The sequence below is a fragment of the Pleurodeles waltl genome, chromosome 6 (genome assembly GCF_031143425.1).
Source record: "Pleurodeles waltl isolate 20211129_DDA chromosome 6, aPleWal1.hap1.20221129, whole genome shotgun sequence".
Lineage (NCBI taxonomy): Eukaryota > Metazoa > Chordata > Amphibia > Caudata > Salamandridae > Pleurodeles > Pleurodeles waltl.
Window position 1 is genome coordinate 148,455,998 of NC_090445.1, and position 237,463 is coordinate 148,693,460.

General features: G+C 45.5%; 1 long non-coding RNA gene across 2 annotated transcripts; it reads right to left on the minus strand.

Moving 5' to 3' along the window:
- Nucleotides 1-58,859: 58,859 nt before the first annotated feature.
- LOC138299419 (uncharacterized) lies at nt 58,860-169,261 on the minus strand. Of its 2 annotated transcripts, none has more exons than XR_011204748.1 (3): nt 169,166-169,261; nt 64,804-64,963; nt 58,860-59,289 (listed from the first exon to the last, which is right to left on the minus strand). It is a non-coding gene; the product is annotated as an uncharacterized lncRNA (long non-coding RNA). The 2 variants fall into 2 exon arrangements; XR_011204749.1 differs by lacking the exon at nt 169,166-169,261 and adding an exon at nt 168,918-169,036.
- Nucleotides 169,262-237,463: the final 68,202 nt, after the last annotated feature.

A 237,463-nucleotide genomic window follows, 5' to 3' on the forward strand; every position in this document is an offset into this window, starting at 1 on the left:
TTGTGTTACTCTGGGCACTTTACCACTGCTATTCAGTGCTAAAGTGCAAGTGCTCCTATGTAAAATGTATGTGTAATTTGGATTTCCATGATTGGAATATTTGATTTACTAACAAGTCCCTAGTATAGTGCACTGGAGGTGCCCAGGGCCTGTAAATCAAATGCTACTAGTGGGCCTGCAGCACTGGTTATGTCACCCACTTTAGTAGCCCTGTAAACAAGGCTCAGACCTGCCACTGCAGTGTCTGTGTGTGCAGTTTTAAACTGCCAAGTCGACCTGGCAAGTGTGCCCACTTGCCAGGCCTAAACCTTCCCTTTTCTTACATGTAAGACATCCCTAAGGTCGGCCCTAGGTAGCCCCATGGGCAGTGTTCAGTGTATGTTTAAGGGAGGACATATACTAATGTGTTTTAGATGTCCTGACAGTGAAATACCGCCAAATTCGTTTTTCACTGTGTCAAGGCCCATCTCTCTCATAGGTCAACATGGGGGCTGCCTTTAAATATGATTAAAGTGTAGATTCCCTTTGGGAGCAGATGGACATGTGGAGTTTGGGGTCTCTGAACTCACAATTAAAAAATACATATTTTAGTAAAGTTGGTTTTGAGATTGTGTGTTTGTAAATGCCACTTTTAGAAAGTAGGCATTTTCTTGCTTACACCATTCTGTGACTCTGCCTGTTTGTGGATTCCCTGTCTGGGTTAGTATGACTCTATGTCTATGTCTCTAGAAAGTGACACAAAGGGAGCTGGGGTGTAGCCTCCAAATCTTGAGGAGCCATCTGTGCTACGAGGGAGGGGAGGAGTGGTCACTTACATCTGAAAGGGCTGTGCCTGCCCTCACACAATGCAGTCTCCAATCCCTGGTGTGTGTCTGGGGCCTGGCCCTGGCCAGGCAGGATCTCACAAACAAGAGAGACTTTCCTTTGAAGTAGGCCTACTTCAAAGGCCAAAATGTGTATAAGAAAAGCACCCAACCCCCTGAAAATTAGATCCCTTCTGGAAATCAAGAGGAACCTCTGCCCGGAGAAGAGCTGAGGAGAAGTGCTGCCCTGCCTGTGACTGTGCTTTGTGGAGTTATCCTGCGGTTGCTGCTTCTGCCTGTGCAAGGGGTCAAAGACTAGACTTTGTTGTGCATTCCTGCTTGTGAATACATTTCCAAGGGCTTGTCCTGAGCTTGCCTCCTGTTGTTGAAGTCTCAGGGCCATCAATGACTTCCCCTGCCAGCACCTGGACTCTCTGCTGAGACTCCTGCCCTGGCAAGTGGTGCCCTTTACCGGTCCTGGGCCCTTGAAAGGTGAAGCTGGCAGACCAAGATTGAAAATCTACGCACAGACCGCCATGCAGGGAAAATTTAGACGCACCTTCCGATATGCAGCTGAGAAACAACGCGCAGCCGGCTTTGCGGCTGAAATCCATGCTCCACCTGCTTTGCGGCTGGAATATCGATGCACGCAGCCGGAGAAACGACACGCAAAACCCGCTGATGGAGGCTGATAACGTCGCAACCCACATAGCGCAGTTTTGCTGATACTGTGCAGCAGGATTTTAGATGCAAACCTCGCTGGGCATGGAAAAACAGCGCAAAGCCTGCCTGGACCCGAGGTGCCTGTCCGGATCGACGCATCGGTCTCCTGCGGAGAGGAATGACGACACACGCCGACCTGACCGGAGGAGGAATGACACACGGTCTCGCTTGCGAGTGAGAAATCGATGCATCGCTGGCCTTTTCTGACCGACACTCGCCTGTGCAGTGTTATTTTGGCACAACCCAGGCTCTTTTTCACACTAACAGTGTTGGCGCTGTTTTCTAAGGATTTAAGACTCTTTTTGCTTTTTAATTCATAACTTTTCTTCTGTATAGTGGATTTTTGTTGTTTTGGTCTTGTTTAGTTTAGATAAATATTTCCTATTTTTCTAAACCTGTGTCGTGGCATTTTGTAGTGTTTTCACCGAGTTACTGTGTGTGTTGGTACAAATACTTTACACGTAGACTCTGAAGTTAAGCCTGCCTGCTTGTGCCAAACTACCAAGAGGGTGAGCGGGGGTTAACTGAGGGTGATTCTCCTCTACCCTGACGAGAGTGAGGGTCCTTGCTTGGACAAGGGGTAACCGGACTGCCAACCAAAGACCCCATTTCTTACAAGTGCACATAAACATGCTGTGATATTAAAGCAGCATACCCAAGGGCACTCCAGACAATCACGTAGGGCTGATTGAGTTTCACATCCCTAGCTACTGGACATAAGTACAATCATTAAATAAATACACCTAGTGATAATGCCATAGAAGCCCTCCCTATGATACCCCACAGTGTCAAGCAGTTCTATCAAAGTTGTGTTCTCCAGAGTGAGTTCCCCAGGCAGTGCTAACATACACAGGCTGTCCAGCCAGAGCAATCTCTTCTTCACCTGCCTATGCTGACTATGGAATCTATACAGCTCATCAAGGCGGCCACTCTAGAGAGTAATCATGTTAGGGCTGACACTACCCTGCACACCACACACACCACGGGTGCATTAGTGCTTTGACTCCACGTTAACGAGATTTCAAACAGCAACCAGGACCTTGAACAACAAAGGAGCTGTCATATTGGAAGAAGACTGCTAGCTGTCAGGCCCGAAGCGAAGTGATCACTGACCACCCGCTGAAAAAGAATCAAGTCGTTTTTTTATCAGGGACTCTGTCTCAATAAGACCTGATCATATTCTTCAAGATCGTTTACACACAGTAAATGTAGAACCTTACAGGCAGATTTTGTGTTTCTTCCTTTTGAGGGTTGGTCTGATTTTTATTAAAAATTCGGCAAGCAACATTTACAACTGCAAAAAATAAAATGTTTCCCAGGTTACCAGACAACTCAATGTCTTCTTTGGCGTTTTTTTAATTTTATTTAGCCTCATATTGCATTCGGGGGGTTACAGTCTTGGTTCATTTCCCCGTAAACAATGATTTGCAAAAGTTGAGTCCAGGATTGGAATATGGTTTCTGGTGACATAGAGGCATCTGGTGACCTTATATAGTTTATATATTATAATTAAAAATATTATAATTATCAACAAGAGTAGGAAGAGGCAAAACATAATAAACTTAAATATATAAATAAAGTGGGACATGGAAGAAAACATGGAGAAAACAAATCAAGAAACAAGTAATCAAACACAATCTCCAAAGTGACCTTTTCCAGTTTCTTTTGGTTGCGTGTTCGTGGCTTCACCACTCCATTGTCCATATATCCGTGGTTGTTTCTATTCGCGGTCTGGACTTCTAAAACATCTACGGTCATTTCTGGGGATGCATCACAGAAAATATGCTACATTACTTTATATGATCTGGTTCTGATCAGTGCTTAATTTGTTCCAAGTTAAGTTGGCCCGTGCTTGTCCCGGCACTTATTTCTAAAAAACCCACTTCAACACTTCTTTTTTAAATTACACCACCTGGTGGCTTTCACAGCCTCTGCAGTGGGGGCAGGAGCTGTAGGTGGTGGCAGCAGTAGCAGAATACTTGGGATCTGGCGCTTCTATTTTTACAAGGTAAGCACCGATTTTGATAATATTATTTTGCATAAAATCAACTGCCCTCGATAAATGCCATATGTGTGCTCCTGCTTCGGCCCTTCACTTTGTAAGGCATTGCATTATTAGATTTTTTTTTTCCTCAGTGACAAGCAGAACTACTCTATCCAATAAAGACTCAGGGCCAGGTGTACGTAGCTTTGTATTTGCAATTTCCTACTTGCAAATGTTTGTGATTTGCAATTAAGACATCGCAAACAGAGCTGTACTAATGTGTCTCAGACACAGAAATTCACAGTGGATCGCAAATGGACCTAACTCATCAATATTCATGAGGTAGGTCACAATGTGCGACCCATTGGGAATGGCCAGAATCACAGGGATGGTGGCCTGCTGGGATCAGCAGACCTCCATGTCTGTGACAGCTTTTTAAACAAGGGATTTTTCTTTTTTCAAATGCAGCCCATTTTCCTTAAAGGAAAATAGGATGTGTTTCAAAAAGAAAACTAAAAAGTTTTCTTTTCATTTTTTAAGAGTAGGCAGTGGTCCGTGGGACCTGCTCTAAATAAATATTTGCATTCACATTCACAAAGGGGAAGCGGCCCCTTGGGAACATCTTCCCATTTGCAAGCAGGTCATCACCTCCTTCAAGGAGTTGGTAAAATGTGAATGTTTTGTGATTGTATTTGGGTCTCAAAACATTCACACATTCCACTGCAAGTTGCTATTAGGAAGGAACGTCCCTTACCACACCCATTTCTAAAACCATATTGCAAACCCATTCTGCTATTCTGTAATAGGTTACTGAATCACAAAATTGGGTTTGTACATTCAAAAATGCTTTTTTGTGGTCGCAAACAGCCCGATTCTATAAATTGGGTGGTTTGAGACCTAAAAAACCTATGTTCATCTGGCCCCAAGAGTGGGATTTACGTTTAGTCCATGCACAAGCGGTACAGATAGTTTTCATGTCTGATTTCTATGCCTGTCCTAATGGTTTTTCTCTCTACTATTGTACTTGTCTCACCAAAGGAACATTTCGACCTCACCCTGTTTAGACTGAATGAATAGATCCTTCCAGTGCTCATGACGGACCTTGCATTGCAGTGCATGAGATATTTGTTTTCTCTCTCTCTTCCCCTGTCTCTCTCTGACTCCTTCTCCTCCCTCTCCTTTCCTTTCCCACCCTGCTCTGTTTAATAAAGAAATTTCCCCTCCTAGCCCCCTCCCACTCACAGTGCCGCCATCTTAACAAGATAGCAGTAGCAATTGCACACACATGTATAGCAGCTATGTTCTTTACTCGTGTTGTGTTGTTTGTGCTCAAGACGTCCTATGGCCGCACCACAGCTTGGTGTTACCAGCAGCAAGACCTGGACAAACCAGGATATGGAGTCTCTGATGCATGTGATATACACAAAATAACAGTAGAAATGTGGGATCCTGCACAGTTTAGTGGATGGCGTGACAGACAAGCATTGATAAAGCCAATAAGTCTTGCAAGAGTTATTGGCTTTGCTAATGTGTTTTAGCGATGTTGTACAGGAGCGAGGCTAACAGTTAGTGGCATAAAGGAAAGTGGTGTGGAGTGGAGTGACAGAGTGGAGTGGTGTAGAGTGGCATAGATTACAGTGGAGTGTTTTAGAGTAGAGAGGAGCATTGTGGAGTACAGTGGCGTGGGGAACAGTGGAATAGAATGTTGTGGAGTGTAGTGTCATGGAGTAGAGTGTTGTTGAGTGTCTAAAAAGAGTGGAGTGTCGTAGAATGAAGTCGAATGGAGTGTGGTAGAGTTGAGTAGAACAGAGTACAGTGGAGTAGAGTGGAATGGTGTAGAGTGAAGAGGCATAAAGTGGAGTAAAGTGTAATGGAATGGCATAGAGTGATGTAGAGTGGGGTGGCATATAGTGACGTAGAGTGAAGTAGTGAATTACAGTGGAGTAGATTGGAGTAGTGGAGTAGACTGGAGTAGTGTGTAGTAGAGTGCACTATCGTAGAGTGAAGTGGCATGAAGTGGTGTAGAGGGACTTGCGTAAAGTGGAGTAAAGTGTCCTAGAGTGGACTGGTGTAGAGTGGAATGGAGTGTCATAGAATGTTGCGGAGGGGCGTAGAGTGTTGTGGTGTAGAGTGAGTGAAGTGTCATGGAGTGGAGTGGAATGAAAAAGATAAAATGGAGTAGAATGTCGGAGAGTGGAGTATCACACAGTAGAGTGAGATAGAGTGGAGTGTTGTAAAGTCAAGTAGAGTGAAGTAAAGTATCAGAGTGTAGTGTCGTGGAGGGGAGTAGAGTGGAGAGGCGCAAAAGAGGTGCGTGGAGTGGCGGGGCTTAGAGTGTCGTAAAGTAGGTGATCATAGAGATGAGGGGCATAGAGCGGAGGGCCATAGAATGGAGTACAGTGTTGTACAGTGGAGCAGCATAGCGTAGAGTAGAGTAAAAGTGTCATAGAAAGGAGTGGCGTAGAGAGGAGTAAGGTGGCATAGAATGGAATTGCGTACAATGGAGTGGCATACAGTGGCATAGAGCGAAGTGTTGCAGAGTGGAGTGTTGTAAAATGGAGTAGGGTCATTGAATGGTGTAGTCATAGAATGGAGAGGTGTGGAGTGTCGCAGAGTGGAGTGGGGTGGCTTAGAGTTAATTGGCAGAATGGCGTGGAGTGGCGTAAAATGACATAGCATGGAGTAGAGTGTCCTAGAGTGAAGTAGAGTAAAGTGTTGTAGCACAGAGAGGAGTGTGGTAGAGAGGAGTAAAGTGGCGTGGAGTGGAGTGTCATAGAGAGAAGTGGCACAGAATGGAGTGTCATATAGTGGATTTGCTTAGAGTGAAGTAGCGTAGACAGGAGTAAAGTGAGGTTCAGTGTCTTAAAGTGGAGTGTCATGGAGTGGTGTAAAATGGAGTAGAATGAAGTAGAGTGGAGTGGAGTGAAGAGGCATACAGTGGAGTGGTATACAGTATTGCAGAGAGGAGGGGCTTAGAATGGAATAGACTGGAGTATACTGTTGTAGGGTGGAGAGGCATAGATTGGAATATGCAAGGTGTGGCAGCACACTGCCATTACAGACAACACATTTTCAAATTAAATTACCATTACATTTGCACAGACAGAGTTTTAGTAATAAAACTATAGAGCGCACAAACGATAGTTTGTGGAAATGGCATCATCTAGTGTATTGGTTTGGTTTGATCACATTAAAATATTTGTTTACATCACACGTCAGAAATACAAAAAGGTGCTTCATTTGTGATTTCCTAATTATGATATATTCTGAAATATTTGCACAGTTCAAATATAGACATTTACATTTTGTTGTGCGCTAGAAAAAAGCCCTCTCACTTTGAAGTCAGAGAAAGATAAGGAAACACCACACTTCTTTGGAAGACCTCTGTCTTTGAATGCACAGCAAATGTGACCAGATAAGAACAAAATGTAAATGCCTGCTTACAGAAAGTGAGCACTCATGGAAGAATAAAGTAGACAGTGTATGCTCCACAGGAGGGACAAAGGCAAGCTGGACAGCCTAAAACAAATAAAGTCAGCAAATAGAAAGCAAGCAAATGTGAGTTACAAACCACAAAGCCAATGGTAAGCAAAGGGTGGAATGCATTCCCAGGAAAGCTTTCAGAGTGTCCCCAAAAGTCTTTGCAAACCAGTCAGCTGCATTGTCTGTTAGGCTTCGATCTAAAAAACAACTCCTTTGTGTTCTAGCAAAATAGAACTTTGGCAACAGATTGGGGAAGTGGACCCACCGCAATGTAGTAAGGACCAGAGGGAAATAAAAGGCAGAGTCTCACCTTTTAAGGACTGTTACAAAGGTCGATGCCTAGATCTTGTCTCTGAATAGTGTACAGGAAACCACAACTGCATTACGATCTGAGGAACCAGCTTAGGACCAGGGCATGTGCTTCTGTCCTCAATGTCAGGAGTTCTCCAGAGCAGGTTACAGGTATCTGGGCCTAGTTCAGGTTGCAGAAACCTATAATTGCATACGTGCCAGCCGGCAGTGCGTGTGCTGATACAGGAGTCATAAAGGGCTTATCACTACAGACGGGAAGCAGAAATGCAAATGAAGGGTGCAAGAGAGATGTTAGCAGCAACACAGGTCAAACTCAAAGTCAGGACATGTTTCTAGCACAGGCGCAGCTAGCCAAATGCTCATAAAAGTAAATCAAGGAGGAAATTGCTGCCTGAATGCGACCGACTTATAGCCAGGGCCCAGTACTTGGTAAAAAAAAAGTAAGTGCCACGGCCCTCGTCAAGAGGCCACTGCAGCATGCACCACTCATTGCCCCTGTCAGTGCTGCCAATGACAATACTAACATAACTACTAACCAACACATTCGTACAAGTGTTACATTGCAGACTATACCAAGCTCCCAAAATCATAAGCATGGCTTGGGCAGCAGGTATTAGTCACTGTTCCTGTATAGTTAATTAATAACAAACTCTTGTACTCAATGCTTAATTTAGACGAACAGCGTCACCATGTGGCAGACTGCTATAAGTTCCAGTGTTGACAATTAAGTGCTGGTGCAAAGCACAAGAAACCATTGGCCCAAATTAAGCACTGCCAGAGCCACTGTAAAAATGCAATTGTTTTTCCTTTTATGCTTAAAGGTTAACATGAATGTCTAGACTCTCCATTCTTAAGAGACCTCTGCAGGACTACAATAGCAGTGGGGTTCATTTTGTATCAATGTGTGTTTAAATGTCACAATAGCTAGTTGATAATGTTCAACAAGTAGCTTCTAACCTTCTGGGGTAAAGATGAGGCTATGTATTAGTAGCTGAAGCGTCTGGTCCTCTATTACGAATCTGCTGCATATCTTATTGTGGTTCCCAAAGAAGTAAAAAAATATGTAGTAGTATTGCATTCAAATGTCACCAAGAATCCACCACCAATGCTACAGAGAGACAGGCAAGGGAGCACCTGACCCAGTGACCCTCTATGCGGGTAAGGAAGCCAGCACTATGCCAACCTAGCGAGGCGTGCCTCACTTACCCCCCGGCAACAAACCTGGTGGCTCTTCAGCATATCCAGCAGCCTGTTTCCAGCATCTCTCAAGGTGCTTGTCTCCTCTGCACCGCGTTCGTTGTAGCCATCATATTCATCGCAGCTTTTCCTCTAGTGTTGGGCCCGCTCACCATCTCATCAACTAGCACGGAAGAAGTTCCTGCGATTACGCCACCCGTTGCAAGGGGGAGGTGCCTGAAGCACATCTAGCAGCAGATCATGTAGGATGTGTCCGGGGATCAGCTGTGGACCTGACTAAAAAAAGGTGGTTCGCACCTCTGTGCTATGAAAAGGTAAAATCAATGACAAGCCACAGGCTGCCACTATGACTAAGTCAATGTCATCTATGGAAATCACCGTGCAGTTGGAGGAGGGCAGTGAAAATCCAGTGAGCACATCCCCCGGCCGAGAGGGAAATTAAATCAATGAGGCTTTAACTCAGGAAGGGATAACTTCTTCAGACCCATCGGGTAGTGAAATGGAGCCAGCCGGGAAGCATGTAGGAGAGGGGGTTCCTCAGGTGCTGGTACAGGCGCCAAGTCTGGAAAGCAAGGCAAGGGGAGCCAAAAAGGACTATCTACTTTTTTATAAAACCCTCAAAATGTGGCAGGCTTGGTAACTGCTAAGGATGGTGCTGGGGATTGTGCCACCAGGGGAGCGAGGGTGAGCTACAAGAGCATGTTGATGGAAACCAATGAGGTGCAAATTCAGCAGATCGAATGGCAATGCAGTTATTGGAGGTCCACCCTTTGAAGGCGCTACCTGGTTCAAGTGAGCAGCAGGTGGATGATTGATGCATGCAGCACTATCTTGTCCCTAGAATGGCTCTCAAGAGGTTGAGGGATCGGGGACTATGAGAAAAAAGAAAGAGGTAGGCCAGTCACAGCAACTTTTCGAGAATATTTTGCATGAAATATAAGAGATGAAGAATGCCCAGACAAAGGAAATTGCTGCACTTCATCAGAGGTTAGGTAAAATCGAGGAGGCCATGTACCAGGTTCCAGCACGTTTCCAAGAGTTGGAGAAGAGGCTGTCGTCCCTCGAGGACCACTCTCTGGTTTGGGATAAGGAGATAAATACCATACAGAAAAAACTGCTTGAATCACAGAGTAAAATTGATGACATGGAAAATTATTATGCCCAGAGGTCGAACCTCCATTTCGTGGGGTTATCAGAAGGGGTGGAAAGCACGGGGAACCATCAGGATATGTTGCAATATATGGAGCCATTGATTAAGTCATGCATTCTGGAGAGTCCGCCAGAAGACTAATCCATTATGAGGGCTCATCAGATACCTGCTCAGTGGTCTATGAATACAAAGTACCCTTGTACAGTCATTGTGAATTTTGCGATTACAGAATAAAGGAGCTGATACTCACCAAGGCGATTCAAAAGAAGACATTTGTGCTTCCTGAGAAAGTTCAGATCAGAGTATTCTCTGATACAGCCGTGGCATCAGCACGTAGACGGAGGGACTTTATTAGACTGATGGGGCAATTTAGGGCAGCTGGAGCTCAGGCCTCGACAGCTCAACAATCAAAGCTAAAAGTATTATTTAAAGGCCAAAGTTTCTTGTGTTCATCACTTGAAGAGGCCCAGGGTCTATTAAAGAGGTTGCAGGCCTGATGAGCAATATAAAGAATTATTCAAATATTGTTAATGTCGGGAATGAAGGGGCCTAAAGTCTATTGAAGGTGGTCGAGGCCTGACAAGGCAATGTTCAACAAGTATTTGAATGTCTACAATGTTTATTTGGTAATGTTTTTGTAGTTTGATTTGATAACTAGGACATACGATGCTTGGTACAAATTTGAGGAATTACATGGGAGAGGGGGGAGGTTTTTTCCCTCTCCTACACAAGCTTGTCTAGGTGCTATACCAGGGCACCCAAGCTAGGAAGGGATGCTGGGGGGTAAGATGGGCGATTCCCCTTTCAAGTGTAGGTGGGCACTGGGGGGTAGTGGTGATGGTGGGGGTGGTAAGGGGTTGAACATGGGGTGGATTATAGTTAAGAATTAGCAGATATACCAACAGGTGAGGTTGTTTAGCCTTAAAACAAGTAGGAATGTTTTTATGTGGTGTTATGGGAGAGGAAGGGGGGGGGACTGTCCCAGTTTTATTCATGTGGTGTTACTGGGAAGAACTAAACCATAGATAATAAAATGTGGATGTTTAGTGTAGTCTTGTGTAATGCAAATGGCATTTTAAACATATGTAAATATGGGGCTATAATGAATTGGCTATCCTCCTTCAATTCAGAAGTTATTTTTCTGCAGAGACGCACCTTAAGGGTAATGACCCAAAGAACCGCATCCCCAAGAAGTATTCATACTCCTTCTTTGCTTTGGCAGGGCTGGCTGTCCAGGGTGTGGCAATATTTTTTTCTAGATCAGTTGACTGGGAGGTGAAGGAAGTGATATGGGAGAAACAAGGAAGATGGATCTGGCTGAAAGTCAGGGTGCAGTCAGTTTCTTTGAATCTTCTTAACTATTATGGCCCAGTACAAGATGAAGTTACCCCTTATGCAATATGTTTGTCTTAGCAATGGGGACAGAGGGCCCCTTGATATGGGGGGGGGGGGGTTTAATTTTATCAAAACACGATACATCAAATAGAACAAAAAAAACAACTATAGCCGAAAACTGCTTCAGTTCTTGATTCTATGAAACAAGACCTAAATCTGGATCGGGTGCAATTCACATATTTTTCTGGTTGTTATAATGTGTCCTCAAGATTAGATTTTTTTTTAATTCACAATTTTTAAGGTGGGTTAGTTCGGATATTAGGGCTAATGCTTTTTTGACTCATTCAGTTGCATGTGTTACATTGGAGTTGGGTGAACTGAGTGCCCCAAGGCAGAGGTGGCAGTTCGACAGGACTCTTGGCTAATCAAGTACGGCTAAATGCAATGCAAAGTTTTATTCAAGAGTTTCTTTAAATCAATCAAGGTGCTGCCTCGCCCTTTGCAGTATGGGAATCTTTTAAGGCTGCTTTTAGGGGCCAAGTGATTGCACTTAAATCAAAACAGAATAAACTTTGGAAAGCCCAAATAGGTAAACTACAGTCAACATTTGATAAAGCACAAGGCTGCCTAAGAGGGGTTTAATCAGGCTAAGCCGAAACTGAAAGACTTTTTTGTTTTGCAAGAGATTAATAATGTGAGAACTTTTCAGCAAAAACAGTATGAGGAGTCTGCTGGTAGGCAGGTTGTTAGCGTGGTTAACACTCCTGAAGAAAGATGCATCACGTATTATGGAAATCAAAGACCCAAGCTCGAATGTTGGGCAGACAGGTGATCATAACACTGCTCAGATTTTTTGACAGCATTACAAGAATATTTATGAGAATGCTATGACAATTCCTAGATCAGGTCTCTAAAGAATTTTATGGAGCGATTCAGATCCGGTACCTGACAAGGGTGCAGGTAGAGTTACTAGAGGAGACGATCGCTCTTCGAGAGGGTGCCCTTGCATTTCAAAAGTTGCCCAACGCCAAAGCTATCGGCAGTGGTGGGAGTCTATGGAGGTCTATAAAATGTTTCAGGAAGAACTGCTCCCTCATCTGGTACAATTATTCAACAAAATCCAAGACGGGCTTGACATTCCAGTTACCTTGAAATAATCAGTTGTGGTTAGTTTGTTCGTTTTTAAAAAAAGGATAAACCATCTTTGTGCACAAATTCATATCACCCGATCAGCCTCCTCAATGCAGACTACAAGTTATTAGCTAAAAAGTGAGCATCACGCAGAACAGGGGTAGGGCAGACGCTGGTTCACAGTGATCAGAATGGGTTCTTGCCAAATGGAGCAGTGTTGGCGAATACTCATTATCTGTGCAGGCAACACATTTTTTTCTAGTCGTCATGAAAAAGCTGCAATAGTGATGCTTGATTCCGAAAAGCATTCATTCTCTTCAACTGGGATGCCTTGTTTTTTGCACTTGATAAGTTCGGATTTCCAGCTAGCATGGTGGAGATACTTAAAAAGGTATATCAAGGGACAGAGGCGCAAATAATAATTAATGCAAAGGTAGCCGATATGGTACTGATTAAGCGCTGCACCCGCCAGGGTGTCCAATATCGCCTATATTGTTTGCAATGTTTATTGAGCCATTAGCAGCTAGAATACGTAGTGCCATTAGTACTGCCCCTCCTTTGCAAGGGATGTCTAAGCTTAAACTGTTCACAGATGATATGGTCTTGTACTCAGAAGCAGAAAGGGCAAATATTGAGGAGGCTTTAAGTATTATTCAAGAATATATAAAGCTTGGTGAATACAAGGTCAAACAAGGTCAAACTGCGACTCTTCTTTTTATGCCATCTGTACTGTCTTCGGCAATAGTAGAGCAATACGATAGAAGACACCCCATTCCCTATCCGGGGCTGAATGTGACCAACAAGTACGCTGACTTGTTCAAGTTAAACTACGTTAAGATGCCAGGGCGCCCAAGCTCGGAAGGGATGGTAGGGGTGGGCACTGGGGGTAGTGATGGTGGTGGGGGGGCGGTGAGGCAGTGCTCATGGGGAGGATTATAGTTATGAATGAGCGGATCTAGCTCATTAGTACTCTAGCGCCTAAAAGCACAATGATATTCCAGAGGGCTTTTTCCTAGTATTTTATGACGTTTGAACAAGCTCTGGACAAAAATGCTGTTAATTTTTTTTTTTGGCAATACACGGTTGATGCTTGAACACTCCTTATTTTCAATATTGTTATACTATGCATTAGTAATAACTCCTGCATTATGTATTAGGAATGTCATTAATATATGTCTGGTAGGCGCAAACCATGAATTAGTAACGAACTATGGGCCAGATGTAGGTAAGTATAAATTTGCGACTTGCAATTTGCGAGTCATACCCACTCGTAAATTGCAACGCGCAAAAGTGCATGCAGAAAGGTGTCTCAGACACCTTCTGCGACTCGCTATGGGGTCGCAAAGACCCACCTCATGAATATTAATGAGGTGGGTCGCATTTTGCGACCCCATAGCGAGTCCATGAACTCACAGGGATGGTGGCCTGCTGGAGACAGCAGACCTCCCTGTCTGTGACTGCTTTTTTAATAAAGCAGTTTTTTTTTTCTTTTTGCAGCCCGTTTTCCTTAAAGGAAAACGAGTTGCAAAAAGAAAAACTTCCGAAACCATTTGGTTTCGGTTTTTTCAGGGCAGGCAGTGGTCCATAGTACCACTGCCTGCTCTGAAAAAACATTTTTTTTTGTCATTCACAAAGGGGAAGGGGTCCCATGGGGACCCCTTCCCTTTTGCGAATGAGTTACCACCCACTTCAAGTGGGTGGTAACTGCGAGTTGGTTTGCGACCGCATTCGCGGTCACAAAGCAACTCAGCATGGCGATGCAGTCGCAAATAGGAAGGGAACACCCCTTCCTATTTGCGAGTCGCAGCCTCAAATTGCGAGTCGGTACTGACTAGCAATTTGAGGTTGTGCATCGCAAACGGCCTTTTGCATGTCGCAAACTGCGTTTTTTTCGCAGTTTGCGACATGCAAAAGGCTTCCTACATCTGGCCCTAAGTCAGCCCAATGGTGTGCTCCTAGTGCCACTCCCTTTCTTTTTCTTTCTCTTTTGTTATGAATTTCATGAATTTTCTAAATGATTTTTCTTGGAAAATAACCTTTTATGGTTTATTGTGTATACATTTTCTGGCAATCTGCTCAGTAAAAATATTCTTAAAAAATAGTTGCTTTAACCACAATATAAGATGCTTATTTCAAGTAACCCTTCTAATAGCTCATTTGGCTTCTCGCTGCCTGCAGAGAAGTGTGTTTAACCTGCAGGACCATAGTCTGTGTCTCTGCAGGGCTGACTCAGCTCTCTATCCTTCAGAGCTCAGCAAAAAACAGCACCGTGCGTAGCTGCTTTCCAAACCCACGTGAAACATCGAGTCGGTATCGCTTTTTTTGCAAAAGGTCTGTTACTGAATGGATTTTTAATATTGTTTTTATCATTTGAAATTATGGGCTCATAGATCACTGTAAACAAAATCTCTTTGGCGATAAAATTAACAGCTTATTGTGAAACACGTCAGAAAGGGCACTAGGAAGCTGTGAAAATGTAATTATGTGATAGTAATTATTATTTTCAACTAGACCTCTATTTTCATTTTTAGGGTACGCTCCTGCTTAGAGGTGAACAAAAGTAAAACTCCTGTCTGCCAAGTAGGTTCGTTTGGTAAAGTTAGACCGCAGTGGGTGAGTTTTTACAGCGTTGTGAGGGGGGGGAGGGGGTCAGAAGATGTGCCTGGGGTAGGGGCCCTGGCGAGGGAGGACCACAAAGCGTTGTCCGAGCATCCCTACCGCGATGAAAGAACAGACTATTTTCTCAAGCTGTTGCTCGATTTTTTTTTATTTCGAGACCTTCTTATTTTGAGAAGCTGGCCAAGTTTCCAATAACTTTCACAGTCTTGTGTGATGATGATTTGTTTGCGCCACTTTTGGCAAACAGTTCGGGAAAGGACACCTTGGTAAGATATGCCTCTGTTTTAAGTAAAAAGTGTTTAATTTCGAGTTCGTAAGATAAGGAAAAAGCAGCTCATGTCCCATCCGCCCTCTTAAGAGAGCACAACCGTTTATACACCCGGAAACAGGGCGAAAGGGCCATCGCCAGGTTTATGGCGAGAATCAGCCCCAAAGTGTCTTTCCCTGTGTGATACAAGATGGAAGCTGATTGCGTCTGATCGGAGCGCGTGCAGGAGGATTGGACCACTCACTTTACGGGCCCTCGCGCCCCACCATCTACCCATAGCGCAGCAGGGGGTAGGGACGACTACTTCCAAGAGAACCTGTCACCTACCATGGGATGTGATTGCTCTCCTTGTACGGTCAGATCTATAAGTGACTAGTTATTCGTCGGCCATCATCTTTTCTGCAACTGTGTTACTGATAGAGGTCTTATTTCTAGAACTTTATCTTTATTCCCACTTGACCAGAACTCGTCAACCACCCTCTACACCACTACTAAACAGGGGGATGCAGGAACAAGCACACCCCCTCTACGTTTCAGCATTCTCTTCTCTTACCTGAACCACGCCCTCCAAAGTCCCACCACACTCCTTCGCCCCACTCTGGGCCTCTCAAGACTTTCGCCTTCTTTTGTAAACCCTGACATTTGAAGGTTTGAAAAACACGTGATATTCTAAAAGAAAAGTCATGATGGTAGGCTACCAGGTCTAGGAACTTTTGTGAAGGATCTGATTAATATTCATGTTTGTCACCTGGCTCGATTCCGGGGGGGTGGAGCGTTATTACGGCTCAGACGCAGCTGCTAAAGGCACCCCAGGTCAGGGACCGAAGATGTTAACACTAGCTGGGTTGCGGTATGTTTTTTTTTTTTTTTTGTGGGGGGGGGGGGGGGCGCGGAGTCATTTCTTATGGCGCGTAAAGTAAAAGGAAGATAAAGATAGCCAGTACTAATTACCCAGTAAATGACAAAACCTATTATTAGAAGTCAGAATGATGTTAGTCCAGCATATTTAAACAAGCAATGGAGACCAACGCAACCGCTGACACTGCGTGTGATCTGGGTCGCTTTTTCTGCCCGTGTCACAAGAGCACTGGGCAGTCCAAAAATAGAAGCGACGGGCCAATCATCACGATTCAAGGTCAGACCTCGGAGAGGTTCCCGCTCCACCCCCAGCACGCGCACACCGGCACACCCTTTCCTCACTCACTCATTTCTCTGCCTGAGGCATCTGTGAGGGTGCGACACCTCTGACTGGAACAAGCCACCAGCAGGCGCCGGGGATTCCGAGTTGGCTTACCCTCAGGCCGCAGCAATACCCCAAGGGGACAGAGTGGGCCTTTGCACAGATAGCGCCCTGGGTGAAACCGAATTTACCCCCCTCTACCTGCTTTGATTGAGCTGTGTAGAGTGCAGTGCTTAATTTGTAAATAAAAACGTGCCGGTGCTCAAAGCCCTCCTCTTAAACATGCGGCTGCTGCAATTAAATGTGGGAACAGGAATATTGAGGCGGCGAAAACTTGAAGCCATTTCGGGCCTTTTCAATCTATATAAAGCCACTCCCTGTTCCTTCAGCTCAATCTAGCAGCTTGCTGCTTTCTCCCTTTGTGACGCCTTTTCGTTTTTCACTTCCTAATTTCCCATATGTGTCTTTTGCTCACAGCAAATGCTTGAGGCAGAAGAATAAGCCCGGCACTCAAAAATAAGTGCCGGTGCTCAGCACCGGAAACAACAAGCACAAATTAAGCACTGGTAGAGTGTTGGAAAAATGGCAAAGCTATAGAAAAGATGAGAGGGGCAAGAGCCAGGAGAAGAAAAACACAATAGAGCACATTTACAAGAAAGAGGCATCGGTCCTGATGCGCCACTTTTCTTGCATCGCTCCTGCCCCACCTACCGACACCATGGTTGCACTGTATTTACAATAAGACGCACCCTGGTGGTCATTAGGATAATAGCATCAAAATGCACGGTGCCACCCCAATCAGGGGGGCCTCGCTTATGGCGGCAGCGCTAGGCCAGGGAGAGTGGGGGTCAGGGAGTGGCAGGCTCCTTGGCCCCCGCCCTTTGTTACAAAACCACAACCGATTGGCTGTAATGGTGCGTGGCCCTGGATGCACTGTTTGTGCTTCCGGGGTCGCGCACCACGGATGACGTCACAGGGCCGGCCTTGATAAGGCGGCTGCGGTTCGCGAGCAGGTCTCTTGCTCGAGCTCGCCAACCAGACCAAGGGCCCCAGCGAACACAGGCTTTTGTTGTTTTTCTTTGTTTTCTTCTTCTTTTTCATGTTTAAAATGGACGGTGGTAAACGCGCGCAATGGACCCAACGCGAGCAGAGCCGTAGGGGTTCGAGCTGAGCTCACCTGACCCCAGTTATTCTCGGTGGCAGCTCCTGTGGGGTTCCTGGGCTGCTGGATGAGCAGCCTACAGGCCAATTTTTTGTGTGGAGAGCGCTGGTGGCCTGTTTTCATGCTAGATAAGGGCGGGGGGGTGTCCAAAAAATTGTAGATTAGTGTGGGGGGCCTTTAGATTTAGTGTTTTTTTACCTGAGGGGGGTTTTCATAGGGGCAATAATTTGTTTGCCTGTTTGGGGGGTGCTTTATAGGGGCCTGTTTCCTGTTGTTTGACCTATTTATTGGTCCGTGAGGAGTTGCTGCTCATGTTTTGGGCCATGGCAGAAAAACGGTTGCAATGGATGAGGTCCTTGAGACCCAGATGTTTAGGATGGATGCTGTGGACCAAGCCATAGCATCCTTGAAGGCACAGCCATCTTCTTCAGGGAGGAGGGGGGTGTGTGTTCGGGAGGATGGACACCGGCGAGCAGAAGTACCACCTAGTGAGGCTTCCCCCCCCAGCTCCGAAGAGGGTGCGCGGGCAGAAGAAAGGTTAAGGGGCTGGGGAGAAGCGGGCAGAGGCCACCCCTGCGCAGGTTGGGGACTGCGTCGCTCTATATTTGACACAGTCTGGGGTTAGTGTATCCCCGGTTGTGGGGCAACCCTGGAGTGGGGGTATGGGTCAGGTGACAGCGCAAACCGGGAGCATTGTGGTCGGACTAGTGAACACAGTCGCGGGTAGGGACACTGGGGCATCTATTGAGGGAGAGACCAATCAGCGGGATCTTGTGGGGCATTTGATGTCAGTGTTGCCATGGCTGCCTGAGGTGGGGTTGCTGTCTACCACTGTGGTAGGGGGCCCATTGTCGGGGGCTAGCGAGGGAGACGTTAGGGAGCAGGCTCGACGTTTGGTTTCCCGGTTAGGCACTGCAAAGAGTGGCCAGGGGTCCCAGGAAAAAAGGCCAGGGTCAAGCAGTAGTGGGGGGGCACACCGGGCCAGCTCCTTCTCCTCAGCCCCTGCAGGGGGGACCAGGTCCTGCTACAGCATCCATGGTACAACCGGTTACTCCTGCGTCAGGCACGTCTGCACAACAATTGGTTAATCCCCCAGCAGTGGTGACCTCTACGGCAATGTCTTCGGTGGCCCGGGGAACCTCAAGTTCAGGTGCTGGTCACGCTTCTCCCCTTACAGACTTGGAGGACATTTGCTATGAGCATGAACAATTGGGGCTACAAGTACCAGTAGAGGTGAGGGAGAAGATTTGGAAGGGGGCTTACATTGATATCTTTGATTTACTGGTCGACAAAGCTGATCAGGAGGAATTGAAGCGTTGCAAAGAGTGTGCGCATTCAAGAGAGTGTGGGCATGGGCCCCAAAGTAAGAAGGTTAAGGAGTCTTTGTCCAACTGAGTGAGAGCCTTCTCCATTTACTAGGCCATTATAGAGGAACGTTTCAGTGACTTAGGTGCCCATTTAGTCTGCTATCAGAACAGGATCTTGGGAGCGCACGATGAGTATGGAAGCAGGGCATGGAAGGAATACAATAAGGAATTCAGGAGAATCAAGGCTTATAAGCCTTCGTTGGAATGGGATCAGATACACATAATCACTTGGTTTTGTTATACCAATAGCACTCAGGCGCCGGGTCACCAGCCCTTTCATGGGACTACAGGGACGGGCTCAGGCGCCTCCGGCGGAGCTGGGGCCAAGAGGGGGGCCTGCTGGGATTTCAACCGGCCACTTGCTCGCGGACCCCGTGTACATGCCGTTTTGAACACTGTTGTTCCTTTTGTGGCCAGGCCTCCCACCTCGAATTCAAGTGTTTAAAAAAATCACAGGATAAGGGTGCCAAGAAACAAGACTGACAATGTGGTGGGAAGGGTCAAATGGGTTCTTTTTTTGTTAAGGCTTTGTCCCCCATTAATCTATTGGCTATGGTCCCTTGGCCTAATGTTTATCCCAACCATGCAGCTGCACAGGTGTTGTATTTGGGCTTTAAAGATGGTTTCAGAATACCAGCCCAAGACTATGTGGGCTTGCCCCATTGCAAGAATCAGCTGTCTCTGTGGTCCTACCCCGGGGTCGCAGGGGCAAAAATAAAAAAGGAACTGGATTTGGGGCGGGTAGCGGGACCTTTTGATGAAATTCCCATGCAGGGCTTTGTTTGTTCTCCTTTAGGGGTGGTTCCCAAGAAAGAACCAGGAGAGTTCAGATTGATTCACAATTTGTCCACTCCAAAGGGGCAATCGGTGAATGAGGCCATTGATGGGGCATTGTTTTCTGTTAGGTATGCTTCTTTGGATCAGGCAATTCAAATGCTATAGGAGCTGGGGCCTGGGGCTTTGGTAGCGAAATCTGACATTGAATCCGCATTTCGGTTGTTGCCGGTGCATCCCAATGGCTTCCAACTGTTGGGTTTCCAGTGGGAAGGAAGGTATTACTTTGATAGGTGTATGCCTATGGGCTGCTTTGTGTCATGTTCATATTTCGAGAAGTTTAGTACCTTTTTGGAGTGGGTGTTTAGGGACAAGACACGGCACAGATGGGTTCTGCACTACTTGGATGATTTCCTTTTCCTGGGTCCTGTTGGATCTAATCAATGTGCTGGTGCGTTGGAGGTTTTAAAAAAACTCATGAGGGAGTTCGGGGTGCCGCTGGCGGAGGGAAAGACAGTGGATCCCTGTTCTACAATTGAATTCCTGGGGATAGAGTTGGATTCAGTGGCAGGTGTGTCTAGATTACCTTGGGAGAAGGTGGTGTCTTTCTCACATGCATTGTGGTCTTGTTTGAGGGCACAGAAGGTGACACTTCATCAGTTGCAGTGCTTGGTTGGACAGCTCAACTTTGCACTGCGAATCATACCCACGGGGCACCCCTTTTCTCGGTCATTTGCTCAGGCCAGGTCAGTGTTGAAAGTCAAGCATCATCACACCAGGCTTTCCAACGAAGTCAAGCAAGATATGAGGATTTGGGAGATCTTTCTACGTGACTTTAATGGGATGGTAGTGTGGCCCAGTCTGTCTAGATCCAACGAGGAATTGGGCCTTTTCACAGACACGGCAGGCAGTGAAGGCTTTGGGGCTATATTGGTAATACTGGTGCGCTCAGCGATGGCCCTTACACTGGGTCCAGGAGGGCCTGATAGCTAACATTGGTTTCTTGGAACAATTCCCAATTCCAGAGAGATTTCAGAACCAGTCTGTGATTTTCTGGTCAGATAACATGTCAGTGGTTGAGGCATTAACCAGCAAGCAGCTAGGTGCAAGATGATCCTAAGGCTGCTGAAAGAAATAGTGTTACTGAGTTTAAGGTTGAATGTGACCTTCAGAGCTAAGCACGTACCTAGTGTGTTGAATAATGCTGCTGACGCACTCTCCCATTTTAAGATACAGGTTTTCAGGTCTCATCTCCTGGGAGTGGAGGAGTTCCCAACGTCTTTTCCAGAACGTCTGTGGCAAATTGGTGCCAAGGAATACCGGACCTCATGGCAGCCAGCTTAGCACCCAGAACACAGAAGGCTTAACAGGGAGCATTTGCAGCATATATTAATTTCCGGGGTGGGGGGGTATCGTCCACTTGTTTTGATCCGTCTTCAATCTTGGCATTTTTTGAGTTTTTGAGGGCAGAGGGGAAGTCACTTGCATGCGCCAGGCGTCACTCTGCTGCTTTTTCTTTTTTTCTGCAGCTGTGGGGGGGGGGAGGAAGGCCTGATGGTACAAAATCATTTATGGTTATAAGGGCCCTTCAGGGCTGGCAGCGCATTCAGGGCTCTAAGCTAGACTCTAGGCGGCCCATAGATGCAGCAAAGTTGGGATCCTTGCTAGCCGCTTTGGATCACATTTGTACTTCTCCTTGGGAGGTCGCCTTATTTAAGTCAGCCTTTACCCTGGCCTTTTATGGGGCTTTTAGATTGGGCAAGCTGGTCACGCAAAATAAAAGGGACACCTCTGGGGGACTGCAGTTGGCGGAAATTCATTGGCTAGAGGGATCTGGGTATCTGGTAATCACCGTCCCCCAATCCAAGACAGATCAAGATGGGATGGGGGCCCACATCCTACTGCATCCCTGGGTAGCACGTGTTGTCCTATACATAACTTACAGGTCTTCCTAGCACAGCGTACACCGGGGGAAATGGGTGCGGTTTTGGTACATGAAGATGGCTCACCACTTACTAGGTACCAATTCTCACAGGTGCTCAAGCGCTCTCTTCTGGCAGCGGGTTTTGATGCCTCTGACTTTGGCACTCACTCCTTTAGGATAGGGGCAGCCATGGCGGCTGTGGCAATGGGATTCCCTGGACCAGCAGTTAAGAGAATTGGGAGGTGGTCCTCGGATTGCTACAAGCGAAATGTGAGATTAAATATATGCTATGAGTTAATGTCCTTGACACCTTGCTTTCTCTGTATTCTTTGTAGACGCCCGCGACAAGTAGTTGACGGTCCCGAAGACTCCGGTACATGCAGGAGTTGCTGGGTCACCAAGGTATGGGTAATCTGACATTCGCATGTCCGACGAGCAGGTGAACTATATACAAGGAGTGCCTATGCATCACGCGCATCGTAGGCTGGTTTCCGTATCTCTTTCTTTGGCCGAGGCGGGCTGCGGCTCACTCAATTAAGGACATTTCTGGATTCAATGCTGCCATCAGGCTACTCGTCACCAGACTTCATAGTGGTGCATCTGGGGGGTAATGATCTGGTTTCTCTGGGGCGCCGTCGGCTGTTTGAGCTGGTAATATTGGAAATTGGATGGTTGGCCCAAAAATTCCTTCAGGCGGTCCTTGCTTGGTCAAACATGATCCCTCGTAGTATGTGGAAGGGCGGACTCTGTAAATACTCTGTAAACAGGATTGTGATTACTGCGTATAATTTTGATTATGATTAACAATGTCTTGTCAATAATAAAATAGGCCCGGGGTTTACGACCCCTGATCATAAAGCGAAGTGTATCTGAATTTTAAATTAAGCTTTGGGGGGGAGGGACGAGTGGTGTTTGGTGGTAAGAGGCCTCGGCGATACCCAGCCATATTTTTGACGCTATTATGGCGCTTTGCTGCACTAGCGTAAAAAATTGTGACACTGGTGCAGCAAAGCACAGGGAGGCCCATTTACTAAACAGCGTTCGTCATTTTAACGCTTGCTCTGAGCAGGCGTTAAAAATGATTGAAAAAACAGTGCAGTGAAATGTAAATTTCACTGCGTAATTTTTTTTTAGCCTACCTGTGTTGGTACGCCCCCTTGCATACATTATACCTGGTGCAGGAATAATGTGGCGCAATGGTTTACAAAGTGGCGCAATGAAAGCATTGCGTCACTTTGTAAATATGGCGCAGTAGAAAGGCCTCCTTAATGCTGCCTTAGCGTAAAAAAAGAATGGCGCAAGGTGGCACTTGTAAATATACCCCAAAATGTAGACACGGATGTCAGCAGCACTGCCGACCTTTGCTCAGATAGCGTCCCAGGTGGAAAGAAATTTGGCTTTCTCGCTACAGCTGGTGAATAAAGTGAAGCAGCAGGGTCTCCATTCACAGTTCAGACATTAAAACAGTGACTGGCCTCTGAGCACAGACTTCGTGGACCTCCCATCCCCCAGAAATATTCCGATTCCCTTATGACTTACAGGGTAGCTCAACTAACAGGGTTGCTACGCAAGGGGTGAGAGGGAAATTACATGATTAAAAGCAGTTTAGTCTGCATCCTGATGTTAAGTAGGAGGGGTGCTGCTGTCTGCAGGTCTTAAATGCAGACACCTCCGCGCGCCCCCCTCTGAAGATTGGCGCCCTGGGCCTAGGCCCAGCTCGCCATGCTGCAAACAGCTCAGAGCCCGCACCCCTCTGAATGTCAGCGCCCTAGGCATGGTCCCAGCTCGTCTACGCTAAAGGCTGACCCTGCAAGGAGACATATCGCTCTGGACAACTCAAGTGGCGAGATCTGTCCGGACCCGAAATTCTTGAGTCCGGAAACACAAGGCCTGGGCCGATTCCCGGCCGCCCAGGACACGGAGTCTCTGATTTATGTGATATATAGAGAAAATAACAGCAGGAACGTGGAATCCTGCGCAGTTTAGTGTGAAAATGCTCTCCCAGAGATGCCACCGCTTTATCAACACCCAGGCACCCCTCTCCCCACAAATATTTACCTCCTACTCAGAGTAAGTGGTAAATATCTATGTTAGAATGACCGAAACACAGTGCCAAATGATCCTGTGATTCAGGGTGCAGAAAGTTATTCCCTATTCGAAGTCAACTTCCGGGGAGACACCAGCTAGAAACGTTAATACCGAGCCCAGTGTCTGCCAGAAGAGTCAACTGGGACCTCGGAATGGGGAATGTAGTTTTATTTTCCAGGTTGAGCATGTACTTGCAAGCCCTGGAAAAATATTCTGGCTCAAAAACCAAGAGCAGCTGAAAGTCACTCATCACATCGGGCTTGTTGACAGCAGTGCGGTGTCTATCAATGGTGCTTGGCTTCAAAACAAAAACATGGGTTCAAACCCACACCAGCATGTGTCCGAATGTAAATAATACAGCATCACAGAAGATCACAGGCAAACATTTTTATGAAATGGGTAATGAAATTTGCTCTATGCATCATTTGAACTCAGTAGGAGACAAGAGTTATAACAGCAAATTTGTTACCCAAGGACTGAAAGGCCCCAAGTCTTATCTGACACCTTCCCTAGCAGTGGCTCTAACGCTAACAATAACTTTAATTCTGGGACTGGTCGTTTCAATTTTAAGTATGTTTTTAAGAATGTTGGCAAAAACATTTTTCAAGAGTAAACAGTGGACCCACGCACCACTGCCTACCTTTAAAAAATGTAATTTAGTTATGTTTTTATTTTTAAACGCAGCCCATTTTAACCCCTTTGCTACCAGGCCTTTTCCCCCTCAGGTCCAAGCCTTTTTTTTGGCTGTTTGGGGCAGTTTGCGCTTAGGCCCTCATTACTTTTTGTCCACATAAGCTACCCACGTCAAATTTGCGTCCTTTTTTTTCCACCATCCTAGGGATTCTGGAAGTACTCAGACTTTGTGGGTTCCCCTGAAGGAGACCAAGAAACTAGCCAAAATACGGCAAACATGTAGTTTTTTAAAAACAAAATGGGAAAAACGGGCTGCAGAAGGCGACTTGTGTTTTTTTCCCTGAAAATGGCATCAACAAAGGGTTTGTGGTGCTAAAATCACGATCTTCCCAGCTTTCTGGAACAGGCAGACGTGAATCAGAAAACCCCATTTTCAACACAATTTTGGAATTTTACTGGGACATACACCATTTTTACTATTTTTTGTGCTTTCACCCCCCTTCCAGCTAGTGACAGAAATGGGTGTGAAACCAATGCTGGATCCCAGAAAGCTAAACATTTCTGAAAAGTAGACACAATTCTGAATTCAGCAAGGGGTAATTTGTGTAGATCCTACAAGGGTTTCCTACAGACAATAACAGCTGAAATAAAAAAATATTGAAATTGAGGTGAAAAAAACAGCCATTTTTGTCTTCGTTTTCCTCTGTAACTTTTTCCTGCGATGTCAGATTTTTGTCTGCTGGACTCTTCTGGTTGCGGGGATATATACGCTTGTAGGTTCATCAAGAACCCTAGGTACCCAGAGTTAATAAATGAGCTGCACCTTTCAATGGGTTTTCATTCTATACCGGGTATACAGCAATTAATTTGCTGAAATATAAAGAGTGAAAAATAGGTATCAAGAAAACCTTTGTATTTCTAAAATGGGCACCAGATAAGCTGCAGATAAGGTTGAGAAGCAGTGGTTATTTGCACATCTATGAATTCTGGGGTGCCCATACTAACATGTGAATTACAGGGCATTTCTCAATTACACGTCTTTTTTACACACTGTCTTACATTTGGAAGGAAAAAATGTAGAGAAAGACAAGGGGCAATAACACTTGTTTTGCTATTCTGTGTTCCCCCAAGTCTCCCGATAAAAATGGTACTTCACTTGCATGGGTAGGCCTAATGCTCGCAACAGGAAATGCAACATGGACGCATCACATTTTTACATTGAAATCTGACATGTTTTTTGCAAAGTCCATAGCTGTAGATTTTGGCCTCTAGCTCAGCCGGCACCTAGGGAAACCTACCAAACTTGTGCAGTTTTTTAAACTAGACATCTAGGGGAATCCAGGATGGGGTGACTAGTGGAGCTCTCATCAGGTTCTGTTATCCAGAATCCTTTGCAAACCTCAAATTTGGCCCAAAAACCCTTTTTCCTCCATTTTGGTGGCAGAAGGTTCTGGAATCTGAGAGGAGCCACAAATTTCCTTCCACCCAGGGTTCACCCAAGTCTCCCAATACAAATGGTACCTCACTTGTGTGGGTAGGCCTAGCGCCCGTGACAGGAAATACCCCAAAACACAACGTGAACACATCACATTTTCCCAAAGAAAACAGAGCTGTTTTTTGCAAAATGCCAAGCTGTGGATTTTGGCCTCCAGCTCAGCTGGCATCTACAGAAACCTACTAAACCTGTCCATTTTTTTAAACTAGACACCTAGGGGATCCAGGATGGTGTGACTTGTGAGGCTCACACCAGGTTCTCTTACCCAGAATCCTTTGCAAACCTAAAAATTTGCTTTCCCTCACATTTTGATGACAGAAAGTTCTGGAATCTGAGAGGAGCCACTCAGCGTTCCCCCAAGTCTCCTGATAAAAATGGTGCCTCACTTGTGTGAGTATGGGTAGGCCTAGTGCTAGCGAAAAGAAATGCCCCAAAACACTATCTGGACACATCAAAATTATCAAATACAAAATTACCTGTTTTTAAGGGGGGGGGCGGGGCACCTGCGTTTTTTGGTCCTGGGCTCAGCAACCATCTTGGGAAACCTACCAAACCCAGACATTTCTGAAAACTAGACACCTGAGGAAGTCCAGGGAGGTGTGACTTGTGTGGATCTCCTTGTGTTTTCTTACCCAGAATCCTCCGCAAAATCAAATTTAGCTAAAAAAATCAAGTTTTTCCAACATTTCTGTGTGGGATCACCGCACTGGGACAAATTTCCTACTACCCAACGTTCCCCTCATTCTCCCGGTAAAAATGATACCTCACTTGTGTAGGTGGGCCAAGTGCCTGTGACAGGGAAGAGCCAAAAACATTTCAAAACTGATGGGGAACCAAAGCGGGTCCAAAAGGGCAGTTGGAAAAAAAACATTTTTAGGCTGACATGTTGGGCAGAATTTTTATCGGTATAAATGAGACAATGCTGGGTGGTAGATATTTTGTGGATTACTGCAGATTCCGGAAGGTTCAATCACAAATATAGGGAACAAATGTGTGATTTCCAGCAAAGTTGGAGGTTTGCAGGGCATTGTGGGTAAGAAAATGGTGCGGGGTGCATGTGAAGCACACCACCCTGGACTCACCCAGATGTTTAGTTTTCAGATGTGTCTACGTCTTGTGGATTTTTCTACATGGCAGTGTCCCAAATTCCAAAAAGGGCAGCTCTCACCATTCCAAGTGGGACGATTTTGAGAGTTAGCCAAGTTCTAATGGCCCAAAAGTAAAACTAAAACCCAAAATAATCAAATGTCCTCTTGTTTGCCATGGGATAAGATGTTTTACTGTGTGGGGAAAGAGCTGAAAGACTGCTACCCCCTTCAGTTGGGGTGGTGCATAACCAGGCCCATACTGGTTGGTGGCCCCCACCCCACTTTTATTTTTTATTTTTTATTCCCTGGCATCTAGTAGACTTTCTGCCCCCCACCCCCACTGTGTGGATCGGGGGGAATTGCCCTATCTGCCCACTGGTGGGCAGAACAACTTTGGCCCCATTTATTTGGGGTGGGGGTATGGCCATACCCCCACCCTCTTATTTTGGAAAAAAAAGTCTTCCCTGGTCTCTGGTAGGATTTCCAAAAATAGGCTGATGGCCAATAGTAATGTGCCCACATGGGGAGCAACCCTTGCCCAAGGAGCTGCCCCCCCAAACAAAACACACACATACACACACACCAATCCCTGGTGCCTAAGTGGTTTCTGCCCCCCCCCCCAGGGGCAGATCAGCCTAATATAAATATGCCAATCTGCCCCCAAGGGGAGCAGAAATGGCCTAAAATAAATTTGCCCGCCCAGAGGAGCGTCCCTTGCATAAGGGGTTGTTCCCCTGGCAGGAAATTGGTGCAAAAAAAAAATAATCCCTGGTACCTAGTGGTTTCTGCCCCCCTTGGGGGCAGATCGGCCTAATAAAAATAGGCTGATCTGCACCCAAGGGGGGCAGAAATGGCCTAAATACAATTTGCCCCCCCAGGGGAGCAACCCTTGTCTAAGGGGTCACTCCCCATATATAAAAAAAACAAGGTAAACAAAAAAATATATATTCCTGGTGTCTAGGGGTTTCTGCCCCCCCCCAGGCAGATCAGCCTAATTGTAATAGGCCGACCTGCCCCCGGGGAGACAGAAAAGGCCTAAAAATATTTTGCCCCCCTGGGGAGTTTGGCCTAATAAAAACAGGCCGATCTGCCCCCAAGGGCATGCCACAGTGGGGAAAGGGGATGGGGTGGAAAGGGAAGTGATTCCCCTTCCATCCCTGCAGTGGGGGCACCGAGCCAGTCCCAGGACGTAACAGTTACGTCCTTGGCGCCTCAGCACCACAGCCAAGGACGTAACCGTTACGTCCTTGGTCGCGAAGGGGTTAAAATGGAGTGCATTTAAAAAGAAGTCATTTCTTCATTTAAAAGAAATCACATGCATGGTGGTCTGCTGACCCCTGCAGGTCACCGTCCCTGTGATCACTACAAATAATAGTGGGTCGCAATTTGCGACCTACCTCATCAATATTCATTAGGTATGTCAAATTGTGAGCCACTACAAATCAGTATTTTGCAAACTGACCTAGAAGTACATAGGTCAGTTTACAAAAACACACTGGTCTCAACAATACTGACTGCAAATTGCAACCAGTATTTTGCGACCAGTTCTTAGTACATCTGGTCCTCAGTTTCCAAAACAGATTATGTGGTATTTGGTAAGATGCACTTCTTGCCCAGCACTTCAGCTTACACACTGTCGTCGCATAGCTCCTTAGTCCAAAACTGGCATTTTAGCCAGGTACACGTTGCCTGCAGGAACTTGTGCATACACCAGTACTTATGATGGAAACATTGTGTTTCCAGATAACAAAATTGCCACACCTTTTTCGGTACTGGTATTTCCTTTCACAAATCATTGTTTTCAGATGTGTTAATGCAATTTAATTAAACTGGAAGGCTACTCTTTACAGAATGCATTGATTTGCCAAATGAAAAACCTTGGTGGGAACCAAAGTGTGTTGGCAATATGGTGTCATCTGATAACCTCAGGAAGCAGCAAAACTACAGTTCCCAGCATGCCGAGGATTGCTATCTCATACCCCTGAACTAGTTAAAGGAGCTCCTGCTTATACGAGCCCACTGTGAAACTTTGTCATCTCAGTTCACAAACTGTTTCCACAGGCATACACACAGGGGCGTAGCTTGGTCAGTAAGATTGAGGGGCGAGTTTCAGACCGTCCAATAATATAATGTTAAAATGCATTATATCACAAGCAGGAGGGCGCACATGTGGACCTTAAGGGACAGTGAAAAGGGAGCCGAATGTGGATTGATAGGGGTACAAAGTGAGAGAAATCACAATATTTTTTAAAATATTCAACATTTTTGAAGACTTTCAAAACCGAGAGTTGGAGAGTGTGTATGTGTTTTTGTTTGTGTGTATGTAAAAAGGCCTGGTGAAATCTTACAGATACCTCACAAAACGTGACTGAAAGCACATATACCCAACTATTTACCAGAAAATACACTTATTGGGGGGGTGTACATCACAAACTTCCCCCTGAAGCTACGCCCCTGCATGCACATCCTGCGATTAAAACAGAGCCTTCGGCAGAGTGCTCATGTTTCTCCATGCCAGGATAACAAAACGTGTATCTGTAACACAGTTTCATCCAGAGGGGTATCTTTTCACTGAATAATAGATGTTTATTGTTACCCAACTCAATGGCACTCATTTTATCGACCTCAGAAGGATGAAAGGCTGAGTGGACTAGCTGAGTTAATAGGGTAGTCAATCCGGTCCTGGTTTTTCCACTGCATTGTGATATTTGAGTCTTACGTCTATAAAATGACGCTAAATGAACCTGAATGTGGAATGCTGCAAGAAAAACCAGACCTAGTTATACTAACCGGTGACAAAGAACAACCGGAGATCTCTGCCTGCGGTGAGCCTGTGCCATTGTGAAACCAAATCATAAAAGAAAGCTTACTTACTAGTCTCACGCGGTGAACAGTTCGACCAGCACTGTCCTTTGTTGTTTCGTATTCTAATACATGGAAATTTGCTTTACTGATAATAAATGGAAGCTGCGAGTACCAAAATACAAAAAAAAAACAATCAAGACTGGAGGAAACATTCCCCACTGTCTTGCTTTCTCTATAGTCTCAGATGGGATTCCAACGACTGAAAGGCACTGCCAACCTGTCTGAGCATCTGAACAGCACTGCACCCGGAAGTTGGGAGGAGATAAACCTTTTAGAGCCCTACGCCTAGTAGTAGTAAGTCTCAAATCGTTCGATGTACCAAAATAGTACTTGCGATACTTAGCAAGTATGGTGAACTAGAGATGTACAATGAGAGAGTTTCGCGGAGGTGACCGTGACCCCAGTTCTCTCTTCAATTATGGGGAGCATTCTCAGTGGCCAAGCGACTCATCGGATTTTTTTTTTTTTTAATTTCTTAGTCGCGTGCGGTTGATCCAAAACGTAGCTGCCAGGTTGTTCTCTGGCTCTAACAAGTAGAAGCACTCAGCGTCCCTCCTCCGTCAATGGCTGCACTGGCTTTCGTTTAGGCGACACATCCAACACTTAACAATTACCTATAATTCCTCGTCCATTCCCCCTTCCTTCATTTCTGGCCGCCATCTTGAACTGGGATGCCCTAAACCTCTTCCTAAGATCTGCAAACCCACGTCTCCTATAAATTTCACCTTCACATAAGGCACGTTCTAGACATGAAGTGTTCTCTGTCGCTGCCACTAAGCTTTGTAATGCCCGTCCTTTACCTCCGATACCAGTACAATTTTCAGAAAGCAGTTTTGGTTTTTCGACCAATAACCCACTTCCCCATCCATGTTCCAAACTGACTGTTGGTCATAGCGCTAGGAAGCTTTGGCTTTTGGACACTGTAAAAGTCCTTCACATCCTATCACAGTTCATTACCTTAGCGGTGGCCATGTGAGTCTTTCCAGTTACTTTACCAGACACTTTTAGTAAAGTATGTAATACAAAACCTGATTTCACTCCTGAATAAAACAGGAATCAGGGGTTTCTTCCTAAATAATCTTAGAGCAGCCTTGACTCACACCCACTGGTGAAAGACTTATGGCCCACTTTATTTATACACTTCAACATCTACATTAGTCTCTGCGAACACCTAGCTCAGCTGATCTAATAAAAACTTTATAGGTTTTCATCGCCAACTGTTACGTGTAATACATATTATATATATGTGACACATATTACACATACACGGTGCCAGGTAGACTGCAACTCCACTAGAGGGCAGCCCCAATAGGGCCACCACAAAATAAATGGCAGAAACCAGCCCTCAGTTTATCCCTCCTTCACCAGGCAACACCTTCTACAACTAGGTCATAAATATTCCAACTTGGCATACCTTTATTTTGTTGTTATATTACTACAGTTCTTAGCATTTTTTAAAAACAAGTTCTTGTTATCATGTTAGGTCAACTGGTTAAGTGAAACGAAACAAGATTTTAGATCCCAGAATGCACCTATTTTTTTAACTGAAAGCCAGGACTTGAAAAAGTGTGCCATCCCAACATGGGAGTGTTTTTATCAACCTGCCCAGCCCACCTTCTCCTCAGTGAGGTCACATAGCTCAAAACCTGACATATTCACCATCGTGGCCACCCTCAACCAGGCAAACCATTTTGTTTACTTGGTCACCCCTTCCACTGATAGGCCACAATTCCCTTAATGGATGCTCCGTCTGGAGAACCTCAATCACCTACATCAGGCCACCCTCACCCAGTGAGCTGACACCTTCCAGAGACAGACCACACCTTCCCGAGACAGAGCACATCTTTCTCAGAGAGACCACACCTGTCTGCAACCAGGGAACACCTTTCATCCAACAGAGCTAAATTGCCCCTAACTGGGTTGCACTTTCATTGACTGTCGCACCCTTCCCTAACTGGATCCACCCTGATGAAGGTCACACCACCTGACAACAACTGTCCTTGTGTGTCCTTGTGTAATGTAATTCTATGTCAGGACCGGAGGCTCCGATTATGCTTTCTCTTTCTTTACTGACTCAAACAGCGGCCAATCAAATACAAGTAAAGGAAAAAAACTACACATCCCAAGATGCCTAACATCCTGTCACATAGTCCAATCACTATCCATGTCCTCTGCCATAAATCCTTTGACCTTTGATGTCACTTCCTCCTTCTTTGCTGCTTTGCAGCAGATAAGTACGTTTTGATTCTCTCGTATATTTTACATGCTTATTTAAGTGCTTATACTGTTACTTCGATTGGTATAGCGTTGCGATTCAGCGCGCTTGTTATATAGTGTGTTGAGCGCTCGTGCGCCTTGTTTACTTGGCTTTTTGCCAAGATTTGTAGCCCGTATCGTTTAGTGGAGCGGGAGCGGAGCTGCTCTCTCGCAGTCTCCTTTTTATTTCTACTCACACGCGTGCGCACGTCTCAACGAGCCGATTCCTTCCTAATTCTGGAATCGATCGGCTCGTGAGTGTGCGGCAAGGGCGTTCAAGTGCCCATTTTGTTCTAACAAGTGCTCCCTGACGCCCAGCAGAGATTACTGACTGGGTTGTAAAATTAAATTAGGCTTCAGCCAAGAGTGCCTTGCAGGCAGCTCCCTCCACACTTTAATAAGGGCTCCTTTTTTCACTTGCCTGAATTGGGGTTTTTGCACTCCCCCTTCCTTGATTCCAACTCTACCTACTCGTTTTATTATTAACTCTTTAAAGGTATTTTACCTTAATACTCTGGTCATGGCTCAGTGGGATGATCAAGGAGCAGAATATTATACAGAAGAGTTGGGCAATCAACTAGAGGTTGATATAGTAGAAGCCCTTGATACCAGGGTTCAACAATCGGTAAATGATGTCCTGGTGAGAGCTCTGGGTCCCTTTTCAGGGCAGTTATTTGACTATGCTCGATCACAGGGCTGGATGCAAGGACAAACAACCACCTCCCGAGTCCAAAAAAGTGAAGGACAAGGCAAAACATTTAGAATCTAGAGCCAAGGTTAGTGGTCTTCACGCAGACGCATTCGAAAAACTGCGTAAGAAATGTAGTGGCGAACATAATTACAGTTAAAAAAAAGGAAGCCCCCTTTTCTTTTTCTACCTCTTCCTCTGATAAAAATTCCTCCTCTGATGACTCAGATGATTCCGACGCTCCTATACCTAGTAAAAAAGCTAAAAAAGCGCCCCCTCCCTGTCAGGTTCTAGACTTTGATCCCACGGAAATCATTCACCCCAGAGCTTCCAATTGGGTTCCTCCACCCGCAGTGGCTCAATATGTCCAATCTAATTTACGGAAAAGCTTTGATAAGGAAGTCCGGTCACGCTTAAAAGCAGAGTGCCCCAGGCCTGACCTAGAGGGCAAGGTTTCTGATACCCCAGAAATAGACCCCACCATGGTCACCTTTATGAGAACATTTTCTAAGGACCCCAAAAAAGGTTTGGATCGCTCCTGGCGTAATTGCCAAGACAAATTGTTGGACCTTTCAGGACCTTTGACCAAGATTCTTGAGATGGCATATGTTGTTAAGGAATCTGGATCCACGGTGGACACTGATGTCCTTATAGGTTGGGCACAAAGATCCATTTGCCTGCTTGGAAACTCTAATTGTGCTATTTCTGCAGAACGCAGAAAATCCATTTTAATGCACATTGACCTTAAGTTGTCAGACCTTGCGACCTCGGAAGCAGGCCCTTCGGCTGAAGGACTTCTTTTTGGATCTTCTTTTATCAAAGACTTGGCTAAGTTCTGCTCCACCTTTTCTTCGCTTGACAAGGCTCAAATGTCTCTCAAGAAGGTTTTTAAACGAGGCCTTTTTGTCAGGGCCGGTCGTTACGGGGGACGTATGCCCGGTCAAGGAACATACAACAGTCCCCAAAACTACTACCTGAGAGGCAGAGGTGGCTGGTACGGAGATCAAGACCCCACCTTCTACCCCACGCGCCCCAGGGGAGGACGCCCCTGTTTCCGTAGAGGCCAGCGCAGAGGGCAGCAGGGAGCCATACAGGACTCAAGTTTCACAGGTGAGCATTATTCATTTTTCTCAGGTCAAACTTGGGGGCAGAGTAGCATTATGCTTGGCAAATTGGAAACAGATCTCAGGGGATCCTTGGATTCTCCAAACAGTTGAGGGATTTCATCTAGAGTTTATCAAATCTCCCAAACAGCTCTCCCCTCCATTACAAATGTGTTTTTCCCTAGCAAATCAAAATTTTATAGACAAAGAAGTGCAAGCTCTTTTAGACAAGGGAGCCGTCCAGTTTGCCTCCCCTCACCCTTACGGTTTCATCAGTCCTATTTTCGTAGTAGACAAGAAAGGAGGAGGTCACAGTTTAGTCTTGAACCTGAAGGATTTCAATCATTGGATCCTATACAGACACTTCAAGATGGAAGGCATCCACATGTTAAGAGATATCCTTTTGGAAGGGGATTGGATGGTTCGATTGGATCTAAAGGATGCATACCTGTTGATTCCAATTTTTCCTCCTCACAGGAGATTTCTGTAATTCCAGTGGAAGGGACAGTGTTTGGAGTTTCTTGCCCTTCCATTCGGTCTGTCGTCAGCCCCTTGGTGCTTCACGAAGCTTCTGAGACCTGTGATGGAATGGCTCAGAGCCAAGGGAGTCAGATTGATTATATATCTGGACGACATTCTGCTGATGGCACAATCCCCTCAAGTCCTCCTATCTCATTTGGATTGGACCATCAACCTTCTGCAAGATTTAGGTTTCCTTATCAATGTGCAGAAGTCATTGTTGAAACCCTCTCAGGTGATAGAGTTCCTGGGGTTCCAGATAAATTCCATTTTATGTCAACTCCTCCTTCCCTCTCAGAAGATCCGCAACATCAAGAGGGAATTGAGATTGGTTCTATCCAGTCAGACCGTCTCATTGAGGAATATAGCCAGAGTAGTGGGCTTACTAGCTTTGACTATTCAGGCGATCTTCCCTGCACCCCTACATTACCGGGCACTACAAAGACTCAAGATCAGACATCTACAACAGGGTCTGAGTTACTCGGAACAAATCCCATTGACTGCCGAAGTACGATCAGAGATTCAGTGGTGGCTCCATCATATGGAGGCTTGGAATGGCAGGGCGATTTTCGGATCTCATCCAGAGGTGGTGTTAGAATCCGATGCCAGCAGATGGGGTTGGGGAGCACGTGGCAACTCCCTAGTGACGGGGGGCAGATGGTCAGAAAGGGAGCAAACTCTACATATCAATTGCCTGGAACTTCTAGCGGGATCTTTTGCCATAAAGAGCCTCTCCCCGCAGAAAACAGATTGTTGCATACTCTTACGGATGGACAATGTCTCAGCAGTGAGGTATGTCAACAAATTAGGGGGCACGAAGTCCAGGATTCTGGCGGAGATTGCCAAGGATTTCTGGCACTATTGCCTAACTCAGGGTCTAGTAGTCAAAGCAGAATACCTTCCTGAGGGCCAGAACATCATAGCAGACTGAAACTCCAGATACCTGTCGGATTCCAGCGACTGGAAATTGGACCCTCTGATATTTTCTCAGATAATCAGGGAATGGGGCAGTTGCGAAGTGGATCTGTTTGCCTCACGACTCAATTGCCAAATTCCCAAATTTTACAGTTGGCGTCCAGACCCTTGTGCGTTAAAGACAGATGCCTTTCTTCAGGATTGGTCCCAGTTTCGAGGTTATGCCTTTCCTCCATTCCTGATGATTGCCAGGGTTTTGTCTCAGGTGAGGAGACAGAAGACAGATTGTTCTGGTAACTCCCTTTTGGAGAGCACAGCCTTGGTTCCCCATAGCTCTTCATTTAGCTTGTGCCTCTCCTCTTCTGATTCCGCCTCGTCTGAATCTTCTGTTGAGCCCGGAGGGCCTTCAACATCCACTGGTCTTGTCTGGGAAGTTGACTCTGCTAGCCTGGTTAATTTCAGGTTGAGATGGAGTACCTCAGACATTTCGAAGCAAGCTGCGGAATACATTAAGCAGGCCTGGGCCGATAGTACCCATAAAAGATATGACTCAGCCTGGCGCAGATGGTCTAGTTAGTGTGATGGAAGGGGTGCCAATCCAGTGGAAGCACATATTGGTATGATTATTGACTTTTTAGCAGAGCTAGCTAGTTCTGGTTTGGCTTATCAGACAATCAATAACTTTAGATCAGCTATTTCAGCAGGACACTCTCATCTTGAGGGAAAACCCATTGGAGAACACCCATTAATTTGCAAGCTTTTGAGGGGTACCCGTCTTTCTAAACCTCCTCAAGCTAAATATTCTGTGTTATGGGATGTTAGCATTATTTTAAGAATTTTGGATTCTTGTCCTACCAACAGGTATTTATCTCGCAAACAGCTTTCTGATAAGCTGACCATGCTTTTATGTCTTATCTCTTGCAAAAGGGTTTCAGACGTCAGAGCTTTGGATTTAGCTGGTAGAACTTTTTCTCCAGAGGGGGTCACCTTTTCAGTGACAAGGACTAAAACAAATTACAGGTCAGTATCCTACCCAATATACTCTGAAAATTCAAAATTATGTGTAGTCCAATGTTTAAAGGATTATGAAGAGGTCACAAAAGAATTTAGACAAGATGCTAAAGGTCAATTATTAATTTCTTTGCAAAAACCTTTTAAACGAGTTACCTCACCCACTTTGGCCAGATGGATGAGTTGGTTGATGAGTGAAGCTGGTATTGATACCTCTATATTTGGGGCTCATTCTGCTAGAGGGGCTATGGCTTCCAAATATTTTGCCTTGGGTTCCCGGTTAGAAGACATTATGAAGGCAGCAGATTGGTCTTCAGAAAATACTTTTCGTAAGTTTTATCACAAAGCAGTATTGGACGTAGCTACTGTGGTAATGGAACAGCTTTAAACTAGCATAATCGGAGCCTCCGGTCCTGACATAGAATAAAAAAAAATTCTAGCTATCGCGTCAACAATTTTCAATTCTATTAAGGACACGGAGGCGAGGATTATCCCTCCCTTAAAAACACAATGAATATTGAATATCAATTATTGTGAATATTTATGATTATTGTTATTTCTCCCTCCCATTTTATTGTCAATTATAGAAACATCAGTTTATTGAGCCATTTTCAATTTGTTGGGATATTACCTGCCTGTTTGTTGTTACAGGTTCTGATCAGAAGAATTCCTGAAATTCTTATCGTCATGGATAAGTTTGGTTGTAACGTTTTGCCTCGGTTGATTTCCGGTGTTGAGCTGTCCAGGAGAAGGTTATCCTGGAAGAGAAGATGTTAATGCCGCCAGATTTCGGGATGGCGTAAGAAGTTTAGTTTTCAAGTTGATCTTATCTGTTCTGACCAAAGAAAGAGGAAGTGACATCAAAGGTCAAAGGACTTATGGCAGAGGACATGGATAGTGATTGGACCATGTGACAGGATGTTAGGCATCTTGGGATGTGTAGTTTTTTCTGTTACTTGTATTTGATTGGCTGCTGTTTGAGTCAGTAAAGAAAGAGAAAGCATAATCCTCGCCTCCGTGTCCTTAATAGAATTGAAAATTCTTGACGCGATAGCTAGACATTGTTTACTGGTGCTCATGTAAAGCGCTCCAATATCTTTGGGTCGAGTTCGCGCAATATAAAATTGCACAAAAAATAAAATACTGAATTCAAAACCTGCATCATCACCTCCAAATAACAGCACTTTTAAGCCTGTAACATTTCCCTCAAACTCCCGCTCCTAATTTCTCAGAGTCACTGAGGATAGACTTTGTATATACTGCCAGATACAGGAAAGGTATCATTGTATCGCTTTCCCTCATGAAAAAAGCAAACCCCTTTCTTCTAGAAATTTCTTTAAGTACAAGTCCAAATCCTAGACCTCAAAACCATCAATGGAGGCAACGCTGCGTTTAATGGCTTCTCACACATCACCCTGGTGCCCACGACAGGCATACTGCACAGTGAACACGGCTGGACTGAGAACCAACAGCAGCACTGGCAAAATGTGCAAACCAGTTCTTCCTTTTCATCTATTCTCTGTCTCTCTCCTTTTCTCCCCTCTCTCTCTTACGGATCTTTGTCCGTTCTCTCTCTCTCTACTTCCGTCATTTGTTATTCTTCTCTCTTGAAGCCTGCTGCAGTAAACCTCAGCCGCAGCCCTGAATCTTCAAAACTAGCCTCCAGCGGCTCTGGCCACCCAGAAAAATAGACAATGAGGTACATGGCCAGTCCATCCCTCACAATGAAGCGTGTCTCTTCAAGGGTTTGAAGAAGTCAAACCATGTCACCCACATAACAGGCTCAAGGAACTTCACTGGCTGCTCACCCACGCCTGGGACGAATTCAAAATCAGCTGCATCACCTACAAGGACCCCAAAAACAGTACTCCTGCCCACCTTACCAAGAAACGAACCACCTCAGACAGATAACGCCACACCAAGAGCCAGGACATTTCTAGATGGAAGTACAAATATTTCAAGAAATCTTTTAAAAAACGGAAACAGGCCTCATATATCTACACCATCAGAAATTAGAACATCCCCGCTAACATCTGAACTGTCAAACTATATGGCAACTCAGACCTAGCTGAAAAAAGATGTGTTCAATGAGAATTAACCCCCTTCCCCCTCCCCCACACACATTACCTCGACCTGCTATCTGCCTCCCTTATATATTCAGAATTGTGTCCTTGGCCCTGTCCATTGTTCAACTCTCCGGTTTTCCAGCTAAATTTGTACTCTACAAATACACCTGCATATACATATACAATAGCCTTCCCTTCATAAGGCTACACCTTCCCCAGACAACACACTCCCCAAAACATCTAATCTTCCCCCAACAGCCCTCAACTTTCCCACACAGATCACACCTTCCCCTGAAATACCTCATCTCCAGATAGCCCACCCTTTCTCCAGTTACACCTCCCCCAAAAGGCTTCATTTTCTCCAGATGTCCGACAACTTCTCCAAGACAGCCAAAACCTTCCCCGAAATGGCTTCATCATCTCCAGCTAGCCCACACTTTCTCCGGACAGCCAACACATTTCCAAAAAAACATTCTTCTCTTCAACCAAGCAACACGTTCTCTAATAGAGCAATACAGTCTTCAACTGGATTACATGTCCAGTAACAAGTTCATCAAGACTACGACACTCTACCCCCCTGGGTAATCGACACATTATCTTCTGTTCATGGGCTTATTTCCCCTACCAGTACCCAGTATTTGCCGCCCTACAACTTCCTCCGAATGCAAAACGGAACACAAATTAACCCCTGCTGCTGCCATAGAATCTTCTGTTTTGTTGCAATTGCATTTATAGAACATATACAATGTATATCATGCATTAAGTATGTGAGCATGTAAACATATGGCAAACAGTATCACATGCATAACAAATTGCTTGACAAACTGTTTGCAACCAGCACAATAATTGTGTGATACTTAGTATATCATTCTCTATTGAACGCACAATAAATTGGCACCATAACTGTGTTATGGAACTGCACACTGTGTAATGTTGCATCATTACAAACTCTAGCACAGGCATGGCTGAGTGCTCACAAACCGCAAGATGACTGCGAGATAATCATAATGACAAACCTTAGCTCAATATGCATGGTGACATTTCTATTGTCTTAAGCATCCGTAATGCGTTTTAGCACCTCATATGGGGTAGTAAGCACTATCTAAACACCAACAATGGACCATATCTCTAGTGATAGACTCTAGGTGTTTGCGTGAATGAAAACATTAAAAAGACTGGTGTCAGAACCCCTTTCACAGAGCCACAGTTCAAGCAAGTGTTACTGTGCCCAACTGTGGAGGTTGTGACGTTTTACTACTGCTGTCCCAAGGCCCAACTTACTATGGTTCCTGAGCAACTGGGCCAAGTATACCCCTTTCACAAACTGACTTTCAGTGGTAGAGCGAGTCGAGCGCTCCAAAACTCTTCGAGCGGGAGGTAGGTGGGAGAAACACACAGGAACAAGACTCAACGTACAAATAGTAACCACAATGAAATGATTGTCCAGTCAAAAACTTGTGTTTATGAAAAAAAACTAGTATTTTCATGTAAGCTCACTGTAAGGAAATGCCTCCTTGGCATGGTTACCCCCTGACTTTTTGCCTTTGCTGATGCTAAGTTATGATTTGAAAGTGTGCTGAGGCCTGCTAACCAGGCCCCAGCACCAGTGTTCTTTCCCTAACCTGTACTTTTGCTTTACACAGTTGGCACACCCTGGCATCCAGGTAAGTCCCTTGTAACTGGTACCCCTGGTACCAAGGGCCCTGATGCCAGGGAAGGTCTCTAAGGGCTGCAGCATGTCTTATGCCACCCTGAGGACCCCTCACTCAGCACAGACACACTGCTTGCCAGCTTGTGTGTGCTAGTGGGGATAAAACGACTAAGTCAACATGGCACTCCCCTCAGGGTGCCATGCCAACCTCACACTGCCTACAGGTATAGATAAGTCACCCCTCTAGCAGGCCTTACAGCCCTAAGGCAGGGTGCACTATACCATAGGTGAGAGCATAAGTGCATGAGCACTATGCCACAACAGTGTCTAGGCAAAACCTTAGACATTGTAAGTGCAGGGTAGCCATAAGAGTATATGGTCTGGGAGTCTGTCATGCACGAACTCCACAGCACCATAATGGCTACACTGAAAACTGTGAAGTTTGGTATCAAACTTCTCAGCACAATAAATGCACACTGATACCAATGTACATTTTATTGTAACATACACCCCAGAGGGCACCTTAGAGGTGCCCCCTGAAACCTTAACCGACTACCCGTGTAGGCTGACTAGTTTTAGCAGCCTGCCACACTCCAGACATGTTGCTGGCCACATGGGGAGAGTGCCTTTGTCACTCTGTGGCTAGTAACAAAGCCTGTACTGGGTGGAGGTGCTTCACACCTCCCGCTGCAGGAGCTGTAACACCTGGCGGTGAGCCTCAAAGGCTCACCCCCTTTGTTGCAGCACCCCAGGGCACTCCAGCTAGTGGAGTTGCCCGCCCCTTCCGGCCACGGCCCCACTTTTGGCGGCAAGGCCGGAGGAGATAATGAGAAAAACAAGGAAGAGTCACTGGCCAGTCAGGACAGCCCCTAAGGAGCCCTGAGCTGAGGTGACTCTGACTTTTAGAAATCCTCCATCTTGCAGATGGAGGATTCCCCCAATAGGATTAGGGATGTGCCCCCCTCCCCTCAGGGAGGAGGCACAAAGAGGGTGTAGCCACCCTCAGGGCTAGTAGCCATTGGCTACTAACCACCTATACCTAAACACGCCCTTACATTTAGTATTTAAGGGCTCCCCAGAACCTAGGAACTTAGATTCCTGCAACCTAAAAAGAAGAGGACTGCTAAGCTGAAAAAACCCTGCAGAGAAGACGGAGACACCAACTGCTTTGGCCCCAGCTCTACCGGCCTGTCTCCCCACTTCTAAAGACACTGCTCCAGCGACGCTTTCCTCAGGGACCAGCGACCTCTGAAGCCTCAGAGGACTGCCCTGCATCTAGAAGGACCAAGAACTCCCGAGGACAGCGGCTCTGTTCACCAGAGACTGCAACTTTGCAACAAAGAAGCAACTTGGAAACAACTTGTGTTTCCTGACGGAAGTGTGAGACTTGGCACTCTATACACACTGGCATCCAGATAAGTCCCTTGTAACTGGTGTCCCTGGTACCAAGGGCCCCAATGCCAGGGAAGGTCTCTAAGGGCTGCAGCATGTCTTATGCCACCCTGGAGACCCCTCACTCAGCACAGACACACTGCTTGCCAGCTTGCGTGTGCTAGTGGGGATAAAACGACTAAGTCGACATGGCACTCCCCTCAGGGTGCCATGCCAACCTCACACTGCCTACAGGTATAGATAAGTCACCCCTCTAGCAGGCCTTACAGCCCTAAGGCAGGGTGCACTATACCATAGGTGAGGGCATAAGTGCATGAGCACTATGCCCCTACAGTCTCTAAGCAAAACCTTAGACATTGTAAGTGCAGGGTAGCCATATGAGTATATGGTCTGGGAGTCTGTCATGCACGAACTCCACAGCACCATAATGGCTACACTGAAAACTGTGAAGTTTGGTATCAAACTTCTCAGCACAATAAATGCACACTGATACCAGTGTACATTTTATTGTAACATACACCCCAGAGGGCACCTTAGAGGTGCCCCCTGAAACCTTAACCGACTACCCGTGTAGGCTGACTAGTTTTAGCAGCATGCCACACTCCAGACATGTTGCTGGCCACATGGGGAGAGTGCCTTTGTCACTCTGTGGCTAGTAACAAAGCCTGTACTGGGTGGAGGTGCTTCACACCTCCCCCTGCAGGAGCTGTAACACCTGGCGGTGAGACTCAAAGGCTCACCCCCTTTGTTACAGCACCCCAGGGCACTCCAGCTAGTGGAGTTGCCTGCCCCCTCCGGCCACGGCCCCACTTTTGGCAGCAAGGCCGGAGGAGATAATGAGAAAAACAAGGAGGAGTCACTGGCCAGTCAGGACAGCCCCTAAGGTGTCCTGAGCTGAGGTGACTCTGACTTTTAGAAATCCTCCATCTTGCAGATGGAGGATTCCACCAATAGGATTAGGGATGTGCCCCCCTCCCCTCAGGGAGGAGGCACAAAGAGGGTGTAGCCACCCTCAGGGCTAGTAGCCATTGGCTACTAACCCCCTAGACCTAAACACGCCCTTAAATTTTGTATTTAAGGGCTCCCCAGAACCTAGGAACTTAGATTCCTGCAACCTAAGAAGAAGAGGACTGCTAAGCTGAAAAAACCCTGCAGAGAAGACGGAGACACCAACTGCTTTGGCCCCAGCTCTACCGGCCTGTCTCCCCACTTCTAAAGACACTGCTCCAGCGACGCTTTCCTCAGGGACCAGCGACCTCTGAAGCCTCAGAGGACTGCCCTGCATCTAGAAGGACCAAGAACTCCCGAGGACAGCGGCTCTGTTCACCAGAGACTGCAACTTTGCAACAAAGAAGCAACTTGGAAACAACTTGTGTTTCCTGACGGAAGTGTGAGACTTGGCACTCTATACACACTGGCATCCAGATAAGTCCCTTGTAACTGGTGTCCCTGGTACCAAGGGCCCTGATGCCAGGGAAGGTCTCTAAGGGCTGCAGCATGTCTTATGCCACCCTGGGGACCCCTCACTCAGCACAGACACACTGCTTGCCAGCTTGTGTGTGCTAGTGGGGATAAAACGACTAAGTCGACATGGCACTCCCCTCAGGGTGCCATGCCAACCTCACACTGCCTACAGGTATAGATAAGTCACCCCTCTAGCAGGCCTTACAGCCCTAAGGCAGGGTGCACTATACCATAGGTGAGGGCATAAGTGCATGAGCACTATGCCCCTACAGTCTCTAAGCAAAACCTTAGACATTGTAAGTGCAGGGTAGCCATATGAGTATATGGTCTGGGAGTCTGTCATGCACGAACTCCACAGCACCATAATGGCTACACTGAAAACTGTGAAGTTTGGTATCAAACTTCTCAGCACAATAAATGCACACTGATACCAGTGTACATTTTATTGTAACATACACCCCAGAGGGCACCTTAGAGGTGCCCCCTGAAACCTTAACCGACTACCCGTGTAGGCTGACTAGTTTTAGCAGCATGCCACACTCCAGACATGTTGCTGGCCACATGGGGAGAGTGCCTTTGTCACTCTGTGGCTAGTAACAAAGCCTGTACTGGGTGGAGGTGCTTCACACCTCCCCCTGCAGGAGCTGTAACACCTGGCGGTGAGACTCAAAGGCTCACCCCCTTTGTTACAGCACCCCAGGGCACTCCAGCTAGTGGAGTTGCCCGCCCCCTCCGGCCACGGCCCCACTTTTGGCAGCAAGGCCGGAGGAGATAATGAGAAAAACAAGGAGGAGTCACTGGCCAGTCAGGACAGCCCCTAAGGTGTCCTGAGCTGAGGTGACTCTGACTTTTAGAAATCCTCCATCTTGCAGATGGAGGATTCCACCAATAGGATTAGGGATGTGCCCCCCTCCCCTCAGGGAGGAGGCACAAAGAGGGTGTAGCCACCCTCAGGGCTAGTAGCCATTGGCTACTAACCCCCTAGACCTAAACACGCCCTTAAATTTTGTATTTAAGGGCTCCCCAGAACCTAGGAACTTAGATTCCTGCAACCTAAGAAGAAGAGGACTGCTAAGCTGAAAAAACCCTGCAGAGAAGACGGAGACACCAACTGCTTTGGCCCCAGCTCTACCGGCCTGTCTCCCCACTTCTAAAGACACTGCTCCAGCGACGCTTTCCTCAGGGACCAGCGACCTCTGAAGCCTCAGAGGACTGCCCTGCATCTAGAAGGACCAAGAACTCCCGAGGACAGCGGCTCTGTTCACCAGAGACTGCAACTTTGCAACAAAGAAGCAACTTGGAAACAACTTGTGTTTCCTGACGGAAGTGTGAGACTTGGCACTCTATACACACTGGCATCCAGATAAGTCCCTTGTAACTGGTGTCCCTGGTACCAAGGGCCCTGATGCCAGGGAAGGTCTCTAAGGGCTGCAGCATGTCTTATGCCACCCTGGGGACCCCTCACTCAGCACAGACACACTGCTTGCCAGCTTGTGTGTGCTAGTGGGGATAAAACGACTAAGTCGACATGGCACTCCCCTCAGGGTGCCATGCCAACCTCACACTGCCTACAGGTATAGATAAGTCACCCCTCTAGCAGGCCTTACAGCCCTAAGGCAGGGTGCACTATACCATAGGTGAGGGCATAAGTGCATGAGCACTATGCCCCTACAGTGTCTAAGCAAAACCTTAGACATTGTAAGTGCAGGGTAGCCATATGAGTATACGGTCTGGGAGTCTGTCATGCATGAACTCCACAGCACCATAATAGCTACACTGAAAACTGTGAAGTTTGGTATCAAACTTCTCAGCACAATAAATGCACACTGATACCAGTGTACATTTTATTGTAACATACACCCCAGAGGGCACCTTAGAGGTGCCCCCTGAAACCTTAACCGACTACCCGTGTAGGCTGACTAGTTTTAGCAGCCTGCCACACTCCAGACATGTTGCTGGCCACATGGGGAGAGTGCCTTTGTCACTCTGTGGCTAGTAACAAAGCCTGTACTGGGTGGAGGTGCTTCACACCTCCCCCTGCAGGAGCTGTAACACCTGGCGGTGAGCCAAAGGCTCACCCCCTTTGTTACAGCACCCCAGGGCACTCCAGCTAGTGGAGTTGCCCGCCCCCTCCGGCCACGGCCCCACTTTTGGCAGCAAGGCCGGAGGAGATAATGAGAAAAACAAGGAGGAGTCACTGGCCAGTCAGGACAGCCCCTAAGGTGTCCTGAGCTGAGGTGACTCTGACTTTTAGAAATCCTCCATCTTGCAGATGGAGGATTCCCCCAATAGGATTAGGGATGTGCCCCCCTCCCCTCAGGGAGGAGGCACAAAGAGGGTGTAGCCACCCTCAGGGCTAGTAGCCATTGGCTACTAACCCCCTAGACCTAAACACGCCCTTAAATTTAGTATTTAAGGGCTCCCCAGAACCTAGGAACTTAAATTCCTGCAACCTAAGAAGAAGAGGACTGCTAAGCTGAAAAAACCCTGCAGAGAAGACGGAGACACCAACTGCTTTGGCCCCAGCTCTACCGGCCTGTCTCCCCACTTCTAAAGACACTGCTCCAGCGACGCTTTCCACAGGGACCAGCGACCTCTGAAGCCTCAGAGGACTGCCCTGCATCTAGAAGGACCAAGAACTCCCGAGGACAGCGGCTCTGTTCACCAAAGACTGCAACTTTGCAACAAAGAAGCAACTTTGAAACAACTTGTGTTTCCTGCCGGAAGCGTGAGACTTGGCACTCTGCACCCGACGCCCCCAGCTCGACTTGTGGAGAACAATCACTTCAGGGAGGACTCCCCGGCGACTGCGAGACCGTGAGTAGCCAGAGTTGCCCCGCCTGAGCCCCCACAGCGACGCCTGCAGAGGGACTGCCTGCTTCTAAGATCCGACGCCTGGTAAAGACTCTGCACCCGCAGCCCCCAGGTCCTGAAGGATCCCTCCTCCAGTGCAGGAGCGACCCCCAGGTGGCCCTCTCCCTTGCCCAGGTGGTGGCTACCCCGAGGAGCCCCCCCCCTTGCCTGCATCGCTGAAGAGACCCCTTGGTCTCCCATTGATTCCTATTGAGAACCCGACGCTTGTTTGCACACTGCACCCGGCCGCCCCCGTGCTGCTGAGGGTGTACTTTCTGTGTGGACTTGTGTCCCCCCCGGTGCCCTACAAATCCCCCTGGTCTGCCCTCCGAAGACACGGGTACTTACCTGCTGGCAGACTGGAACCGGGGCACCCCCTTCTCCATTGAAGCCTATGCGTTTTGGGCACCACTTTGACCTCTGCACCTGACCGGCCCTGAGCTGCTGGTGTGGTAACTTTGGGGTTGCTCTGAACCCCCAACGGTGGGCTACCTTGGACCCAAACTTGAACCCCGTAGGTGGTTTACTTACCTGCAAAAACTAACAAACTCTTACTCCCCCCAGGAACTGTTGAAAATTGCACTGTCTAGTTTTAAAATAGCTATATGTGATTTATGTGAAAACTGTATATGCTATTTTGCTAATTCAAAGTTCCTAAAGTACCTACCTGCAACACCTTTCATTTGAAGTATTACATGTAAATCTTGAACCTGTGGTTCTTAAAATAAACTAAGAAAATATATTTTTCTATACAAAAACCTATTGGCCTGGGATTGTCTCTGAGTGTGTGCTCCTCATTTATTGCCTGTGTGTGTACAACAAATGCTTAACACTACTCCTTTGATAAGCCTACTGTTCGACCACACTACCACAAAATAGAGCATTAGAATTATCTCTTTTTGCCACTATCTTACCTCTAAGGGGAACCCTTGGACTCTGTGCATACTATTCCTTACTTTGAAATAATGCATACAGAGCCAACTTCCTACACTCACATAGCATAGAAACAGCACTATAAAAAAATAACCCACACTCTCTTAAGGTCAACGTGATGGCATTGTCCTGTGTGATATCCCAGAGTCCCTCCATCCCTTGCTAGTCAAGCTGGTTATTCCCCATTCAATACTGGAGGTGACTTTCAAATGTGGCGCACAATAGTCCCCATGCATGGGAAAAAAAGTCCTTAATAGTCAACTTCAGCAGGGCTGCACACTAAGTCCCCAACAGGCCTGCCGGCATCAAACAGTCAGAACTGACCGGATGTCACCGGGCAACTGAAGAAGGACTGGGGCACATCTCTGTGGGCTCCGGTTTCCTGATGCTGCAGGTTTATGACTCACCTGATGACGTGTCAGGTCTCCTCAGTCTCTGGGCGGCCCTTGTCAGTATCAGATGTCCTTCTACACAGCTCCTCGCAACAGATGGGTTCCTCACAGAACCATGGGAAAGACGATCCAGGCCAACGGCCATGCCTTCACAATGGCTACCTCTTGGCAAATGTGGGTCGCTGTTTTTCTCAGCACAACAACAACGACCTTTATTTAATTATTGCCCCCACCTGACATATGGCGGTAATCGACTGGCTCTGCACAAGGGCGACAGCTCTTACTTTACAGTGGTCCCTACCTGGCTTATGGGGCTTGCCAACTGGCTCTTCCCAAGTGCAACAGCCCTTACTTTATGGTGCCCCCTTCGACATACGAGGGTCGCCAACTGGTTCTGCACAAGGGTGACAGCCGTGACTTCAAGGTGGCCTCCACCTGGTATACGGACATTCTCAACTTTGCGCAGCAGTTCGGATCGGATCAGGCATTTCACACTTTGTTCACCAAGACCAACATAGCAGGATATCTCCTGGGCCACGCTCCCTCAAGGCACTCTCCTCTTCCTCACTGGGGTCACTGATGTTAGCAGGCAGGCAGAAGGCATGTGATCCAGGCATATGGGGCAAGTGGTCTTCACTTTCTGGGTGATGGCTCCAAAACAGCAGGGAAACTAGCAGACCTTGGTTCTCAGTCCTGGTTATAGCAGCTAGACGTCCTAGGGATCCTCTCCCCTGAATAACAGTGCTATTGAACATAGTGTGGGTCTCAGGCTCCCATCTTTCTAGACACAAGTGTGATTTAGTGTCTGGACCTTTGGAATTCACGTTGGGGGTGTCAGCTGCTTTGAAGTGCTCTCTTCTCTGCCTTGTCCTTTGTCAATTGGGCAGTCTGCCACAGCAGCAATGGTTCCAATTCTGACTGACCCACAACATAGGCCAAGGGAGTAACCAGTGATCACACCTGGCTCTCAAATTAAACTGAAATATACCTCATAGAAGTTCAATGGCCTAAGCTTTCCTCTCTTTCATGATTCTCTGGCTTTACAGTGTCAATCAGACCCACCGTCTCCCTGAAAATGAGCCAGGCCCCACTAACAAGGAACACTTCTTAGAATCTAAGAGACGTTTGATGTGTACAGAGGATGCTTTTCTCTCCTTCCTTTGATGTGTGTGTTCCCACCCAAGCTCTCAGGAATGTCAGCAAGCCACATTTTCTGTCTGGGGGTTGCAGTTCTCATCTCTACTGGCCTTTCCAGTCCTTAGGCTACCAAAACGGAACCCACACACCTCATTGTTATATAGTATGCACAGGCACACATACATCCCATCACTCACACTCAAGTATCAAGAGCTGCCCAGAGCTACATACACTCATTATGTAGATCAAGTGTGTTTTAAGTACACAGCAGCAGAACATTCCATGAGTGGGCTGGTAGGCACCACTCCTGTTACATAGATTAAATGGTGTGTTCACACTACTGATTACTACTAAACACAAAATGGGTATGCTGTCACCACAGCGCTCATGTCACTTAACTCCCAGGAAGGGCAGTAGCCCTTCACAACTATGATAATAGCACTTGCTGCACCCCTACCGGTCAGACACGACCGAATTACGGAGCGACAGGCCTAGGTCATGCCACACATGCATGATCAGTGTTCGCCCATGACCAAATATCAGTACCAGGGATCCAGATATCCTTGCAACTGGGGCACTCGGGAAGGAGTGCACATCTGCCATCATACAGGGGACTTTTCAGTCCCAACAACAGGTCTCTCATCCAGTGGCAGCTGGTGACTTGAGCAGGAGGGGTTGGTCGAGCCATGCACACACCAACACTCACTCATTTGCATACTCACTCACTCACATCCATGCATTCACAAGTGTGCACACATACACCCACCATTCACAAGCAGATACACATGCATACACCCATTCCCATCATAAACAAATACATATATATATATACACTCACAAATGCATATACATACTAAACATTAAACAACAAAAAACACAACTTACTGGCTGCGGCGCTGATCTCAGGTGGCAGGAGGGAAGTTTCCGAGGTAACTGGAGGGTAGTGACTGCCGCCACCTATCAAGAGAAGGTGGCAGTCCCTTACTCATCACAGAGTGGGATGGGATCAGTGAGAGTTGCTGAACCCCCCCACCCCCAACTCCGAGATGAGGTGTCACTAATTGAAGTCCTGGGCTTAAAACTGAAGCGCTCAGGTCCGAGTCTGTTAGTGACGCTCACCAACTCCTCATGACGCGGAGGACCTCGCAGCGATTTGCCAGACTGACTAGGTCACACCCACAGGGCTATGAAAGATGAAGACATGCAAAGTTCACTGCAGACAGCCAGGCACCTGAGTTTTTACTGCATGTATAGTGCTTGGCTGCCTGACCTGAACATAAAGAGTGGCTGCGAAAAGCAGGAATGGGGCTCTCTCTTCTTAAGGACAGGCCGTGCTGCAATCACATCCCCCGCAGTTTTCTTCCACATTAAGGATGGGCATCTGATTCTTGTCTCAACTCCAATGATCTTCGATAACCCACCCACCCCTGAGCAGCTGCTATTGTTCCAACAGCGAGCAGCTTCTGTAACACCAGGTCATCCTCTCCAACTCAAGATGTCCATTTTCATTTTCTAAAGTGGCCTGGGGCGGGATTGATGCAGCGGGAGCTCTGGAAGAGATCCCAGGCGCAATCGGGATAGCGATCTGAGAAATAAACGATGCCCATTACGGCTGGAGAATGGAATGTCGATACAATTCACTTAGAGCGCAGACGAGCCAGTCTTGGCGCGCGCACATCGGACGGTGCTGGCCGGAGGCAGGCGCTCGCCTGGATCTGAGAGTTCAGGTCTAGGCCGAAAAGCATTCTGGGATGGACAGACTTGCGAATGTCCTGTTGGGAAAATGCTAGATCGATTATTACTTAAATTCTTTATACAGCGCTGCTTGGGGTTTCTTTTGAAATCAGGCCCCGCAGCTGTTTCCACATTTTATGTGTTTTTATTTCTGCGTAAAGAATAAACAAGTGCAATTCTTTACACACCTTAAACACCCCTGAATCTTCTTACTACTTTGTTGAGCACAACTTGGATAATACAGACCAGAATAGCTAAACTTTTTATTCAAAGTTTCTATGTTCGGTTTATTTTTTCTAACTCGGGCTACTGGTCAGCAAATTCTAAGTCTAAATGAGCCAACTGTTGGTAGATAATTGTACTTTTGAAACTATAAAACTTCAGTCACCTGCGCCCCAAATAAATTATTTGATGTACAACTTTTTTGAGAAGTTCTACCACCACATATTCCAGCCTCTTACTTTCCTGAGAAGGAAGGCCGGGTTAGAAAGTTATGCGGTTGAGTCGGAGGTGCAGTGTTCCATGTGAAGTCCAAGTCTAGGTCACATTGGCTACCACTGATGCATCATGATGACAATTCTTTTTCACCTTTTCCTAATCCCTGCCTGAGTTTATCTCCAACTACTGAACCAAAAGTCAACCTGTCACAAGATCATACCAAGGCACAGGGGGATATGTACCACCGAAGAGAGTGAGGAAGTTTGTTCCTAAACCACAAAGTGTAGTTCGAGAAGTCAATATTTAGGGGTGGACATTTCATTTATTTTAAATGAGCAGGGCTGCTAGGATTGAAGTGTGAGATTCTTTTCAGATACACCAAGCCTCTCACTCTTCTGCCGGTGACCCTCAAACCTGCTCACGCACTTGAGGACTTCTCACTGTCAACATTACAATTAAATCTTGGCCTCTGTGTCAAAATATGCGTCCTTTTAGTAGGTTAATAAACTACTGCATGTGGAACTACAACCAAGAAGTAATGAAAGGCACAGACCAAACCATCAGAGGCATGGGGAACGCTACCCGTGCTTCTGCAGCTGACCTCGGGGGGGGGGGGGGGCGCACCATGTTTAGCACAACATGGGTTTAAAAAACACCTGCTGCAGAGTTCCTTGTGTGTCCAACAGTTTTCATGAAACAATAAAATATATCAAGGTAACTCCGGTGATTAATGTTCCTGCTGAAGAGAGATGGAGTTTTGTCTAGTGGCAGTTTCGACTCATAATAAAGTAGCGCAGAGGGTTAATATTCCTGCTGCAAAGAACGTCTACCACGCAAATCCCTGAACTATATTTTATGTGGATTACCCCGAAGGTGCTTTTGTCACTGAGATCCTTTTGCTACTTGTAGTTCATAAGTTACAATCCTAATATAGCACAGTGAGCTATGAACTGTCATCACAGAACTGCGTGCAAACTGCAAGGTATACGTTAGGACATTACATTTTTTCCCCCTAGTCTTTCATTATCCTAATATTGCTAAAAAGGCTTTACTCGGATAGAAATGCATTCTTAGTAGTAAAGTCAACCACTGTGGTACGTTTTAAATCCTGGGTTTGTGCTTCTCCAGACCAAGCAATCTTAAACCATTCAACTTCCTACTAGTATCAATGAAATGTGATTCCTAAAACTTGTAATCTTTACTGCCTTACGTAACATTTCCATTAGACTGATTTAAACACTGTATAATGTGTGTGATTTAAAGTGCTCTGACACCATACACTGGTGTAAGTAGAACTATAAAACAAATGAAATGCATATTAGAGAGGGGCTATGGAGAGATGAGAAAGGTACACGATAGGGAGGGAATTCTTGGAAAAGGAGTTTTTTTGGTGGGGGTGCACCAACAAAGATTGTCACACTGGGTGCCAGCTGGCCCTGGACATTAGATGTGGCCATCCACCATACAGATAACAGGGCGCTGGAGAACCAGGACCTGTGTAGTTGTGTCAAACCCTTGTATGGTATGATGAGTGACACCATCCAAAGGTCTGGAGTTGAAGTCAGGAAAGAACACACATTAATGTTTTGTCTGAACAAGAAAGTACATATTCAAAAAGTAGAGCAAATGAAAGTGAAATTACAATAAAACACTGCTAGCTTTAAATTGAAATAGGAAGAGTGGGTACTGAAAATCAGAAATGATCTATTCAAAATTGGTCAAAGTTGTCTTTGACAGTGTTTTCTTGATTACCAAAATGACCAAAAATCCTTTAAAAATGGTAATATTTGATCTGATCTATAATGAACAATGTCCCAGTGGAGGTGGGGAGGGGTGAGGAGCAGGGGGCAGACACAGGCTACTTGGACCCCCACTGTTGTGCTCGAGGTCATTTGCCAGTGGTGTCTTGGGGTCTGTCCAATAGGGATTGAAAACTGGGCCAAATAAAACCCTTTCCGTACTTGACTCACAGGGTAGTAAGTGCAAGCAGTCACAGGATTCTTAGATAGGGGGCAAGCGAACAACAATCAATCAATAGACACAATAACCTGTAGTGAAATATGTGTTTTTGACCACTGACTTTGTGTTGCACCACTCTGCACCTGGATTAGTTGTTCAGTGTCCACGAGTTGCAGGCTACATTTTGTATTCAGTTTAGCTGCCTATTGACTTTATCGTAGCATTACAAACTGCCATGTTAAAGCTGTCCTAGTTTTTTCCACATTGTAAACTGTGCTGGTTTTCGTGCTCTTTCTCACCGAAGAGCTAGGACATATTATTGGAGGAGGTAGGCAGTCAGCACGATAAGAATGTACCAGACTGATGTTTATAGAGCATGCAGGGAATGGTTTGGGCTTTGGAGAGACAATCTGGGAAACTGGCCAGTTCCAACCTGTTTCTTTCAACTTTGACCTACGTTAGCCAGCATTTTTGAATATTTCTTTTTTATGGGAGGGGTGTTTCCAGAAAGCCCTTCTCCGGTTCTTTAAGATATAAAAAGATAGTCCTGCTCAGTAGCGGTGGAATTCCGAGACCTCGGTCAGGATAAGACGTCAAATGCCTGACACCTGTCACGTGAGGGTGGAGATCGTGTACTCGCAGTTGAACGGGGTCATCTTCTTGCTGGCATGAGATAGATGAAGCATCTGACAGGCCCAACGGTGATGAATTTTTACTTCATTATTTGCTTTGCATAATATAATTCTAAATACATATATTCGCTGTGTATACTGCAGTTGAGAATCATTTTGGTATATTTTCTTTTCATTGCTGTGATTATTTTTAAACATGTGCTTTCAACCTACTAATCTCCTTCTTAGGAACCTCGTGGTGCAATATTAATAAATGTCTTCTTTGAACTGAGAAGTGCATTCCAGGGATTTTTGTCAGCTCAGTCATTAGTGAAAGCAAAACATAACCTAAGGCAGTGGTTCCCAACCTGTGGGCCGGGGACCCCTGGGGGTCCGCGAAGCCTCCTCAGGGGGTCCACGACTGCTTAAAAAATATAATAACATTAGGTCCCAGCTATCAGTAATGGCTCAGTGGGGGTCCCCAGGTTCCAATAATGATTCAGTGGGGGTCCCCGGGCTCCAGTATTGATAAAATAGGGGTCCACAGAAGTCAAAAGGTTGGGAACCACTGACCTAAGGTCTAACTAAGTGTTTTTTTATTTTTAAGAAAGTATTTTTGTTCACATAGCAGAACTAAACACTACACAATCCAATTTTCAAATACAGAGTGACATCCCTAATTAAGATTCCTCCATGGGCGCTACATCTCCTTTACTCTTTTCGGTGCTCTCTTCTACCTGAGCTACCAAATTATTTATAATCCAGAGTAGTCTTTGATAGAGCTATGAATTAGGACTGTGATCCCCACAGATTCAGATGTGCAGTGAGTTCATTCGTTCTTACGCATGTTGTTGACATTGGCAAAAACAGTCTGAAGTCCTCACTGCAGTTTCTCTATTCCTACTACGGGCGTATGCTGGCAGTACTCACATTTTGGTTCTGTACCAGTTCAAGGGGAGGTCGGGCTCAGCCCTTGTATTTGGCATGTGCGGATTTTCTTTGCAACAAGGCGAATATAGCTTGGTGGAGCCTGTAGCAGCAATCACACCATTTTCAGCAGTTGCGGCCCTCCAACTGCTAATTACTGATGAGCCATAATGAAAGGTACTTAATGTCCCCATCGGGCGATAGGTTAGCTGGTGTGTTTTCCTGGCAGTTGTGTCAATCCTAGGCCGATCATACCTTAGCAGGGTTGCAACTTCTCATGCTGGAAGCTGTAGCACAAAAATCGGAAAAACAGTGGCTTCCAGGATAGCGGAATTTGAGCAGCCTCTGGAATGCATCTGTGAACTAGAACCACAGAGAGAGACTGCAAGACCTGCTCACAGCATGGGCCACTCCTTCGTTCCTAAAGTAAGTCCACTTTCGCTGGGTGTTTCCCATGCCAGCAATATGCTGAGCTTCTCCTCATAAACAGTCTCTCCTCATTCAGGACCAGGTAGATTATTTTCCTGGTAGATTCTTTACCTCTCTCACCAGGCAGGCAAGCATCTAGCCTCTTAGAAGACCCTCATCTCTCCCAGCAAAAACTGCAGACTTCAGGTGATGTCTCCTTACATCTGGAAGACTAGCTGTCAGGCAGATCCTAGCCCTGGCTACACAGCAGTCCTTTGAGTGCTCTAAGGAAAACTCCCATCCTCGGTCATGAAAAACTTGGAATTAGAACCAAGTGTTGTGGTTTGGATGCCACTTTTATACAGATTTTACGGATAGGGGCCACGGATTTGCTGTCTCAACCTTGAGAACTGTGTTGGGTTGATTCTATTTTCTGAACTCCTTCTCAGGCTGTTCTCTAGATTCAGCTGTTAGGTAAAGGTTAGGACAAGACTGTCTGTAGTGGCCGTAGTGAGAAGGCGACCTGTGAGGCATGTTTGAGTGCAATTTGTGTACACTCATCAGCACTGATGCAAATATTGACCTAAGTAGTACCCCATACATGGGCTGTGTGGAGGTGAAATGTCAGATGGTATGTTTGTCCTGATGAGATCTCTTTGAATTATGATAAGGGTCGAAACATTGGCTGTTTTATTGGAATTGTCGGGTTGTTCATATTGTGCACAGTAACCACTGATTGTTTCTTGGACTGTTATATTTAATGATAGTCTTTGGACATCCCTTTGTCTATATGGATCACTGTAAATAATGCACCTCATTGCACTTTTTGAGCCGTCTGCACTTCACTTGTTTGTGATAAGGTTGTTTATAAATAAAAGAGCATGACTGATGGATGATGTAGAGATTGTATTTTAGTTTGGATTATGCATTAGATTAAAACAGACCCACAGAACCACTGTTGTTTTTTGGGTATCAGTCTTTCTCAAGTAGTAATCATGAACAGACAAAAAGGATGTCTGACCTAGAATCTTCCTCACCTTGAGCAACAGAAACTGCTGTCCCATCCCTCACCTCTACCATCAATTAAATATCAGAGCTCAAGAAAAACTAATCAGCAGCCTCCTATTAACAAAGCTTTCATGGAATTTCTACAGGTAGTCCTGTCTCCATCCTCTTCACTTCAGTGGCTTGACCTCCACCATCCAGCCACAGGAATGCAGTCAATTGATGCCTAATTTGAGCCAGTGGTGCCCGCAAGAGCTCATTTATGGGAACCAGCTCTTATTTGTCCTCCTCAGATATTGGCGTGAGCAAGAAAGAAGGCAAACCATAAACAGAAAACCAGGAAGACAAAGGTGGAAAAGCAGCCCAAAGGGAAAAAGCAGGGACCAGCAAGTGTAAGATAAATGGGAAAGGAGGTTCTTATAGTGGATGAAAGCGCCCCTAAGTGAATTTAACACTACACAGTCTTGCTAATAGGTACCAAACCACTGGAGCAGATTTTTAGGCACCCAGCACTAATTATTTTGCAAATCAAGCACTGCATGCAATACACTTCCACTGTCTGAGGAAGCTGTCCTGATCCTCCATCTTGTGAAAGCTGAACCAGGGACATCCAAATGGATCCCTCTAGCATCGGTACTCAGACTCATTAGCACACTTACTACCACATATGTATCACACAACTACACATGTTCTCGATATACATGCAGGATACAGCGCAAGGCTCCGGTTTTCACATAACAGGAACACATTACTCAAGAAGGATCAGTAGGCCCTACTCTCACACAAATAAACAAATTCTGGTAAACTATAAGATTACTCTTGCTTTATGTGCTAAACCCCGGACAGGGGCAGTAGTCTTCAGTCCAGTAGGAGGGCAGGCTTGCTGTGTCCATGTAGTAACAGGGCAGTTCCTGGACCATGCATGTGGGACAAGCCTAGGCCTCTGTGCACACACCATATTAGCTTGATTCCATGGCCAAAATAGAAGTCAGGAGACCAATTTGACAAGCAGTTTGGCATTCAGGGCAGTGATAAATGCCAGTTCTCCATGCAGGGCCATTCCTCTCCCAACAAACACATATAATTTTTAAATAGAAATGTTTGAACCTGTTCTGTTTTCCCTTTTGATCTAGGAGCGTAGATGTATCTGCTTTCCAGAATAAGGCACAGTCTCTCAGTTTCCATACTGAGTTAATCTATTAAGAATGCTACTGCCAACAGTAAAGCAAAAGACAGTGCAGAGTGAGTCATATATTTCCTAATTTGAGATAATGAGGCAAAAGGTGTTAAATATAGAACCCAAGACCTCCAAAGTGTAACAGTGATGTCTCTCTGGAGGGCAGACTCTGCAGCACCTGGATGCAGGGAATCACATTTCCCTTTGTGCCATCTGAATGCAGTTCTTTCAGTCTTGTGGCAGGTGCTGCACTCTAAAAGAAACTGTGCATAGCCTAGGGACAAAGAGAAAGCTTGTTTAATGCTGTGCAGAGAGCTGATTTAAGGTAAAGGTTATGTCAACAACAAACCGGAAGGCTTTGAAAGTTTCAACTACAAAAGCACTGCCAGACCTTATTTAATGATGGTTCTGATCAATAGGAGTAGGGCGTGTAGGGGGACCAATGAAGTTTGGATACCTCCTTGTAGTAGTCTGGATTGGCCGGGCCAATCTTTGGTCCCAGAGTAGAGCTCAACTTCCTCTAAATGTGCACTTGCACGCTCCTCTATAAGTGCACAGGACTGGAACCCTGTGAGGGCTCATGTGGGAGAAGCTATCTGTAAGTGAGACACAGAAGAAGACAAGGAGCACCAACACCCATTTGGAAATGGACACTTTTTGAAACTTTCATTAAAAGAAGTGTCACATGTGGATGTGAGTAGTAGGTAAAAAACTGTTCAACAAAAAAGATAAGAATGTTCAAGGCATATTAAAGTGGTGTAGTTGTGTATGTATTTGTGAAGTTATAGTTCAATGGTTAGTAAAGGCAAAATTCATCATTTTCAAATGCCACTGAACTGTGACTTGTTTAATTTTTTTCTCCCAATTACATCCTTGCAAATTTATTCAATCAAATTCACCCCCATAAAGTAAATATGAAAAAATAATTCCAGGAAAAAAACGATATATATAAAGATGGTTTACGTTTTTGTTAGATAATAAGGATATTTACCTATTCTGATGGCAATCAAACCTGCAAAAAGTGAATTTGTGGGTCCTTTCTCTTGAAAACACTATTTCCAAACCTTTTTTTCCTACACTTTTAAATAAAACGTTGCACATATCATGGACTTTGCAGAGTTTGCAATGGAATGGCATAACATTCACAGGGGTGAAGTCCTGCAGGCTTGTGTGTACACATAGCAAGCGATAGTGTGCAGCCAGGCAGCTATAGCCACGATTAAGGAAGGCCCATAGCCTTGGCAACAGGTGGAGACATGAGCAGACGGTCCTTTTCTACTTGTCTAGAGGACGCATCTCTCTGCTTCCTGCCTTGCTTACTGCCTTCTATGCTTGTTTGTTTTGGTATCTAACTACTTTTTTATTTAACTTTTTTGGGATATGGGGCTTAATGTTACAGCTATTTTAAACTCATGGACATAAACGTCATGGGCTCATGAGGCATCCAGCACATCACCTATGAATTCACACCAAGGTTCCACCAAAAGCATGTTCCATGGGAAATATGAATCACTTCCTTCCAAAGACACAACACATAGAACAGAATAACTCAACCAGCATCAAAAGGGAGCATGTTCAAATTGTTAAGTATTCAGCTTTCCAACTTGTGAAAAACAATCATTTTACTGCTTCTTGGTTCACTACTGAATGCGGGAGCCCTTAGCAACAGGCTAACTTCTAGGATTAAGTGTGCATGAGAAATTTCACAGAGTTAATCCTTCCCATTAGTAAGATCACTCATCAGTAGATATCTCCTAAGTACAGCTGAAAAATGCTACCCCAGGGAGAGGAAGGGCAGCGCTATCTGATGAAGCCCTTCAGCACCTATAAACTCTAGGTGAGCATGAGAAGACTTGCTTCGTCCCCAGGAGGTGTTGAACGCTATCTATTTATGTCTATTTATGCATATGAGCTCAAAATTATCTTGACATGGCTCATTTTCTAAAGTTTTATTTGGCCCTGTTACCAACCTTTGCTACAGCCTCTGGTACAAGTTTGTATGTATGTATGTGGTATTTGCACAATGTAAACCATGCTGAAATACAGCGTAGCACTATGTACGGTCAATGACAAACTTGTACAATAAACAAGTCAACAAGATGAGATCTTTCAGAAGTCACATACCTCACTGGGAGCTGCCCCTCTTAACTTTGACATGCTGACTTCTTGTAGCCCAAGATGTGCCACCTTACAATAAGGTAATAAGGGTGACCACTTGTTCGGTCTGGCCATAAAAACATCAAATATAACTGGATAGGATAGAGAAACGATCAAAATACTATTTGACTAGGTTACGAAAATCCTTGGACTGTCCACGATAAATCAATTGCAATCCCTCATCAAGTCCAGACGGCGACTGCATCTGTCGCAACATGTGTTTGTAGTGTGATACCTCTCTGGTTGAGTGGCTGTTACGGTACCCTGAATCCAGCCTTCAGGTCACACAGTTGAAAGCCAATGTAGTATACTGAGCTTTTCATCGCTCCTACATCAATGGAACAATTGCCAGTGACTTTGTCCTAATAAGATCTGTGGTTTGTTAATGTATGTATGTGTGTATGTATATGGTATGTGTATGGTATCTCTACAAAATACTGCACAGAGGGCACAAATAAAAAGAGTCACATATGTCAAGAGAATTTAATAAAAGTATTCCAGTTAGCCATTTAAGAAGTCTTCTTTCTAAGATCGGTTATATCCATTACATCTTTATTTGGTTATTTGAAAACAGTTCATCAATTGACATACAGCCAACTTGTTTCGCTCTCCAACTGAGCTTCTTCAGAGCTAATGATTACCATAACTGGTGTAACAAAGATTCTTGGGGCAACTGTGTTCTGTTACTTCATTGTTATATAGTGTTCCTTAAAGAGGTGAATCTTCAACTCTTTCATACATTGCAGCACCACTGGCCGGCCCTGAGGGGTACACGAATGTTGTCCTGGTCCTTGGAGCATAGGTGGAAAAGGCCTGCTGCATTGTTTTACCTTTTTTATACTTCTTAGTCTGTAGTCTGATGGTGTCCTGGCTGTAGGTGTGCAGAGAGTCCCCAGAGATGGTAAGAATTATCTGCAAGATAAGCAGGGTGCTGATAGGTATGGTTCTGTAAATAATGCAGCTAGTTTTAAAGATGATGTGGGCCAGCAAGCAGAGCCAAAGGGGATTCATCTGGACAGGGGTGATGTGGAAAAAACATTCAGTTATCTAATACATGGTGTTTTATGGTGTTGAAAGAGGGAATTTCAAATATATTACATTATACATTACTATAATAATACAGAAGGGTAGTTCCCAAAATATTACAATATATATTATTATTACAGAAGGGTACCAGGTCCGCAGATGGCATGCCTCATACGATAAGACATAGGAAATGCTGTTTTTGTCTTCACTAAAGACGTCTGCCCCATTTGATACTTCTGCACCACATTCGGCAGCATCTCCGAATACCCACATGTGATCTTGGTCCTGCAGGTCAGTCTGTAGGATCATAGGTTAGGAGGTGAATCACTTTTAGAGGTGCACACATTAATTACCCCAAATCATTTTTGCTCCCCCATCGACACCAAAGCCAACTATCCAGATTTCCATTATTAACTTTGAAGATGGAGCTTGACTGGGAATAGATCCTTTTATTTGCTATTTGGTGTAAATGAATTAGCAACAGCTTCAATACTGATTCCGCACATGCATGTATATTTGTACAGTTACTGTGGCCCGAGTTAGCCCTCAGACATCAATCTGAGCCTGAAATTAAGCAAAATAGGTTAGCGTGATATGTAGTGACGTAACCCACGAGGGAAGTATGTGAACTACCAAAATCTGAATGGACATTGGAATGCCTGAGATCTACAGTCTACTCTAGACTGATCTTACAGGCTCTGTGTGAACTATCTGTGTAAAGCGTGTGGTACTGTGGGGCCAAGTGGTGAACATGAGCGCCAATGCAGGACTGGGAAGTGAGAGCACACCCCAGAGAGGTGGAAATGCCGTGATTACCTTCCTAAAATACACCTTAATCTGCCCGCCTGCAAAAGTGGCACATAAAACATTCTTCAATGCAGCATAAATTGATCTCACTTTCAATGCCTTTACAATATATCTACACCCACACCCACAGGTGGATAGATAGATAGATAGATAGATAGATAGATAGATAGATAGATAGATAGATAGATAGATAGATAGATAGATAGATAGATAGATAGATAGATAGATCAACGTTATGGTTCATCAACTTTAAACACTGTAACACTCCCATGTGAACAAATTAAGAAATTCATAGAAAAATATCGATTAACTTGCTGTTATGGTTGTACAACAAATAACATACCTAGAAGCCTCTGATTTGCCTTTTATGGTCCACTACACCTAACCATACATATGCACATACTCCGTTCCACCACCATGAAAACCAAAACTCACACTTAAAATGGACTGCTCATAACCAATACCATTGATACGACTCTCTGGTAATATTACATTCCGCCTAACAATTGACTTTGGTATCATCTTGGATACAGAGGGCCTCGTTATGAGTTTGGCAGTCCCATTACGGGACCACCAAATTTACAGTGTAGATGCCCCCACCGTGGCGGTGATGTTCCCCCGAAGCGTATTACAATGTACCCGCAGGGCTGACTGGCAGAAACATTGCAATACGCATTCAGGGTTAGGATATTGGCATTGACTCCCTTAAATTCAGCGCCGCCAAGGCTGGTTACAAGCCCGACCGCCGTCACTCCATTTAGATCTTTGATCCTGGCAATGACGGTCTTTAGGTGGGTCCGCCTGACAATCTTGTAATGTGGCGGTCGGAACGCCACAGCTGCGGCAGTCCGACCGCCACCGCGGAGCTGACGTTCCTAGGACCGCCAGCCTCGTAATGAGGCCATTAATTTCTTTCGATATGAAATACAGTTGTTTGTTGGTGTAAATATTTACAAACAGCCCATTCGCGTGAATGTTAGGGTTTCAGTCTACACATTATATAATAATATTCCATATACATTCCACAGGCGGTGATCAAGACACATTAGTTAAGACTGGGATTCTTGGTACACAACATGTTAATTTTGCGATTCGCTATTACCTTCAGCTTAAGGCAGTCTTTCCAATTCTGTGCAGCTTGTTCATGGGACATGGGGAGAGGTGCAAGAGTTCCATTTCTGAGTGCATGTCCAACAGGAGATTTAACTCTCTGCTACAGAAAAACGTAATACATATTTGCATGCTTCTAATTCACTTTTTCGTGTGTTTGTTCCCTAGCATGTATCTTATTTAACATCTTTTTGACTAAATGCCTTGTATCTAGAAGTGGATAGGCCACTGAAAGCTCGAGCCAGATGCCTGGCTCTGGTTCAACTCGAGATCGTCTTGAATCCCCAAGCCCAAAGTCTTGGATCCCCAGCCCCAAAATGAGCTGAGATTGAATGTGACTTCAGCATGCCTCCCACGCTCTAACTTATGGTGCCTAGAATTAAAAATATATATATATCCTTCGATGTAGAACAAGAGAGGGAGCTAGGTACCCATCTAGTGGCTGAATGGTGCAATGTGAAATCAGAAAACCTAAATTAATTCAGGGCTCGACCAAATTGTGTAATCCTAGGCAAATATTTTATTTCACCCTGCTTTCTTTTCCCTTATTGCACTTGAGAGCACTTTGAAATACGTGAGTTCATAGTTTCATACTGCATTAGTTTTAGCTGCCAAACATTTTCAGGGCTCGGCTCATGCACTGGTACTTAAGGCCCAGCCAGACCCTCGGCTCGGCTGTGGCTCGAATTTGTTGGCTTGCTCACCTCTATTTGTATCCTTCCAGTGCTTAGATTCAGGGAACTACCTCTTTCTTCTGCTGTCAGTACTCGATGTTAGTACATATATTTTGTTACTCTCTTCCCTATGTGCTGCTTCCCCTTTCCCCCCACCATGGCTGCCATGTTGTGATATATGAGAGGTGGTGTATGCATACGTCATCACGCTAGGGTACGCTGTTCAGCATCGGCAACAAGCATCTGCAAAGCCAAGAGATTGGCCAACACCTTTGAAAGATTCACCCCAAAGCCTTTGGTTTTGAGAAATATGAATTACAAAAAGGTGTTTTGAAGGCTTTGAAGGACTAATCTTTTAAATATTTTGACACGTGACTGGATAACAAAACTTGGAAAAATTTGTGTAAAACTAGTTCACCCAATGTGACTGCTTGCAAACCATAAACAGAGGTTCTCAAACCAGAGTGCAGGAAAATAAATTGTGAGGACCACGAGGGGATGATGTCACAATGCATAGAGATGATGAAAACAATGCCAACCTCACAATAAGTCTATACTTAGCAATGGGTGTGGGCAGACAGTGTACAAGTGTTGTCCTACAAAGCAAACTTAGATGGCATTAATGCCTCTCTACTTTAAAACTCTCGTCAAAAGCATAGCCTTCCCGCTAACCCTACTGTATTGTCACCATCCTGAGAAACTGGATGCTCATAACCTCACAAATGATTTCAAAGATGAGATAAAAAAAATTACTATCATTGACATCACTCGTAACATGGCAAATTACATCACCACTGACACCGTCCATGACACAGCTCCTCTAGGGCTTGTTGGCTCAGTTTCAGCCTGTGCCCAACTAAGTCAGCCTATCAGCCTGGCGGGAACATTGTAATACGCTCATGGGGAATGTCACTGCTGTGGCGGTGGCGTCCTCCCCATGAGTTCCGCGGTCCCGTGGTTTGACCGCCAAACTCATAATGAAGCCCTGTGTTTCTAGTACTAACCTGTCATCTCACAATGAGGTGTGTCCTGGGAGCTGTGGTCTTGGTGTGTTTTAACTGAACAGCTGATTGGATGCACCTCATGATAACTGTTTGTAAAAGGAAACGCCTGGTCTGGGAACACAAGCTCCTAGCCGCATCAAAAGATTCATTAACTCTACTTTGAAGTCATTGATAAATGTAAAATGAAGCACTGTTGAGCCAGCAGGATAGCTCAGTGAGGTAAAAGCCCATCACTGAGAGCATCAGCGATGTATAGATGTATAGGTCACGCATCCAATTACCAGCAAGTCCAATTCAGCCTTGCTTCCTTTCGAGGCCCATAAATTGAGTACCATTAAACTGAGTAATAATGACGATAATAACACCTGTCATTTACGACAACTGCAGGGATCTGTGCTTGACCTCGTGGTCAAAGGTTCAGTGCCCAGTGAGTCTACTCATCATACCGAGGTCGCAAAAAAAGTACTTTTGAGTTGAGTAACTATCAACGTCTGTTACGTTGAAACCTTAGGTGATGGTGCGATTTACTAAGACACATTGGGGGTCATTCTGACCCTGGCGGTCTTGGACCGCCAGGGCGCAGAATGACGGAAGCAACGCCAACAGGCTGGCGGTGCTTCCAAGCCCATTCTGACCGCGGCGGTAAAGCCGCGGTCGGAAAACCGGGGCCGGCGGTTTTCCGCCGTTTTTGCCCCGGCTGGGCAAATCCGCCAGGGCAGCGCTGCAAGCAGCGCTGCCCTGTGGATTCTGACCCCCTTACCGCCAGCCTGTTTCTGGCGGTTTTCACGGCCAGGAAGAGGCTGGCGGTAAGGGGTGTCCTGGGGCCATGCACTGCCCATGCCACTGGCATGGGCAGTGCAGGGGTCCCCTAACAGGGCCCCGGCCAGCTTTTCACTGTCTGCCTAGCACGACGGGTGTAACTGCACCCGTCGCACGGCCGCAACACCGCCGGCTCCATTCGGAGCCGGCTTCTGTGTTGCGGCCTCATTCCCGCTGGGCCGGCGGGCGCTAACTTGTTTAGTGCCCGCCGACCCAGCGGGAATGTTGGAATGCCGGCAGCGGTCTTTTGGCCGCATGGCGGGCGGTTGGAGGGCCATTATGTTATGTTATTTTATGCTGCAACTCTTAGGCATTGCCTAGCAGAAGAAGGGTGCTCTGGGGGACTGCCTGGCCCAGGTATGAGGAGTGTTCTAGTGGGGTGCCTGGCAGGCTGCCAGTGTGCCCAGGTATGAGTTGAGTGTTCGAGTGGGGTGCCTGGCAGGCTGCCAGTGTGCCCACTTATGAGAAAGTGATCGGTCAGCGTCTGGGTGGGAGAAGACTGACTGAGCCAGAATGGTTTAGAAGGAGGGTGACATTGCACCTCTAATATTAGGGTACTTTATAGCCCGTGTGAGGCATTCCTGGGAGACGCCGTATTTGGCAAAGGCCCCTTCCCCAAATGTGGGAACTTAAGAAAAAGGTGAGGATCCGAGGGAAATCGCACACCCCTCCAGAAAACGGCCATGTGGGCCTACGTGACGGAAAGGAAACCGCGGGGTACTGTACGGGATGTGACGGGGTGCCACTTTACGCCTAGAAGGGGGCGGCGACTGACACCCAATCCCTAATCCCTCACAACTCCACAAGAGGTTGTAAGGCCCCCGCCCCAACATATACAAGGCACTCCGTTTGCCCAGCTTGGTTTTAGCTCCATAGAAATAGCAACACCATGTCATAACCTAAGCTATGCAAAAAGCATGGCAAAGCGCCTACGGCTTCGAGGCTCTAAGCAGAAGAGGCACTGAAAGGAAGGAGGCACAACTCACAGTTTTCAGGATAGATGACAGCCGGTCCCGTTGCCCCTGACGGTGCCGACAGACGTCATTCTAAGCAGGCCAGTCCGCGCCGGCGTCTTCTGAAAGTGAGCCCTGCAGGCACAGCGCGGGCTCTCCGAGGCCTCCTTCCGGCTTCCAGTCGGGAACGGGACTGGGAAGAGACAGAAACAGGTTTGTGAGTCAGCGCGTCATGCTCATTCATAATGTGAGCTCTCCTTCCTTGTTCTTCCTCCTTCCCGCCGTGCCCCCACCCACCTCCTCTGGACAGGTGCCAACACACATTAACAGCGCGCGGGCGTACCTCGGCGTCGGGCACGGGCGGCTCCTGTATTCACGATGCAGCGTTCTCTTGTTGGGGTGGGGTATATGGATTCTACAATTTACAGCGCCTAGAAGCACAATTCCCGGTGCTCTTCTGTATCACAGGTTTTGGAACATATGCGCCCCCAACCACTTCCACACATGGAAATATACACTGCATAGTCTCGCTTGCCATCTGGAATTCACCTGCTGCCAAGAAGAGGGTTGGTAGGACCCGGGCACCTGTCTTGTGGCATACAAAGTACAAACTGAGCAGATACGGACCAGCACACCATCCAGTCTGACAGCTTGTGCTCTCATTTTCACCCAGAGACCCACACAATATCAGCCCTTTGAAAGGTCCTATAGGTAGGATAACCAGATTGTGAAAACCAAAAACCAGGACATCCCACAAGCACTGAAGTAGGGCTACTATTTTGCGTCTGCTAAGGGAGATTGAATGATTTACATAGAAAATACAAAGGGGCATCTCGGGGAATTAAATGCAACTTCTACACACTGTGTCATCTGCGTTAATTAAATTGCTTTCTGCTAGGGGCTGCTATCTAATTCTGGACTGAAACACATGAAAACGAGCCTCCCTCAGTGTTCAGTCGACCCTCACTGAAAAGTTCGATGAGCTGATTTTACACACATTTTCAGGCACAGATGGTGAAAAGCTAGGCCTGTCCTAGCAAACCTGAGATAATCTACCCATAGGCCCTACCTATATAGGCCCTTGTCCCTACCCTTCACATACTCCACGTAGCCACCTCCACACCGAGATTTGCTACTGCTACAAACCACTGACTAGGAAAGTGAAACCCTGAGAAGATGTTGATCCAGCAGCAGACTGTGGACTCAGCGATCAGAGGCTCTAAGGTCCATCAGGAACCACCTCCACCCAGCCGGACAACAATATCAGCTAACAACCAAGAGAAATAAACACATATCTCAGGCAAAGGACCACTGCGGCCAGACACCAGAAAGACCGGTGCTCCCACCAGATTCCCTAAAGGGAACTTATCCTTCTAACCCCTCCTTCAAAATATATGGGCCTTATTACGAGTGCAGCAGTCTTTAGACTGTCACACTCGCGGTGTTTTCACCGGAGTGACCGGTGGAAATGTCATAATATGACGGTTTCTGCTGGTCAGCGCGGTAGAAACATCGCAGTATTGGCGTTGTGGCAGTTCAATCGCCCAACTCGTGATATGGCCTTAAAAGGTAACTGTTATTAAACTTAAAAATATAAGTTAACAAATTAATGTTAACACACACTGTAACTTTTATCTTTTTGCATGGATTACCTAAAAGAAAAAAAACAACCTCCAGACCAACAAACTGCCAGAAAATACTTACTACAACAAACCAGTAAGAACATATAATAAAGTAAGTATACATACATAATGAATTATAAACTCATCCAAACAACAATCATAAATAAACCTAACTCCCTAAACCTTAACAAACTAGCATCAAAATGCCATTTTTAATGAATCTAATTGTTTTTAGCTTTCGACAAAAAAGAAAGCTCTTGCTCAGTGTTAAAATGAGCTCAAAGGGTAACAACGCCATGAAAAGGCTGGCGGAGAACCGGTGCCACCGAGGCACTAAATGTTTATAGTTAATATAAATGCTTTTGGTGCTTTTATTGTATGTATTTTTGGTATACATTTTTGGGTGTTTCATTTTTGGTTAATGTAATATATTTTAATTTAATTATAGATGTCTATTACAAGTTGTGGGTTTATTTGAAGTACTTGTTTTATGTTAAAACTAGGTTTTTAAAATATTTTTTTAAGGATTAATTTGTTATGTTGGCAATAATATTGTAGTCGGTATTGTGTGAATCGATATTTTTGATATGTTACATGTTTATAAGTGACAATATTTTAGTTTCTGATATTTTTGTTATCAATATATGTAAAAATGTGTATTTTTTAAAATAATATTTGTGTGCTCGATATTTGCGATTTTTATTGTTGGGTATACCAAGTCGATTTTTTTGTTCTCAATATTTAATTTACAATATTTGTGTAATTCGATATTTGATGTGTCAATATCTTTTTATCAGTGATCCTCTGGATGGACAGAATCCATTTCACATTTTGAGGATTTCAACATAAAATAAATGTGCATGCAGTGATTCCAAACAGAATTAGTGCATCAAATCAGGGGTTATGAAACATGGTATGGACCCTCTTGGACTATGCTGGACAGCCCTAGAACAGCTTTTGGAGCAGCAAAGATTGGCCAGGAGACATCACGGGACTCCCTTTCATCAATACCTTTACTTCAACTTTCATTTCCACCCCAATCTAGGGTTTAATGAATTCTGAATATCAACCTGTAACTGTAGCCATATTTTTTGGCTGAAGATCCCATGTCTTCCTTTATAACCAATAAAAATAATCTTTCTTCCTACACCTATATTACATTGTTTCCAAAAGCCCTAAAGAATGAAATCACTATATTATTAAACACTCTAAGAGACACACCTGAAGATTGTTAGCAGTAACCAAGAGCCTTATTTAGACGGTGGTCTATGAAAGATTCTGTCACAAATATGGTGGATGTCCCGTCCCCCATATTACAAGTGTATTATAGCCTGTGGCATGTTTAATACAGCAGATGGGATATCCATCACATTTTGACAAAGTGTTCCAACTCTAAATAAGCCCCAAGTTTCCTAAATCTATGCCAGGATAACAGTGGAAGGGAAAGTGTGTTTGGAGTTTGCAAATATTCAGTTTTTGAAATCTAGTTGCAGTGGCTGTGTTGGGCATGCATGTCTCCATTCACATAGTAGAATTAAAGTGGATGTAGCGGTTTCTGGCTGAGGGTGCTGGAGCTAGGACATATAAGGAAAGTTGGTATGACACAGGATCAATCCACGTATGAAAGTGACATAACGGTAGATTACTTCCAGTTCAATGAGTTTGGCATAAGTGATTGGAGAGGCATTAAGTGAGAGATTGCCATGTGGCAGATTGAGACGTGAGTCAGGAGGTGATGAGTGAAACTGGCAAATAGAAGACCTAGGGGTATATTTACTAAGTTTTAGCACCTTATTTGCATCACGAAAGTGACGCAAATCGACACTAAGGGCCTAATTACGAGTGTGGCAGTCCTTGGACTGCCACACTCACGGTGGGTGTCGGACCGCCGCATTTGTGGAGGTCCAACCACATTAGGAGGTTGGCGGGCAGCCCCACCAACCTACCGCTGTCTCTGCTGGGATTGTAGATCCTGACGGGCTGATGGCAGTGCAGGTTGGCATCAGCCAGGGTGGCGCTGAAGTCAGAGCCGCCTGCTGATTACAATCTGCTGTGCAGAGAGTGCATGTTACAAGGGTGCTGGTGCCCTCTGCGGGCGGCAGCATTGCAGCCGGATCGATTACGAAGCGGTGCAATGCTGCTGCCACTTTCCCTTCTGGGGTGACTGGCGGAAACCTTGGTTTCCGCCATTCAGCCCAGTGCGCAAGTCTTAATGGGACCGGCAGAGAGGTAGCCAGCATGGTGGCAACCACCCCGTCGGGAGTTTGGCGAACAGGTGTTCCCATCCGCCAAACTTATAATCAGGCCCTAACTCTTTTTTTACTAATTTAATTTCCAGCGCTAAACTTGTATAGTACTGGAAAATCACTCAAAAGTAGTTCAAACCTGCTCATAGCACTGTTTTAAATTACTTAGCGCCATGGGGGTGTACCATGGGTGGTACATGGGTGTTCCCATGCAACCACCCAAGGTTTCTGATGCTAAAAACTATTTACTTAAAAAAGTAGACAAGGTTTAGCATCAGAAAATAATGCCAAATTCAACCAGGCGCAAACATGGAGCAATTAATTCATTTCTTCTTTCTTTTCCATCTTTGCATGTGTGCTGCACTGTACAGCACACAAGCAAGGTGGGTAAAGTTTCTATGTTACTGTAAGCATTGTATTTTGTACTGGAAGGGCACCCTTCCAGTACAAAACCTATGCTAGCCTCACGTAGACACACTTGCACTATGATGAAAAGGAGCGTACGTGACACATGGCAGCAAATTTGTGCGCTGGGAGAGGAGAGGAGTGTGCCGTAATTCTGTAACTAGGACGCTCTCCTGCTCCCTCCTTCTCACGCAGTGCAGATTTTTTGGCTACTGCGCTGCGTGGGAATATGGCAAATCTGGGCCTTAGGTGTCATCTATATAGAGATGCTAGGAAGGGCTGAAGGAAGAGACATCTCACAGCAGATGAGGCACAGAGAGGGAGGAGGAGAAGGTCCAGACTGAGCGGTGCAGAGCCCTACTGGCAAAGCCAAGGAGCGGGAGGGCGAGGAGCTCTGAAAGACTGAGAAAGAAGGATCAGCAAGACAGGATCAAAAACAATTTAAGGCGCCTCATACAAACACGGGCTGGGGTGGCGTATCAAACTTTCAAAATGCAAGAAAGAGCTCGGTATTGGCATGGGAAGAGGGACAGTTAGTCATAGCAACTCGTTGGTGTTGTAGCACTTGATACGCTGGATTTCCATCGCATAGCACTGGAAATACAGTGGTTGCTACTACCCAAATAAGCCTGACTCATTTCGCCGACCGTCAGAAGGATAAAAGGTTGGGACAGCCATATACCGATTCAAATCTTGGAATTGCTGTTGGCATACCTATCTCTGCTGCAAATGTTTTGAACCACTGAGCTACAGGAGAAGCCCCGTCGCTGTGGCATAGAAGTATCGCCCCACAGACAAAAAGCAGAAAAATAAAAGGATAATAAAAGCGTTTTATTATCACTTTATCTTTCCACCTTCCTAAGGAGGGCAGGGCCAGGCTCCTCCACATCAACTGGAGGGGTGGTATGTGCGCTTCTCAGTGTGCATGTCAGACTGGCCAGCCGTCTGAGGCCGGCCAAACTGACATGCCCACTTAGAAACTCTCCACCCGGCTGTATTTTACAGCTGGGTGGAGACCAAGCGCAGTGCCGAGCGGTATTTCTACCTGCTCAGGCCAATCGCAGCACTTCTGTTATGCTGTGTAACAGCATGAAAGAAGCGTTGTGATTGTTTGTGGAGAGAAGACGCGGCAGCTGGAGCGGAGTGGTGCATCACAGAGGGGCAGGTAAATTTATTTCTTTTAATCTGGCCCTCCCGCACCCCCCACTCCGCACGCTGCACCACCCACGCCTTCCTGGTAGCAGCCACCACTGCTGAGCTATCTTGCCAACTTGTAGCAGTAACAATGTAATCTGGCCCCTTGTACTACTGATTGGTAGCCTTCTTCATTAATGCCTTCTACACTCTTGCATGCTGCAAGTCTGGAACTTCAGGCCTGGCACATGTTTTTCACCATGGTCAGACTATGTCTGTGTCAGTCGGGTGTACCCTCACAGCAGCACCCTGACATTGGGCTTCAGGCCCGGCACAAGTTTGCCACAAAGGCCAGGCTTGCAGATTTCAGCAGGGTGCGGTTTCCCTACCAGCCTCTGTGACTCACCGGCTTCCCTTACCTGGGAGGTGGAAGCTACAGATTTAACAAGGCTTATGGAAAGGATGTTGTCCGCTGTTCAGCAGGTGACAGTACGAAGCAGACTTGTGCATGGCCAACAGAATAGCTGGCACCTACAGACAGCAACCTCTGGGGTGTGGTGCAACATCAGAGCTTTACAAAATGCCATAATAGTTTCTTAGTAGAGGGAGAGTTTGTAATTGCATAGCAGGAACCATTGGTTCTTTCCCAAATTACTTCACCTCAGCGCCGACCAGATATATCCCAACTCATAACCAGGTCTCTCAGCCATTCGTAATCTTCTGGTCACGCCCAACCTCTATGTACAGCGTCCAGATCTTCTATTTACTGGGACCACGGCACTGGAACTAACTTCTAGATGAATTTCACTCTCCGTCTCTTCTTTCTGTTCACCTTCTTCAAGATTAGTCTTAAGGGTCACTTAAAATCAGGAGAATCTCAGTAACCACACACCAACATCACTTCCAGACCAAATACAAGCACCATTCTAAATATAATCTATTTGATTGTCTTTTCTATGTTAAACACCTGCCAAATCAACAACTTTGTGTATATGTCCCCAACACAACTGCTTGTTTAGTGTGTAACAGTTTGCTATCGGTGGCATTTCTTGTTGAAATGGTTTTTATGCTGCTACAATAAAATTAAAATTAAAAAACACATTTTGGCTACAAATCTTGGAATCTTGAATCTCTCTCCTTGCAACGCAGAGAAGGGCAGCAACAGAGCTTGAGAGATCGTGATCAGCTATTGTTCGATGTATTCTACATTTAGCCTGTAGGCAGTCTTGGCCAGGTGCCACTGTCCACTGTGTGGGCACTAATTCAATTCTCATCAGTTGGTGCTCAAACCACCTGGTAGGACAAATAAAGGTGTAAGTGCTCTGAGTGATGCCATTTGAGGATGGGTTAACCTTTTGCAGGAGTAGATTGATTCACCCACCATATACTCCCAACATTCTATGTGGGTCAACCTTTGATCATTCTTATTCTCTGTAAATAACCTGGTACTCCCTACTCCCTCCCAGCTTCTCGAGACAAGAGAGTGACAGTGTGGCATGTTGTAATGGAAGCTACATCAAATCAAAGGCCATTCTTAAGGTCTTACCATGTTTGTCTTGGGTTAGACACCTGCTCACCTGAAAACCCCCCACCCGCCGATGGTCCTTGCTGAACAGGTATGCTTCTATTAGAGCTCATCTTTCAGAAGGACAACAGCACACATTATCGTACAGCACACTTTGAGATCTTCTACTGATTAGTGAAACTGCTGGGGCATTTAGCATTTCTTGTCTTTACTTCCAATGTCCTTAAACTTCCTTAAATGTAGAGAACACACATGGAAGACTCCTCGTCACTGCTGCTAAGTTTCTCAAAAGGTCCAATATGTCCATCTCTCAGCTGGATTAGAATGAATTATACATTATTCGGGTATCATGGCTTGCAAGCCAAAGACGGCGGGCGTGTGATTACAGCACTCCGCTCCAGCCTTTACAATTATACTCTGAAATCAGCACACCAGGGGCCCATCCAATTTTTAAGGTGCACTGACTCACTTAGTACTGCCCACATCTGTGCTTGGGGACAAATTGGTGATGGGGAGAGATGATCGAGCAGCTCTGCAGTTTCTGGGCCTGCTTCAAAGCTGGAGGTGGGCTGACGCAGTTGCAGCAGCTGCTTCAAAGAGGAGGCGGACGGCACTACTTGCTCGTGGACCACTCGTCTCACGGTCCCGCTGGAGGTGACCCCAGGCCTGAATAGCCACTGGATCTTGAGGTGCTGACCTGCCAATTTTGGCCCGCCTGTGCAGGGACTGGTGTGAAGGGTGTGATGGTGACTGCAGGCCACTGAGCGGTCCATAGCAGCCGCCGACCAACCTGTGTCGGGGGCTGCTGAGAGCTCCTAAAATCAGCATGAGAGCGGTGAGTCTCATAGCTCCCAACCCCATCTTGGGGCCTGAAGTGCTCAGGCCCAACCCTGCTCCACCCGCGACAATCGTCACTGTTTGGGGGGAGCCCTGGGGAGCGCGCAGAGTGGTGGAACGTGACCCAGCAGACCCTCGAGGCACCAGACCTGGCCTGCCAGGCCCTGAATGATACCCTATACCCCTGGGCATGACACCAGGGCACAGGAGAGCCCTGATTCGGATTAAGTCTGGAGTGTGGCCCCTACACTTGGACACAGGCACTGGATGTGAGCAGGGAAACCTGCAAACCTTATTATTTCCCAAGAGGGCATTAAACCGGGTCCTGAAATAGCCCCTGCTTCCGCCTCCTACTCTGGCCCTCCCTGACCCCCCAGACTATTTGTGGCACTGCATGAGTAGAGCTGCCATTGCCCGGGGGAGCTGATCAGTCTGGTTATGGCCTCCAGCAGCCCTATTGTTCCGCTGGGGGCCCCGCCCCACCATCTACCAGTTACAGTGACAGAACAGCTGGTGAACCTGTACTACCTCCCACACCATGAGCTAAACTGGACACTATGAGTACACCCACTGCAGTGAGCGGTGGGCGCAGCGGGGAGTTGCCATCAGTGGGATCTGCAAGGGCAATGGCCATACCCCCTGCAGGCAAGGAGCCCCTGTGCAACACCTGCTCTAAGGGAGGGACCCCAAAACTCGGAGGGAGTCATCTGAGGACACACAACCACTGAACATGACAGTCCAGTATGCAGAGGAGTGATGAGACAGCTACTATCTGAGGACAGGGGTGCTACTGCCTGTTGCTTGACTCCCTTAATCGGCCGGCCCATCTCTCGATGCCACCCGCATTAACGAAACACCTGATGGACATAGGAAAGCCAAGAGTCAAACATTCTAGCACCCAAGCAGCTATGCCTGAACCCACGGCTTCCACGTCCAGAGTGGCTGGGGAATCAGACATTATGGTGCCCCCATGCAACTGCAGCTTGACAAAATATTAACGGCCATTTTGAACACCAAGTCCACACGCCACTCTCGGTGGGACTGGGACTGCTGAAAGCAGAACACCACAAGTTGGCAAACAGAGTGAGGGAGGCTGAGCTGGGGATTGAGGAACTACGTCCTGCTCAACTGGATCTCACCTGCTAGGTTGCAGCAGTACCTGACATAGGGGGTCATTATGAGTTTGGCGGATGGAAAAGGACATCCACCAAACTCACACGGTCAGGTTACGGCCAGTGCGACCGCCTTCCTGTGGGCCCCATTAGGAGTTTCCCACTGGCCCAGCGGGAGGCAGCCTACAACACTGATACCCTGGCAGCAATGCTGCAGTGCGTAGGGTGCACCAGCTAGCAGACAGTGAACAGTGTGACAGGGCTCGCCATGGGGGCCCCCGCACTGCCCATGCAAAGTGCATAAGCCCCCTTGCAGCCCATCTCTGCCAGCCTTTAGATGGCAGGGCTACTGCCATGTAATCACTATTGGAGAACAGACTCGTAATACCCAGGGCAGCGCTGCTTTCAGTGCTGCCCTGGCGGATTAGGACCGCCAGCACCGTCAGCCCCTCCTGTGGAAGAAAACTAGTGGTGATGGCTGTGGCGCAACCGCCATGGTCGTATTGTGGCTGTCGGACTGCCAGATTGGTGGCGGTCCGACGCCACTGTGGCCCTGGCGATCTTAAAAGATTGCCAGGCTCGTAATGAGGCCCTTAGTGTGCATGTTGGAACACAGTGCTGATGATGCAGAGGGCCATAACAGGTGAAACACTGTTCGCATGGTGGGCCTCCCGGAGGGCGCAGAAGGGGACAATATGATGTCCTACCTTGAAAACTGGATGAGGAGTGAAGTAGCCCCAAATCACCTGATGTCCTTTTCACCCTAGAACAATCACACAGGGTACTTGCCCATCCTCTGACCCCTGGCCGACCATCTCGCCCAGTGGTGGTCTAGTTACTGCACCTTAGGGACAGAGACACCCTGCTAGAGAGGGCTCGCGCAGATGGCCCATAACTCATTAGCATTTGGAAAGTCTCCCTGTTCCTGGATTATAATCCCACTGTCCAAGATAGGAGAGCCTCCTACATTGAAGTGAAAAGAGCGCTGAGAGATGAAGGCCTCCAATAATTGCTAATGTTTCCGGCCAAACTGAAAATCACATTGGATGGTAAAGCCCACTTCTGTGAGGAATCCCATGAGGCCTGGGTCTTGCTAGAGACTTACAGGGTGGGGTGGCACCAGCGTGCCTTTAGCAGGAAGTGACAGAAAACAAACACAGACCCAAGAAAAGACCCCTAAAGGGCCAGGAGCAGAGGGGTACTGAAGAAACAAACTATGGCCCAAGCTGAACAGGAGAGAGCGGTGGTGCTTCAGGCAGTGGTAAACATTGCAGTACAGACTGGATCAGAGTCAGAGATCAGCTCCATACTGGAGAAGCACTCAACGGACCCAAAATCAGAGGGATCAATTCTGGATGTGGGAGGTCTCCCAGTGGTGACCGCACAATCTGTTGATGAACTGGTTTGGCATAGAGGCACCAAGCACCCCTTGATGTACCACCTAAGTCCCTTATCTGGATGTCATTGGGCAGCTGGGGGGATACTGGAGCGGTCCACTGGCACCACCCGCGGCAGGTAACATGACGACAGACTTCTCTACTGCCCCACAAGAAAGAGGTGAGGTAAATGCTCAATTATATGCATCTTGAAAAGTTAAGCGGATGACCAGACCTAAACAATGGCCTTCTCTCTCCCCTGGCAAACATGCCATTTGTAGGCAGGAGCGGAAGCCTGAACATTAGACTACAATTGCCTGCACCTTACCACTTGACCCCTTCCAGGAATCTGGTGGAGCATTGCTAATGACTCTGATTATTGGTTAAATTAAGTTTGGCTGCACTGCCCTGGGGATGGGGAGTTAGCTGTTGGGAAACTTGTCCCAACTGCAAACTCCCTGCAGGGTGATAGGGGGTATAGACTCAGGGGGTGGCTTGGAAATGTCTGGATATGGTTAGTGGCAGTTCATGCTAAATGGATAAAAGGACTTCGGGTCAAACAAGTTGGAATGTTCGGGGGATGAAAACCACAGCCAAGTGCCAAAATATTCACAAATATCTTCAGCCTAGAGGGGTTCACATTGAAATGTTACAAGAGACCCATCTTACCAGGATAGTGGTGGAGTGCCTATGCAGTAGGCGACGGGGGTGGGCACTGGTGTAGGTCAGGGCTGAGACTCCTTTGAACATATGCAATCTCTGATTGATAAAGAGGGGCAGTATGTCCTAGTGAAGGGCAGACTACTAGGGAAAGAGGTGACTCTGCTGAGCATTTATGAACCTAACCAAGACCAATTGACATTCTTCCAGTCACTGTCAGCTCCTCTGGGGGCAATTAGGGGGTGGGGACTTACTTACGGTAGGGGACTTTAATTGTGTCTTTGATGTCCTCCTGGACTGCTCCACACCTCCCTTACTTGGAGCACCAGCTCATAGAATAGCAGCAAAGGTTTGTGAATGGCTACAACATTGGGAATTGACAGACATATGGCGCACTCAACACAGCATAGAGCACGACTATTCATGCTTCTCACACAGCTATGCCCTTCAAACCAAGCTAGACATGTTTCTGTTCTTGGAGAGGCTGAGCCAATATGCAAACTTTACTGAATATCTGGGACGCATCCTCTCCGACCACAGTCTTCTCCTTCTGGGGTTTCGCCCAATAGATGACAGACTAGCGATTCTTTCATGGTAGCTCCAGCCGGTGAGTCACTCGACACAGCTATCATGGAGTACTTTGCTAAAAATCAAAGCTCAGTGTCGCCTGCCCTGATAGAAAGGGAGGCCTTTAAGGTCATGATCCGAGGTCACTGCTTGGGCCGGTCGGTGGGCATATTTAGTGAATACAATGAGGAACTACACACATTAGATGGCACTCTTAATACATTGAACAATAGCTTTAGGTCAGACCCATCTACTCACTGAAAGTTTTTGGGAGAAAAAGAACACTACAACACTACCTTAGAGTTACTGAGGTGCTATGACTATAAAAACTATACGTAGCCACAGCCTACTAAGATGAGGGTAAATCTGGGAGACTACTGGCATGGCTCATCCACCCTGAACTAAGTGGCACACCCATCACAAATTTAACAACAGTTGGAGGGGCACACGTCTAGTTCTCAGGCCCATTATTGATGAATTTCTGATCTATTATGAGGCCCTCTATTGTCGCCCAGAGGCACTGTCAGAGAGCTTACAGAGCAGGTCCCTGGAACATTTACCCCTCAGAACCCTACTTTATAGGACATGTGAATCACTTGGGGAACCAGTCTTAGTCCAAGAAATACACAATTTAATGGCCACTGGCAAGACTTCGGACCCTGATGTACTTCCAGCAGAGTTTTACTTTGCTTTCATGGGTACCCTAGCACTAAAACTAGAAACACTCTAAGCTGAATCACTGAAGGCAGGCTGTCTACCTGACTCCATAGGGAGTGCAACTGTGATCCCCCTCCCCAAAACCAAAGTCTCAGATGCACCCACCACTGCATTTCACCCTTTGTCCATATTTAACATGGACTTCAAGATCATTAGTAAGGTGTTGGCAGGTAGATTGCTCCCCCATATGTCGGTACTAGTTCATGAAGGCCAAACCAGCTTTATACTGAGTCGCAGTACTCCTCTCAACCTCAGATGGCTGTACCATGTCCTCTAACACCCAGAGGTAGAGGCCGGGCCAGAGGTGATGCTCATGTCAGTAAACTTTGAGAAAGCCTTTGATTCAATACGGTGGGACTTCTTATCAAAAAGTTATGCGAAAGATGGGAATGGGGGAGGACTGGATTAGATAGGTTATCCTACTTTACACTGGACTGATGGCCCGGGTCAGTTCTGGCACCACGATCTCCACCAAATGGAGGTACCAGACAGGGTTGCCCCCTGTCACATTTACCCTGGCCATAGAGCCTTTGGCGGCATTATTTCGGAGGGAAGATAGAGGTAACAGCATTACAGTTGACGGCCATGAACATATTGGGGGCCATTACGAGTGTGGCGGTCTATTGTCCCCCACACTCGTGATGGCGACCGCCGCCAATAAGGCGGTCCGACCGCCATATTACAATCCTGATGGTCGGGCTACCAGGAAACCGCCAGCTCTGGCAGTGGTGGAGATCGTAATCTGCCAGGGCAGCACTGGAAGCAGTGCTGCCCTGGGGATTACAACCTCGTTCTCCACCAGCCTTTCATGGCAGTAAGACCTCCATGAAAAGGCTGGCGGAGAGCAGGTGCAAGGGTCATGAGGGATCCTGCACTGCCCATGCACTTGGCATGGGCAGTGCAGGGGCCCCCGTGACCCCTGAACCCTCGCAATGTTCACTGTCTGCTTTGCAGACAGTGAACATTGCGAGGGTGCTGGTGCACCCTGTTTGCTACAGCATTGCCGCCGGCTCGATTACGAGCCAGTGGAAATGCTGTAGCCTGTTTCCCACTAGGCCAGCGGGCAGAAACGTAGGTTTCTACCCACCGACCTAGCAGGAAACCCATAATAACTCCAGCGGGGAGGTTGCCAGGTAGGCGGTGGCCACGCTGTCAGCAGTTTGGCGGACTGAGTTTTCCGTTTGCCAGACTTGTAATGACAGCCTTTATCTCACTCTACGCGTATGACCTCCTTCTGTATCTGACAAACTGCCCAAGTGGTCAGTCACCTTGAGGAATTCAGAAAATGTTTGGGCTTAGGGCTCAATTGAACTAAAACCTGTTTGTTCCTATGAGTTCTGGGGGCTCTCCAGGCACCAGACCTCCCCTTGGGCCTTCGTTAGTCACCCACCACCTTTAAATATTAGGGATTCAGCTATATCACAGCCTGAATGATCTGCATGAGGGGAGCTTGGGGGAGCCTTTTGCTCTCTCAAGGCTTGTGTCACCTCTAGGAGGTCCCTGCGATTATCACTTATGGCTCAAATATCAATATCTAAAATGGTGATTCTCTCCTGCTTGTATTTCTTTACAACCCTCCTAGTTAAAATACCCATCACTTGGTTTGTAACACATAGATGCCCTGCTCTGCGAACTAATTTGGAATGGCGGTCATCACAGAGTGTCCCTTTCGGTCCTAAGGTGCCCCTAAAACGAAGGAGGCCTGGGGGCACAGGACTTCGGACTGTAAAGCTTAGCTGCATGGTCAGATGGCTTGATGTGTCCCAATGAGGCAACTTGGACCTTGTGGGCCTAACACCCTATAAAGGACTACTTCTAGCCCGGTTGCTGCATCCCAGTGAGGTCCTTCCACAGCCAAGCACTCTGTTAGAAGTGACACTGCACTGTTGGCACCATTGCCTAGTGCACACCTGAAGAGCCTTGCTGTACACACCTGCTCTACCACCTGGGGGCCTTCCCCATGGGAACCCTATTACTTGTTTCACCACTGCCCAACTTTCAAATTGGACAGAGGCTGGGTTAAAGACAGCGGGGATTGCTCCTCCATAGGCACCCTCAGACCATTAGAGGAGCTATTGAGCAGTATACATTACCTCGGGGTCAGTTCCTGAACTCTAAGGCTCTAGTGTGGACTTTTTCAGATTTGTGGTACAGTTGACAGGACAAAACATCCTCCATGCCATCCTCCAACTTTTACTTTCCATGGGCTCAGCAACACCCGGTAACGTGGTGTAACCTTTCACTGAACGGCATGGGAAAGTAGACCTGGCACTAGCATTAGCCAAACGTAAAACAGCAATTTCATGGAAATCAGAGAACGGTCTAGTACTCAAAGCCTGGGTGAGGGCCATTCCCACTTGGGTGGGGGCCGAGGACAGGGCCCTTCATTGAGAAGATGCCAGGTGAGTCCGGAGACGCCCCTGGCTGAGCTATGGACGGAGATCTTGGTGAACTGGTAACACTTGGGAAAAGGCACTGACACAGACCAGGGTGGCTGATGATCAAGAGGAGAGAGCCCAGAGAGGTGAATCATGTGAGGAGAGCGATGGGGAGACGACTGATCAAGAATCAGCGTCCTGATAGCAGGGAAGTACAACGATGCGACACGTGACATATGTCACATGCACAACATACCACATGATGCACATCACACCGGCCGCCACTCCCAGATTTGGCTATTTATCCCTTCGAAGCTACAAAATGCATACACAAGGCATTGCAGGGTAGAGTGGCACAGAGTGCACGGGTTTTGAGTGAAGTGGTGTAGAGTGCATTGATATAGAATGGAGTGGTACAGAGAAAACGAGTGGTGGAGGGTAGAATGTAGTGGCGTAGAGTGTAGTGGGGTAGTGTGCACTGGCAGCGTGGTGCAGAGGAGAGTACAGTTGCATAGTGTACAGTGGCATAGAGTACAGCGGCACAGAGTACAGTGGTGCAGAGTTCAGTGGCAGAGAGTGCACTGTTGCAGAGTAGACTGTTCTTAAATGTATAAGTATTACTGTAGTGCAGTAGAGTAAAGTGTATAGAGTGTATAGAGTGCATTGACGTGGAGTGCAGTCACGAAGGGTGGTGCAGAGAAGAGTGGCATGGAGTGTAGTGGCAAACAGTGCAGTGGCATAAAGTGTTGCAGAGCAGAGTATAGTGGCAGTGCAGTGGTGCAGAGCACATTGGCATAGAGAGTATTGGTTTTGAGTAAAGTGGTGTGGAGTACATTGGCATAGAGTGCAGTGGTGCAGAGTAGAGTGCAGTTGCCCATGGTAGACTCCAGTGGCGTAGTGTAGACTGTTTCAGAGTAAAATATAATGGTGCATGGTAGAATACAGTGGTGTGGAGCATAGTAGACATTAGAGTGGCATAGATTGGATTATCTTTGAGTGCACCGGCATAGAATGGAGTGATACAGAGTAGAGAGCACTGGTGTTGAGTGCAGTGGCATAGAATGCAGTACTGCAGAGTAGAGTGGCATAGAATGAAGTGGCATGGAGTGGCGTAGAGTGATCTGGTGAAGAGTGCAGTGGTGCATAGTAGAGTAGTGTGGGTAGAGTGTATTGGCATAGAGTGTTATAGACTAGAGAGGCATAGAGTGAAGTGGCATAGAGTGGAGTGCTGGAGATTAGAGTGCAGTGATGCAGTGAGTAGTGGGGTGGAGTGGAGTGATGTGGTGCAGAGTAGAGTGCAGCAGCATGGAGTGGTGCAGAGTAGAGTGGAGTGGGGTAAAGTGAAGTATGCATGGTGTGGTAGCGTACTGCCATTACAGACAATACATTTTCCATTGAAATAAGCATTACATTTGCACAGACATACAGTTCTACTGATAAAAGTATACAGCACACAAAAGATAATGTGTGGAAATCTCATCAGCTAGTGTATTGATTTGCTTTGATCGTAATAAAATATTTGTTTCCACCATACTTCAAAATTACCAAAAACATGCTTCATTTGTGCTTTTCTCATTCTGATATATTCTGAAATAGCTGTGCAGCCCATTTACAGACATCTACATTTTGTTGTGCGCTAGAAAAAATAATAACATTGTACAGACTTCTTCAAGCACATCCCCAGTAGCCAGCATGATTGTCACATAAATCCTCACTTTGAAGTCAGGGAATGAAATACTAAGCTTGTTGGAGCAGGGCCTAACATTTGACCTCTATCTTTGAATGCACAGCAAATGTGACAAGATAAGAACAAAATGTAGAGGTTTGTTTACAGAAATCGAACCCTACTGAAAGAATACAGTAAATAGGGTTTGTGCAACAGAATGGACAAACTCAAGCTGTACAGCTCAAAACAAATAGAGCCAGCAAATAGAAAGCAAGAAAATGTGAGTTACAAACCACACAACCAATGGTAAGCACTGGGCAGAATGCATTCCCAGGGAAACTTTCCAAATGTCCCCAAGATGTTGTTAGCAAAGCAGACAGCGGTACTGTTTGGCGGACTTCAACCTAAAAACACACCTTTCTGCCAGTCAGGTGTGCTTCACTGGCATAACATCCTCCTGGCACAATAGAACCCAGGACCTTACACGAAAACTGCATGATTCTGATTAAACCATCTCTTTACCTGCCTAACATTGGAACTTTGTGTGATGAAAATATAGTTAATTTGAAAAAACAGAGCCATTGCGTCCAAATGACTTTACCCTATCTCTCATTCTTAAGTTCTTTGTTTTTTTTTATAAAAACGGGTCTGGAGAGTCTACCAAACCACAGGCAATATTCCTGACAGAGCAAACACATACAATACAGGACCTGAGAATTAACTGAAGATGGAGAAAGGCTTTCTTTCCCTAGGACGGAGGGAATTGCAACAAAGGTCGAGCTATTCAGGGAGGAGTAATGCAAACGTTGCAGTCATGGGATCGACACTGCCATTTGGTGGCCTCAGCACACAAGTTCGCACAGCTCTAACAACTTCAGAATATTTGGAAATCATACACCATAAAAGATCTTATGCGATATAATATATGTACTGTCGCAAAGCTCACTTCCCGATTGCATCAATAAACGAGGCGCTCTCTCATTCCAAAGAACTTATTCCTGGATGCTTTCCACCCAGCCAGTCTGAGCCATTTCTCACACACCCTTCGAATATCTTAAACATAGTAATAATTGTTGTACAGTGCTCACACAGCACAAAATAATCCTTACAATGAGCCCACTCACTTTGTAACAGAACTGCTATTAGCCACAAACATGGCACTCACGCTAACGGTGTGAGGTGTATAAAAAAATGGGACCATGAGGAAATCAATCTTCTAATTAGCAGATAAACACAGCTCTTAAGTAGATGCATTAACCCAGGCAGCTCCCGAAAATTATGAAGATGGCAGTTACACGTTGGCTTCATTCTTCTAACATATGGATCTTGACTATGGGCTTCCCTTCTATCTAGGGAGACTGGTTGATACACTGTATGTGGTGTAAGGGTTCTAGGTTTAGAGGCAGCATAATCTAGAACACTAGATATATTTCTAAAGTGCAGACACCTTAATCAGTAGTAGGGAAGAAGTGAAAGAGCAGATGACTTTTGGTGTACGTGAATTTTTGCTTAATAGTTATAACCTTCACAAGTCTCTGAGTTGATACAACATCTGGCCAACCAGCCCTGGGGCTGAACATGCTTTAATTCCTTCAGCTGTCAATAACCACAATAATGTTCAAATGTTGTTCTTGCCTGATCATGCAAGTGCTTTTGTGCCTAAAAACCACATCTGACAGCCTGGACCATGCTGTTTTGGTTCTTCAGGTTGTTGGGAGGCAGGGATTTTCTAATACTAGTTTTTAAGGTTGAGGCCTGCCAGACATCGCAGCTGTTTAGTTTGCATAGACTTCTTGAGGAATTCTAAAAGCCTCCCTGGGAATACATTCCAGCCATTGCTTACCATTTGCTGTGTGGATTGTAACTGACATTTGCTTGCTTTCTATTTGTTGGCTTTATTTATTTTAGGCTGTCCAGCATGTCTTTGGCCCTTCTGTGGAGCTTAGTCTGTTTACCATTGTTCCTCGTATTCTTTCAAGAGTGCTCGTTTTCTGTAAACAGGCCTTCAAATTTTGTTCTTATGTTGTCACATTTGCTGTTTATTCAAAGACAGAGGTCAAATGTCAGGCTCTGTCTTCCGAGGGAGTTTGATATTTACTTGTCTTTCCCTGACTTCAAAGTGAGAGGATTTATGTGACAATCCTGCTGGAAATTGGGGGTGGGCAAGGAAAGTTGTTTTCTAGCGCATGTCAAAATTGAAATGTCAGTAAATGAACTGTGCAAACATTTCAGAATACATCAGAATTAAGAAAGCACAAATCAAGCACAATTATTTTTAAATTCTGAAGCGTGGTGGAAACAAATACTTCAAAACAATCAGAACAAATCAATACACCAGGTGATGCTATTTTCACACATTACTATTTGTGAACTGTATAATTTTATAAGTACAACTGTATATGCAAATGTAATGGTCATTGCAATTGAAAATGTGTTATATGTAATGGTTGTGCACTTCCAAACCATGCATATGCCACTTTACACCACTCCACTCTGTGTCACTCTATAACACTCTATCCCATTCCACTCTACGACACTTCACTCCATGACACAACAACCCATTCTATGCCACTCTATGGTACTTCACGTTATTCTACTCTACCCCACTCTATGCCACTTCATTCTAGGCCATGCTACTCCACTCTACGCCATTCTACTCTATGATACTCCAATCTATGACACTCCACAACACTTTACACCACTCTACGACACTTCACTTGATGCCATTTCACTCTACGGCAGTTCACTCTACTACACTGTATGGCACTCCACTTTATGTCACTCCATGATATGGCATTCCACTCTATGACAATTTACTCCACTCTACGGCACTATGCCACCTACTCTATGACAATTTACTCCACTATGCACTACACCACTCCACTCTACTACACTCCGTGTCACTCTACAGCCCTCCACTCTATGCCACTCTGTGCCATTTCACTCTAGGCTACTCTATTCCTCCCAACACCACTCCACTTTATGACACTCCACACTACAATAGTCCACTCTACGACAATCTACAACTCTACAACACTCCACTCTACAACATGTGATGCCACTCCACTCTACGCTACTCCACGCTACGCTACTCCACTCTATGACACTTAACTCCACTGCATGATATGCCACTCCACTCTAACACAACTCTGCGACACTCCATTCTAGGCACCTTCACTATACATCACCTTTCTCTATGATACTCTAATCTACTTTCCTCTACAACACTGTACTCCTACTTCACTCTACTCTATGACACTCTATTCTACTCCTCTCTAGGCCACTCTACGCCACCCAACTCTTTGCCTCCACTCTACTCTACACCACTCCACGATACTCCACTCTACACCACTCCACACCACTTTATTCCACTCTAAAACACTTCACTCTACAACACTTTACTCACCACCTCTCTACTCTACAACACTTTACTGCACTCTACACCACTCTACTTTACACCCCTCCACTCTATGCTCCTTTACTATAATCTAAGACCCTCCGCAACACTCCAGAACACTTTATGCCACTCTACAACGCTCCACTCTTTGACCCTCCACTCTATGACACTCTAGGCTACTCTGTCACTGTATGCCACTCTACAACACTCTACTCCCGTCTAACACAATTCCCTCTATGCCACTACACGCAACTCTACACAACTCTAAGCCACTCCACTCAATCTGTGACACTCCACTACTCCAATCTACACCACTGCACTATATGCCACTCTATACCTTCCACTGTATGACACTCTGTGCTGCTCCACTTTAGTAATTTCTACGACCCTCCATGACATTCTATGCCGCTCCTCTTTAACCCTGCACTCCAACAGCCTCTACTGTACAAACTTCAACTTTACGACACTCTACTCTACAACACTCTGCTCCACTATGTTGCACTATACTCCACGCTACGACACTTCACACGGTGTATGCCACTCTCTGCAACTCTATGACACTCCACTCTAAGACATGCCATTCCATTCTACAACACTTTATGGCACTCCACTCTATGACACTCCACTCTACTCTGACATTCCACTCCATAATACTCCACGCCACTCTATGCCCCTCAAATCTGTTAGCCCCCACTCTAAGACACTCTACTCTACAACATTCTACGCCTCTCTATGCTGCTCTACTCCACTCTATGCAATGCCCACTATGCCATTCAACACCACTTTACTCTACTCTCCACCTCGCCACTCTACAACACTTTACTCCACTCTAAACTCCTCCACTTTATGCCCCTCATCTCTACGCCCCTTTACTCCACTCTACGACCCTCCACAACACTCTAGGCCACTCTACAACCCTTCACTCTATTACACTCCGCTCTATGACACTGTACTCTGACACTCTAGCCCACTCTGTCCCTCTACTCCATTGTATGCCACTCCACAACACTCTACTTTACTCTAACACAATTCCCTCTACACCACTCCACACAACTTTATGCAAGTCTATGCCAAGCCACTCAATCTGCCACACTCCACTCTATGACACTCCACTCTACAACACTGCACTATATGCCAATCTATGCCACTCCACTGCACGACACTCTGTGCCACTCCACCTTACTCACCTCGACGAGCTTCCATTACATTATATGCAACTCTACTCCCCTCCACTTCTTAACCCTCAACTCTACGAGTCTCTACTCTACAACCCTCAACTCTTTGACACTCTATGCCACTCCACTCTATGCTATGATACTTCATGCTATGGCACACCACTCTAAGACACTCCATTCCATTCTACAACACTCTATGGCACTCTACTCCACTCTACGCCACTCCATTGTATGCCACTCTATGCAACTCCACAACACTATATAACACTCCACTGTGCCATTCCCCTATACAACACTCAACTCCACTACTCCATTCTAAACCACTCAATGCCACTCTACAACACTCTGGCACTCGACTTTGCGACATTCTACTCTTTTATGCCCTTACACTCTATTCCCATCCACTCTATGGCCCTTCATTCAGGATGAATTTCTGGTCCAGGGAGCCCCTGGCCTGGCAGTTCGGGCTGGACTGTTCCCATGGAGAACAGGGTCAAGACTGACTGGCATATGGCTAGGTCCAAACTTGGGTGGCATGGTGAGCAAAATAATTGATGGATTAAACCCAGAACTGTGACTAGGGATGAATGTTTGATTGGTTCCGCATTCCGTCCATCATTTGTGATTGTTTGCCTTCATTCTATAACACTCCACTCTACTCTACAACACTCCACCCTATGACACTCCACTCCCCAATACTCTACAACACTCTATGCCTCTCCAATATATGACCACATCACTCTAAGACACTCTACTCTACAACACTCTACTCCACTCTGTGGCACTCTATGGCACTCCATGATGCTCTACTCGACTTAACGCAATTCCCTCTATGCCACTCAATGCCACTTTACTCTACGCCACTACACTCCAATCTACATCCCTGTACTCCACTATATGCAACTCCACTCTATTCCATACTCCACACTCAACTGTATGCAGCTCCACTCTCTGACACTCTATGCCACTCCACAGCACTCTACTCCATTCTACGCCCCTTCACTCTGCCCCCTCCACTTTACAAACCTCCACGCCACGACACTCCACTCTGTGACACTCCATGCCCCTCCATTCTATGACCCACCACTCTAAGACCCTCCACTCTATGACACTCTACTCCACACTATACCACTCTAACTCACTCCACTCCATGCTTACACTCCACTCTACAACCCTCCACTCCACTCTACTAAACTATGTAGTACTTCACTCTATGACACTCTACTCCACTCCACTGTCTGTTGTTCTATGCCACTCCACGATATTCTATAACACTCCACTCTACAACACTCTCCTCCACTCTACGCAATTTCCCCTAAGTCACTCCACATCACTTTCCTCCACTCTATGACACTCCATGACACTCCACTCTATGCCACTCCACTGAACAACGCACCACGACTCTTTTCTACACTACAACACTGTCTGCCATTCTATGCCATCCCATTCTACGACACCCTATGCCACTCCACTCTGTGACACTCTATTCCATCTATACCCCTTCACTCTATGACACTCCATTCTATGATCCTCCACTCTACAACACTGCACCCTACGACACTCTACAACACTCTATGCCACTTCACTCTACTCCACTCTACCCCACTCCACTGTTTTCCACTCTATGCCACTCCTCTCTACAACCCTCTATGCTACCCCACTCTATCACACTCTATTCCACTCTATGCCCCTCCACCATATGCCCCTCCACCCCACACCCCTCCAGTCTATGGCACTTCACTCCACTCCACTCTAAGTCACTCTTTGCAGCTCCACTCTACGCCACACCACTCCGTGTTACACCACTCCAATCTACTCTATGACACTTTAATCCACTGCACGCTATGCCACTCCACTTTACGCCACTCTATGCCACTCCACTTTACAACACTCCACTCTATGCCATTGCTCTCTATGACACTCTATGCCACTCCATTTCACTCTACGCCACTCCACAACACTCTATGACACTCTAATGCAATCTACACAACTACCTCTCCACCACTATAATCTACTCTACGCCACTCTACTCGACACACTACTGCATTAGTCTCGACTCTATACCACTCCACACCGCTGTATACCATTCTATTCTGGGACACTCTGTGACACTCTATGCCACTCTACTCCATCCTACAGCCCTCTGCTCTATGCTGTGGTAGTCTATACCACTTCATTCTATCCCACTCCACAACACTCCATTCCAATCCATGAAAGTCCATTTCACAACACTCTAAGAACACACTATTCCATGCCACTCTACTCTACGCCACTAATTTGCATCCATGCTGAACAGCAGCCACGCTGGTTTACAACATGGCCAAAACACAGTGGCAAAGCTAATAGCCCTAGGTGAGACCTATTGGTTTTACCAATGCTTGTTTTACTTTCAGTCACTGGCCAGACAATATGAATTGGACTGTAATTGATATGGTGTAGGACAACCCCAGAGCAGCCAACATTAAATAACAAATATTATTGACATTGATACCTACTCTGATATTAAATAATCATAGGGAAATTTGTATCACAATTATATTCATTGGACATGAAAAATATTATGATTTAAGTATGTTAACACCAAACTAGGTATATCATAATTCACTTCAAATACTTTTTGTTCAATAATGCATGTGTATGCACCTTGCAACAAACTAATTTAACAGATTGTTTTGTATTGTACAAAATGTTTATGATTACTCATTTCAGTTTAAATAAGATAGTTCAAACTACTTCCTCTAAGACCACTGTAAAGAATTCCTGTGAACTGCAAAAAGTGTTAAATAAATATTAGTACTTCATCCAGGATGGCTGACTAACCATATAGTAAATTCAATCTTACTGGCTTGTCCCTGTCCCTCCCTTTATAAAGCGTATGCATCAGCATGCCCCAGTGTCTGCTTCACATGCATATCAAACGCAGTCAGCAGTGCCGGGGCTTTCATTGTCCGCAGACAATGACGTTGACTATTTGTCCAAGACCACCCTCCATGTCCATGCTCAGAAACATCACAGTGGGGGTTGAATGAATCAAAGACACAGTCTAATCAGATGCATGATCGTAGTTCTTTTCTCATTACCAATGTTGTCACTCGTGGGGTTTGTGAACCAGAGTGTGTCTTGTAACATAAATGCTCATTATAGTGCTAACCAGGTTTCCTTCTATCGGTCTCTCTAACTCCCAACTGCTCAACAAATTATTTTTACATGGCACAAATGGACAGAGGTTTACCTAGCACTCCTATTTCCTTTCCACCACAGCCCATTAATAATACTTTGACTCTAGCTCCATCTTGGCTCCCTCTCTTTCCTTTGTCCCCTGTGTCTGCTTTCCATTACTCTTTTAATTCCCTCACACTTTTTGCTCCTGTTGTATGAGGACAGCTCTAGACATCTAATGCATATTGTGTGAAGTGCCATTGTCATCATATTGTTCCTAATTCATTTACTCATCTTGGACTGTTATTTTAATCAGTTGCCTTTTTATCTTACATCATGACCTTTACGGTCATTGAGGTTGAAGTTTCTGAAAGTTGTAAAGTTCACTAACACCAGGAATGCTGAATGGGCCACTGCCACTGAGGCAACACAATTATGATATAACTTTTTTAGTGAGAACCACTTGTGCTGGTATGGGAAAATCATGTCCTGACTTAACATAAGATCATAAAGTCCCTTTTTTTAAAAATTTGCATCGATTTCTGAAGAGTCAAGAGCCAATTTATCAGCTTCTGTGTGCTGTATAGCTGCCCACAGCTCACATTACTCCAGAGCCTCCCATAAGCATTGCTTATTTTGATAATGTTTCCTTATAGCACACCTCTGCTTAAAAATGCTAAGCTCCTCTTTTATATTGATACCAATGGTGCATTCATTGTCTATATAGCTCTTTTCCAAACTTGGAGAATCCAGTTAGAGTTGGTCCTCTGCAGGGCTAGCTGTTTCAACTTCTTCTGTTTCATAACATTACAAAGATACAAGGTATATTTCATCCTGATGCTCCAAAACTCTATGGTCCACACTGCATTGCACATTTAGACACTGGACTACAGCACCACATTTTCCGGTCCATCCCTTGGGTTCCAGTGGCCACAGGTTAATGACCGAGCAAAGGAGATCATGTGTTACAGACAGCTGCTTATTGTAAAGCTGGTGAACCAAAAGTGGTAGCCTGTATGACCCTAACAGAACCTGGGCTTGTGCTATAATACTAAAAGATAAGGCTCTCTGTGGGAATAATTTAGCAATATAAACTTATAGTCATCAATATTATTATTGTATTGGAGTAGCCATATTATTTAGCTCAAACTATAACTTTAAAGTGAGACCGTATCTAATCCTTCATCAATACCATTATGCCATGGTAAATATATAGCAAACAATATCAATAGGGTATGCTGCATCACATTAAAAGATAGCTTAATAATTAATTCTACTAAAACCCTGTTGCACTTTTTCAAAAGTCCAAGGCACACTGGATTCTTTTCTGTAACATTCTGTTGCAATGTGTCCACTTTCTTCTTTTATTCTGTAGATAACACGGCCACACGACTCAGAGGTATTTCTATACCCCAGATAGTAGTTATATATTCTTCAGCAAAATGTCCTTTGTCACCTTATCGCAGGTGGTCGTGCTCCTGTTGTTGAATGACTATGTGTTCAGGCGTCTAGGTGCTGGCCTCATCAGGACTACAAGGTCAGGTGTACATCCATACAAGATGTGCATAATATCAGAGAAGATCAATCCCTTTCTAAAAGAGAACACCTTTGGAGGTCTAAAGTGGGTGAATGTGGAAAAACTCCCTGCTTGTAGGCTAGAATGCAGGCAGAATCCAGCTGCTCATCTCAAGGAATGCAAAAAGGATTTGCATCTTCATAGTGCTTCTGTGAAGTCCACTTTCTGCCAGGTAAAAGGAGACTTTTTATGAAGAGGTGCCATAAATAATTGGACTAATACTATTGACATGCTGTCTACTTTCTGAGGATACACACTGATAGTAAACTATATATCAAGAGGACATATAGAATATTTTGATTAAATTATGTTAGCATCCATCTAGGTATTTAATGATTCAGTTCAAAGGCTATATGTTGATTATTATATGTGCACACACGGCAACACACTGATTTAAAGGATTTTTGTATTGCATAGAATGTTACAATTACACAGTTAAGTTAAACTAAGACATTTCAAGCTACTTCCCCTAAAGTCAATATGAATTCTTGTGAACTAAATATAATGTTAAGTACAAATTAATTTGTGTAATTGAGATTTTACCATAACTTCACCCAAGATAGTGAAAACTGGAATCAAGGAAAGATTGTCTTTATCACATCATAGGAACGGTTAGCCTCGGACACCCAAGATGGCTGCTATTTAAGGATGCATGAGTCTCACGAGAGGTGTAACCACGGTGCATGTCTGCCATCTTGCCTTTGGAAAGATTCAGGAGAATGCTGGCTTCCTATCAACACTTATTCTGTGCTACCTACTTTGATCACTGCACCAGACATATATGACAGCAAACTAAAATATTAGACATTTATATCGTTCACTAGTGGAGGCAACATATGTTTAGTTATATTCATTAACTTCTGTTCAACAACATCCCTTTGCAAACTCTGTCAGGATGTTGGACTAGCAAATTTCCCAACTGTATGATCTTTTTAAGGCATAAGAAGACATGAATTAAGACAATACCTTTACTGTTAAAATATAATCAATAACACACATATAATAATGAACTATTGCTGCACAATTCTCTAGGAGAACAATATATGTATAATAGGAGATGTACTGTCACAAGGGGGACTGAGGCTGAATCCAATAATTTGAACTGCATTTTCCCTGAACCAATTATAGAACAACGTAAAACATAACATATAGTTTGACTAAAAGTACAACTAAGGGCCATCTGGCTGGTGCTTGCCTGCTTTTGGGAGCATGAGAGGGGCTTGGGATGCGAACCCCTGCTGAAAATGGAGCCCGGACTTTGAACAATTGTGTAGTTTCTGCTCAGATTGCCAACTTTTGTTGTTCTTCCAGTACTTTTCTTGATCATGTAGTATATTTGTTCAGCAATAGCCAGTCACTCCATCTTTTAAAAAGTGCTGCTCATGTCATCAACTTGCATTCTTGCCCATTTGGCATCATTTTATTTAGTCTCGCCAACAGATTCAACTGTCTGTTGTCACTCTTGATTGGATAGTTTTCTTGTCTATCTGTTTTCGCTTCTTCTTTTTGGATGGCTTACCACCCTATTCTTAGTTTGCCCTTCCTCTGGAGGAATTCTTCTTTACATGTTTTCTGACTGGATGACTTGGGTCTTTCCAATGGTTACCTTCAGGCAGCTAATTTTGTTTTCTTTTCCAGTATACATGTACTAGAACAGGAGTGTTTGTTTTCTTGCCCACTCCCTTGTGTGCTGCTTTCATCCTTAAATCATCCTTAAATCAACCCCCATCTCTCCATATTGACCCTTCGGCAGTGCTTAATTTGTAAATAAAAACATGCTGGTGCCCAAAGCCTTCCTCTTAAATGCGCGGCTGCTGCAATTAAATGTGCTAGCACGGAATACCGAGGCAGCATAATCCTGAAGCCAACTCGGGCCTCTTCAATCCATTTACAGCCACTCCTTGCCCCTTCAGCCTACTCTAGTAGCTTTCTACTTTCTCCCTTTGTGCAGCTTTTTCGTTTTTCCCTTCCTCTGTCTTTCCCATATGTGTCTTTTGCTCGCAGCAAATGCTTGAGGCAGAAGAATAAGCCCCGACGACCCTCAAAAATAAGTGCCAGTGCTCAGCACCGGAAACAAGCACAGATTAAGCACTGCCCTCCGGGTTTGGTTCTTAATCTTTAGGCATCTGCTACCTTGGAACAATAAATAAAACAAATCAAAATGGTGGCTGTATAGTGGTGAGGCTTGCAGGTGTCTACATCGTCACACTAGGCCATCATACCACGCATACACATCATCTGTACTGTTCAGCTTCAGCAAAGAAGCATTCATTTCATTTTGCCAGTGGGGAGCAGTATAAAAATATTAGCAACGCCAATGTATCATCATTGTTTTTAAAGGACAAGATGGATTGGCTTTGCCAATCCTTGTTAATTTGACAGCAACTTTAATTTTAAATTTGTGCACCATGCCATTTGGAAAACTGGGCTCATGGCTTAATTTTTAAAAGAAAGAGTGCCAGTGCCTGAAGCTCTCCTCAGAAGCCAGTGACAGGTGTAATTAAATGTCAGAGCACAGATTAGCATAGTTTTTAATCCACTACCAATCTCTCCCTGCCCCTTTATCTCACTCTTATGGGTTCCTGCTTTCTCCCTTTGTGATGGTTTTGCCATCTTTCTCTTCCTCTGTTTTTCCGATTTGTGTTTTATTTTTCCCTTTCTTGCACTCTGTAAATATCTGAAGAGGGAAATAAGTGCTTTTGAAGCACCTACACTTCAAACTACGAATCACAGCATCCTACACCTTAAGTGGAACCTTCATCTACCAACCACCGGGACCACAGGACACTTTCACTACCAACATCACTGACTTTGTCACCCCCCCTTGCCACCAACTCTAACAACTACATACTACTAGGAGGTTTTAACTTCCACCTGGAAGACAGGAACAGTACCAACACCACTGTACTCCTTGAAACCCTAGAGAACCTGGGATTGACACAACATATCATAGAACAAACACACTACACCAGATACACCATCAACCCTGTCTTCACCACTTTCAATTACATTGATATTACTGCAACAAAGCCTCTCACATAAACCGGCCATGCCATCATAGAATTCCAAATCAACATCCCCCAGCAAACAAAACCCCCCACCACAAGCCTGGCCAGATGCAGCTGGAGCAGCAACTTGGAATCCAACTGGCTCGACATCCTGCACCACAACCAGCGAAAGCCAAATGGCAACCTCAATAGCGACATCAAACATCTAAAAAAAAACATGCACCGACTTCCTGGCACCTGTGAAACACACAGAGGAGTACACAAAATCAGGTATACTGAGGAACTCAGAGCAACATAACAATACTGCTAACAGTTGGAAAGAAAATGGAGAACAAACCACTTTGAAAATGACAAAGAGACATATAGAGCAGCCTTGAGATGCTACTACCAGCAAACCAAAAAAACTAAAAAGAAAGCCATAGCAAAAAGCATAAACACTAGCTCCAGTAGCAACAAAGAAATGTTCGGAATCATCAAACTTCCCTCCACCAGCTTCCACCACAAACAGCATCATCCTCATGCAAGAACTACGTGACAAACTCTCAAACTTCTCAGCAACAAAATCAAAGCCCTCTACTACATCAACCCCTAACCAGAAATCTTGTCCCTCACACAAGTCTACTCAAACATCCATGAAAAACCCTGACTGCCTGGGAAACTTTCACCATGAAAAATATAGTCAACATCATGAGGATCATCCGCTCTGGATCTCCAGCGGACCCGTGCCCTGCCACATCTACAATGTGGGCACCTACTCTATCAATGAAGTGTTCAGCCACATCCTGATTAGCTCCATTACCTCCAAAATGTTCCCAAATGCCTGGAAACATGCAAGGGTCAACACACTGCTAAAGAAACCTTCAGCAGAAACCACTAAACTAGCAAACTACCTTCTACCCTGCCCAGCGAAGTCATGAAGAAAGCCATCAACAAGCAACTTGCTCACTACCACAATACACACCAGCTCCTAGATACCAAGCAATTGGTTTTGGTCCCAACCACAGTACTGCGACTGCCCTCATGGCTGCCACGGAAGTCATCACAATGATCCTCAACCATTAAAATAATGCAGCTCTCATACTGCTCGACCACTCAGCGTCCTTCAACAGCATTTACGACTCCACTCTGATCGAAAGACTACATGAAAGAGGCATCCAATGACCCACTCTCAACTGGATTTGCTCCTTTCTCACAGGAGGAACCCAAAATGTCAACCTGCCACCCTACACTCCAGAGGCCAACAACCTCATATGCGGAGTCGCCCAAGGATCTTCCCTCAGCCCTGCGCTTTTGAACATCAACATGTCCCCACTGGTGGACCTCATCAGATCACACATCAACATACTCTCCTACAGAAGGAAAGCACCCTTTGTGGTATGGTTAGCCCCCACATTTTGCCTGGTATCTGATGTAATTTTGACTGAAAGTGCACTGGGCTCCTGCTAATCAGGTCTGCAGTGCCAGATCTCTTTCCCCAAAACTGCACAGTCATTTCCCCCAATTGGCAAAACCTTTAGCACCCTCTATCGGTCCCTAGTAAATGGTACCCCTGGTACCTAGGGCCTTTGGTACTAAGGAGGGTCCCTAAGGGCTGTAGCACAAATTGTGCCACCCTAAGAGACCCCTCACCAACCACATGACAGGCTGCCATTGCAGGCTGTGTGTCTTGGTGCAGGCAAAAGTGAAAACACGACAGGGCACAGTCCCCTAACACTGCATGCAATGTATGTAAGTCACTTCACAGGCCTTACAGCCCTAAGGCAGGGTGCATTATATTACATGTGAGGGGAATGTTCTACGAGTTCTACCAGCTACTAGTGTGTTGACTGACTGGCCCTGACCAGTTCAGCCACCGTAGCCATGTTTCTGACCCCCTAAGGTGAGAGCCAGCACTCTCAGAGGCCAGAGACAATAGCCTGCACTGGGTGGGATGTTGACACCTCCTCTAGACAGGATGGACATTCCAGGGCGGGAAGCTTCAAAGGTCTAGCCACATTTGCAATGCGACCAAGGGCTCTCCAATTGGCGGAGATTACCAACCTCCCTGTCCTTCCCACTTCTTTGCGGCAAGACAGGCAGGAAAATTAGTCAGATTAGGGAGTGTGTCGACTTCATGCCAGTCCCACCCCTAAGGTGGATGAGCTGAAGTGGACACCACTTTTAAAATTCCTCCATCTTGTTTTGGGTGGAATTAGACCTCCAGGGTTGTGCCTACTGGTAGAAATGGGGTCTCTAGTTGGTATTGCCTTGCACCGTGTCCAAATAGGGAACCTCACTTTAGTCAGGGTAAGGGAGTCACACTGTTAAGATAATCCCTGCTCATCGCCTTGGTAGCTTGGCACAAACAGTCAGGCTTATCTTGGAGGCAATGTGTAAAGTATTTGTACACACACAGTAACACAGTGAAAACATCACAAAAGTACTCCACACTAGTTTAGAAAAATAGCCAATATTTATCTGAGTAAAACAGATCCAAAACCAAAATTACAAAAATCCAACATACACAAGTAAAGTTATAGATTTTCAAAGATGAAATCTTAGTATAGTGCTTAGAAACACAATAGCTCCAACTAGGGCTATCACGGTGTCTCGATGGGGTCCAACAGTCCAACGCCACTTGTGAAGGAGTGGGCTGGTCACAGAGTCACATGGACCCCGTTTACAGTACCTTGGAAAACGATGATGAAACAATTATGTTTCACACAGTCGAGGAGGTGAGCATTGCTGGAGCCGGTGCAGCGCTGTTCCCTACTGCCACCGGGAAGGTAAGGCATTGGTTCCTTACTGCTAGACAGGAGAGGTGAGGCATCAGTTCCTTACGGTTGCAGGGGAGGTGATGCACCATTAGGGGTGAGGCGGCGGTTCCTTACGTCAGAGCGGGGTCAATGAATCCAGCAGGTCAAGACACGAGGCGTCAACCTCGCTGTGCTGTCGTCACACCACGGGCTACAGATGCTGCGCCGGAGTCAAAGCCGGGTGTGCCATGGATGTGGGTGACACAGTGTTCTGGACTCACGCTGTGATGGGGTTTTGGGGAGCTGTGGCAGTATTGGGCCTGCGGCATCAGTTGCGGTGATTGTACTCACCGGGGACCACGGTTCTGGTGCAGGCAGCGGCGTGGAGTCAGACAGCGGCACCGGTTCCAAAGTTGCTTTGGAGTCGATGTAATTTGTTTCTTCTTAGTTGCATCAAAGCTCATTTCCAAGGGCCCGGGAACTGGATTTGACACCACTTGGCAAGTCAGGACTCTCAGCAAGAGAGCCCAGGCGCTGGCAGGTGAAGTGTTTGATGGCCCTGAGACTTCTTAACAGGAGGCAAGCTCAGCTCAAGCCCTTAGAGAACCTTGGAAAGCAGGATGTAGAAAGCAAAGTCCAGTCCTTTCACCATCCAGGACAGAAGCAGCAAGAAGCAGGCCAGCACAACAAAGGAACAGACAGAGTGGCAGTCCTTCCTACGCATCCAGCTCTTCTTCCTGGCAGAATGTCCTCAGTCCAGAAGTGTTCTAACTATGTGGTGTCAGAGGTTCAGTATTTATACCCATTTCTGTCTTTGAAGTAGGCAAACTTCAAAGAGAAGTCCTTGAGGTGCACAAGACCCTGCCTTTCCCTGCCCAGGCCCCAGGCACACTCCAGTGGGGGCGGAGACTGCTTTGTGTGAGGGCAGGCACAGCCCCATTCAGGTGCATGTGTCAGTTCCTCCCACCACTCTAGCTCAGGAAGACCCATCAGCCTGGTGATGGGCCATCATGATATGCAGGGCACACCTCAGCTCCCTTTGTGGGACTGTCTAGAGTGAATGCACAAAGAGCCCAACTGTCATCCTTACCAAGGGGTGTATTAGGCAGACAGGCAGAGACACAGAATGGTTAAGCAAGAAAATGCCCACTTTCTAAAAGTGGCATTTTCAAACTCACAGTTTGAAAACCTACCTCACCAAAAGAAGTATTTTTGAATTGTGAGATCAGAGGCCCTAAACTCAATATCTCTGTCTGCTCACAATGGGAAATAACACTTAATAGATATTTCAAGGCAATCCCCATGGTATCCTGTGGGGGACAGGCCTTTTAATAGTGAAAACCGAAATTAGCATTATTTCACTACGAGGATATATAAAGCACACAATTACAAGTACTAATGTCCTGTATCCTGCCCATGGTGCTACCTTGAGCCTACCTTAGGGGTAGCTTGCAGGTAATAAAAGGAAAGGTTTGGGCCTGGCAAGTGGATGCACTTACCAGGTCGAAACAACATTTTAAAACGGCACACACAGGCACTGCAATGGCAGGTCTGAGACATGTTTGCAGGGCTAATCATGTGGGTGGTACAATCACTGCTGCAGGCCCACTAGTAGTATTTGATTTACAGGCCCTGGGCACACCTGGTGCTCTGTAGTAGGGACGTACTAGTAAATCAAATATGCCAATCATGGATAAACCAATCATCAATACAATTTAGACGACAGCAACTGCACTTTAGCACTGGTTAACAGTGGTAAAGTGCCCAAAGTCCTAACGCCAACAAAACAAGTCAGAAAAAAATAGGAGGAAGAAGGCAAAACATTTGGGGATAACCGTGCTAAAAAGCACAGGTCCAACACCCACTTCCCAATGGAAGTGGTCATAAAGAGGTTGTAGTCCCTCTAAAGGTGAGCAACCCATTGGCTGCCACCTGGCACTACCTGTAACACTCCTAAATTGAGTATTTAGGTGGCCCCCCTGAATCCAAGAAATGAGATCCTGATGACCTAAGAAGACCAAGAAAGAGTCACACCTGCAGAAGAGAAGCAGCTGACCTGGTACCAATTTCAGTAACCTGTCTGCAACCCTTGACGGACTCTGCATCAAAAGAAGGCACATCCTACAGCTGAGCCTCCAGAAACCCAGGAGGATGGCCTGCCTTTGACAAACACGCCACTCCAATGAGCAGTAGACCTTCTCCCCAACCAACTTTATAGAAAGGACTTCACAGGCTCCAGAATGGCAAGGACTCGACCCCTGAAGTCACCACAGCAGCCGCTGTCAGCGATCCGAATGGGAGTGGACCTCTGGTGCCATCAAGGTTCCCCAGTCCCCCAGAGACCGAGTCCATTGTGGTTTCACCTCTCCCGGACTCCCTGACATCACCTGCAGCCTCTGCACGCATGCCCCCTCTCCCTCAGCCTCTGTGGTGAGAGAAACTCATCACCTAAAGCAACCACTGCACCAGTCACCTACGGCCCGATCTGAAGTGGTTTCCTGGTGTCAACGACATCCCCATCTCTCCTGAGCTCTAGCCCACTGTGGTTCCAACCCTCCTGGTCTCCCCGACGACACATGCGGCCTCAGACCACAGGACACCTCAACCGTGAGTACACCTACATCCTCCAGCACCCCATGTTTGTTACCTACTTGTTGAGTTTCCCCAAATGGCTTCCCAGCCAGAGCCTACAGCCTTTTCCCAAGGAGACCAATCCACATTGAAATACATTGGGCACCCAACACCGCACTACACCTGTGCACCCAGCCGCCCCAGTGCTACCCGGAGTGACCTGTTGGAGTGGTCCTGTCCCTTGCCCAATACTTACCTTAAGTCTCTGAGATTGCTCTTGTAAGTCATCATAAAGTATCTGTTTGATGACTTTGTTTTCCTCCCATAGGTTAATATTGAAGAACTAAAAAATGCACTCAATGTCCATTTTTGCAAGTGAAAACCATTTATGCTTTGAAGCATGCTTACCTTGTAACAATGCTCTTGGTTTCAAAGTATATATAAAAAGAAGTGTTGTTTTTCTAAATTGGTTTTGAATTTATTCTTTGAGTGTGTGTCTCATTATTGCCTTTGTGAATACAACAAATACTTAGCACTACCCCCTGATAAGCCTAACTGCTTGCCCACAGAGCATTAGTGCTATCTACTTTTTTTGTTCTGCAAACCAACTGGGGATCCACTGGATTCTCTACATGGTGTACTTTTTTCTAGTGCACCATATAGAGAGCCAGTCTCCTACACCTATGCACACGACACCCAAATGATACTCCTCCTGTCGGACAAGACCTCCACAGCAAAAACCAGCTTCGCCACCTGCATGACCACAGTAGCGACTTGGATTAAATCCAACTGCCTCAAACTCAACACAGACAACACTGAAATTATGATCTTTGGAACACAAGCCTCAGTCTGGGACTCCAACAAACAGTCCAGAAATCTTGGAATCATCCTGGACAACAAGCTCAACATGGTGGCCAAGCAAGTGCATTCACCTCATCTTGCCTCCACATCCTAAGTATGCTATGAAAGATCTTCAAATGGCTACCAGTGAACACCAGGAAGACAGTTATACAGGCCCTGATCACCAGCAGAATTGACTACCGCAACACACTATACAAAGGAATTTCTAAGAAGCTCACAAATAGCCTCTAAAACATCCAAAATGCTGCGGCAAGCTCATCTTCAATCTACCTCACTTCACCTATATCACCCCACATCTCAGAGAACTTCACTGGCTCCCCATACACAAACTGACCTAGTTCAAACTCCTCACACACACATACAAAGCACTACACGACACTCGCACTGCCTACCTCAACAGTAGCATACATTTCCACCTACCTCACAGGCTCCTCCACTCAGCCGGGCTATCACTTGCACACGTACCCCACATCCACAGAGGAACACCTGGAGGCCGTGCTTTCTCCTACATTGCCCCAAAAGCATGGAACAACTCCCACGCAATATCAGGGTCTCCTCTTCACTTCGGGAATTCCACAAAAAGCTGAAGATCTGGCTTTTCGAATAATTACTCCAAGGAAGCAGCTGCCATTTCCATCTGGAATGGTTCTGGATACCCTCATGGGTGATTGGCATGCTATACACATATACATAACATGACAACATAACATAACTGTTCCCCACAAATTAGTGCAGGTGGCTCCCACCGGCAATCACAGCTCAAATTTACCACTGACTGGGCTGAATTACAACTGTTAATACATAATTGTAAATACAGCTGATTGCTTCCCTTTTTCGGCATTGGAGCATACAGAACCTGCTGCCCATCTGGCTAGGTGGGTGCTTTTTAGCAGCTAGTGTTTTACTTTACCTATCCCTTCTACTGGGCTACCCATAACATACACCATCAGATTATTACTTGCCTCGGTCCCCTGCTTCTAGCATAATAGAACCCATGAATTATAACCATCAGCTAACTACAATTATATTTACTCATCTTTCTCTCATGCCTCCTCTTCCATCACACTGCCAATCACTGCACCCCCAAGACAAGAGCATCTCTTTGGTGAATTGTGAATGACACCAAAATGCTTCCCTTAGAAGATCACAACATGAACAACACTTTGCCAACCATGCACTCGCACACAGTATAATGGGCTACCCATCCAAAAATGTGCTCTGGCACCCTTTGATGGGGAATGACGTGCTATATAAATATAATAACATCCCTGTCATTACCTCAATATTTATATACTATAATATTGTGTCAGGGTGCCTCTACTTGTATAGTCCACTGTACCTGCCCTATTTGCAATGTTATTTTTGTACCTAGAGTCTTTGCAAAAAGCGGTGTCGCTACAGGGTCTGGTCTGTGCTGCATTAAAACTGTTAATAAACAATTGTAAATACATCTGACCTTGGCCTGTGTCTCGTGTTTTTAATTCCCAATCGTTATTTGTTGTGACTTGTCATTGGTTGCTATGCATCCTCACCATAGTTTCTAGTTTCCTGCTCCTCAGCCAGTGTGTGTGAAGTCACGGGATGTTGAGGAGTGCCTGGTTATTGAATGTCAGTTGGTGAAAGGGGGCTGAGCAGCAAGGATGGTGCTCCTGGTGCGGCGTTACTTGTGACCTGTAACTAAGCTGAATAAACCTACATCTTATAAACTACAAAGGATCCATCATTTTTACAATACTGGTAATGATTGGAAACTAACCTATGCGTGTAAGGAGATGGGAGAGAAAGATAAAGTCTACAAGATAAAGTCTACAAGAAACAAAGAGAAAAGAGATGAAGATAGAGTAAATACTGAAGAAACTGAGTAAAAGACTACAATTCTTACTTTCTGAAGTAGTGCTGTGTTTTGAGGGGTTAATTTGTGTGAAATGGTTATCTGGTCGGCATTATTGTTCGAAAACTTACCGTTTCTGGAGCATGAGCTGCGTTGAATGCATTGCACCCATGGTGACGATTCCTGGGCTTTTGATGCAGCAGTGTGTGCAGTGAGGTGAAACTGGAAACCAATGTGCATGATTTACAGCGCATTTGTCAAATAAACCCTAAATCCTGGAGAAAAAACACACCGGCAGCCACTTTTACATCCTTGGGAAGGATGTCATTGGATTTTATATCACACAAGCTTATTGGAAGACGATAGCTCAGCGCGAACAATAACAATTATTTTGAGTTCTGCCTCAACGTGTTATGAGAGTCTCCAAGTATCAGAGAGTTGAGTGTAATTTCCGAAGCCGCGCATCAGACACGCTGATGCTTTAGGCAAGTGTGCGCATATTTCAGAAATTCAAGTGGAAACAAAGCAGCCGTCAGTGGACATCCAGACCGTGGTTGAAGTTGCACTGGGAGACAATATCACGGTATTATGCTTCGCTGACTAGTGCACTTGTTCAACTTGGATGTTCGTGGTCCAGGGGGAAAGTTTAGACACATTTCTGGACAGTGGTACACCGACCTCATCTGGAATTGGGAGAGTGGTGTATTGGCGCTTTCCTGCCAGCTATGAATCAAGGCTTGATGTTCTATGTGGTGATCAGTACTGGTACTCTCACATGCCGGTGCTGTGGAGTTTTGGGATTGTGTTCGGGAGAGAGGTCGCTCACTGGAGGGAAGAACGAGTCAACTGCCAGAGAGAGAGTTTATAATGCTGATTTATTTTGAGATGTTTAATTCTATACTGAATGTTACTTGCTAAAGAATAGTTTTCTTTTAATATTGATTTCTTTGGATATACTGACAATTGTAATGCTGCTTTGAAAATTCAAATATTTGTGAAATGCTATGCTAAGGTCTTTTGTTAGTATCGTGCAAGTTGTGCACTAGATATGATGCTGCTCCTGGGGGGTAGGGGCAGTAGTTTTTGTGAAGAGTAATGGTTATGTAGAGTCTGTGTGAGCCATGAGTACTTACCCCAGTCCTATTGTTGTATGCACAAGGGGGTGGGGTGAAGGGGATCCATGGTCCTTAGGTGAGACCATGTTTTGAGAATCCCTGATCCTTAAGTGTTACCGTGTTAGGAGTACTAAACAGTGTGTGTGTTCAGTGAAAGAATGTGGTTGATGGGAATGTGTATTTGGTTTCTCCAATGTATGTGCAGTTTAGGGCATGATTAAGTCCCTGTGTTGCCACGTGTTTTATGTGGATGCAGTAGAGAGTATGAGAAGTCCCTGGTCCTGCCATGAGTTTTTCAGTGAATGTAGTAGAGGGCATGAGAAGTCCCTGAACCTGCCAGGAGTTTTTAAGTGGAAGCATTAGATTGGTATGAGATGTTAGCTGTGTTTCTGCTAATGTGTGTATCCTTCCTAAGGGTTAAGGATGTGGAGGCATTTGTGTTTTGCCCAAAGATGAAGGTGGCACGTGTGTTACGGCCCAATGTTGTGTGTCCTTCCTAAGGGTAAGGCTGTACTGTGTGCAGTAGGAATAAACTGAATTTACATGTCGACGTTTTATGCATCTAATGGTTATAGGACTGACTGATCATTTTCTTTCTCCTTTTGTTCTTTGATTTTATGTTTAATGAGAAAGATTCTTTATGGGCCTGGTTGATTGTTTATTTATATTTTCGATTGTTTTTTAAAGGGGGGAGATGTGTTGTGAATTATGATTGGTTGCTATGCATCCTCTCCATTGTCAAGTTCAGTGTGTACAGTATTCGTGATCCTCCTTTTCTCCACCATGAAAGCATTTGTGCTCCTCATGTATTTCACTATGTACAGGGTACTTCCTTCTTCTAAACCATGCACATATTCTTGCATCTTCTCTATTTCACTGTGTACTATATTCTGGTAATTTTCTACTCCATTATGTACAGTATACCTCCCCCCGTTCCAAGCCATCTACAGTATTATTGCCCCTTCTCTATTCCACAATTTACAAAATTCCTCCACTTTGCCTATTCCACTATGTCCAGTATACCTGTCGCTGTTTATTCCATGTAGTGTTCTTGCCCTATCTCTATTCCATCATGTACAACATTCCTACTCCTTGTCTAATCTACTAGGTCCAGTATACCACCCCCTGAGTACTGCCAGTACAGTAATCTCGCCCCTTCTCTAATACACCATGTACAGCAGCCCTGTCCATTCTTAGTCCGCTGTGTACAATGGTCCTGCTGTCACTACGTCATCCCTGCTCATTCTCTTTCACACCCTGTATTACATTCTTGCTGGTTCTTCTTTCTTTCTCCTGCTGCGCAGTGTTCCACTTTGTACAGCATTTCTTCTCCTCCTTTACTATTCCACTCTAAAGAATCCCAGCTCCTTTACAGTATTCCAACTCTTTCTTTATTCCACCTCGCACAACATTCCGATTAGCAGCCCTGCTCTTTCTCCTTACACAATATAAATAGTATTTTTACTTCCCCCTCTCAATCATCGACCAGCAAATCACAGATAACGTGGTGGGGACATGCCCAGGACACTTCCACTTACCATAAGCAATCACTTCCGGGTTCGGCGGTTGGGCCAGGCGGAGTCATGTTCGGGCCTAGTCCAGCTGCCTGGGGCTGCTTTGGGTGCAGATTTACTTTTCCAACACAGCCTGGGCCAGGTGCGATTGTCTCAATACCACAAAACTACTCGGGCTCTTCTCTTTGTTCCCTTGTCTCCCAGCCCTGGCTTTAAGTTTGCGGTGCACCCTACTCTGATCTCAGTGAGTGTGCTAGGTTTTTAAAATATCATGTCCTGTTATGCTACGTTACTGGGATTTTTCAGGTGTGCTCGTAATTTTAAGGGTTGCGAGATACAACTAACTGACTTTACAGTGTGCACAATACCCATGCTTCTTTGCTGCTGAACTGTGCAGTTTCCCTGCGCTTTGTCCAATCCTCATATCCCTGCTCTGACTCTTCCACTGTGCACAGAATCCAGGATCCTTCTCTGCTGCACTGTCTACAGTTTCGTACTCGTGCTCTCTTCCACTGTACACAGTTTCAATCCTTCTTCACTGTTTCACCGTGCACAGTATTCCTGCTCCTCCTCTGCTGCACTGTGCACAGTAGTCATGCTCCTGCACAGTTTCCCTCTGCACATTACTCCTTCCGTTTCTGTCTTCCACTGTGCCGAGTACCCATGCTCCTCCACGGTTCCACTGTGCACAATATTCCCGCCCTTTCTCTCTTTCACTGTGTGCTTTTTAGCTGCTGCTTTGTGCACATCTTGCCTGCTCTGTGTCTGATCCTCACATCCCTGCTCCTACTCTGATCCACGGTGCACAGTATCCATGATCCTTCACGATTCCACTGTGCACAGTGTCCATGCTTCTTACTCTGTTCCACTGTGCACAGTACCCCTGCCCTTTCTCTCTTCCGCTTTACACAGTCCCCATGCTTCTTCACTGTCACACTGTGTACTGTTTTCAACTGATTCTCGCTTTCACTGTATACAGTTTCCATGCTCCTTCACTGTGCACAGTATTCCTGCCCTTCAGTTGTTCCATTATGCACAGTATCCATGCTTCTTCACTGTTCACTGTGCACAGTACTCCTGATTCTTCTCTGCTGCACTGTGCACATAACTGATTCTCCTTCGCCGTTATACTGTATACAGGACTCCTGCCCTTTCTCTGTTCCACTGTGCACAGTATCCACGGCTTTTTGCTGTGACACTGTGCACAAATTCGCTGCTCTGTCTGATCCTCTTATCCTTGTTCTTACTTTAGTTCACTGTGCATAGTAGCCATGCTCCTTCACGTTTCCACTGTGCACAGTATCCATCCTTCTTACTGTGTTCCACTGTGCACAGTATTCCTGCCCTCTCTCTTCCACTTTACACAATCCCCATGCTTCTTCACTGTCACCCTGTGTACAGTTTCAGACTCATTCTCGCCTCCACTGCATAGTTTCCATGCTCCTTAACTGTTTCACTGTGCACAGTATTCCTGCCCTTCCTCTGTTCCACTGCACACAGTATTCATGCTTCTTCACTGTTTCACAGTGCACAGTATTCCTGCTCCTCCTCTGCTGCACTGTGCAGAGTGTGCATTATCCTTCACTGGTCCACTGTGTACAGGTCTCTTTCTCTGTTCCACTCTGCACAGTATCCACGCCTTTCTGCTGCTACACTGTGCACAGTTTTCCTCCTCTGTCTGATCCTCTTATCCCTACTCTTACTTTAATCCACTGTGCAGAGTATTCATGCTCCTTCTCTGCTGCCCTGCGTACAGTCTTACTACTCATTCTCTCTTCCACTGTGCATAGTACCCATGCTTCTTCACTTTTCCACTCAGCACAATCTTCATGCTTCTTCACTGTACCACAGTGTACAGTTTTCTACTCATTCTCTCTTCCGCTGTACACAGTTTCTATGCTTCTTCACTGTTTCACTGTGCACAGTATTCATGCTCCTTCACTGCTGCACTGTGTGCACTATTCATGCTCATTCACTGTTTCACCGTTGCGCATTATTCCTTTCCATTTCTGTCTTCCACTGTGCACAGTATACATCCTTCTTTGCTGTTGCACTGTGCACAGTATTCCTGTTTATTCTCTGCTCCACTGTATGCAGTATTATTGCTTCTTGGCTTTCCATCTAGTACAGTATTCCACCTCAATTACCTTCCCTCTTCCAAGGTGCACAATATTTCGGCTCCTTCTCTTTTTCACATTGGACACTATCTCTGCAAGATATATTATCTGTCCCGTCTATTCCTCTGTGTACACAATTTCTGCTGGTTTTTCAATTCACCATGTTCAGCATTCCTGTTCTTTTTATGTCTGGTCTAACAGTGCACCTGTCTCCATAAAAAGAACTTTCAAACAACATAGAGACAACATAATAACAGAGAGGTTTTAGCTATGCCCATATGTTGGTAGAAAGAAGTACATGTTTTGATTGGGCAGAAGTTATGTGCTTCCACAGAAAGTGCTCCCCCTCCACACAGCTACATGTTGTTTGTTGATCCAACTGCATGAGACAACTAACTAACAAGCAGAAAGTAGCAAGCTTACAATGGGATGGGACTGGAACTTTCGGGGCCATGCACATTGCACAGTTATACTAATAAGCTGTCTTGGATAAGTAGTTAAGTTATGGTGTTTGTTTTTCTCATGCAGCAGCAGAGAACCTCTTCCCTTTCCATTATTAACTTTAGACCTCAGAGTGCAGTTGTGTGTTTGGGAGCAGTATGGGATGCCCAGGGCTATGCTAATGTCCATGCGTGTCAAGGCAGAGAGAGAAGATGTCCCAGGACCTTAAGTGATCAAGAAAAATAGCTTTCAGAGTACTACTGCGAGAGGGGCTTATGCTCCACCTACATGTTAGTTTCCTTGAGTAGAGGATTTGATTAGGGTGAAGTTCTGCACTTCCACTAAAAAGAGTGCTTGAATTGTACTTTTTGGCTTGCGGGAATACTTATATTACATACAGCAGGACTGGGTTGGTTATGGTGGAAAGCCAATAATCATCATAGATATAGATTAGATTTGTTTATTATGAAATTATACCAAAATATTTATTATGAAAAGCATAAGTTAAACTCAATAGGCAGAGTTGATTGTTATTACTCTATATTAAAGACTACAGGTAGGTATTCTGTTACCTGGAATCTTACGGATAATATTGATAGGGAATGATTTTGCTATTGGTTACCAACTCTGACAAACCGTAATGACTGATTATTTCCACTACAGTAATTCTTGCCAGAATCTTTTCAGAAGGCCTGACTAACGTACCCGTCTGCCAGGATCTTGTAATAAAAAAAAACAAATACGTCAATATATATATATATATATATATATCCATATGCATACATAGACGGTCCTTGTGTCAGCCCTCTTCTGCCAAAGGTCTGTTTTACTGTTGTTTACAATCTGCTTTCATCCATAACGTACTGAATGGGATAATGGCTCAGTCCACATCAGTCACTCTCCCTCTTGCCCTGTGAATGGAATGACAGCAGTTTCTGATTACATGTGCACATTCATCTGAAAATGATTGTGCTTCAGTATCAAGGCCAGTTAATTCGTTTTTAGTTTTCTCCTTTTATAGTTACCCTGTCATTTCTTGCTTCTGTTTTTATTTAAATGTTTCCTAAGAAGATACTACAGCTTTTTACGGCAGTGCTAGCCGGTCACTTGCTTGCTACTCATTTCATGTGCAGCGCACCACATCCCAAATGGCTACTCACTTAACTAGGCCACCATTATGGAATGCTGTTGTCCATAGTGTATCATTGTTTTACTATTCCAAGATGGCCAATACATTGCATCTAACAGTAGTGGCCATGCTGGAACTTCAAAACAACAATAGACTGTACAGTACCTCTGTAAGATGGGCACCCACTGCTATGTTCAGTTTCTTTAGTGCAAGCGTATGTCTATCTTGTTTAGACAGAAGCATGTTTATTTTCTTAGGTCGAGCCCAGGCAGCGCATGCACTGTCTCTGCGAGACATGCTGTGATCAGTATATGACCTTTAACCAGGCCCACTCTTGCCATTTATTCTTTGTTGTGCTGGTCTTAAATGGTTTGTTTTTCCTCAATGTCCCTCCTTTGTGTACTTAATTCCTCCCAGGCAATTTCACTAACAGAACGTTTTTGTTGGCCATAACACTACATCACGCTTCCTCCTGTTACACCATGTGATGGCTCCTCTTCCCATCTGGTTTCGCCTTTAAAGCCAGCTGCAATCTTTTCTCCACCGGATGTTTAGTGAGCGCTTCCTTACTTCGACTCCCCCTTTCATTGTAGCTTCTGTGCATGGTATATTTTTTGACTTGGCAATCTAATTGTTTTTATTTTGTTGTGTTTGTCCAAAACATTTTGTCTGTTTTGTACTTGTCTTCTATTCACGCTATTCCTCTCTGCTCCTGCTTGCCAGCGGAGTTTCATATTGGTACTCTGTTGCTTTGGTCTGTTCATCGTAGTCCCCCTCATCTCGGTGCTGTGCTGCTTCTGCCTGCCTCACAACCCAAGCCCAACTTTCCTGCAAGAGAGAGAGAGACGAGGGAGCAGCCATTCTCCCGGGGAAGAGCCAGGGAGCCCAACAACCAACAGAGCAAATGGGTAAACAACGAGCCTTCCACTTTGCATGTGTTGCCGTAAAGAATGTAACTAGAGACACGCACCTAAAGGCAGCAACAACAACAACCAACAGAGCAAACGTGTAACCAACAAGCCTTCCACTTTTTGTGTGTTGCCGTAAAGAATGTAACTAGAGACAAGCTATCAAGTTGCATTTTTGCAAATGTGCGCTGAGCTTTGTATGAAAGAATGAGGTGAATACAGGTAAGAGATGACGGTCACAATGATTTCTTTTGAACATGCAGATGCAGCCGGGGCAAGCTGTGCGAATGTGCGTAGGTCGTGATGTGCTGCATGGCTAAATAACTATAAGGTCCCAATGGCGAGACCTATTGGCTATGCCAATGCTTGTTTCTACTTGTAGTCTTTAAAATTATCTTGCATTTGTTGTTGAGTGACTGTGTTTATTGTATTGTGGTTGTCCTAGAGGGTGAATGCAAAAATGAGCCAACAGACAAATAAATTGAGGTGCAAGTGTAAAAATGGGTGACAGTGCGCATAAAGGTTCACATATTGAGTGCTTAACCCCATCAAGAGCGCAAAATAGACTTTCATTCATAAGCCAGATTATTGGAAATGGCCCCTTTTGCAGGGTTATCCCCAAACTTTTTGCCTTCTTCCTCCTATTTTTTGAGGTCTGTTTTTGCTGGTTTATTGTCTCTGCGTACTTTACCACTGCTAATCAGTGCTAAAGTGCAAGTGCTCCCTATAGAAATTGTACTGTTGATTGGTTTATCAATGATTGGCATATTTGATTTACTAGTAAAGTGCACAAGAGGTGCCCAGGTCCTGTAAATCAAACGCTACTAGTGGGCCTGCAGCACTGGTTATGCCACCCACATTAGTAGCCCTGACCTGCCACTGCAGTGTCTGTGTGTGCAGTTTTAAACTGCCAGTTCGGCTTGGCAAGTGTACCCACTTGCCAGGCCTCAACATTCCCTTTTACTACATGTAAGGCACCCCTAAGTAAGGCCCTAGGTAGCCCAATGGGCAGGGGCAGTGTATGTTTAAGGTAGGACATATACTAGTATGTTTTATATGTCCTAACAGTGAAATACTGCCAAATTCGGTTTTCACTGTGCAAGGCCTATCTCTTTCATAGGTTAACATGGGGGATGCCTTTAAATATCCTTAAAGCGCAGATTCCCTTTGAGAGCAGATAAAAATATGGAGCTTAGGGTCTCTGAACTCACAATTTAAAAATACATCTTTTAGTGAAGTTGGTTTTTAAATTGTCTGTTTGAAAATTCCACTTTTAGAAAGTAGGCATTTTCTTGCTTATACCATTCTGTGACTCTGCCTGTTTGTGGATTGTCTGTCTGGGTCAGTTTGACAGTTGGGCTGTTCACACCTCTCCTCTAGACAGTGACACAAAGGGGGCTGGGGTGTAGCCTGCATAGCTTGATTAGCCATCTGTGCTGGAGAGGAGGGGAGGAGTGGTCCCTCACACCTGAAAGGACTGTGCCTGCCCTCACACAATGCCGTCTCCGACCCCCTGGTGAATGTCTGGGGCCTGGCCTCGACAAGGAAGGATCTTGCAAACACTTGAGACTTTGCTTTGAAGTTTGCCAACTTCAAAGCAGAACTGGGTATAAGAAGAAGACCCACAACCCCAGACTTTTAGAATCTTTCTGGAATCAAGAGGAACCGATGCCCAGGAGAAGAGCTGAAGGAGGAGTACTGTCACTTTGCTGTGTTGCTTTGCTGGACTGGCCTCCAGTTGCTGCTTCTGCCTGAAAAGGGTGCAAAGGGTGAACTTTGCTGTGTGTCCTGCTTGAGGAAATTCTCCAAGGGCTTGAAGTAGAGCTGGCCTCCTGTTGGAAGTGTCAGGGACACCAAAGACTTCAGTTTCCTCGACCTGCAGCACTGGGAACTGTGTGTTTAGTGCTGTTCAAGAGGAGAACCCACCACAACGCCGCCAACGACGCTGCTGGCCTGCACCATGACCTGCTGACGCCACACGGAGTCGCTTTGCCCCGCTTCGCACCGCGACCCTGGTCTCACCGATGCTGTCATTGGACGACTTCACTGAGCTGCTGCTCGCACCACGACCTGTGGGTCCCGCACTCTGGCATCGCCTGCTCACACCACAGCCTGGGCAACCCCGACGCCGCCTAAACTGCTGAAACCGGCACCACTGCCTGCACCGTGGCCTGTGGACACCAAGTGTGAGGTACACGAAGCACCATCCCATCCCTCACCGCAGCCCCATCGACTCCAGGCATCCTGCTTGCACCGTGGCCTGTGGACACCGCTCGTGGGGGTCACGAAGCACCGTCCCATCCCACACTGCTGGCTTGGGCCTACCGACGACAGCGCTTCAGCAGCGACGACGCTGGTGCCTGCACTGTGACCTGTGGACACCGCACTTTGCACCGCCCGCCCTGCTTCACACCGCAGCCCTGGTCTCACCGACGCCGCTGCCTGCACCATGACCTGTGGGCACCGCACGTCGCATCGTCCCGCTTCGAACCGCAGCCCCGACGCCATCCTCGCCGGCGCACCTGACTTCATCAGCCTGGAGTTCGATCTGCAACGTGTGTGACCTCAAGGGCCCGACGGGTCCTGCACCGACTCCGGAACCGGCACGCGACGTCAGTGACACCGTTCTCCGGAGCTCACCTTGAGGATCACGACACCCTGCAAATCCATGGTACTGTTTGCGGGTCTTCCCGATACCGTAGCTGGGCGGCAACGGCGCGGCCGGCCTGAACTGTTGGTTTTGTGGATCACGACGCCGTGATAGCCCCAGGTGGAGCTATATACTTCAAGGAACTGTATTCTTGAGTAAATCTTGCAGAATTCATATTTTTATTACTGTATGTTGGATTGTTATCTTGTTTTATATAGATAAATATTGGCTATTTTTCTAAAACTGGTGTGGTATCCGTTTGTAGTGTTTTCAATTATTACTGTGCGTTATGTGCAAATGCTTTACACATTGCTTTTGAGATAAGCCTGACTGCTCGTGCCAAGCTACCAAGGGGGTGAGCAGGGGCTATCTGAGCGGGTATCTCTCTTATCCTGACTAGAGTGAGGGTCCGTACTTGGACAGGGTACATACTGACTGCTAACTAGAGACCCCATTTCTACCACAGATCTACAGTATTGGCATTGCTTTTTTTCCACTATCTACAGTATTACCCTCTATTCCACCATATACAAAATGCATTCTCTCACCCATTCTATCCACATCCTTCTCATTTTTTTTAGCAAAGTTCATACAATAATTAAATCTTCATTCTGTTTTTATTCTGCACCCCATATCCTTTACCTTTATCTGATCCCACAGAGGCCTTATCTTGCTTTAATGCTGCATTCTCCATCGATCAATGTGTCATCGAGCTGCATGCTCAAAGAAATGCTGCAGCCCATGAGGCCGGCTGCCAGCTAACACATTTCACCTTTCCATCTACTGACCTGGCCTGGATTCCAGCCAGCAATCATGCATATGTTTGAGTACACTTTGTGCTAGTTCATAAAATCACGGGACACCTTGAATTGTATCAAGTCAAAACAGAGATTATTTACAATTATAAGACAAAATTTAAAGATAAAATTAAATGCTCCATGACGCCCAATGCTCACTACTGGTTAGCATTCTTGACACTCTCATTTGCTTCCTTCATAAATATGTCTTTCCTTCATCTTCTTTTGATTTTCCCTTCACTGGAACAAACACTTACCGATTGTATGGCTTGTATTCTTCCACTTCTCTCATCAGTAAAATACATTTTTGTTTCCCATTCACTACTCCATGAGAGTGCATGTGTTTTCTGGCTCTCTTTGTTTAGTTCTGCTTCCTCCCCTATTATCCACCCCTTGCTCTGAGTGTTGCTCCCAGCCCTTCCACCATGGGGTCATTATGAACACAGCGGGATTTCCCGCCGTGTTCATGCTGGCGGTCTAAACAGAGACTGCCAGCCCTTGAAGACCCTGCCGGCCCAATAATGAACATTCCACTGGGCTGGCGGGCGGAAACAATGTCATCAGGACATAAATTCCTGAGGTCAGTATTTACGTACAAGTAGCTAGTTGTGATATTTTAACACATAAATACTGAAATATTAAAATTTAGAGGTGAGCCACTGGAAAACAATGTTTTACAGATTGCTTTTAATATGCTGACAGTCTAAACGTTGATATCTACAAATAAATTTACACTGAAGGAGCAGGCAGGGACCACTATATATACACGCCTCCTCACCTTTCAGGGATAATTTTGCACTCCCCGTGTGGTCCGTGTTCAGTGGCCTTAGGGGCAGGGATTTTTTATTTGAGCCCACCGCCCACCATTTTTCACCTTCCTTGGAAGCACACCTATAGCTGCCATCTTTGGTAGGTCAGCGGTATACTCTTTATCTACCCCGGCACCTGGGCTATTTTTAGCACCGATACAAGCTACGCGCAGCCGACGCGCGCAGGGTGCATGCCGCTGGCGCGCCAAGGGCAAGACCATCCTTGCCAGAATGTGCCCAGGGCCCAGTCCCAATGCCCACGTTCCAAAAAAAGAGGAATGAACTAAGTACTCCTCGAACTTTCTCCATGCTTTGAGACCAGACACCTAGAGAGTTTGCACCCATAGCATAGATTCTGTGAACCTTAAGCATCTTTGTTCAGAATGCTCATGGTCACCGTAACTTACTCTGGACAGTCTGGATCCAATAGCCCAGGAAAGTAGCAAATGTTCTATCCTTTTAGCCAATTGTCACTCTTTGGTAGCACATAAATTGGATATACATTTGCTCTTGGAACAGGTCAAACCTACAATTCTTTTTTTGACTGAGACCTGGCTTCATGAGGGTTTCAGCCCCTGATGTTGCCTTGGCACTACCCAGCGGATATCTAATAAATAGACTCGATAGAGCCTCCGCTAGAGGTGGGGGCATTGCAATAATATATAAGAACAACCTAATGGTCAACTCACACCCTCTGCAGCTAACAGGATGTGAAAGTATGTATTTTTCCCTCATCTTGAATCCGCAATTTACCTTATCAGGTGCTCTGGTATACCGCCCCCCGGTTCCCCCTGAAATTTTTTTACAGTCCTTTGCAGATAATATCACTGAGTTGGTTTGTTCTAAACCTAATTTCACTTTACTATGTGATTTTAACATTCATGCGGAGGAGGCAGACAATGTGGTAACTAAATATCTGCTTTCTGACATGGATGCTCTTAATCTAGTACAACTAATCAAGGGACCGACGCATAATAGGGGTCATATGATTGATTTAGTCTTTTCGAATGTTACAGAATTAAAACCTATGTCACCTTGCCCTTTGGCATGGTCCGACCACTTTTTGATAACACTCGAATTAGCCATATCTAGGTATAGGAAAGCCATTCATAATACCCTTATACCTACCAGACGCTGGCGTAATCTCAACACTGATGCCTGGATTAATATTTTAGAAAGGCATGAACCACCTTTTCAGAATAATGTTATGGATTTATCAGAGTCCTTTAACAACTAGATTACCGGCAGCTTAAATGCTCTTCTACCGCTTTCTACCAAAGTGAAAGGACGCTGTAGGAAGAGCTCTCCTTGGTTCACTCCAGGCCTTCTGCATCTCAAAAGGGAATGTAGAAAATGGGAAAGGAGATGGCAAAAATCTTATGATGAAATGCTAAAACAAGAATACAGGAAAGCAATTCGGTCCTATCATACTAAAATAAAAATAGTTCAAACTAGATACTACTCCAAAACAATTGAGCAGTCGGCAAATTCCCCCAAAGAGATTTTTCACGTTCTTAATGAGATCACCCAGCCACAGGAGGACCTGGCACTTTTATATGCTTCAGGAACATGTTAATAACCTTGCTACATATTTCCAACAAAAAGTACTAGACATCTATTCGACCTTCCCTAGAACTGCGGACCAGGTACAGAAGGTTTTAAGTCAGAAGCCTATGGGTTCCGCTACTCTTTCAGATTTTCCCTTGATATCTGAAGAAGACGTGGGTAGATATCTCTCATCCCTTAAATCAGGATCCCCCCTTGATCCAGCCCCTCCCCAGGTGCTGACCTTGGGTGCTCCAGTGACGGTTCCGGTTTTCACAAATTTTGTCAATCTTTCACTGTCCTCTAGCTCAGTGCCAGAACAATGGAAGCATGCCATTGTTAAACCACTCCTGAAGAAACCTAATCTTGACCCTACATTGCTCAGTAACTATAGACCCATCTCATTGTTGGCTGTCCTTTCTAAGATAGCTGAAAAGCACATGAATACTCAACTCTCCCGTTTCATGGAGGATAATAATATCCTACACGCCACTCAGATGGGCTTTAGACCACTGCATGGTACTGAGACTGCACTGATTACCGTTACGGAAGAAGCCAGAAGGGGCTTAGACCAAGGTTTGGAGACAGCTATCATCCTCCTTGATCTCAGCGCCGCTTTTGACACAGTGGACCTTGACATACTAACTGATAGGATGCAAGAGATTGGAATATTTGGGTCTGCCTTAGACTGGATCACTTCCTTTATTAAAAATAGATCATATCAAGGCTTAGATAGATCATATTTTCCAGAGTGTGTTAAGAACAGTTGCGGAGTTCTGCAGGGGTCCTCCCTCAGCCCCACTTTATTTAAAATATACATGTTACCTCTTGCAGAAATAGTCAAGCCCATTGGGCTGGCCCTGGTGTCAAATGCAGACGACACACAGCTAGTTGTGTCACTATCTACTGATTCCTGTACCAAGGGTTCAGCACTTGGTACATGCCTCCAAGCTGTGCCGGCATGGATTTCCGTAAGCAAGTTAAAACTTAATGATAATAAAATGGAAGTGATGATACTCGGGCAACATACAAAGCCCATCCCCAATCCATCAATCACGGAGGGCTTAGGATATCTACCCCACCCAAAGGACTTATCAAGAGTCTTGGTGTATGGCTTGATCCACAACTGTCCATGGCCCATCAAGCTAATAAAACGGCTGCCACCTCCTTTTGCCTCCTCAGGCTTTTTAGGAGGCTTTTTAAAATGCTACCTTTCATAGCCAAAAAAATTATCATACGGGCATTAATCGGTTCACGTTTGGATTATGGAAATGCATTGTATATTGGAGCGCCTGGATATGTGATTAAAAAGTTGCAGATAGTCCAGAATGCCTCTGCACGTCTGCTTGCTTCTGAACATACCTAAAAATGAATCTATCAAAGTAGGAATTCCCTCTCTCCATTGGCTTCCGGTGGCTAAGAGGATACAATTTAAGGTTTTCAGGGGGCAAAGTTATGGAATTCTTTACCTCTTAGCCTACGAGCGATCAGCCATGAACTAACCTTCCGCAAGGCCATAAAGACTTGGTTATTTAAAAAATAATTTCCTCCTCACCCATTCTCTACTCTAGTGTTCTAGCTCTGAGCGCTGGGAGGCCTTCGGGTAGCCATGCGCAATATAAATCCACATAACATAACATATATAATAATTTAGGACATGTCACATCGTGCACGGGGTAAGAACCAGTCTGATCACTAAACCTCGGTTCATGGTTACATTTTGTGTTATGATTTGGCAATGCACGCGTAATTAGATGCCCAACCTGGGCTGAATTATTTATTCTCTATGGGTGCCCATTACAGAGTCCTAGTCACTATAGGCTTGCAGCACCAGTTGGACGAGCCCTACAAGAAGTAGTCATCATACAATGTCTTTAAATATAATTTTCTAACCCCTTGGGTTGTGTCCTGATTTGGCCCTGTCATTTACCATCATCTTTCCTCATTCGGAAAGCTTCCCTCGGAATGCATTCGCCCATTGTTTACCACAGGCTTTCTGGTTTGAAAATCACATTTGCTTGCTTTCTATTTGTTGGCTTTATTTATTTTAGACTATCCATCTTAAGTTTGTCCCTTCCCTTCTCCAAACCCTATTTACTGTGTTTGTCCACCTGTGCTCCATTTCTGTAAACAGACCTTTAAATCTTCTTCTTATCTGCCACATTTGCTGTGCATTCAAAGACACAAATCAAATGTCACGCTCTGTCTGCTAGAGATTTTGGTGTTTACTTTTCTTTCTGTGACTTCAAAGTGAGAATATTTATTTGACAATCAGCAGGCTCCTGGGGGATGGTGCTAGCACACAACAAAATTTAGTTGTCTGTAAATGAAGCAACTATTTTAAAACGATCAAAACAAATCAATACACTAGGTGATTACATTTTCACAAATAATCGTTGTGCGTGGTGCACTTTTATCAGTGAAACTGTATGTCTGTGCAAATGTAATGGTGATTCCAACTGAAGATGTGTCATCTGTAATGGAAGTGTGCTACCACAACATGCATATTTCAATCCATGCCACTCCAATTTATGCTGTATTACTCCATACTACTTCACTCCACACTGCATTACTGCACTCTACTCTACACCACTCCACTCTACACCTCTCTACTCTTCCCCACTCTACGCCAATACACTCTACCTCACACCACTCTACTATGCATCACTACATTCTTCGCCACTGCACCCTACACTCGACACCACTCAATGGCATTCTACTCTATGCCACTCTACTCTGCAACACTCCACCCTATGCCACTGCACTCTACGCTAATGCTCTATACTCTGTACCAGTCCACTCTACGCCAGTGCACTCTATATCACTCTAATCCACTCTGCACTCTACCCCACAGTACTCTACTCTGAAACAATATATTCTACATCACTGCACTGAGACAATAACCCAGCAAAAACAGAGTCCAAAACCAGGAGGTCAGAAGGCAAAAAGACAGGGGGGACACGCCAAAAAGCTGCCAGGTCTAACACTTGTCCCCTCCAGCTGAGAGTAGGGGGACTACCCAACCCCTGGGCAGTCCTCGTCACTAAGGTGGAAGAACCTGGACAGACCATCAGCGTTGGCGTGTTCTGTGCCAGGGTGGTGTTCCACCGTAAAGTCCATCCCCTGTAGGGAAATGGACCATCTCAACAGTTTTAGGTTCTCACCCCTCAACTGCATTAACCACCTGAGGGGCCTGTGGTCGGTCTGAATCCGGAAGTGAGACCCAAACAAGTAGGGTCTTAGCTTCTTCACTGCCCAGACCACAGCAAAAGCTTCCCTTTCAATTGCACTCCACCTCTGCTCCCTGGGGAGTAATCTCCTGCTAAGGAAGACTACAGGCTGGTCTAGGCCCTCTTCGTTTAGGTGTGAAAGTACTGCTCCCACACCATGCTCAGAAGCATCTGTCTGTACCACAAACTCCTTGGAGAAGTCAGGGGCCAGTAGCACGGGCGCCGTGCACATGGCTTCCTTCAGGGTGTCAAACGCGGTCTGGCACGCCTCAGTCCAGATCACCTGTCTAGGCTGCTTCTTAGAAGTCAGCTCTGTCAAGGGGGCAACAATGGTGCCATATCCCTTGACAAACCTCCTGTAGTACCCGGTGAGGTCTAAGAAGGCTCTCACCTCTGTCTGGGTCTTGGGGGGTGCCCAAGCCCAAATGGCATCAATTTTGGGTTGTAGGGGTGCCACCCGGCCACTCCCTACCTGGTGTCCTAAGTACACCACTGACCCCTGCCCTGTCTGGCACTTTCTGGCCTTGATAGTGAGGCCTGCGGATTGCAGTGCCTTCAACACTTCCCAGAGGTGGTGCAGGTGGTCCTCCCAACTGGAGCTGAAAACAGCAATGTCGTCAAGGTAAGCGGCACTGAAGTTTTCAAGCCCCACCAGGACCTGCTTGACCAACCTCTGGAAGGTGGCAGGGGCGTTCTTCAACCCGAAGGGCATGACACGGAACTGGAAGTGCCCCTCTGGTGTTGGGAACGGTGACCTCTCCTTGGCCCCTTCCGTTAAGGCAATCTGCCAGTACCCAGATGTGTTAAATCAAACGTGCTGAGGAACTTGGCTGCCCCCAACCGATCTATGAGCTCATCAGCTCTGGGGATGGGGCGGGCGTCTGTTTTGGTGACGGTACTGAGCCCCGGTAGCCCACACAGAACCGAAGTTCTGGTGTGGCACCAGGTGCAGCAGGCTTGGGTACCAGAACCACTGAACTGGACCAAGGGCTGCTGGAGCGCTCAATCACCCCGAGTGCCAACATCTTGGAAACCTCCTCCTTGATGCTGGCCTTCACTCTTTCAGCCAACCTGTAATCCTTGTTTTTCACAGGCAGGCTGTCCCCAGTGTCCACATCATGCATGCATAGATGGGTGATCCCTGGAGTGAGTGAGAACAGAGTGCCAGTGTTCCAGTAACTGGCGACACTCACTCTGCTGTTCTAGAGTCAGAGAAGGGGTGAGGACCACCCCTTCTACTGACCCATCCTGCTCCTTGCTAGGCAGGAGGTCAGGGAGAGGTTCACTCTCCTCTTCTGTCCCATCATCTGTAGCCACAAGCATGGTCAACTCGAAGCTCTCAAAGTGAGGTTTGAGGCGGTTCACATGTAGACCCCTCAAGGGGTTCCTAGGAGTCTGCAAGTCCACCAAGTAGGTGACATCACTCTTGCGCTCCTTCACCTCAAATGGCCCTGACCATCTGTCTTGTAGAGCACAAGGCTCTACAGGGGCCATGACCCACACTTTTTGGCCAGGCTGAAACTCAACCAGAGTGGTCGTACCAGCGTTTCATGTCCTCCTGGCTTGCCTCAAGGTTCTCTTGTGCGAGCTTCCTGAAGCGGGTGGTCTGGTTTCGGGAGGCCAGCATGTAACTAAATACATCCTGGGGTGGCTTCCTAGGAGCTTGCTCCCAGCCCTCTTTCACCAGACTCAGAGGTCCTCTGACCGGTGCCCATACAACAGTTCAAAGGGGTTAAAGCCAACCCCCTTCTGTGGTACTTCCCGGTAGGCAAAGAGAAGGCATGGTAATAGGACGTCCCACTTACGCCTCATGGAGTCTGACAGACCCCCAATCATGCCTTTCAGGGTTTCGTTGAATCTCTCAACCAACCCACTACTTTGGGGGTGGTAAGGGGTGGTGAATTTGTAGTTCACTCCACATTCCTTCCACATGGCTTTTATGTACATGGACATAAAGTTGGTACCCCCGGTCAGATACCACCACCTTGGGGAAACCCACTCGGGTAAAGATCCCCATCAGTGCCCTGGCCACAACCGGCGCTTTCACTGTCCTCAGAGGGATAGCGTCCAGGTACTGGGTGGCATGGTCCACCAAGACCAGGATGAACCTGTTGCCTAGGGCTGTCTTGGGGTCCAGAGGCCCTACTATGTCAATGCCCACCCGCTCAAAAGGGGTGCTCACGACAGGAAAGGGTTGAAGGGGGGCCTTACATTTCCCTCCACTTTTGCCACTTGCTTGGCAAGTCTGACAGGATCTGCAGAATGCATCAGAATGTTTTCTCATCCGGGGCCAATGAAAGTGGGTGACAAGCCTGTCAAAGGTCTTGCCTTGCCCCAAATGTCCTGACAGAGGCACAGCATGAGCCAAACCCAGTAGGAAGGCTCTGAAGCACTGGGGTACCACCAGCACACGGGCTGCCCCAGGCTCAGCAACCTTAGGCTCCCTGTACAGGAGATCATTGTCCCAGTATATCAGGTGATCCTTGGGCTCAGCACCAGCTGCCTGGTCTTCGGCCTGCTGGCTAAGACCCATGAGAGTAGGGCACACCTTCTGCTCTGTGCAGAACTCCTCCCTGGTGGGACCCCCCTCTTGCTGCCAATGGGTGAGCTCAGGTAGGTCTTCCAGTTCAGCCACTTGTTCCCCTGTAGGTGCCGGGGCTTCCCCCTTGAGGTCAGCCTCCTCCCAGACCGTGGGAACTTCTGGGGTGGGTTTCCCATGCCCCTTGCACTTTCTCGTCACCTGGGCTACTGTTTCAGGCTCCAGGTCTGTCTGATCACCCTGATTGGCTGCCATGGACCGAGTGGTCACGCATGCCCACTCTGGCAACCCCAACATCCTGAAGTGCGACCTGAGCTCCATCTCCTTCCAGGTGGAAGTCTCCAGGTCGTTGCCCAGCAGACAGTCAACTGGCATGGTGGGACTCACAGCTACGCTCAAGGAAAATGAGACCCCTCCCCACTCAAAGGGAACCTGCGCCACCTTACATTGGCGCTCTGAGCTGTCCACTGCAACTACTTGGTGGAATACACCAGGGACTATGTGCTCTTCAGACACCAGGTGACATCGGACCACGGTGACACTGCTCCAGTATCTCTGAGAGCCTCTACCCACTGCCTGTATTTTTTAGTGTTATCAGGCATTAGGTTTCTCTGGACCATCTCAACGTCCCCTAGTTAGACAAGGGTCATTTCTGTGGGATCCCCAACCCCCCTCTGAGACTACCTCCTCCCCAAGCGCTACACTGGCCAACCCCTTGGTCTGTCCACCGCTGGGTGGTGGTGTCCACTTGGGACACTTGGGATCTCCCTTCATGTGACCCTCCTGGTCACAAGCAAAGTACTTACGGTGCCCTGCCTCTGCAGGCTTTCCTGCAGAGGCCCATGGTTTCTTATCTCCTGGGGGGTGGGATTTCTTACCCGGGTTACTAGATTGGAGCCCTTTGGAAAATTCCTTTTGTTTACTCTTGTCCCCCCCACTCTGCTGCTGGGAACCCTGTCCACCTTTGGCAGAATCTCCCCCATATACCTTTTTGTGGACTCTGGTACTCACCCAGCGGTCCGCCTCCATAGCAAGCTTCCTGGGGTCAGTCAGCCTGCTATCAGTCAAGTGCTGGCGCAGCTCTGCAAAACACAGACTAGACAAGTGCTCCCACGCAATTAAGTTGTACAGCCCCTGAAAATCTGTTACATTACTGCCCTTCACCCAACCATCCAGTGCTCTGCAAAACAAATCTACACACTCTAACCAGGTCTGGGACTCAGTTTTCTTACTCTGCCTAAACTGATCCCTGTACTTGTCAGGAGTGAGACCATACCGAGTGAGAAGGGCCTCCTTCATGTCACTGTAGGTGAGGTTGTACCCCTTACCCAAAGCTAGCAAAGTGTCCCTCCCCTCCTCTGTGAAGTGGTTCCACAATCCTGCTCCCTAATTCTTCTCAGGGACCCCATTCATGTGGATGGACGCCTCATATCCCTGAGACCACCTCTGTATTTCATCTCCCTTCTTGTACTCTCTCCCTACGTTTTTAGGAATGTGCACAATTTTGTCTGACCGCACTGAGGAATTGCTGCCACCATCCTGGCTGGACCTGCTCCTCACATCCAGCTCTTTTACTTTAAGCTCATGGTCCAAAAGCATCTTTCTTTCCTCCATGGCTCGCTGCTCCCTCTGAGCCTCCATTTTTAATCCCTCCAACTCAATATGGTGCCTCCTGGCTTCTCTCCTGTCCTCCAGCTCCTCTGGAGTCAGTCCTTTTGATCCACCACTGCTGCTTGGCACAGGGGGTACTTCCCCCCCGGCAGCTCCTGCACCCTCAGTACATCTTCCCTAGAGTTTGTGTCAGTAGACTCTCCATTTGGATCCTCAGACTGCCCACTGGCAGTTCTGGCTGCTAACCAGGCAGGCCCTCAGCGCCTTCTGTAGCTCCTCCTTTTTGGTGAGGCCTCTGATCTGAACTTTGAGATTTTCACAAACTACCTTCAGTTCCTTCATGGAATAGGTTTCCAACCTATCCTCCTCAAAAACCAAATCCTGGGATGCAACTGAAGATGCTCTTGATTGAGACATGATGTTGTTGGGGTTCACTTGAACTCAAGATCAAAAATAGGTAAAAGAGAAAAAAATCAAAAACAAAAATATGTATTTGGTACGTAATGGTCTGTGATATGGTAGTAGTGTACACCAATCACTGTAGGTCAAGTGCAAATGCAAGTCCTATCCTCACCACTGGCAACCAATGTTAGAAATGGGGTCTCTAGTTGGCAGTCGGTTTGCACCCTGTCCAAGTAGGGACCCTCACTCTAGTCAGGATAAGGGAGATATCCGCTCAGATAACCCCTGCTCACCCCCTTGGTAGCTTGGCACGAGTAGTCAGGCTTATCTCAGAAGCAATGTGTAAAGCATTTGCACATAACACACAGTAATAAGTGAAAACACTACAAAAGGACACCACACTAGTTTTAGAAAAATAGGCAATATTTATCTATATAAAACAAGACCAAATACGATAAAAATCCAACATACAGTAAGACAAATATCAATTCTGCAAGATTTACTCAAAACTACAGTGCCTTGAAGTTGATAGCTCCACCTGGGGCTATCACGGCATTGTGATCAACAAAACCAACAGTTCAGGCCGGCCGCGGCGTTGCGGGCCAGTTACGGTGTCAGGAAGACCCGCAAACAGTACCTTGGATTTGCAGGGCGTCGTGACCCTACCGGTGAGCTCCGGAGAGTGGCGTTGCTGCCGTCGGCTCCAGAGTCAGTGCAGGAGTCGTCAGGCCCTTGAAGTCACGCATCTCGTAGATCGAACTCCGGGCTGATGAAATCAGGTGCACTGGCGTGGATGGCGTCGGGGCTGCGGTGCGAAGTGGGACGATGCGACGTGAGGTGCCCACAGGTCACGGTGCAGGCAGCGGCTCGGTGACAGCATCCAGCGGCGTCGGTGAGACCAGGGCTGCGGTGTGAAGCGGGCGGTGCCCTGTGCGGTGTCCACAGGCAGCGGCATTGTCGTTACGAAAGCACTGTCGTCGGTAGGCCCAAGCCAGCGGTGCGGGACGGGACGGTGCTTCATGACCTTCACGAGCGGTGTCCACAGGCCACGGTGCAGGCAAGGATGCCTGGTGACGACACTGGAGCCGATGGTGCTGGCGTCGGTGGACCGGGGCTGTGGCGCAGGATGGGACGGTGCTTCGTGCTCCTCACGAGCGGTGTCCACAGGCCACAGTGCAGGCAGTGGTGCCGGTGTCAGCAGGAGCGACGTCGTAGGGGATGCCCAGGCTGCAGTGTAAGCAGGTGGCGCCGGAGTGCGGGGCCCACAGGTTGCGGTGAGAGCAGTGGCTCGGTGAAGTCGTCCGATGACGGCGTCAGTGAGACCTGGGTCGCGGTGCGAAGCGGGGCAAAGCGACTCCGTGTGGCGTCGGCAGGTCACGGTGCAGGCCTGCGGCGTTGTTGGCGGTGTTGCAGTGGTTTCTCCTCTTGAACAACACAAAACGCACAGTTCCCACTGTTGCAGGTCGAGGAAGCTGAAGTCTTTCGTGTTCCTGAGACTTCCAACAGGAGGCAAGCTCTACTCCAAGCCCTTGGAGAATTTTCTCAAGCAGGACACACAGCAAAGTTCACCCTTTGCACTCTTTTCAGGTAGAAGCAGCAACTGCAGGCAAGTCCAGCAAAGCAACACAGCAAAGGGACAGTACTCCTTCTTCAGCTCTTCTCCTGGCCAGAGGTTCCTCTTGATTCCCGAAAGATTCTAAAAGTCTGGGGTTTTGGGTCTTCTTCGTAAACCCAGTTCTGCCTTTGAAGTTGGGAAACTTCAAAGCAAAGTCTCAAGTGTTTGCAAGATCCTTCCTTGTCGAGGCCAGGCCCCAGACACACACCAGGGGGTCGGAGACTGCATTGTGTGAGGGCAGGCACAGTCCTTTCTGGTGTGAACGACCACTCCTCCCTCCTCTCTAGCTCAGATGGCACATCAGGATAAGCAGGCTACACCCCGCCCCCTTTTGTGTCACTGTCTAGAGGAGAGGTGTGAACAGCCCAACTGTCAAACTGACCCAGACAGACAATCCACATACAGACAGAGTCACAGAATGGTATAAGCAAGAAAATGCCTACTTTCTAAAAGTGGTATTTTCAAACAGACAATTTAAAAACCAACTTCACTAAAAGATGTATTTTTAAATTGTGAGTTCAGAGACCCTAAACTCCACATTTTTATCTACTCTCAAAGGGAATCTGCGCTTTAAGGATATTTAAAGGCAGCCCCCATGTTAACCTATGAGAGAGATAGGCCTTGCACAGTGAAAACCAAACTTGGCAGTATTTCACTGTTAGGACATATAAAACACACTAGTATATGTCCTACCTTAAACATACACTGCCCCCTGCCTCTGGGGCTACCTAGGGCCTAACTTAGGGGTGCCTTACATGTAGTAAAAGTGAAGGTTGAGGCCTGGCAAGTGGGTACACTTGCCAAGTCGAATTGTCATTTTAAAACTGCACAGACACTGCAATGTCAGGTATGAGTCATGTTTACAGGGCTACTAATGTGGGTGGCACAACCAGTGCTGCAGGCCCACTAGTAGCATTTGATTCACAGGCCCTGGGCACCTCTAGGGCACGTTACTAGGGACTTCTTAGTAAATCAAATATGCCAATTATGGATAAACCAATCCACAGTACAATTTATATGAAGAGCACTTGCACTTTAGCACTGATTAGCAGTGGTAAAGTGCGCAGAGACAACAACACAGCAAAAACAGAGTCCAAAACCAGGAGGTCAGAAGGCAAAAAGACAAGGGAGACACACCAAAAGCTGCCAGGTCTAACACTACTGCACTCTGTTCTGCGCCACTCCACTCTGTTCTGCGCCACTCCACTCAACTTTGTGTCACTGCACTTTACTCAAAACCAATGCGCTCTACGCCACTGCACTCAACACCAACTACTCTGCTTCACAGCACTCTATGCCACAATACTCTACTCTGCAGCTCTTTACACAACTGTATGACACACAACTACTCTATGCCATTGTACTCTAAGCCATCCTATTCTACTCAGTGATAAATTTGTAAATAAAAACGTGCCAGTGCCCAAAGGTCTCCTCTGAAACAGGCGGCTGCTGCAACTAAATGTGCGCGTACTGAATGCTGAGGCAGCGTAATCCTAAAGCAATTTTGGGCCTCTTTAATCCATTTACAGCCACGCCCTGCCCCTTCAGCTCACTCTTGCAGCTTTTTGCTTGCTCCATTTGTGAAGTTTTTCAGTCTTTCTTTCCTCCGTCTTTCCCATATGTGTCTTTTGCTCACAGTAAATGCTCAATGCAGAAAACAAAGTCCCCGCCCTCAAAAATAGGTGTCAGTGCCCAGCACCCGAAACCACCGGCTCAAATTACGCACTGATTCTACTCTGCAACACTGTATTCTACACCATTGTTCTCTATGCCACTCTACTGTGCACCACTCTACGCCACTGCACTCCACATCAATGTACTCTATGCCACTCTGCAAAAGAACAGTGATGGACAGAATGCTGAACAAATCAAACATTCACCCCCGTCACAGATATGGCTTTAATCCATAATTTTTTGCTCATCATGCCACCCCAGTTTGGACCCAGACCTATGCAAATTAGTCTTGCCCCTCTCCCCATAGCAACTGTCCAGCGCGAACTGCCAGGCCAGGTCCTCCCTTGATCAGAAACAAGTATCCTGGGACCGGTTTCAGGGTATCACTCCTCATCAGCCAGGCGAGCTTCAATCCAGTGAAACAGTGAGCATGGGACCCCCGTCTGGACATACCCTTCCCAATAAGGATGACAAAAGAACAAATTGTGGATGGAATGATGAACAAATCAAACATTCACCTTCACACACAGATCTGGGTTTAATCCATCATTGTTTTGCTCACCAGTTTGGTCCCAGTCATATGCAAATCAGCATTAGCCCTGCTCCCCATGGGAACAGTCTAGCCCGAATAGCCACGCCAGGTCCCCTCTGGACTGGAAACAAGCATCCTAGGACCGGTTTCAGGTTATCACCCCTCATCAGCCAGGCTAGCTTGAGTCCAGTTGCACAGTAAGCACAAGACCCACATCTGGGCATACCCTTCCCACTTAGGGTGACAAAAGCGAAAATAACAGATGATGGATGGAATGCTGAACAAATCAAACATTCACCCCCAGTCACAGAACAGGATTTAATCCATAATTTTTTTGCTTGCCATGCCAACTCAGTTTGGACTCAGTTATATTCAAATAATTCTTGACCTTGCTCCCCATTGTAACAGTCCAGCCCAAACTACCAGGCCACTCTGCACCAGTCTATGCCACTGCACACCATGCCAATGCACTCTACGCCACTCTACTATATACCACTGCACTCTACGACAGTCTACTGTGCAGCACTGCACTCTCTGCCACTCTACACCACTGCACTGTTCACCAAGGTATTCTACACCACTACACTTTATGCTACTGCACTCTACCCTGCACCACTCCACTCTGGTCCACTCCACTCAATGCAATTTCATTCTACACCACTCTACAACAATGCAACAATGCTTTCTCCACCACTGAATTTGATGCCATTCGTATCTACAGCACTGGACCCTGACACTATACTCTCCTCTGCACCACTCTATGCCACTCTACTTCACTATATGCCAATGTACTCTACGCCCCTGAACTCTACTCTGAAACAATCTACTCAAAGCCACTGCACTCTATGCCACTCTATTCCATCCTGCGCCATTACACTCTACGCATCTCCACTCTATGCCACTGCAATCAATACTGCACCCCTCCATGCCACTCTGCTCTACACCACATTCTACACCACTGCACTCAATGCCAATGCACTCTACACCACTTTACTCAAAACTAATACACTGTACACCACTGCACTCTATGCCAATCTAACCTGCACCACTGCACTGTACGCCACTATACTATATTCTCCAAAACTCTACTTTATGTCACTCTACTCTACCATTGCATTCTACATCACGTTACTTTGCCCCACTCTGTTCCACTGCACTCTACACCAATGCATTCTACAACACTCTACTCTGCAACACTGCACTCTCTGCCACTGAACTCTACCCTTCTACCCCACTCTCTTCTGCACCACTCTGCAATTGATACCAATGCACTATACGCCACTACACTCTACTCCACTACACTTTACGCAATTCTAATCTACTGTGCACCACTGCACTCTATGCCACTTCACCCTACACCTCTCTACTCTGCACCACTCTACTCTATTCCACTACACTCTACTCCACTCTACTATGCACTGTTGCACTTTTTGTCGCTACACTCAACATCATTCCAGTTTAGGCCATTCCACTCTACTCTGCACCACTCCACTCTGCAACACTGCACTTTACACCAATAGACTCTACACTACTACTCTGTGCTGTAGCACTTTACCCTGCACCCCTTCACTTTATGGCACTTCATTTTACTCTGAAAAATCTCCTCTAAGCCACTACATTTAGAAAAATAGTTCACTGTCTCAATGGCAAACCTTTTTCATGGCCAAGGCAGTCGAATGGACCGCATATGCCAATGGCAAAATGTATCCACACCCAACCAGTGGTACAGTTCAGATCCCGATGGTGAGGCTTGTGCGGCAGTCACATGGTTGTGTCCTAGGTATGGTGAAGGTCGGGATAAGTGTGGAAGCAGTGCCCGGTTACTACTGGGCAACCACAAGACTTCCCCAGAGAAATCCAGCAATCAAACAAAACGCTGCAAGTTTCTTGGCCGACAGGTCCTCCGCAGACACCCCTACACCTGCCCACGGTGGAAGTGCAATGGTCGAATAACTTGCAGGGTCTGCATTCACTTGCTTAGAGTGACCTCACCAACCTTTACATGGGATCCCATAATTGTGCCAAATGTAATAATGGACTCCTGGCAGCTTGTAATATTGACTGATTTATTAAGATGCTGCAAATCCAGGTAATGGCCCACCAACCCCATAACTGCCAGTTCTGGAATCCTCTAAGGACATCCTGGAATTCCAGCTCACGCACTTTCTAGAATCAGTGCCGAGTGAATGCAACAATGGATCCTTGGGGAACCGATTATTGCAGCACAGAAGAGCGAAGAGAGAGAATTTATAGGTTTTACACATTGAAATATGTTTTCAGGGTAATGGTGAGACCCGGTTGAGGGCTACACTATACACATTGTTTCCTGGATGATTTTCAGGAGTGTTGAACGATTTAAAGTGTCGAAAGCAGCAGACAGATCCCAGAAAATGAGATGGCAGGAGCTGCCTTGCCGAGTATGTATGCCAAGGCCGCTGCCACTCTCTGAATATTATGGTCTATGTGATGAATCACAACTTGAAACCTGACCGGACCACGTCATCAATATCATTGCTAACTACAAATTGTTTCTGCTGAGGCGCCACGCTGCTCTCTGTGGCTGCGGCTACTTAAGAGTAAAGTTTGAAACGGGTGGAACTTGCTGAAATCCCCAGAGTCCACTCCTGTCTTTTTCAGCAGTTGGGAAACCTGACCTACTTTTAACCAGTCCAGGTCTGTTACATGTGAAGGAAAGCAGCAGATCAGGTTAGACTAGGTAGGAGTCTCAGAAAACCTGATGTCTTTGAGAAGAATAGTGGGGATGTGTTTAAGAAATGAGACAGCGGTCTAGTCTTTGCCATGCTATTTTTGATTTCCATAGCAGTTTCTTCTCTGAAACATGACCGCGTAACCTTAGCTTCCTGCTGAAAAGCGCAGCACAGAGGTCATGAACTGAATGGGCAGAGTCTGCAGTGACTTCCCGTTGCCTCCACATGGCCAGTGACCACTAGTGCATAGTGTGCCAGGCTCTGCCTGCTGTGTGCACCTATGTTCTGAATCCAGCTCCTTTAACCAGAAAAGGCCGCACAACCCAAACTCCTCCAATGACCTAGACGGGTTCGGTTCCCTGGGCATGCTTCTTGGCTTCACCGAACAGATGAAATATTCCGTTTTAAACGCTTAAATTCACTCTAAAGGTGCGCGCCTTTCGTTTGTGACTCTTGAACATACATGTGTCAAAAAAGTGTAAAGCGCCAAAAAGAACATCATTATAACTTTGCAATTAGATTTGCCGCTTTATCATATCTGATTGGGTTTAAATAATGTTTTTATGCAGCACTTTGCTGTTGGAGTGTTGCAACTATGCAGCATTTAATATATAACTACGAAAGTATACAGTACAGAAAGTGCATGATGGAATGCTTGAATTAATCTCAGCCACTGGTAATTACTCAGGGCTGTATCCCAGTCCATATATATTTTGCTCACCATGCCACTTCGGTTTTGACCCTGCCATATGTAAATCACTCTTGACCCTTGTGAGAGCAGAGTTTTGCACTAATATTTTTAACATATGTAATCATACTTATATTTAGTGGTATTCATCGTTTTTATACTTAACTTCTAGGCCTTGTGCAAAAAGTGCTCGTTAAATTGGCCACCATCAAATGTGAGGCCTACACGAAGACTAACTGTAAGAAACTGTGTAAAATATGAAGTGTTAAACTGTTCTCTGTAAAGTAAATTCACTGAAATAAAATGAGTATTTCTCGTTTTCTGTGGTGCCTGAAGCTGAACATGGCCACAGCGCGCAGTTATCTAACACTTGGTGTTCTTACTGTTGTTACAATTTTATGTTTTCTCGTCCCTTGTTTAACAGACTTCATTCATTGAATTTGCACACTTGCCTGTAGTTATGTTTTTAACTCATGTATTTTTCCTGAGGAAACGGTGCAGAGGAAATGTTTCCATATCTTTGTAACTACTGTCCAGCATTCGGAGGGTGCTTAAACAATGGATCTACAGAACGCGATCGGAAGGAACAAGTTAGAATACTTTTGTATTAGTTTAAAGCCACGCAGGAGGAGAGATGCCCAATGGCGGTCCAGTGGATGTTTAGGAAAGAAACTTAGAATGAACTGTTGATAATTAATGTTCACGTAATTGGTTGTTCTTTCTTCGTATGACATTATTAACCAATCAGAATAATTTAGTACATTTTATTTAATGGTCAGTCGTCATCTGTCATTAGGTCATTCCCTCATTACTTTCCTGGTTTCCAGAGACTTCACTTTGTTTACTTGATGTGATCTGTCACTTTGACACTTCATTCTTTGCCAGTCAGTATACTAACATTCTGGTATTATTTTCTGAGCTTACTATGCCTGTTCAATACTGAACTAATGCTCTGATGGTTTAGTAATCTTATAGGCCAAATTCGAAACCATCCTCCCTTTGTGTTCCTGTCCTGTTGCTGATGCTGTTGTCCTCCTGATGAAGTAGAAGTTGTTGCTGATCACCTTAGAGATTGGGTAAATGTATGAGCTGTGTATTGTTATTTGCCTTTTGTTTTCCAGGTACCACCTGCTACTGTTTTAATAATGCTGCTGTCTTGATAGCGCCATAACTAGATGTTTATGCTGATGGTTAGTGGGGTATATTTTTCTCTATCATGAATGGTTATTGACATCTTTCTTTGTTGACTCAATGTATTCTATTTCACTCGCTCAAATCTTATTGCTATCGATTTGTGTATTCTCTATTGAGATTATTATTCTTGCTGCTTTGATAAAGCTTACATTCTTTCGTCGACTGAATCAGCCTGTGATATTTCTTTACATGTATCATTTGATGTTGAGATTGATATTCGTGACTTTAGCTTTGTTAATATAGGGAAATAAAAATTCTAATTCTTATTAGACTGGTGTGGTTCTTTAGGGTCACATTGATTATTGAGTGTTCTTTAAATGGTTTTTCTATTCAATGTGTATTGCAATTCTGATGTCCCCTTTAAAGCGTGATAAAAAGGTCCATTGGCCTCGAGCATGAAATCCACTATCTAAATATAGTCGTGATTTCCTGGCTCAAACCCTGCTCCATTTGGAACAGTCCAACCTGAACTGTCAGGCCAGCTCTCCCTTGAACCTGAACACAAGCAACCTAGGACCAGTTTCATCATGATTAGGGCTCATCAGCCAGGTATAGCTTGGTACCGCCGTCTGGGCATACCTATCCCACTTAAAGCAACACACTCAAATCTAAAAAAAAAAAAAAAAAAAAAAAAAAAAAAAGTGATGGATGGAATGTTTGAATTAACCTCTGTTCCCATTAGAACAAGGCCAAGACTGATTTACAAACGTCTGAGTCCAAACTGAGGTGGCATAGTATGCAAAATAATGATGGACTGAGATACAGCCCAAGTAATTGCCAGCGGCTGAGAATATTTCAAGCATTCCATCCATCACTTCTTTATATACTACTTAACCACGGGCACTGGAATTATGTGGGCAGGAGGACCAAATTATGTTGCAGGGTTGACTAAATTATGCGGCAATGGAAGGCATATTATGTGGCATAATGCAGCACATTTTGTGATAGTATTACTCCATTATTTTGTCATATTTACATTTCTTAGCACTGTCTGTCTGAAAGTTTAACTTAATTAGCACCAGTTTAGCACCCAATATAGCAATAAACAACAGAAAGCTGACCGGTCAACCTTTGTGAAGGGCCTTCCACTATGAAGCAATATGTGTCAACATATTTTTAGTAACTTTAGATCCGACTAAGCTAAACACATTTTGTTTTGTTAAAATCTGCAGATTATGTAGAACACGATTGTGGCAAATGCACAATTCCATAACTATGCGGAAAACGCCACAGCCACAAAATTGCATAAATCCAGTGGCCCTGTATATAACGCAAGTCATTTTTAAAATACCCCAAATGATGAAAGACTGAAACAGCCCCAGCAGGTTTCGATCCTTTACCTTCAAATTACACTTTTAATGTCTGCAACCGATGCATTCATCCGCTGAGCTACCTTACTGCCCTGAAGTCTCTAGTGACAGACGAGGACATACTCGCTTTTCTCTGCTCTCAGGGTTCAGATAACACTCGTTTTGTTATCTCCCAAATAATACAAACAGGTCTTTTACACTTTTTTCCTGCTGGTATTTTAATCTCCCTGAGGCACAGTGACCCTGGCAAACCAACAGAGAGCAAACAGGAAAGCGCCTGCTTTAGACTAGAGAGGCCGAACTAATCCAGATAATGATGTAATTACCTGAAGCCAGCCGCGGAATGCTTACACCGCCAACTGAGCCGCAAAGTTACAACGGGAACAAGTCCAACAAGCACTGGAAAACACACCGCAAGCAGAACACACAGTGCAGAGGAAGAGATGTGCCAGTCCTCACTGCAGTCTGTGCATCTCAACTTATCATCGGTATATTGGGACCACACGCACGAAGTACATTACATCCCAATGCTGTTGCTCGTGGTTACAAAGTCCTGTCCTGGCAAGTAGTGATGCCGCGGGGACGTCCTGGCCTTCATTACCTCCCGTCCCTCCCTCGCCTTCCTTTTAACCAATGAGGCCTCCTGCCTCCCCCCTAGACCCTCCCTTCCCCTTTCAAAAACCCCCCCAACCCTTATCCCCTCCTGTTCTTTTGTCTAGCCCACGCTAGACGGTTTTCTTTCCCTTTCTTACCTGCACGGCGGGGCCTGGAGGTCGTCGATGGAGGCACTCCTCGGGACGCGGTGCTCCGCGAGGAGTGCTACGGCTGGGTCACGTCTTGTGCGAACGGCATGGCTGCTCGAGAGGCGTGTACTGGGGGCCGGCTGACGGGGTCAGCCGGCCCTCTGTGGCTGGGGCGTTAGTTTCCGGGTTTCCGCGCCGCGGAGCCGCGAGGACCGAGGAACTTCAATTTTTGGATGCTGGTCAGGTAGGACGGGCGTTCTGCCCGTGGTTTTTTGGATTTTTACAGGGATTGTGACCTTTTTAGGGTTTGGTGGAGCCCTGTTAGGGAGGACCAGGGTCCTATATGTAGGGTAGTGTTTTGGAATGAAAGGCAGTGTTATTTTGGTTACCATGCCTAAAGCTCCAGCAAAGAGACGTGGTTGTCTCTTCTTCCTCCTCGGAGGTGGGAGGGGAGGGTAGCATTGCTCTTCCTGAGAACCCACAGGTACCTGGCAGGGGTACTCCCCTCATGTCTAGTGAGGAAGTGCAGGATATGGGTGAAATGGCTGTCACCAGGGCACTGCAAGCTGGCGTGGCCAGGACTGATCAGTCTAAGCGTGTGCACTCATCGGTAGCGGCAAGGAAATCCTCATCGGAGAGTGAGGATGAGGCCCCATCAACGTCATCTGGGGGGAAATAGGTTTCCAGAAGAGGTAATGTGGGAAGTGATGACACATGTTCGGGACAGTTTAGGTTTCCCTGTGTTTCAACCTACAAACTCAGAGTCTCATTTATTTCCTCAAATATCAGACGCCTTTTATGCTTGCCATGCCTTTCCAGGGACCTGTGAAGGATATGGTGTTTCGTGAGTGGAAGGATGTGGAGAAGGCTCAGGTTCCACGATTCCTTCAGAAACTTTACTTACTTGAGGGTGAGGGGGTTTTTCCTCCTTCAATACGCCTGGACTCTATTCTGGCTACTCTAATTGGCAAAACGGCAGTCAATCCGGAGGATTGTGTGCCTACGTATGCCACAGACCGTAAAGTGGATTCAGGTCTTAAGAGGGCTTTTGCGGCGGAGAATCTGGCGCTGAAGGCAGGGATTTATTCTGCTTATGCGTCACAATCATTGGTTCAAGGCTTTGATAAACTGGCGGTGGCTGTACAGGAAGGGGCGGAGTGTTCGGAGCTCCTGGCTGGTATGGAACAGCTGGCCAGATTATTGGCGGATGTGTCTTCAGATATAGTCCGTACTTCGGCTCTGGCATCTGGGTCTTTGATTGGGGCTCGTAGGTCCCTCTGGTTGCGTTCATGGAAGGCTGATCCAGGGGAAACGGCGGCCTTGTTGAGACTGCCGTTTGAGGGTTGTAACTTGTTTGGAGAACTATTGCCATCCATACTTTCCAAGGCGTTTAAGGAGCGGAAGCATGCCTTACCTTATAAAGGGGTTTCTTCTTCGGGTAAAGGGTGGAAGAAGCATTCCAGATCTTCTCCTACTAGGATTGCTAAATCCTTTTCGTTTAGGAGACGGTGTTTTCATCCGCGTTTTTCACCTAAGAAGTCTACTCCTGAGACCCGGGGTGGTTTCAAGAAGGGGTCCTGGCATTCGCTGTGGGCCTGGCAGAGGGCCGGTTGGGGGATGACTGTGTCACTTTCTTTCAGCTTGGGAGGACAGTGTAACCGATCATTGGGTACTAGACATGGTGAACAATGGTTATGTCATAGATTTTGTGGCGGTTCCTCCAGATTCCGGGGTGCATCCCACACCTCTGCCTTCAGAGGGGTCTTGGAGTGGAGCATTATTGGACGGAGTGCGGGACTTACTGGTCATGGGGGCCATTTCCCATGTTCCGCTAGACGACCGAGGTCAGGGCACTTATGCGGTCTTGTTTCTTGTGCGGAAAGTTTCAGGGGGATTTTCAACCGGTGCTCAATCTGAAGGAGGTGAATACCTGGATCAGGACAGTGCATTTCCGCATGCTGTCCATTCGGACTATTTTTCCATTGGTCAGGCAAGGGGTTTTCTGGTGTCACTGGATCTGCCGGATGCTTACCCACACGTACCGGGGGCATGGTCCTCTCAAAAGTTCCTGAGGTTTGCTGTGGGGCAGGATCATTTCCAGTTTTGCGTTCTGCCTTTCGGTCTGAAATCTTCTCCCCGAATTTTCACGAATATGCTGGCTCCTCTAGTGGCTTTGCTTCATTCAGAAGGGGTGTTTCTGCACCCTTATCTAGTCGACATTTTGATTCATGCCCATTCACGAGACCTTTTGCAGAGGCAGGTGGCCCAAGTTCTGGGGGTCCTGCAATAACACGGGTTTTTGATCAATTGGGTGTAATCAGACTTTGTGCCGTCCCAGGATCTGGTTTTTCTAGGGGCTCGGTTTCAGCCTTTTCCAGGGTTGGTGACTGTGTCCGAAAAGAGGTTGGATGCTCTCCAGGCTTTGGTAAAGAAGGTATGGTTACTGTCTGCTCCCCGAGCTCTTCTATGGTTGCGACTGCACATTTGGCGTCAGTGATATTTTGGGTTCTTGGGCACGTTTCCATCCCCTGTGCTTGATGACGTGGTTCTGGAGTAGGTGGGATCCAGGGTCCGGTTCTCTGAAGGACGGGGTTCCAGGGTCCGGATTGATTCACAGAGAGTTGCAATGGTGGTTGGATGCAGACCACCTGAGGGTAGGGGTGTCTTTGTCACCTCTGAGACCCGTGGTGGTGACGACGGATGCCAGCCTCTCCGGTTGGGGGGCATGGATGGGGTCAGCTCAGATTCGGGGGTTTTGGTCCCCTCGGGAGGCGAGTCGGTCATCTAATTGGCGAGAATTGCGGGCTATATTCCTGGCTCTGGTCCATTTCCAGGATTCCCTGAGGGGGTTGGCGGTTCTGGTTCGCACAGACGACTTAGTGGCCGAGGCTTATGTCATTCGGCGAGAGTGGTAAATGTTCGGGCGGATCTACTGAGCAGAGTGATTCCTTCCTCTCAACTTTTCTCTCTCCGGAGGTCTCTGTTTCGGCATCTGGTTCGGCTTTGGGGTCTTCCAGTGCTGGATGTGTTTGCGTCAGTAGAGAATGCGATAGTGGAGTGCTTCTGCTCCCGGTTTCGGTGTCCCCAAGCATGGGAGGTGGACGGGATGTCATGTCCTTGGCCGCAGGGCCTTTTATATGCGTTCCCTCCGTTTCAACTATTCAGGGCGTTTCTGTTAGGTGCCAGTGGCTTTGAGTTCTACCTTGCTGGCTTCATGGAGACGTTCAACTTTGCTTTCTTATGGTAGACAGTGGAAGGTGTTTTCGTCTTGGTGCTTAAGTCGTGAGTTGGATCCTTCCTGCGCTTCTCTCTTTAAGGTGATGCAGTTCCTGCAGGACGGTGCACGTTTAGGGTTGTCAGTGGCTTCTCTTCGGGTACAGTGGGCGGCTATTCAGGCATTTAGGGACCATGGCGTAATCTTCAAGTTGAAGGGCGATTGATGCCTGGATTTTTTCAGGGGCTTATTAATTTATTTCCTCGCCCGGTACGTTCTTTTCCCTCATGGGATCTGTCCTTGGTTTTGGATGTGTTGACGGGGGCTCCTTTTGACCCATTGGGGGACTATGATTTGCGACGTCTATCTTTGAAGACGTTCTTTTTGGTCGCCATTACTTCGGCTCGTCGGTTGGGGGAATTGGGGGCATTGGCAGGTTCCTTTCCTTTTTTGTAAGATTTTTCCCGATAGGGTGGTTCTGGTTCCGGTGCCTTCCTTTATTCCAAAAGTCAATTCTTCGTTCCATTCCAGGCAGGCGGTCATCCTTCCTTCATTTTGTCCGGATCCCTCATCAGGGGAGGAGGGCCGTTTGCATTTGTTGGATGTACGTAGGGTTTTGTTGGAGTATCTGCGGGTGGTGGCTCCTTTTCGTACAGGGGATTCACTGTTTGTTACTTTTGGTCCGGCGCGCTACGGTGAGAAACCTTCCACGGCTTCCTTGAGTCGGTGGGTTCGATCTTGGATTCTGTTGGCCTATTCCTTGAAAGAGGTGGTTCCTCCTCTAGGGATTCAGGGGAGGTCTTCCAGAGGCATGGCGGCCACGGTGACAGAGCTTCAGGGGACTTCAGTGGTGGAGATTTGCAGGGCCGCCACTTGGGCTTCTCCTTCGGCGTTTGTGCGTCATTATAGGCTGTCGGACTGGGGTGGTTTGGAGTCGGTGTTTGGTCACCGGGTCTTATCCTCTATGAGAGAATGTTTGGGATGTTCTTGGTGCAGGATATTAACTAAGGGTCTTGCAACTCGATGTCCGTCTCCTGTGTGTTTTTCTTGCTATGTCTCATTGGTTAAAAGGAAGGCGAGGGAGGGACGGGAGGTAATGCTTCCATTTTCTTACGATAATGGCATTACTCCTAGTCCTACTCCCTCGCCTTCCTTTTCCGTTCCCTCCCACCCTCCCGGTACGGACTGTCCGAGTTGCGGCTTGGGCTTGGTTTTTGTACAGGAGGGGATAAGGGCGGGGGGGGTTTTGAAAGGGGAAGGGAGGGTCTAGGGGGGAGGCAGGAGGCCTCATTGGTTAAAAGGAAGGCGAGGGAGTAGGACTAGGAGTAATGCCATTATCGTAAGAAAATGGAAGCATTATTATGCTCTGCTGCAGCTGTGTACCAAGTCGCTCATGAGGCAGGATGAAGAGGTGCCTAGCTATGGGGCAATTAGTTAACTGTCAAGTGCTCTTCGTAGGACTGTAAAAAAAAAACACTCATATGCGGGTAACAAAGACTTCAAAATCAGGTCGCAAGGCTGCGCCTCACCCTGCGTTCAAAGAAGTCTTTAATTCTGGTGTTTTCTTCTTTTAAATCCACTAAAACCAGTGCTTAAATTAGTAAAAGAATGAGTGCCGCTGCCCAGAGCTCTGCTCAGAAGCCCACAGCCGGGGCAATTAAGTATCAGAGCGCCGAATACCAAGGAACCCAACCTACTACCAGGCACTCCCTGCCCCTTCATCTCACTCTTGCTGGTTCCTGCTTTCTGCCGCTCCCTCCGTCTTTCCATTTCTTTTGTTTTTCCCTCTCTTGCTCTTGGTAAATGTATGATGCAAAAAAGTAGGTGCTGGTCTGCAGAAACGAATGCCTGTGACTCCCACCGGCAGCCGGCACAAATTAAGCACCGGCAAACAGCTCCGGCGGCTGCTGCCATCTCCCAGTTCACGTCACAATCCTCAACAGTCCCACAGAACATTCCAGCTTTTGATTCCACCAGCTCCTGCCTGCACAGTTCACAGTCCACATTCCTTCCGGTAAACATTTTCTAAAAATAAACATAAGATCCAACACATCTCCCCCATATACAGTTTCTCATCAAACTACTTAATGCTGTTTATAAAAACTTCATATGCTGTTTATATAAACAGTTTCCAGGTATCTTTTCAATTGCTGACGCAGATATGCTAATCAGAAATTATTAATAAATGTTTGTGTTTTGATTAACAAGAAAACTAAACGTAGAGAAATGAATGTGCACGTTTGAAAATGTGCCCACGAAGAGTGGCTGCTAATGTTCACGAATTATATTTAAAAAATGACAAAAAATGTGTGAAATAATGAAAATGTGTAATAATAATGTAGTAGTATGTCATATTAAGATATATAACCCATGTTTTGCATTATATTGTAGAATTAACTGGGCCAAAGTTTTGGCCTAGTTTCCAGGCCTCATGCAGAAGCTGAATTTCTAGCGCACTGCAGAGAAGCTGGTGCGTTGAACTGTCCATGAACCACGTATGTTAATAAAATCTGCTTAGTTAGAATTTTCTACAATGTACTGACGGACAAGAGATGATGTAACTAGACATGTAACAATTTTGGTGTAAGACAGCCTGGATGTACTTTCCCAGGACTTGAACAATAGAAGCACTGACTGGAGAAAAAGATGCAACATTTTCGATACCTGATGAGCCGGATGATGAAGGCATCGTACAGTGAACCAATCAACAAACTGAGAACAGCGTAATATTAGAATTCACTGATTTGAAAAATTAAGGTTATTGGTTAGGGTAATAACTGGTGATTGACTGACCAATTAGGAATTAGGGGGATGGACTGGAAAACCTTAATAAAAAGTCATGACAAAGGGCAAAAACTTCTGATGAGAGATACAAGGGGAGAACTGATGCAAATATTAGATGTCATAAGATGCGATTCGAGATTCTGTCTTTGGGCTCATTCTCTTGAGAGCCTGATGTGTTGCTGATCAATTGATGACCTGAAGACAAAGACTGATTTTGTTGCTGATCCATTCTGTGGATAGGTAGCTATGACAATGTGACTGTTAACTTTTTGTGCCTTTCTTTCTAGGTACCAACTGCGCTGTTTGAATAAGTTTTTCTTTTAGCTAGATGTTTTCTAAATTTGTGTTCTAAATTGTTTTCGCATGAAGTCCCACATGCTAATGCTAATGTGGGTTAGGTAAGGTTTCCTTTGGGTGACGTTGACAGTGACAAGTGATTGACGAACTGATTGCTGAACTCTGATATTAATGTCGATATATTCCTCTTTGTTAGCTTATGCTGAAGCATTAGAGCATATGTTTTATCGTGTTCTGATTAGATTATTCTGAGCTGATCGAATACATTTTGAATTAATCAATAGATTGGTATTGTAACTAATAGGGAAATAAAATTGATAAAAGGTATAATTGAGTTGTGGTTATTCATGAAATGTTGACGTTATTGCTTGATGATTAGTGTTTTGCTTATTGATTATTGATACATACATTGATATTGATGGTCATCGATTATTACATAGCTAGGATACTCCATGCGATCCAAAAGGTTTGTCGGCCTATACGCGTCTCCTTGTAATTTTACTTACTAAGGACCAGGCACGCTAGCACATTTATTTGAAGGCTTTAAATGATGCTGCTGTCACTCCTGAACTGGAACTCACTGTCTGCCATCTTGGATTGGGGCAACGCTGAACTAATACATGTGTTAGCAGCAATCTTCTTTTGGGAATTACACCAAAGTAGATGACGTCTTCCCAAACTCCAAGCTCTGGGACACCAACGCCACAAGTCCACAGTTCAACCACAGGAATGAATCTTAGTATTCAAACTGGAAATGGCTGTTGCAACAAGTGTAATCCGCCATGGAGATTTCCGTACCCCTCATTAAGTCCTTACACACATTCCTGAATTTAGAAGGAATGATTTCAATAGCCTAATTATACGCACTCACCAAACAACATCCTGTTTACTCACATCAATAAACATATGTCTAGAATGAGAGTTAATTTTCAAACTGGAAATGCCTGTTGGGAGTCTAGAATCTGTACTAGGCTGTAGTAGTTCCGTACCACTCATTAAATCCTGACACACTCCTGATTTTAGCAGGAATGGTTTCAACTGTCTAATTGTACCTATTAACCTAGACAACATCCTGTGTAGTCATGGGAATAAGAATATGTCTAGCATTGGATATAGTTGTAGGCTTTATGTCCATTATTTGTTTGACTGCCACGCTTAAATCCTTTCCCCTAGTTACAATAAAGCTCAGTGGATTACAGGCTGACTACCGAGACCTGTCAATCACCCAGTGCCTAGTTTATAAAAACCCACGCGCAGGGGCCCAAAGTTATTCTCAGAAGCCTGCCACCAGGGCTGCCGAGTGCCAGGGTTGCCAAATACCTATTCAGCCTAGTCTTGAACCACCTCATGCCTCCTTCTTTCATCTCCCTACACTTCCTGTCTCCTTATCTTACATTATACAGTCTTTTTATGCAGCAGCTGCATCATTTTGTAAGTGTGCACATGCGCTATTACAGCTGTGTGCCTACAAAATCATGCAGGCTTTATTTTTAGGTCAAGCCTATCAGAAAGTGTAGCTGCCTGGATGTGGGCTTCCCAAGAGTTTACCTGGGCTTACAGCCCACCCATTGCTTACTATTGACTTGTTTTATCATCACTCTTATTTGCTTGCTTTCTATTTGATGGCTTTCCTTGGCTCAGCCTGTCCATCTTATGTTTGTCACTCCTGTGAATCATAGCCTTGTTACCATCTCTGGCTGGCTTCTGTGCTTTCTCTGCCAGCTTTTGGGGAATTCGTCCTTCCTTTTGCTTAAGACTCCATGAGAGTTCATGTATTTTCTAGCTTCTTTCTCATGCACTTTTGTCCCTTCCCAGTTGCTCTCTCTTGTTTGTGCGCTTCTCTTCCTACCCTCCAAAAAGCTCTTTTTCACCAGTGTTCTTTCCCTTGTTTTGCTTCATTTCCCGCTTGCCATGCTCCACCCCCTGCCCACATGGTGCTTCATCCCTCCCTTACCAAGCCCACTTCCACAACCCACTTACCCATTTATTTTTTTAAAGCACTTTGGCACTACGTTTTACAACAGTTCACTTGCGTTATTTTTAGGGTCAAGTGTGCAAGCGCTCTAACCTGCTGTAATCTCTCTGTGGGCTTTTAACCACACCCACCGCATGCCCATCAGTTTCGTTCGTTAATGGGCTTGCCTTTTAAAATTCACCTGATTTCATTAGTGAAAGGCATGCATACGTCATGCCTTTTCCGGTGTTTAGCCCTCCTAGAGCGAACCAACCAACTACTGAAAACATACGAGGTTCCGTGTTTTCCGCATGGCTTCTGGACTACTTTTTCTTTTAATTTCCTATGCAGCGTGATCTCGCTGGGCAGTAGATGAGCGCTTTGCATGACATCGACCCTGTTACATGAATAATTGCATAACTGCTGATACCTTTGACTACAAGCGAACTTCTGTTTCCTTTTCTGTCTCTCGTTTGGGCTTCACTCTCATGCCGTAGCGCTTTAAATCGGCTCGCTTATGTGCAATTGTTTTACTTTTCATTTTCAATTTATGTGGCAAGAAAGATCCGGTTAGGACTTTACAACGCTAATAGCTCTAAGTCGAGCAAATGCGAGACACATTGCATTGCAAATGCTTGTTTAATTTACTGATGCAACTCAGATCATTTTAAGGTATGCTCGGCAGCAGCTACGATGCTGTACACCATGGATTAAAAATCAAGGCAAAGTGAATAAGTCTTGTATGTGAGGCATTTTGGCTTTGACAAGGCCTATTGGCTTTGCCTCTGCTTATTTCAAATATCTACTAGGTCCTCTGGAAGTGATGTCAGTATGCTTGTGCTAATTATGCCACCCTATCTGTCTTGCTCAGGGAATCTCTTTGCTGATATGTCTTATGGAGGGAGATTCCTGTTTGCAGGCATTTTTCACAGCCTTTGACAGTGACCCTCAGCCCACCTGTTCCTTGGAAGCAAGAGTCATGGGCACTTATTAAGCTAATTTTGGATAAACAGCTTCTGTGAGACCTGCAGCACTGTATCTGATGGATCAGAGAAAATATATCTGCAACATGTTTAACATGTCATGAGCAATGCTTCATTTGTAAAAAGTAAAAGATATTTTTTAAAAAGTGCCAAGGCCCTCGTCAGGAGGCCACTGCAGCTTACACCACCCATTGCCCCTGCTAGCGCTGCCAATGACAATACAAACACAACTACTAACCATCACACTCCTACAAGCATATCAATTCAGACTTATAAGAATGACTTCGGTGGCAGGTATTAGTAATTTTAATGTATATTGAATCAATAAACAATTGTTGCTCATCTCTAAATTAGACAGACAGTGCCACCATGTTGCAGACTGTCATCAGTGTTGGTGTTGACAATTACGTGCAGAGCACCAGAAACCACAAGCTCAAATTAAGCACTGGTCATGACTGCAAGCCTGCCACCATACATAATGCAGGGCTTACATGTGTGTAGCTTACACCCAAATACTGTTGGTCTTACATGTGCATATGCCGATCCCCATGCTCCTCTTCTGAAATTTAAATACAGTGCAGGACATGTATGTCTCCCAAAATAAACAAAGCACAAGAACTATTGACCCCTGGCATTTACACACAGAATCTCACCTTTGGCATCTACGCACAAGATACAGAGCAAGATACACCAGCCTACTGAAATAAAATACAGCACAAGGTATATTGTAATGAACTTTACACACAGTGCTAGACATACCGGCTCCCACGAAGGGTTGTATGTTACTACCACACAGACAAGTCGTGTAGTAGCGGATTAAAATGGAAGCACTACATCGGCAGTCATATGGCACTAAGTACCATAAAAACTAATGTCCAAGATGAGGAGATAGATGGATTGATGGATAGATGGATAGATAGATAGACAGATAGAAGGAAGGCAGGCAGACAGTCATTCATTTGTGGGTGTTTTATTGCACAAAATGTAGTGGTATCAAACCCAAAGTTGTGAAATATGAAGATTATTTTACAGTTCACTGTGAAATATCAATTTCATCATCACAATGAGGACCACCAGGATTAAGTGGCATAAAGGATCAAATTATGGAGCAATATTCTTTAATTTATGCAGTTAAATGCTGCAAATTATTTAGTACATTTGCTACAATATTATTTTCATTGAATTGAGAAAAAACGTTTTTGGGAAAAATCTGCAAATTATATCACAAATGCAGAAAATCCATAACTACACACTAAACTCAGCAGCTACTGAATCGCAAAACTACATTGATCCTCACCATTCCCTACTGTTTTATTAACAATTTAATCAAGGAAGTTAAAGAAAATCTAAACCAGGCATCTCCAACAAGTAGCTTCTGAGCTACCAGTAGCTCTCCAGCTTCCTGTTTAGCTCTCCTGTATGCAGCCCAGCCTACTACTATCAAAACGTTTACTTGGTTAAATTATTATAAGTATGCCAAAATTAAAAAGTATATTTTCGAAATGAAAATGTGTGTATTTTCAGTACTCATAATGTGTTGTTTGGAGAAAAATGGTTGAATCTTCAAAATGTTTTTAAATCTATTAGTTGAGTTAGAGAGATTTATTATTCACATTATTACTCTGGTGTCAGAGTCGAGTAGTGCAGCTATGGTGGTTATGTATTACCTATTTAGAGGCATTTAGCCCTGCTTAATGCTCTGGCGTGATCACTGCTGACAATCTTGGATGGGGTGGTCACCACTTCATCACTAATATTAGTAGCTTGCAATGACTTTTATTTAACATAAGTCGCTCTTTTTACAGAAAAGGTTGGAGACCCCAGCTCTAAACAGTCTAATTCCAATCAGTGCTCATTCTTAGCTGCACTTTAAGGAAAATGGCTTTTTCTAGGTAACAACCCCACAATAAGCATGTATATTAAAAATACATAATGGGTAACGTGTAATATGGTCTTACATTGCCATCTCGGGGTTCTGGTGATATTCATAAACTACTTGGTCTTCTGCATCATGGTTTACGATGTCGCACAACACCCGATGGAAATATTGGACCACATAACTCAGTTACCCTCTATCCCAGTGGTTCCCAACCTGTGATCAGGGGACCTCTGGGGGTCAGCGAAGCCTCTTTAGGGGGTCCGCGACTGCTTGGAAAATTAAATAATACAAATAGTTTTGTTTCCCCTCTTTCAGTAATGACTTAATGGAGGGTCCCCGGATTCCAATAGTAATTCAGTGGGGGTCCCCGGGTTCCAGTAATGATAAAGTGGGGGTCCACAGAAGTCAAAAGGTTGGGTTCCACTGCTCTATCCTAAACAGACAAAGATAGCTATATCACACAGGGAGAGCAGCCTTCCGTTGAGAAGGTGTTTTCTGAGTTGCTTATAACCTGTGACCCTAGAGACGGCTCTGCAGAAAATGTGGCTATTGCTCGGCACTGTCATCTAAACTTAAGCATGTTAATTTTCATGCCGATCGGTGGAGTGGAGCTCAGGCACTTACAAATTCTGTCAGTCACATTTCAAATGTGACTAACTGATAAAGGAGATTTATTTTTTCCTCCATCTTGAGAATGGCAATTCTGGGGGGAAAAAGTCATGGGGGGGACATTCCTGATACAATGGGGGGGGGACACTATCAGAATGCCTGACCTCATGAGACTGCCGGAGGCACTAAGAGGTGGAGAAAATGAGCAACAAAACTCAAAAGTCGGGCTCGCTACAGTAAAATTGTGATTTTCATGCAGCCACCATTTTCTGAAATGCACAAAAAGTACAATTTTGTGTAAGAAATAAAACAAAATATGGGGAAATAATTTTCCCAGTAAGAAAATTGGGAACCCTCCATCAATCCCGACAGCAAAAGGTCATGTGCATCAAAGGTGGCTGCTTGCAGAGTGCTGGGTGAAGGATTTGATCCTAGACCAGACCCTATAGTCAATCCTGCTGTGCATGACCAAAGGCCATGTGCAACCAGGGTTGGCAGCTCATAGCAGGTTAGGCGCAGGGCCTGGTCTACTTATGTCTTTCTTTTAAAATAAATACGTTTTGTGTATATATTTTTTGGGGCTCTAGTTCTTTTAGGTGTGATTCTTTTGGTATAAATATTGTGAGATTATAAGCATTGCATTTGGTGTGCAAGTTGTGGTGTTCATGGCCGTTGTGTGAGATATGTATTGTGGTCATAATCACAGCTTGCAAATTTCAGTGTGGTTTTGGTTTTAATTCGTAACCATAACTATTTTTTAACGGTGGCATATTGGGTCAATTTCTGAGGTTTTTAAACAAACGTTATTTGCTATAACAAAATGAATCATAACTTCACTTTATGCATTGTTTTTTCAGTACATTTTTGTTTTGATCATATACCATATCCAAGAGGTTCCTGGACCCAACTCTCTACAGGCATCCAGCCCTCTAATAAGTGTCCACCCCCCTCTGTATATTGCCGCTGGGCGGCACCCCCCCACTCCGCATGACCTTTGGCTGTGACCTGGTCTGGCATATGTGCAGGGGCACACTCTGCCAAGCTGGCCAACCCCGCTGCTTATGGGCTTCAAACTTTCACACATCAGTTGGTTACAGCGTCTATGTTCAACAAGCTGCAAGCCAGCCTCTGGCCAGGCCCTGCATTCATTCAACAGGATTTGGACACATGGCCTAGTCTATAGCCAGACACTTTGTTCTCCTTTTTTTTCTTCTTTGTTTTGGGGATTTGTGGTTCCACAATAGGATCCATGGGTCCAACATAGGACACTCGGACCCAATTCGAGTTTTGCAACCTTGTGTTGAAGAGTTGTGAAAGCTTCACTTGCCAGTTCTGCATCTGCTGGTCCACATCCGAAACTACAATGCAAAGCTTGCACAGGTCTGCATCACCAATCAGTGAAGATTTTCCTGGGTCAGCGGATTCTCTTTGGGTCTGCATGCCATGCAAACAAACAAGGGCCTCCAGATCCTGCCACAAAATCTGATTTATTTAAAAAAAGAATTAGGTGCAACCATTTGGCCTCCACCTGTAAATATGTCTAGGCCTCATGGTGTCCTCACCTTGCCCCTTATCTGCCCTTACATTTTGGTTTTCATGTCATGGGGACCGAGTACCTGTGTTCTGTAATGGCGGCTGCTTGATTTTCTCAGGAAGATTCTTCCAGACAGTCAGATTCTTTCAGTCAATCTCAGGATCTAAGGACTTGAAAAGCCCAATGGGAGAAAAAACTCCCTTAGCCAAACAGATCAGAGTATTATTTGTTTTTTTTATCTGCAGATATCCATGGATAACAACAAATTAACAGTCCAACAATCTAAAAAATGTACCATCTTAATGTCCAACTCGAGCACCTTTTTAAAGGCTAATTACTTGAAAACTACTGTACATATTTACTCTAAACCAACAAAAGCACAAAATCTTGAGGAATGTCCTACCTTCATGCCATGTTTATTGGAATGCCGTTCAGCAATTTTTTCTGTCCAGAGGGACAAAGAATCTTGCAGGGATTAAAATGGGAAATGACACTTTAGGATTCTCCTTTTTACATGACCCTCGCTTGATGGATCTGCATGAAATGTACCACGAAGAGTCCACAGTAGATGTATTTGTTTTGCAAATGTTTATCAAACCACATCTAAGTTGACAACAAAAGAAGAAATACCTTTTCTAAGGAAACTCAGACTCAACCATAACTACACGAGCTCTATTTCCCCAGTATAATACATACAGATCGGCAACATTTTTCACGTTTTTACTGACATATACTTACCCATGCATAATAATTGTAGTTGGTAGTAGTTGATACATTTTAAGGGGCAGCACCCCTAAAATACACATGCAGCCCCAAACATATCCACCTCCCTTGAAATATAAGCACGGTGCAAGACATAGAAGTCCTCACGAAATACACACAAGGCACAAGACCTCTAAAATACATACACAGTGTGGCATCTGCCCATGCTGATGTATAGCCACAGTACAAGACACAGCAGCCACCCCCTGGAAATATGCACACAAGCAATTCTAATAACATACCCGCATCCCACTCTTTCAAATACTAATAGGACATGGTGTATTCAACTGCCTCAAAATAAACATTCAGCAAGTGGTGTATACTAGTCTCCCCTGAAATATACACAGAACACAATGGGGGTCATTACGACCCTGGCAGTTGACGGAGAAGTGGCGGTTTTACCGGCAACAGGCTTGCGGTAACAAATTTGGATTTATGACCATGGCGGTTACCGCCATGGTCATCCGCCACTTCTCCGATCAGACTGCCATAGCGGAGACGACCGCTGGGCTGGAGACTTGGGTCTCCAGCCCGTCGGCCGTCACAAGACCGCCGGCGATATCATGACCCGGCTTACCGCCATGGATTTCATGGGGTTTGGAACCGCCATGAAATCCATGGCGGTAAGCACTATCAGTGCCAGGAAATTCCTTCCCTGGCACTGATAGGGGTCTCCGCCACCCCCATCCCCTCCCCCAAGTCCGTCCCCAACACCCCCTGCCACCCTCTAAAGGTGGCAGGACCCCCCCTCCCCACCCCTACCCCTGACATCACAACACAGACACACACCCGACAAGCATGCAGACACCTCCAACACACATTCCCGCACACACACGAACAAACATGCCAACAGACACACACACAATCATACACGCACACCCTCATTCAGACATACACGCACACATACATACAGACAGGCACACACACATTTCCATTCACACTACACCCCCGCATGCATACACACACTCACACACCCCCATGCACCCACACATCACACAACATCCCCCCACCCCCCTCCCCTAACGGACGATCAACTTACCTTGTCCGTTGATCTTCCGGGAGGGGGCGGGATCCATGTGGGCTTCTCCGCCGCCAGCACACCGTCAACAGAACACTGCCACGCCGAGTCACAGAATGTGATTCGGTGGGCGGTGTTCTGTTGAAGTGGCAGTGGAGGTGGAGCAACCTCCACTTCCCCGCCGCCCGCCAGTATGGCTGCTGGCGGCTCTCCGTCCGTAAAAGGACGGAGGGCTGCCAGCAGTCATAATACGCCGAGCGGAAAACCGCCACCACTGGCGATCTTCAGCACGGCGGTCCCTCGGCGGTCTTCGAAATGACCCCCATAATATCTAATGCCCTAAACCTGCACACAGTATATCATCCAACCATTTTTGCTATACTTAGATGCTGTCTCTGAGTTTGGGAGAGGGAAGAGGTTTTCTGATCGTTGATGTAGTTGAGGGTGTGTGAATGGGGGGTGAATGGTTACAAAATGTCTGAGAAGTTAGAGGTGATATATGCAAAACTGCATGTGATTTTTTTATTGAACTGTATGCATAAAGCACTTATAACGTTCTATAAATGATAAAGAAATATGTGACCCACTGTCGAAATACACACATATAACATAGTTTATCTGTCCCAACATGCATGCTGCCAGGTCTATCCAGACCATGTATATATGTGCATCACATGTAAAATCCGATTTCGGAAATATACACAAAGCATGAATATCAGCATTGACTGAAATAAGCAAAAACAAAAAAAAAACAATGGTAAAGCCAAATAAGTCTACCTATTCTCAAAGTGCAGTGCAGGCTACCAGGCCACAAGCAGCCACAGCAGGACACTGCCTGCTCCCTGGATGGATATCCTCCTTGAAGGGCTTGTTGATGCTGCAGCATTGTTTGAGGACTGTGGGAAGTGGAGCTTCTGCACTGGTTGATACAGTGTGCCCATATGTAGGAAGTGCCCTTTTCATGCTCTGTCTGTTTCACCCTGAGGCTGGATCACTGTACTAGGCATGTGTGCAAGACAGCAAAATGAATTAAATAAAACAATTCAACCTCCTGGAAGGTGGCTCTGCTGCCTCTTCAGCTTGGCGCTTCTGGGCTGGCGACTGCTGCAGTTTGGTCTTCAGAATTACCACGGATTCCAAGCTATCACTCGATGCCCAAGTGGATAAGTTTGCAAGACCATGCTTCATTACTATGAAAACTCTGTGACGCACCTTCCCACACCGAGGATTTCCACACAAGGTCCAAGCTACTATCTCTCTTGTACTGTCTAAACTTGATTACGCCAATGCCCTCTACCACGAATCGTGTTTATTAAGTATGAAAAGATTATAATGAATTCAAAACTGTGCTCCCTGGCTACTCCTAAATATAATGCCACAACCCCATATCTATTCTCCCTGGAGGGCCCTACATTGGTTACCAGTTGTCAGAAGACCCACCTAAAAATATAAACCATAGAAATTCACTTGAAAAACCAAAGGTTACAGGGATGTTATGGTTAGGCTTACATTTTAAATGGACAAAACTGTAGAAATCCACCTGTTATAGTAAGAGTTATCTCAAGTAACTATAACTTGTGCCCTAAGGTAGCTATAACTCTCGCCCCCGCCCCCGCCATGCACAGTGTTTTCGTCAAAACCTTTACTGCAAATGTTATATTGATATTATCAATGATGTTACAAAAGGTGTCATGAGTGCCATAATTTGTGGGGTAATTAGCAGTGTACATATGGTTTGGTACGTTTAAAATGTGTGCCTAACTATAGCGTTCCTGTAACCTTTGGTTTTTCAAGTGAATTTCTATGTTTTTTAAAAATTCTGTTTCCTAACTATAATGGCTCTGTAACCTTTGTTTTTTTCAGTGAATTTCTAGGATTTTTGTAACGGAAAGTAATTTTCATTACTATAAGTTGATCCAACCACCTAAGCGCACAGCCTTTGGACGTGCGCAGTGGCAGCTGGCCGCAGGACCTGACCTATGGCCAACCTCTATAACAACCCACCCTTTCGCTGCGCACGGCCTTTGGCCGTGTGCAGCAGGGATTAACCGCAGGGCCTGACCTGTGGCCAGACACTGTGGCCAACCCCTCCTAACCACTCAACCCCATGCTGAGCACGGCCTTTGGCCATGTGCAGCGGGAGTTGACTGCAGCCTCTCTCTGGGTGTGAGAGTAGGTGTGAGAGGGTGTATCTGGGTGCGTGAGAGTGGCTGTGAGAGCATCTGTCTGGGTGTGAGAGTGGGTGTATTAGTGTCTTAGTGGGTCTTGTGTGGGTGTGTCAATGTCTATGTGGGCCTGTAAGTGGGTGCGTGAGGGTTTCAGTAGGTCTGTGAGTGGGTGCATGAGTATCTTAGTGGGTCTGTGAGTGGGTGCGTGATGGTCTGATGTAGGCTGAGACTGGGTGCATGAGTGTCTGAGTGGGTCTGTGAGTGTGTGCATGAGTGTCTGAGTAGGTGCGTAAGGGTCTGAGTGGGTGCGTAAGGGTCTGAGTGAGGGTGTGAGTGGGAGAAAGATTAAAAAAGAGAAATTGAGAAAGAGGGTGGGAGGGAGAGCAACAGAGAATATTTTAGGCTGGTGAATGATATACCTAGAATGAGATATTTCAAAACACTAGTAAATAAACAAACACACTGCCAAGCGATACTAGGATTTGAACCTTCAGCCAACTGAGTGACAGCACAAGACCTTGATCATTAGCCTAGAAGTGACTCCGTTCTACTCTGCATCCAAACGTAACTATAACATTCGTGTCATTGCAATGATAATCTCTATCGCTCTCTTCCATCCCATTGTGGGATGGAAGAGAGAGAGAGAGAGAGAGAGAGAGAGAGAGTGAGAGGACCGCGGGGAGCCTGAAAGCACCCTCAGTCGTAGCTGGCTCCCCATGTCCTGCGGTACCCGGCATTCCTCTGCATTCCTCCCACAAGCGGAGACCTGCTTTAAAAAGCACCTTTTTGCTTGTGGGAGCAATGTTTTCATCTGTTTCCCTGCACGCATATTGCATTTGACAGCTCCTGCTGTCAGAATGCAGGCTTTGCTTGCTTTTGCTTGGTGGAAGCGGTCAGCTGCCACCAAACAAAAGAAAACAGCTATATCCCAGGGGTGGACACCCCAGGACAAAGCAGGAGGTGGCCCTGGGGGGTGGCAGTCCCAAGGACCATTATTGGCTCCACGAGGGGGTCCGTGCGACCCTCCTCCAACGAGCGTTGCCCCAGGGAGGTGGTGGTCTCCAGTACTTGGGGGGGGTAGGAAACTGACGCCCTTCACTCTTTTATTGTAGCTCTGGGGAGATGGCGGTTCCTGGGGCTGCAAGGGAGGGAGAGGGCATGTGCAGCCCCACCGCACTATATTTATTGAAAGCCCAGGGAGGTAGCGGTCCCCAGGGCTGCAGAGGGCCGCGTGGCCCCCCCACCTTACATTTGTTCAAAGCCCTGGGGAGGTGGAGGTCCTCAAAGCTGCAGGGGGGGCCTAGTAGTCACCCCGCATTTAAATAGTAATTGAGCTCTGGGCAGGTGGCAGTCCCCGGGGCTGCGGGGGGCCACGCAGCCCTCCCGTACTGTATTTATTGAAAGCCCCGCGGAGGTGGCGGTCTGGGGGCTTCGGGGGGCCGAGCGGTCCCCCGCATTCGATTAGTAATTGAACTCCGGGAAGGTGGTGGTCCCCAGGGCTGTAGTGGGGGGGGCTTAGTGGTCCCGCTGTATTCGATTAGTAATTGTGCCCCGACCAGGTGGCAGTCCCCAGGGCTGTGGGGGGCCGAGCAGCCCCCGCACTGTATTTATTGAAAGCCCCGGGGAAGCGACAGTCCCTAGGCCTGTGGCGGGTGCGCACAGCCCCCAAAATTTGATTTCTATTTCTGCCCAGGGGGGATAGCGGTCCCAAGGGCTGCGGGGGCTGAGCAACCTCCAGGCATTTGATTATTAATTGTGCCCCAGGGAGAACGCCATTTCCCTGGGACTGTGTGAGGCCGGGCAGCCCCCGGCATCCATTTTCTTAAAAGCCCCCCCATTCAAAATTGAATTTCCCCCAGGACTTAGCCCACCTGGGGGCTGTTCAAGCGCGGAAGCCCGCACTTGTTTTTTTTTTTTTTTTAATGTTTGGCCTATCTGTGCTGAAAAAGTTTTAAAAAATGCTTTTCAAGCCCTGGGGGGTCCCTCTTGGATCCCAGCACCAGAGCTAAGGGGTCAGGGTGACTCTAACCTGGCCACTTGTCATATTCTTTACTTTTTTTTCCTGTGAGTTGGCTGAAGCAGAGTCCCGATATGGCTGGCAACACTTCCTTGTTGAAGTGTTGTCAGCCAATCCGATCTCAGCATGAGATTGGGAAGGTTCGCGGAGCCTTTGCCTCCCTATTTATACAAATTTGGATTTTCTTTAATTTCTCTAAAACTACTGAACGGGTTTACACCAAATTACAAAAAGATCGCTTTCTGGACTAAGAGCTACCTTTCTACCAAATTTGGTGTAATTCCATCAAGTGGTTCGGGCGCTATGGCTGCTCAAAATCCTTTAAAAAAAACGTGTTTTAGGACCACCAACCTTTTTCTCAGCCCCTGCTTGACGGCTCACCCCAAAACTTTCCAGACAGCAGCTGACGTGAGTGTCGATTTTTGGGGAAGATTCATCAATCGGGGCCAAAGATAGAGGCAAGTCAAAAACTGTTTTTTCTATAGAAACTAGGTCCTATCTATAACTAACTAGTAAACGTTTATGAGTGTTAAGCATATATACCAAGGTACTATAAAAGTAAAAATAGTATACTTTCTGTACTACTAATGAGTGATACTATTTCTAACATATAGTAAGTGAGTCGCTGTGTGACTGTGTGGATCCGTATGTGAGTGGGTGTCTGAGTGCCTCTATGGGTGTGTGAGTGCCTTTATGGGTATATAAGTAGGTATGTGAGTGGCTGTGTGGGTGAGTGAGTGGCTGTGTGTGTGACTATATTGGTGAGTGAGTGGGTGTGTCAGTGGCTGTATGGGAGAGTGAGTGGCTGTGTGACTCTATGGGTGGTTGAGTGGGTGTGTAAGTGACTGTATGGTGGGTGTCTGAATGGCTGTATGAGGGAATGACTAGCTGTGAGTAGCTGTTTGGTTAAGAGAGTTGGTGTATGAGTGGCTGTATTGTAGTGTAAGTGTCTGTGTGAATAGATGTATGGGTGAGTGAGCAGATGTGTGAGTGCTTGTATGATGTGTGAATGGGTATGTATGTGGTTGTGTGGGTGTGTGAGCAAGTTTGTGAGTGCTTGTATGGGTAAATGAGTGGCTGTATTGGGAGGCTGTATAGGTGAGAGAGGGGGGGTGTGAGTGGCTGTATAGGTGAGTAAGTGGGTGTGTAAGTAGCTGTATGGGTGAGTGTGTGGCTGTAGGGGTAAGTGACTTGTTGTATGAGTAGTCTTATATGTGAGTGAGTGGTTGTGTGAGTGCCTGTATGGGTGGGTGTGTAAGTGACTGTATGGTGGGTGTCTGAATGGCTGTATGAGTGAATGACTGGCTGTGTAAGTGGCTGTATGGGTGCGTGAGTGGCTGTGTGAGTGGCTGTTTGGTTAAGTGAGTTGGTGTATGAGTGGGTGTACTGTAGTGTAAGTGTCTGCATGAATGGATGTATGGGTGATTGAGCAGATGTGGGAGTGCTTGTATTGATGTCTGAATGGGTATGTATGTGGTTGTGTGGATGTGTGAGAGAGTGTGTGAGTGCTTGTATGGGTGAATGAGTGGCTGTATTAAGAGGCTGTATAGGTGAGTGAGGAGGTGTGTGAGTGGCTGTATAGGTGAGTGGGTGCAAGAGTGTCTGAGTAGGTGTGGGAATGGGTACATGAGTCTCTGAGTGTGTCTGAGTAAATGCATGAGTTTTTTAGTGGGTCTGTTAGTGGATGCGTGAGCCTGAGTGGGTCTTTGAGGGATGCACGAATGTCTGTGAGGATCTGTGAGTGGGTGTGTGAATGTCTGAGTGGGTCTGTGTGTGGTTGCATTAGTGTTTAAGTGGGTCTATAAGTAGGTGCATGAGTGAGTTTGTCTGTGAGTGAGTACATGAGTTTCTGAGTGTATCTGTGAGTGGTTGTGAGAGTGTCTGTGAGGGTGTGTGAGTAGCTGCAAAGCCACAAAGGAACCACACCTGCCTGTTTATCCAAAAAGAGTCCACAATTTTGTACAAAATGTCTATCCAACTGATGTACTTTCTACTGGTTAGTTAGTAAGTGCTACCTCTCTGGGTAAATGACCTGTGTGTTTTATACACTACATCTGTGTAATGGACCATGAGGAAATGTCTCCAGCGACCTTGTGTGCGTTTGGCAACGTGATTGTTCCTCGTACGTCTTTCTCCAGAATTCTGTGAAAACATGAATCCTCCTATAGAGAGACCAAAGAGATTACAAAGATGTAAATCTCCACGAAACCAGGGTGCTTCCTCTTGTCTACATGACGTAAGTGCTTTTTTTTTTACAGTGAGGATGTCCTCATAGTCCTCGGCATCAAGAACGTGCCACCAAAATCGGCAGGAAATGCACTGGGAGGCCCTTTGGTAAGCTGTCCATCATCCTGGCAAAAGGCGGGAATACCTTTATATACTACTAAGGTGGATGGGGCGGGGCGAAGTGGGCGGGTCTTCCAGGTGATTTGCACATTTGCATACTCGTAACCATTCAAAGGGAGAACCATGAACTCTGCTCTTACCAGGAGAGGAAAAGAAACCCACAGTCACATACAGATTGCACTCCAAGAGATCAAAGATGCATTCACCTCCACAAAGGATCTCAGATCATTTTTCAATATGGAATCGCTGAGTAAAAACACTTGCTTTGCCTTCGACAACCCCAGAAGTTAGCATCATTTTTCCTTTCCAGAAGTGGAGCTTCAACCGGTTCACCTTCCATGTTTATATTTTTAAGTCCTTCTTTTTGAAGTTTAATTTCTGTGAAATGAGCATCATGGCCTGAACGGAAGCTCACCTGCTCGTTTATCCAACAAGAGTCCACAGATTGGCACACAATGTCTACCAAACTGGAGTACTCTCTACTGGTTAGTTAGTAAGTGCTACCTCACTGGGTAAATTTCCAGTGTGTATTCTACACTACAGCTCCCTAATGAACCACGAGGAAATGTCTCCAGGGATCTTGTGCGCGTTTAGCAATGTGATTGTTCCTCTTGCGTCTTTTTTCAGAATTCTGTGATAACATGAATCCTCCAATAGAGAGGCCAATGAGACTACAAAGACGTAAATCTCCACCAAACCACGGTCCTTCCTCTTACCTATATGACGTAAGTGCTTCTCTGTTTGGTGGGGATGTCCTTATATTCCTCAGCATCAAGAACGGACCACCAAAATTGGTGGGACACACACGGAGGCCCTTTGGTAAGCTGTCCATCATCATGGCAAAAGGAAGTAAGACATTTGCATACTACTAAGTTGGACAGGGCAGGGTCAATACAAAGGGGGGACCCCCCTCCCTGGGCTGATTTGGGCCCCGAGGACCCAATCCCTGGGGCCCACAACAGCCCCCCTCCCAGGGCTGATTTCAGCCCCAGGTATCCCATCCGCTGTGGCCCGGCCATGTCTCCTGGGTGCCCCCCAGGACACCCAGTATGCAATGGGACCGTGGGGGGAGCCTCAAGGCCCCCATGCTCCTAGCCAGCTCCCCGCCTCCAGCGGGAGCCAGCATTGCTCTTGCTAAACATGCAGCTACCTGTGTGAAAGAGCAAACGTTTTATCTCTTTCCGTCCCCACACCTCTGCGGTCAGGGAAAGAGATGAAATCTCCACTTCCAGCGGGCGAGAGCACTTTGACAGCTCTCACCAGCTAGAACCGAAGTGTTTGCTCTGACTTGGCGGGAGCTATCAAAGCTCCCGGGGTGGGCACCCTGGGATATAGCAAGAGCCAGCCATAGAGGGTGGCGGTCCCCAGGGCCATTATTGGCTCCATGAGGGGGGCCACACAGCCCCCCTCCAGCATTTACAATTTGCCCTGGGGAGGTGGTGGTCCCTGGGGCCTGCAACGGACCCCCTCCTTATTTTATTTAGTAGCCCTAGGGAGGTGGCAGTCCCCTGGGCCCAGGGGGTCCACAGGACCCCTCCCTGTTTATAATTATAGTATTTTGCCCCAGGAAAGTGGTGGTCCGAGGGACGCAGGGGGGTTCACAGGACCCCCCTATTATAATTAATGTGTTTTGCCCTGGGGAGGTGGTGGTCTCTGGGGGCTTTGGCGGGCAGACACCCCTCTCTCACATACTATTATTTTTAAGCCCCGGGGAGGTGGAGGGCCCCCCCGCACGGAGGAATCCACAGGACCCCTCCATTATAATTAACGTATTTTGCCCTGGGGAGGTGGTGGTACCCAGGGCATAAATAAGACCTTGGAGGGGGGTCCTATGTGCCCCTCTCCATTTTATTCTAAAGCACTGCATGCCCCTGAGACCTAGGCCACCCCGGGCTGGATTTAAAACAAGCACAGGAGACCGTGCTTGTTTTTTTTCCCCAATTTTTGCAGCAAATTTTGTGAATTCGAGGCAATTTTTTTTTAAATGCTTTTTTGTCCTGGCGGGGTCCTCTGGGACTCCTATTCCAAGGCTAGATGTTTAGACTATTCGTACCCTGTCCCCTTTTCATTTTTTCTGCATTTTGTTTGGGACACAAATGTAGCAGAGTCCCAAGATGGCTGCAAACACATCCTGGTTGCAGTGTTACTAGCCAATCAGAGCTCTGCATTTCCCTCCACGAGCTTGTTATAGTTCACAAAGTAGCTGTGGAGTAACAAGGGCTCTAGATATCCCAAATTTGGATTTCCTTAAATTTCTCAACAACTATTGAATAGATCACACCAAATGACAAAACACAACACACAATCTGCAGAACAAAATCTACAAATTTGATGTAATACCGTCCAGCGGTTCGAGCTGTAGTCATGTTCAAAACTCCTATGGGAATTAACCTGGGAAACGCACTTTTTTTGACTCCCCCTTTTTCTCTGCCCCCCACTTGACGGATCACCCCAAAACTTTCCATGCGCAACTAGAATTACCGGCACACTTTTTTGGGAAAATGTCCTTAAGATCCGTCAAACAGCGCCAAATATATAGACAAGTCAAAAAACGCTTTTTCTATGGAAACATGGTCCTAACTATAACTACTTACTGGCAATCGGCAGTAGGTTATTAATATATATGTATGTATATATATATATATATATATATATATATATATATATATATATATCAAAGACTGTCCCTGTTTGGCATGTACTAGCGTGCTTAATTCAGCGGTGGTGCTGGTGACGGCAGGACACTGTAATTTATCAATAACATTCATGAAATACTTCACGAACGACCGCACTCCGGGATCTCTTATTTCACAAAATTAATTTATTCAGGCTCCGTTAACTTCGTTTACAGCTCAACAATCACCCGCCCAAGGCGTTTCGGTCTAAGAGACCTTGATCATGGGCATTTCCGGTAGGGGGTTTCTGTTTCCACATTTATATCTACAGATCACAACTCAATAAGACTCAACATATTTCTAAATACACCTTGAAACTACTTCTCTCTGCTTGTTAAGTTTTATAACTGCACTCTGCTGAACTAAAACTCACCCATAATTTCCAAATAAGTTCAATTATTGACTAGTGCACTATAAACTTATAATGCTGCATTCTGGGAGTTGTAGTTACCGCCAAACAAAACCAATTTACCCAATATGTTGATACACCTCATAAATGTGCGTATGTGACATACTGTCCGTGTCTCCCCCCATAATAATAAAAAAACTAAAATATTAACCAAACTGAATATTAGCTGCAAGTGCTACAGAATAGAAAATAGTAAAAACTGTGTTTTATGATTATTTGCAATGGCTGCCATGTAAAATTACAAATGTACAAATAACTCCTCATCCTGATTCATCCCCAGAGGGATCAAAGTTCGAATCTCCAAGATGTGTTTAGACTCCAATTGTCGTAGTCTCTCTTCTCTGTCCCCTCCTTGTTCACTTATGGGGACATGGTCAATCGCATAAAAAGTAATTGTTTCCCATTGGATATCATGTGCCAACTCCATATGCTTAGCCGTGGCATAACTTCTATCTGTTGACGATGGCACGAATATGTTCAAGGATCCTTTTCTTTGTTTCACATATGGTGCTCCCAACATACTTTAAACCGCAGGGGCATTCAATAACATATACTGTGAACCGGCTCTTACAAGTGATATGTTGTTTAATGCTTTTTGTGACACCATTACCAATGGTGTATTCCTTAGTGTTTTTTGCAATTTTGCAAGCCTTGCAATTGCCACATTTCCAGAAACCTGGTTTTTTGAGCAAGTTGCCCCTTTTCTGAGAGCTAAAGTGACTTTTTGTAATTCTGTCCCGCAAATTTGGTGTTCTTCTAAAAGTCATTCGAGGAAAGTCTCCCATAATCTCCTTTACTATAGGATCCAATTGGAGAATAGACCAGTGTTTTGTTAGAATCTTCCGTAACTGGGAGACATTATTGGAGTATGTTGTGATGAAACGTGTAGGATCCTCCGATTGACCTTCCAGCACAAAAGTTTTTTTATGAACTAATTCTGTTCTCTAAATCTTTTCCACTCGCTGTTTTGCCTTATTGATACATTTCCTGGGATATTGTCTGGAGATAAATCTTTCTTCTGAGGCCTTCATATGTTTAGCAAATTCTCCAGATTCTGAACAAATTCTTTTTATCCATAAGAATTCGCCATATGGTATGTTCCATTTAGTACTGGGTGGGTGAAAACTGTTGGCATGTGTAGGAAGTTGGCTCTGTATGTGCTATTTCAAAGTAAGGAATAGCATGCACAGAGTCCAAGGGTTCCCCTTAGAGGTAAAATAGTGGTAAAAATAGATAATACTAATGCTCTATTTTGTGGTAGTGTGGTCGAGCAGTAGGCTTATCCAAGGAGTAGTGTTAAGCATTTGTTGTACATACACATAGACAATAAATGAGGTACACACACTCAGAGACAAATCCAGCCAATAGGTTTTTATATAGAAAAATATCTTTTCTTAGTTTATTTTAAGAACCACAGGTTCAAATTCTACATGTAATATCTCATTCGAAAGGTATTGCAGGTAAGTACTTTAGGAACTTCAAATCATCAAAATTGCATGTATACTTTTCAAGTTATTCACAAATAGCTGTTTTAAAAGTGGACACTTAGTGCAATTTTCACAGTTCCTAGGGGAGGTAAGTATTTGTTAGGTTAACCAGGTAAGTAAGACACTTACAGGGCTTAGTTCTTGGTCCAAGGTAGCCCACCGTTGGGGGTTCAGAGCAACCCCAAAGTCACCACACCAGCAGCTCAGGGCCGGTCAGGTGCAGAGTTCAAAGTGGTGCCCAAAACGCATAGGCTAGAATGGAGAGAAGGGGGTGCCCCGGTTCCGGTCTGCTTGCAGGTAAGTACCCGCGTCTTCGGAGGGCAGACCAGGGGGGTTTTGTAGGGCACCGGGGGGGACACAAGCCCACACAGAAATCTCACCCTCAGCAGCACGGGGGCGGCCGGGTGCAGTGTAGAAACAAGCGTCGGGTTCGCAATGTTAGTCTATGAGAGATCTCGGGATCTCTTCAGCGCTGCAGGCAGGCAAGGGGGGGATTCCTCGGGGAAACCTCCACTTGGGCAAGGAAGAGGGACTCCTGGGGGTCACTTCTCCAGTGAAAGTCCGGTCCTTCAGGTCCTGGGGGCTGCGGGTGCAGGGTCTCTCCCAGGCGTCGGGACTTTAGGTTCAAAGAGTCGCGGTCAGGGGAAGCCTCGGGTTTCCCTCTGCAGGCGGCGCTGTGGGGGCTCAGGGGGGACAGGTTTTGGTACTCACAGTATCAGAGTAGTCCTGGGGTCCCTCCTGAGGTGTTGGATCGCCACCAGCCGAGTCGGGGTCGCCGGGTGCAGTGTTGCAAGTCTCACGCTTCTTGCGGGGAGCTTGCAGGGTTCTTTAAAGCTGCTGGAAACAAAGTTGCAGCTTTTCTTGGAGCAGGTCCGCTGTCCTCGGGAGTTTCTTGTCTTTTCGAAGCAGGGGCAGTCCTCAGAGGATGTCGAGGTCGCTGGTCCCTTTGGAAGGCGTCGCTGGAGCAGGATCTTTGGAAGGCAGGAGACAGGCCGGTGAGTTTCTGGAGCCAAGGCAGTTGTCGTCTTCTGGTCTTCCGCTGCAGGGGTTTTCAGCTGGGCAGTCCTTCTTCTTGTAGTTGCAGGAATCTAATTTTCTAGGGTTCAGGGTAGCCCTTAAATACTAAATTTAAGGGCGTGTTTAGGTCTGGGGGGTTAGTAGCCAATGGCTACTAGCCCTGAGGGTGGGTACACCCTCTTTGTGCCTCCTCCCAAGGGGAGGGGGTCACAATCCTAACCCTATTGGGGGAATCCTCCATCTGCAAGATGGAGGATTTCTAAAAGTTAGAGTCACTTCAGCTCAGGACACCTTAGGGGCTGTCCTGACTGGCCAGTGACTCCTCCTTGTTTTTCTCATTATTTTCTCCGGCCTTGCCGCCAAAAGTGGGGCCTGGCCGGAGGGGGCGGGCAACTCCACTAGCTGGAGTGTCCTGCTGGGTTGGCACAAAGGAGGTGAGCCTTTGAGGCTCACCGCCAGGTGTGACAATTCCTGCCTGGGGGAGGTGTTAGCATCTCCACCCAGTGCAGGCTTTGTTACTGGCCTCAGAGTGACAAAGGCACTCTCCCCATGGGGCCAGCAACATGTCTCGGTTTGTGGCAGGCTGCTAAAACTAGTCAGCCTACACAGATAGTCGGTTAAGTTTCAGGGGGCACCTCTAAGGTGCCCTCTGTGGTGTATTTTACAATAAAATGTACACTGGCATCAGTGTGCATTTATTGTGCTGAGAAGTTTGATACCAAACTTCCCAGTTTTCAGTGTAGCCATTATGGTGCTGTGGAGTTCGTGTTTGACAGACTCCCAGACCATATACTCTTATGGCTACCCTGCACTTACAATGTCTAAGGTTTTGTTTAGACACTGTAGGGGTACCATGCTCATGCACTGGTACCCTCACCTTATGGTATAGTGCACCCTGCCTTAGGGCTGTAAGGCCTGCTAGAGGGGTGTCTTACCTATACTGCATAGGCAGTGAGAGGCTGGCATGGCACCCTGAGGGGAGTGCCATGTCGACTTACTCATTTTGTTCTCACTAGCACACAGGCTTGTAAGCAGTGTGTCTGTGCTGAGTGAGGGGTCTCTAGGGTGGCATAAGACATGCTGCAGCCCTTAGAGACCTTCCTTGGCATCAGGGCCCTTGGTACTAGAAGTACCAGTTACAAGGGACTTATCTGGATGCCAGGGTCTGCCAATTGTGGATACAAAAGTACAGGTTAGGGAAAGAACACTGGTGCTGGGGCCTGGTTAGCAGACCTCAGCACACTTTCAATTGTAAACATAGCATCAGCAAAGGCAAAAAGTCAGGGGGCAACCATGCCAAGGAGGCATTTCCTTACAGCATGTAACACTGAATTTGTGGCAGTAGATTTTCTGTGTAATGTGGTATGTATCTCTCCTTCTCTTATATAGATTTCTGTATCCAGGAACGTCACTCGTGTGTCACTGATTTCATAAGTGAATTGGAGTTTGGCAACAGTATTGTTCAAAACGTTTAAATATTCCTTAAATTCAATTTCTGTGCCATCTCAAATTAGAAATAGATCATCAATGAATCTTAACCAGCTAATGACTTTCTGCTGGAATCTTTCATTTTCTTCTGCCCATGCTATTCTCTGTTCAAACCAGCCCATTGTTAAGTTCGCAAAATTTGGAGAAAAGGAAAAGCCCATGGCTGTTCCTTTTATCTGTAAAAATAACTGCTGGTCAAACTGAAAGAAATTATTGGTAAGGCAGAGATGGATCATTTCTAAAAGCATTTCATTATGTTGGGCAAATTGAATATTTCTTTGGCTCAGAAAGTGCCTACATGCCTGGATGCCAATCTGATGTTCAATATTGGTGTATAATGAAATGACATCCATTGTTATCAACTTATATGAGTCCTGCCACGGAATGCCATCCAGATGTCTCAATAAATCCCCTGTGTCTTTCAAATATGAATTTAAGTTGCATGCCACTGGTGCTAAAAATAAATCAATATAATTTGATATAGGTTCTGATAAAGATTGATTCGCTGAAACTATTGGCCTCCCATATGGATTTTTGGGATCTTTGTGAATTTTGGGAAGAAAATAAATTGTGGGAGTGACCGGATGTTCAACTGTCAGGTATTTAGCCTCCTCTTGATCAATGTTCTATCCAATTTTGTAAATATGTTTGAATCTGAACTGCCACGTGTTTCGTAGGATTGCTATTTATGGGTTGATAATAAGTTTCATCTGATAGTTGTCGCATTGCTTCCTGTACATATCTGTTTTTATCTTGAATTACAATATTCCCGCCTTTATCTGCGGGTTTAATTATTAAAGTTTCATCTCTTTGTAAATCAAGCAAAAATTTGTACTTCTGTTTTTGTCAAGTTGTTTTTGCCACGAATCCATTCTGTTTTATACAAGTCATCAACAACAATTTCAGCAAATAAGTCAATTTTATTTCCCGCTGGTAATGCTGGACAAAACTTGGACCTAGGTCTTTTTTTAGTTAGGCCTGCTCCTAATGGTATTATCGCCTGTGATTCACTAATCGGCTCTTCCTCTTGCGTGCAATCCAGATTTATTAAAGTCATTTAGGTATCTTTATCTTGTACCGTTAATTCATAGGTTGGCGTGGTGATACATGTTTTACTAAAACAGATTTGCATCTCTGTGAAACTTTGCCAATTTGATTTTCCGTATGTATTTGTATAAGTCAACTCGTGTCTGTGCTAAGTCAATGTCGATGGCAGGACAAAAATTGAGGCCTTTTTTCAATAGGGACTCTTCTTGTGATGACATTACTCTATCAGAGAGATTTATCACATTTAATTCTTGAATAATGTTGCGGTTTTCGATCTGGTGTTTCTTTGAATTCCCCCTCTGTCCCCTTCTTGTGCATTTGTTTTTCTTTTGCCCCGTCCTCGTCCTTTTCCACGTCTGCTGCTCTGTTGGTCCTTGGATTGTTGTTGGAGGGCGAGGCGCATTTCGTTTAAAAGTGTCGGATTCGATTCATATGATGTTGCACTTCCATCCTCACTTGCACTGGTGTCAATATGCACAGAAAGAGATTCAATACTTGAATTTTCCGATCTTTGAGATTGTGGCGAATCAAGTTGAGCTCCATGTTTTGCACTCTGAAATTTGCGTGAAAATGTGAATATTTTTCCTTCCGCATAATCCTGTTTATCTCTCTGAAATTTAAATTGCTTGCGCGATATAACAGTTTCTTCATGTTGCTGTACTTTCAAACCTAAATCATTTTTAATTTTCTTTTCTTCCTCAATCAGAGTTAGAGAGTCCAAATCTTGTTCAAGATTTTTTAGCTCATTTTGAATTTTATCCATTGCTATCTCTGCATGCTTAATAAGAATTTCAACCAAACCTCTTGATGACTCCAAAATATATGTTCCCCATTCTTCCAATAGGGCACTGCTGGCATCTTGGTAACTTGGCATAATTCTTATTCTCAAACCTCTAGGTATGCATTTTACTTCAATGTATTTTTTTCAAAGTCACCACTTCCCACCATTTATTTATTTCCTTCTGGGACAATTTCTCCCCTTCACGTAATTTAGCTTTAACATTTGAAGGGCCTTGACTTGTGCCCCCATTATCAGTTTTGGAATTAGTTGCATTGTCCTTGAAAGCTTCCTGTGCCATTAAACGCTGTTTTTCTGTTCTAGGATCCATTGCATGCTAAATTCAAATTGCTTTAAAGATGTAATCCAAAGAACATGAGCCTTTCTCTCCTCTTTTATTGCAGCGAGATTCTCCGACCGAGGGAAACTATTTAATCAAACATTGTAACTATTAGTTTCACAGTGCCGCTTTAAAACTATGCCAAGGATAAAACAAACATTCACCGGCTTTTCTCATTTCATTGCATTAAACAACATATCACTTGTAAGAGCCGGTTCACAGTATATGTTATTGAATGCCCCTGCGGTTTAAAGTATGTTGGGAGCACCATATGTGAAACAAAGCAAAGGATCCTTGAACATATTCGTGCCATCGTCAACACAGATAGAAGTTATGCTACGGCTAAGCATATGGAGTTGGCACATGATAGCCAATGGGAAACAATGACTTTTTATGCGATTGATCATGTCCCCATAAGTGAACGAGGAGGGGACAGAGAAAAGAGACTACGACAATTGGAGTCTAAACACATCTGGAGATTCGAACTTTGACCCCTCTGGGAATGAATCAGGATGAGGAGTTATTTGTACATTTGTAATTTTACATGGCAGCCATTGCAAATAATCATAAAACACAGTTTTTTCTATTTTCTATTCTGTAGCACTTGCAGCTAATATTCAGTTTGGTTAATATGTTAGTTTTTTTATTATTATGGGGGGAGACACGGACAGTAAATCACATACGCACATTTATGAGGTGTATCAACATATTGGTTACATTGGTTTTGTTTTACGGTAACTACAACTCCCAGAATGCAGCATTATAAGTTTATAGTGCACTAGTCAATAATTGAACTTATTTGGAAATTATGGGTGAGTTTTAGTTCAGCAGAGTGCAGTTATCAAACTTAACAAGCAGAGAGAAGTAGTTTCAAAGTGTATTTAGAAATATGTTGAGTCTTAATGAGTTGTTATCTGTAGATATAAATGTGGAAACAGAAACCCCCTACCGGAAATGCCCGTGATCAAGGTCTCTTAGACCGAAACGCCTTGGGCGGGTGATTGTTGAGCTGTAAACGAAGTTAACGGAGCCTGAATAAATGAATTTTGTGAAATAAAAGATCCCGGAGTGCGGTCGTTCGTGAAGTATTTCATGAATGTTGTTGATATATATATATATATGTACATATATATATATATATATATATATATATATATATGCACACACACACACATTACCTAGTGGTGGTCGCCACTAGGTAGTTATAGTTAGGACCATGTTTCCATAGAAAAAGTGGTTTTTCCACTTGCCTATATCTTTGGCGCCATTTGATGAATCTTCACAAAAGTTTCCAAGAAAAGTGCCCCAGAGATTCTTGGGTACAGAAACTAGATAGAGAAGCAATGTTTCTGACACATTCGTATCTTCACACCCTGTTCAAAAGCACCAGTTTTGTCCCAATAAATGTACAGCAGCCTTGCTAAGAAGCTCAGGCACTGGTCCATTAAAAGGAAAAGCAAAAGCTAAGTAGGGTCAAGAATGTCCTTTTCAAAGTACAATAGACCTCCTGAGATCTGGTCTTACTGCCCACTAGAAGAACAGAATCCAAGCTCAAAAGTACTGGAACTTCCCTATCACAGATGTAGCCACCTTGCTGAGGAGTTCTGGAACTGTCCTATTAAAACTACAACAAACCTGCTGAGAAGTGCCATCCCTGTTTAGGCCTCACCTGCAGACAGCTTTAGTTGTCTATGTTAAAGACCTAATGTGGACAACATCAATACTTAACGTGGGCTTTCGGTCAGTCTATTGCTTACCATTCATTAGCTTTCTGTCAGTCTCATTTGCTCGTTTCCTATAACAGCTTTCATTCATCTTCTTGTTTGTCTCTCCCCAGAAGCATAGCTTGTTTACCATTGCTTTGATATCAATTACTTGCATTCCTTCACTATTTATATTCAGAGGAACTACTTTTTTCTTTTTGCACTAAATGTGAGTGCATGTGTTTTATTGCTCTCTCCCACTCAATTTCCATCCTCTCCCTCAATCCCCGGCATTCTGTGTTGCTTCTCCTCCCGCTACCCAAATTGTTTGCTAAATAGGTCCAACATTGGTGGTCAGGCTTTTGGTTTTATCAAAGTGTGTCTTGTTTTGACATAACTTTTGTAAACCTTTATTGGTGTGGAAGCTGCAGGGCCCTCACCATTGTAACAAACATTGCCAAAAAGGAAACATATTTTCTGGTCTCAAGAAGCACACATTTCCACAGTAGTTTCTGGCACTGAACAGAACTACTTTGTGGGCCGATATATGCTACTTGTGAAAGAGCAGAATGTTACAGATAGAGATAGAGAATTTTAATATAAAGTCTTGGGTACCATCAGACTTAATGAGGGGTCCCATTCTTAAAGAAAGTGAGAAAAGTGCTCCCATGGTATATGTCTTAGCATTAATGCAGATTCACACATTTCATAAATTCACAAGAATCTTTCCTAAGTAGACCAGGGGATCATTCTCCTAGAAAATATTTGTGTGAACTGTATTTTAACACGAGCAAATATGCATGTGTTGATTTGCTCAGGCGAAAACATGGAAGTTAGTAGGTCTGCACAGACTCAAATGGGGCATTCCAACCCTGGAAGTATTGCTTACTGCTTTCTACAGCCCCAGTATGTAGCTCTGCGGAAAGGTGGCAAAACAAGGAAATTGCTAGTATTCAAGCCTTACTATAGTATTAGCCCAGACATAATCAGAGGCTATCATCAGAGCTCTTATATAATGAGATTGCTTTCATAATTTGTCGCAGGACTACATGGCATCAAAGGGACAAGTAGATTTTTTTACAGGACAAGTATATTTATAAAGGAGTCTGTCCCATGGACAAGTAGATATTTTATTGAATTCCACACCCCTGTTGCTATGTCTACCAGTATTAACGAAAGTTTAGGCTTACTGTTGATTAACATTGTCTTTAGCTTCTTTACTGCAGTTTACATTTTCACACCACATATGGTCTGTTTGGGGGCTGCTAGATGACACGGGAGCTACAACTACCTCAATTTATCAAAGCTTTAAAGGCCACGTTGATGCCGTATTTGGGCTTGATGGCAACATTCGCACTTCAATGAGGATGAAAATCTGATTGCAGTCACACTATAATTTCTCAAGTCACACATTCTTATCTGATTAAGATTTCAGCTCTAAAACATTACCTAGTTTCAGAAAAACAAAAGGTTTTGTAAAATCACTGTGTTTCTAATGGGGTTGCCTTCAGCGACGAATTGCCGTACATTGCAGTGGCCTTAAAAACAAATGAAGTTGATGAACACTGTATTGTCTGGGTGCTGGCATTTACAAATCAAAAAGTGGCAAGTACAGTTACAATCATAATGGCACTGTACAGTGAGACAAACGTTATATTTCTATTGTCCCTACTCCAGTGCTTAATTTGAGCCTATGGTTATCGGTGCTCGGCACCAGCACACAATTTGCAACACCAGCATTTTTTGCTGCCACATGGTGGTGGTGTTTGTCTAATTTAGATATGAGCACAAAAACAATTGTTTATTAATTCCATATACATTGAAAAAGACTAATACCTGCCACTCAACCCATTCTTATAGCTATGGGGGGCTTGAATGGTCTGAATAGTCACACCTGTGGGAGTGTGATGGTTTGTAGTTGTGTTGGTATTGTCATTGTCAGCACTGGTAGGGGCAATTGGTGGTGTAAGCTGTAGTGGCCTTCTGCCACAGGCAGTAACTTTTTTAAAATAAATTAAGCACTACCCCACTCTGAGGTCAAGCACTGTCATTTCAAACTTTGCTAGAAAAACGAATTGACCATAGGTAACATTTAGCTCAACATGCATTCACTTTGTATCCAAGTCACCGATTCTTCCCTCCTCTGTCCCTCAATTATTCTAATCAGACCTACTAACAAACTCACATGTCCTCTGCTCAAGTCAACTCATACTAATACTAATACTAATACTGTGCCCAAATTGCCCTATACTAATCCACCACTAATCATTTTGGGTTCCGGAGTAGCATGCTACTCGCCGAAAAGGGCTCAGATGTCTCGTCAGGAGTAGAAGGCGCTATATAAATACAATTACAATTAGAATAAAATATGACATCCTGTTTCTGTGCACTGTTAACCCAGGAACACATACAAGAAGACACCACTGTCCAGAAATGCAGCAATCCTTCCTACAAACATTAACAATACAACAACAAAATAATAAACTTCACTCCAAAATTGAAATTATAGAAAATATTTGAGAAATTATTTGTATTTGAGAAATGAACGTGCTTCCAGCGCGCCCTTAATCCAGCAAGCCTTGATAATTTATAACACGCCATTGTTATGCAGGTAAGCAATTTTAGTTTATGTGCAGTTGCAAAAACAATACATTTATGGCAACAGAGATGAACACAAATCATCCACTTACTCAGAGGAACATAGAAAACCCAAGTGTAACATAAATACGCAGGAACTTATACTGTATAGTGCATTTACCACCCATTCCCGGTCACGTCAGGCAGTCTTGTTTTGACCTTGACTGTCAAGATTATGCCCATTTGCTAGAGTGAAGATAAGCATGCATTCACTTTGAAACTAAGGCATATCTTCCAAATCAAATATAATAATTACTGGCAATCCAAATATATTTCGTCTTTGAAACCGGGCAATGACCTATTGGTTTTACAGTTTAGCCATTTTTTTCCACACATGACCATCAAACATGCAGCCATGTGTGAACAACTAAATAAAAAAAAACATCGGAAACAGCAATAAGTTGGCGGCCAGTAGTATATTCAATATCTATTGGTTTAGTCAAAGCTTGTTAGAAGTGTCAATAAAGTATATTTTAAAAAAAGAAGGTGTGCTGCGTAGTGCAATATATAAATGTGTGTGTAATTCAACAACAACTCCTTCTTTTATTTAGCACTTCTAGCACGGTAACCAATAAGTGTTACTATTTTCCAATGTAATAACTGGCAGACCTCTGAGGGCTCAGATGGCCTTAACAGGATTCCAAATCATGATGCGCAGCTCACACCAGATGTCATCAAAATGTTAATAAAACATCTTGCAAGTTGCAACGCTATTCCAATATAAGTAGGCCTGAAAAACTTTCAATGAATCCAGAGCAAATTCACAAAGTTTCTCCATATTTTGCAGCACCTAATTTTGAGCACTTTTGCATGCGGGAGACTTGTCTGTGTAGAGCATGTGCATGAGAGAGACATTTTCTGTAAGGACCGTTCCCCTGTGCGTAAAGTGCGAGAATGTAAGCAAAGTGCACACGTATGAAAAATGTAACGACATAGGTAAACCACATTTTCCTCTAAAAATGTAATTTCGTAAATATTTACGGAATTTCATGAAATTTTACAAATTACGCGATTCCACCCACCCCAGTGTCTTTCTGAAAAAAGTGCTATTGCTGTCCACGTAAAGCTACAACATTCCTGTTATGATCCTGGTATGATTTGCTTATATACTGCCCCATTACAAGTACAGCAGGCATGCTATAATAGAGGCTAGACCTGAGAAATGTCAATACCGCGTAAGGGCTCCTGTTGGGCTGTCCCTTTAACATTGTGATGATAAACGTGCCAGACCCACTCTGCTCAATCGAAACGGCATAGTGTACATGTTCCACCTGCACAGCCTGCAGACTCCTCTCAATGCACCATCCCACCCCCAAACACACTCGTTATGTAGCGAGACTCGTTTGAGACCATCCCCGTTTGAGACCACCCAGTTTACGCCCTCCCAGGACCTCCTGCTCCGCGGGGCGGAGACCCTTACCGCTGACTGACAGGCTTTGCCTCGCCTCTGCCTGTCTTGTTGTTGCCCTTGAGAGCTCTCTTCCCATCTGACTGTTCATTAAAGTAAAACTTCACAGCGGAGATTCAGCTGGCCTGCCGGGAGATGTAGTTCTCTCAGCCTGCCCGACATATTAATAGCTGCGGGCAGTGAAGGAGTGCAGAACTTCAACTCCCAGAAGCTGCTGAGTAGGCGAGCCCTCGGCCTCCTAATTAGGCGAGGGAAGTATAAATGGGTCTAAGACGCGAAGAGGAAATGTCAGTAGCATGTACATGTCACTGCTTAACCCGACTGCTTTAAACTTTTGAACCGGTCTTTTAAAATGTATTTATATTTATTTCCTGGTGTTTTCACGATGTTTGGCCCTGAAAGTGGGGCGTTCACAACATTCTAAAGAAATGCCCATCTTTTGAAGATGCCAATAATAGTATGTATTTGGTGATTAAAAGGGAGAAGTAGAAGGACTTTCAGATGTTATGTTACGTTATGTTCTGTTACGTCAATAGCACCTACCTAGCACCTTCTACCATCAGTATAGCACTGAAGCACTTAAAAAAAAATCTAGACACGATCCTCATGTGGATCTGGGCATTTCATTTATTGTTTAGTTCGTACAAGTTAAGTGAAGTGTGTAGTTTACTCAATCAATCAACTCAGATTTATACAGCGCGGCTAATTACCCAAGAGGGTATCTTGGCACCGGGTTCTTGTTGGGCTCAGTCGAAAAGCCATGTCTTGAGTCCCCTTCTGAATTCCTGAAGGGTGGGTGCTGTACAGAGGTCGAGTAGGAGGTCATTCCAGGACTTGGCAGCGAGGTAGAAGAAGGATTGTCCTCCACTATAGCTTCAGCGGATGCGGGAGTGTGGGCAAGGGAGGCGGAGCACAGGTGTCAGGAGGGTTGGTGGAACTTCAGGCAGTGGTTAACGTGTGCTGGTCCTAGGTCAAGGAGGGCCTTGTAGGCAAGTGTCTGCATCTTCAAGTGGCATCTTTTATGGATGAGGAGCCAGTGGAGGTTCCTGAGCTGGGGGTGATGTTAGTCCATTTGGGGAGGTTGAGGATGAGTCTAACATCTGCGTTCTGAATCATCTGGAATCTCTCAGGACATGGGTGGTGATTCCTGCCTAGAACATGTTACCGTAGACCACACAGCTGGTAAATAGGTGTAGGAAGCTGGGTCAGTATATGGTGCACTAAAAAGTAGTACACCGTGCAGAGAGTCCAGTGGATCCCCAATTGGATTGCAGAGGCAAAAGAAGATAGGACAAATGCTCTATTTTGTGGTAGTGTGGGCGAGCAGTTAGGCTTATCAGAGGGTATTGCTGAGCATTTGTTGTACATTTGTTATGCTCACAGAGGCAATAAATGAGACACACTCAAAGAATAAATCCAAGACCAATTTAGAAAAATAACTTTTTTTTACATTTCGTAATCAGGTAACCACTTTTTCAACTATAAATACTTTTCAGATTCAAAAATCAACAGTGCAATTCTCGGAGTTCTTCAACCTATGGAAGAAAACAATGTTTAGCAAACACAGGGTTAACAATGACTTACGAGGCCAATCTCAGAGACTTAAGGTAGGTACTGGGCACTGATCAAAACCACACCAGCGGTCACTCTGGGCAGCACTGGGGCAGCTTGGTACAAGGGTACAGCAAGGCATCGGATGCCCAATGGTTTCCTATGGGATTTTGGTCCTCGTGAAGACAGGCTCTGGCTACGAAGCCAGTCGGGGAAAACAAACTTGTAGGTTGTAGACTGGGGGTGCTCGACACATAGGTGCACCTTTGGTTCTTTTCCCCCAGGTGGACTCGAGCCCAGGGGAGCTGGGTTACATCGTTGAGACCACTGACCCACCTCAGATGGGGTCGGGTGACAGGTGCAGTGGCTGCTGAATGTGTCAGGTTTTCTCCCACCACAAGGTTGCAGGAGAGGGGGCCTGCGTGCAGGGCTGCAGGTGACTTGGGGGAGATCAAGATGGGTGAGACCACACTGGACTTGGACCCTGGACAGCTGGGAACCTTGCTGGCACTGTTGGTTGGCTTCATCTCGGACGCGGACATCAGGTGCAGAGGTCACTTCAGGTGTCGGGTCTTTGCTGTTCCAGAGGCTGTGGAGTCCTTTTCGAGACTTTGTTGGAAAGCAGAGCCGCTGCTCACAGGAGTCTTGAGTATTTATGGAAGGCAGGCAGTCCTCCTGGGTTTCTTGGAGGCTCAGCTGCAGGATGAGTCATCTTAGTGGGCAGAATCTATCGAGGTCAGCAGGCACGCTGGAGGGGCTGGTTCCAAGTCAGCTGCTTCTTCTTTTCCTCTTCTGCAGGTGAAACTTTTCTTTGTCCTTTGCTTCTTAGATCATCAGGATCTGAGTTCTAGGGTTCAGAGATGCCACCTAAATACTCAATTTAGGGGCATTATAGGGAGTGCCAGGTGGTAGCCAACGGGATGCCCTCCTTTTGGGTGACTACACCCTTTCTGTGACCACTTCCGCTGGAAGTGGGCACAACCCTAACCCTAGTGGCCTAATTCCTTCCAAACAAGATGGAGACATTTAAAAAGTAGTGTCCACTTCAGCTCGTCCACCTTAGGGGTGGGGTGGAATGAAGTGGGCACACTTCCTAATCTGCCTAATTTCCCTGTCGGTGCTGCCGCCAAAAGTCGGGTCAGGATAGAGGGGTTGGTCATCTCCACCATCTGGAGTGACCTGCTTTGCATTACAAAGGCAGTTAGGCCTTTGAAGCTTCCGTCCTGGAATGTCCATCCTGCCTGGGTGAGGTGATAGGACCCCCGTTCAGTGCAGGATTTTGTCTCTGGCCCTCAAGAGTGCTGGCTCTCACCTTGGGAGGCCAGCAACACGTCTGTGGTGGCTGAACTAGTCAGGACCATTCAGCCAAACCACTAGTAGCTGGTAGGTTTTCAGGGGCACCTCTAAGGTGCCCTCTGGGTACAGTTATTATTAAATCCCTCACTGGCATCAGTGAGGGTTTATTAATCCGAGATGTTTGATACCAAACATCCCTATATTCAGAAAAGCCAACATGTAGCTGTGGAACATGTAGTGACCAGTTTCCAGCACATGCATGGCTTCCCTGGACATTTACTATTTCTGATAATCAACAAAGACATAGCAGGAGCATATCTGCTCGTGCAGATATGCCCTCACATGTAACATAATATACCCTGCCTTAGGGCTGTAAGGCCTGCTAGAGGGGTGAATTAAATATATTACACACAGTGTTTAGGGGACATTGCGCACAGGCAGTGTGCTATGTCGTGTTCCCACTTTTATCTACACCAAGACACACAGCCTGCAATGGCAGCTGGTCATGTGCTTGGTGAGGGTCCTTGGGGTTGCACAATTCATACTGCAGCCCTTAGGGACCATCCTTAGTGCCCCTGGTCCTGTGTACCATGGGTACCATTTACTAGGGACTTACATTGGGTGCAAAACATTTTGTCAATTGGGAAAAACAACTGTGCAGTTTGGGGGGAAAAGAGATCTGGAACTGGGGTCATGGTTGGCAGGAACCCAATGCACTTTCAGTCGAAATTACACCAGAAACCAGGCAAAAAGTGTTGGAGTGTGGGTGACCACATCAAAAAAGAGGCACTTTCCTAGAATAGGGCTTGAGTGACTGTTTTCCTGGTGTTAATGTGGAGCCACCTGAAGAACTTTTGGATCATGCGGAGGGTGTGGAAGCTGGCGGAGAAGACTGCATTGAACTGGCATTTCATGGTGAGTTTGCTGTACAGGATGATGCAGATGTTGTGGGCATGGTCTGTCAATGTGGGTCCGAGTTCGGAAGGCCACCAGGTGTCGTTCCATGGAGAGGTGTAATTATCAGCATTTTGGTCTTGCCTGTGTTAAGCTTCAGGCAGTTGGTCTTCATCCATTTGGCGATATTCATCATGCAGTTGTGGAAGTTTGTCCTTGTTCGTCTTCTGAGAACAAGAGGATAAGCAGGGTATCACCTGCGTAGGAAATTATGTTGAGGCCATGGATTGTGATGATGATGTTAGCTAGGGGCATAATATAAGTGTAGAACAGGATGGGGCTGAGTGAGGGCCCTCGAGGGACGCCGCATATGGTGCTCTTTGGTTCCAAGGTGAAGGGTGGTAGGCGGATTCTCTAGGTTTGTCCTGTGAGGAATGATGCAATCCGTTTGAGGGCATCTCCCTCGATCCCGATGTTATGGAGTTTCTTGATGGATGTTTGGTGTGACACATTGTTGAATGCTGCTGAAAAGTAGAGGAGGATCAGGGCTGCTGATTTCCCACCTGTCAAAAAGGGTTCTGATGTCATCAGTGTCGGTGATCAGGGCAGTCTTGGTGCTCTGGTTGGCTCTGAAACTGGATTGGGAGGTGTCCAGCAGGTTGTTTTTCTCCAGGTCTTCGGTGAGTTGGCAGTTGATGGTCTTCTTGAGGACTTTGGCGGTGAAGGGGATTAGAGAGATGGGGCGGTAGTTTTTGAGTTCAGTAGGGTCAGCAGAGGTTTTCTTGAGGTTATGTCTGACCTGTGTGTTTCCATCCATCAGGTGGCCGTGGTGGAGTGTTGCGAATGACTGAGTTTGCTGCTGATTTCCCGGCTCCAGAGGATAAAGAAGTGGTGGGGGACAGGAGTCCGTGGGGGCTCCAGAGTGTATGGAATTCATTGGGGCTGTGGTTTCTTCGGTGGTGAGCTGCTCCCATGATGAGAGCAGGTGATTGTGGGTGCCATCTGTCAGTGTGAGGAGGTTGTAGAGCTCAGTGGGATGGGGTTCAAAGTTCCTGTAGATGGTGGATATCCTGTTGTGGAAGTGGTCTGCCAGGGAGTTGCTGAGTTCCTGGGAAGGGGAGATCATGTTCTCGATTGCTGTTGGGCATGCAAACTCTCTGACGATGTTGAAGAGTTCCTTGCTGTGTTCGGAGCTTGATTTGATGCAGTCTGCCAGGGAGCTTCTTTTTGTGTGTTTTATGTGTTGGTAGTACAGGCCTTGAAAAACCTACTTGCCCACTCGCTATGGCGTGTCACGTTTTATCAGGCCTAGCTATTTTTAGGACCCACTCGCCCCTTCTGGCGAGTTGACAAAGAACAGGTGTTCTGTTCAGTCAGAAAGCAGAGGAGCAATAAAGATTCCTTTAAATCATGTTTATGTCACATTTGCTCTGTATTCAGAGGCAGAGGTCAAAAGTCAGTTTGTCTAACAATTAATTTTGTTCTCACTGCAGAGTTACAGGATGTTTTCAGGTTTTTCCTAACACACAATGTTTAAATTGCTAAGTCAACTGTACAGACACTTTCAAAATATATTTCAGTATTTGTTAAAGCCCATTGCTTGTACTTCTATGTGATCAAAAACATATTTTAAATGGATGAAAGCAAAGAACACTTTACTTGGTTATGTGCAAAGAATAAATATGTTTTTCAAACCCAATTTTCACAGATTGTTAATACATCATACAGTTTTTTGAGTAAAGCTGCAAGTTAGTGGGAAGGTTTTTGGACATTTCTTGGAAATGTTCTGTCTGTAAATCTCAGTGTGCAACAACATCATGCTTTAGTAACAGAATTATTAAAGTGAGTGTTTAAACAAACTGAGAAACACTCCAGCCCTGATGGGAATGCTGTTAGTAAACTATGAGGCATGTAATGGATAATATTTTCCCTATATGTGGGCTAGATTCTTTTAATACATGGAGCAAACGTTCAGTCTGCTTAATCTGCACAAATGCTGAGCTCACATATTTGAAGGTACACTCGTGACAATGAAGAAAAAGGTGACTCTGTAAACTAAAATATTTGACTAGGATCACACAATTTATGGATCAAGTACATTGCAGTTATAGTCGAGTAGATTTTTCAAATTACTCGACCTGCAGGCCTAGTAACATTTTTATGATTTTTCGAGCCCTGTAGTATAAGTTGAAGGTTGCTGGATCTTTGGGATCTTTGCTGTGCACCATCTTCTCTCTACCCTTATGCAATTGCTTTTCATTGTCCTGAGTTCTGTTGTATTCCAACTGTCTTGTTTGGTGGATCTGCTGGTTCTGGCCAGCTGGATGGGGGTGGAGGGCAACTCTGTTGGCGCAGTTGGTGATCCAGGCAGAGAAATTATGGGGGGCCTGTTCAAGGTTGGTTGCAGAAACGGGCTGGGTGGTGTTGAGGGCGTCTGTCCATTGGGCCTCGGTTACTTTGTTCCAGTTGCAGTGGGAGGAGCTGGGGGTGGTCCATGGGGGTCCTGTGATGGTTAAATGGATGATGGCATGGTTGGACCAGGGGAGATCGATGACATGACTGTACTTGACTCTGTCGCTGGCCGTGAAGATCGGGTCGAGGGTGTGTTTGGCATCAGGGGCTAGTTGGGTGAGGCTGATGTTGCTCATGCTTTCTAGGAGGTTGATGGAGTTTGCGTCTTTGGGGTAGCCAGGGTGGAAGTTGAGGTCGCCGAGGAAGATGTAGTGCTTGTAGTCAATGGCAAGTGGGGCGATGATGATTAGTGTTGTTGTAGAAACCAAGATCCTCAACAGGATTACATTTTTTTTATCCCACTAAGGATCTTTGGAATGTCTTCTGATTCAATAATGTAATAAATGAAGGGGGAGGAGGGGAGCACCATACCCCAACCAGTCTTGTCCCCCATAGCCTACCTTCCAACTCTGAATAGGTGTTATTAAGGTGCTATTTACTGCACTTGACAAATTCCAAACCCAGGGGTGTAAGATTGTATCTAGAGCAGTAAATACTGAATACACCACTGGGGCACTTGCAACAGGGCCTATGTGTTGTATTTCCCTTTCACTTGCTCTTTTGCTGCTCTATTTCCTACCGTCCTCTTTTGCCTACCTTCCGTTATTCAACTGTGTTTTTCTAATATGCATGTCTTCATCTGGCTGTCTCCCCTCTTCTTGGTGCCTCTCTCTTTTATTTTCGGTCTCTCTCCTATGCTCACATTCAGCTAATTTGATCACCTATATCTATATATAACCTTGCTCTCACTCTTTCTCTCTCCACTAAGGTTTGTGTCTCTATTGCTTGGTGCTTAATTTGTAAAGGAATGTGCTCAGAAGCCTGCAGCCCATGCAATTAAATGTCAACCCGCTGAATTCAAAGTCTGCGTGATCCTTCATCCACCTCATGCTTCTTTAATCCACTATCAGTCACTCCCTGCACCTTTATCTCACTTTTGCAGTTTCCTGCTTTTTCCCTTTGTGATGTTTTTTCTGTCTTTTTCTTCCTGTGTCTTTCTGCTTTGTGTGTTATTCCCTCTTGTAAGATCTGGCATCTTTTGCCGTGGTTCCCCTGACTTTTTACTTTCTGACCTCCTGGTTTGATTGTCTGCTGATCTTCGTTTTTGTTGCCTTTAGGGCTCTGTGCACTATTTGACTGATGACCAGTGCTAAAGCACATGTGCTCTTTGCCTAACACATGGTAAAATTGGCTTCTCCATGATTGGCATATTTGATTTACCAGTAATTCGCTCGTAAAGTGCACTACGTGTGCACAAGGCCCTTAAATCAAATGCTACTAGTGGACCTGTAGCACTGATTGTTCCAAACACTACTGTAGCCTCGCAGCAGCTCTCCTCACGACAGGTCTCACTGCTGTGCAGCGCCTGCTTCTCCCCCAGCACTCCTCCTGCCGCTGCTTCCCTCCTTCATATTCCCCCGTGTCCCCTTGTGCCTCTCTAGCCTTTTCTCACTCTTTTGCACTCAATGTCTTGTTCCGTCTCTTGTTTGCCCACTTGCCCTGTCCACCTCTTCCTGCCTTGTGCACTGTCTTCTGCTTTCTCACTGCCTATGTCACTGCCCTTTATGCCTGCTCTGTCTTTTTCTACCTCCTCTGTCTTTTTTCAATCTCTGAGGTCTATAACCTCTCAGGCTCCTCATCTCACTTGGTCACCTGACTATTTCTCTCCCCGCTCTTCCACTCTCCCACCTGTTTCCCGCTGTTTTTCCCTATTCCCGCCTCCCGCCACATAGAGCCCTCCCTCCTCCAGGACCTACTAAATAGATGCCGCAGCACAGTTGCGCACAGGTGTGTCACTGGCACACCAAAGGCAAGCCTGTCTGCGCCTGTCAGTGTCTGCACCGTGCTCTGCGCCAGGAACCCTGACCCTCTCGCAACCCACCGCTACGTCACTAATATACTCAGAGCCATGAGCCCCGGACGTCTCAACAGCAACTGCTGCATCACCTCTCATCAAGCAAACATAGTGCCCTTCACCTGCCGATGCTTCTCCTGTGACCTTGAGTCGCCAGCCCACACAGGACCCTGCACCACACTGAATCAGATGACTACGAATGACCCAGAACCACTCCAATGCATTCTGCTCAACTCCCATTCCCTCTGCAAACATGCAATTGAAATCTTGAACACCATCACCTCCCTCTCCCACGACATGGCCTTCATCACCGAAACCTGGCTTACCCCGTCCTCAAACCATGACATTGCCACTGCTACACCAGACGGCTACAAGAGTATACACTGAGACTACACCAACAAACCCGGCAGAGGCTTCTCTATCATCTTCAAGAACACCATTTGATGCATTACCACCAACGCTTACGTCTCACTCCTCATGGAACACCTCAATTTCCAACTACAAATCAACACCAAAACCACTGTAAGAGGCACCCTTGTATACAGACCCCCTGGACCTTGACCGGCCTTTTGCAACACCATCTCCAACATCTAGTACAAGAAAACCAAGGCACACAAAAGTAGTCCACAGCGTTTGTAGTATGTAAAACAAGTCAAAAAGTCCTGGATACGTTTTGTTGTTGGTTATTGTTTATTCGTCCCATGCTATGATGATTCCAATAACAGCCAACAAGTGTTTCGTTATCTAGACTTTTTCAAGGCTGTAAAAGGTTGAGATATGAAAGATAATTCACGGTCATGTAGAGACGATAACAAAAATAATGATAAGAAATAATTAAAAAAACATGATATCGGAAAGTCCAGTGTTAGCTTGGAAAGTTTTCTTAGATCCCACCATTTAGGGTGAGTGAGCCCCGAACCAAGCGGTTATCAGAATTGAACAAAAGAATAATGTCATATTATTATCTTCTTATGTCCATAATGCTCAATCATATTGGAGTGAGTTAGGAAAAATGGATGGAACACACATAACAAAGTGTGATTGTGGTATCCAGATTATAAGTGGAAGAAACCAGTGCACGTCAGTGAGCATGTGATGGTAAAAGGGATAGTCAACTGCAGTCCCCAATGGTGAATGTTTCTCCAACCTAAAACTAAGCAAGTGACACAGTGGGATACCACTGGAACACCAAAGGCAAGCCCGTCTGCGCCTGTCCGTGTCTGGACTGCGCCCAGCGTCAGGAACCCTGGCCCTCTCACAACCCAACGCTACACCACCAATATACACGGAGCCATGAGCCCCGGATGCCTCAACAGCAACTGCTGCATCACCTCTCCTCAAGCGACCAGAGTGACAATGTTTTTCTACTCAGTGGCAGTGGTCTGAGGGCTTAACATGGCCACCTTTGACGATAACAGAAATACTCTCTTGAAAGAATTGTTCCAGAACAATACACAAGAAGTACCTACTTGCTTGAGTACTAATAATAAGGAAGGTTTAACGATGAAATGTGTCAGACTAGAATGCCTAAAAAAACAGGAATTATCCAGGTGGTGGGATTTCACCATATTACAGAAGTACATTGAAAACAAACAAGTCCTCAAAGGAGGGGAAAAGAACCACACGAAGTCCCCTGGGAATCTAAGTCCAGAACTCCTCAAAGAATGGGAACAACTTCTAATCACATCTTCATATGGGATGATGGACATCCTGATCAGGGATGCTATCGGCAAGAGGGACAAACTACTGCAGGACATATACACCTTGGAAACAGAGATTAGGGATACCAACTTACCCGAGGTAGTGGAAAAGAACTATAAAATACTTAAGGATGGTCTCCATAACCATCAACTGTATATCAAAGAGAATAAAATGCGAAACCTAAGGAGGGATGCAAATTGTAGGATTTTCACCCATGCACGGAAATTTGATAATATAAAAAGTTGATGAACCAGATGTTATTCTACTCAGGGCCAACACTGATCTTCCGTCGGTTACCCCTGCTAGTTATATGGAAGTATCAAGTATTTCGAGCATAACGAGTGGAGACTCTCCTAGCTCAGCTAGACAGTACATGGAGGTCTCTAAACAAATCGTCTTTTTTTGGGGAATTGGAAAGATACCGCAAAGGACACAAACAACCCCGGAAAAGACTAGATACACGCACAAGAGAACCAGAAGAGAGCAAGGCAAAAGTAGGAGGAGTACAGAAGGAATGAGAGGGTGTTACCACGAGATCAATCTCCCGCAACCAGATGAATTAGATCATGATTTACGGGAGCTTGCTGGTTCTCAAACTGAAATGTCTATTGTCAATTTATCAAATTTTTAAATAAATCCTTTGCAAATAAAAATTCTCAGCAAAGGTTTGGGCTTTGTTCCTCCAGCCTTACCAAACTTGACAGAATTACATATAAATTTGCTCAAATTTATACGCAAATGTAAGCTGTATAAATTGTTCCGGATGAAAAATGTACCAGCTGTTTCCACATTAACGCCATACCTTGTAACTTGACTATTCAAGACATCAGGGACATACAAACTATATGGTCCATAGAACATACTGTAGATCACTCGCCTTCACTTTTAGACAGCTTAAAAGATTTGGACATAGACTCTAATCTAGAGGTAGATAGTGGACTGAAAACCTCTTCCAAATTTACTCCATGCCTTCCTCCTGACAACGTGATTGACGCCTTTTATAAACAGATGACACTGGATCTCTACAAATTGGAGGATCACTACACAACAGAATGTAAGACCATCCAACATAACATTACTAGGAAGAAAAAGAGGCACTCCACTCTCTTTCTAAGGCACACAACATCATCATCAAAGAAGCTGATAACGGAGGCAACGTAGTTTTGATGAATAAAGATGATTACATTAAGGAAATTGACCGACAACTAGCAGACCCTTCAGCATACTGCAGGCTCATACATAACCTTTTAATTGAGGTTAGCAACACTGATTGAGAAAAGTTGAGTCATTGGAGGGATCTATGCATCATCACAAACATTCAATATCGGTATATTTACAACTCAACACCCAAATCACCTTGCATATACATTCGTCCCAGGATATATAAGACAGATTCCTTCACACCGGGCAGGCCCATTATCTCAGGAATAGGATCCCCCACAGAGAAATGATTGGAGTTCATAGAACATTTTCTACAACTTTTTGTGTGCAATCTGCCCTCTTATATTAGAGACACTAAGGATCTGCTATGCAAGATCAGTGACTTTGATTGGAAGAAAGTACATTTTCTGGTCACACTTGATGTGGCTTCACTGTACACCAGTATCCCTAGGGCCGAGGGCCTGAGGGCTATGCAGCACTTTCTGGACAAAAGAGATGCAAACCTACTTGAACACTCCAATATGCTGATGGATCTAATTGAGACTGTGTTAAATAATAATGTGTTCAAACACAAAGGAGCATGGTACTGTCAAATACAGCGAGTAGCTATGGGTGCCAAATTCTTTCCATCTTTCGCAAATTTGTATATGTGCTTTTTTGAGAAAACACATCTGTGGCAGAATTGTCCTCCAGATTTAATTCAACATCTCATTTATTGGGGTAGGTACATTGATGATGTACTTATGTTTTGGTCGGGCGACTCAGACTCCCTTTCCCAGTTTAATCAACACCTTAACAACAACATGTACAATATTCAATTTTCTAGTCAACACAGTACCACTCTTATTAACTACTTAGATGTCACCTTGTACATAGACAACAACAAAATGTGTTCTAAGATCTATAGGAAACCCACAGCCTGCAATTCCATACTACATGCTAAGAGTTCTCATCTACAATCCCAAATCGGGCGACCCCCTATGGAGAAGCCACTAGAATCAGGCGAAATTGTAGTCAGGATAGGGTGTTCTGGAGCGAATTACATCAGATGGAACAACGATTCACAACACGGGTTATCCTAATAGCCCTATAATTGGGGCTAGCAATAGGATTAAGAAAATGAAACAGGACACTCTTCTCACTGCTTCCGATAAAGACAAACAGAAGGAACATGGTAAACTGTCTCTCATCACTCCATATAGTGTACTCAGTCCTCAGATCTACAAAATCTTTCACAGGCATTGGTTAATCCTACTAGCGGACAATAGTTTGAAGGAAGGGATTACACCAAAACCTAGAATGATGACACACAGTAGGGGTCGTACACTAAGGGACAGTTTGTGTCACAGCTTTCTACCACCGACACCAAAAAACGTGGCTGCCCCAACCACCCTGTGGATTTTACAAATGAGGCCATTGCAAAATCAGCTGCTATGCCAGGGACAAGATGGTCATGTTTCAGCACAATACCAAAGTCTCCAATAGAATTATTAAATGTATCAACTCTAATACTAGGCATGGTTTATTGTCTTCTATGTGTGTGCGGTCGCATCTACATCGGTAGTACAATCAGGCCACTCAAAGAGAGGATCCAAGAACATATAAGGGCGATTAGACACAACAACAGGGACTATACCTGTGCAACACATTATAACAGTATACATGGTAAAAGAGAGATTTTTGGCATTTCTTTCTATGGTATTGACACAATAGGCATTTTGCCACGGGGCGGCCACAGAACTCTGATGTTAAGACGTATGGAAAGCAAATGGATTATTAGACTTAGAGCAGTGGAAGAAGGTCTTAATACAGAGAAGGACCTACATGTTTTCCTAGGGGAATGAACCATTAATGGTATATGCCACATGGACCATGATGTTTACACTTAATCTTCATAAATAATTCTATTTGTTCCTATTCCTTGAATAATAAATGATCAATGCACCAATGTTTTTTGGGGGATATTTAGGGGGTCATTCTAACTCTGGCGGGCGGCGGAGGCCGCCCGCCAGAGTTCCCCTGACAGAACACCGCTCCGCGGTCTGAAGACCGCCGCAGTGATTCTGTGTTTCCCGCTGGGCTGGCGGGCGACCGCCAGAAGGCCGCCCGCCAGCCCAGCGGGAAACCCCTTCCCACGAGGAAGCCGGCTCCGAATGGAGCCGGCGGAGTGGGAAGGTGCGACGGGTGCAGTTGCACCCGTCGCGAATTTCAGTGTCTGCTGAGCAGACACTGAAATTCTTTGTGGGGCCCTCTTACGGGGGCCCCTGCAGTGCCCATGCCATTGGCATGGCCACTGCAGGGGCCCCCAGGGGACCCACAACACCCCATACCGCCATCCTGTTCCTGGCGGGCGAACCGCCAGGAACAGGATGGCGGTATGGGGTGTCGGAATCCCCATGGCGGCGCAGCAAGCTGCGCCGCCATGGAGGATTCCTGAGGGCAGCGGAAAACCGGCGGGAGACCTCCGGTTTTCCTGTTCTGACCGCAGCCAAACCGCCGCGGTCAGAATGCCCTGCGGGGCACCGCCAGCCTGTTGGCGGTGCTCCCGCTGACCCCGGCCCCGGCGGTCCTTGACCGCCGGGGTCGGAATGACCCCCTTAGTCCTTTATTTCCATTGACTTCCCACAACCACTTATGCTCACTGGCATCTCCCGCACTACCACTGTGACTTACTCTGCACTACACACTATTTACTTCCTGGTAAGTCTTTGAGTTGGTACCTTTGAATTTCTCCAATTTGGATATTAACTTGGAGTTTTGTTAAGGTTAATGTTTTTGGAGTCCACCGCTCTACACGCCATTAGGAGCTCCTGCCCCAGAGGCTTGTCTTTGAACAAATATGGCTCTCACCGCTATAAGCGTATCTGTTGTACTAGGTGCATTGTGTGTTTGGTTGCTTGAGTCTCTCCACCTATCGATTCGTACTGCCCCCTAGCTGGTGTGTAATACTAGATGGCATTCCTTGGGTCTTTGCCACAGGGCAAACATGCGCAGTATATCACTTTACTAATTTTACCCCTGCCGCTTTTGCTCGTAGGCTCCCTATTACCGGGTGTTACTAAATACGTAATTACGGATCTCCATGTCACAAGAGTGTACCATTTGTACTTCTGTTTTCTCCTCTTGATCGCTTATTCTTACAATCTTTTCTCTTTTTATCCTCCATGTACTTTCTGCTTAAGAGATTGGAATTCTCTCATGAGAGGTATATTATGTTTTTTGCTGCATCTTTACAGATAAGCCTGTTTGTTTTGGCTTTATATTCTTGGAGACCTCGAGGTTTCCTAATGATTACTTTATTTTTCCATGTGTTTTAAGCATATCAGGGCCTTTTTTATTGGATCTTATTGAACTATCTCTCTATACAGAGGACAACAAAAAATAGGTATGTTTGTGTACTGTTATCTTTATTCACCTTTTTGGTTGCCCACACACACGCACACACACACACACACACACACACACACAAACAAATATATATATATATATATATATATATATATATATATATATATATATATATATATATATATATATATATATATGCAAAAAAGAGAATAGAGAACTCTGGGTAGTTCCCAAGTTTAGGTGGAGAGCAGCTCTACTAAGGAGCACCCTGCAACACCAGCGACACTCTAGATTTGCTCACCTCAAATGTCTGTTTATCTAGCAAAGTATTTAAGCATTGGATCAGCAAAGTGCTATCCACGCCGAGCTAGATAGTGACAAAGTCTTTTGCCATTTATACAGCAAAGTCTTTAAGCGTAGGTTTGACACAGTATCAACCTTGCCGAGCTGTAAAATGACAAAAGCCATTTACCACTCCAGGCACAGTATTACAGCTTTGGACTGATAAAATACCATCCAAGCCAACCTGAAATGAGTAAAAGCAACCCCTGACAGGTTGGCTTGGATGGTATTTTATCAGTCCAAAGCTGTAATACTGTGCCTGGAGTGGTAAATGGCTTTTGTCATTTTACAGCTCGGCAAGGTTGATACTGTGTCAAACCTACGCTTAAAGACTTTGCTGTATAAATGGCAAAAGACTTTGTCACTATCTAGCTCGGCGTGGATAGCACTTTGCTGATCCAATGCTTAAATACTTTGCTAGATAAACAGACATTTGAGGTGAGCAAATCTAGAGTGTCGCTGGTGTTGCAGGGTGCTCCTTAGTAGAGCTGCTCTCCACCTAAACTTGGGAACTACCCAGAGTTCTCTATTCTCTTTTTTGCATAATTTATGCGTCACTCTAACCCTGAAAGGGATTTGTTTTGATGTATATATATATATATATATACAAACCATTGCAGTAGGTGCAACTTTATATTCAGGAGTTCACTACCTTCGAATTTCTGTTGCTGCTTGTTGTGTTTGCTATATAGTAACGTAATCCACTAAGGACAAAACTAGCTTGTATGTTACACTGTGCAACTGTTACATATACCGTGTGTGATTGTTTGGTCTATGTTTTTTAGCTTTCCCCTCAAGAATACTCTAGTCAGCATGAACTGTAATCCTACTATGGACACATTTACATTGAATTTGGTATGTTTTTGTCTCATGGCTTCTCTGGGCTAGCGTCACATGCTTAGTTTCAGGTTCAAGAAACATTCACCATTGGGGACTGCGGTTGACTATCCCTTTTAACAACACTTGCTCACTGATGTGCACTGGTTTCTTCCACTTATAATATGGATACCACAATCACACTTTGTTATGTGTGTTCCATCCATTTTTCCTTCCTCACTCCACTATGATTGAGCATTATGGATATAAGAAGATAATAATCTGATATTCTTTTGTTCGATTCTGATAACCGCTTGGTTCGGGGCTCACTCACCCTAAATGATGGGATCTAAGAAAACTCCCCACACTAACACCGGACTTTCCAATACCGTGGTTTTTAATTCTTTCTTATCATAATTTTTGTTATCGTTTCTACATGACAGTGAATTGTCTTTCATGTATCAACCTTTTACAGCCTTAAAAAAGTCTAGATTATGAAACATGTGTCGGCTATTGGAATCATCATAGCGTGGGACGAACAAACTATAACCAACAACAAGACAAATCTGAGACTGTTTGACTTGTTTTACATACTACAAACACTGTAGACTACTTTGGAGTGCCTTGGTTTTCTTGTAATAAATGTGTTCAGTCCTAATTGATGCACCAGTGGGGATAGCCACATCCTTGGTTCTTGGGTGTGAATACCAGTACGGCATTCTATTGACATTGTGTAAGACTATGAGACACATTTTCCCCTTCCTATTTAATTTGTATGTTTAGGATGTGTGAACGTGTAAACACAGCCACCTTTTTCTTGTTGTTCACCATCCCAAACATCATCGCACCACTTGCCATCGACTCCAACCACTGCATTCTACTCGGTGATCCAAATTTCCACATCGACGACCCTAACTCCACGAGAACATGAGCAACGTAGGCCTTGCCTAGCTGGTCTGCATACCCACACAAACTGCCGGTCACACCCTCAACCCCCTCTTCACCTCCAGCGACAGAGTCAGATTCAGCCACGTCACAGAACTCTCCTAGTCTGACCACAGCATCGTACTCTTTGCCGGTGCTCATCACACCATCACCAAGAACCACAGAGCTGTCTACCAAAGCTGTAGCAGAGTTACAGAAACGCAGTGGAGGCAGGCCCTCGGCTCATCCACACCCAGGGCCTCATTCGACCTCAGCAATGCCATCCGGAACTTCTCCTCCTCGATCACCAAATGCACCGACTTAGTTGTCCCTCTGAAACCAGCCAGAACCAATAAAACCTCAACGAATGCCAGCTGGTACACCCCAAAGCTCAGAGCCACCAAGCACAGCTGCTACAAACTCAAGAAAAAGTGGCGATCCACCAGAAATCCCTCAGACAGAACCAGCCACAAAGCAGCCTTCAGCAAGTACCACTGGAAAATCAAGGAGACCAAGAGGATGTCCATCTCGACCTGCATCACCTCAATAACCAACCGCACAAAAGACATTTTCAAAATAGTCAAAGAATACTCCAACCCAGCAGCCAAGAGAATACCATCCACCCTTCCCAAGAACTCTGCAACACCCTCTCAGACTACTTCCAGAGCAAAATCGTCAGCATTTACAACAACTTCGACCCCCAACCCACGATCTCCAACCTCAGCACTCTCACCCCCCACATCCCCCCAGCACACACCAACAGAACAATCTCCAAGTGGACACCACTCAATCTACCTCGGCCATCATGTCATCCATTCACTCTGGGGCACCCACCAACCCATGCCCACCTTTTCAACCTCAGATCCAACCTCATCAGCACTGAACTCACCAGCATCCTCAACACCTCCATCACCTCGGCAGTCTTCCTGCACAAATAGAAACATGCAGATATTAATTTCCCCCTTGAAAAATCCTCCGCTGATCCCAACAAACTCAAAAATTACAATCCATCTCTGAACTGCCCTACCCTGCCAAAGTACTCAAGAAGGCCATCAATCAGCAGCTCACCAGCTACCTGGAAGAAAACAATTTACTGGCCATCTCCCAATCAGGTTTCCGCTCCAACCACAGCACGTAGATCACATTCATCGCTGCCACAGACGACATCAGAGCACACCTCGATTGTGGGGAAACAGCCACCCTGATCCTCCTCGACCTATGAGCCGCTTTTGACACCATCTCCCACCACACCCTCTTCAACAGACTCCACAGCATCGGAATACAAAATGATGCCCTCAAATGGATCGCCTCCTTCCAGACAGGACACACCCAGAGCATCTGACTACACCCCCTTCACCTCCTCAACCAAGAGCATTATTTGCGGCATACCCCAAGGTTCATCCAACAGCCCAACGTTGTTCAACACCTACATGACCCCTGGCCGACATTGTCAGATCCCACAGACTCAACATCAACACCAACGCAGAAGATACTCAACTCATCCTCTTGCTTACTGAAGCTCCTTCACCACCAGAACAAACTTCCGCAGCGCCATGACCAACGTGGCTAACTGGATGAAAACTAACTGCCTCAAGCTCAACTCCAATAAGACAGAAGTTCTGCTGTTCAGGAAGAACACCTCCATATGGGACCACAGCTGGAGGCCAGCTGAACTCAGATCCACACCCACAGACCACACAGGCAACCTCTGAGTCATCCTCAACAGTGAGTTGGCCATGAAGCGGCAGATCAACACAGTCGCCTTCTCCTGATTCCACACCCTCTGCATGCTCTGCGGAATCTTCAGATCGATACCAGTTAACACTAGGAAAACCATCACCCAGGCCCTCGTCATCAAACTCCTCGACTAAGGACATGTACTCTACGCTGGCATCTCCTCCCAGCTCCTAAAGAGACTCCAGGCAATACAGAACACTGCAGCCAGACCCATTTTGGACCTTCCCAGGTGCACACACATCACCCCCACCTCAGAAACCTCCACTGGTTCTCCATCCAGAAGAGATGCCACTTCATGCTTCTCACACATGCCTACAAAGCCTTACATGATCAAGGACTGGACTACATCAACCACCGTCTGCGCTTCCACCAACCCACCTGAAACCTGCGCTCCTCCTCTCCAGCCCTTGCAAACACACCCAGAATCCAACAGAGCTGCAGCGGTGGCCGCTCCTTTTCCTACATCGCGGCCAAGGCCTGGAATAACCTATACCTCCCCCTCCGAACTGCACCCTCACTGGCAGACTTCAGGAAGCGACTCAAGACCTAGCTCTTCGTCAGAGACATCACACCCCAGCGCCCAGATACCCCCACAAGTGAGAACACCACACTCTACAAATGATTGATTGATAGCCTTTCAAACACATCTCAGGCCTGCCACTGTAGAGCCTGTGTGTGCAGTTTAAACTCCCATTTCGACTTGGCAAGGGTACCCTCTTGCCGGGCCAAAACCTTCCTTTTTATTAGATGTAAGTCACCCCTAAGGTAGGCCCTAGTTAACCCCGAGGGCAGGGTGCAGTGTATTTAAAAAGTTGAACATGTACTTTTAAGTTTAACATGTCCAGATAGTGAAAAACTCTTACATTCATTTTTCACTATTGCAAGGACTATCTCTCCCATAGACTAGTATTGGGGCTGCCTTAAAACATCTTTTAAGTGTAATTTCCAATTGGGAAAAGATAGAAATTTGGAGTTTGGTGTCTCGACTCGCAATTTAAAAATACATCTTTTGGTGAAGGTGATTTTTAAATTGCATGTCTGAAAACGCCACTTTCAGAAAGTTGCATTTTCTTACTTTAACCCTTCTGTGCCTTAGATGTGTATTTAGAGACAGGCTAAGTTTAGGTGACAGTTATATTTGTGCCTTCTCTTCAGAGAGCCACAAACAGCAAGGGCTGTGTGTGACAGGAGATACATCTGTATTCATCTGCATACTGATAGTCGTCCTGGGGAGTGCTGTGTTCTGCCCTCACAGAAAGGGCTAATTACCCCCTACCTATAGTCTGGAGCCATGACCCAACAACACCAGCACCTCACTTGGAACTGACGCATCCTGCTACAGAAACACCACTTTGCTGCTGCCTGTGCCGCAGCTGCAGACACCGCTCGCCGACTGCAAGCACAGTGACCCACGACTTACAACATAGCCCAGGCTGGGCCAATCGAGACCCAATGCATTGAGACCGGTACTCATCGCTTCTAGACATCGACGCATCGACAATGTTGCCTGATCAGGAAATGATGCATTGCCTGCAAGCGCGACTTATCCCTTCCTTGTGTCAATGCATCGTCACCGAGCATTGACCAACCAAGGTACTGTCAGCAGGTCTGCGTGACTCCTGTACCTGGCCCATGCTCCAATGCTGTCGGATTGTACTTTTGGATTTGCCCCGGTCCAGCACGACCAAATAGCCCCTGGTGGGAGCTATTAACAATTTAAGCACTGCATTTTGATTTAATCTTTGAGAATTTGTAACTTTACCTGTGTATGTTGGCTTTTTGTCATTTTGGTCTTGTTTGACACAGATAAATACTGGCTATTTCTTTTAACTGGTGTGGAGTCCTTTTGTGGTGTTTGCACTGTGTTACTGTGTGTGAAAAAATACTTTACACATTGCCTCTTCTGCTTAGCCTGACTGCTATGTGCCAGGCTACCAGAGAATGAGCACAGGTAAACTTTTAGTGTGTATCTTACTTACAGGTGAACCTTTAGTGTGTATCTTACTTGCCCTGACTAGGAATGTGGCCCTTACTAGGACAGAGTGCAAACCTCTGCCAACTAAAGATCCAATTTCTAACACCTCTCCTACTCTCGGTACATGTCTGAAGTAGAAACATAAGTGCGGTCCCCAAAAATGAGTGCCGGTGGCACCCACTGGCTAAAATTAAGCACTGCTATTACTCTCTCTGGACTCTTCATGGTGTCCTCTATCCTCGTCATTTCTCTTTCTCTGCTGGTTCGTACCTCTGTTTCCCTGTGCTCTTACTCTCAGTCATGTGTGAAGTGAGACAGAGTTACATGGGCACCATTTCCCTGGGATTTTCTTTATTGCACCAATAAATCAATAAATGTTGCAATGGTGCTTCTTTCAGCAAACTGCAAAGCACATCTCAGAGCAGGCGTTTGACAGGGAGCAGCAGTTGATCTTTATTTTACCACTCGTACTGGGACTAAATAGGTGGTTTAAGGGCTTCCTTCACTCCCCGGGTCTCTCCCACTCTGCAGGGGCTGTGGGGTCCTGCATTACGCTCCTGCTTGGCTTATGAAGGGGTATGCTGAAGGGATTTGTTGTTTGTCATTGAGCTGACTGGTCAGTTGTCCTTTGCCTATCCTATGAAGATTGTTTTCTAGACAACATTGCTAACATACAAATAACAGTGGTGCAATGTTGTATTTTGAACTTGGTTGTAAGATGTATGATGGTGCAGTGCTCCAGATTTATTTATGCTGGGAGCTTACGGAGATCTATACCAAGTTTGGGTACTTTCACGTTTAAGTTTTCATTCTATTTTGGTACTTGTAGTGCTTGAAAGATCCCTGCCATAAGTACAAGAATGGAAAGAGAAACCAATGACCACTAATCTGCTCTAGTCACACCTAGAGAATAGCTTTACACAATTTTATTTACTCTCAAATAGGAGTGGGCAAAATTGTAATTACGCTGGCATAATGTGTGTCATTTTGGCAATTTTGTGTTATGCTTGTTATGCAAATTTCATGAAAGTACACTGTTACGCCATTTAGCATAATTATGCACCATTTGCGGTATTAATTGACTGCAAATGGCACCATTTGCTGTAAAACTTTATAGCAAATGCTTGGAACAACAGAACACGAGCAGCTTTTGTTCAGGATTCTTTGTTTAAATGCGTCCTTGCATCAAAAATTGACAGGAGGAAACAAAATATAGCACAGAATGATGGATTGGACTACGAAAACGCCCTATATGCAGGAATAACAACCAAACTCCTACCAAAGCTGCAAAGAATCCAGAACGCATCCGCCCGCCTCATTCTGGACATCCCACGCCACGACCACATTTCCCCCCACCTTAGAGACCTTCACTGGCTACCAGTATCAAAGAGGATCACCTTCAAACTCCTCATCCACGCACACAAGGCCCTCCACGACACAGGCCCAGCCTACCTCAACGACAGACTCACCCGCAATCTTCGCTCTGCCAGCCTCGCCTCCATCCCCCGCATCTGCCGTACCACCGCCAGAGGAAGATCCTTCTCTCACCTAGCCGCCAAGACCTGGGACTCCCTACCGCTCCCCCTTCGCCAGACCCAAGACCTCTTGACATTCTGGAAACACCTCAAGACATAGCTCTACGACCAGTAGCTCCCCCCCCCCCCCCCAGTGCCTTGAGACCCTAACGGGTGATTAGTGCGCTCTATAAATCCTTGATTGATTGATTGATTTGCATTTCACTTAATTATGCGTAATTTACTGAAATTTCACAGGAGCAAATTATGTAAATTTCAGACACCCCTATACATCACATTTATTTATTTTGGTGTTTTTTGTGGCACCAATATGCATGACAGTCATCCCTATTGGAGAGAGACATTTCCAGCTTCTTAACTTGAAACATATTGAATCTTTTGTACACATTTGCCATCTTAAATTACTACTCATCCAACAACAAGTAGCTTTTAGGTCTAGTTACAGACAGTTTTAGCTATTTGTCAGAGCTCAGGTTGACAGCACTAAACACATACCCAGAGATCTGCTTATGGGTCAGCCCCCTAGCCAGTGATTCATTTGTGCCAGACACTTAAGCCATTGCTTGTAGAAAGTGTAATTCACATTTTGGATCAGGATGGAGGAATATGTGTCCCTCACTGTTCACTATGGTGTATTATATGTTTAGATTTATCCAGTGTAGGGCTTGGAAGGTGAAGTAAATGGTCTGTGTACTGGTGCCCATAGAACGATTCCAAACTCTTGTTGACACTGCAAAGTTGAATTTGTATCTAAAATGTAATTTTGCAGGTGCTGTGGTGCTTAAATGTGATTTGTTATCCTAAACTTCTTTCCGTGTTCTTGCCTATGTTTCACCAAGGGTGATTTTGCACATTACTGTGTTTGTACATCTAAATGTGATTTACATCATGAAGCATGCCACAAGTTGAGTGAGAACCTTGATTTTCCCTGAGATATGTTGCCACAGCATAAGTAGGCTGATGTATGACAACACCGCCTGATTATTTCCAAATTTGTGCGGCGATTATTTGACCCAGTAGGATGAAAAAATAGACCTTCAGTACATCACTCCCCATCTGTGGTTACCTATTACAGATAAACGTTCCTTTATGCTCATCCCAATCTCGCCCGCAAATGTATTTGCCAGAGACATCCTGTGCAACCTCATTTGCACTGTTTTGTACCCCAGATGGTGTTTCCCTAAACATACTCCAACAGTGTGGGCTCCTATGCGAGAATACTAATTGCCAAGCTAAACGAAAAGAGACCATTATTCCTCAAGATTTACCTGAACTAAGGCACTTCCCAGGTACTTTGTGTACATTGTGGTCAACAGGGACCAATGGTTTGGGATTCATACCACCTATGGGACCTCTGAAAATCAAGGTTGACCCACAGGAAAAAGCTGCCTAGCATACCCCAGTACTCACTGAAAACTGACAGCAGATTTAATTAAACACGTGAATTTGGAACTAATTGTATGTCGTCACTCTGATTCTCCGGATTTGAACAGCGTGAAAAGCCAATGTGTATGGGTTTGACCAAGATCTGCCTAGTGGTTCACTGAGGTGGACCTTTGCTCTGCCTTCTGTTCTGTCCCCAGTCACAAGGAGATTTGATACCTCATCCCGTTGTCATTATGAGGGTCTCACCTTTCAAGTAGGTGGCTCCCGCAAAGATTTTGAGATTCTCCATCTATCCTTTCCCAAGCCTTAAAGGAAATTCTGGGCACCTTGTTTTTCCCCCAAGAGTTCCACTTTAGTTCAGTCTGTTGATGACTTATTGGTGGCATCTGTCACTCTAGATCAGGGGTTCTTGACATTTGTGGTCCCCCATTGAATCATTACAGGAACCCGGTGACTACCACCCACTGAATCGTTATTGTAATCTACCCCGAGTCAATATGATTATAATTTGAACAGCAAAACAGTTCACAAATAATATAGAAACAGGCATTCATCAAACACACACACACATTATGAAATATTTAATATTTTGTTTAAATCACAAATAAATATTTTTAAAACTTCGAATTTTCCAGGCTATATTCTATCAATGTGAGTATAATAACTTCTTTTTTAGACTCCAATTTTAAATTCCTTCTCATTTATAGAACGTTTTGAAATTTTCAGTCGAACATATTGCTTTCTTATATGTATGCTCTTTAATATGTCAATATTCTTTTTTATTTTCTAGGTAGTCGTGGACCCCCTGAGTGGGCTTCGTGGACCACCAGGATTCTCCAGACCACAGGGTGACAATCACTGAGCTGCAAAATGGACTCCAACTACTTCCTCAACGAATTGGCTAATAAAAGACACCAGGCTCTAAAACAGATATTGCATTTCTGTCCTCCCTGAATGCAGTGCATTGGTCATGAAATTGACATTGTCCCATCGCATCACTGGTTCCCAAGTACATACTTTTCTGGGTATGGCTTTGTATTGCAAGCCATGCGTCCAAGGCTCTGCCAGAATTCAAAATCCTTTACAAGTCTATGGGTCTGAATATGAGTTTGACAGACAGTACTCCATCCGCCATGGCGGCGGTGAACGTTACCTCTGCCATCCTGATGAACTACTGTCAGTCAAATGTAGAGATGACTGCCAGCCCTACGGTTATCTCTGTATATTGAAAGGAACCACAACCATGCCTAGAGACGTTCCGTTCAATCTACACCGAACATTTGTTTGTTTTTCAGAAGTAAATTTCCAACACTAAAGCCTCACCACCTCTCTACAGCCCATTTGTCCCTGTGTGAGATCTTATTGTCTGCTTCCCACATCACCCTTGCTCGTAGCCCGGTTCTGAATCCTTCATCTGTGAAGCCTACTCTTGAGGAGGGAGAGCCCTATGACTGTTTGCTTGACATTGCTCATGTTACCCACCCCATGTTGAATTGATTGAGGTGCCCATACCCACCTATGAATTAGTGAACTTTACTGATCAATCTTGTCTCAGGAATAATAACAATGTCCCGGTTGCTGGGTATGCTGTATGTACTGTATACCATGTTGTGGCAGGTTGGCACTTACCAAATATGATGTCTGCTCAAGTAGCTGAGCTTGCCACTCTCACTACAGCCTCTATTCTAGCCAAAGAAGCGATTGTGGCTGTGTATACTGACTCAAGGTGTGTATTTGGAGTGACACATGTTTTCAGGCTCCTGTGGATGCAAAAGGCAGATCCGGACAAGCCTTTTATTCCACCTCGCGTTTTTCCAGTGGGCTGGCGCCCTTTGAGGCCTGTTGTGAAAGCCCAGGGTCATCCCTGGTGCCCCCTCACTTGCCCCAGCTCGCTGAGGTTAGTTGCACCAGGCGCAGGGAGGCTTACAGAGAGAATGAGAGGGAGGATGGAGGAAGAGAGACAGTGATCATAGAGAAGAGAGAGAGAAAGAGAGAATAGATGGCTAGAAAGAAAGGGAGAGAGAGCTTGAGGAAACAAAGGGCAAGGGGCTGTTTTGAGCATTTTTGCCAGGTCTGTTTTAGGTGACCAAGTCCAGCCCTGGCAAAAGGGGTTCTTAACGTCTGCTGAACCCCCATAAAGAATGGACAGTAAGTGTTCTGTGTACCAACACCCGCATGATATGTCTCTAGAGGAAATGTAGATGTCGCTATGTATGTTGTAAGAGCCCGAGGGGCTGTGGAGAGACAGCATTGGGTGAGCGGTCACAGCAAAAAGAAATTCTCCCCAACTTTGCAAGGCTGTATCCTGGAGCAGCCCATGTTAGTAGGGATGGCATGATCTGTGCCACAGCAACCCATTGGCATGTGCCCTGCTCTTCTGGTGTTGCCAAAGTTATTGCCGCTCATGTGCCACCTTTCCAGTTACCTAATGCGGGAAAGGAAATTAAGACCACCCCCATTAATGCACCTCCAAATGGATTTTAGTCAGCTGCTGAGGCGTACTTCCTACTCGTATGCCTTGGTTATTGTTTGTAGATTTTCAGGTTGGGTGAAAGCATATCCATGCACCAGAGCAGAAGCTATTACAGTAGCTAAGTGCTCACTTACAGATTTCATGGCCCGATTTGTAAATACTGAATTAAATTTCAAGTGATTGAGGAACACACTTCATTTCAACTGTAGCGCAGGAAGGTTGGAAAGCCTGAGGGCTAAAACAGCATTTACCCTGTGCTCTTAACCCAGAAACAGCAAGAAATATATAGAGAAACAATGGCACCCTCAAGAATAAGAGATCAAAGATATGCTCAGAGACACAATTGAAGTGGCTCGATGCCCTCCCCTTAGTACTGTTGTCCCTTAGAGCAGTGCCCACCAGAAGACAAGTGAGTCCCTACAAAATTGCTATGGGGCAACCTATGATGATTCTCTCAAATCCTTCAGTCTCAGCTGCAAATGTAGTCATGCAAGTGAATGATGATGCAGTTTTGTAGCATTGCAGAAAGATTATAAACTGTTCCTACAGTTTCAGTTCTTAGATCAAAGCTACCTTACCTGAGTGCCCAACTGAGGCCTACGATTCCCTCCATACTGAGGATTGGGTGTATGTAAGTGTGCACCAGACGACGATCATTCAGCAGCCTCGCTGGCATGTGCCCCTCCAGGTTCTGCTCATCACCAACACAACCAATATATATATCATGGCCTAGCAACAGAAGTCCATTTATCCCAATGTAGATGTGCTGCTCTGTCTAGAGACCTTCTCCTGCATCTGGACCTGCTTGAAGTCTTGGGCTGGGGCTTCCTGTGGAATTGCTCCTGTTGCTGCACCACCTCCTGTCAGTGGGCCAAGCCACCTGTGTCTACCTCTGTCTGCCCCTCTGCAGCCATGCAGCAATGCTCCCACTGCCCCTCATGGTTACCACCTCCATCCAAGCTTAGCAGTCTTCTCCTTGATACCGGATCCTTTTGTGGGTCTGGTCTGATATCTTTGCCACTGCCCCGAGCATCTGGATAATTTTGGGACACGTCATGACTGTTGAATGAGGAGTTGTCAAAAGGCCTAACTGTACTGAGATCCGGCTTTGGACAGAGCTGTCCCCCTTTGTGAACAACTCCTACGTGATACTACTTAAGAAATGCAAGCAATTAATCTCTCCTCTTGCTGGACCTGCACTCACATGCCTGTGGATGTGGCGGGTGAAGGGAACGTGCGTTTGAAAAAAGTGCAGTTTGCATAGAGTGAAACTTGCCTCGACTTGTTCTACCATGGGCAAAGCCTGCCAGAATGTGCTGGAATTTCTCCCCGGTCTTATCAAGGACTCAAAACTTTCAACAACCCTCATGGCCGTTATTAACCTAATGTCAGAGATATTGCTATGTCTCAAAGGGGAATGGTTTATGGGCGTGGCAAACCCAGCAATTGCATTGTCTTTGTGGAGCGAAGTGAGTGTGTCATTCTGGTAAAGACTATAATTTTTCAATCTCTCCTGTATGAATACTGATTTCCCACTGGTACGGTGTTTCACAAACATCATCATCAAGAAGGGTATGCTCCTTTCATATGTGGGACTAGAGTCTATCCCTGGTTGCCGCTAGAGTGGACTTGAGTCAGCTACTCTGGTCATGTTCCACCTGCCGTAGACAATCTAGTGTTCATCCTCTTCAGAGACGGCAGGCCACTGTGAAATTTTGGAAACATGCCAGTTTGTTTCCATCCTCTTTCCCATTTATGGAGTAGGGCAGGCTGTCCGAGAGACTAAAGCCATTGCTGAAATATTGGAAGAGGAGGCAAATGCCACCACCCTTGCACTAGGACCGATTACTGACCAATGTGATGCTCATAAAACCAAGCTTTGCAGAATAGAATGGCTTTAGATAATCTCCTAGCACCAAAGGGGGTTGCTTGTGCTACAGTAGGGACGGAATGTTGCAGTTAGCTCTCCAACACCTAACCCAGCATACACAACCACATTAAGGATAGTTTAAAGAAATCGCATGAGATACAGAACGGATTCGATTTCATTCTAACTAGCACATGGAATCTTTTAAAATTGAGGACTGAAAATATTCAATAAAGTTATTGTTGCCATTTTAATTGTTGTTACTTTATATGTCTTCATAAAAGGAGGTTGGACTTTGTTGTTGGATTGTAGGCAGTGTGCTCCCTTTCTTTGAAACTGTCTTATTGATGGCTCCCTTGAGCCACGGCTGACGAGCCTTGGGAGGCACCTTTGAGCCATGAGTGGTACTTAAACCCGAGAAGACATTTGGCGGCATTTCAAGCAAGTCCCTATATCATGCTGCTCCCTGCTAATGATGGGCTAAACCCAAAAACACGTGTTCAGGAATATACAGCACTTACTGTGCCTATGGGGGTGAAAGACTTTATTACTTTCTGAACGGACTACGAATTTGACTGCATTTATCATGATGCATTGGAGTTGGACTTAGCTGTGGAGTGTAGGCAGTGTGCACCCTTTCTTTGTAATTTTGTCTTCATAAAAGGAAAAGTGTGCATCATCCTATACACTTCCGCAGATAAAGGACCTGTCCAGTGTTATCTGCCTGGTACTCTTGAGAACGAGGAGGACAGTGATAATGAGGATGTAAAAGCCAAAGTGGTTCATTTACATGCAATTGAATTATTGGGAAGGCTTTTAAAAGGGGGGGTCTGAGGAAGCAGAATTATATATTTCATATCTTAACACCAGTGTTTTACTTTGAACGTCCATTTACATATATATATTCACCTTAAGTATGCCTTAATGTGCACCCATGTATGGCGGCTGAATTCTGATGTTCTTGTGTTGATCTGAAGTACCTTTTAACCATTCCATGTCTGTAAAGTTTCAGGATTCTCCGGGGCCCAGAAGCCATTGTATTTAGTGCGGTGCAATAGCACATTTCCCCTGCTTTGCATAATAAGCACAGCCTTGTTTCGAATATTGACAATTAGAATTGAGAATTGCAGAAAATAGAGGCTCTAGGGCATATTTACAAGCCGCTAGCGCCACTGGAGCGTCGCTTTTTGTGCTGCGGTGGCGCTATGCACTATGTCGTATTTACATGGCAGTGTTGAGCCGCTTTTTGTGGCTTAACGCTACCTTGTAAATACGGCCCATTCACATGCAGCACTTAGTGTGGAATAGGCGTGCAATGGGTGTTACTGTAGCTGTTCCACAGCAACACTCATTGCATTTTGACACAGCCCCAGATTCACGAACATTCGTAAACCTGAGGGAGTGCCAAAAGCTAACGCCACCCCAGGGAACGAGGAACAATGCTTTCATTTCTCCTTGTTTTTTGCTCTTTCTAGGTGTGCTGCATTTTGCAGCACACGTAGATAGAGCAAATCGCAATTAAAGATTGTTTTTCTGCAGGAAGGTGTTCTTTTTGCACAAAAACAATCTCCCCCAATACGCAGCCATTCTTGCACCATGACACAAGGGTGGCTGCGTTAGCGCTCGGCAGCTAATTTAGCGCCAGCGCAGGTGGATACACAGGGATGCACCATACTCTTTTAAATACGGAGCATCCCTGCATTTTAGAAGTGATGCAGCGCGGTGCTGCCAATTTTGGTGCAGCAGCCATGCTGCGCCACTTCTAGTAAATATGCCTCTCAGTGTCTTGTTTATGAATCTTTATCCACCTCTCAAGGTCTTCTGGCATTCGTTTTCATGACAAGATCCTGCCTCCGGCTCATTAGCTAGTTTTGTTAAAGTAACACATTTCTATTGTGTCCTGGTTTTCTTTTACTTGCATTGACAGAAAATTGTATAAAATGGGTTAGAAATTAGTAGATTTTAGCTTTTTACGCTTCAACTCAATTTTTAGCAGGCACTCTGGTCCGTTGAAATGGCAATTATCATTTAATATTTCAGTTGCATATTGTCTATTTTTGCATTAAACGCATGTGAGGATTATAGGCTTACAGGCTTGTATTTAATTTTTGATTCTACAGCCTGTTTAGCTGCTTCCAAAAATGTCTGACATAAGCTGCGTTAGCTGCACTTTATTTATAATTGGGTTATAAAGCACTGATTTAAGTACTTGAGTTTCTGAGTGCTTTCCAAATGATGAGTGAATGCAGCTCGAGTTATAATTGACAATCAGGCACATATAAAGTATGATGGCTAGGTTATTATGTGCATTGCAGTTTACATTATATCATTACTTTTCCATTAAGTCTATTGGGCGAGTTTTGTTCCTTTGATAATAGATGCGGTCTGATGATAAAAAATAAATAGACAGGACATTCCTTTTTAAAATATTTGGCTGCGCTTTACAGCAGGACTTTCCGAATAACATACTGACAGTAACCAAGAAGTCAACGTCATGCTCTCATATGCTTGACGTCACCCATATAAAATAAGAATAATGTATCGAATAGAGGCATGAGACGTGGACTACAACACCGGTAGAGAAATGGTTTGATTCATATGGAAGTATGATTATGTGTAGGATAGAAAGATAGCTTTGGTTCTAAGTATCATTTTGCCGGGGCAGACTTACAGAGCAGATGGATCGTCCATAGAGCAATTCTGTAGGTCACTTTCCCTTATGTGCACTCCAGACAAAAGTATTGTCGACTAGGAATAGCAGTAAGTATTTTTAGGAAGTTCAAGCAGAGATTCATTGAATTACCTAGGCCAAAATTCAAGCTCCAGGTAGGAGTAACATTATCATTGAAGGGAAAATTTGACAAGAGCCAATGACTTGTTAAATTGTGTACACGTTCTGTATTGTTAGGGGAGCTGAAGTGTTATGCCACAGATTGTTAAATAAAGAAAGTAATTTTGAGTGTAGAAACCTAAGAGGGTGAACAGCATCAGTATAAACCCACACTTTGAGCCGTAATGCTAATCCTATATTGTGACATCAATGGTGGATATACAGTTGCGTGATCACTTCCATGATTAGCTGCATGACCTCCTGCGTCATCACCTCTTTCATGACTCCTTGCATGATGATTTGCTTGGCTGCATCCCTTATTCTCAGGCGTTTTATCCTTCACGCCTCTTCGTTTCAAGCTCATGTATCTTCTGAAAGATCTTGCTGAAGTTCTTGCCACCAAAGTCGAGCAAGATCATGACACCATGCAATAACAATGCCATTTGGTAAGGGTCATCACATATCAATCATCACAATTTTCCGCAATCCACAAGTGTGCAACAGTAATCATGTCAACAGTACAATCATATGCGATTAAACAGCAGCCGCTGACAAGCCGGGTAGCATCCATCAGCCTATATGCGAGTCATCAACCCGTCCTTATTGTGCCAGGCAATTTCTTAGTGGGTCAGTGTAAATCCTCATCATATATTTCAGCTTGGTCTCTGCCAGTGCTTGAAATGGAAAAATTAAAGTGCAGGTACTCTGTGCCAGAGTACCTGCTTGTTTCCGAGAAGTGCTGGTACTCTCCACTTAAAAGTATTACGTTTTTCTTGAGATGTGCCAGTACTCTCACTCTCAAAATAAAAAAGTGCTGGTGCTCAGTACCGGACAGACCTGGCCCATTTAAAAAGCACTGGTCTCTGCAGTATATCATTTCTGAACCCACTGGTCATGCCTGCGGATGGCGTTGTGCATCTAGGTCATAACTACTTTCCTTTTAACCAGCAAAAGGCCATAGTGCTAAAACGTCCCACTGTTGCGGGCAGATTCATAGTCCTGCCCAGCAGTGCCATGGACAGAGAAACTCGAGGTTAACTCTGACATGCAGCCTATCAGTTCAAACAGTTTGGTCCAGTGCTTTAGGACTTTGGGGCAAGTCCATGCTATAGGAAGAAAACCCACATTGGGTGCATTGCAATTCACATATTTCGCTTGATTATTTGGGGCAAATTTAGCTATATGCTGTGGAGAACAAGAGCTTCAGTGCAAAAATTTAATTGGATCATTTTATGCCTATAAGTGAAGGGGATGTATTCTACCAGTGCACAGCAGTAGGGTCAACATTTATCAGATCATTCATAGTCCCATTCTGCCTCCTCCAGCCTGGCCCCCCAGGGGAGTTGTGGCACACCAGAGAGCACCTCTGGATACAAAAAGGAGGTAGACCTACCCAGCTCAGCCGGGTATAGGCAAAGTTAGGAAGTGACTAGGGAGAGTCTGTGAATGCTTGTGTAGTAGCGAACCACGTGCAGCAATACAGTAAATCGACTAAGGCCATACAGCCACCTCTATTTTTGCAAACTTTTAACCTCTGCATTGGGGAACAGTTCTCCCTTTGTATCTTTTCCCACATTTGTTATAATCGGTAGTTGGGCGCTGTCAACATAGGGGAGTATGGCATCCCATAACCAAGGATCCGCCACAGTTCCCACCAAACTCAACACGTTATTCAAGTCGCGTTAACGTCCTTTTGGACTGAGGGTTCTTCACATAGCATTGCCAGTACAGGCTTAGGGCACGTCACCCTGCTTTATATCCTGTGTATCGCAGTGTTGTGTCAAGAAGCCAGTACTTAATATAATGTGCCTGCACCACTATATAATAGAAATAAAAATCAAACACAGAAAAGCCTCCTTCAGTCATTGGTCTTGTAAGGGCCACCTACGTCACACGAGGTTGCTTACCTCCCCATATCAATCTGCTCAGTGTTTTCGTAATTGTGTGAAAAAGAGAGTTCGTTTGCGCTCAGGGATATTTGCAAACAAGTATAAAAGCCTGGGCAATACTACCATCTTAAAAAGGGAGATCCGGCACATCATGGAAAATGACAGTGGTATCCCGCGCTTAGTTCAAGTTCTAAGGCTATCAAGCGCAGCACCAGAGTTATATTGAAGCTGCTGCCGTGGGAGATCGTCTCTGTAACAAATATTGAGGTATTTTACGCTGTCTGCACTCCATTTTGAGGGATAATCCACTGGGAATGGTTCAGTGCTATCCGTCAGTGGGAGTATCTCTAACTCTCCCGGTTGATTTGCAAACCAGAGTGGCCACCAGAATGTATAACTTCCCTAATGACAGGCGCAAGGTTTTCACTAGGATTCTGAACATATAGCACTGTGTCATCCGCATATAGGGACACCGCTAGAGGCCTACCTCCTTCATAAAGTCCACGCTCAAGAGTGATTATCACAAAGGAAACAGGCAAGTGGTTCTATTGTCAGCGCAAAAATTTGAAGGTGCGAGAGTGCAACCCTGCCTTGTCCTATCTTTATTCACAGGTGCTAAGTAAGTATTGACCTATTGATGTTCTCCTTGGTTGGGCAAAATTTTAAAGAAAATTGCCTGCATTTAATTACAAGACTTCCTAGAAGAACATCATATGCTCGGCCATTTTTACTCTGGATTCAGACTGAGGCATGGCACTGAGAAACCTCTGTTAAATATTGTGGATGACTTTACCTCTGATGAAGGAGGTCTTTCACTTCTAATAAGGTTACCCCTCTCAGCAGCAGTTGACGTGGCTCTTCACTCTGTACTTGAGGAGCTATAGACGGATGCCTGCTAGAGTTCACTAATATGGCTTTCAGCATTTCTTAAGGAAGGCAGCCATTGGGTCAAGTTTGGCTCCTGCGTTTCCTCTGTTCTCCCTTCTGTTTGTGGCATGTCACAGAGCTCTCTATTATTGTGGTGTCGTCTATTTTGTTTAACATTTAACCACAGCTAATTTGTTCTATCCGATTCAATCGAGGAGATAGAGTTCCTATGGGGATGATACCTAGATCTATGGATAGTAGGACCCTTGAATAACCTGGAGACTTTAAATGCAAGTCTTAAAAACAGGTGATTGCCCGAGTTTCAGTGGCCTCCAAAGTGACGCTTGTAAAACAGAAGTACTGTTAGGCTACCAGCCCTTCTCAGTTAGCTGGATATCCCCATGGAGACTCATAGTCAGGTCAAAATCATGAACATAATTTCGGAATCTGGCATGAGTCTCTCCTCTCAAATTGATGACCTGAGGAAGGACTGCTGATTTAAGTGGAGCCAGCTCAGAAAGTGACTCTGCTATTTACATGCAGACAGCCACAAAATCGCTGTTGGAATCTACAATAACTGCAAGTTGGATTATTGTAACTCTCCTTATGATGGTTCCCGGAGTACCAAATCACATTATTACAACGGATACAAAATGCAGCAGTGTGCTTGATCTTTGCACAATGCAAAATAGAACCAGTTTCACATCTGTAGAAATCTATCCATTGGCTGCCTATAAAGTCTAAGGGCCTTACTTAGAGATTAGTGGAAGGCTACTTTGCCACAAGACAAATATCCTCTCCACCTTATTACAAGTGCCATAGGATATGATGCACTTGTAGTAAGGCACGCAGGATTTCTGTCAGGTTTGTGACGGAGTAAGCCGTCTACCAAACTCCAAACCATGCGTCAAGTTAAGTTTAAGATTCCTTCGGTGGTCCGCAACTGGGACTTGACGCTTGTGCTAAAACATTTTTCAAATAATTGCCTGCTAGACCCCTTTGATAAACTGTCTACACTTCTTTTTACTCAGTGTTCTATATAAATATTACAGCCATAGGAGATTTTCTGTGATCGGGCCTAAACTATGAAACAACCTTCATATTCACAGTTCTAAAGAAGAACCCCGTTTAGTCTTTCAGAAAGCTGTCAAACTGTGGTTCTTTTATTAAGTTCAGCCTCATGATATCTGCCACTTCCTACAGCTTTTGTTTGTTTTACCCAATTATGTGGTACCCAGATAAGGTTTACTTTGTTTGTGAATTTGCATGGCACACATAAATACATATTGACTGTAGAACTGTATTGCTGGTGTTACCTTAGATAAGTGTATTTGTTCTGTGGTGACGCACGTAGATGTGAAAGTAAGAACAGTGAGCCTCCACTCACCTATATACCTGGACGCTATAGTGGTAGATTACATTTAGTAGTTGAATATCTTGTAGGGCAATATTAAAAACTCATTATTGTTCTAGTACACCAACTATTACATTGATTTTCTTGTTTTACATGTAACCAATGGCTATTTCTGTGTTATCACCGATGTCATAGTTTGTGTAACATCACTTCTTGTGATGTAATCAAATATGCTAGTTTTCATGCCTACGAATTTTCAAAACTTGAGTGCTTTGTTAATGTCACCATTCGGGCTGCATTAATAAGATAACATATATCCGGCTCCTTGGTTACTTCACTTTTTTTGCGGTTTTATATAGCGCGAACACGACCCGAAGGTTTAGGAGCACTTTACATGAGCACCAGTTACTTTACACAAGGACACATTCAATTTTGGTGAGCACGGGGAAGTTAAGTGATTTGCCCAGAATCACAGGACCTTGAGCCGACGCCGAGAGCCTGGTTCCCCAGCAGGCAGCTCTGGGCGTTACGCCACATCCCTTTCCCCACTAAATAGTGACGTGAGGCTTGGTGAAACCCCAGGGAACCCAAAAGGCACCGGCTGCCCAGTCAGTAATCTCCCGGTTTGGTAACTCCTCCGCTGTAGGCGGGTTGGCCTGGGAAGGTGCGGTGTGACGTGATGGGTGGAGCTGGGGCGGGTGTGGCTGAGACAGGGCAGCGATGATTGGGTTGCTTGGCAGAGCCTAAAATGCCTACTGCGATTACGTCATCTTGTCCTCGGGCACCACCAAAGTACTCAGGACAGCAAGGCTGCATGGCACGCGCACACTTGCATCAGGTGAAAGCTACCTTTGGACCTCTCTGGCAGACAGTGCGTTGACTCTGAGCCATGACAGCCAGTGACACTGTGCCAAAGATACACGTCATAACAGCCTAGAGGTGCTGCACTCAGCGCCCAGCAGCGGGAATAGACCCCTCTCACCCACTATAGACACAGTGACAACACATAACACAACATGCGTTTCCCATCCCATGGCCACCGGTCTTCATGCCACCCAGCCGTCGCCAGGGAATCTCAGGCCAAATCATGGCAGAAGCAGAAACTGTGGTGGGGGTTGTCCAACTAAATGGAGCCTTGCCTGGTTACTTTCAAAGCATTATATCCAAGTACAGAGCAAACTGATTTTTTAAATTTTAATTTTACTTTTAGAAATACAACTGTTCCCCAATCAGTGCCAAGCAAAACAAGGCTCGAACCCTGCACACGCGGCGAAACCGCACAAGCACCCCCCTTGCGCACCAGGTATCAATCAGCACACTAAACCCAGCGTGTGGTTGTCTATGTAAATATTTCTGTTCGTGGGTGTAAAGGACGCTTGCCGCCTCTGCACGTTTTCTGCCACGATTCAGCAGAAAGGACGCTCCTGGTAGCGACTGCTCAACTCAAGACCCACCACAAGGTTGAAAACGTGACATATGTGCAAGGTGTGTTCTGCAAACAGGCACCGTCAACAAAAAGTACTCAGTGCCCTTGTGAGTGGCAGCAGGGCACTGATTAACCAGAAGCAATCAGTACTAAGTCCATGCTCCACGGGAGAGAAAAACAAACTAAGAGAAAGTGAATCTGGCAGGCGCTGACCAATCAAGAGCCAGCAAATAGGAGTGACAGTGAAGCTAACACATCGTAAGCAATGGGCGAGATCCATGGCCCTTTTAGTTAACAAATTGGCTCATATGGGACGGCTCAGGGGAGACGGAAAAGAATATGAGGAGGAAAGGAAAACAGGGGGCTTCTCCATTTTAGGAGGATACAGATCTCAGCCATAGAGGAGGACCAGGGTCGGAAAGGCTTGGTTTAGGAGCTCACTTGCTCCAATGTCATCTGAGCTGAAGTAGTCTAAATTTCAGTATAGACTGTCCCTCTTGGTGATGGTGTGAGGCCTGTGTTCATTAACCAAGCCAGAGGAGAGTGTTCTGTTCATGATGAAGGGATTGTGCAGAACAGGAACAAAGTTACACAAATTTACAGGAACTGTTACCACAATAAAGAGTACTACACAATACAACACTGAATATTTTATATACCTCGCAGTTCATTTATTTATATCCAAACAACTACAGTAACTAACAGTAACCTACTAATAACAATGGACTAACTACTAACCTTGGGGTCCGGAGTAGTGTGCTTCCAGACGTAAAGCACTTGTCAGAGGTAGTAAGTGCTATATAAATGCAATTACAAGACTGGTATAATCTCGGAAGATCTCAGGGACTACCACGTGGGCGATGACCTGTCAAATTTGTGAAATTTAAGGAAATTCCGGGTTCAGTAGAAGTTAAATAGTAGTCAAAATACACTATGTCCATGAGGTACTAAAGTGGCAGATCACAGCCCTAAATAAAGATGGCTACTCAAACACACTAGTTACCAGAAGAGCAAGTGTTGCTGGATTCAACTTTGTTTGAGTGGAAGAAGACACCTGCTGGAAAGAAGCAGAGCAGTATTCATTCCCCCCACTCTTTCCAGGGTGTTTTAAATTGCACTATGTCTCTCCTGCAATTCTACCAATAACTATGGGATTTACACATGCTACACAAGGATACTTTCCACATAAAATTCGGTCCTTTTGCTAAAATTTTCTTTGCAAGATCTCCATTTTCACCATTTGTTTGTGAGATTAAATTACCTCATCTACCTTTCTATCACAGTTCCAAATTGCCACAAGATCTTTTTGTTTAAACCAACTCTTCCACAAGAGAAAGCTACACAATCAGTGAAAGTGTTTGGAGAAGAAAAATTACAAGACGCTTGGAAGCCACATAACCTGGCTCATGTAATAAAAGTTACACTTGGGCCTAAAGGTATTCGTGGGAAAGTGAATTTCAGCTCTGCAGATCCCTAGCAAGAACAATTGATGGGGTGAACCAACATCATCGGTGAAATACTGCAGTTAAGCAAGCTGAGTGAGCCAAGCAGATGGTGTAAGCCAGTTTTGGTCGAAACGTTTCTGATTCTTCAACCAACTAAAAGGTTATTGGTGTGTATTAAAATGCAGTGATACATATTTCATTTGTACTTATTCTTACCTTTTCACAATTAAGCTCCGAAATGTATCAGGGTACGTAGCGGGACGGCAGAACACCTACCACAAGGGACTGAAATGGAGTAAGTCATCTCCCCTTTCTCAGAGCCCATGGACAGTCCCTCTCCACACAGACTTCTCTAACACATTACTGAAATGCCATTGAGCTCTGAAGGTGCAGGATGGGTTGGGAGGAGAAGGCAGAGGGTCATCATTGCCCTCCACATGTTCAAGAGCTGCCTTATCTTTTTTTTCCCAGCTCAGTGAAGACATTTTTGATGATGTCTGTCAGTTGTCATCGTGGTGAAAAATAAATTGATATAATGCCATCAGTGAAAGGTGTAGGTAGGAGATTACATCATTTAATTAACATGTTACTGTCTCAGAGATCAGTATGCAGCCGGAAATCAGGGGCCCAACTAGAACAAACCTTGGGGAGAGGAGAAGTTGAAAGGAGGCGCCAGAACCTTCATCAAAGCCCAAGTCCCAGTCCCCACTGCTGTTAAATGTTGCATTTTAGTAGCCATCTTGCCAGTGGACCTGGCAGGATGCAAACTGTTGTGCTCTTGTTTCTGGGCCAATTAGTGGTAATTGGCATCTTCTAAAGGGATTGTATGTCACAATATTGAGTAACAAAATATCATCCAGTAACAATATTCAGAGCGGGATATCCATTGCCACTATATCATAGAGGTAAGTATATTTAGATAAGTGTTGATTTAGTATTCTTATTTCCACAACTACATTTTCACACTTACCCATCAAAAATATACATATTGTCAAGGTCAGTAGATGTAGAGTTATGAACAGTTGGTTACTTAGTAAGAGAATTTGAGAAGGAAAATATAATAGTCACCAAAGTCCTTTGTTTTACATTATTGGCTCATCAAACATCCCCTCCTCACTCCTTCTGCTTTCTTTTTTCCCCCACATCTAAGCTATACAAGGCATCATTCTCTTGTCTCACATCATTCAGTCTTTCCTCCCCTGTCCCTCAACTTTCTCCAAGTCCCTCGTTTGTCCTTCATTCCGAGGATGTAATTTTTCATATACCTTTCCGTTTGTATCAACAATAGTGAATTTGTTTTTATAGCCACTTAAAGCGCATTAAAGCCTTTGTATTAGTGCACATGTTCACATATTTTAAATACACTGCCATCTTGTTATTCTGTGTTATATAATGCACATTTAGTGCACCTGTTCATGTAAGCACAGACTTGTGAAGTTGTCACAAAAATTGAGAACTATAGATTTAGATAAGACCTTTTTGCCAAAGTTTGTTGTATCTCTTCCTCAAGGTTTTCTCGCATTTTCCCCACAAGAAGAGCACAGCCTGCTCGTTAGTGTCTAGCTGAAGTTTCTGTTTAATCATATGGATTTTCTTCTGCTTATTGCGCTGAAAAAATATATAAATGTAGCATCAAAATGTTTAGAATTTAGCACTATGTGCTCCAACTGAGGTTGGCGTTGGTCTGTGAAATGTCAAAATGCACCTAGATGGTTCTTTATGCATGCTGTTTTGCATTAAACATGTGTTAGTCTTCTGTGAGTCTTCTCAAGTGTCTAAATTCTTTCACTGTCCTCCACCTACATAGAAATTCCCACTCTCATCCATCTCCCATAGCTGCTCCCCTCAATATTCTTTCCCCTTCGGGCCTCTGCTCCTAATCATCTAACACAGAATCCTTCTCCATCTGCCCTTCACTTACCTGCAGCTCACTTTAGTTCTTCCACGCTGTTCTCCCCTAACCCTTATCACCTCACTCCCTATCTTACATTGTATTCCATTCAGCCTTGCTCCCATTTTCTACCACACTACCTGGCCTCCTAAAATTACCACCCGGCCACCCTGCATTCCTTCTTCACAAAGAGCCAGGAGAAACCAGACCCGGCAGCTCTGGGTTATTTGCAGTTTATTTCTTCAAAAGGTCCTGGAAGACAAGATCTTTCAAGTGAACTGCAAGTGCTGATTGCCTCAGACAGACCCTCAAAGTCAGAAACACAGTGGGGGAAGTGCAAGCTCCTAGATGGTTGCCCTGCCTACTGCCAGTAGTCAGCTGCTCAGCCGCCTGGCTGGGGGCTCTGGGCAGATGATGCCCTTACCAGCCGTCAGTTCAGAGCTGCATGTCTGTCTGGTTGGGAGATGAAGGCCCACTGGTGCCAACTGCCAGATCCACAGCTCTATGGGTGGGCACCAGGCCTATGGTATCAGTTTCCAGCTGTAAATTCAGAGTTTCATGGCTTTTTGACTGGGGGCTAAGGATCTAGGGTGACCCCTGACAGCAGTCAGCTTAGAGCTTCTTTGCTCAATGGCTGAATGCTTACGGACTGTGGGCCTCTCTTCCAAAAGTTAGTTCAGAGCTGCATGGCTGACTTGCTGGGGGTTCAAGGTCCATGATGGCCTTTGCCAGCAGTAAGTTAGGAGCTACACAGTTTTCTGGTGGGGTTCTGGACTTGTTACACCTCCCAATTGACTAGCTACCGCTATAGAAATGCTGCTTCAAATGCATGCAACCTGGAATGTGATTGAAGGCTCTCTCACCATATTTTCTAATGTAGCGCACATCCAACACCAACAACCTGTTTTCTTGAGCTTTGGTTTTTCTATGGTGTTTTGGGGGTTTTCTGTGGTGATGCTACGTGATGTGTCTGTTCTACCTCTCTAGAGGGGCGTAACTCCACAGAGTTGCAACAGCTATTGTGTATGGTAGGAGTCTGTGCCGCAGCTCTTCAGGAATTCTCTTTTTTTGTATTAACGTAGACCTGACAGGCATATTGAAGAGCACGTGTTCACCCTGGGTAGGTGTCTTGGGGCTATTGACAGATAATGGAAGTAGAGTGTTACCTGACTCGATGCTACTCATTTTATCATTCAAAGTAGAATGAAAGGCTGAATGGCCTGCCTGGATTTGGACTTGTGACCATGCATCAAACAGATCTGTGGTGTGGCTGCATCAAACCACTGAGCCACGAGAACCACCTGGTGTGGTCTGTATGTGCTGTCATTTTAGTTTAATTGTTTTTAGAGTAACACACATAGAATAACCTGCTTTTCATGCAGCACTTGCTGCAGCAGATGTTGCCGTTTTCACAGTATGATGGAAGTGTTTCTTACAGAACTCAGTACTACTCATTTTACCCATCTCAGAAACATAAAAGGCTGACCTGCCCTGCAACTTACACATAGATCGCTGCAGTAGGCACAGTACTGGTACATACACACACATATAGACATACATTTATAATTTGCATTATTTAGAGTGAAAGAAACCGGCGCCAGAATGTAACATGCGTGCATCGTGTTATGACTGACCTCAAGGCGCTATGGAAGTAAAATAGAGCACTATTTGTTTACTTTGAAAGGTAAATGCGTTCGTGGGCTGATTCTGCCTTCTCATTGTCTTACTCTATTAGTTATATTATGATGAGAGCTTGTAACTCTGGCTGTTCTTGTAGTTTAGGGCATGTAGGACACCCCTCCTGTATATGTGTCTTTCATGCTGGTTGTCTGCCCCTTGCTTATGGTGGCTTTACAGGGAACTGGCTGGGGCACAGAAAGCAAAGCCAAAATAATGGAGCCGCATCAATCAATTACCCTGGGAGAGGCTGGACTCCAGGCAGGGCCGGACTGGAACAGAAAATAGGCCCTGACACCAAAATAAAAGTGCCCCTATTAGCGAAACAGATATCTAAAAAAGTGGGCCACACTTTGCAAACCAGGGCAGTTTAGAACTTGAACGCTGTATAGGTCTTTTGGAAGGAACAGGAGATTACATACACTTGTGCTTGGGGCCGGCAATGTTGTGGTCATATCAAGGAATTCAGCAGTAAAAACGGGGCCACCAGACCACAAAACGAGCCCACGAGCATTCGCAAAATTGGCACAAACATTGACCTGGCAGACCAGACCTTTGGGCACTGCCAGACTGCCCTACAGGCCAGTCTGACCCGGAAACTACAGTCCAGACCACCGCAGCGGATGCAGGTGAGGGCGGGGGTCAATCCCTCTTGAGCCCAGTGATCTTTGCACCTGTGCCTGGAAGCCTCATCAGGGAAGGCGTGAGGGACCACCTTCATTCATCCTCCTGGGGTCGAGTTCATTCCGTTGGGTGCAAGTATGAACTATAAAGTAAAATCTAAGAGATTGTTCAATTTGTGGTACCCACTACAGCCTGGGTAAATTCAATCCAGTCTAAACAGCATTTAAAGGAAAAGTTTATGCTCATGTCAGACCAGTGTTTATTTTTTGGTTTTATAAAGCTCGGGCCACGCCCCTCCACATCAGAGCAGTGTACGATGACAGAGACGTATACAAAACCATTACAGTAGTGAAAAGCTAGCCAGCGGAGTAATTACAAATCCTACAGGGAAATAGAAACTAGCGAAGAATGGGGGAGATGTTAAAAAGACATAAAGGGCGCACTTGACAATCTGTAGAGCTGAATATACAGATATGTGTTAATTTGAAGGTGCGAGGTGACCACAAATAACCCGAGAAGGGTTGCCGCTTCCCTAGCCTCAGCAATTTAACTCCAGTTGGAAACAGTCACACGATAAACAGCGCTTCTCCGTCACACATTGGAATCCTGGCTGGTTACTAAGCACTAGACCAAAATAGTCTCTTTTCAGACAGAGGAGGTACACTTTCCACAGAACACCAGTCCAGCCCAGCGGCTGCTCCGCACCATGTGGGTCTGCGATGAGTTTACTCACCTCAGTCACAAGCAGGAATGGGAGTCCTCCAGCACACTTTGGTCCTGGGCTCAACTTTCAAACGGTGCGCCGCACTAGGCGTGTGTGTGGTCGCCCACATTCTGTCCAGTGTCGCCGAATACGGATCATCTTTCCAGCTCTGGAAAACGCGGGCATGCTCAGTTTCCACCACGTTCCAACCTGATCACATGTTGCACACTCGCCAAGTCTAGGATTGCCTTTCTGGCACCTTGTTGATGCGCCTACTCAGGTTCCCACACGTTCTACATGTTCTCGCCCCATCTACGCGATGCATATTTCACAAGCTGTCAGTGCTTTTCTCTATGTAGTTAGTTGAGCAGCAGATAGTACTGGGAAGAGGGCAGGGGAGCTTGTGTATTTGGCGTCATGCTCATCCAACCGTGTGTGCAGGAGCCTAGGCTTGTCCCTTGACCATGTGAGGTCCTGTGACCAGGAGGGGAGTACCTAGCCTCCCTCATTGAGGTCAGTGAACTGCTGACCCTGTCTTGGGTATAGCACATAAAGCGGTGGTGGCAGCATACAATCTTCAAGAGTAAATCAAGTCTGGCCAAACCTTTTCAACTGTGTGATAGAGGGTGAAGCCTCCTGGGGCATCTGTTTTAAAGTTCCACTAGTTCATGTAGGTGCATACCCTTGCACTGGGAGCAAGGGGGGGGGGAGAAGGGGGGTGGAGAGGGAGACAGATGGACAGAGAGGGAGAGCGCAGGAGAGCGGTAGAGAGAGAGAACTTAAATGAGGACGATAGAGACATGGCTAGCATTTGGGAATTCCAGTAGGCCTTTTGTTGGCAAGAAGCTGCTGATTAGCTTTCCTGATCTCTGCCATTAGGTGGATGGTACAAGGTTAGAGAGGAACTGCAGACTGTTGTCACAGTTCAGGAAAATTCGTCCTTTTGTCTGTCTGATTACTCCTTCAGTCGGGCTGATAACAGCCATATGCAGTAGAAACCACCCATCTTTGTGCCTCTGTTGGTAGTCTCAATGGTGAGAGAAGCATCACTCTACACTAAGACTGTGGGGGTCATTCCTAACCTGGCGGTCCGAGACCACCAGGGTAGGGGACGGAGGAAGCACCGCCAACAGGCTGGCGGTGCTTCTGGGGCAATTCTGACCGCGGCGGTAAAGCCGCGGTCAGAAAAGGGAAGCCGGCGGTTTCCCGCCGGTTTCCCGCTGCCCCTGTGAATCCTCTACGGCAGCGCTGCAAGCAGCGCCGCCATGGGGATTCCGACCACCTTCCCGCCAGCCTGGTTCTGGCGGTTTTCACCGCCAGAACCAGGCTGGCAGGAACGGGTGTCGTGGGGCCCCTGGGGGCCCCTGCAGTGCCCATGCCACTGGCATGGGCACTGCAGGGGCCCCCTAACAGGGCCCAGCATGATTTTCAGTGTCTGCTTGGCAGACACTGAAAATCGTGACGGGTGCAACTGCACCCGTCGCACACCAGCAACTCCGCCGGCTCCATTCGGAGCCGGCTTCCTCGTTGCTGGTGCTTTCCCGCTGGGCGGGCGGCCTTTTGGCGGTCGCCCGCCAGCCCAGCGGGAAAGTCAGAATGACCGCTGCGGTCTTTTGACCGCGGTATGGTCTTCTGGCGGTTCCCGCTTGGCGTGCGGCGACCGCCGCCCGCCAAAGTAGGAATCAGGGCCTGTGTCTAGAGGGCAACCAGAAGAGAACACTTGAAAGAAGAAGGACTCTGAACTGGTTTTACAATTTGAAAGAGTGGATACACATTCCCTGTCTAGCTATTGTGTATAAAAGCCAAATCACTCTAGTTTGTCCCAATTCCAAGTCCTTGATGATCAGGGAAGGGAGTGTTTCACACATTACTCAAAGGTGTACAGCCTGGGCAGGCAAGGGAACATCATGCAAAGTCTGAAGGAGCTGTGGCTTTGCCCTGAAGCACCTACAAGTCTGTGTGCATGGTGAGAGATGGAAGGAGGCTATCTGGCCCTGCAGGAGGAGAGTGGCCCAGAATGCCCCTGTGGCTGTGGCTGTGGGACATCCAGTAATAGCTGAATGGTCTCATGCTGGTGGGAGCTTTAAAGTAGTGGTAACCATAGGTCTAGTTAAGGCTACAATTGCATGACTGGCCTAAGCCTGGACAAGGGTTGCCATTGAGTGATTGTCCGAGGCTTGGAAGAGGGCTGTAACTGCATGCTTGCTGGAGGGCGAGGCGAGGGTTGCAACTATGTGATTACAGTATGCTCGACCAAGGCTGCAACTACTACTGGTCTAATGAAGACCATAAATGCTATGACTGCCCAAGCCCAACCCTGAACTGCTTGTGTTCTCAGGCCAGGTGGGGCTGCATCACCACGTCATCTGAAGACCACCAACACCGAGCCATTTCCTGCATCTGCCCCAGCAAAATTAAGGCTGGGCTGGGACCCTAACGGAAACAGCCGGAGGCAGCCCCTGATGCAGGATAGCAGACTTTTTGGATCACTGTGGTCCCTACAGAATACACAGGAGGGCTACCATGGATACCAGGAGGCGAACAGTGTCAGCCATACCAAAAAGTGGGGAGGGATGAAAAGATTAAGCGTGCAATGGTTATGAGCATAAAAACTGTACCTGAACTTGATTCAGAATACTTCCTGAATTCCTCTGGGGTCGCAGAGCTAACAGGGCATCCAGTAGGGGCCAGCAGAGGGAGAGAGTTGGATGTAGCACTGTGGGAGAGTTATACTCTGAGCCACTGGCCTGTGTGATCACTTGATCTGTGTAGTACTTAGTACAACTCAGAGATTAAAGTATTTTCTTTCATGGAAAAAGAAGCACCGGGCTCGCCATTGAGATTATTGTTTCTGTTGAGTCCTTGGCTCAAGCAACCAACACTACCTCCCTGAGAAGCCTGTGACTGCAGCCTTGCAACCCTGAGCCAGGTGCAGAAGGGGTGTTTCTCATCAACCAGTGTTTATTTCACTGAACCTCACCCACCAGCTTTGATATACTGATAGGCCAACAAAACAGTACAAATGAAACGGCAAAAAACAGCGCAACCAATAACAGTTGCCGAGACAAGATATGTTCCCACCTAGTTTTAACATACTAGGCTGTAGCATGGGTAATGTGATGTCCAGTGCCGAAACATTAGAAGGGGGAGTGTATGCTGAACTGGCACAGGTTTTCTGGTACTACTGTTATGTTTACAATCTGACAGACATTCAGTAGAGGATTACAGAGGTTCTTTGATTGTCGAGAGCTCACCTATACCACTATCCAGCCATCTAAGGGTTTAGATTTATCTTCTTCTACAGAGGATTGAATTACAAGCTCTGTAAATCAGAGACATTGGTTAAGAACTGGTTGGCAGAGGAGTTATTGGAACTGGTCACGCCTACAGGTTCACGGCATCTACAACTGTCGCAGAGTCATCTGTGGCTCTCGGCTGCCAGTTGTGGCTACTGTTTAGAAACAAGAATTTGCAATGAAATAGGTCTCCCATATTTCAAACAAGTTAATTGTATTGTATTGTATTGTAATCGTATTTATATAGCGCTTACTACCCCTGACGAGGCGTTGAAGCGCTTTTCGATGAGTAGCACGCTACTCCGGTACCCAACAAGAATTAGTGATGGATTAGTATAATTTAATAAGGAGTACAGTTTTAGTATTATTATGAGTTAATTTGAGTTGTAGATATGAGAGTTTGTTAGTTAGATTGACTGGAGTAATGGAGGGGTGGAGGAGGAAAGAAATCCAGAAGTGTTAATTGGGAGTTTATCCTTCATTTACTCAATCCAAAGGCTTGAGGTGAATAATAGGGGAGCGGAGGGGAAAGAGGATGTGGAAGGGTTAGGGAGAGCATAGAAGTAGGGTGAGATGAATGCAGGAGAATTTAGTAGGGTTGTGTGGGAGGTCACAGAGGTAGAGTGAGGTTTGGTGAGTTAGATGTGGAGGTGGAGGGGAAGAGCTTAGGCAGAGATATTTAGGAGATGAAAGTGGTCGAAGGGATTTGGGATGAGTCCGAGTGAGAATGGAGGATAGTTTGATAGAGACATGACATAAGAGTGATGGGTAGATAGGTGTGATAAAAAGAGAGCAGAAATTCATAGATATCAGGAGCCATGCATTGATCCACAAACATGCCAGGCACAGAAACAACATATACACATACATACACATATATATATATATATTTTTATATACACACACACATGAATAAAATACACATATGCACATACAATACATAATTAGAATCATGGGTAAAAATACTTAGTCGGATAGGTTTAAAAGAGTGTGTGTGTATTTTATTGTTATTGGTTTAGTTTCTGTAAAATGAGCATCGTGGCCTACCCAACCGGAGAATTTTCTACGAGTATGTCAGTAAGCGTTACCTAGTATGTTTTATACGCCCCGTTTATATTGTACAGTAAGAGTACGTGATGGGCCACGGGGTAAAAAAACGTCTCCAGCAACCTTGTGTGCCTTTGTCAATGTGATTGTTACTAGTGCGTCTTTGTGGATATGTCCTCGTGCTTCTGAGCATCAACAACGCACCACCGGAATCGGCGGTAAACGCAGTGGGGTCGTTTGGAAAGCTGCCCATCATCGTGGTAAAAGGCGGGGAATTCCTTTACCTACTTCGAGGGTGGGCGGGGCGTGGTTCAGCGGGCGGGGCTTACAGGTGCTTTATAAAGGGAGAAACCTTCTACTCTGTGTCTCCAGCAGAGGAAGATAGAACCCGCGCGTCACAGTCAGATACAGATTACGCTCTAGGACATCATCAGTTCACCTCCAGGAGGGATTCTAGATCTTTTTCTGCTATGGGATCTCTGAGCACACAGCCTTGCTTTATCTTTGCCAAGCCCAAGAGTTAGGGTGGCTTGTCCTTTCCAGAAGCTGAGCTTCAACTGCGGCACCTGCTACGATTATATTTGTAAGTGCTTCTTTTGAGGTTTAGTTTCTGTAAAAATGAGCATCGTGGCCTACCCAACCGGAGTATTTTCTACGAGTATGTCAGTAAGCGTAACCTAGCATGTTTTGTACGCCCCGTTTATATTGTACACTAAGGGTACGTGATGGGCCACGGGGTAAACGTCTCAAGCAACCTTGTGTTCCTTTGGCAATATGATTGTTACTAGTTCCTTTACCTACTTCGAGGGTGGACGGGCGTGGCTCAGCGGGCGGAGCTTACAGGTGCTTTATAAAGGGAGAACCTACTACAAAAACGATTTTGTGTTTATATTGTACACTAGGGGTACGTGATGGGCCACGGGGTAAAACGTCTCCAGCAACCTTGTGTGCCTTTGGCAATGTTATTGTTACTAGTGCGTCTTTGTGGAGATGTCCTCCTGCTTCTGCGCATCAACAACGCACCACTTGAATCGGCGGTAAAACGCAGTGGGGTCATTTTGGAAAGCTGTCCATCATCCTGGTAAAAGGCAGGAATTCTTTTACCTACTACGAGTGTAGACGGGGCGTGGCTCAGCGGGCGGAGTTTACAGGTGCTTTATAAAGGGAGAAACCTTCAACTCTGTGTCTCCAGGAGAGGAAGATAGAAACCGCGCGTCACAGTCAGATACAGATTACGCTTCAGTACATCATCAGTTCACCTCCAGGAAGGATTCTAGATTGTTTTCTGCTTTGGAATCTCTGAGCGCACAGCCTTGCTTTATCTTTACCAAGCCCAGGAGTTAGGGTGGCTTGTCCCTTTCCAGAAGTTGAGCTTCAACTGGGGCACCTGCTACGTTTATATTTGTAACTGCTTCCTGTTGAGATTTAGTGTCTGTAAAATGAGCATCGTGGCCTACCCAACCGGAGTATTTTCTACGAGTAATTCAGTAAGCGTTACCTAGCATGTTTTATATGCCCCGTTTATGTTGTACACTGAGGCTACGTGATGGACCAAGGGAGAAAGTCTCTAGCAACCTTGTGTGCCTTTGGCAATGTGATTGTTACTAGTGCGTCTTTGTGGATATGTGCTCCTGCGCATCAACAACGCACCACCGGAATCGTCGGTAAACGCAATGGGGTCGTTTTGGAAAGCTGTCCATCATCCTGGTAAAAGGCGGGAATTCTTTTACCTACTACGAGTGTAGACGGGGCGTGGCTCAGCGGGCGGAGCTTACAGGTGCTTTATAAAGGGAGAACCTTCAATTCTGTGTCTCCAGGAGAGGAAGATAGAAACCGCGCGTCACAGTCAGATACAGATTACGCTCCAGTACATCATCAATTCACCTCCAGGTAGGATTCTAGATTGTTTTCTGCTTTGGAATCTCTGAGCGCACAGCCTTGCTTTATCTTTGCCAAGCCCAAGACTTAGGTGGGCATGTCCTTTCCAGAAGCTGAGCTTCAACTGGGGCACCTGCTACGTTTATATTTGTAAGTGCTTCCTGTTGAGCTTTAGTGTCTGTAAAATGAGCATCGTGGCCTACCCAACCGGAGTATTTTCTACGTATATGTCAGTAAGTGTTACCTCTCATGTTTTATATGCCCCGTTTATATTGTATACTGAGGTTACGTGGTGGACCAAGGGAGAAACGTCTCCAGCAACCTTGTGTGCCTTCGGCAATGTGATTGTTACTAGTGCGTCTTTGTGGATATGTGCTCCTGCGCATCAACAACGCACCACCGGAATCGTCGGTAAACGCAGTGGGGTCGTTTGGAAAGCTGTCCATCATCCTGGTAAAAGGCGGGAATTCTTTTACCTACTACGAGTGTAGACGGGGCGTGGCTCAGCGGGCGGAGCTTACAGGTGCTTTGTAAAGGGAGAAACCTTCAACTCTGTGTCTCCAGGAGAGGAAGATAGAAACCTGCGTGTCACAGTCAGATACAGATTACGCTTCAGTACATCATCAATTCACCTCCAGGAAGGATTCTAGATTGTTTTCTGCTTTGGAATCTCTGAGCGCACAGCCTTGCTTTATCTTTGCCAAGCCCAAGAGTTAGGGTGGCTTGTCCTTTCCAGAAGCTGAGCTTCAACAGGGGCACCTGCTACGTTTATATTTGTAAGTGCTTCCTTTAAGGTTTAGTGTCTGTAAAATGAGCATCGTGGCCTACCCAACCGGAGTATTTTCTACGAGTATGTCAGTCAGCGTTACCTAGCATGTTTTATATGCCCCGTTTATATTGTACACTGAGGCTACGTGACGGACCAAGGGAGAAGCGTCTCCAGCAACCTTGTGTGCCTTCGGCAATGTGATTGTTACTAGTGCGTCTTTGTGGATATGTGCTCCTGCGCATCAACAACGCACCACCGGAATCGTCGGTAAACGCAATGGGGTAGTTTTGGAAACCTGTCCATCATCCTTGTAAAAGGCGGGAATTCTTTTACCTACTACGAGTGTAGACGGGGCGTGGCTCAGCGGGCGGAGCTTACAGGTGCTTTATAAAGGGAGAACCTTCACCTCTGTGTCTCCAGGAGAGGAAGATAGAAACCGCGCGTCACAGTCAGATACAGATTACGCTCCAGTACATCATTAATTCACCTCCAGGTAGGATTCTAGGTTGTTTTCTGCTTTGGAATCTCTGAGCGCACAGCCTTGCTTTATCTTTGCCAAGCCCAAGAGTTAGGGTGGCTTGTCCTTTCCAGAAGCTGAGCTTCAACAGGGGCACCTGCTACGTTTATATTTGTAAGTGCTTCCTTTAAGGTTTAGTGTCTGTAAAATGAGCATCGTGGCCTACCCAACCGGAGTATTTTCTACGAGTATGTCAGTCAGCGTTACCTAGCATGTTTTATATGCCCCGTTTATATTGTACAGAGAGGCTACGTGACGGACCAAGGGAGAAGCGTCTCCAGCAACCTTGTGTGCCTTCGGCAATGTGATTGTTACTAGTGCGTCTTTGTGGATATGTGCTCCTGCGCATCAACAACGCACCACCGGAATCGGCGGTAAACGCAGTGGGGTCGTTTTGGAAAGCTGTCCATCATCCTGGTAAAAGGCGGGAATTCTTTTACCTACTACGAGTGTAGAAGGGGCGTGGCTCAGCGGGCGGAGCTTACAGGTGTTTTATAAAGGGAGAAACCTTCAACTCTGTGTCTCCAGGAGAGGAAGATAGAACCTGCGCGTCACAGTCAGATACAGATTACGCTTCAGTACATCATCAGTTCACCTCCAGGAAGGATTCTAGATTGTTTTCTGCTTTGGAATCTCTGAGCGCACAGCCTTGTTTATCTTTGCCAAGCCCAAGACTTAGGGTGGCTTGTCCTTTCCAGAAGCTGAGCTTCAACTGGGGCACCTGCTACGTTTATATTTGTAAGTGCTTCCTTTAAGGTTTAGTGTCTGTAAAAAGAGCATCGTGGCCTACCCAACCGGAGTATTTTTTACGAGTAATTCAGTAAGCGTTACCTAGCATGTTTTATATGCCCCGTTTATATTGTACACTGAGGCTACGTGATGGACCAAGGGAGGAGCGTCTCTAGCAACCTTGCGTGCCTTCGGCAATGTGATTGTTACTAGTGCGTCTTTGTGGATATGTGCTCCTGCGCATCAACAACGCACAACCGGAATCGTCGGTAAACGCAATGGGGTCGTTTTGGAAACCTGTCCATCATCCTTGTAAAAGGCGGGAATTCTTTTACCTACTACGAGTGTAGACTGGGCGTGGCTCAGCGGGCGGAGCTTACAGGTGCTTTATAAAGGGAGAACCTTCACCTCTGTGTCTCCAGGAGAGGAAGATAGAAACCGCGCGTCACAGTCAGATACAGATTACGCTCCAGTACATCATTAATTCACCTCCAGGTAGGATTCTAGGTTGTTTTCTGCTTTGGAATCTCTGAGCGCACAGCCTTGCTTTATCTTTGCCAAGCCCAAGAGTTAGGGTGGCTTGTCCTTTCCAGAAGCTGAGCTTCAACAGGGGCACCTGCTACGTTTATATTTGTAAGTGCTTCCTTTAAGGTTTAGTGTCTGTAAAATGAGCATCGTGGCCTACCCAACCGGAGTATTTTCTACGAGTATGTCAGTCAGCGTTACCTAGCATGTTTTATATGCCCCGTTTATATTGTACAGAGAGGCTACGTGACGGACCAAGGGAGAAGCGTCTCCAGCAACCTTGTGTGCCTTCGGCAATGTGATTGTTACTAGTGCGTCTTTGTGGATATGTGCTCCTGCGCATCAACAACGCACCACCGGAATCGGCGGTAAACGCAGTGGGGTCGTTTTGGAAAGCTGTCCATCATCCTGGTAAAAGGCGGGAATTCTTTTACCTACTACGAGTGTAGAAGGGGCGTGGCTCAGCGGGCGGAGCTTACAGGTGCTTTATAAAGGGAGAAACCTTCAACTCTGTGTCTCCAGGAGAGGAAGATAGAACCTGCGCGTCACAGTCAGATACAGATTACGCTTCAGTACATCATCAGTTCACCTCCAGGAAGGATTCTAGATTGTTTTCTGCTTTGGAATCTCTGAGCGCACAGCCTTGCTTTATCTTTGCCAAGCCCAAGACTTAGGGTGGCTTGTCCTTTCCAGAAGCTGAGCTTCAACTGGGGCACCTGCTACGTTTATATTTGTAAGTGCTTCCTTTAAGGTTTAGTGTCTGTAAAAAGAGCATCGTGGCCTACCCAACCGGAGTATTTTTTACGAGTAATTCAGTAAGCGTTACCTAGCATGTTTTATATGCCCCGTTTATATTGTACACTGAGGCTACGTGATGGACCAAGGGAGGAGCGTCTCTAGCAACCTTGTGTGCCTTCGGCAATGTGATTGTTACTAGTGCGTCTTTGTGGATATGTGCTCCTGCGCATCAACAACGCACCACCGGAATCGGCGGTAAACGCAATGGGGTCGTTTTGGAAACCTGTCCATCATCCTGGTAGAAGGCGGGAATTTTTTACCTACTACGAGTGTAGATGGGGCGTGGCTCAGCGGGCGGAGCTTACAGGTGCTTTGTAAAGGGAGAAACCTTCAACTCTGTGTCTCCAGGAGAGGAAGATAGAAACCCGCGCGTCACAGTCAGATACAGATTACGCTCCAGTACATCATCAATTCACCTCCAGGTAGGATTCTAGATTGTTTTCTGCTTTGGAATCTCTGAGCGCACAGCCTTGCTTTATCTTTGCCAAGCCCAAGACTTAGGTTGGCATGTCCTTTCCAGAAGCTGAGCTTCAACTGGGGCACCTGCTACGTTTATATTTGTAATTGCTTCCTGATGAGGTTTAGTGTCTGTAAAATGAGCATCGTGGTCTACCCAACCGGAGTATTTTCTATGTAAGTGTTACCTCTCATGTTTTATATGCCCCGTTTATATTGTATACTGAGGTTACGTGGTGGACCAAGGGATAAACGTCTCCAGCAACCTTGTGTGCCTTCGGCAATGTGATTGTTACTAGTGCGTCTTTGTGGATATGTGCTCCTTCGTATCAACAACGCACCACCGGAATCGTCGGTAAACGCAGTGGGGTCGTTTGGAAAGCTGTCCATCATCCTGGTAAAAGGCGGGAATTCTTTTACCTACTACGAGTGTAGACGGGGCGTGGCTCAGCGGGCGGAGCTTACAGGTGCTTTGTAAAGGGAGAAACCTTCTACTCTGTGTCTCCAGGAGAGGAAGATAGAAACCCGCGTGTCACAGTCAGATACAGATTACGCTTCAGTACATCATCAATTCACCTCCAGGAAGGATTCTAGATTGTTTTCTGCTTTGGAATCTCTGAGCGCACAGCCTTGCTTTATCTTTGCCAAGCCCAAGACTTAGGGTGGCTTGTCCTTTCCAGAAGCTGAGCTTCAACTGGGGCACCTGCTACGTTTATATTTGTAAGTGCTTCCTGTTGAGGTTTAGTGTCTGTAAAAATGAGTATTGTGGCCTACCCAACCGGAGTATTTTCTACAAGTATGTCAGTAAGCGTTACCTAGCATGTTTTATACGCCCCGTTTATATAGTACAATTAAGGGTATGTTATGGGCCACGGGGTAAAACGTCTCCAGCAACCTTGTGTGCCTTTGGCAATGTGATTGTTATTAGTGCGTCTTTGTGGAGATGTCCTTGTGCTTCTGAGCATCAACAACGCACCACCGGAATCGGCGGTAAACGCATTGGGGTCGTTTTGGAAAGCTGTCCATCATCCTGGTAAAAAGGCGGGAATTCCTTTACCTACTTCGAGGGTGGACGGGGCGTGACTCAGCGGGCGGAGCTTACAGGTGCTTTATAAAGGAAGAAACCTTCTACTCTGTGTCTCCAGCAGAGGAAGATAGAATCCGCGCGTCTCAGTCAGATACAGATTACGCTCCAGTACATCAACATTTGATCTCCAGGATGGATTCTAGATCTTTTCTGCTATGGGATCTCTGAGCGCACAGCCTTGCTTTAGTTTCCAAAGAAACTATAAATGAATAGAAATATACATATAATCTGAAAAAATAATTATCCACATAGGCATATGCAGTTCGTAGTTGCTTGAAAAAGGTGGTTATGAAGGAAAGAGCCAACTCTTGAGTAGTTTCCTGAAAGCAAGAAAGTTATCTGTGGCTCTTATAGTTGGGGGTAATGAATTCCATAGTTTGGCTGCTTGGACGGAGAAGGATGTACCACCTACAGTCTTTTTCTTGTATGGTGGTGTTCTAAGGCGGGGTGCCAGTCTTGAGCGGAGGGTTCTTTGTTGGATGTACTTGGTAATTTTTTTTTCTGATGAAAAGCGGTCCTGTTCCATGTATAGCTTTGTGGGTGATACAAAGCAGCTTGAAAGTGCATCTTCTGGCAACGGGTAACCAGTGTAGTGCTCTCAAGGCAGGGGAGATGTGGGCTTGCGGCTTTATATGTAGTAGTAGCCTGGCTGCGGAATTCTGGATACGTTGTAGTTTTTTCATAACAGATAGAGATGATCCATGGTAGAGGCTATTGGCATAATCCAGTTTGGATAATACAAGTGAGATAGTAGCTTGCACCTTGTGTGGAAATCCGAGGTGAGGGAAAATGCGTTGTAAAGTCTTTAAGGTGATGAAGCTTGTGCGTGCTAATTTGTCTACTTGGGCATTCATAGTTAGTTTGGAATCCATGATGATTCCTAGGTTTTTCACTTCCTTGGATGATTGAGGAGGTGGTCCGAGATCATCAGGCCATACGCACAGAGGGTCATAATGTTTCCAGTCACCACATATGAGTATTTCAGTTTTGGAGGTATTTAGTTTGAGATGGCTCCAGGTCATCCACTGATCAACGGCTCTGAGGCAACTGAAGATTTGAGAGTTTTCAATGTTTTTGGGGTCTTCTAATTGAAGTAGTATTTGTGTGTCATCTGCATAGTTGTAGCATGTGAGATGGAAATCATTGATCAGTTCTGGTAAAGATATCATGTAGATGTTAAAAAGCAAAGGTGAGATGATTGACCCTTGGGGGACCCCTGTTTTTGTGAGGTAGGGTTCGGATGAGAAGGGGGGTGAGTGGATGATATTCGCTCTTTTTTGGAGATAGGAAGTAATCCAGTCGAGCGCAATCCCTTGTATGCCGACTTCGTGGAGTCTTTGAGTTAGGTTGTCATGGTCTACCGTATCAAAGGCAGCTGAGAGGTCCAAGAGAAGTAGTGCAGCAACTCCATTTCGGTCAACTGTGTTTTTAAGATCGTCCCAGATTGCCATGAGTGCCGATTCAGTGCTTCTTCCTGGGCGGAATCCAGTTTGGAAGTCTGAAAGTATAGAATTGTCTTCAATGAATTGTGACATCTGGGCGAATGCTGCTCTTTCTATCAATTTGCCCAGGAAGGGTCCATTTGTGATAGGTCTGTAGTTGTTGGGGTCTTGCGGGTCTAGATTTGTTTTCTTTAATAATGGTCGTATGTATGCCTTTTTCAGGTCAGTAGGAAAAGTTCCTGAAGTTAAAGAGTTGTTGATGATTCTTCTTACAGGTGTGGCAGCGGAAGTAGATAGCAGGATGTTCTTGAAGATCTGTGGTGGGCAAGGGTCAGAAGGGCAACCAGAAGGTCTGCTTGCTTTGACCAAATCCATAAATTCATCCTGGGATATTTGTTTGAAGGACTGTAGAGGTTGGGATGGTTTATTCTTAAAGGGTATTTTAGTAAAGGGGTTGGTGCTGATGGTTTTCTTCTGTTTTAAATAGGAGTCCAATGTGTCTGCCTTGGTTGTGTAGTGAGTTGCCAATTTGTTTGTGAAATCTTGAGTGGTGGGATGACTTCCTTCCATGCATGTGGGTTTTCGAAATTCATTGAGAATTTTGTAAAATTCCTTGGTTGTAGATTGAGCATTTAGAATTCTGTCTGAGTAGTATCTTTTTTTAGCTTTTTTGATTGATGATTTGTATATCCTGTTAAGTTTGTGTAGCTGCAGTTTGTCTTGACTGTTGTTTGAATTGAGCCAGGTCCGCTGCAGCTTTCTGATTTGTTTCTTTATCTTTTTAAGTTCTGTGTTTCTCCAAGGTGTTGGTTTTCTTTTGTCATGTTTAGTTTTTCTGAGTGGTATTAGGACATCAAAAGCTTCCTGTAGCCACTCATAAAGTTTAGGTACAGAATTGATTGTATCTAGATCTGTGTTTGCTGTTAGTTGTGTTTCTAAGTGATCCAAATTGAGTTTTTTCCATGGTCGATAGGTGTATGTATGTAAGTGGTTGTGGGGTGTGTTGATATGTGGAGTTGTCTGTCGGAAAGTTATCAGATGGAGGTCTGACCAGGTGGTTGGTGTGATGCTATGAATAGTAACAAGTTCAGGCTTAGCAAAAATGACATCTAGGATGTGACCAGCGATGTGTGTGGGATTGTGCACAATCTGATGTAGATTCAATGCGAGTAGGCCAGTGGTGATAGCTTTTGGATGGGGCATATTGGGTTTGTCAAACCAAATGTTTAGATCTCCAAGAATGCATAGATTGGAGTATAGTGTAATAAGGTTTGAGACTATGTCAAGAAAGGCATCTGGGAAAGTGAAGTTGTTAGGTGGAGGTCGGTAAAGGAGGAGAAAGTTACAGGTGGAAGTTGGAGTAGGGTGGCATCTGGTAAGGAGGGCTTCACAACCTTGTATGGAGATGTTGTCTGTTTTACTGAGGTTTATTGCCTGTTTGAATATAATAGCTAGTCCACCTCCTCTCTTGCCTATACGGTTTTGTGTGATGGTTTGATAGCCTGGAGGAAGGGCTTCATGCAATACTGGTGCCATGTCATCTCCCAGCCAGGTTTCTGTAATGAATAGTAAGTCAGGTTGTGTGTCTGTGAGCAGGTCGTAGATGTGGTGCTTGTTTTTTGAGAGTGATCGAGCATTTATGAGCTGGCAGTTTAGATAGGGTGTGTTAGTGGTGGTGTTGTTTTGTTTAGTAGAAGGGTAAGTAGTATAATGTGAGCTTGAAGCAGGAGTGTTGCTAGTTGTGTTAACTGTTTGAGGCTCACAATAGTCTTGCTTTTCAACATAGTGTTCCTCTTCCAGCAGGTTAAGGAGGCATTTTGTTGGGTCTGTGTTTGTGGGTGGTGAACTTGGTGGCTGAGAGAGCCATCTTGTCATCTTTTGAGAACAGCGCCCAGGAGCAAAAACAAAAGAAAACATGAGATGAAACTGAGAAAAGACAATTTGGCAAAATAAAAAAAATGAGAAAAGATGACTTGGCAGAATATAGTTAGTTATTTAAAAAAAATAAAAAAATAAAAATAGCAATTTTGTGCCTGCTGGGCAAGTTTTTGCCAGTCACAAGCCTTCTGTTTTTGGGGCACTCGAAGTTAAAAACAACAAATAGTACCTCGATCACGCAGACAGGCACTAGTTAAGTTGCATCAATTAGTGCTTGAACCCTGCTCCACACATAGAAATGGATGTGATGACAGGCATACCTGTATGAATTACAATGCTGTTAGGAAGAGCGTCACGCAAACCAACAAATGGTGAGTGTATTCAGTACAGGGCTTGGAGTCTGCCTGTCAGAGTCTTGCAAGTGAGACGCATGCACTAGCGCACGCACTCGCAGACACGACCCTAAAAAGGGACTGTTTGCAGATGACCGTAATTAGGAACCTCGCAGCCAGGGCACTGGATCACTTTTACTGCCATTTATCATGAAAAAGGCCAACTGCAAACAATGTTTTGTAGTCCCAGGAGTAGTGGGACTGATATTACGCATGGTTATGGCTACTGGGGACACTGAAGAGATAACCCCAGTGGTACCACTGGTAGTCATCAAAAAGTACCTTCATCTGTGAGTCTCTACAAGTCTGGGACTGTTTTTGTGGTGTAGAAAACCTAGAAATATGAGGGACTAAGGACTTCTTTTTAGTTATTTAGGATGTTTAACTTTTGTAACTTTGTCTATGCCAGGTAGAGATCTCCAGGGAGACCCAGATGCCCACATACGCCCTCACAGCCCTTATGGGCGATTCTTGCTTTGAAGCTTGGCCTAAAGTCAGATGGAGTCAGGATAGGGTCAGCTGTGGCGGAGGAGTGGTGGCTTTTTGTCAGTCTTAAAGAACAAGTTCAGTTGTCAGAGCTGCTTCACCAGGTTGTACTGGCTTGCCCGGCTATCTGTATGCTTCTTCCATCATGGCCTGTCCTTGTCTTCTGGGCCACTGTACAGTTGCAGAGTGGGCAGGCGGTTATACATTTGTTGGAGGCTCTCTTGGTTCTTCCAGTAGCTTCACATCAGATAAGAAGCGTGATCGGTGCTGTCATGGAAAACTTCTGGCTTGGTCATGTCTGCTGGGAACAAACAGCATACAGCCCGGAAATCAAGACAGAGTCCCACGATTTCAGCATGGCTTCTGAAGTACTTAACCACATTGTAGGATATATGTTCTTTTGTTGAGTGGTCTGTATAGCTACAATGAGGTGTTTGAATAGACAGAAAGCAGTCTATTGAGAGCAAGGGGTGTTCAGCAGGCATACCCTTGAGGTGAGATCAGACAGAAGTTATTTGGGCTGGAGATGGATGTGTATTCCAGTACTCAAGCCAGACATCTGTAAAACAATTCCATATAAGGAGGGCCTTCTACCAGCAGAGGTCAAAAATCGGTTAGCCTGGTAGATGAATATGTGAGGAGAGTCCTAAACACTAGTCACCTTCCAGTGAAAATATTTACACAGGGACACACAAGAGTGAGGGATGACCATTCAGTGGGGGAACATGGTCACAGATAGCCAACTGTCCTATCAGGGATAACTCAGTCTCATAAAACATACGGTTAATGACAAAAAGGTAGCACTAGGAGCGACTAGATGGATTTTATACACAGATGAAGGTTTTCATAAAACCTGTATAATAACTATCTGTTTCACTGCCACCAACCAGACAGTATCCATACAGATTGTCAGTGAAATTACACCATGAGGATGGAAAGATGACCACTCTGGGTGCACCTTAACTATCAGGGACTACTTCTGCCTTTTAGCATGCCAGGGCTGAGTCTTGTGTGCTCTCTGTAACTAGGTGAAGACCAGGCAAAATCATTGAGAACCGGGAAATTTCCAGGAGGAAAAGCTAACACATTGCATGATGGCAGATACGAGCTAGAACTCCAGACATTCTCTTAGGCAAAGTGTAACGCAATCCGGGATTGGCACTCCAGCACCATGAATGCGCAGTTCTGCTCCTGATCTCAGCTATTTCCACATTCTCACACAGTCTGCAGAAATCAAGTTATGCACATTCTCAACCAATCATCAGAGGAAGGTTGGAAAATGCGCTTCCTTTTCAGCTTTCAAGTTTGTCCTCCAGCTGCCAGGGTTTAGCATGCGTAGGCCCAGAGGGACCTGGCACACAAAGATGTTCCACTCATGCATAATATGTCCTTTCCTTTCCACGATTACACGCCTGCTTTTTCATAGCCCACGCTTTTTTGCTAATAATATTCTGGCCCAGATTTACAAAGTATTTTGAATCAGGTTTGCATTAGTGTTTTTTTAACCCAGACCTGACAAAATCCTTTTTGAGATTTAAAGAGCAAGGCAAATTGCAATTTGCATTGGTTAAGAAGAAGTGATGCAAACCAGGGTGAAGCGCTGCTTTGTGTTACTCTGCATCATTGACTTACAACAGTAGACAGGGTTTTGCGCCCAAAATTAATGTCTTTTGAAAGCAGGCTTGATAAAGGAGAAATGCTTTTATTTTTCCTAACTTTTCCCACTTTGCTTTTGTGCTGCACTGTACAGCACACATCTAAAGAGGGAAAAGTTTTAATAAATAGTACCTTTCCACTGCCAAACCTATGCTAGACTCACATAGACACCTTTGCACTATAGCACAAATGTGTGTGCCTGATGCTTAGCAGCCTAATTGTGCACCAGCGCTAGGAATAGAGCAGGATAGTGCCATGCCTCGGTAGATATGGCAGTTTCTTGCTCCCTCGTCGTCACGTAAAGCAGCGTAGGACATCAACTTTTGCCATTCTGGGCTGACATGTCAATCTTGGAGTTTAATAGCACTCACTATACCAGGTGCTTGCATTACTCAACTCAATAGCATTCATTATTTGGATATTATTATTAGGAGGATGAAAGGACGAATAAGTAACATCAGTAAATTAATCCCTGCCTTTTGGATAGATGCAGACTCCCGCCACAGATGCACTAATCATTGTACTATTTAACTGGATTATAAAAACCCTATTTAGGCTAATTTTCATTTCAATAGTTTACACACTGCACTTTTCTCTATACTTTAATCTTGCTCTTAACAGTGTAGTTCTTTCTGTTATATTGAACAGGCGTATATATATAATATTAATGTTTCATAAGACCTCTTTCACTTGAATAAAGATGTTCTAACCAATATCACCAGCGTGGAGAAGAGATGCTTTTGCATCTTATAGCTGAACTTTAAGTCACAAAGCTGTAAAATACTTCACGAAGGTGACCTCAACCCCAGAGAAAACTAGTTCACCCAAATCTGAAAATCCGAAATAAAACAACTCAGTAATAGAAGTTACAGTATGAAGTTACCTTGATGGTGACTATGTATGACTAGCACACAGGCTTTTACCTTCAACCTGTGGAACCTATTTAAACCCTTTAATAAAAAAGCATTGCACAGATGGACACACATATGCAAATGTGCAAATATATTCAACCGCGCCCATGGATATGCGCCTAGTGTTTCCTTCTTTTACAAGCATTTTTTCTTTGCAGTTTTATGTAGCACAAATGTCACATTCATATTTTTTAGGAATGGCGAGATTAAGTGATTTGCCCAGAATCAGAGGATGTTGAGCTGACGTTGAGACTTGAACCCGGTTATCTAGTTCCAAAGCTGGCATCTCAGGCCGTTACACCACATCATGAATGGCAGACCCAAAAGGGCTGGCATTACCTGCCAGCCTCTGAGGCTTGCCAATTTCTTTTTTCATTTTTTGTAAAGCTTTATTACAGAAACATTTAAAAACGCCTCCCAAGTGTGCACATTCCCACAGACACCCATGCAGCCGTCTTTGAATGTTTAATAAACTTTTACAAAAATATCTGAAGATGCCCACTCTTGTGTGAGCAAGTGCACACATACGCTCACATGGGTAGCTATATTGGAATAGGTTGAAAGCCCGTTCAAAAATGATCACCTGTGGATGCGCGCCAATACACACTAAAGAGAGGCCATTTTGGAATGAGTTAAAAGTCAATTTCAAAACATGGCAGCTATAAGTATTGCGTGGGGATGCAACACTGTAAGCACTGCCGAAGGCTCAGTAGCAGTGCTGGGGGCACTACCAGGCCTAAGCAAACTTTAAAATGTAAACAAAAAACAAAAAAAGAAAGTAAGTAAAATGTTTTTAACTTAAAACAAAGCCCACAAGTCCCTGGTACTGTGGGTGACAGCTTTGTGCTTGGGCAGAATGTCGAAATTCACAGAGAAATAAACCAATTGCTCAATTGGAGAGGATGTGGTGTTACAGCCAGACCTAGCGACCTTGGAATGGGGAACCAGGTTTGAGTCTTACCACTGGCTCTACATCCTGTGATTCTAGGTAAATCAATTGATTTCTAGGTGCTTAAAAAATAAATTGACCCTGTGTAATGCAACTGGTACTCATGTAAAGCGCTCCAATAACTTTGGGTCGAGTTTGTGCCATATTAAAAAAGCTGCAAAGTGGGCTAACCCAGTCATGGTGTTAGGCAGAAGCAAAGGACAGTTTAAGAGACCAGTGGACGAAGACAGGGGGCAAAAGTCACTCTCAGGAAGTACATTATGAATATCCATTTTTATCAAAATCAAAAAGTCTTCACTGGCATCAAATCTGAAAATGAGCCAACAAGTGTGATGGATTTGAATAAAGGCAAAAGAAAAGATGCACGGATGATAGGCACTAAATGATTGTGCACCTGGCACATTGCTGTCATTATTAGGTTTGTATGAAGGAGGCATTTTTACAAGTAGTATGGTCCTTGGCTCCACCTAGAGGCGTTCTACTGTCACCTCATGTTATTGGCTATTTGGTGTATCAATTAACCTTCCAGGAATGGTTTCCACTAGTCTGCCTGAGGGACTATTTTACATCTGAAAAACGCACACAAGTATCCCTATGTGTGTCACATTCAATTATTTATTTTGTATGTGCACTCTATGCAAGGTTTCAGTTCATCTTTATTCAATTATAAAAGTAATTATAAAAAAAATATGAAATCAAGTAAAATCCAACATATTTAAAAAAAAAAAAAAAAACACAGAACTACCCATGACTAAAAAGTTAAAATCAGATATCCACAACATTCAAGCATCATTAACAATGCCCAAGCTAGTTAAAAGTTTAAAATCTTGTTCCAGGACAGCATACCCTTAAAAAAGGAGGAAACATTCAGCACAACCGTCTGATCATTTAACATTTGTAGATACAGGAATGCAGGCCAAAACTGCTGAACCCCCCCCTGGTCTTCAAGGTTGGCACAAGTGCCCGTGCCGCAAAATATCATAATTATTACAAAATAAAACAAAGTGCTCTGATGTTTGAAGTGAGTGACCATCACATGGACACACTAATATCTTGTTAGGGTCGAACTAAACTAACCAGGGGAAAAACAAATATGGGTATGTATTAAACCCAAACGAAACATGGTGAGGAGGGATCTATGTCATGGGCGCCTAACAGAGCTAAGATATGGCTCGGGCCATCCACTGTTTTCAAAAGCAGGAGGGAGCCCATAGTGGGTTTAGCAAGAGACTTATTTTCCCTTTTGTTTCTTGCATGGTTCAGAAACAGATTCCTAATTGTCCTGCCCTTCTTGGTTATGCACTTAGGGTTGCTGAACAGATCCGGGGGACACAAAGACTGAGCTGTGGACTTAACATACTTAGACGAAGGGATTTTCAAGCCATGTGCACACCCGAAGCAGTCCTCAATAACATCCCTATTGAAGGCCGTAGCCTCCCCATACCACACTGAAATACACATTAACAAGAGGGGCAAGGCTGAGTTACTGCCTACTGTGAGAACAAATTTTAACAAGGCACCACAGGCCTGGCTGAAGCAGGAGAAGCGATTGGAAAGGCAAGGCTGCCAATTTCCTAGTTGGTCAAAAGTGACCCCCAAGTGGGAAAAAGACAATACCCTCGTTACTTTTTCCCCTTGATAGCTAAGGATGTAGTTTTAGCATGCTGCTTTCCACATACCATATAATAGTTTTTTGAAGTGTTTGTATCCAGGCCACACTCATCCATGAAAGTAACAAATAGATTCACAAGCTCCTGAAGGCAATTTGAAGTGCGGAACAACAAAACAGCGTTGTCCACATACAGCAAAGAGGGGGCATAGGAGAACTTCACTTTAGGCAGATCTTTCCCATTAGCTGCCAAATAATTATTGAGGCCGTTGATATATAATAAAAAGGATGGGTATCAACACACAACCTTGTCTGACCCTACGCAGAAGACTAAATAATCTGTACATCCCCCTACTCCCTCAGTCCATATCTGACAGACGCATTAACTTCTGTGTGGAGAGCTCTTAAAAAAAAAAAAATCTACCAAAGGGGACGGTAACCCAAGGGCTGCTACATTTTGCCAAAGACTGGATCTAATTACCCGATAAAAAGTGCAAGTAAGATCCATAAAGGCTAAATGGATTGTCCTCTGTTTTGCCACGACATATTTACCGGTCAGTAAATGTAGATTCAAGCCCTGCTCCAGGTTACCCTTTCCTTCTGTAGTCTATACAGAAAGCAATGCCCTTTTCGCTACTTTTTTTCCCAAGCATTGGCATAGCCAAGAAGGCAGGTGTTAATGACGAAAACAGCATTTATGGCTGTAACACGTGATCAGCATTTATAAACATCTGTGTTTACATCTGTTAGCACATTAAAAAAAACAGGCCTATTGACTTTGCCAATGCGTATTTTCCAGTGCCCTAGAGTCTCCCCTGAATTGTTTGTCCTTTGCTACTGAGTGTGAGGAGCGCTCCAATTTACGAGTTTAGTTCCCCAAAAGAACACCGTTAGTGTGTTTACATAAGACTCTTAATAGTTTTCATGCCTTGAGTTCTTAAGGGGGCACCATCCATCCACCACTTTGTCCTTGGGCTGTGAGGAGCATGTGTTTTGTTTTTGTGTACGGTAACTACATAGGGGCGGAGAGCATTATTAGCATGGAAAAAGGACCCTGTGTGTTTATTTATTGTATCGTATGGGAATGTTCCAGGTTGCATTTTCATCAACGATTGTAAACTTCGAAATGATTATAGGCTGAAAACTGATAACGATCACCTGAAAGCACAGGTTTGGAAAAACCTGTCGACCCTAGAAGCAAGAGAGAACGTGCTAGCTTCATTCAAATGTTTGCAGTATATTGGTTGTGCTGTGTTTGTGCTGTAGGAAGCCATACAATGGCATCTCTGTAAGGCCACACTTCCGAATTTAAAAAAGGTATTTCACAAAAAGGCATAAAAGCTTCCTGTATGCGAGAGCTAAGAAAAAGATGTTTGTAATTTTGGGTGCCCGATAAGAGTTCAGCAAAGTCGTGGTCTCCTACACCAGCAAGGCCCATCTTTTTATGACTAAATTATTTTCAAATTAAACAGAGTTTAATATATATTGTTGTACTAGGGGGGAGATCTGCAATAAACTCTTCTGATTTTTCGACGAAATAACACCATAGAAGATATTGCAGTTATAACATATGCTACACTGCCACCTAAAGGCCAAACACAACAATAGGTAGTACATGACCAGTAACACTTCGAGCCATGGGATTAACAAACATGTGACATAAAACAGCATCGGTGATGTCATTTTACTGTTCCGTGGCCCTGAAAACCATGCATTAATATCACCAGAAAAAGGCTGCCGGTATTTGTGGCACAAAATGCATTACAACGTAAGGCAACGTTGTCACTTCACGTGGATCCTTATGGGTGCACGGGAAACCGAATTCTATTCAAACCTGAATTGTCGGGTGTTTGCCAGTGATTTCACTTTTTAAATAACATGGCAGTGACGGCCTTTCCAGTACCAGGGCAGGAACACACTGCATTTTAAGAACTATGGGCTGTTTTGGCGGCGCTATTTTTAAGGTGTTGTGTGTATCCGTTTGAATTTCAGTGTAAAGAATTAACTGAGCACCTAATAAAACTCTTCATTGTCACATGCGTGTGAGTGACTTTTTGTCAATACCAACAATTGGAAACCTAGCACCATCTTCTGGCCAGATTAGAAACTGTGCCTACGCCTGTTAAAATGTGTAAAATCCAGACATTCAAAAAACAGCTATTGGACCCTCCTTCGATTTATTCTCGGTTAATAATATGAAAGGCGCATTAAGGTCTATTCCTGTAGTTCGGGAGGAGAGTGAGAGAGCGAGCGGGTGTGTGTGTTTTGCTTTTTTTAGAACCAGAAATGTACGAACTACAAGAACGAGAGTGCCAGTGTTCTCTCACCCTAAGCTCCTAACTAGTCCCAATGTCAAAGCAAGGAGACAATTCTGACCCATCGGTGAGAAATGTTATGAAGGACTGTGTGCGCACAAACGCACATCATGATTTAGTGCTGACACCCAGAGAGCATTGTTAAGAGAGGCATGACGTGTGGCCCATATGGCTGCCTTAGAGATCTCGGATCTTTCTGGGAGTCAGCTTAAGTTACCTTCATCCTGATGGGGTGGGAGCAGTCGCCTTCTGGGAGCATTACAACATTCATTTTGTGGGAGATGCAGGCCTCTTCCAGACTTGTTACCGTCAGAATGAGTTCCTTGCATGCAGGTTCTCCTCAAAGATCGCAGAGTCCTGCAAGAACATTCAGATTCCATTAATAGGTCAACATGTAACCTCTGATCACTTCTGCTTTAGAGGCATGGTGCACAGTGAGAAGACCTAGAGACCTATGTCGGTTTTGTTATATAAAAGTCTGAAACAACATTGGAAATAAGGGATGCATGTGTAGAAGGCGCACGAGTTGAGCTGAAGAAGGTGGTGGTGGCAGCTCAGATTCTACGGGCTGTTGTGCTTGCCACCCTGATTTCAGAGTTACTCCAGTTAACTTTACTAAATGGACCAGGGCTGTCACAGGTTTTGGCCCCTCCTTCCGTGCCGCTGTTGCATCTCTATCGTGACACCTGCCCAGGGGGCTGCCCCACGAGCACAGCTGCCCTCTCCAAAACACCAGGTATGCTTCATTACACGTCCCCCTACGTGGCACACACACTCACTCATGCAACACACGTGAGCAATCCAATGCCATTTTCATCTGTTGTAAATAACATGTCTGTCTTTCACACTTAAAGGTATTAGTGACTTTAAAGCTCATTCAAAGTCAAAATACTTTAACAACGTTAAAAAATGGTTACCCCACTTCAAACATTCAGGCAGGAGTGGCTCTTCCATTAGGATGGATGAGCGTTGGCATTCCACCGAAAATGACCCTCAAGGATTAAAAATAGTACTATTTTATTTTCCATCCTCCCATCCTAAACCGAGTGTCAGGCCAGGGTGGGGGCGGGGCCACTGGTGCGGAGTGGCAGCAGCAAGCTGTGCATAGTGTAAAGTCCGTATGTCTTTTTGACCGGCTGTCTTGAGATGGCCAGCCAGGCATGCGCATGGCTACCGGCATGGAAGAAGCACCAGGATTGCTTAAGGGAATTTGCTGGAGCCCGAGGAGACCGCAGTGAGGTGGACGTCGGATATCGGTCAGCAAGCAAGGTAAGTGTTTTTTTCTTTTTATTTACACAGACCACTCACTTTGCATGCATGCACGCACCAACACCACATTCGCCCGCACCCCCGCACTCTGCCTACATGCCAGATGCCACTGCAGTCAGGCCCAGATTTACCAAGCCTTTGTGTTGGCCTTGCATCATGTAATACAATGCAAAGACGCTGTAAAGGCTTCAGTAATATTCACAAAACTACATAAGGGACGATTTTTGTGGCTTTGTAAAGACGTGTAAAAAAAATGCTGTGGCTTGTGTAGCATTATTGTTACATTTCAAGCTGGGAGGTGTTCCGTAGATGGAGTATGGGCATTCCCCGTGGTTTTGGTGCATTCCCAGATCTACTAAATCTAGTACACCTGGGGAATGCATCAAAATGCAATGCCTTCCCTAGTGATGCACAACAAAGAGAAATCTATTTCTCCTCGGTACTTCCTCTTTCCAGACATGATGCGTTTCGCATCAGACATAGAAAGGGGAAACTGCCTGCAAGGACTGTTTTTGTGCAGAATGGTGTCCCTGCCTGCACAAAAACTATCTTGCCTGTAACGCAGGCAAGGGCCGGACTGGGAACCCATAGCAGCCCTGGCAATTTTGTCAGATCGGCCTCCAGGTCGGGTGGGGGGTGCAAGAGGAAAGCACTGCTGCTTTTGTTAATGGGGGCCGATCTTGCAGCACTGATGCAAAATCAGCCCCCAGTAAGAAAACTGGTCCCCACCGCTGCAAAACCAGCCCCCACCCTTCCAATCTCCCAGGGAAACAGCCGATGCCTGCTACGGCCAGTCCGGCCCTGAGGCCGGCACTTGCGTCATTGTGCAAGGGTGCTTCATTGGTGCTAGGCCGCAGTCAGTTCACCAGTGCAACAAGAGAGCAGGAATGCTGCATATTCTCTTGTAAGTATAGAGCATTTCTGCTCTCTCCTTCCACACAATCCAGCGCAGCAGCCTTTCCTGCCGCCCTGCGTTGCACGAAAGATTAGCAAATATACTCCTTACTTTTCATGGTCACGCAGTAAATACAGTGCTTAATTTGTGCTTGTTGTTTCCGGTGCTGAGCACCAGCACTTATTTTTCAGGGCCGGCGCTCATTCGTCTGCCTAAATCATTTACTGCGAGCAAAAGACATATGTGGGAAAGACAGGGGAAGATAAAAACGAAAAAGCGTCACAATGTGAGAAAGCAGAAAGCTGCAAGAGTGAGCTGAAGGGGCAGGGAGTGGCTTTAAATGGATTAAAGGGCCCGAGATGGCTTCAGGATTACGCTGCCTCACTATTCTGTGTTAGCACATTTAAATGCTGCAGCCGCGAGTTTAAGTGGAAGGCTTTGGCAACGGTACGTTTTTAGTTACAAATTAAGCACTGAGTAAATACAAAGCACTGCTTGCATTTTTGTTAAGTGAAAGATGTCACACAGAAGCATGAACTGTTCAGTAATATTCAAGCAGCGCATTTGCTTTGCGACAGCGTCCTCATGGGTGCTTTCTTCAGAAGCATGCTTGTCAAACCGAGATTAGTTGGTTTTATTGCATTAAAGGGTTTTGCTGCCCCTTAACTTCCGGCCCCCACGGCAACTGTCTGGACCTGCCAGGCTATAGGGCTGGCCCCGCCTGCCCATATACCTCCCCTCCCTGGCCCCCAGGGATAAGCAAACCACCCGTGGTAAGCACAGTGTACATACATATTGTATTCAACCGCATTGATTGTGCCAAGGTATCCCGTTCATTCAAGGCACGTCACACAGCCACGCACTCCTTTCATGAACCGGATGTTCTTGATATAAACGCATGGCAGCGTTGTCACCGTACGTCAGGCCTCTCTTTCTTGCGACTGAAATGTTGTTTATGAAGCGCCTTTGGTGTTGATAAAATATGATCCTCTTATGTATTCGCTTCGCCTTGTAGTTTCAGACCGTCTATTGGGACTGGGGAAGAAGACCGATGCTTTCTTGCCGCCTATATCTTCAGAACAGGGAGCGCACCACCTATTCTAGACGGCCCCAACTCACCCCGTCCCCCAACCTAACATTAAAGAAGGCACCAGGAGAGAAACCGACCCCCCACACCCCGTCAGTAAAACAGCCTCAAAGGCTGACAGTATGAGAGAACCCCGCTGTCAGTAAACCTCAAGACATCAGGGACTCACGGTATGAGAGAACCCTGCTGTCAGTGAACTTCAACCTCAGAGGCTGACAGCATGACAGAACCCCGCTGTCAG